At 41.4% G+C, this 288,358-nt stretch overlaps 4 protein-coding genes and 1 long non-coding RNA gene across 7 annotated transcripts in view; 3 read left to right on the forward strand and 2 right to left on the reverse strand.

Moving 5' to 3' along the window:
- Positions 1-35,740, forward strand: part of LOC142834369 (BEN domain-containing protein 5) — a 1,100,005-nt gene extending 1,064,265 nt beyond the window's left edge. Inside the window, exons 12-13 of the mRNA XM_075946804.1 lie at positions 28,204-28,300; positions 34,356-35,740. Of these exons, the coding sequence (XP_075802919.1) occupies positions 28,204-28,300; positions 34,356-34,476 (218 nt within the window). The 3' untranslated portion in view covers positions 34,477-35,740. The remainder of the gene's footprint in view (positions 1-28,203; positions 28,301-34,355) is intronic.
- A 15,034-nt stretch (positions 35,741-50,774) lies between these two features.
- Positions 50,775-79,430, reverse strand: LOC142833417 (uncharacterized). 2 transcript variants are annotated; one of them, XR_012907405.1, is made up of 3 exons: positions 79,105-79,430; positions 51,559-66,879; positions 50,775-50,944 (listed from the first exon to the last, which is right to left on the reverse strand). It is a non-coding gene; the product is annotated as an uncharacterized LOC142833417 (long non-coding RNA). The 2 variants fall into 2 exon arrangements; XR_012907404.1 differs by having other exon boundaries at positions 50,775-66,879.
- Spata6 (spermatogenesis associated 6) lies at positions 77,901-173,523 on the forward strand. 2 transcript variants are annotated; one of them, XM_075944797.1, is made up of 13 exons: positions 77,901-78,159; positions 95,573-95,710; positions 96,850-96,898; positions 113,633-113,674; positions 114,890-115,014; positions 120,749-120,829; positions 124,532-124,825; positions 128,822-128,909; positions 134,191-134,231; positions 146,062-146,246; positions 150,636-150,735; positions 167,405-167,496; positions 172,622-173,523. In XM_075944797.1, the coding sequence occupies exons 1-13, from the start codon at positions 78,109-78,111 to the stop codon at positions 172,800-172,802; spliced, it is 1,467 nt and encodes a 488-aa protein (XP_075800912.1). In that variant the 5' UTR covers positions 77,901-78,108; the 3' UTR covers positions 172,803-173,523. The 2 variants fall into 2 exon arrangements, with proteins under 2 accessions (XP_075800912.1, XP_075800913.1); XM_075944798.1 differs by lacking the exon at positions 172,622-173,523 and adding an exon at positions 167,604-170,529.
- Positions 173,524-200,829: 27,306 nt separating this feature from the next.
- On the reverse strand, positions 200,830-219,612 carry Slc5a9 (solute carrier family 5 member 9). Its single transcript, XM_075945122.1, has 14 exons — positions 219,451-219,612; positions 217,061-217,132; positions 214,325-214,429; positions 213,847-214,011; positions 212,301-212,406; positions 211,418-211,498; positions 210,964-211,169; positions 210,614-210,749; positions 210,088-210,195; positions 208,394-208,544; positions 206,642-206,810; positions 205,519-205,734; positions 203,410-203,593; positions 200,830-201,038 (listed from the first exon to the last, which is right to left on the reverse strand). Exons 1-14 carry the CDS (start codon positions 219,610-219,612, stop codon positions 200,830-200,832), a joined length of 2,070 nt encoding a protein of 689 aa, XP_075801237.1.
- Positions 219,613-254,903: 35,291 nt separating this feature from the next.
- On the forward strand, positions 254,904-258,236 carry LOC142834235 (selection and upkeep of intraepithelial T-cells protein 8-like). Its single transcript, XM_075946530.1, has 3 exons — positions 254,904-254,988; positions 257,244-257,591; positions 257,929-258,236. Exons 1-3 carry the CDS (start codon positions 254,904-254,906, stop codon positions 258,234-258,236), a joined length of 741 nt encoding a protein of 246 aa, XP_075802645.1.
- Positions 258,237-288,358: the final 30,122 nt, after the last annotated feature.

Consider the following 288,358-nt stretch of genomic DNA (forward strand, 5'->3'; position numbering starts at 1 on the left):
CTCTGGCTGGTGGGCAGAAGCTGTAAACTCTTCTGGGGAATGAGGAAGTTCTGGCCTTTGTTTGCCCTCCTATTGTCATCAGTCCCTGGGACTCCGTTTTCATTTCTGGCCTTCAGTTTGTATCAAACACCAATAAAATGGAACATGAGGCCTGAAAAACCATGAAGGGAGGTGCACAAAAACTGCTGGGAGGGGTTGTCAGGAGAGAGGGTAGGGAGCTTCCCATCCTAAAACTGGGACAATTACTAAAACCAACAACAGTAGCAAACAAACAAAACCACCATGCTTGTTAGCCACTTCTCACAAAGCTATGACCTATGAGAAACCAGTTAGAGAAATTGGGGAGTTTTCCTTGGAATAGGGCCCTTTGGGAGCTACATGTTTGTTTTGGTCAAGTCTCTAGGGTAACCACAGAGCTGAGTAATAGACCTGTTGTGTGTGCCTCTAGAGTTTGAAACAGGGTCCAGCGTGAAGCAGCCCTCTCTGAACCTGTGCATGCTAGATAATGATGAGAGGATCTAGAACCAGTGGCTGTCCTCACTGAGCATCTCCTATATGCCAGACTCCTGCTGGGGCCTGAGGGTGCAGAGCAAGTCATGGCATCTGCCTGGGTATGTGCCAATGTGGTGGAGATGGGTAGAGAGCGGCTGTAGTGCGGTGTGGTGACAGAGGGAGTTACGGGGCAGAGAGAAAGGTATTTAACTCTGGCTTGGGGACACCAGATGTAAAAATAGACGCACCAAGGAAGTACCATCACTTAGGCCCAGTGTAAGGGAAGAGTTCCAGAGTCTCTGCAGACAGAGAGCAGCCCCGACAACAGTTAGAGCCTTCAGTGTAAGATGGGGAGTGTGAGGTGCTGAGAGCTGTGGGAACCAGCTGATGCAGGACTGCTGGTCCCCAGCAATGGACGGACCGGAAAAGTGTCTGCGCTGGCAGGTGAGGGAGGACAGATCGCAGGGTCAGCAGAGCTGAGCTAATGCGCCATGATGCCATGGCACCCATGGTTGCATTTTCCTCTAGGGGATTGGCTCTGAAATTAAGCTCACCGATCTCCTGTCTTCCTTCAGGAAACTACTTGGAGTTTCTCGGATTACATAGTCTGGCCCTGGTTTGAGGGCATTGCCTAGTGACATATCTGCTATGGCATGGTGTTGTGATGTGAGGTTCACAAAGCACATTCTATCATCTATCTATCTATCTATCTATCTATCTATCTATCTATCTATCTATCTATCTATTTTGGTTTTTCAAGACAGGTTTCTCTGTAGCTTTGGAGCCTGTTCTGGAACTAGCTCTTGCAGACCAGGCTGGCCTCAAAGTCACAGAGTTTCACCTGCGTGCCTCTTGAGTACTGGGATTAAAGGCATGCGTCACCACCGCCAAGCAAGCACATTCTTTGTTAATCTGTCATCAGCCACTGATATGCTATGTGATTTTGAACAAACCACTTCCATCCTGGGATCCTAACTATATCATGAACAATTTGGACAAAGAGTCTCATGTACCAGACATCGTTTGAATGTGGATCTAGCTCACATGTGTTGAACATCTACTAGGTGGTTCTTAGGAATTTGTCAGACTCTGAGAGCTCCAGCCATTCTCCACAGAACAAACCCAGAATCGACATCACAAGCCTCACTCCGGGCTGCACACCCAGCGGAGACACATTGCCTCGCTAGTGTTTCTTTCCGTCAATATTTTCCTCAAGATGATAAATGTGCTACCAATAAGGGGAGGCAGCTGCCAGCTCTGTCTGAGACAAGGGCCTTTAGCTGGGGCTGTGGCCGTGATTGGTTTGTTGATGCATCTCCAAAGTCAGGAGCCCTGGCTGGGAGGAAACAGGAAGGAACTCAGAGGAGGCTCAGGACCAAGGCTCTCACTATACACAGATTTGCCTCCGGTTAACAGGGCTTCTTTCTCCTGATGCTAAGTTCTCTGACTGCCCCTCTCCACTAAAACACAGTCTTTGAAGAGGCCGCTGTAAAGTCAAGAAGCTTATAGGAGAACTGTAGCACACAGATGGCATGTTCACTAACAGGGTAAGGAAGAGCTTGGCCTTTGCAGCTGGGCTGATCTGCATGCAAGTCTTGGCTCTGCTATTTACCCATTGTATGACTCCGGGCAAGTGACTTGATTGTACTGATTTCCCATCTGCTTATCCCCAACAATGCTCACTTTGATACTTACCTCACAGGGCTGTTTTGAGAAGATGCAAACATTGAGAAACATTCTCTGGTGCCTGTTCAATTACTGTGACCTTAGAAGGCACCTTGTGAATTGTGCCACTAATTTTACTCTTTAGATGAAATCCAACTTATGCACTTCTGGACCATCAGAATAGAGGCAATATGCTTGGACTGTAGGTTTCTCGGATTCTTAGGAGGCTCTTCTGATTTCGAAATAACAGTCTTCTTAACAGTGAGTTTGGAGTGCTCTCCTGAGCACAGTTTAAAAAATAAAATAAGTTCTTTTACAAGGACAAAGTCATCAGTGATCAATGTCAAAATTAAGCCAGCGGTGGAGCTTGGCTGAGGCCAGAGCTCAGAGAGACCAAGATTTCGCCTTTGGTCTCAGTTACACATATGTGAAAACCACTACCTCCCTAGTCTGGAACTGAGGAAATGAGGGATCAGAGTTGAGAGACCTGGCTTTGCACGGTAGAATTCCATACCTGGAGAGTGATGTGGGTTCTACTTTGTCATGTGGTCACAGATCGCTGATGCTCCATCTTATGCTTCAGTTCCCTAGTCTCTCCATTGTGTCTCTTCTATGAGTTTGCGCAGACTGGGTGTGTAGGTGAGAAGTGAGCCTGAAAGGGCATTCACAAAGGGGGGCTCTTGGTGGTGTAGGGTGGGCTGTGTGGGGAGAAGAGGTGGGCATGCTACCTTTAAGAAAAGAAAACAGATCTGGAAGAGATAGGGACAGGGACAAGGAGAGTCCCAGAGGTGGTTCTAGGTGGCATACTGGCAGTCAGGAAAGACCTAAATAATTTCAGTTTCAAACTCGTGCCCACAAAGACCTGGTGCCATGGGGAGAAGCACTAACTGCAGGGCTGGTGACCCACAGAGCTAGTGGGCTCTGCCTTCTCACTTCTGACCTGGCTCCTTCCCTCTACAGCCTCCTCCCTCATAGAGACACCCAGAGACACTGGCAGCGGCTTCCTCACAGTTGCCTGAGGTTGAGGCGCCCCCTCCTGCCTCCAGGGTGCATGGCTGCCAGGGAGAGCCAGTTCTTTCCCAGCAGAAGACCTAAGACAGCTCCTTCCTTTGTCTAGGCAGAGGCATGAGTTCTGCCTACCATACCTGCAGCCCCCAGCTGCCCTTAGGAGTCTAGAAGAAGGGGGAGCACATTCCCTGACTTCTCCTGCATGACCATCTCCTTATCTGCCGTCACTCTTTCCTGGTTCTCCTCTCTACTTCTCTTTTTCCTTTGTCTTCTTACCCATTGGTCTCTCTCATGTACTTTCATCTGTGGCTCTCCGCATCCCTCCTTACCATGTCCACTCCCTTGTCTTCACCCCCACTCAAACCCTTTCCACGCTTCCTATAGCTTTGATTCTTTCTCTCTTGTGTCTTTTGCTCCTTATCTTGTAGTTAGTGGGTCAAAGTGTTTGGCACTCATATTGGCATTTAAACCCAGTATTTCCACTGAGATGACTTTAGGCAAGTTGCTTAATGTCCTGACTCTGTACCTGACTGAGGGGGTCAATGAAATACTGTGTCCCAGAGAGTGGTTCCAACTCCAGAGAGACTCAATAGTCCCTTCTCTTGTTCCTCTCCCTCTCAGTCTCATCTGCTGGCAGGTCTTCTGCTACTCTTCTCTTCCTTTCAACCCCCCCCCCATGCCTCCCTCTCCCTCTATCTTCTTTCTTTTCCAGGGTACAATTTAGAATCAGATTCAAATACCATTTGTTGAGCCTTTCAGGAAACAGGGAACTTGACCTTCACCTTAAAGGAACTCAATTCCATACTTTACTCCCCCTCTCTCTCCTCTGTTCCCTGTCTAAGTGTCTGATAAGGGGCTCTGAGTTGAGCTAAGGGACAGCCAGGGGTGTCTGAAGTCAGGAGTCTGTGCATAGTGTATCTTGCAAGGAAGTTTTCCGGTGGGGAATGAGTCGTGTCCCAAGAGACACCCCGGTCTGTGTGTCTACAGGCCAGTGACTTGAACGGATTTGCTAATTTGTTTGTGATTTGTGGCAAATTGCAATGAAGGCGCTTAATGCCATAAACCACTATAGGTGTTTCCTAGCACCAAACGCCCAAGAAGACATTCACTCAAGAGATTCATGCTGGGAGCCCCTGGAGAGTGGCCTCTGATCTCTGGTCTCATGAGCATTCCTTCAGCAGATGGCAGCCTGTGGATCATAGGGCTATTTTTCATAGTGTCTCCTCTCAATCCTAAAACATGGCCTAATCACAGAGTTGTCTGTGGTCTAGCTGGACACAAGGGTAATGCAGGAGTGTCTAGACAGCATCCTTCTAGCTGCCCTCAAAGACTCAGAATATTTCAACCTAGGGACAGAGAAAGGCAAGGTCAGCCAGTGGTGCAGGGCCGGGGATTTACACCAGTGTAGTGTGGTAGTTAGGAATGCCAACTGGATGGCGTGAGTCTGGTTTCATTTCTAAGCCTCTGTGTCTTTGGGCAACTTACTTTGGCCTCTTTGCACTCTAGGCTCCTGAATAGAGATGATAGTATGAACCTCTCAGGGTCTCTGTGAAAAGGAAATGAGTTGATATCAGTACTTCACACCCTGACTGATTCCTAGTCATGACTGATAGCTGTTCGATGCTGCACGATTCTGTGTGATCACACACTTGGGCTCCCAGCAGGCCAAAGATATGCTGAGAGGCCATCTGGTTGCCTGGATGGAGGCTTACCGACACTACTACAAACAATCAGTTTTAAAGCAAAAGAGCTTCTTCTCTTGAGTTTTCCTGTAAACAAGCTGACTATTGTCTGAACCTGCTCTCCACTGAGGGCAGACTACGATTTCCAAGCTCTCTTGCCTTTGGCAATGCATTATAGTAAAAAAACACATGCAAGAGGCCGTCCCTGGGATTGTGGGAATGGACAGAGTTCACAGCATAGGGAGGAGGTCCAGAAAGTTGTTTCATCTCCACAGCCAGTGCCCGTGCTTAGCTCTGGAGGCCGTCATTTGAAACAGTCCCTACTTCCTTTCAGGCAAGGAAGCGTCAGCTCACTGGCATCATTTACTTGATGCGGGAATGGAGGGGGGGTGTGTGCACGTGTCAGGCTGAGCCAGAAGCCATGACCCTACAGTACCTGCTCTGTTCCTGTGCTCCCCTAGAGAGTACCAAGGGATGAGGCCTTCCTGGTCCTAAGCTTCCTCGACCCTGGGGCACCCACCATCCCTGGGGAGTCAGTAGACTTCCCAGCTCTCACTGAACAGACCTCTGCTTCCAGAGTACTGTGTCCCCTTGTATGTTTTATTTCCTAAGTAACTGGGAGTCTTTCACTCAGTCATGGCTTTTCACCTGAAAGAGCTATTTGGGGAGAAGCCACTGAGTTCTGCAGAAGTTCCTGGGCTCCGCTACAAGTCATTTTTAGATTGCAGAATGGGACAAGAAGGAATGATGATATTTCCCTGTGCATGACTAATCCAAAACACTTCAATCTTCAAAATGTCAGCGTTTATGGCCAGTGGCTGCTCTGCCGTGAACAGGATGGCACTGTGAATACTAAGGTGCTGGCCTGGCAGAGAACCTGGATGAGGCATTGCGGTAAAGGCAGACAGCCTCCAGAGATGGCGGCTGGTCCTGGAGGCCAGCTGGGAAGTACCACCTGAAAACAAACGCATCTCCTTGAATCCCAAGATGATGGTGCATATTAGCATGGGTCTTTACTGCCTCCAGAGATGGCGGCTGGTCCTGGAGGCCAGCTGGGAAGTACCACTTGAAAACAAACGCATCTCCTTGAATCCCAAGATGATGGTGCATATTAGCATGGGTCCTTACTGCCTCCAGAGATGGCGGCTGGTCCTGAGGCCAGCTGGGAAGTACCACCATATTAGCATGGGTCTTTACTGCAACCCAGAGAGATCAGCCTCATGGTTCCAATTGGCTGGTGGTCGAGGAGGCTGATCATCATGCTCATCAGTAGATTAGCCCAAGGTCACTGTCTTGCTACCACATCACACTGCCCTTTGTCTCTACGTCTCTAAAGCATAATAATTCATCCATGCTCTCAATGAGCTAAAACAAACTTGGGACAAGTAGTAAAGGACTTAGGACATATTAAGATTACATCAGGAAACATTGCCCCAGGGAAAAGAAGCCAGTAGATTCCAGGAGGTTGGAGAAGCCAGTTAGGATATGACTCAGTGACAAAATTTCTTCTTCAGGCTTTCATTTTCCATTAGTGAAAGTGTTGATGTGGGGAATGCAAAACAGATACTTACCACTCCATAGGCAGCTCTGTGCTGGACACTGGGAATCAGTGCTGAACAGGACTGCTTCCCTAGGGAGAAGTTGAAGTATGATGGTTCTAACATCCTTCCCCCAGATATATCCCAAATTCAAGGTGCAAACAAGAATAGGTGATGGGTCAAGTCCTAAGGTCCTGATGAGGGTGTCCTAGGTCCTCTGTGGTGCCAGAAATGTGGCTTCAGTGCCAAAGCATACTCATTGGTGAGTTGGGACAGAGAGAGAAGTCAGTGAGCACACAGACGTCCAAAGGACCAGGTGCTTCTAATTCATTATGGGCAACGTTTGTTTAATAAGCAGTTTCCAGGCACCCCTCCATACTTGCCTGACAGTAGGGACTGAGAAGCTGGAAATGGGTCAGGCAAGGCCATGCACGCCAGAGTTCTGTGTGGAGAAGCTGACACACAAATACAGCTATGCATGAGAGTGTCCTTTGAAGGTACCTACTGCAGAAGGAACACGAGGAAGAAGGGACATAACTTGGAGAGGGATGGGATGGTTTCATAGAGGAAGAGTCCTCGAGCAGAAAGTCTAAGAACGAAATGATCATTCTAGGCCAGATTCCAGAGAGAAAACAGTGCTTGCAAGACCCAGGGAAGCTTGAGAGCCAAACAAGACCTCCCGGCTGAGCCTCCTGTTGAGTGTGCCTATGGGAACCTCAGCACCCCCAAGTCCACACTGAGGGGGGAAAGCTGTGCAGATCCCCAATCCAAGGGTGTGAGTGTGTTGCTGCTCTAGAACAAAATGCCCAGAAAAACAAAACAAAACCTTCAGCCTGGAGCAGCCAGAGCCCAAGGCTCTCCTCACTTTTGCCTTCACTGGGAAACAAATGCCATTCTTTCTGAAAGTTATGAAATGAAAGAGAGCACTGGCTTCGCACTGTGTGGGGGCCACTCCTGTGTGCCCCCTGAGCACTTGCCAGTGCGCCGACCTACCACCCTCCTCACAAGGTCTGTTTCCTTCAGACCCAAAATTCATTGTCACTCTTCTTGCCTGCTTAGGTTGTAGCAGAAAGCAGAAAGTCACCTTCGAATCTGTACTATACTAGCTGAGGATATTTTATTACCTTGTCAGGACAAAAGGCAATGGGATGCATTTAAATTGAGGACCCAGTGTTTTTCAGGGTCATAGCTGATGCCTTCACAGTAGCCTCAAGCTCTGGCTCTCAATTAGACATCTCTACCGGATCCCCAACCTGTCCTACCATGATCATTCAGTATGCTTAGATGCTGAAAGGACAGAGTAAGGGGTCTAGTGTGGGCTAAGGCTGCTCTGAGACCCCAGGAGGGTCAATAGGGTCAAGAGGGCCAAAGTAATTGGAGACCACGCCCTGAAGAGGATGGGCATACCAATAAGGTTTTCCAAACAGATGTGTGCACAAAGCACAGGAACACAATGACCTATCACAGTAATCTTGAAAGGGAGGATCAGACATTTCCTTTCATGATTTTGGAAGCAAAGAGTTATGGAAACCTATTAATCTGGAAAAGGTGCAGTCATCAAGCAGCTACGTTACAGTTCTTTATAACAATAGGATAGAGGGAGAAAGAAGGGAGAGATGGAGGGGGGAGAGAGAGATTAGATTCTTATTTTTGAAGATTCCTCTGCATGGTTCTGGAGGCCAAGGGAGAAGCAATGCTGAAGTTCAAACCAAGAGCCATAGGCTGCAGAAGTTCCTCTTGTTAGGAGACATGGAGCCTTACTGCTCCTCATGTCTTCAACTGACTGCATAAGGTCCCATCACACTATTGAAAAGAACCTGCAATACTCAATGCCAGTGGATCTACATGTTAATCTCATCCCAAAACACCTTCACAGAAACATCCAGAATAATGCTTGACCCCGTATCATAGTCCATTCAAATTGACACATTACCCATCACGATCATATAGAATTCGACTACAGGTTTTTGGCTTCAAAGTCTAAACTTTTAACCACATCAAAGCACCTAAAATGACCTACTCTGGACCTTCAAGTAGAGAAGATTTCAAGTGGTAATATACCCCACGTTAACCTCTAACTGTGAAAGGCTCCATTGTTTTAAAGCATTGCAGTTGAAAGCAGAGCAAAACAGCTTCTTCTATCCTCCTAGTCCAGGGAAGGCACACACAGTCTGGAGGTGAATGGGGAGAGCATTCTAGAGTTTGCATCATCTAAATAAGAACAAGTTAAAAACTGGCCTTTACTTGGGCATCATGGTTCATGTCTTTAAAACCAGCACTCCATGAGGCCTGTATCTAGACCGAAGCCAATCTGCTCTACATAGTGAGTTCCAGGTCAGCCATAGCTACATAATGGGTGCTGGTGGTGGTGGAGGAAGCAAAAGCAACTTGCCTATCTGAAGTGACAGAGCTATTCAAAGGAGGTTTTTGGTACCAGATAATAGATTTGAATGCCACAGTGCCACTTTTGATTTTGAGTTTCTAGTTGGTAATGAACCAGAGGAGGTTCTTGAACTAGGGAATAGCATGAGATTATTATATTATCGGTGTGGGATATATATATATATATATATATATATATATATGCATGCATATATTTGTAATATACCTAACCTGTTGGATTAGCCTAGACTAGTAAATGCTTCTCCTTATATGGTTTTAGGAGTATTATGAAGCCCATACTTCATCCTTTCCATTAGAAAGGAAACAAATAATGGTGACTGAGAACGTCCATCTTCTCTAAGTAAAGTTGCAGAGTTAAGGAAGGGTAATTTGTCATGTGGCAGACATCTTTTCAGATATTTCACGTTATTTAATCTCAAAACAACCATACAAAGAAGATGGGATAGGCAGTCTTGTTCTTATTTGATTGACAAAAACACTGAAGTTTAGAAAGAAAGAATTTTTCCCCAAACCATACAGCTGGTGTTGCGGGCAGGGGCAACATTTCCATGAAAGCTGCCAAATTCCACAGCTTGCCCTTTTAAACACCGAACTTCAGTGAGGGCTTGGATCTGGCATAATCCCCAAATACTCGGCTCTCGGGAAGAGAAGAAAATTTCTTAAATGAAGGGGCGGGGTGAGGTACGAGGAAATGGTTTAGCCTGTGAAGTGTTTGCCAGTTTATTTCTCAGTCCCTACATAAAAAACTAGGTGTGATAGTGTCCACCTCTAACCCCAGCACTGAGGGGAAGCAGAGGCAGGAGGATGCCTGGGACTTGCTGGCCAGCTAGTCTAGCTGAATCAGTGAGCTCCAGGCTCCACACAAAGTGGGTAGTGACTGAGAAAATCTTCTTATGTTGGCCTCAGGCCTCCATGCATACGCACCCCCAGATCCCCATACATGAACATGTACACATGCATATACATACGCAAAAGAAAAAGCAAAGCCTCAAAACCAAAGTCTCGTTTTTGTAGCCTAGAAGGTCTGACCAGAAATACCAGAAACAGGGAGATCTGATCGCACTTGATAAAGATTGGATGCCATGCAGGAGAGACCTCAGAAGGGACTGTGCCCATTTGTTACAACTTCTGCAAACTACAAGCCCAGGCTAGCCTCCTACTCTAACCACGTTCATGTCAGTAGTGGGACAGAGGTCAGTACCTACTGCTAGTTGGGTCTTCTGTGGGGATTGGCCCCTACAGTTTCAGTCTCTCCAGAGTTAACCACACACATACAGTATAGCTGTTACGTGAGCTCTCACGTAAGTTAAGGATGTCTTGGGTCTGTGGTGGTTTAAATGAAATGTCCTTCATAGTCTCTGGTGTATGAATACTTGGTCTCCGGTTGTTGGACCTGTTTGGGTAGGTTTGATGTGACTTTGCTGGAGAAAATATGTCAGTCTCTGAGGTTTCAAAAGCCATGAGCCATTCCCAGCTTGCTCTCTCCACTTTCTGTTTGTTGTTCAAGATGTGAGCTCTCAGCTCTCCCTGCTCCCAGGATTCCCTGGTATGATGAACTCTTATCTCTCTTGAGCCATAAGCTCAATTACACCCTTTCTTCTCCATGTTGCCTTGCCCATGGTATTTTACCAGAGAATAGAAAAGTAACTAATGCAGTGGCCATCTGTGGCTATCCCCCTACCTGGTGGGAGACATCAGCTGTTGTAATTAGCCTTCATTAAAATGCTGATTAGTAACATCTTGCCTGGGCCAGGTGGATGATGGGATTGCCCTAGTCACTATAAATGTTGGTGTTCTTTGCAGCTACTTACACACCATGAGCACTCATGAATGGCCCAAAGGGGAGGAGTCACATAGACTGTATAAACACTTCTGAACAGGGAACTGGAAACAAGGAGATGTCGAATGATGAAGATGGATTACTGTGGGTGAAGCTCAACTCCATAGAGGAGGCACCCACTGAGAACCCATGGCAGTCTCTTTCCTGTAGATGGACTTGGCTGGTGAAGTGATTAGTTGGTTGCGTTTAGAGTTTGAAGTTTTTTATAGGTAGTATCAACTACATGGCTCGTTATTGCCACTCCCTATAGATACGGGAGGCATTTCAGGAACCAAAGACTGGGAGGGGACCTGGAGGAAAAGGCACAGAGAGTCCCCCATGTCATCTAGCAGGGCTGGAGCAGAAATATCAAGTGGGAAGATTAGGGATGACTCTGGAGAGGGCAGAGGAGCCAGAACCTTAAAAGAGGGCTCTGAGCACCATATTGAATGTGCTCAGATTCAATCCAAGGAATGCAGCATCATTTCAGAGGTTTAAGTCGGGAAAAGATGCCTTTTAGATATGCGTCCCAGGGAGTCAGTCTTGGTAACAGTGTGAAGCATGGATACCAGCAAGAAGAGACCAGAGCCGCTGCAGAAGTGCCCAGGAAGCTAGGAGAGACACATGAGTACCAGTTCTGTCTGAGCTGGACTTGGGAGAGCCGTTGATTGTGCTTCTCAGGGAAGGCAATAGATCTAGTTGATCGTTGGCCTTAGCCTTGGTACCACAGGAGGCAGTGCACAGATAGAGTGTGTGTGTGTGGGGGGGGGGGGGGGTTGTAATCAAAGCTGATAAAGTCTCACTTTCAGTATGAGGGGTGAGAGCCAAGTTCTGCTTTTGCCTTCCTGGTGTCTCATTGACCTCCCAGGAACCGAAGAGCATCATCAGACTGTAAGCTCACAGCGGAGTCCAGCTGTGCAGATCACCCCCGAGGCACCACAGTGATAGCATGGCCAGAAGATCTTCATGCCATCTTTTCTGTGGGTTTTAATAGATGCAGACCTTTTTCTAAGTACCTATCTAACGTGAGTTATTATCTGTATTTCATCTTTTCTGTTTTTCTCCCTCTGAATTTCTCTGCTTTTGTGTGTTCTTTATCTGTATCTATTGCCCTGTGCTTCTTTGCTAATTCTCTCTAGATTCTGGTCTCCCACACACACCTTAGCTCCCCTTCCTCGCTCATATCTTCCTGTCTCCCCTTCTGTATCCATCCATCCCTGTCTTACTCTTTCCTTCTGAGCCCGTCCCCATTTTTTTCTTCTCTATCCTTTTCTGATTAGACAAATTACTGAGGGGTGAGGCTAGTCTCTGCCCAGTGGTTAATTGATGGCTGGTGTAGAACTGCCTAAGTGAGGAACTCTTGTCATTAGCAAGAGATGGGTTGCCTTGGCCCACAACTAGGAAACCTTTGAAATCCTGCATCTAAATTACTATTCTTTTGACTGCTGCTAGTGATGCTAATTAGCTGTGTTAATTGGATGTTTTGATATTTGAAGAGCAAAGCAATCCCACTCCTTCCTCCAGAAAGCCAAAATTATTAATGAACTTGGCAGCAGCCTTGGCTTTCATTGCACAGTGGGCACAGCCAGAGATTTCGGGGCAGGCAAAGGGGTTGTGCTGAGGAAGTAGCTTGCCTGCTTTTGGGGAGAGACTGACCTGGAAGCTAGCTACGTCCTTTGTAGTGGTGAAATTATCCAGTGAGACCAAAGAGCCTTTGACTCAGTGACAGAACATAACACTGAATAACATAAGGGAATGCTGTGCTTTGTCATTATGTGCCATCACCGTGGACAGCCTGGACAGCAAGGCTGAGTGTTCGCATCCCGCTGTGTGCTCAGACACCTGACAAAAGTCAGCACTCAAGACATGCTGCTGAGTAAATAGCCAAGAATGCGTCTGCTTTTGAAAGTCAAACCTGAGTTCAAATACAGCGAGACCGATTCTGGTCGGATGTGTTAAGCAAGTGTTTCTTCGCCTCTTTGCATTTCAATTTTTCTCTGAAGCAAATATTGGCTGAGAGTTGCAATGGCTGTAACTCTCTCAGAGTTGTTATGTTTTTATAGATGCCTTATCATCCCCAAATGATACTTGGAAGTTCACCTCTTCAGCCTGACTCTTTATTGGTCTTAAATTATAAAAGAGCCAGGAGAGCCAGGAATGTTACACAGAGACCCCCCCCCTAAAAAAAATTACAAAATAAATGAACACTGAGGATCAGATAGGTGCAGAATTCTGGGAGGATGCTGTGGAGTCTGCGAAGACTCTCTAAAGGGGATTGGTCCTCAGATGGGTCTGATTACTCAGTCACAAGAGGAGAAGCATGACTAGAAGGAAGAAGAAGGCACTGCACAAAGGCATCAGAGGATGGGACTACTCCGTGCTCTGAAATGCAAAGCTCAAGATGTCTAAGGGTCCTGCCTACTCCACATGCACGATTCCCTGAAGATATTTTTCTTATACCTTCAAATATTTTACCCAGAGAGAAAGATATAATGAAGAAAGAACCAAGGCTGAGTATTGTTGGTGGAAGAGACCTGACATCTCCCTATCAAAAGGAGCATCCTCAGGAGGTCCAAACCTACAGCCTGCAATTTGGTGGCACTGGGCAGGAATAAAGAAACACAGTCAACAGAAGATATATATATATATATATATATATATATATATATATATATATATGCAGATTTATTTATGTGCATATACCTATATCTATTTCTGTATGCTTTCTATTGTTATACATACATATGCATTGATATAAATATTATAGATTATATGTGATAAGGAGTTAACTTGTATAGTTATGGAGGCTGTAGAGTTCCAAGATGTACAGTCAAGAAGCAGAGTTTTGAGAGATACCAAGTAGCAGTAGTCTCTGTCTAAAGGCTAAGAATAGGGAGGGATGGTGGTGCAATCACCAATCCAGACACCAGAAGACATGACACCCATGGAGAGATACTGTAGTTCTTGTTCCAAAGCCAGGAACACCAGTGTCCCAGTTTAAGCAGGCAGCCAGAAGGAGTACCCCATTTCACAGTCTCTTTGTTGCTCTATGCAACTGTTCAGTTGATTGGCTGAAACCACCCAAACTAAAGATGACAACCTGCTTTGCTCAATCTATCTGTTTAGATGTTCATCTTCTCCACATCTGAGGAGTGTTAGACCCATGTCTGATGCTCTATGTCCCAACCATGTTGATATATAAATTAGGCATCACGGAAGTTCAGTGACTTATGGGACATTTTCAAATAAAATGAGGAGAAAAAAATCACAGGTCAGATGGTGTGACCTTCAGTTCCAAAGGTGCCATATAAAAATTAATGCGATGCTGTAAAGTTGATCATGAATTGCTGGAGGACTGGTAGGACTAACCTCATACACCCTCAGCTTTTATAAAAGAAGAAAAGAAAGAAATGGAGAAAAAAGGAAGGATCTAAGCAGATAGAGAATTTCAGGAAGATGTTATACAAGATGGAACATTGGGGGTTGACTAGCACTACAGAGTAGCCAAATCATAAGATCATCATGGAAGAGAGACTGGACAGGGCTTCAGGCACTGGATCACAGGAGATTTTAATGATACCACAGACCAAAGGCTGCTGGGATTGAGGACGGTCTCAGGGTAGGCAGAGAGTTCTTAGGAGCAACACCTTGTAACCTAAGTCTTTTGTTATTTCTTTGTTTTCTTTGTCTTGATTTTGTTTTTGCTTTCTGAGGCAAAGCTGGCTTAGAGTTCCCCACATAGCCAAGGCTGACCTTGAATGTCTGATCCTCCTTCCTGTACCTCCTAAGTGCTGATTGCAGATGTGCACCACAGTGCCTACATTTTCAAGGATGTAAAGTCTGACTGTAACTGACACCAAGACAGATGTTCTAGAGCTGCAAGTGGAACAGGGAAGTGAGCAGAGACAGGAGCTCCACCAGCAGGTGCTTCGTGAATGTTCACTCAGTGTTTTCCAAGGGTCAGGCAGTGTGAAGACAGCAGGATACCGAGCTCCAAGCTACCCTCTCAGAATTTACAAACCTAGCAGGAAAAAAAGTGAGAGGAAGTACGTATGTGTGTGTGTGTGTGTGTGTGTGTGTGTGTGTGTGTGTGTGTGGTAGCTGAAGGACAGTGATAGGTATTTGGCTGGGGCTAGGCTGGATCAAGAACATTTAAGGATCTGAATTTCAGACACGCTTGGCCTTCATTCTACACCAGCCACAAAAGATATTTAATATGGAAAGAAAGAAGTCTAGCACTTATAGGAGTCCTGCTGCAAAAATAAGCGCTTTCTATGCATTATCCTACTTAATATTCTAAGTTGCTTTGAAGTAGGGCGACATGTCCTCATTTTATAAATAAGAGAGCTAGGTTTAAACCACCGGCTAGTTGGTAGGAGCCTCGTGATTCCAAAGTCTTTGATATTTTTCCTACTGCAACACTCATCTTCTACCCCCTTTTAAATTATCTCATTGGAGTAAGCTTCATACAAAACACAGCATTTGTAGCCAGTCAGTGTGTATGTGTGTGTGTGTGTGTGTGTGTGTGTGTGTGCACAGCATATGCTTGTGCCTCCTCACGCTTCCCTGCATGCAGGTATTAACTGTGAGCTAAGGGAGATTTTGATTACTTCTGTCCAATTAATGCTCTGCTCATTCTCGCTGTCTCCTTGTGATTAGAATTAATTGCTGCTGATTACACTGTGTGGAAGGAGAGAGAAGGCGGTGAGCAGTTCCACTTGGGGGACCAAAGCATTGTAATGCAAAACAAAACTGGCTCCTGACAAGGACTTGAATTAGAAAATTCTCTCTGGTGGACAAAGAGTTGGTATTCTGTGACCAAAATCAATATGACCCTTCCTGGATGAAAGAACAACCTGCCCGTGTTCTGGCCAGCAGGAAAGATAAAATGAATTGAAGCAATTGCTGTTTAAGAATGGGGCTTACTGGGACTGTGTGGGGGAAAAAAACCTATTTATGCTGTGTTGCAAAACTCTTTCAGACCTATAAACTCTGGAGCTTGAAGAGACAAACACTAAGGTCTTCTGCTATCCAAAATGGGGCAGATATAACAAAGTCCCAATTCAGCTGACTAAAGGGAGAAGAAACCAGGTCTTAGACATTTAAGTACAAAGGATTATGAGTTTTAGGGACTATTTGGAGGGGCTCATGTTATCATAAGAACTTGGTGTCAGGCTCTTCATCCTCAGTGCCCCTGCTGTATCCTAAATGTAAAGCCCATTCTCCCACAAGCTATCTTCTCATAGATGCATAATGGCTCCAAGTAGCTACTGGCAGGTATCCCACTGCCTTGGAATTAAGGGAATATACTTGTGCCTGTGTGTCTGTGTGTGTGTGCCTCTATGTGTGTGCCTCTATGTGTGTGTGTGTGTGTATGTGTCCTTTGATAATAAACCTATAAAGAGAAAAGGCTTACTTGGAATCATACTTTTAAGGATTCCAGTCCATAGTCTGATGGACCCATTATTTGAGGGCCCAAAATAATGCTTAAAGATGGCAATCATGGAGCAATAATGAGGAATACACTGTGAAACAATTTTGTTTACCTCTTGGCCAGAAGGCACAAAGAATGGGCTGGATTGTGCATGTCTAATGACCTAAGGTTCTCTGGTCAGGCTGCACCTCTTAAAGGTTGTACAATTTTCGAAAAACCCTACCCTGAGGCCAATCCTTTAACACAGGTTCCTTTAGAAGACATTCAAGATGCAAACTATTGCACGGGTGATTCTTGCTATAGTCTCAGAACTCAGTGTCACTGACCATATGCTGTACTTTATGACTATCTGTGGCAAGCAAACACTGAGTGCACTATGGGCCAAGACAGAATTGACTCTGTTCTCACCACGAGTTAGCTCCTCATGAACTATAGAAGATGAATTTGGAGATATAAGAGTAAATGGAGCATCACTAGCAGAAACAACATTAAGAACAGGAAAATCAAGTAGGCCAATGCTACTGTGGGCACCCTCTTGCATATATAGTTTGTGATTCTCTGACCACTAGGGTAAGTCTAGAAAATATCAAGATTGTGTTCAGAGAAGTGAAGTCAGGAGGTATGGTTAGAGACAAAAAATAAGAGACATGATTGACTTTTGAGCATCTGCTTTGGCCTCTAACCCAGTGGTTACCTAGACGTTATCCACCTCCAGCCTCAGTCCACCAGAGAACCCTGGGTAATGCTTAAGGAGAGCTCTGGTTTTCACAATGGGTGAGCACTGCTGACATCTAGTGGGAGAGGCTGGGGATGCTGCTGAACACCCTGCCTTGCTCAGGACAGTCCCACCTCACAGAACCAGCTTCAGGTGTCAACAGTCCGGACTGTAAGCTGATCAACCCAGAGCTGAGACTGCCTTATTCACTCCGTGTGAACATAGTCTGTTGTGTGTAAATGGCCTCGCAGGCCGGATAGATATCACCTGATAGATGTCAGCTAAATGAATCAGTGGTTAAAGACTAATGAATGGTTCCAACCTGCCTGATGCCTTCTGAAGCCCCAAAGCCCTGCAAAGTCACTTTAATAGAATCAGGCATTGTCACCTTTGAGCTCAGGTACACACCTGTTCTGGTTCGGGCATCCTCTGACCTGACTTTCCTTCTGACTTCCTTATTAGAACACTCCCCACAGTGTTCCCTAATAGAGGGTAGGAGCCACTTTTGAGCCTCTTAAGATTATTCTCATCTGCTTGGTCAGAAAGAATATCTCAGGTCTTTGGCCAGAACAGAGGGAATGGGGATTAGGAAAAGATGATCTGGTTCAGCCTGAAACCGAGGCACACAGGATGGAAACAATATAGAAGGCTTATCCTCAATGTCCAGAGAGCAGAAGTTTAAACAGGATTTCCCCAATTCTCCTTCCCTATCTCTCTGGCCTTTTCTGTCTTCCTCCTACCCTGGTGTTTGGTGTTTCGCTCCTTCTCGCTGCTTCCGTTATTAAGTCAATCATGTGCTCATTATCTCTAGAGATAAATTTGAACTTGACAAAGCTCTGTTCCTGAAGAGCTCACACTTTGTTGGAAATGACAGTTTCATAGGTTGTCGTGACAACTTAAAAAGCGCTGCATGCCACGATTGACTCTGTAATTGGATATTACCCAGCGGGGTAATCCTGGGGTGTGGGCAGCGTTACCCACTTAACAGATGAGAAAACTGAAGCTCGGAGAAGTAGTTTGTCCCTAATCACACAGCTAAATGCATAGAAGAAAGGATTAAAGGCTATGTATGCTTCCTAAACCCACATTCTAAATAGAAGCCCAAAAATGCTGTCAGGAGACAAGACGTGGATTTATTAAGCAGATGAACTCTGGGAGGGTGAGTAGGCTGAATAGTGGCCTCCAAAGACATCTAGAGCCCAATTCCTGGGACCCATAAGTATTACCTTCCCCACAAAAACAGCCTTTACAGACATTCTTAGGGGTCTGCTTGTGTAGCGTTGCGTTTACTTCCTAATGGGCCTCATAGTGTATTTTTTTGCTATAGCTTTTCTAGCTGCGATGAGTCAGTTTGAGCACATGTGCTGTGCTGGGGCCTAGGTAGCTGCTTTCTGCATAGGTCTCAAGAGTGGTGGTTTGGGCCCATTTGTTGCTGGCAGTGCACCTGCTACCTGGGGCTAGTCCTCCAGTTTGTCATCCATCTGTGTACTCAGAGGCCTCGAAAGTGACCATTGCTAAGGTCCCTCAAAATGTCATATCCACACTGATCATGTTATTTCTCTTTGCTGTGACTGTGGAGTAAGGTACAGCTTCTTTCAACTAAAACCCAATTTACAGCAATATGCCAGGCAAGGTGGTATGCAGCTTTCATCCTAACACGTGGAAAAGGCAGAGGCTGTGATTTGGAGGCCAACTTGCTCTACATCATAGATTCAACACTTGTCAGGGATATACAGTGAGGCTGTCTCAAAACAAAACAAAACAAAAACCACAACAGTATATCTGTGGTATAAGATTCTGGTTTAGATCTGCAAATTGATTTGCGCTTCTCTCTGACGCCTTTCTTGTTCTCCATGATGTTGATTTGTCCTGTCACCTTTCTGTCCTTGGAGGACAGTTTCTCCTTGGTTGGCTGGACTCCTCTTACCAGTGGAGTCAGATGGAGGATACTTCCACACTGCTATCTTACCCTCATTAAGAGCCTCAAGATGGGGGCACCCTAACTTAATAAGTGGGCCCTACATGGCATCACCCGGGTCCATACGGGAGGGAGACAGAAGGACATTTAGTATGTGTGAACAAAAGGAGAACCTGTGAACCAATGAGACGGAGCCTATGGGGATGTGGCCACAAGCCATGGAATGCCAACAGCCAGCAGAAATGAATGGGTTTTCCAGGCAGCCTCCTGAGGAAGTGCAGGCCTGGCAACACTTTCTTTTTGTCCCAGAGAAACTTTGGCCCACAGTGCTGTAAGGAAATGCATGTCTGGTGTTTTAAGGCACTGAGTTTATGACAAACAGAAACTAACATGGAGCCTCAGAGTTAGCCTGACTTCGAATTCACTATTGGTCCATGCTATGCAAGCCCCTTCCCCTGGTCTCAGGTAGGCTGCCTCCTGGGGAAGCAAGCTTCAAGATGGGGGATGAGAACCCTCCCAGGGAGCTGACTTTGCCTCAGTAAACCATTCCCTCCTGTCTGTCCACTGCCTCCCACTGTTTCTATTTGACTCACACTGTGTCCCCCTCTCCCCCCCCCCCCCCCCCCCGGCTTCCTGCTTTCCCTTTCTGTCTCATCACCTGCTTCCTTCCTTCTGTCCCTCCCTCCTCTCTATTGTCTGTATATATGGCTTACACTCATATGCCCTCTCTTCCGGTCGCTTGCTTCTATTTTTTCGTTTCTCTGTCCCCACTTCATTTTCCTTTAGTTTTCAAGTCCAACTCCATCTCTCCTCCTCTGCTATCTTTCTCTCCTTCTCTTTCAGCTTCATTCTGATTAGCTTCCCTGAGTAGCTCTGTTTGCATCTTTCTCTCTTGTTTGCCCCACTCCCCGCCCCTCTTAGGTGTCCTGCGGTCTGGGAGGCTTTCTTGCTATTGCAAAGGCCTCTCTGACTATACCTGCTGTCCGCACCCTCGCTCCAGAGCAGGATTTGTCTGGTTAGTCCTGCTCCCTTCTGACCTTATAGGAGGACTGGCAAGGGAAGCAGAGACAAAAGATGTGTTCATTGCCACAGTGTTTTTCAGGCTTTACCAAGAGGCTCCCAGATAGCTGCCTCTTAATAGTCTAGCAGTGCTGTGGGCCTTAGGGAAGAGAAATGGCCTGTCTTTGGTCCACCCCTCTGCAGAATCCTCTCATAGCGGGCAGGCATAGCAGTGTGAGCTTTCAGTTGGACGTTTCCAGACAGAGGATATTGTTTGAATGGGGGCTTCACCCCAGCTCCTGGCATAAACCCCCTCCCCTGGGAGTTGCCTCAGTCCAAACTCCACCTCCAAGAAAGCCCACCAAACGGTGACCCCTCCCCAGGGAGGGTCAGGAAAGCCTGCCAAATGGTGACCCCTCCCCAGGGTAGATCAAGACCACTCCCACGGGCTATTTAAACTGCTCCATCCCCACCCCACCCCCCGAGAATGAACATGTGGTCTCCCAGTTTTCCATGGTCTTTTGGTTCTCTGTTCCCCTTTCCATGTTTTCCCGGGGAGGGGGGCACCCAGGAGTGCTGACAGCCGTTAAACCTGGGTGTCTTTTAATTCGGTCTAATTTGGTCTGATTGGAATTATTGCATTGTTGACAGAGAGGTATGCCATTCAAAAAATACTTAACAGATAGGTAGGGGGAGGTGGAGCTGCTGGTTTGTTCCCTGGCCGCCCAGACCCGAAATAATCACATAAAAGCTAAATCAATTACAACACTGCTTGGTCAATAGCATAGGCTTCTTATAAACTAGCTCTTACATCTTAGATTAACCCATTCCTATGATTCTGTGTATCTCCACAAGGTTGTGGCTTACCGGGTAAAGTTCCGGCTGTCTCCTTCGGCGGCTTCATGGTGTCTCTTTGACTGCACCTTTTTTCCTTCTGGAATTCCTGCCTTACTCTATTCTGCCCTGCTGTAGGCCAAAGCAGCTTTATTCATTAACCAATAAAAGCAACACATATTCAGGACTTCCCACATCATGTAGGTCTTAAGCTTTCTGATTTGGAGACAACATGATGGCAAGGAGAGACTGTCATGAAGTTTGGTACTCTTCGGACAGTGTCTGTTGTACAGTAGCATTTAGTAAATGTGTAAATAAAGAGTAAGCGACAACTGACCTTCAGTCTTCCTTGGGACCAATATTTGATGTGCCTCATGGGATGAGTGACATATGATGTCTCATCAGCAAGATGAGAGTAGGGAGCAGAGCTGCATGTAACACACACTGCGGGGAAGAGGAGGTGAGATGAATGGCGAGGACCTCAGCATTCTGCAGTGCAGGGCAGGACTGGCCTGGTGAGCCTGTTGGTGGTTCTGATGGAGCCTAAGGGAGGGGTCAGAAGGCAGCAGAGCTGTGGGGCAGTGCTGGAAGGAGCGGGATGGTGCGAGGAAGCCCCGGATCCAGAGGGAGGTTTGTGGCATTCGAGCGTGGAGAGTTGGAAATTGCTATGTGCCAGTGTGTGTGCGTGAAGGGACTCATCCCCAAGGTTCACTTTTATCCCGCGTATGATCAGCTGGATTTTGCAAGTCCTGCTTTTGATGAGAAGGCTCGTTCTCCACTTGGCAAGCCCATCAGTCTCCTCCAAGTGCGTTGCAAGCCTACCCTTTTGTTGAAGTTCCCTCTTACCACCTTGCTTAGTGTGGTGGTTGCTTCCTGCCGTGCACTGTCTTCCCCTGCTCTTTACCTCCGTGCTTATCATCTTCTGGCATACCCCATAGGTTTACATTTGCCTCCTGTGGCTGCAGTGTAAGCTCCGCAAGGCAGGGGTGTTCGTCAGACCAGTGGCTCCTCGGTAATGTTTATGGAAGGATGATGAGATGGGACTTCCAAGGATATTGTCTTTATTCACAGAGAAGTTAGACACAGAGCAGGGACATGGCCCAGATCACCACTGTGTGGGCTTTTATTCCTCACACATGTGCTCATCCACGGCTCCAGATCTGAGGCCTGAGACAGAACAGAGGCTCCCCAGGCACGGTCTGTCTCCTAGGGTCCTTGAGAACCCTGCGAGCCCCACTACCTCAGCACCATCCAGATCCCCACACCTCGTCCCTGGACCATAATTACTCTCCTGCTTCCACACTTGCTTCAGATGTTTAACACAGCAATGATGCCTATGGTGTAAATCAGGCTGTGTCCTTTGCCTGTTTCAGACGGTCCGTTAGCCTCTCTGTCACTTGGGAGGATCAGACTCTTCACAGTAGCCTACAGCCAGGCCTTCTGAGATCCCCCATCTTGTATGTCCCTCTTTCCCAGGCACTTTTTGTTTCTCTCTCCTCTCAGGCCACCTGTCTCCTGTACTTTTCTCTCAATCCATAGGTGATGTTGCACCCGCTCTCACTGCTGGTTTTTATGTTCCCTGAAGGCGAAGTTTTCCTGTCCTGACTCCCTGCTCTTAAAAAGTTGGTAGTTGCTTCCCAAATAAGTGACTCAGAGACTTAATATAAATTATAAATGCCCGTCCGAAAACTTAGGCTTACTACTACCTAACTCTTACATTTAGGTTAACCCCCATTTCTTATCTATGCTTTGCCACATGGCTCATGGCTTGTTACCTCATTTTCTACATGTCCTGCTTCTTTGGCAGCTAGCAGGTGTCTCCTCTGACTCTGCCCTTCTTCATTCCATCATTCTCAGTTCTTGCCTACCTGACTTGATCCTGTTCGTCTATTGGCCAGTTAGCTTGTTTATTAAACCAATCATAGCAACATCTATTCACACAGTGTACAGAAGGATTATTTCTCAATGATCCCCTTCTCAGAGAGGCCTATTCATGTCTCCATTATCCTCAGGTTTTGACTACATTTTCTCATAACACTATTAGAATCACAGTTTCATACTTTACCATGTTTTTTGTACTTTGTAGTATGTCTCTAATTCTAGTCTTAAAAACGATTGTTTTTGTTTGATTTTTAGTCAGCATACCCTGAAACTTCCAAAAAACTCTGAACATTGTAGATGGTCAGTGAAGGTATGTTAATGAGAGAATGATAGACACAATCCCTAGTATTTACTGGTTTTCACTGCCTATAGAATAGAAGGGCTTTTAAAAGATGTATCTGCAGTGCACACAGAGGCCAGAAGAGTGCATCATGTCATCTGGAAGTGGAATTGTAGATAGTTGTGAGCCACTGTATGGATGCTAGGATTCTGACAGTTGTGAGCCACTGTATAGATGTTAGGATTCTGACCAGCTCCTCTGGAAGAACGGCCAGTGCTCTTAGCAACAGAGCCATCTCTCTGAATAGAAGTTTAAGTTTCTCGGTGTTTTAGTGAGTCTGGCCCTTTGCATCACAGCCTTACCTCCCACTCTACATCTGGGTAGGTGAGATTCCAACCTTCCCTGTTGTCTTTCATGCCATGTCATGGTCCCTAGCCACACATGTGCCTCCACCACTCCCCTTTTCTTATAGTAGGAAAGGTTGAACACTGGGCCTTGCTAGGCAAATGAGTGCTATTGGGCTTCATTCTCAGCTCCATCTCTCCCCTTTTAAGGTTATCTTTGTCCTTCAAATCTTAGTTACACATCTATCTCCATGAAGCCTTTCAAAGTTTCTCCATTTGGAGTATTCCTCTCTCCATGGTGAGTGAATTCTGTGTTTGCAATTTTTATCACACTCCAGAGAAAAGACAGCACACATATGCTGAGAAGATCCTGGGGTTTAATTCTGCCTCTATCATTTTCAAAGAAGACGACTCTGGGTTAATAAAATAAACCCCGATTACTATTTTCTTATCTGTAAAATACATGTGAACTCATGCTCTGGTCTTGTCAAGCTGTGGTGAATGTTGGTGACAGTAACCACATGGCACAGAGTACACTGTAGTAGCCACTTTTGTCAAGGCAACAATGGATCTAACTACCTGCTTGGTGATATAGTTAACTGGAAGTCTGTTTTCTTCCTCTAGATTTGGAAGTGCATTTTCCTAATTCATCTTCAACTAACCCCAAGGAAGACTCCAACAAGTGTTTGAATCCACAATGGGTGCATGGATGGAGGATGGATGGATGGATGGATGGATGGATGGATGGATGGACAGATGGATAGTGGATGGGTAGCTGGATGGATAGATGGATGGGTAGATGGATGAACAGATGGATGGATGGGTGAAAATCTCAGAACACATCTTACTTCCCATCATCTGTTAAAGAGCCCCATGAAGAAGGAGGCTGGAGCTATTCTATGCCAAGATAGTTTTTGGTAGAAGTCACCACATTAGTCCAAATTTTCAACTGCACCAGTGACTCCATCCTCCATCCTCAGCACTTTAGGCTCCCAGCCCCACCTGCCCTGGTTGCTGACCATTCCCTGCTGTCTATAAGAAGCAGACCGATGGATTAAACTTGAGGGCGAGAAAAAAATCAGCATACAAAACTATCCCAAGATTTTTGTGGATAATGAATGGCCGAGAGCTCTCACCCTAGTTTTTCCTCTCTGAGTACATCAATATATTGAAAATGGCCCAGCCAAAAAAACTATTGCCTCTCTTTACCTAGATCTTAAATCTGTCTTCTAAGACATCGTATTTTAATTGAAAATGTTCAATCAATCTTTACTCTCCTTCACCTTTGTCCTTCTCCTTCACTCAGTCAGGGTGAGTGTAAGAAATACTCTGGAGTGAATAAGGCTTTGTGGATGGAGTGGGGAAGGGAAGGAGGTCTTTCCTAGATGAGAACCACCTTTAAAATTGCCTTTGTAACAGAGCCCATCTAAATGATTAGCTCCGGCCTTGTGGAACAGTCCAATTCCTTTGTAAATATTCAAGGGTGTTGGTGAGCAAGGCAACTATTTTGTGGTACCTCGGGTCTGCCTTTTAGTATAGACAGTAAGGAAGAGATGAGGCTTCTTTTTCTCTCATTCATTCATTCATTCATTCATTCATCATTCAGTCAGCCCTATGCCGCTCGCCAACTACATCCAGCCACCCAGCAAATCTGTGAAGCAGGCATTTCACAGACAAAGACATAAAGGCTCAGGGCGATGGAGTGCCCTGTGCTAGATCTTTCTGTGTCTAGTTCTCTATTTCTTTGTTAAACACTCTTCCCCTAAAATTTATGGCTTAAAACAGTGCTATTTGTAGCATTGTATCTCATTCATTTCCCGGCCACTCAGACCCAGCTAATCACACAGAAACCATATTAAGTACAATAATGTTTGGACAACCACCCAGGCATATTTCTAGCTAGCTCTTACATCTCAATTAACCCATTTCTATTCATCTGTGTACACCACAAGCCTGTAGCTTACTGTGTAAGGTTCTATTTGGTATCCTTCTCCTTCGGCAGCTACATGGTGTCTCCTTGACTCCACCTACTTTCTCTCTATATTTCTGTTCAGATTTCCTGCCTCACTTTACTCTACTAAGCCACTGGCCAAAAACAACTTTATTCATCAACCAATAAAGCAGCCCTCATGCAGAAGGACATCCCAGACGTTTGGATGGGTCTCAGTGGGAGGGTCTTTTATGGAGCCTGATTCAGCTGTAGGAAAAGAGTGGGTGGCTGGGGCTGGAATGACAGCATGCTGTAGAAGTGGAGGCTGACCTTCACTTCAAGAGTCTATCTTCTGTTTCTGTGCCTAGTCCCGGGACCTTGGGGTGCTCAGTCTGCTTGTCCGTGAGCTCGGGACCCTCGCTTGATTCCTTTCCGTTGCTGTAGCTGACCTTGCCGTGCGAGTCTCACAATGTCACTTCCACTCGTGTCGTTCTTTTGGTTCTCAGCCAGTTTAAAGTCTGCGAGACTCCGAGGGGGGAGAACAAGGACCATGCCTTTCAGTGGGAGGAGTATCAAGGTCATCCTGGAGGAGCTTGTGAGACCAGAGACACCGCTGCAGACATCTTTGGAAATTAAAATCTGCTGTCCATAGCATGTGGCAGAACCAGGATTTGGGTTAGACACATCTGTTTCCAAAAATGTCTGCTGCAGCTTACCAGCTCAGTCCACAGGGACCTCTCATTTCTCCCATGCCCTGCAGCTATTCCTTTCAACACGCATAACCACGATTTGGTCTCTGCCAACTAGAGACTGTCTGGGTTCAAGCAGCCAGCTTGCCTCTGCAGGCCCTGGCCACGAGACGCCCTCTGGGGGCTGCTAGTCTGAGAGGCCATGCTCAGTGCCAGCTTGTGGACTTTTCAGAGCAGGGGACAGAGAAGGTCAGACACATCTAGAGAAAGAAAGCAGGTAGCAGTCTCAGAGCACAGCAAGCCTGCAGTGCAGCTCGCTGTCGTAAACAACGGACCTGCTGTTTCTCCTCCTCCCACCATGTTCTGACCTGGAATGACTCAGGCTCTGACAGAAAAGGTGCCTTCAAGTTGAGAGACGGTCCAAGGCAGTGGAAACTCATAGTCTGGAATCAGACCTACCCAGATTTGACTCCTGGTCTGACCATTATCGGCTACATGGCATTGGTTAAGTTCCTTCGCTTATCACAGCCCAAGACAGATAAAGAAAATGTTGTGTAGATGTATGTGTGAATGGAAAACCATTTCTGTGTTCTTGTCTGAAGGCCTCTTCAGCTGTCCTGTCTTTACAGTTCGGCTAGGAGCAGTCCTTCTCCAGAGACTCCCTGGGACTAGCCGCCCCGGGGTGCTGCTACTGTGCATGTCACCTGTATCCTCAGCTCCATTAGTCCTGGGTCAGTGCTGCGAATCTTCTCCACAGGACAAGTGGGGCTCCAGTGGTTTATTAGGTAGGAAAAAAGTAGATGCAAATGTGAAATGGTGTAGGTCCCAGAGAGCCAAGGCCTGGGTTTAAATCCCAATTTCAGCATCTACAAGGTATGTAGCCTTAGGGAAAGTCACTTACCCTGTCTGAGCAATAGGAACAATAATAGCCTTCTCCCATTGGGTTGTCATGAGGTGGCCTAGCACATATTAATAATAGCTACTTAGCTATTGGATGTTACTATTCATTATTTATCTTACAATAGCACATAGGTATTTAGATGATTGAGTCAAGCAAAATTGACCTCTTCCCCGTAGATTGTATGGACAAGAGGAGCTATCACAAAGAAGGACTGGTTGACATTCAGTATTGCTGAGTAGTCTGACTGGCAGAGAACTATGCAAAGATGCCATGGCAGACCTAGGAGGACCCTGTCCCCAGCAAAGGCACCGAGAAGGATATGCCCACTAATGTAAGAACTGAATGGGAGTCTGGAGGCTGGGAAGGATCTGGTCCTATAAGGCGTGCTTGGCATGATGATCTAACTGGGCTACACAGTGAACAAAGACCTAGGAGTGACAGGATTAGAAGGGTAGGAACTGCAAAGGGATGGGAGGCAGGAGGTAACAAGAGGAGAGTTGAGAACATAACCAAGGGCCAAGCTCTGAACAGCAACTGGAAGACACTGAGGATTTTAGTCAATGAGTAACACTATGGAGTTTGCAATAGAGAATACAGCCCCTAACGTCACTATTGAAAGCATCCCAGAGAGGGCAGTTCTGGGACAGGAGGCCCAGTGAACAAGATGGCAATTGTCCAGGCAAAAGGTGATGCTGACCTATTCTGGGGAATGGAGAGAGGTAGACGAAATCAAGAGATGAGAAGTCTCATGGGGAAGGTTGACAGCTTGGGTGTTTGTAGCTGATGGGGGTGGGGTGGAGGAACCACTGTGAGTAAACACTTAATGTCTACCCTGTGAGGTCAGTTCTTAAGCCATGGTGTTAGGGAGCAAGGACAATACTCTCAGCCCTGGGATGACAGCAGGGAAGATCCAGGAAAATCTAATGAAGAGGTAGTGGCTACCTCTTCATACTGCATATTAGCTAAGGGAGAGTTAGAAAGGCCCTTCGGGCAAAGGAAATAGCAGAGAGCCCAGAAATATGGCTATCATGCATAAAGCAGATACACAGTTGTTGTATTAATTGATCCCAGGATGTTAATACCAGTATAGAACTGGAGCTTTCTCCTTCCCTGGGGGAATTTGTGATTCAATAAATAGACTACCAATCTATACCCTAGGACTCCACTATTTGTCAAACAGCAAGGGGAAATGGAATTCTATTTAGAGTCTGGGAGCTTTCCTGAAATTACTCTCAAGAGAGATGCCTGGTCCTTGAAGGTCAGGCAAAACCTGTTCTGTATGAAACAAAGGGTCTCTTGGCTTTCAGACTTGCTTGTAAGTCTTCATTCTGGACCACTTGAGGCCAGACTTAAAAAGCCCAGTATACTTAAAAGATAGGTGCACAGATTTTAGGGTATGGTTACTTAGACCCCAATGTCCACTCCCCACCTTTACTTCTGTTCTGTTCATTTTAGTTTCTTGTCTATGAAATGAGGATCATACTTACCACTGAAGGTTTTGTGAGGACCAAAAGGACAATGCACGCTAAAACCCTAGAGTGGGGAGCAACGACACTATCTTTACCATTGCTTTATTTGTACGTTTGTTTGTTTATTTATTTGTTTATAACTAGGCCTCTTCTCACCCTGCTCAGTCTCTTTTCAAAGCTGCTCCTTAACACACATCTGCAGATATGAAACTGGGAAGAAATGTGGCGAGAACATTTCTAGATTATTACCGGCTGAGTCCCTTGGTTGACAGGATGACAGTCCCCATACCGAGGCTTCGGTAAGTGTTAGAGCCAAGCAATCAGGCTCAGGTCCTGCTTCCCTAGGTCTGTGTTCAGGGAAGCTTCTCTTCTCTTTCTGATGCCCCTCAGTTTGCCACCTGTGCCACAGGAAGTGCAATCCCAGCTCTATCACAAGAATCAGTAAGGGCCCAGAAGGTGTTGTCTACACTGAGGCATTCACGTAGCTTCATCTCCTTCAGCTTCTGAGATGTTAGCACAGATTGCCAAACGGCCTCCCATGGTCCAGGGCAAGGCGGTACCTTGACTCACCGGGTTGATCAGGCTGGATGATGCCTCAGGGCCCACACTGCAGCAGACTGCATCTCTGAGCTACAATCCACAGGCTGCATGACAGTATAGTCTTGCATGGTGGGCCATCTCATTTCAGGCCCATCTTAGGAATCGCCAGAGATGGGGCATTGCTAAGGAGCCATGATCAGCCGAGATCTAAGTTAGCCTGGCTACTTACATATCCCACCCCACATGATCACTCATCCTCCAAGGTTCCCAAATGAACTCCAGTTCCTCATTCTTCCAGTTTATAAATCAGACACGCTTGTAGATTCTTTTCAGGTTATTGTGGGCTTTACATTCAAACACTAGTACCAGGTGTATGAGTATTCTGTCAGTCGATGATAGTCCCCTTCCCTTAATGCTTGAAGGTTTGGGGTACAGAAGACACACCCCTAAGAAGTCCCATCTTGCTCCTCTGATCGACTCACTTGTAGATCCAAGGAGGAGAAAAGACAGGGATGGGAGCATCCATCTTGGCTGAGGGCTGAACAGCAGCAGGAAGTTCTGGGCGTTCCCATGTGTGCTGGTAGAGCCCTCACTGAGCATCTGGGCAGTGACATCTAGAGGCATCTGGATTGTGCTAGCACTGCCGTACCTCTGGGCCTCCTCTCCTGTTCCCCTAGTGGTCCAGGCTCCTGGAATGACGTGGCAGTGTCCAACTCTCTACTCCTGCCAGATCATTCTTTCCACTGATGTTCGCTGTCTTTCTCGGTGCCTCGGGAGTTTAGCACAGTGACTCTTCCTCCAACACCTATTATTAACAATAAAAAAATAAAAGTTAGCGTTATGTATTGTATGAAGTACTTTGTGTACTTAGTCCATGTATGTCTCGTCCCCAGAAGGGACCAGAAGATTGCCTAAAGTCACAGGTTCTACAGCACAGACAGGGTTTCATATTCTAAAACCATCTGAACTCTCCTGCAATAGAGCTCCATCAGAGCACTGTCTTGGGCACTCATGAGCGATGTTTCTTGACCTCTTGAAACCTTTCTACACCTTCCTATTAAACAGAAATAATAGCAACCACTTAATATGGTTCTGAAGATTAGGCACAAGCTTAGGACAATGCCTAGCACACAATAGATGCCTCTGAATGTTTTCACAGTTTCCAGTTTCTGCCAGCTAATGATAGCCTGTGACAAGTCCTGTGACTTTACCTGGTTGGACTGGCCCAGGCTCCATAATTCAGTGAGTTGTATCTCTCTAAGGCCTGATCCACACAGTCTTCATGGCTGCATGCTCAAACGACACCCTGTCTCAGATTGGGACCAGGTCATCTGGGGACTTTATGTCCACCATTCTGGGGTATTCAAAACCCCTGCGTGAGGATTGTGTCTGTTTCGTCTCTATTTCCTTGCAGTACTAGCCTGCCCCGCACACACTTGCATGGATACATCCATCCATTCCATCACTCATAAACCTACAGAAGACAGCACATTGCAGCCGGCTCTGGTGGGAGGGAGGTATGGGGTGAGCTGGGGATTAAGGTATGACCCTGCCTGCCTTTGAGGAGCTCACCTCTGGAGCAAAGTGCTCAGTTCTTTCTTAGGAGTCACTCTTGATTGGCCAAAGTTCTTAAACATTTAAAGCTTTGTAAAACTCAAAAGAATTCTTAGCATCTCATTTACAAGTTAATTTAGGGTTTATCTCTTTTGGGTCCTCTGTCAGCCTGCATAAAAATTATCTTCATCCTTCACCACTTTTTTTTTCTTCTTGTCTGTGTCATGGTCACAGGTCAGTGAAGTAATACTAACAGTTTGGGGGGACATCAGTGAGCATGACATGAGAGGACATTGAGACCTAGGGAACAGAAGGGGTGTTAAGGTCCAGAGCTGGAGCCTGTGGGATACTCAGGCTCAGTTGGGAGAGGTTCTTTCAGATTGGGAGGGGGCTTGAAACTGAGTTAAATTGATGCAGGGTTGTTTTCCTCCCAAGAGCCCCTGCTTTCAACTGCCCATGGCATCCCTGATCCTGAGCTTTGATGTTCTCTTCTGCAAAGACTTCTTTCCTCACTAGGCCAGACTTGAAGAGTTGATGCAAACACACCCACTTATAAATTAAGAAAAGCAAATTAGCTCCCTACTGCCCCCTGCCCTTCCTTCTGGGCCTGGGTGATCCCCTGGGTACTGCACTCCACTCCAGACTGGTAAGTAAGCCTTAAAGAATGAATTCCCAGGACTATAGGCTCCTGTTTGAATCTGAATGCTTCCCGTTTTGTATTATTTTCCACCCAAGCATCAAATGGCTTAAGTGAAAGAGCAGCTCTGGTTGTAAAGGAAAATTACATGTTTTGACTCAGAATTAATCTTTGTTTCCCCCATCTCCATGGATAATTGCCATATGTCACTTTCTACCCGTATGCTGCTGGAAGCCTGTTGGCATTCTGGGGTGCTGGGCCGCCCCTCAGGAAGAAGTCCTGGGGAGAGGCGGCAATGTGGGCATGGGAGCTCAGCTCCGCCTTGATTAGGAAAGCTGAGACCCTACATTTATTTTCAATTGTGGTGTCACAGCTATAAGAGCTAAAACCAAAGGGGATAAAATTGGACAGGGAAAAACGAGTGGACCAAGAATACTTCAGTAGGTGAGGCAGAGCATGAACACAGAGGTAAGCTGGCCTTGATCAAGTAGACTCAGGGTCTACTACGGGCCAGGAGCCCTGACTGCTACATAGTGACATCATGACATATGTATATAAGGAGCACATCCTGTGCTAGGCCTGTGGTGAGTCCTAAAGGAGCATAGTCCATTGGGAGCTCCAGTTGATAACATGCAAAATACAGCAATACTTAGCTGTGTACAGTGAGTATACATAGCTACATAGCAGATATAATCTCACTCATGGCTCCTGCCATATGCATCAGCCTAAACACATCCATTTTTACACTGCTATAACTTGTTCACCCTTTCATTTTGTAGATGCTGAATTCCTACTAACTCACTAAAACTTCATCCAAATGTCACATTGTGTTTTTCTGTTCCTCTTCCTGCTAAGACAGAGCCATTTCCTCAGCTGGGCTCCTAGTTACATTCCATACACATACCCTATGCTGTCTTTTCTGGCATCTCTGCAGAACCGGTTTCTCCACTGGACAGCCTCATTCTTCAATCCTTAGTACATGGTGCAGAGCTTGTATATGTTAAGACCTAAATAATGTCTATGACGTCAACTGACTATACAATGGTAGAACTTGATGGAGGATGCTAAGCCCCCTCCCTCAAGCTCTTTGACCTTTAGAGGGTGTTATCACCTCCCGAGTGCTGGGATTAAAGGTGTGCGCCACCACTACCCGACTTGGACTTGGTTTTTTAAGGACATAAACAGTTGAGATTGAGGGAGTAGAAAGAAAATTATGCTAACCCAAGTTGGAAAAGCAAAAAGAAGCAGGACTCGAGAAAGCCTGCAGCAATGGTGAGACCAGTGTGGCTAGAGAAGTGGTAAAGTCAGGATAACCATAAGACTCAAAGTCCCTTGCATTTGCCACTCAGCCCAGAAGCAGCTGCTCCACACCAAACCTGATTTGGGAATTAGAGAATAAAACCAAACACATCAAACTCAAAGTTCTATGACATACATAGGTGTGCAACTCCCCAGGAAATAGTGGCGTAGGTATTAAGTGGTGACCAAAGAACCGTAGAAGCCTTGAAAAGTTGGCTTCTAAAGCAGATGAATCTAAAGAAATAGGGGAGGGAACAGAGGTGTGAGCCATCTGCTGTTTACGGCCTCCTTTCCTTCTCTGGATCCCCATCTTTAATTACAGAGACACCCTGCCTTTCCAGTCACCCCATCTGCCTGTGTCTGTGTCAGTAACAATAAACCCAAGCTTGTCTCTCTAGGGACCTTCCATCTTCTTTGTCCTATAAAAACGTATCTGTCCTGTGTCCTCTGCCCCTCTGAGGTGAGAAGAACTACTCTCCCCAATGATCTGTGGATGGATGGCACCTGGTAATCTAGGTACCACTTCTCCAGCTCTCCTTTCACCAGAGTCTACGAGGCAGGAAGAACAGGTGTTCTTCCGCTGTTTGGAAAAGAACAAAATAGATTCTTACCTCTAGGCAGGGACTCTTGTAACATCATACTGTCTCAGGCTGCGGAGATGGTTATAGCAACTGAGTTCCATGTGTGAGACCCTGACTTCTGCCACTAGTGCTGAAAACAAACAAACAAACAAAACCAACCAGAAAAGATCACATGTCTGTAGATAGCAGTCCAAGCATGAGCTTTGTAGGACTAGAATGTTAAGAAGAAAGGGATCTAGGCTCATCTCACCTGCAGTAAACAGTCTCCTGACATTGGCCAGATCTTCAAGGAACATCCGTTTTCAGGCACTGAGACTGGTGGGAGGTTTGTCAAGGCCGGGTGTCCACTGTACGTGAACTGGCACTGACTCCATTTCACTAGGTTTGTGACTCATCAATCATGAATAAAAGCAATCGTGCCAAGGTCAGAGCACAAGGCCACAAGACACATCTTCAATCCTAATTCAAACAGCCTGCTTCATTTCTGTTTCTGGTGGTCACCGCTCTGACTTCATGCTATAATCTTCAATTTGATCAGTTGTTTTGCACAGTTCTGGGCTCCACTAAGCCGAAACAAGTTGAGGACAGCATTGGTGTCTGTATCTTTGGCATGTTGACTCTGGGGCCACAGTCAACAAATTATAGCAGGAAAGAGAAGCTTCTAGGGGTACTCACTCACAATCTCTAATTTAACTTCACCACTCTGCTGGAAGACTGGGATAGTTTATCCTCGTTGTACAAATGAAGTTTAGAGAAGTTCAATTTCTTGCCGAAGGCCACACTTTTGAATTCAGTCAACTTGGGAATTCAGAGCAGTTCTTTGAGGCTTAAAATTAACACCAGTCTTCCCACTGGGAATAAATCTTAAATCCGGTGACTACATAAATCAATTTGTCCATCAAAAATATAACAAATAAGGTATGGAATAAGGTAAAATGCAACAGTGAATAAAATCAGTTCTTGCTCCACGGGAGCTCATTATCTCTTATGTGAACAAAATCACTGACTGATGGTAGTAATATTACTGTGTTGGGTGCTGGCTGTGGGGACATAGAGGTAAAACAGACACACTTCCACTCGCTGAAATCTCCAAGCATGCTAGGAAGACAGATATTAGGAGTTGCTGTGATAAGCTGAATAATAAAACTGGGATTCTAAAGTCCTTGGTGGTCATGCAGGGATGAGAGAATGATGTCCCAGCCCAGCCTGCCAAGTGCTCTCTGTGCTTTTACTCTTCCCCTCTCCTCTTCCTCTCCTCTCTCTCTCTCTCTCTCTCTCTCTCTCTCTCTCTCTCTCTCTCTCTCTCTCTCTCTCTTCATTCAAAAGGAATTTCCCAAGCCCATAGGACACCAAGACAGTCCTCCTTCCAAATTTCCAAATTATAGCTTTCTTTGTGTTCCCACTCCCTTCTCATGTGTAATGTTGAATTAGTTGGAGTCCAAGTGGCAAGATAATCAGATTGGAGCTGTAGGAGAGTTAAATTTCTCTAGGCCTAAAACGAAGCAATGCATGCATGCATCCTTCCATCGGCTAGCCAGTCATCCATCCTACAGTCATTCATTGAGCTCCTATGCCTGCTTTATACCAGACCTGGACTGGGTTCTGGGGACATAGAGAAAAAGATGGCAAGCCCGCTGTACCTAGGAGGTCCCTGTCCAGCATGGGAGATGGACATGCTAACAAGTGGACTGGTTGCAGTGTGTATATGGGCTGTCTTCTCTTTCTGTTGTTTCCCTTTTGCAGGAAAGAAAACCCCCCTCCTTACAAGCACCTGTCCCTGCGGGGCTCAGCCAGCAATGTCCCCAGCAGCAAGGGGGACAAGAAGAGCTCATTGAACCACAACGACCCTTCAACCCCCTTTTAAAGACATGGCACCTGGAAGCACTGTGAGGGCAGGAAAATGAATTTCCTGTGGGGACACGAAATTCAGTGCCACTCCCTGGTTTCCAAGATAGGAGTTTTCAACACATTGCACATGCTAGTGAAAGGGAGTGGGGAAAGAGAGGAATTTTATCTTTGATTTTTCCATTTTCCTAAAGGGGAAATCAATTGTGAGCCCTCAACTCAAGGCTGAGTGGAGTAGGAGAGTGGAGTGAGCACAGACTTTATCTTCCACAGCACAGAGGCAAACCCACACACTCCTCTCAAGAGGTCCCACAGGTCTCAGGTTGGTTCCCCATAAGCCCCTCTTCACCTTTTAAAGTTGTAGAGTCACTGCGCAGGTGACTTCACTTAAAACAGGCTGCCATTGTTTCTAGGTTAGGAATGCAGTCTCCATATTTTCTGAGCCAAAGCAACAGCTGCACACATGCACGCCAGAGGCAAACAGGCTGTTGTGAACAATGGGGCAGAGTGTTTAAACCCAGAGTCGTCTCAGAAGCATGGTCACCGTATCTATAAGCCTCACGCTCGCTCACTCCCTTAAGCCCCAGCATGCAACTTCAGAAAGCTGTTCCAAAAGCCATTTCTCAACTTCCCAGGTAGTTTAATCGAAACTCTAGCTCCCCAGACAAAAAGCCTTGCTCACTCCTTCCAGAGGACTACTGTGGCTAAGGTCTGCAGTCCCTGCTGACAAGGATCAGGTGAGGTGAGCAGTAATAATCTGCACTGGGGACAGGGTGACTTCCAGGTAAGGGGACTGCAAGAGACAAAGCAATGCACCCTGGCAGGTAGGAGTGATAAAAGAAAATGACAGCAGAAGCAATCCCCAAGGCGGTGCAAGCCAAATAGTGTGCATTTTCCTGAAGCTTAAAGTGCCTTTGTGTGATGAATGGGTCCAGGGGAGTCCACTCCCTTCCTGTCTGGGGAAGCAGCAGGCTGAGTCACCATGGCAGCCTGCTAATTAAAATGACCTCCCGGAAATGAGGATTAGGAGATAGGCAGAAGGAGGGAGGCTCCAGGGAGATGGGGCCTTCAGCACACAATTCCAGTTAAACATTCTTTGCGTTTGCCAAGGAGGTTTTCAAAGTTTATTGCAAAAAATCAAGAGCAAAGCTTGTTTTCTCTTTCGCATATTGGTTTTCCGAAATGGTAACAAAGAACCATATGTTAGTTTGCTATGAATGTTCCATTGTATATATAGCAACCTTCCTGGGTTTCTATTTCCCAAATAAAGTGGTTTGTGCAGCACCTCTGTTCCTTTGCGTGTTCTTGGCGCCCTTCCCTTTTGGTTTCCTACTCTTGGAGGACAACCAGCCAAACCCAATTTTAGAGCTAATCTTTTTGAGATCAGGGGCTCTGTCAAGATGCAGAAGAATGGTCAGGACTTGAATTCTCTCTGGTTCCTCTGTCAGAATTCCGGGGAGCTTGAGAATGCACCTGGCTCAACATGACCACCTTCAGGCAGTTTTGCAAATAATAGCATCACTTTAGGTATTGTGAACTGCTGTACCCAGTCCATGGGGACCCCCCAAAAAAACCAGCAGGGAGACCAACTGACCAAAATGCAAAAGCAAGGTTTATTATCATGCATGTGTACAAGCTGGTCAGCACAGCAGCCAGAGGAGGTACCCCACCCTTCTAGAGAGCACTATTTAAAGGCAAAATCTAGAAAAGTTACATTAGCAGGCTTTGGGGTGACAGGTTCAACCCTGCTTGTCTAAGGATGTCCTGGTGAAAAGCGGTGGGTATGTGCTGGCAGGTGATCCTATCTACAATATTTGGAACATTAGGAATTTCCTTTGGATGGTCTGTTCCCGGGTGGTGCCTGGGTAGTCTCAGTTTATGGTCTTTCTTGAAACCAGGTATTGCCTCAGGGAAAACTACCAAGACTTAGGCTCCTGTTAAGCTTATTATGGCTGGGTTCTACTTGGACAAGAGGCATAAAATAAGATTGTAGCTTAGACTTACTTTCTTCCATGTCCATGTTTTGTGACCATACATGACTGCTGTATCTTTAAAAGCCTCTCAGCTAATTAGAACCCAGATTAAAACTTGGAGAGAGGCAGTCCAGGTCCTAATTCCAAATTCAAACCCTGGCTTTATGTCTCAACATCGGCGTAACACGGAACAGTCATTTTACCTCCGTAGAGCTCAGTTCTCGCACTTGTCAAATAGCAATAGCAACACTCATCTCACTCTAACGGTGGTGAAGATCTGATGAACTTAAGCATTCATCAGTCAGTAGTGAGCTCCTCATTATCAGCGGAATTCAGAGGAAGAATGGACGCCTCTCATGGAGAAAGAAGGGTCACGTCACTGTCTTTAGCGGGATGCTGTATTTGAAGCTGGGTGCTCGACAGCATCATCCCTCATCTGGGGCTCTGGAAAGAAATAGCGTGAGGCAGGAGATTACATTTCTGTCAGATAATGGAGTTTACACTATTCAATATCATTAAACACCAGACACAGGAATTTAAGTATCTGTGAATTATAGCATGTTTACCACACTGATGTCTAGCATTCCTTAGAGGGGAAAAGGTACTTATAAGGTAGACTACAGGCTTTCAGGGGTCTCTGTGTTGACAAAACAGGTAAGAAAAGACTGTCCAGGTGTTGTCAGTGTCCTTGCTTGAGGTCTTGGCCAGATGATCACTTCCTCCACAGTGCCCTTGGATAAGGTCATACCTATGCCATCAAGTTGGTGAAGAAAAGCTTTCAGTGTGGAAGAGGAAGATATCACCAAACAGACAGGTGAGCCAGACCGAGACTTCCAGTCCACCCATCACATCTAGCCAATCTTCTCCAGTAACCTGGCCTTTTTCTGTCCCAGGTTAGAATCACACATGGATAGACCCGACCCCAATCTGGTGCATTTCTGACAAGGAAAATGAGACAACTATGCAGGAAAGAAAGGGAGGGGCGCTAGTCTGCTGATTCTCACCCACTCGTCATGGGGCAGGGGTGGGAGGCAAGAGAAGCTTTGTTCTCTATTTCAGAGGCACCGAACCGCAATGAATGCACATTTGCTCTCCAAAGTTGCAGCCAACGAGCTGCAAACTCCCAGTTTCCCAGATGCCAGGGCCCACAGCCCTGGAGGCAGATCACCCGTCTTAGGGTGCCATTGCCTTGCACAGGAGACTCCTTTAGCTGGGCGCATTCCCTGTCCTTTCCAACAGGGACAGCAGACCGGGCATAAGACAAGCTCGTGTCTTGTCAGTGTGCCTCAGTGACAAACGCAAGGCCTTCCCTGGAGAATCACAGCTCATTGTTCTAAACAGAAAGAGCGGAAATAAGCAGGGAGGTGGGAGATCAACACTTGTTAGGCATGAAGTCATAGATTCACCAAATGCTTTGGTGAATGTATGTCATGTGCCAGGTGTGGGGCCAGATGCCTCCAAATCCACTTCCTTATTGGATATACTTGGAAGACTCACGAGGTAAGTGCACTTGCTGCGTTTTCCAGGGACAAAATCCTTTCTTTGCATTCACTTGGATGCATGAACCGGTATGCACACTACTCCACAACGAACTTCTTCCACTTGTCTGATCGGCAGGTAAGGTCTGGTCACACCAGGAAACAGAGTAGTGCAAACCATGATACTATTTAGGCCTGGTAGAAACTGAGAGAAGAGGCCAACATGTAGGTTGCCAGGCATAGAGGGACATGGAGAGATGCTAGACCTACCTTCCTAGCAGCTGCTGCAGAGGGGCCCCTTCCCATCTCTCACTCCTGAATGCCTGTGTGAAATCTTGAACTCCAGGGTCCTTCAAAGCCAGGGTCTGGGAATGGGGCCCATTCAGCACATGCTTCCAGCTCTCTCCAGGCGTTTGGAGGCTTAGTAATGTGGTCTTACAGGGCTCTTCCCAGAAGCCTCTGGGGTAGCTATTCTAGCAGTTTCCTTATCAGCCCAGCCTTCTGGACAGTAGGAACTGAGCCTACTGTGTCATAGTTGCTGCCTCCTGAGTACCGTAAGGGCATTAGCATCTGAAGTCTTTCCCCCGAAAACCCGTGCCCAACCGATAAGGCTGAAGGATCAGAGAGAATGAAGGAGAAACAGCTTAGCAGGAACAGTAAATTAAATCAGTGTAAGTGTGAATCCCTGCTTGTCTCTACTCGTTGTGTGGCTTTGGGCAAAGGATTTGGCTTCTTTAGGCTTTTGGATCATCATCATCTGTAAAATAGGAGTGATTAATACCTATTTCCCACAGTTAGGTTGGGGATTAAGTATAATAATGTCTATACAGGATCTGACACAGAGTAGAGCCCCTTTCCCGAGTCCCCACCCCTCTTGTGTCTCTCTCCTGCTTGCTAGAGTTAGAAGTTCTTTTCTTCAAGCCAAAGAGCAGACAGAAGTATGAACACCTTCTGAAGAAAGGACAGGCATGAGCGAGGTGCCCAGAGGAAATGGTGAGTGTGCACTGTGGGATTAGAGTCAGGGCAGATGCCTCACTGCGTTATGTCCATCCTGTGGCCTCAGCACTTAGCAGAGGTCCTATAGCAGCATCGACCTCACAGAGTTTAAAGGACAGTGATGGAGTGTCATGGGCAAGAGACCCTGGATTCCTGAAGAGGAGAGAAGAGGCAATGTAAGATGGGGTACAGAATCGACTGAAAAGAAAGAGGCTACACTCTGTAACATCCCAGGTTTTATTAAAATAGTAGCAAGCGGATCTTAGCAGGACACATACCAGGCTCTTCTTGGGATCGTAAACAGTGTTTCAGGGATACTGTGGAGCAATTAGACTCACAGAATTGGCCATATCATACTCAGGAATTCCTGAAGGGCCTTCACAGCTCTCCCCAGTCTCAGTGTGTGTGTTGGTCAGGGCGATTTCCCCGCTCCAGAGGAAAAGGCTCAGTGCAATGGGAATACGTTCCATGCCTGTGGTCCTTGGCCAGTATACTTACTAAGACAGGCCCCAGGCACACACTCGGCTCTGCCAACACCCCAAGGTCTTCCACTTCACCCCAGACCTCAACACAAAGCCTGGGCAATTCAGAAAATCGGGGTTGTACATGGCCCCCACTGCTTAAAATTCACTTGTCCCCAGTTATCTGAGAGTTAATTTTGGCTGTCCTCATGTCCGTCTTAAATCCAGATTTGCTGTTTACCCTGGCATCACCTGGGAGGCTAATGTCCTCATTTTCTACCTTGTTCTCCCTGCTGCAAAGCCTGCTACTGTCTCAATTCTCATTCTCCATCTTTTCCCACACAGATGACCAGTTTCCAAGGCCCATCGCTTCTGTATTTTGATGTGTCTGCCCTTAAACAGTGTTGTAGGATTGTGTCAATATCAGACAGTCCTGAGTTTTACTCTCAACCCCAACACGTGCTGGCTGGCTGAATCAGTAAAAGCTGTTAACCTTCCCAACTTTACATGGTGCAGTTAGGACCTGTCAGGAGAACTATCATCCATTTCCCTTCCTCCAGCTTTGCTGTGTCCTCCATGCTCTCCCCCCTATCCATTCTTATCATTATCCTTAAATTGATTGCTGGAATGGCATCTAACTGACCTTCCTGCCTCCGAATGTATTCCCGCCAACCTACTATCTTGTTGCAAGCTTCCAGGATCTCTAGAAAACATGACTTTATATTTATGATACCTTTCTGAGAGCAATCTTTCAGTCCAGATATCGTTCTCTTCTGTCTGTCATATTCTGTTCAATCACCAGGGCCTGCTGGTCCTGCCTGCTCACTCTCTCCTCCCACCAGCTTTACTCCTCTTAACCAAAGAACATCATCTATACATGTGCATGTAATAACAATTAATGAAAAAGAGATCATGAATTTGAATGGCAGTCAGGAGGGGGTTTATGGAAGGTTGAAGGAAAGAAAGGAAAGGTAGGAATAATGTAATTATATTAATCTCAAAAACAAATGAAAAGGAATAAAATATAAAACAAAAAAAGGGAGAAGATCTTCAGTATTTAAGACTTAGGTTATGCTGGTCATGATGTCATTAGTCTCTGCTGTAATCAAGACCTTGTTTCTAAACAGATTCAACCTGAACATCCCCACTTTATGCTGTCTGCCCAACCTTTGCTTCTGAATATGTCCATTGTTTCTCTCGGCTGACGGTCACCTCCTCCATGGTCATTTGAGAGTAGAGTTTGTTATTCTCATCTGCAGGACTCTGTAGCACCTGAAAAGAGTTCCCTAGAAACAGAGACTGCAACAAACGCAACAGGACCAAAGAAAGAATAAAACGCCCTCTAGTCTCATACTCCATCATGACCTCACCCTGTCACCAGATCTTTCCCACACAACGCCTTCACTGAGACACCCTGCTGCTCAGGCTACTGCCAAGGCTCCTTCAGCCTGCAGACTCAAGTTCCGATGCAGCGGAGAACGCGCAGCATCGTTTGGTACAGTGCTTTCGGACTCAGAGTCAGGAGTTCTGCTTGACCTTCAACGCTGTAGTCTTTGTGGGGAAGTGGAGAGGAGGGGTTTACTTATCTCTCAGTGATTTCTCATATGCTTCCTTTTCAGAGTCCATTAGGCCATTTGTTTCCCCTATCAGTAAGAAAAACAACCCTTGCTGGTATGTCCGCATGTACTGATGCTGTTGCTATGATTTACAAACAGTGCTGGCACTGCTGTGGTCACTACCACGGATAGTGGTGCGGAGTAGTGCTGCTACTATGACTCTCTCCTTCTCTCTCTCCCTCCCCTAACCATCCCTTCCTCAGTGTGTGTGGGGGGGGGTAGGAGGGGGCGTGCACGTGTGTGTTGTATATATTTATTTGTGTACGGCATGTATGTGTACCAGGTGCACGTGTATTATATCCTCATACATGCGGATATATCCCATTGATCAGTCCCATATTTTTATTTTCTGGGCCGATGCCTCTCACTGTACCTGGAACTCCCTGATTCATCTAGGCTCTCTGGCCAGTGAACACGGGGGTTCTTACTGTCTTTACGTCCACAGCACTGGTGCCACAGGCACACCGTCACACCCAGCTTTTACATGGGTCCTGGGGATACGAACTCAGGTCCTCATGCTTGTGCGGCAAGTGCTTTACTGACTGAGCCATACCCCAGCCCTCACTATTACTTCAGAAATTAAGTCTGAGGCCACTGATGCCAGCACGACTTCTAATGCTAATGCCATTGCATCTGCACTCCTGCTAATCTACTCCCACTACCATTACTGCTGACTGAACCCCCACAAGACTACGTATTGGGGTCACAGAGGTCTTTGTGCTGACGGACATGCTCTAAAGGGAACCTGAGATGTTAAGCCTACAGGACTGTTCCTTCTCAAGGGACAAAATCCATTTTCTACGCAGAAGGCTAGACCAGACAGCAGACGTGGTTTCTTGCCTGGTGACCTTCACACCATCTGTGTGACTGGAGACTCTGGCGCAGGCCCTCAGTCAATTTATGGAACCTGTCTTTAAGCACAGCGTTCTGTGTACTTTACAAAGAGTTTCGGTGCAGTTGCATCTGATCTGTATTTAGCCTACTTTGTTCCTCAAAGAGATTCAAGTATGCTTTGTTGTGCACACGGGATTGAGATAATCATCACGAGAATGGTTTTCACTAGATTGTGCTGTGCTTAAATATGTCCACTTGGAGTCAAACTCCCAAACTTTGAACCAGTACCAGCTGCTGAGTCATTTGTGCCGAACCACCCTCTTCCCTCTGCTGCCCAAGAAGGTCTGAGATCCCACCCGCAATTACTGTCGCTATTCTGCTTCTGCAGGGCCACCAGGTGATCTGTCTAAACCCGCACAGCTTTGTGGAGGCGCCTGGATGCCATCACTCTCTGGCGTGCATGCTCTTTCCATCCTCTCCTCCATCCTTTTGTATACAAGCCCGAGACTGACAGTACAATAAATATTTAATGCTGGTTATAAAAAGCCTCAGCCTCAGGGAGCTCACTGGTTCATTTTTGTTTCTGCGCACGACCTCATTTTCCCTTATTCCCTTGAGCCTGGCTGTAGGCATTCTCCTTTGCAGCTGCTTGTCCTCCGTGCCCGAGTCTCTTCCTTTGAAACAGCAGCTGCAAAGACTGTCTTAAGAGGAGACTTGGTGCCACCCTAGAGCTGTAGCAAGGAGAGGAAAGCCTGTGGTGCCAGGAGACAGGATCGGGAAGCGTGGGGAGGCGCAGTTCCTTATAGCTGTCCCCTTCACTTATTCGATATAGCAGATAAGACACAGCGAGTTTCCCCACTACCTACCCTGAAGACTTGCGCTTCTTCTACCCCAAGCTGCTCCCCAGAGCAAACTCCGCTGATTCAAATTAGGAAATCAAACAGATTTAAAGATGTAAATGTTAGGAAAGTGGGATCTGCTCCCAGCTCTGAAGCTGCTGGCTGTGTGGCACGTGATACATCTCTTGTCTGGCGGAGTTACCCTAGTGCTTCAGCGGATTCCAGTTTTATTCTTTGATATGAGAATGTGGCTCTCAATCAACACATTCCCCAAGAGGACGACGAGGATCAAATGAAAAGACGGAAGGGAAAGTGTAGCATTTTGAAGACTATTTCCCACCACTCCCACCCCTTCTCCTGAGACCTCAGAAAGGCTTCTGCTGTGTTCACACTTCACTTTTAACCCAGCGTTTTTTGCCATTAAGAAACTCAACGATATTCATGAGACACCGGTGTTTAGCGGGTCACACCCATTCCTCCCTGCTCAGCTTATTACCACCTCTCTCCTCCCACAAGGCTTTGCGGCAGGAAGTCTCCCCTGATCTTTATAGATAGCCCCTCCGCTGAGTTCCTAGACAACCCTTGTTCAAACACTTCATCTAGCACTTCACGACGGCTATTATCTCTCTGGATATCGGATCTGAGTTCCAACTCCACTTCGTATTATTCTAGGGTTAGGACTGTCAGAAATGACGAAGTCCATAATTTTACACATTCCTGGTACTTCAGGGTCTATTACAAGGCCGGAGAGTGTGTAGCCAGCCGTTCACCGAGTTAGAAGTGTTTGCTGCTGATGAGGACAGGAGAAGGAGGAGGAAGATGAAGAGGTGATGGTTGGTTTTGTTGCTAGCCTAATACGAATGAGGTACATCTGGGAAGTGAGACCTTCAGGTGAGAAAACACCTTTATCACATTGGCTTGTAGGCAAGTCTGTGGGCCGTTTTCTTGATTAAGGATTGATATGAGAGCCTTACTGAAGGAGGGACTGCCCGGGTCAGTTGACCCTGAGTTGTGTAAGAAAGCAGGGTGAGAAGGCCGTGAGGAGCAAGCCAGTAAGCAATTCATTCATGGTGTCTGCTTTAGGTCCTCGCTTGGGTTTCTGCCCTGACTTCCCTTGATGATAGACTGTAATCTGTAAGATGGAATAAACTCTTCCCCAGGCTTTCGGTCATGGTGTTTATCACAGCAACAGAGAGCAAGCTAAGACACAGGACGAAGAGGGTGCAAATGAGGATGGTGAGAAGGAGGACGATGAGGAGGAAGAGGGTAAAATGAGGACGAGCAGAGACGCTTCCTCCTGCAGCCGAGGGGAACAAATACAGAGACCCACCGCCAGACACTGCAGAGAGTTGAGAGATCTTGGGACACTCAGTTCCAAATGGAATGTCTCCATCAAATCCCTCCCCTCGGGGCTCAGGGAACTCTGGGAGAGAAGGCAGAAAGTGTGTAAGAGCCAGCGGGGTAGAGGACGCTAGGGAAACAAGGCCTTCTAAGCACAACAGGACAGAAGCACAGGCCTTCATGGAGGCCATGGCAGCCTGCACAGGGCCTGCAGCAGTGTGACCCTGATGGTGTCCCAGTGCTGAAGGGAGGAGTGGACACTAGCTCCCATCTCTAACCCAGAAGCCATCTCTAATAGGCACTTGCAAGTGAAAAATCAGTTTTTCCTCCAATGGTGTCTAGATGGGTATGCAGATTACTGTAAGGGCAGGCTCCATGCGCAGCAGCAGGTGGCTAACACCAAACAAACTCAATGGCATCCTTAGCTCCTTGTCTTAAAAAGGGTTGTTGGTGCATTTTATTTTTATATCTTACAGGTCTTTGCATATATATATATATATATATATATATATATATATATATATTCTGGTTTCGTGTTTTTATGAGATTCCTATGTGTGCGAAAGTGTGTCTCTGTGTCTATATGTGGGTTTGTGCTTTTGCTTTGGCTCTTTCTCTTCAGTTGGTTTGTTTTGTCCTATTCCCATTTGTTTGCTTTTTATTTTATCTTATTGCATTATCTTTCTTTAGATACCTGTACGTTTTCTAAGACAGATACAAAGGGTATGGATTTGGATGGGAGGGGAGGGAAAACCATAATCAGAATATAGTATCTGAAAAAAAAAAACTCTACTTTCAATAAAAGAAAATAGATAAAAACAAGGAAGAGGATGACAATAAGGAGGAAGAGGAAGGCGATAAGGAGGAAGAGGAAGGTGATAAGGAGGAAGAGGAAGGCGGTAAGGAGGTAAGGAGGAAGAGGAAGACAAAAAGAAGGGAGAGGAAGGTGATAAGGAGGAAGACCACGATAAGGAGGAAGAGTAAGGCAATAGGGGGGAAGGGGAGGGAGATGAGAAGGAAGTGGTCCACTCAGAGCAGGGTATTTCCGAGACCCACAACACTCTTCCCTCCATAAGTTCTCAAGTGAAAGCAAACCTCAAATTTAGGGAAAGTGAAAGAGACCTAGCTTCCAAGGCCACATTGGAAATTGTCAAATTTGAAGAGTGCCCATGGAACACTGGGAGGGGTGACAGGTGACCTCACTGCGCAGGTTCTGCATGGGGTGCAGACGTGCCAGGGAATTTGCTTTGTGTGCGCATTTGTATCAGCCGCTCCTCCGCATTCCTGTGTGAAATGCAGGAGTGCATGCAGCTGTGATTTTGTGTAACTCCATTACCATGTATGAGGTGACAGATTATTATTGATTCTAAGCACAGTTTTACATAACCTGTAGTCAGAGGTCCTGGGTTAAGTTGCTGTTTGAAATTCTGTCTACTTTCTTGACATATCATCCATATTAATGGATCACCTCCTCTGCCCCAGCCTCCTTGGGATTGTGCCCAGCGGGATGTCAGGGCCATCTCTCCTTCCCAATGTCAGCAAAAGCTGAGCCTGGCTGGCCTAGTCCCTCTGGGGTGAGGAGCTCACCAAGGGCCCCGTTTCCTGATTCTGCTGCTACCACTGGTATCTGTCGTGAAGGGATATTTTCAGGTTCTTGGCAATTTGTGCAAAGAATTAAAGAAGCCGATGCAGAAAAGGGGTTTTGTTCAGAAGAAAGAAAATGTGCCAGTTAGAGATACTGCAAAAGCATGAGATTCCCTGAGCTCCTTGCTAACAGCCTGCGCGTTCCTTGGAGTCAGGTGCTGGGGCAGGGATAGATGGTCTTCTGGTGTTAATGGATATGTTGAGATTATATAAGTCCTGTGCAGGTCCTTTGAATTTTCAATTCTATTTTCACACCTAATCAAGCACAGCTGTAAGAGGGTAAATAGGAGGTTTTCTCCCAGGATTTTGCTCAGAGGAGCAAAATTTGGTTCGTTTTATTGTGCATATACCCCAACCCAATTTTGGCTGGATCTACCCATATCCTTAATTTTAGGGTATGTTTTTAGGATGTGTTTGTTTACCAAGAAGAGTTACTAAGGTGTTGATAAGAGAGGAAGGATCTGTTGTATTGTTTGGGGCAGGGTGTGCTCAGCTTAGTGTGGATGGGGATCCTGGGTTCCTATGTGCTTTGTTAAGAAAAAGATGTGTGTGTTTGTATACATTTGCAAATGTGTGTATGTGTGTGTGTGTGTTTGTATATTTGTATCTATGTTTGTATTGTGTATTTATGAGTGTATGTTTGTATATGTGTGTATTTGTGTGTTTGTATGTGTGTGTACCTTTGTCTGTGTGTGTGTGTGTGTGTGTGTGTGTGTGTGTAGTTCAAGTCAAGAGAACTACTAATCCCACCTCCCCTCCCCCTCCTCAATTCTGAAGAAAGATGTCCGTCTTCTCAAAGCTGCTTCCTGCAGGGACAGGCCACAGGAACAAGTAAGACAGAAATAGTCTTTCCAATGTTTTGCAAAAGTCGTGTTGTTCCCAGGGTTCCACTGAGGAGGTTCCATGAAATTCCTCAGTCAAACAGGTGGTCTCTGTTGATCCTAATGGTATCAGCTGTTAGTGTACCATTTATAATTGGACTTGTTGCATTCTGGGAGAAATAAATTGTGTGGGCTTATTAAGAAGAGGAATTCCAAAGGCAAAACCAACTAAACAACAACCAACCAAAGCAGTGCCCCACCCCAAGCAAACAAAGCAAAGCAACCAGGGATACAATGGGTACCAGCAAAGGGGCTGGTAATTCCAGATCATTCGTTTTGCCTGGTTTTAGAAGCACTCACCCAGTGCTTCTAAACAAGGCTGCTTCAAACAAGGGTGATGCCTAGCAGGTGGTTTAAGGTGGAGTGTGCACAACTGTGAAATACTTTGTTGTTCTGGCCCATAAAGCAGCTCCTGGAGACTTGAGACTTCAACTTCATTAAAAAGCAAATGTGTGGGGCAGGGACTCTACAAACCTTAAGCCTTGTTTAGCCTGTATGTGCTAATTTATTCTTTTTAAGTTAAAGAGAACTAGCCCAGGAGTGTAGGCTGAAACCTGTTTAGCTCCGACTCTCTCCCCTCTTTGAGCCTCCATTTCCCCATTATAGAAATGGATTAAGGATGATTGCCTTTCCTAAATCACAGGCTAAGGAACTTTGGGGGGAAATGAACATATAAAGAGAAACAACTGTTGTTCTCTGAGTTCCTACTGGAAGCAGGCATTGGCATGTGTCCCTGCTGTAGGGCAAGTAGGGGCATCAGGAGCCCAGGAATGAATTACTAGAAAGAGACTGAACTAAGGGCAGGGGGGTAGCTCGGTGATAGGGAACACGCCTACACCAGAGCTTCCTAGGTTCATCCCCAGCACCACAAACAATAGCTGAACTAGAAGGAAAAATATCTGAAATCTACTCCCAATCTGGTCCTAGATTTGTGTAGCTGCATGAAAGTCTTCTCTACCTCTGTTTTCCTAAAGACTGAGTTTCAGCTTCCACTTAGCCACAGATTCTCTGACCTCTGACTTGCTGCGGACCCAAGCATCTCTGGAGGAGACTAGAAGGTGACCTGACAAACTTTGCATTTTAGAGGAACAATGCCATGGACCTAATTAACATCACCATGGTATAAGTGGAGCTCACTTGACCTGTCAGGAAAAATAAAGCAGTAGTTTAATCTTAAGTGCCAGGAGAAAGTAAAAGAAACATTTATTATGTGCCATATTTTTGTGTACAGACCTGCTGTGGCTGCCCTAGAATGATAAGATGGTTTCTCTTGATTTTAGTGATGTGTATTAGAGACTGCTTGTCAAGAAGTTAAAGACTGGGACACTGAATGGCTCTTGTAATGAACTCACATAGAAGTGTAGGCACAAGGGTGTAGATGCTGGTGTGTCTGACAGACCAGTTGAGAGTTCTTCCTGTCATCTTGTGGCTTTTGAGCTATCTTAATGGACCTCCCTTCCTGCATTTATATAATAGGATTAATTACTGCCTGTGTCAGGGGAAGGTAGCAAGGAATAAATGGGATGATGTAAATAAAGTCCCCCATATACAACATGTCTCATGATTCTAATACTTAGTATTTCTGGTGGAGTCAGCCAAACCAACACCTTGACACACTTGTGGTCCCTTATCACAGATGGATAATGAGGAGTCTTTTTCCACAGCAGGTTTACCTGCAGTATATTTTCATTATAATTCAGTTGCATTCATACATTCACTAGTGATGTCTACCATAGTAATTAGTAACGTTTTTTTTTCTTCTTCTCAAACTGTGGGCAGCGAGGCAAGGCACTGGGACAAGTAATTATTTGTTAAGCGTCATCAGGAAACAGAAACAACAGAGAGGCAGAAGTAAGAACAGAGAGGGAATCCAGTAAAGTGTGTGCTACTAGCTAATCACCACTAGAGGATAGGGATCTCAAGACCCTTTAGGGATGCTCTTAGCAACAATATGGAAAAGTGCTCCTTATAATTGAGGGTTACCTCCTTGGTATAAATTACTTTTCTGCAAAGCTGATCTCTGGTATAGCTGATGATCCATTAGGTCAGTGGTACTGACCAAATGCATGGAACTGTCCACAATGCTGTGCTGAAGACAGGTAGATTGTTGTGTGGGCAGTATTTGCTATTCTTGGGAATGGGGGGGGGGGGATCAGGGAGCATGAGCTTCTTGCTTTTGCCATGCGATGGCTGGGAAATTTAATAGGGTCAGTGTCGGAGTCAACATTGAACCCAAGAATCAGGCACACCCCTGCAGAGCTAAGCACCGTGTACATATTTACTTAGTAAAAGAAAGAATGGGTGAATGGGCAGATGTGGATGGGCAGGCATATGGATGGGCAGTAGACTTTCTCCTTCACGGTGTAAGAACGAAGTGTGTCTATAAATGGGGAGGTGATGCATGAAGGTTGAGCGCATATGAATTTTTACCTAGCGTAATCGATTTGGGGTAGGAGCAGGTAAGTCAGATAGTTCTCGGGAGACATTAATCTGGACCCGGGTCAAAGGAACCATCAATACTGGGCCTGCTGAAAACTTGGCAGATACGGTGCTCCAGCTTGGAATCAATATCACAAATAGGACCCAGAAGAGCAGCAGAGGTGACACTGTGGAGAAAAATCACCCCTGAGTGCAGTCGGAGAGGGGAGAGCCCAGAAGGACCAGGAGCCGGAAGCCAGCACTCAGAATTACTCCGACTTAGACACTTCTTAGGCCTCTGCAAAGCTCGCCCTGCTGATGTCACTGAGCAGGAGGCTGGGCTTCTGCCTGGCCAGAGCCTCTCATCAGAAAACAAGGCAAGTAAAAAACACACCATTAGAGATCTGGGGCGGAGTTTATGTTTCAGCATCTTTTTTTTTTTAAATTGTAGTTGAAATTTTAAAATGAATTTCTCTAGATAACATTTACCTTCTCATTAAAAGGTGATTTTAGAAAACTTTAAAATTTCAAAATCAGATAAAAACATAAATAACTTCTCACTATAAAGAGATAAATGGCTTTTGTGTATTTTTGTATTTTCCACAAAGCCAGTTAATTTTGCATTTGCACTTTTCCATGCTTTTCTTTGTGGTGTCCCCTGGTTAGACTGCACGATTGTAGCCTCTAAACACATTTCTTCATTGTGGAAAATGCTTTGAAAAAATACTGATTTTTACTTACAGTGAAATAGTCTTCCATACAGATAGATCCTAGCTTATCTATCCATTCTCTTCTTGTTGGGCATGTATATCATTCTTCCTTTGTTCACTATTATAAATTAGAATGACATGGACAGAATTAACACCCTTTATGTGGCATATTTCCTTCACATTTCTCTACCAATCTGTGAGGTAATTTCTTACACATACCCTCTTTCAACAAATGAGGAAACCAAGAACAAGAGAGGATGTTTTAAAAGATCACTGCTCTAGTTTGAATTCCCTGGAACAGAACTTGGATGAGGATCCAAGCGGAAGATATTTAAGAGTTCTCAAGACGTGCTCTGCAGGAAAACGTAAACCTGCGGTAGGGAGGAAAACCACTGAAGTGTTCACCGTCAAGCACGTTAATAGCCAAAGCTTAATTCCGCTGGGCCAGTGCAGAGTTCATATCTCAGTGTTAGCCAGCTGCAGACCTGGGTATGTTTTCCCAAGCCCAGTCTGAGCTTTCAGGGTGTTAATGTCTATCATTTCCTTTCTGTGGCATAGAGACAGATGTGGTGTGTAGGGTGAGAGCGGGCCCTGGTGGCCACATCAGTGTAGGGCATCAGAAGTGGGGCAGTGTTCTCAACAGCAGTGAGTTCAAGGTGAGCCTGGAGACCTGCAGAGAGAGTCACGCAGCTAGCCACCTTCAGCCTGAGATTCAAACGCAGAAGGGCTTTACTGGAGATCCCAGGACTTTGGCGACCTGGCTTTGCACAGTGAAAGCCTCCCTGTGACCTTGGGCAAGTCTCGCTCCTCTGTCAGAGCTCCAGGATCTGATGAGGATAACACTTCTGACAATGTCTGACTGGAAGCTTGGTCACGAGGGGCCGCGGAGTGGGTCTCTGGGCATTTGGGTTAAGTGAAAAGCCATCAGTGGTTCAGCATTACTGACCATTCCCATCAGGTGGGTGGGAATTATCTGGCAGACACGTGGCGCTTTCTTGGGAACAGCTAATTAAAAGAAATGAAATAGAAAATGGGCCTGTTCCCTAAGTATGAGATGAGGTTTTTCAGATTAATTACACAATATACAAGATACACACGGCTCATTGAAATACAGCAAAAGTCCTTGATGAATTTTGGAGTATTTCATTTTTTTCCCCCTCTGGCAAGAGAGAGACAAACATACAATTGCTCATCTCTATGCACCGGCCGTCGTCAGGTCTGGAGTCCCCAAGGAAAGGGCTTAATTGCTCCATAAGCTTCCCATTCAAGGGCTCCTCGGTGCTAAGCTCCTGCCGAACTGCATGAAAGTAAAAATGACAAAGATAGCAAGTGACACATTTATCAAATATGCAGATTCTGAAGAAGTCAATGTGGGTTGCTCTTGCCAGTGAGGCTGCAGATGGAACCCGCTCTCCCGCAGCCCTCCCACCCAACTTAAGGTCACGGGAAAGGGTAAGCTCAAAGCAAGCTGGGTATTCAACAGGGGTGTGGACTAACTACAGAATCCATGCTTATTCTCCAAGGTCATCCACCTCTGTGTTCTCTCCCCCTGAAAATGTTCTAAAATTTTATCAATCCCTGGTAAACAAATATTTTTTGTTTGTGTTTTTGAGACAGGTTCTCACTGTAGCCCGAGCTGGCTTGCTTCATACATGAGGCAATCCTGCCTCAGTCTCCCAAGTGCTGAGGTTACAGACATGAGTCACCATGCTGAACGTTGGAAAAGCAAGGGTGACTTGACTGTACAGAGTCATTCCCAAGTGACAGCTCCCCGGAGCCAGATTTCAACAGCGGGCCCGCTCTGGTCCATGCATGCGTACACATTTATCCAGTTTCTTTGGTAATATGAAATGAGTTAATATCATGAAGATTTGGATCTATAAATTAACAGGCTTATGCTGAGACACTAACGTTTCCTGGCGATTAGTTTTGATTGCCGATTCGATCCGATCGACCAATGCCTAGTGAAGTAGACCTCTCTAGGTTGTCTGGTGGCATTCACTGTGACAGTGGATCATGAGGGCTCTGACCTCATGAGTGGATTAGCCCTTTGATGGATGAGACTGTGATGAAATATAAGATATGGTGAAGGCCAGGAGGTGGGCTGGATTGGAAAAAGTAAGACACTGGGGCATGTCCTTGGGGGCTATTTCTTACCTTATTAAATTTCTCTGTCTCCTGTTTCCAGCTTTCTATCCACCAAGAAGTAAGGAATAACCTCCACAATGTTTTCCTACCTCATGATGCTCTGCCTAGACTCAGGAAACACACACTGTCCCCTTGACAGTATAGGCAAAACCAATTCCCAAACTGTTATGTCAAGTTTTTCAATACTTCTTATCTTTCATTAAAAATGTATTATAAAGAATTTTCAAATAAAAAGTTCACCCACTAAAATTAACCATCCCCAAAGTCTATACGCATCAATGAACATGGACTAAGAATGAATTTATTCCCAGTTTCTCTAGGCTCCATTCTGACAAAGAAGCCATGTGGCTCTCATGTTCATTGCTATACCACTCACAAGGGTCACAGTGTAGGAGTGCCCTAAGTGTACTCCAAGAAGTGATTATATACACAACATGTAGCTTAAATGCCCCGTGGAGTACCCACCAGGAAATTCTGCACACACAGTAATATGGATGAACCTTGAAGACATCCTGCTGAGGGAAATAAGGTCAACACAGAAAGACTCCATAAGTCTAAATACACAAGGTATTTGAACTGATCATGTTCATAGGATGAGAGCAGAATGGTTAGTACCAGGGTTTAGGGGGAGGAAGGAGTGGTTACCTATTACTATAGAGGCATATGGTTTCCACCAGGATGCATAAGCTCTAGAGATTTGCTGTCCAACATCGCCCATATCATCAATAATAGCATACAGTTAAAGATCAGTAAGGATGCATTGCCATATAGCGCAGTGGTAGAGTTCTTGCCTAGCTGGGCTTAATCCCCAGAACTATAAATTAGTTAATAGAGTAGATAATTCTTTTTACTATAATTCAATTTTATTTAAAAATTAGAACTTAAAAGTCTGAAGGTAGTAAGAGTAAGGCTATGGCACAATGCCGATGCTTTCTTGCTACGTATATCACTTGGTGTGGTTTTGGAGAGCAAGCTGGTATTAGCTAAAGCAGTTGAGACACTGTGTGTATGTGTGTGTGTGTGTGTATTTCAGCAGCTGATACATATGTATGTGTGGGTATGTGTGCATGTGTGAAGGCCTATAGTTGATGCTGGGTGTCTTCTATTGTTCTCACCTTGTGTTTTGAAAGGAAGGACCTCTGAACCCAGAGTTCACCAATTGGTTAGGCCTGTTGACAGATGAGTTCGGGAATTCACCTGTCTCCGTCTCCCCAGCACTAGGATCACAGGTGTGTGCAGTCATACCCAATGTTTATGTGGGTGTTGAGGATCCCAGCTTAGGACCTTCTGCTTGGGCATCATGATACTAATTTCATAAGAGCCAAGGCCGAAGTTGCTTTTTTGGAGAGGAGAATGTTGATGAAAGGATCACATAGTCAGAGTCCTGGGGATGGTACCAGGAGACTGCAAATCAGTGGTTCTCAACCTGTGGGTCGTGACCCCTTTGGAGATTGCATAGCATATCAGACACTTACATTATGATTCACAACAGTAGCAAAGTTACAGTTATGAAGTAGCAATGAAGTAATTTTATGATGGAGGGTCAGCACAACATGAGGACCTGTATTAAAGGGTCGATGCCTTAGGAAGGATGAGAACCATGGCTATACATGATCTATTTCTTTGTGAGGATATGTCATGTTTTATCAACTAGGGAAACACTCACAATCCATGGGTGCCGATACTCTGGTTAGAAGCTTGAAGGGTGCGCTAAGACTCATCCATTGGCGACCTTGGCTGGGGAACGAGCGGCTTTGTTCACTGCTAAGTCCTTAGCCTCTTGAACCGTGTTCGGCAGTTTTCCTAATGAATGGATCTTCTCAGATACGGGAACCATCTGTGCTTCCCTAGCCAAAGAGGAACGTGTTAAGAAAGCTGAGAGAAGGTCTTGGGCTCCCTGGATCTTGGAGCCTCTCCAGATTTAGAGACCCAACTGGGGATTCAGTCAGCTAGTCAGTAGGGAATCCTACTAAGATACATAAATCTCTTTTTATTATTACATTAACATTATTTTGTGTATGGGAGGTGGGGTGGGGTGGTGGTGAGCATGCCGTAGCATACAAGCAGAGACCATAGTACAAACTGCAAGAGTTGGTTTTATCTCTCCATCATGTGGGTTCCAAGGATCAAATGCAGGTCATCAGAGTTGGGGCAAGCACCTAAAACAACAACTAAAAAACAGTAAAGATTTTAGGTCTCAAAAGCCATTAGGTGCTTGTCCCATTCACCCAATTGTAACAGGAAGACAGCTATAAATAGTTGTGACACTCAGGATGTAAAATGTCCCTCGTAAGCCCTCGTGTTCGAATACTTGGTGCCCCTGGGGATGCTGTGTGGGGAGGTTATGGAATGATGAGTAGGTGGCGCCTCATTGGAGGAAGTCATCACTGGAGGTTGGTGGCACAGTTGACAGCTGACCCTTCTTCTTGTCGTGTCTTTGCATTCTGGTCCACTGAAAAATAAGCAGGAAGCTGCTGCATATCCAGATGTCATAGAAACACCCACTACCAGGTCTTCTCTCCTGCCATAACAGATTTAAGTCCTTAAAACTCTGAGCCAAAGCAAACCTTTCCTCTCTTGAGTTCCTTTAGAGAAGTATTTAATCAGTGACCAGAGGGGTAACATATACGAACACAGCTGAGCACTGAAACGATTTCTTTTATCCAAATCCGTGGCTCTGCCTACAGTTTTCTTTCCTCCGGTTCCTCAACTGTATTGCTCACCATAACTCAACCTGAGTGATGATGTTCTCAGTGCTCTGAAGGGTGGCTCTAAGTGTGGTCTCCAGCCCTGCAGCATCCCTGTTACCTAGCAACCTGACAGCGACACAGAGGCTCAGGACACATCCCCGAATCAGAAGCTTTGGGAGTGGAGCTCAGCCCTCTGCTCTGAGAATCCCTTCAGGTGATTTCGATGTGTATTCAACTTTGAGGATCACTGTTAACCAACTCTAGCAGGCCTGGGTGTCCAAACTTTTGCCATTGTGAAAGCTGATCATTTACAGTACGTTGGGCTGCATCTGTAGCTGTCCTGGGACGACTGTGGCCTGTCGACCACAGGTGGACACACCCAGCAACCAAGGAAGCATCTTTCAGTTTGCTACAATGGAATGGGATTTCTCCATCACAAGGATTGGTTTAGGAGTAATCCACTCCAGGGTGTACAGGGGTATTAGCTAATCAGAATGGGTGCTAACCCAGTGCCTTGAGGGGCCTTTCTCATACTAGACATGGACGCTTTCCATGCTGAGGGCGCTGGGAAAGGATCTTGAGAGGCCAGGACAAAGGAGACACATACATCTGAGACACAAATAGCCTTGAGGTAGAAAAGTAGCTATTTGCCAATGGAGTGTTTCAATATTTGAACAACTGGCTCAGCTGCGCCAGCTCATGCTAGCGGCAAAAATGTCCTAGGTCAAGTGACAAAAGCCTCAACACTTAACTTCATTTAACTCTGCTCCGCTGTGGCTGTATAGAATGGGGGGGGGGGGTCCATAAGACATCAACCCAAGGACGGCGCATCCCAGAGAGGAGCGCGCAGCTAAGGGAATCAGAAAGCACTGGTGGTGCCCCCATGAATGGTTACCCCCAAGATACACCCGACTTCCAGGCAGACCATTTACACGTCCCAGTTTGCACGGAATTTTCTAGTGTCTACATGTGAAGCTCTGTATCTGAAGAAAAGCCCAGATAGGTACCCCAAAATAGTGTTCCCAAGAGCAATGACCTAATGTTCTCAGCTCCGGAAGTTCTGAAGAGCCTGCCCTCTGTTCTTGGCTGTCCAGGTGCAGTTCGGCTAGGGCTTCTCTGCCCCAGTTGTGTGTTGGGCGGGCCACGGTTCTTGTTTATTAGTGAAGGGCATCTGATCAGAGAGGCCCGCCTGACAAGTTCATTACATATCAATTTAATTAGCTGATTTACATTTAATTTACATTTCAATTAATGTCTTTAGCAACAAAACGCTGCCTTAATAGGGTAATTGCCTGTTAGGCAATATGTAAAAGAATAAATAGTCGCATTCTGAGGAAGAATTCCTATTTTCAATTTTTTATTACCATAAATAACTGAAATAATTATTGCTCTTAAGGGCCACGTCCTCATTTCCTTCTGGGCCTAATTATAAAGACTTAGTACCTCATTAAGCAAAATGGTTTTGGAGTCACAGAAAAACATTCCTCTGATCGTGACTCATTAGTTTCAACAAAAGAGGGAGAAACTGCGCTGGAGAGACTGCGGCTCAGGTCCTTAAGAGCTACCCGGAAGTGATAGTAAGGGTGGCTTGCAGCGCGTACCTGTTTGGGAGGCTGGTGTGCGGGGTATTCCGACCATCTGCTCCAAGTATTCCTAAAGACAAGGAACTCACTGCCTCCTGAGGCAGACATTACGGACTGCTAAGGTTTTTTTGTTTTTTTTGTTTGTTTTACATAACACAAACTCTGTCCCTCTCCTAAAGACAGTTATAGCCATTTCCTGGTAGGAAAGGTGTTTTCTAGCGGTATAATTATAGCAGTGTCCTAAGAGAAGCGGGTAGCTATGTCAGAGAATGACACAGGGATAGAAGTGATAATTTGACCAGTTCATATTTTCTAGAGATGGGGAGATTGAAGCGGTCTTAGGAATTCAACAGGAATAAGCAGACAAACGGGGTACACTAAAGAAAGTGTAGGGTAAAATCGGCTGTGTGAGGTCCGACAGCGTCACAGGGCAAATGAATCAGGCTTATGCTTTGAGAGTTCTCTATGTTTCTTCCGGGAAGCAGAATTCCGAAAACCTGCAAAAGAGCAAATGCTGAAAATGTCTGAGCCTCGGGGCAGGCTTCTCCTGTCCTCCCTCAGTCTCAGTCTCGGCAAACCACCCTGGTCGCTTGTTCTCAGCACAAACACACGCTCTCTTTTTCTCTAGTGTTCAGCTGTGCCGTCTCTAGACTAGCACAGTGCCACCTCGTGGAATCAAGATGAAACTGCAGGAGAGGAACGAATACGTCCTTTTGGATTTTATTTAGACAATAAAACCAATGTAGTGCCGACTCAAAAAAGAAGCAATAGCTGCCAGGGCCATTCAATGAGGAATAAGAGAAGGGTGACTTTGTTAATTAAATAAGAAAAAAAACTTTCAAAAAGGAACACATCCTCCCCCCCCCCCCTTATATTTTGAAAGCGTTCTTGTCTCTCTAGTTCAGACCAGTTAGTCCATGTCAGCTCTTAGGAAAGAAAAGCACATGTTCCACATTCCATATTACTAAGTCAAATTTAAGTCAGATTTCTTTTCACGTTTCCCACCCTCTTCCCACTAAACCCACTCTGGTCTGGAAGCTCTCAGACGCTACAATCTAGAGGACCAAAGACAGAAGGCTGGCAGGAGTCCCTGTTACCAGCAGGGGGCGCTCGCAACTTCTGCTCATGATAGCTCTTTTCTCCTGTAGACTTAGAGCAGGAACTAAGCACTCCCAGGCCCATCCTTTTTTATAGGAAGGGATTTTGAGCACTCTATTCTACATGAAAGTCACACAAAAATAAATACTTGTTTGTATAATAAACTTTCAAGACATACAATATTCTAACTAATACACAGGAGAAATAAACTGAGTGTAATATGCAAGAGAATAATTTACATGTCTGCATCTAAATCACACGACAAGATGGCTTAAAAAGATATAATGAGCAGTAGGGATAAATCCTAGTCTCACTGCCATACAACTCACTATGGCCCCATAGTCTGCCCCAGCCATACAACTGTCACACACATTCAGAGGGTCTCGTTTGTTCCTATGCTGGTTCCCTTTCTGTCAGGCCAGAGTTGGTGGGCTCCCCATTAGCTCAGGCAAACAGGTTAAACTGTTTCAGTGAGTATCCCCATCATGGTCTTGACCTCTTTGCTCATATTCCCACTCCTCCTACTCTTCGACTGGACTTTGGGGACTCAGCCCAATGCTCCGCTGTGGATCTCTGCCTGTTCTTCAATTTTCCTGCCTCAAAGCAATGTGCTAGACTTTGTTAACTCCTCATGGGAAACCTTACCGACTCTGAGGAGTGGATTGGGGGTAGGACTGGAAGGAAGGTGAAGGGGGCAGGAGGAGGGGAGAGAGTGGGAATTGGAATTGCTATGTAAAATGAGAAAAGATATTTTTTTTAAAAATTAATTAATTATTTAAAAATTAAAAAAAGATATAATGAAACCTGTTGTCTCTGCTGAGACGGGAAGATCTCGTGGATCCAGTATTTTTTAACCATCCTATGATTTGTGCACATGTGTATGATCACACACAGACACACTGGAAAACATTAAGTAGACTTAAGGAAGTAGTGCACACACTTTCGCCTCTTCCTCTGATTTCCTGATTGAGAACTGTAGATGCTGCTGACTCTGTGCTAAACATTCTGAACTGTAGAGCAGCTCTTGATAGAGCTCTGAGCAAAACAGTATCTCAGTTTTGATATTGAGAAGGCATCTCAAAATATGTCTCCTCTTGATTTAGAAGGAAGCAGTATTTCTGGAAAACACTTTTATTAACCATGGAGAGAAGACTCTGTGTGTGTGTGTGTGTGTGTACGCACGTGTGTGTGTGTGTACGCACGTGTGTGCATACACACATGTGTTTGCGTGTAATGTAGGCTACCCACTCAGGTATTTTATAAGCCAGTATTTCACTTAAAAGTAAAGGGACAGAGTTTGGGGGTGCTGCATTATTCTTGGCTGCATGGGTGCATGGGATTGCCCTGACAGCAAGGATGTTTCACAAGCATCAAGAAGCTATCATGTCCACCACTTCCAAATGGCCCATTCATTTCTGAAATGCCAACAGGGTCAAATCAGCCTCATGAATTCACTTCCCCAGAGCAATACCAAATTGTGTTTTTACTTCCCTTCCTTAGAGCTCCAGTTCCAAGAATTTCTGTCATGGCCCCCAACATCCCACCTTACTCACACCAGTGTCCACAGTCACTGGAGGACGGGTCCTGTTGTATACCCCCAGAGGGTCCTGTCGAGACAGATTATCTGGATATCTGGATCATCCAGGGTATCCTCTCTCTCCATAGATAGTGCAAACTTCTGACGTCAGCAGATCATGTGGGGAATAGTAGCCCCATGGACTACTGTATCCCATGAGACTAGTGTCCCAGCTCAGTATCATGACACCATATCTGGGCTCACCAGCCAGACTTCTAACATATAGTACCCATAATTCTCTGTCTTCTGTACCTTCAGGAGCATACTTCCCAGAGGTGCTATGGGGAGACCTACAATTTCTTCTTGTCTCTACCCCACCAGAAACTTCCATTCCTATGCTCCCAATAGAGAGGAGTTTATCTGGGGCACAGTCATAGTTCAAGCAGCCAAAAGTTTAATTAAAGAAAGTACTGAATAGAATATATTCCTTAAGAAAAGAGCCGCCTGGACAGAACAGCAGGACCTAAGCTTAGCAGGCATGGGTGTCTTACAGTTCTGCTTTCTGGTTATCAATTCCCTGGCTCCTCCCCAGGGGCGGGAACTTTCACAGGAAGGGGTGCACTTTTCTTGGAAGCCTATTTTAAGCAGAATTCAATCTTTTACCTGCATATGTATAAAATATAAGAATATATAGAGACGTTAAAGTATGCCTAGAGTAGATACGTTTTCCAGGGGAAAGGCCACTGTTCTGTGTGCATACCTCCGCTAGCAGGGGTGCTCTGATGCTCTTAAGAATTTTCCTAGCCAATCAACACATTTTCTTGTTTTGTTTTTATCCTATTTCTTTGACCACCAACATCTTTATACCCTGTTGAAAGCCCTGATCTGGCCTAGATAGAGAAATCATTACCATCTTTTGTTCTTTAAATCTTTTCTTCCAGTCATTGGTCAGTTCCTCCCAGAGCTAATGCCTTATCTAACAATGGTAGGCTAGAAGGGCCTGAACTAATCCTTACCTGTGGCTGACAAGATGGATGGGTAAAGGCCTAGATTCTTTGATCCTGGGGCAAAGTAACTCTGAGGGGGCACATCCTACACTTAGCTCTCACCACTTTTCAGAGAGGTAAAGTTCCAGCTGCCCATGGAGAAGCCTGCTCTATGACAAATCCTTGGTTACAAACTTGATTGTTATAAATGAATAACTACTAACTTGTATTTTTTAATTATACTAAATAGTTTGTAATAATAGATTTCAAGGAGTAGAACTTTACATTTTCAAATGTGTTGCATAGGTAGAATACCTTAAACAAGAGTAGAAACACACACACACACACACACACACACACACACATATATACACATATATGTAGTATAACAAAAATAACCCTAAATTTGTATCAGTATACAAAAATTCTATGTAAGACTAGCAGTTGCTTTTTAAGTTTAAAAACAGATTCAATAATTTACCCTTTTATCCTATATCCCTTTTGTCTTTTCAGAACAAGATCCCTGAATCTAATCTCCTTTGCTTAGTTTCCTCCATAACTATGACCAATAACAATTTGCAACAAACCTCTCTAAACAATGATAAACATCCATAATCTATTGAGGGACCAAATCCACCCACCCCACTTCTTAGGAATGTGGGCATCATGTACTCCCCGCAAAATAAAAGGTAAACGGTGCTTAAAGAACTTCATTCAAGGCTGTTCTCTGGTATGTGTGCCTAAGCACACAACTGGGGTTTGTTGGGGTAGAGAGAGATACAGAGAGGGGGAGGAAGGAGGAAGCGAGAGAGACAGATGAACATAAATGCTTGACTTTCTATTATTTGAAAATGGATATGAAATTTGGAAAAGCATTAACCTTTAGTAAGCTTTCGGTTGGTTGTCTGTGTTTTGGAGACTGGATTTTACTAAGTAGCTATTTCAGGCTGACCTTGAACTTACAAGTTTCTTAACACAAGCTCCCTTTTAGGGTTACAAGCAAGTGGATTACTCAGCAGGCTTGGGAGCAGTTTTGGTTCAAGTCCTAGTTATTTTCAGTTTTCAGTAGACAACCCAGACTCTGAAGTGTGACTAGAGGGATGGTTTGAAGGGCTGCCAAGATTCTCTGCCCTAGGGACAGTGGAGTGGGGCCACCTGTAAAGAGGACTACGTGGGTCAGGGGAGGTGCAGTTCTGATTGATGTACAAATAGTAGCTTGACAAACAAGGTGAATGGAAATGTCATTGGCCCTGTGACAAGATGGTTTCAGTGGGTCACAAGGACACACTTAACTATCAAAACTACCAGGGAGGCAGGGGTCGGGGGACAGGCACTAAATTTCCTAGGTTGCCAAGTGAAGACTGGAAAGTGAAGTTGCAGTTCTGAAACTTTACACCTCCTCTGAGCAGGGCTGGGGGTCTGTAATCCGACAGAGCAAGGGTCATGCTTTGCTTCAGCAAGCACATTCCAAAGCTGCCCTGTGACTGCAAAGTAGACATGGGCTTTCTTCTCCTCTTTACAGTTTACTGGCAAAGTATCAAACATTTTATAGGGCAAGCGCTGCTACCCGCCCAGCTGTGCCAGCGAAGATGTTGCAGTAGGGACTCGCACTAGGGTAATGTCAGCTTTAAAAGCTTGCCTCTGAATGCCTGCCTTCATGCCCTTTAAAAGTAGCAAATCAAAGAGGCACACGGGGAGGCTGGGTGATTGGCAATCTTCCCAACATGGTGATGAGAATATAGCCCTTTGTGTGCCTAGACCAGCTAGAGGTGAGCAGGAGGAAGAACACAGGCTGCTTATCCAGGGGTCCAAAGCACCAGCTATGAGCAGAACACACTGCCTGACTGAGGTCAGGCGGGTGCTGACAGGTACTTGACCAACTGCTGACAGCATCTGGTGTCTTCTTTACAGGCTCTGGTGGGGTTGTTCAGCTCCCTCCCCTCCTCCTACCTTTCCCCCGGTGGCTTTCATACCTATCTATTCAGACACTGCTGGAGTTCCTGCTAAGTGGCAGTACCCACTACAGGAGAGATCAGCAGATTTACTGTAGATTCAAGGAGTCCCCAGGCTCCTGACCTTCACTAGCCTTCTCTACAAGGTGTCCCCTGATACAGTTTGTGAAAGCTGTAAAAGACACTATTGGGGTGGTAGTCCTCTGCAGACATTGCCTAGCTAACTTCCCTTCAGCCTCTTTCTTGGAAGGTGACAACGGAGTGACCCTGAACTCTGTGGGGATCCAGCAGAGGGGAAGTTGTGTTGAAGATTGGGTTTAGTGAGCTATGTTCACGTGATTTCCAGTCCCTTGCCAGGTAAAACTCAGCTGTTGAAAGCCCTCCTGAAAGTAGAAGTGTCTTCCTCAAATGCAGATACACCCGCTCTGCTGGCTGGTACAGCACTGTGACCCATAGACAGGGAAACCGCTGCAATAAAGACAAGGGAAAGCCAATGGCTTACTTAGGTGATGCAGTAAATTCAGACTGTGTGAGCTTAGCTCTGCGCTCGGACGTTAGAATGCCCTGAAAGGTCACAATAAGCAAAACTCAACAGAAGTTGGAAAAGATAACAGCATGAAAACCATGGAGCATAACTAACGGAGCTGTGGCGCTAAAATAAACTACACAATAAAACCTCAGCCCCGATCATCATGCTAGAAGAAAGGTTGGGCGCATTTCTGTTGTTTCAAATTAAAAGGAGAACTAGTTGTGACGGAAGGCATTTGATTGCAGAGCCTTGCCCTCAGACTGTCTAGAGCATGAATTTACTTGGGCAATAAGCCTACTCAGGTGTCTCTTATTTACACCCATACTATCTCTCTCTCTCACACACATACACACAAACACAAACACATTCTGATATCCAGACTTTCTCACACACACTCATACACACTGACACACACACAGACTCACATACCCACACTCTCACAGGTCTAGGAGCTTGCCTTTCTCCTATACTTGCTCATGCTATCTTAGCTATCTGAAATTGGCATTTGTTTATGTTTATCCATTTCTTGAAACTTAGCTGCTGGAGGTCACCAGTGACCAATTTCTAAACGTATCATGCATTTTTGGTGTTTTCCCAATCAAACTCATGATAGCCTAAGGCACTGGTGGGGGGCATTAATCCACTTCCCAAACTGGCTATTTCTTGTGCCTACTCATGCCTTTCTCATGGCAAGGTGATTTTGGAAACACAGGCTTTTATTTTCCATGAAAAATAAACCACCTCTATCTAAGAAGGCTGTCTCTATTACACTGTTTGGGCTACATAGTGGTGCTCTTACTGCAGAGGTCCACTGATCATGGATGAATCAAAGTGGCTGAGAAGTTGAACCAAGCTGACAAAACCAAGGCTTCACAAAACATGGAGGAAAAGGGGTATTGTGGAAAGTGAAGAGGAAGGAACAAATGAGTTCCAAATGGCTCCAAACCATTGTAATGACCACTGGATCAAGTTTTTGCCTCATTGTGGAAGAGAACATTGTAACAGTCACAACAATATTAGAGCAGAAAAGGAGGCCATATACTGCCAGGGCCCCAGAAGTCTCTGAGGCATCATCATGTGAATTTCAAAAAGGGTACTTCCTTCTCAAACAAGTCAAAACATAGCTAATGCTCAGGCCTCATGCACTTACCATCAAAGGCAGGTGTGTGAGCTCCACAAAATGCCCCTGCACTGTCTTACACAGAAGCTAAGCAATGGGCAATAGGTTGTTAGTGGGAATGTTAAACTAATGATGTAGTAAAATGTTTTGGTTAGACAGAATACTTCTGTGTGTAGATATGGGGTAGTATATGTGCTTGTGTGTGACAGTACCCATGCCTGTGTGAATACAGAGGCCAGAAGAGGCCATCTGTATTCCTGATCCACTGTTCTATGCCTTATTATCTTGAGATGGGGACGTTTATTGAACCTATAATTCAACATTTGTTCAGTGACTCTGGCTGAGCAGCAAATTCCAGCAGATCCTCCTGTCTCTGTCCCTCACAGCACAGAAATTACAAGCATGCAGATTTTTAGGTGGGAGCTGGGATCTGAACTCAGATCTTCATATTGTAGGATATTTGATCGCACAGCGACACCCTGAGACTGTGTTAGAAAAGTCCACCTTTAATCAGGGGGTGGAGCCAGTGATTAGTTGACAAGAGCCAGTCATAGAGTACATGGAGGATCCAGGATATGGATAGAGAGGCATAGGAAAGAATAAGGAGAGACTTGGAGACTCACGGACTTTTGGGACTTTCTTTTTGGTCTAGAAGTGTGGAGAGAGGGTCAGCTAGCCACTCCTTTGCTGCTTATTTGACCTATCAGGTTTTTACCCTAACATCTGTGTCACCGACCACTGTTGTCACGGTTGTTGCTGTTGAGTGGGCAAACTGAATAGTTGCAGATTTGGAGTCTAAAGAAAAATCTTTCCCCCTTTAAGACTAGAATGTATCACAATGCAGGGAGTTAGGATTTTTTAACGCAATGGAAGACTTGAAAATGGAAAAAAAATTCTACTTAGGTGGAATTGACATAATGTCAATTATAATTGCTATAAAAGAAGCAGCGGGCCACTTCCCGCTGCCCAGCTCCCGGCCACCGGCTAGCTTTTCCCAAAATAATTGCACGGAAACTGTATTCATTTAAACATTGCCTGGCCCATTAATTCTAGCCTATTGTTGGCTAATTCTCACATCTTGATTAACCCATTTCTATTAATGTGTATCGCCACTTGACTGTGGCTTATTAGCATGAGTCTAACCAGCGTCCATCTTGGGTAGGAGAAGCATGGCATCTGCCTGACTCTGCTTTCTTTTTCCCAGCATTCTGTTCTGTCTACTCCACCCACCTAAGGGCTGACCTATCAAAAGGCCAAGGCAGTTTCTTTATTAATCAATGAAAGTAACTCATTGACAGATGGCCCTCCTACACCAAATTGCTATCAGTTTGATAATTCATATTTTATCCTTAAGAAGTGGTTTAGTAACTGTGTCAAATATGAAATATTGAATGATAAGATACAAGCCTTAGAAAGACCTACTAATGAAAATAAGAAAAAAAATGTTCAGACACAGGCAGGGGAATTTAAACCAGAACCTACCACAACCCTGCATGATGAAACTGCATGAATGTCACAGCTGCTTGCCCCTCCACTTCTTTGATCTATCAAGTTTTCCCCCAATATACGACTCCTAAGTCTTTACTGGTAACAGAAGAGCTAAGGTAACATAACCTCTTCACGCTCGAGTAGCAGCTGCACTCAGCCACCGAGTCATCTGTCCAGTCTGAGACAACACTTCTGGTCCTGTATACGATCGGATTCTGAAGATGTGCTGGACTGACGGAGAAGGAGACAAATGGTAGAAACATGGAGTGTGAGGGAGGGAGATAGATAGGAAGAGAAAGACTAAGAACGATGGAAGAGGAGGAAACGGAAAATGAAAGATACAGATAAGAAAGGGATTGCTTTGCCACTTTAACCTTGTATTTAAATATGCTGCAACGCAGCTGGGTCATACTGCCCTGAGCAAATGACTTCCAGCTGTTTCTGCCACAGCATGCACTTCCTGTAACTACCCATTACTTTTCCTGTCTTGCTTGCTATTTGAATCTCAGCTTTGTTTCAGGTGATCAGACTTGATTTCTTTGGTTCTCAACCTGTTCCCATAGTGAAATCACTTCAAGAATTAATAGTCTCACACACACAGAGAGAGAGAAAGAGAGACAGAGACAGAGAGACAGAGGGAGAGAGAGACAGAGACAGAGAGAAATTTTGAACATGAAGCCTAGGCATCGAATCTATACACGTTTTTTAAAGTTTCCCCTTATTCCTGTTGGGATTGAGGCCCCCAGTTTGTGTCAGACATAGCTACCTTTTCTTATTTCTGAAGCACCACCCCTCTAGTCCCCTTTAGCCCCGTGTGTGTGATGGCACGCATGGGTTACATTACATTAGGGTGCTGTGTGGTCTGCAGAAGCCTGCAGAGCATCGATGTGGTTTTTCACCAAACTTAGGGTATCCGTTCTCCCTTTTCCTGGTGCATAAGTAGACAAGCAGCCTAGAGATCACCAGCGTAACGCCACCCTATCCCCTGTAAAGAAAAAATTAATAACCAAAAGTGAACTCCAAATGAACAAGCCGTTCTTCAAAACGTGTGCCGCACTCAACAGCTGCAGACGACTGCACCATGTCTGCACAAGAAAGGGCCCAACAACAGTGAGGCTTGGCTGGGTAGGAACTCAGGGAGTCCACCCTCACTGATGAACTGTTTCCTACTGTCTGATTCAGGGAAAGGGAGAGTCCTTGTCTTAAGCTATGTCTCTACTGTTGACCCCATCAGGCTCCAGTGGATAGTCTCAATCCAGTGGCCAGGCAGGTAGTCATGGTTAAATTAAATTGATAGAAAGTAAAAGCAGAAGTCATAAATCTGGAGAGGGGACCGAAAGAGGGAAGAGGGAACTGATAGGAAGCAGAAGAGAGGTGAGAGAGTGTGGGGGCGGGAGTAACCAGGACGAATTACATGTGTATATGAATTGTCAAAGAATAACTTAATATAAAAAAAGAGTACTACAGTTCATAAAATGAGGAGATGGAAAAGGGCCAAGTTTCCAAATATAATAAACTTCTGCAGTAGCCTGCTACCAACTAACCTCAGGCTTGTTTATGAGAAAATTGAATCTTTATGTTGTAAGTGAAAGGTAACCGAATTTTCTCTTTGCCGGTAAGAGCATTTTATCTGAGTTTTGGTATTTTGTTAGGTTCCATGCCATTACCGTGTAGTCCGTGATGTTTGGCGTTCAGAGGATGAGTAAGTCTAGGGTGACAATACTCAATGAACTTTTAAAAAAGGCTAATATTCTACTAGGCCTCCAGGACTGTCACCCAAATTACTGCAGACTGGGAAGTTTAGTGGAAGTCTTATATCAAAGAAGTCAAGTTATTTTCTTCTGACACCCTATTCTGGTTGGTATTTGTTAACTTCAGTTGTGAAAATGTCTCCATCAGACTGGCCTGTGACAGTCTGTGGGGGTACTTTCTTGACTAATTATTGATGTGGGAGGCCCGAGGCCACTGGGAGCCACTCCCGGACATGTGTTTCTGGGATGTAGAAGAAAGCAGGCTGAACAAGCCTTGGGGTGCAAGCCAGCAAACAGTGTTTCTCCGTAACTATTCCTGCCTCCAGGTTCCTGAATTCTTGCCGTGTCTTCTCTTCACCATGGACTGTAATCTGTAAATTGAAATAAATCCTTTTATTCCCAAGCTGCTTTGGCTGTGGTATTTATCACAGCTATTGAAAGCAAATTCATACAAAAATCTGTAGCAAGTTTGTGGAGTGCTGCTGTGACAGACATGTGTTGTTCTTAGGAGGATTGTGGAAGGACTTTGGAATGTTGGGCTGGAAAGACCCTTGAGTGCTTACAGCTTAGTGGGTGTTTGGTGGAAACTCTGAAGATAAGAATCCCGAGAGAAAGGCAGACAACTGCATTTCTGGCTTTTGACACTCCAGAGTGAAGTACAGACTGTATTAGGCTGTTTGCGAGATGTTTCGAACTGAAAAATTCTGGTTTCTAGTCAGCTGGTGCCCAATATTCAGCTGTAATTAACAAGAAGCCAGCGCCACTAAAGAGAAACCTTTGCTTTACTGATAGAATCTATACTGGTTAGCTGGAGTTGAAAATTCCACTGTGATTAATAAGAAACCAGCAGCACTGAGCTGAAATTTTCTGGAAGTATTTCCTCAGGCTCAGCACACAGAAGCTGGTCCAGAGGAGATCAAGGTTGCATCTTGGGCTGGAGGCTGAACGTTGTAATGTGTATGAGTCTCCCAGATGACTGGTTTTGGTGGCTTGAGGGCATAGGGATTAAAGCAGTCCTGGAGAGCAGATGAGGCTCTGTGAAAAGCCCAGAGAGGCTACTGGAAAATGTGCAGCCTATGCTCTAGTGGAGGCCCAGGGTTGGGAGAGGATATGGGGAGAAGCTCAGGCATGGCCCTAGGAGGCAAGGTTAGAGCCCTTGAAGAAAGCAGGCTTAGTTTCAGTAGGGCCTCCAGGATACTGGAGATGCTGGGTCTGTGGGATGGTCACTGAGGACAGTACCAGGGGTACAGGGGAGCCAGCCTGAGCTTGCAACGAGCTGTATGTGCTAGAGCAGAGCTTCCCAAATACTTCATAGCCTAGGAGATCATGAGAACGTCCCATATGTTGGACACTGAGCTATTTATATGGTTGGGATTCAGTTTTGCTTTGTCTTAATTATGACTGTATCTTGATTCTTCATTCATGAGTAAGAAGTTTGTAAAAAAAAAAATTTATTTTATTTTACAGGAGCTACCTGTTGAGAGACTTTGTACTTTAAAGAGGCATTGACTCTTTTAAAGAGATTAAAATTTTAAAGTGTTAGGATTTTTTTCTAAAGAATGTGAAACTTTTAAAACTATACTGTGTCTTTTATTGTGATATTACCATGAGATCTTGGGGAGAGACAAGAAAGTAAAGGTTAGGATTTAATAATGGTGTATTTGTATCAAGTTGACAAAGGGTCAGTTCTACTGACTAAGTTTTCCTTCTTCCCTTCCTCCCTTCCTCCCTCCCTCCCTCCCTCCCTCCCTCCCTCCCTCCCTCCCTCTCTCCCTCCCTTCCTTCCTTCCTTCCTTCCTTCCTTCCTTTTTTTCTTCAGTTTGACAAGCTAGAGTCATCTGGGAAGAGGGACCCTCAGTTGAGAAAATGCCTCCGCCAGATTGGCCTGTATGCGAGTCTGTGGGGGCTTCTTGATCAATGATTGACGTGGGAGTGCCCAGCCCACTGTGGGAGGTGCCATCCCTGGACAAATGGTCCTGGTTTGTAGGAGAAAGCAGGCTGAGCAAGATGCAGGGAGCAAGCCAGTAAGCAGCACTCTTCCATGGTCTCTGCTTCAATTCCCGATTCCATCTCCTGTGTTGACACCCCTTGGTGGCTGACTGTAATCAATAACCCAAATAGACCCTCTCCTCCCCAAGTCATTTTTGGTTGGTGTTTTATCACAGCGACAGAAGCCTCTTCCTTTAGTGTGCAGACAGCTGTCTTCAGCTGGTGTCTTCACCTGCTGTCTTCACCTGGTGTCTTCACAGGTTTGTGCGCAGTTTAGGTCAAAGTTCTAATCTCACCTCATGCAGACAACGGGGATTCACACTGATTGTTTCCAGTGATTATAACGTAGACCTCTTTAACAGCTCCATGAGAACTGTGCTGACAGGCTCTGTGTTTTGTAATAAAGTAGGACTGGGCCTCAAGAGGACCTCTGCAAGGTCAGAAGTCATCGCCACTTCTAGAAAGTGGTTTGTAACCAGGACTTGGAATTTCATCGTGTGGTCTTCCTCTCCCACTGGTCCCCTGCTGGCCCGTTACTCATGTCCATTTACCCCCGAGCTTGTTACATTAAAGTGTGGATGTGATCCTTCACTGGCTTATTACTTTGTAAAACTCAGATAGAGGAACGATACTCTAATTCTTATTGACTGAGCTAGCATATCACTTAGGGGACAAGGTTAATAAAACAAAGCATACTTCTGGGTATCTATTGTTACTTGTAATTGTAGAATACATCTTAAGCCCAAACGCATTTTTCCAAAGGATACAATTCATACTGCTCTGTACAATAAAATTCTTACATCACAGTGATTTCGGCTTGAGTGCGTTTTATGTGTCTGTACCAGTTAGTGGGGGGGGGGGGGGGGCACACGTGCATGTGTCTGCACTGTGTGTGGAGGCCAGAGGTCAGCACTGGTGTTTGGGTCACTTTCCACCTTATGTTTTGAGATAGGGTCTCTCACTGAACCTGCAGCTCACTGATTAGGCTAGGCTGGCTGACCAGCAAGCTCCCTGGACTCCTGTTTGGGCGTCCTCAGCATTGGGGTTCAAGTGCATTACTACACCCAGCTTTTTATGTGGGTGCTAGGGTCCTTGTGATGACTTAGGTTCTTGTGTTTACATGACAAGCACACTTTACATCTCCCCAGGCTCTGTTCATCTCTCATCACAAACTGTATCATTTCTGTTAAGCCTTTTGTAGTATTCCTGGTAATAACTAAGTATAGAGTTACAGGGTTAGAAATGGTTCTCCTATAAGGTGCACATAATGATCAACTTAGATGACAGGAACATGCATTTAACAACGTAACTTGACTCAAGGGAAGATCATAACTTTTTTTTCATGCATTTAACAACGTAACTTGACTCAAGGGAAGATCATAACTTTTTTTCATGCATTTAACAACATAAATCAACTCAAGGGAAGATCATAACATTTTTTTTTCCTGAGACAGGGTTTCTCTGTATGGTCCTAGCTATTCTAGAACTCACTCTATAGACCAGGCTGACCTCGAACTCACAGATATCCATCTGCCTCTGCCTCCCAAATGCTAGGATTAAAAGCATGTACCACCACTTTCTGGCCACACAATTATTTTTATAACATCCTTTTTTGTGATAATAATATAACAACAACCATGGTTGTCGAGAGTATTTGGTGTATTTTGCCTCATTTAATTGGCATAATTTTTACTGATAATACTAAAACAAGAAATAATACAGAATCATCATTCTGTAGGAAGAAGATGACTGCCCCTGAACTCGGACTGGTGTCCTAGGTCACAGCTGTCTGTCCTGAGGTCACTGCTGTCTGTTCTGAGGTCACTGCTGTCTGTCCTGAGGTCACTGCTGTCTGTTCTGAGGTCACTGCTGTCTGTTCTGAGGTCACTGCTGTCTGTCCTGAGGTCACTGCTGTCTGTTCTGAGGTCACTGCTGTCTGTCCTGAGGTCACTGCTCTCTGTTCTGAGGTCACTGCTGTCCTGAGGTCACTGCTGTCTGTCCTGAGGTCACTGCTGTCTGTCCTGAGGTCACTGATGTCTGTCCTGAGGTCACTGCTGTCTGTCCTGAGGTCACTGCTGTCTGTCCTGAGGTCACTGCTGTCTGTCCTGAGGTCATAGCTGTCTGTCCTTAGGTCACTGCTGTCTGTCCTGAGGTCACTGCTATCTGTTCTGAGGTCACTGCTGTCTGTTCTGAGGTCACTGCTGTCTGTCCTGAGGTCACTTCTGTCTGTTCTGAGGTCACTGCTGTCTGTCCTGAGGTCATAGCTGTCTGTCCTTAGGTCTCGACCAGACAAGACCAGAGCAAACCAGTCTCAACTGGAAGAGACAAGACTAGACTGGACCAGACAGGAAATACTGGTCAAGATCGGTCCAGACTGGACAAGACAGGAAAAAACAAACAAACAAACAAAAACGGACCTGAACAGTCTAGACTGGAGCAGACTGCACTTGACCGGATTCTGCCAGACCAGACGAGTATCTGCCAGAACAAACAGGACCAGATTTGTTTTGACTGGTACAGACAAGACGAGACCGGACCAGACCAGACCTGGTTGACTCAACAGAGATCAGGGGTTTAATTAGTCTGGCTAAGCCAGCAGAGAGACTCAGTTCTTGGTACCAGTGCATTCTTAGAGGTGAGAAGGCAAGAAGAAAAACAGAACTCTAAGAGGAGGAGTCTTCTCCACAGGAAAGAGGCAGGAAATGTGTCACTAAAGCCATGAAGGCCTAAAAGAGCTGGGGGATACAGGCAGCTCCAGGGAGATGGTGGGAGAAGAGGGCACAAAGGGACAAAATAGCCTGGTTTGGCCCAAGGAAACTGCAAGAATGCAGCTCCAAGGGTTGGGGTGAGGTCAAGTGAAGAGCATCAGCTGCAGCTGCCTTACATATCTTGGCTGGGAGTGCCTCTGCCTCCAAGAGCATCAGAGTGGTGCCTGGACACTCAAAGGTCGCTTTCACACTAACATTTACACTAAGCCAAGGATAAACTTATGTAATTGCTGGTGGGTGGGGTACTGAGCGATCAGTGAACTGAAAGGCATGTCTGTTGTGGGTGCACTGGAATAGAGGGATAGACCATGAGGGAAAATACTGGCACTAGGAGAGCCTATCAGAGTCACAACACCAAATGTAAGCATTGCAACTCGGATAGAGAGGTATCCTGGCAGTCAGGAGCTAGGGAGTATGACAAGGTCACACCACACAACAAACCTCATACAAGAGATTTATTAGGAGGGGAAAAACAGGCGGGTGAACTGCCTCTGCTCAGGCGAGAAACAGCAGTCAACTGAACAGGATATAGGGCTTATATAGAGTTTCTTGGGGTATGTGTGTGTGTGTGTAACTTTTCAGGGTGGAGCTTTCCAAGGTGGGATTTCATCTCCATAGATTGGGCTTTTTACTCTGTAGGATGGGGGCAGGGTTCAACAGTTAGGGCAGTTAAGAGTATTCTGTGGGTGGAACCTGGCAGTTAGAGGTCCTTGGAGAGGTCTGGCCATTCGTGTGGCTTGAGGAGCTTACACAATAGAATGGGGTATTTCCATGAAAAAATTATATTGCATTATGGCCAGTGAGGATCTCCCCCCACCCATTCAGGTCATGTCAGATATCAGAGACAAATGGCAGTGGCAAACATGCAAAGACACAGCAGTAGCAAGAGACAATTTGAGGTCAAGGCTATCGGGGTCTTGCCTATCTGAGATTCAGTTACCAGAGCTTTACTTCCTGGTGGGCCAATCCCCTGAAGTCAACTGCCACCTGCTAATCCTCTGACCTGGGCTCTGACACACCATGTCTGCCTGCACATCACTGTATTTCTCACCATTGATAACAGTGGGCTAAACTTCTGAACCTGTAAGCCAGGCCCTATGAAATGTTCTCCTTTATAAGAGTCGCTGCGGTCATGGTGTCTCTTCACAGCAGTAGAAAGTCCAACTAAGACACAGTCCGACATCGCCAGGAAGTCAAGATGGCAGGGACTTAAAGCAGCTAAGCACATCCTTAGCCAGGTGCAGGGAGAGAATGCATGCATGCTTGCAGTTCAGCTCTCTTTCTCTGCTCTTCACATAACTGAGAAGCCACAGCCTATGATGGTGCTGCTCACTTTTAAGCTAGCTCTACCCATATCAGTGCATATGATCTAGACAATCAACCACAGACACGCCATGCCAATAAGCCAACTTGATCCAGACAGTCACTCCTTGAGACTTGTCCCTAGAGATTGCAGCTTGTGTCAAGTGACCATCACAAACACACAACATGAATTCTGGGATCTTGGACCAGCAGAGGTTTAATCTTAAAGTCTTTACTTTGGACCTCACTACATAGCCCAGGATGGCCTTGAACTCAGGGTGTTCTTGACCCTCTCATCCCAAATGCTGTATTAAAGGCCTACACCATCATGCTTGGTAGGAGGGACATTCATGGTATTTAAAAATAATTTGCTTTCCTTTATTATGCAACCCAACTTAGATGAAACCCTTTATAGATTCCTTTAATGTCCAAAACGAGGTGCTGAATTACAAAATGAGTTAGAAAGGGTTAAAAGGCTAAGTCCAACCACTTAGAGATGTTTAACATTGTAAATTCTTAGTGTGCTTGATAGCGTGTATTATCCAAGACAGATCTTATTCCAACACTGATTTTGAACTTCCTTCTGAAACATTCCACTTGTTTAATTTTTACCAGTCACCCATTAACATGAACCCAGACTAAAGATCCTTAATATTAAGAGATAATGGTTCTGTGTTCTGGTATAGCTCCCAAGACTGGAATAACTGGAATAAAGCTCCCCTGCTTTATATAAAGGTAGAAGTAGAAGTACAGAAAGCTATTGGTTTTAAATACTGGATGACAGGCAGCCTACGTTTGATCACAAGGTGAGTCCAGGCTCTGCATGGGAATAGTTTCCCAGCAGTAGCGTGTGTAGAGAGAAGGTATCCAAGCACTACATAAGGCGGCCAAGTCAGGTTGGTAGCGGGGGCTACTGGAATATTTAGTTCAAGGAATTAGAGAAAAAAGTGAACTGTGCAGAGAGAACTCCAGAAAGCTATGAAAGATTTCCTCAAAAGTTCAAGGCAGAGGGATAAATTTGATTTGTAGGGAGTGGGACCACTTGAGGCTTGCTAGGCAGCATCTGCTTCAGGATTGAGGCAGCACAGAAATACTTAGGATTAGCTGTTCTTGGGCATAGAGGAACTCCAAACTTTCCCGAATAGACATAATTCCCTCTTCATACGTTGTATGTGCCGAAGTTCGTAGACAAAAAGTTACAATCAATGATACAGAATGTTTGTAGAAGACACCAGGCACAGCAAGCTTATTACCTGCGAATGGGCAGGAAGTAGAAGCCTATGATCTGTGTTGTTTGTCCTCCAGGACCCAGGAAAGCTGCACCAGAGAGGGCGGAGTCTCATCAACATGCACCCTACTACACACTACAGTTAAAGAACCCCACAAAGCACTCAGCTCTGAGTTTATACAGCCTAGGAGCCACTGGCCCGAAAACAAGTGTTCTAGGAGGAAGGAAGACATGGTCTGGGTTACAAGAAGAACACTTGCGCCTTGTCCAGTATATTGTCTTTCTCTTTATGCCTGAGGATTACTCGTAAGACAGCCAGCCAAGGCCATCTATGAAAACTTTGCGGTTACTACTACTGGCATTCTGCTGGTAAGTAAGCCAAGTAGGCTGACTTTAGCAGTGGGAACCATGCCCCGTGGTATGGCCTATAGCAGACTCATCTCAGCGAAGCCTATAAGTAAGCATAACAAAACACAGAGGGAAACATAATTCAGAAGCCATGTTAAATTCTATCTATTAGTGGGGCTTTAGAAACCCCACAGGTTCTGCACTGGCAAAACACACCATCACGTCCACTCAGCTTTAAAGTAGGCAGCCAGTAATTAAACTCCTTGCTAGCATAAGATCAACAGTTAAAAAAGAAAAAAGCAGAATTTTATGTTAAGCAGTGTGTTACCAAAATATCCAGGAGCCAGCGAGATGACTCAGTAGGTAAACACATATGCTGTGTGAGCCTGACGACCCAGGCTTGCTCTCTGGAACCCAGGTGAAGTTAGGAGAGAGCTGACTGATTCTCCATCTACATAGCTGTGCTCTGAACACCATGTGCACACTGTGGCAAGTGCACATCAACACAACATAGATGTTGGGCATGGCATGAAAGTCTAATGATAAAAGTTTAGAACAGCTCAATGTGTTTGTGTGTACCTGTAATCCCATTACTTGGGAGGCAAAAGCAAGAGGAATGTGAGTTCTCAGACAGCCTGGGCTCCGTAATAAGTTTAAGATCTAGCCTGGGCGTCCTAGTGAGACTATGACATTAAAAACATGGGGGAGTGGGCTAGAGATGGCCCAGTGGATAAAGTGCTTGGTGAGCAAACATGAGAACATGAGTTCAGGTCCCCAGCACCCACATAAAGGTGAGGTGTGATCGCATATCCTTAACTCCTGCCCAGTGGGATGGGATAGGAGGAAAGAGACAGGTGAACCCTAGATGCCCACTAGGTAGGTAGTGTAGCCAAACAGAGGCCTCCAGGTTCAAGGAGAGGCCCTGTCCAAAAACAAACAAACAAAAAACCAAACCAAACAAAAAAACCAAAAAACCAAGGTAGACAATCGGTCCCCTCCACATGTACCTGCACAGGTGAGCACTAACACATACACGTGCACACATACATGCGTGTGTGCACACATAGGAATTTAAGGCTGCAGATAATTTAATCAAGTTTGATAAAAAAAAATTGAGACAGGGTTTTCCTAGGTAGCCCTGATTGGTCTGGAACTTGTTACTTACACTAGGCTGACCTGGAACTCACAGAGATCTACCTGCCTCTGCATTCTGAGTTCTTGGATTAACAGTGTGTATTGCCTTGTCTGACATGCTTAAGAAGTAAAGAGAAAATATGTGTGAAAACTAAGGGGGAAAGTGGTCTCAGGGAATGAAAGGGCAGAGAATCTTAATCCATGTGTGGGAACTAACGAATGGACATTCTTGAATTGAGTGCCGCATTAACCGGAACGAAAACTAACTCAGTGAACTGATCAGCAAATTGGAGACCCTAGAAAAGACAGATACTCATATGCCAGGACAACATACACCATCTGGAGAATATAAGAAAAAAAAGTTAAAGTGATTCTTGCTTCAGAGATGTGTGGTTAAGAGCACATAGTCGCTTCTTTGTTTGATCAGGCGGGTATAATCTAGATTCTACAGTCAGGAAAGGGCCATGCACCTAGCCTGGGCAAAACAGAGCTGATTCTGGTGGTGCGGGAGTGGGTGAGGGTGACCCGGATCCGAGGATCTGAGAGTAGAAGAACTGGCCCCACTCCTTGCTGCAGACTGTGCTTGGTGAGCTAGCCTGGGCAGTGCTGAAGAGCTCGCCCCTGGAGTGACAATGAGGGGGAGCTGACAGGCTGACCAACTCAGCTACCACCTGGGGCCAGAACCAGGGTTATGAGTTGGCTTAACCTAACATCCACTCCAACTTCGAATTGTTGGAGCTCGTGAAGGGGATGAACCTACAGATCCCAAACGGCAGGCTCTCCATGACAGAGTGGAACAACAGGCTATCCAAAGGAGCCCCAGTGAGAGCCACTGTCGGTGGAGTAGCAGAAGCCAGAGGCCTCAAGCCAGACCAGTGAACACTGGCAAATAAAGATGAATGGACTAAAGGTAAACTGTGTGACTCAACAGGCCACTCTACAGCGCCCCCAACAAGATTCTTCTCCTTTTATTTTTTTTGCTTTGGTTTGTTTGTTTGTTTTTCTTTTAAATTTGGTTTTGTTTTTTGGGGGAGGTTCCAAGGACTCAGGGTGGATGAGAGGGATGGGAAGATAAGTGGGGTCCAGATGAATGATATGAAATCCACAAAGAATCGATAAAAGTCAAAAAATAAATAAATGCAAACTCAGTGTTGGCAAGAGTGGCCCAAAGCACCCATGCTACTCTTGATGAAGCAGGAATTGATGAAGCCTTAGAAGATATGATAGTATACTTTAAAATCCCATATGTGCAAAACGCACACTGCACAAGGGCCCTCCCTATTCCACCACACCTGCATTAATAGACCTCTTCTAAAGGATTAAAATTATTTACGTATGTGTGTCTATGTCTTTGTACACGTGTGTGTACCAAGGTTCTGGAAGAGCACATCCAAGCTCCTGCCCCTGGAATTACAGGCAGTTGTGAGCTGCTCAAAGTGGGTGCTGGGAACTGAACTCGGCTCCTCTGGAACAGCAAGTGCTTGTAACTGCTGAGCCACTTCTTGAGTGCTAAAATATTCTAGAATGTTCATAACAGTATTGCTAATAGGAGATAAAAGATAAACAAAAATGACCATTGATAGTAAATACAGTAAAGAATTTATAAATGTATACATTGATTTATAAGTCAATGTCTATATTTCTGTGTTGGAGTATTGTCTAATAATGGAAGAAACTTCAAATACATGACATCAATATGGCCTAGCTGTCCCAGCAAATCATAGAAAAATATATAAGTATTAATTCTATTTAACATAAAACAAGACAAATTGTGCAGTAATGAAGTTTGGGGATGCATTCATGACAGTAGAAGACTTACCATAACAAAATCATTGGAGGGTTTACTCCCAGGGCAGTTTGTAAGACAATATCCAGGGCATTTTTTTAAGGCTTAATAACACTCTGTTTCTTAACTGGGTTATAAAAACTCAGGGACTTCCCCTCCATTGTCAGAATGTGTCCGGTACTCTTCATATACACATACTTTTCATATGCACATAGTTAACATATTTTGCAGTTAAAAAAAAAATCTTTAACATGGACTTTAACTAGAGATAGCCTTTTAGGATCTTTTTATCTTTGATGATCTGTGGCCAAAATCTTTTCTGTGGATCTGTTATTGAGAGTTCCATCTGAGCAACAGGCATTGAGATTCACTCAGTGAATTGGACAGGAAATCCTGACGTGAAATTTAGGGATACACTGACAGAGATTCCCAGAACAGGTGACTAAGAAGAGGACTATGATAGTGATCCCGGGAGGTTGACTTGAGAGATCTTGGGTTCCAGTCCTGTTTTTAACCTATGTCTTGGTTGCTCATTCCCTATTTCTTATATTGGTTTTGTAAACTGTATCACAAAATTCAAACTCAAGGAAGATTACTAACTGTAATATAGTTGGGGAAACTGAGGCCCCAGATTGACGCCACTTCCCCATGGTGCCCTCACCACTTTGAAACCCAAGACTCTCAGACCTGAGCTCAGGTCAAAATTGTTCCCTTTTCTACCGGTTGGCCCTCCCAGCTTGACATCACAGAAGAGCCACCCAGCCCCGTCAGAAGCCCCGCCCTCTGCCTCTCAGTCTGGCATGCCCCGCCCCTGCGCGGTTCTTCCGGCCCCGCCCCTCCGGGCTGCCATGACAACAAGTCCGCGCCCCGCGCTCAGCTGCTGCTCCGGCGGGACCCAGGCTGGACCGCGGGCCCCGGCCTGGGGGCCACAGCTGCCACCGCCGCCGCCACCTCATCTCCTCCCTGTCCCTATCCCGCCTCGCGTCTTCCCGCTGCACTCGGGCCGGAGGCCGGGGTCCCTTCCCCGCCGCACCACCCAGCGCGGATGCCGAAGGTGAAGGCGCTGCAATGCGCCCTGGCGCTGGAGATCCGCTCTGTGAGTATTGGCTCTGTCCCACCCCAGCCTCCGGGTCCCCCTGTCCCGACCCTGGACACCCCTGGAAATGTCGAGTGCCCGCCCACTCCAGCCTCGCGGGGAACTCACCCCAACTTCCTTTTGGAGTGCTTTCGGATTTCTTCTACACCACTTCAGAGTTGCGCTCTCAGGACAGTAGTTCTCTTTGAATTCCTCTTTACTCCTGTTCTGGTGAGGGACTCTTAGACCCTTGCTCGTCTGGGGGTGTGTGTGGCATTTCCGCTAAATCCTGCAGGTTTTCAGATTCTTTCCCAGGCTTCCTATTAGCGTAGGAACTCCCTTTTTATCAAGATGGAGTTCCTAATTTTCAAAACAACTTACTTTGTGGCGTTAGTGCACCAAGTTTCTTGCCTTCTCCTCCCGGGACAAACCCAACTCCTCAGAAGCCTCTTCAGCTCTTTCCTCCAGTACCCAAACCCTCCCGACTTGGAGAGGGTTCTCCTTGCATCCTTCCAGGGGTCCCATGAAAGACCTGGTTAGCTCTACTTCAAGCTTGCAATCCCATCCAGTTACTCTGAACATTCTTTCAAGGGGATCTGTCCAGCCTGTTTCGGTAAACCCAACTGAGCCCAGAGAAGGGCTTTCCGGGTGTTGAGAAGCCCCCACTCCGCTTGATAACTGCAAGAGTTTCCTTCCGAGAGTTTTGAAGTCCTTCCGTGTCATCCTGAGAGACCCTTTTTCCTCCCTTAGAGGAGAACTCTGGTTTTGTTTCCTAATCCCTCCAATTCCTTATTCCATTTCTTTTCGTGCCTTCATCCGTGAATTGTTCTCATTACAGAACTCAGCCTTCTAGTTGGTATCCCAACATCAGTAAGCTCATTCTCTGTCATTTTCTGTGCCTGCCCCAAGGAGCCCTCTTGCATTTTCTTCCCATGGGCCCCGAAACTAGCTTTTCTTTGCACTTACCTACGCTTATGAGCGCTCCCTTTTTCCTAGCTTTCCTTTCTCTCCTTGAAGCCGCAGCGACACTGAATTTAAACCAGCACAGAAGTCACAAAGTTCTTTCAGGTCTTTTGTTCAGCCTTAAGGAGGAGCTTGGGTGGGGCAGAGTGCAGCAGGGGTGGAGGGCAAGCGAGTTTCAGGGACTCCAGAGTCTGCTACAGTTGCCGAGGTTTTTTACTCAGAAACGCTGTCCCTAACTTTCGGTGTTTGCATCACAAGTTGGTTTTCTGGCAACGTTTGTTTTGCAAAGAATGATTAGTTTACCGAAATACTGCGTAATGATTTCTAAATGTGCTAGATCCCGAACAGTTAGCAAAACTCTGAAGAACAGTCTCTGTAGACTTCATTATTGGCTGCCGCTTCCTCTCTTTGTAACCAATAGCTTAGCTGCTTGCCTGAAAGCTGCTGCAGGACGGGCTGGCTGCCCTCTGTTGTCAGTTCTTTGCTAGGAGGAAGTACTCTGTTGTGATTGTAGCCCTGGGAGTCAGAGACATTTTATCTCACTATGCAGCTTTTCTTACTGAAGAAAATGGATAGCTATATCTCCGGAGTATGCTGCTGCAAATATTGCTGTTTTTTTATGTATAAATATTTGAGTTACAGTGTTTTATAGTTCCCCAAATTTTCTAAGACATTCCTTCATCTCTTTAACTATTCTGTGTGCTGTTGTACAGATGCTGTATTTTCTGACCAGCAAGAGCCTTTTAAATGATTCTGATGTTCAGAAGGGGGAAAATGGCGATTAGCAACTACAAAAGTTAAATAAAATTAATTTGGCTTTAATTGAATAGAGAGGAATCATAGGACCACAAATATTTTTTATATCTTTTTATTGTAATTTTATCTTAAATTTTTGTACATTTACTGTACATAAAAATCAAAACTGTAAAATCTATGTTAAACAAGGTTTTCACCTTTAGTAACCATTGTCATTGTGTGTGTATAAATACACACACACACACTCTTATACATAGTATATTTATTTTCTTATGTAGCAGGAAGAATATACATAAACTAAGCTGCACTTTATTTAATATATCCTGGAATCACTCTACATCTGTGAAGAGTGCCATCTTGTTTTCTTCCAGATTTCAATCATACAGAATAATTGGAAGAGCATTTTAATGAATAACTCTTGCTTATGATCTGCATTAATTTGATTTTGCTGAAAATCTGAAAGTAAATTGCTGTTACCATAATATTCCTAAATACTGCAACATGCATACTCAAATATGAGGATTCTGTATATGACCACAATTCCATGATCATAAGTGGTATAATTAATAGTATATCTTAATATTGTGTCCACATTTAGGTTTTCCCAGTTATCACAAAGATATTTTTTATAATTAACTTTGAAACCAAGATCAAAAGTTTGTATATTAAAATTAGCTATTTGATTGTTAGGTTTTATAATCAATTTCATTATAGAGAATTCTTTATTTCTGTGTTATTTTGCTTTCTATCGGTGGATTTTGGTAAGTTCACACATTCATGTCATCATTACCCAGATCGATATTTAGAAATATCTATCACTATAAAGTTACCTCATGCCCATCAATGGAAAGGAACTGCCCTTCTGATTTGTCTCTCTAGATTAGTTTGCCAGCACTGGAGCAACTTCTATTTATTTATTTATTAAAAGAAAACAAACTATCTTTTTTCATTATACATACCAATCTAAGTTCCCACTCCCTCCCCTCCTTCCATTCCATCCACATACCCTCCTACTCCACCCCCATCCACTCCTCAGAGAGGGTAAGGCACATTGCTTTGGGGAAGGCCCAAGGCCCTCCATACTATATCTAGGCTGAGCAAGGTATCCATCCAAAGAGAATAGGTTCCCCAAAGCCAGTACATGCATAGGGATAAATTCTGGTGCCACTGCCAGTAGCTCCTCAGTCTGTCCCAGCCATGCAACTGTCAACCACATTCAGAGGGACTAGTATGGTCCTATGCTTGTCCTTCCCAGTCTGGAGTTTGTGAGTTCCCATTAGCTCAGGTAGACTGTTTCAGTGGGTGTCCCCATCATGGTCTTGACCTCTTTGCTCATATTCTCATTCTCCCACTATTCAGTTGGACTTTGGGCACTCAGTCCAACAGCACTGGAATGTCATATTGGAGACATACAGTGTGTCATATTTTATATCATGTGCTGTGACTTTGCTATTCAATAATGTTGCATGTTTTGATGGGTTGTTCCTGTAAATCATGGAGTAGTATTCTCTTGTATATGCATATGACAATATACGTATTAAAAATCGGATTAAAACATATATATATATATATATATATATATATATATATATATATATATATTCGCTGTGTACAAAGTGGTTGTATTTTCTTTCTGTCCTGACCTGACAGAAGCAATTGAGAGATTAGAGAGGCATATTAGTTATTTTGTGTTGCTGTAATAAAATGCCATGCTCAAAACCAACCTCAGGAACAGAGAGTTCATTTTAGGTTATGGATTGAGTCTATCCTGGTGTGGAAGGCATGGCAACAGTTGGGGATGGCATGGTGGTAAGAGCAGGAAACTGGCCAATCACATTTCTATCTGCAAGCATGAGCAGAGAGAGACAAGGAAATGGGATGCGCCTATATACTCTCCGTATCTGCCCCAGTGATGTGCACTTATAGCAGGGCTCTGTCTCATAGAGGTTCCATCACCCTTCTTCCAAACATTGTTACCAATTGGATAGCACGTGTTCAAACACATGAGCTTATAAGAGACATTTTTCTTTCAAGCCAACCCAGAGGTTTATTTTGGCTGATGGTATAGACGATATCAGTCCACCATGGTGGGTAAGGCATGGAAGTAGGGTGGCTTTGCCCATGGCACAGAAACCTTTCCTGAGGGCAGTTCGCAACTTGGCAGATCAAGAAGCAAACAGAGGGCCGGAAGCAGGGCCAGGCTATAACAGCATCCCCAAATGGGGAACACGTATTTAGAAACATGAGCTGGTGGGGGACATTTCTTATTTAAGCCATAACAGTGATATTTTGATGTATGTATATTTCACGAAGTGATTAGGTCAAGCAATTTAACACATCTATCGTCCCACAGAATTTTGTAATGAGAACATTTTTTTAAATTGTTTTAGGATGTTTCAAGTTTATATTACATTTTTACTAACTGTAATTGCCATGCCGTGTACTGTATCCCCAGAAGTTACTCATCCTGTCTGAAGCTTTGTTTCTTTAAATCAGCATCCCTATATTTTCCTCCATGACTTCCAGGTTCCTGGCAGTTAGCCAACATCTCTATATTCCCCTCCACTATTCCCAAGGTCCTGGTAGCCAGCTTTGGTTTTATGCTTCTGTGAGTTTGACTTTTTAAAAGATATTATTTACAACTGAGATCACAGTGTTTGTCTTTCTGTGTCTGGTTTACAACAGTTAGTGTAATTCCCTCCAGGTTCACGCATAAATTGCAAATACTAGGATTCTTTTTTTGTTTTAACTATGTCTCAAATGTTTAGTTAATCTTACATTCAATGTTTATCCATGATGGCCACTTAGGTTGATTCCCTGTCTTGTTGAATGGAAATAATGCTGCAACGATCACAGGTGCGCTGATGTCCCTTTGGATATATATATGGAAGTGGGGTTACAAGGTAGCTATATTTTTAGTTATTTGAGGATTCTTCATGTTGTTTTTATAATGGCAATACTAATTTAAATTTCCACCATCAGCATTCAAGGGCTCCCATTTATCCACATTTTTGTCTACAGAAAATATCTTTTTCTGCTGTGCCTAATTTGAGCTGATACTTTGTTACTTGATTTGCATCCCTGTGATTAGAGGTAGATATGCCCCTTTGCATGTGTGTGTTGGCCGTTTGTATGTCTCCTTTTGAGAACTGTCAATTCAAGTTCTTTACCCCATTCTAAAATTAGGGATTTTTTTTTTGGTTTTCTTGCTGTTGAGTTCTTTTAATTCTTACATATATTCATACTAACCCTGTATTAAATATTTGGTTTAGTGTGATTTACACATATTCTCCCATTCCATTCTCTTCTCTTACTCTGTTAATGGCTTCCTTTGATATACAAAAGCTTTCCGAGTTGATATCATCTGTTCTCTTATGAGGGCTATTTATTGTATCCTGCCTGTGATTGTCATGGGTAGTGCTATGGAGAGTCATTCTTATCAAAGTTTGTCTTGTGTGCTATCTTCTGAAGAGACCAGACTCAGGTAGAGAACATTCCATGATGGATTGTTGCCCAATTTTCTTCTCTTGTGGTGAAATTTAATATTTTCCTTTATAATAGGTTTTACATAAGCCTGAAATCTCTACTTGTGGCTTAAAGGTGTGGCACCTTCCTCTCTCCCTCTCCCTCGAGCAGCTGTCTGCTGCAGTATGGTATTAGGAGTGACTGTGAGGTGTGACGTGTGATGCTGTGGTTAAGACGCAAGCGAAGCACAGCAGGCAGCAAAGCCTGGGCCGTGTCACACAGCATTCTGTGTTGTCCAACAGAGTCATGTGACTCGGGAGAAAATATATTGCTGGGGAGAAAAGTGTGACTTTCCTAAGGAATCTTTCAGGAATGACATGTTATGCCAAGTCACACATTTTAAAAGATCATCTAAAGAATTATCCTTGCAAAGGTTTTTGTATTTAGTATTGGACACTTCTCCTTGACAGGAAAGGACTGCTCTTGCTGTTTGGACTTGGTAATTCCTTCTTATGTTGAGTATTTCAATGCTCACATCTTTTATGAGAAGGAGGAAAACAATGTAGAGCTTAAATAGATCAGCATGGGGAGTGGAGAACTTTCTTTAAGGCTTGTTTTGGTTAATTTTATGAAATTCTAAGTTTTTCATTTCTATATTTACTTCACCTCATTACTTAACTCAAGCTAATGACACCATGCGGCGGACAGTGCTGTGTCTTTCCAGGGACTGCCTCCATCTGGATCCTTCATAGTTGTGATCCTTATTCAACCAGGCACTGCCATGCTGCCATTAAAAACTTTTGATTGCAAAATATTTGAGACTAACAGGAAAAAATATAGATAGAAGATAATGACAACTTCCCCCATTTAACAGCAGGAAAAGTATAAGTGGTAGATCCTATGGCCTCCCCCATCTAACAATTGATTCTTGTTAATTTTGATGCATTTAAAAAAATCAAATGCCACAAATGAAATTAAGGTCTCCTACTTCCTTTGATCTTATTTTTCTCCCTTCTGCCTGTGAGTTAAGGTAACAAATACCCACAGATTCTGAAACAGGTGCAACCATACCTTTTAGTTTAGCCTTGGCCAAGCATTTACATGTAGAATAAATTTCTTGGTTATGCAATTATTTTTCTCTCTTGCTAGAATAATTGATTTATTTGTTACATATGTAGGTCAATTGCAAAATGCTCCTGTTAAGCAGAAACTTTTGGAACGTTTAGTTTTGTTTATTGGCTATTATTATTGTTATTATTATTATTATTAGTTGTTGTTGTTGAGCTGAGGACTGTGGGCATGCTAGGGACATGCTCTGTGACAGAGCCCTGCCCTCAGTGCTTTTATATATTTTAGAATGGAGGCCCTGGAAGTACTTACAGGGGAGTAGATGTCGAACTGGAACTTTGAGTCTTATGGTATCATACGTATTAGTTTCCTAGGATGTCTGTTATAAAGTATACCTTGAAATGGTCTTTTCCCTCACATTTCTGGAGGCCAAAACCATAAAGTAAAGGTGGTGCCAATATGGTGGCTCTAGGCTATGTTTTGGGTTGTAGCTGTGCCAGTGGAGTCTGACCTTAGCAGTTTACTTTTCCGTGACTGGTCCTATTCACAGCTTCTGCCCCAAGGAATGAGTATCAAGGTTTTATATTTATTCTCCCTTGTTAAACATATCTTGAATAGTAGACATTTGCTGGTGGCATGTGACACACTCTTCAGTGGTCTCCTAGGGAAAGCTTTGTTGTTTCCCTTTAGTAATATTTTTTTTTATTTTTGTAATTTGTTTTGTTGCTGGTAAAGAAATGTTGTAGACTTAAAAGTTTCACGTATTTATCATGTATTGTTGGTTTTTAAAATCAGTTTATGTGGCTGCAGCACACATCCAGAAAGTTTACAAACCCAAGTGTGTAATAGAGGTGGTTGCCACCCCAGCTGCCCTCCGTTCCCCTCCGCTCACATCCCTTCCTCCTGTCACATCACACCATAGCTGGGCCTTCAGAAATCCAGTTCTCTTGCTCTGTCTGTACACTGTGAACTCTTTATGCCTAACTTCTTTGTAAAATGGAGTGATTTTGGCTCCTTTCTGTGAACCTGCCACTTTTTCTGTATTCGTCCTGTTACTGATGGGCATTTCGTTGTTCCCAGTGAGAGATCCTATAAGCAATGCGGCTGTGAAGTCCCATATGTCTCTTTGTGATGCTTTCAGGTTTTTAACTTTGGGTTCAGCAGCATTGCTACTATACCATATCGGTTGCATGACTACTTAGGGTTTCATATGGAAAACCATTTTATTTGCAAATAAAGGCAGCCTGTTTACTACCAACTGATTCTTGGTCTAATTTTTTTCTTGCCTTTATTTATGTTATTGCTTAGAATCCTCTCTGTAATGTCACATGATCTAGTCTTGAGCTGAAGTTAAGATTCTGAAATTTTACACATGAGATTAGATTGAATCTATTGAGATTGCTATTAATAGACTTTTTGTTTAATACCATCTCCCACTTTAAATTTCATGTATAGGCAATCCAATATAAGATTGTAAGGCTTTTATTTGTTGAATTATTTTAGAATTCTTTTATTTCTAATTTTAAAATTATCATAGTCAAATTATTTTTTAATGATTTTAAACTTTAAGGAAATTATATATTGTCCCAATGCCTGTAAAACTGGACATTAAAAAGATTTTATTTTTTTCATTTATCTTTTTAGTTACATGCGTGTGTGTGTGTGTGTGTGTGTGTGTGTGTATGTGAATTTGAGTGCAGGAGTCTGCACAAGCCAGAGGAGGGTGTAATATCTCTTGGAACTGGAATTATGAACTACCTAACAGGAGTGTGGTTTCTCTGCAAGAGCAATAAGTGCTCCAACCACTGAGCCCCCTCTCCAACCCTGATACGTATTTTTTGACGTTGAACTCTTTGTCAATATGTGATAATGTGATAAATTATTTTTAGAACATACTGGTTGCATTTTCTTTTTTTTTTTTTTTTTTTTTTTTTTTTTTTTTTTGAGGGAAAAAGATTTATTTTGATTCACATTTTTTTTTTTTTATATTTTTATTTTTTTAATTTTACCACTCTTCTCCCCCTCCTCCCACTCTTCTCCCCCTCCTCCCACCCCTCTCCCCTTCCCCCCACTCCTCTCCCCCCTCCCTTTCCAGTCCAGAGAGCTGTCAGGGTTCCCTGCCCTGTGGTACGTCCTAGGTCCTCCCCCCTCCATCCATATCTAGGAAGGTGAACATCCAGACTGGCTAGGCTCCCACCAAGCCAGCACATGGCATAGGATCAAAACCGCGTGCCATTGTCCTTGGCGTCTCATTAGCCCTCGTTGTTCGCCATGTTCCGAGAGTCCAGTTTTATCCCATGCTTTTTCTGGTAACATTCCAGCTGGCCTTGGTGAGCTCGCAGTAGATCATCTCCACTGTCTCAGTGGGTGGGTGCACTCCTCGTGGTCCCGACATCTTTGCTCATGTTCTCACTCCTTCTGCTCCTCATTGGGACCTTGGGAGCTCAGTCCAGTGCTCCAGTGTGGGTCTCTGTCTCTATCTCCATCCATCGCCAGATGCAAGTTCTAGGATGGTATGCAATATATTCGTCAGTATTGCTCTAGGGTAGGGTCATTTCAGGTTCCCTATCCTCAGCTGCCCAGGGAACTAACTGGGGACCTCAGCTTGGGCACCTGGGAGCCCCTCTAGGGTCAAGTCTCCTGCCCACCCTAAAGTGGGTCCCTTAACTAAGAATTGTGGTTCCGTGCTCCCCTATCCAACCTTCCTTTATCCCGATCCTCCTGTTTCCCCAAGTCCACCCTCCTTCCCTTCTACCTTTTCTCTCCCCATCTCCCCTAACCCCCATCCCACCCCACCCCCAAGATCCCATTTTCTTTTCTGGGTTGGACTGGACAGTTTTTAAATTTGTTATCATTTGTGTTTTTATTTGAGAGGTTTAGGCCTTTGAGTTACATGAATATTTATCTTTATCTTAGACAGACAGAAACCCAAAGAAAAAAGCCTGGGAAATAAAGGACAGGAAAGGCATGTCAGAGATGTTCCTCTCTTTTGTCTTTTTCATTTATTATTATCTGAAAATCCTCAATAAAACGAAATATCAATTTTCAAAAAAACCCACTTTGTTTGAAGCATTTTAGATATATGAAACTTTACAACCAATAGCAATGAAAAGCTTCCACCTGCTCCCAGCTTAAGAAATAAACTCCACAGATAAGAATCCCTGTATTTATCTCTCTGAGGAAATAGCTGCTTCCCTTCTTGGGGCTAAGCACCATCCTGAGCCTTTCGCAGCCCTCTGCATTCCTCACATTGTCTTCTCTGCCTGAGGGACGTGGTTACTTCCCAGTGATGCCTGCCACCATTTCAGACTGCTGATAGTATAACTCTGAAAGCACTTGGCTTCGAATAGTTTATAATTCTTGCTTTGTTTCCCACTATACTTTATGATCTGTTTACCGTTTAATTTCCAAGTGCATAGCATTTACATGTGTGTTATTCACACATTTCTACCCATCACATACACAAATCACATATGCATGCTTACATGAACACATACATGCTTGTATTATTTTTTGAGACAGGTTTTCACCATTTTGTCCTGACTGGCCCAAACTCACTGTGTAGACCAGGTTAGCCTTAACTTCACAGATATTTTACTACTTCTTCATCTTCCAAGAGCTGGGATTAGAGTGGGAAGACATTTGCACATTTGATATAATTCAGTAAAACACCTAGAATTAAAATAGTTACAGACCAGAAGGGGGTGGTTTCAGTGGCACTGAAAAGAAACAATACAGCTATACATATGGGAAACATGCTTTGAGGACATTTCAGAAACGGGCCAGACTTCACCAAGAGTGCAGACCATAATTGATCAGCCAAGTAAATTCTCGTCTAGAAACACTCCATATTCTGGAGTGTTCTCCTGTTCTCTCTGATATGCAGAATCTAGCCAGTTACATCTATGCATATATGTGAACAATTGAATGTCCATGTGGGTACAAGATAGCGTGAAGAAAAGAGAACAAGAAAGGCTAACTGTAGGGGTGAGGAAGGACTAAATGCACATAGTCCTCATTAAAGTCATACAGTTTTCTTAATGGACAAAGGAGGAATGTTTCAAAGAAGTGGGAGTATTTAAAACTTAGTGTAATTCATAAATTTATATGCCCTGTTTTACCATAGGGAAGAGGGAGACTAGAAAGTTCAGGGAAAACAGTAGGTTTGGAGAATACGCCAAGTCCTTGAGAAGATTCTGGTTGGCCCACAGAACAGATGGATAGTAAATGAGTCTTTCTGGTACTCACATTCAGGACCAAAGTAAGCAAGAAAATGTTTATGTTGGCTCACAGCTTTAGTTCATCATGACAGGCAGGAAAGGCCTGGCAGTGTTCATGGCAGTGGGAACAAGGTTCCTCACATGGCAGCAGACCAGGAACCAGCAGCTGGATGGGAGTCGGAGGTGTGATTCCCCTTCAAAGGTCTGCCCCACTGACCTAAATCTGAGATTTTAAAACTTCTTCCAAAATATCACGCGTGCCTAACCGGAAATGAAGTGCTCAAAGCAGGAAGTTGTAGGGGATAGTCTACACCATGACATCCCACTTAAAGGTCAAAAAGTCTCATGATGAAAAATATGCTCCGTCAAAATTTAAGTGTCACTGTAAGCTTAGCATTGTTCAGACTCAAGGTGTTCTAGTTTGCTTTCTGATGCTGAGATAAACAACATGAGCAAAAGCAGCCGGGGAGGATGCTATTTCACCTCACACTTTCAGATCAAGTCCATCTTTGAGGAAACTGGGGCAGGAGCGCAAGCCAGGAACCCTGTAGGTAGCAACCACCAAGGATTGCTGCTTTACTGCCTCCTCTCCTTGGCTCTGCCTGCTTCCTCATACAGTCCAGGCCCACCTGCGAGGAATAGGACCACCTACAGTGAACTGAGTCCTCCTCTATCAACTAGTAATCGAGAAATGTCCCACAGATATGCCCACAGGCCAATCTGACTGAGGTGGTCCTCCAACTGGGACTGCCTCAGATAACTTAGGGCTGTGTCCGGTTAACAGTTGAGACTCCTTGTCAACTTGCTATGCCAGTATGGCACTTTAAACCATAGCTTTTCCCTTTTTCTCTTGCCTAAGATTTCGTATCAGTATTATATAATATGGAATACAGTACAACTTTAAAATTACCACTGTTTTAAAAATGTATTTAAAAATGTATTCTCTTCTAACTGTGGGCTTCTGTAAAATTAAAAAACAAAAACAAAACGGAAAAACAGAACAAAACCAAATAAGTTATATACATTCTTCACCAAGTGAGAAGAACCACGGTAGTTACAATAAGAACAGAGCAAAGTCATAGAGTAAACAGCTCAGTGTTTGAGGTCCCGGGGTTTGGGACTCTGGTTAGTGTTTCTCCTTGGTAGGTTTCAGCTTCAGACAGACTAGAGAGATCTGTTGAAACTGCCTGTGTCCTATCAGAGCTAGAAAGAAGGGAAAATCATGGGATCCAAGGAAGTTATAGGGCTTTGAATTGTCTTTAGATCAAATTTCTCCATGTGACAGAATATATCTGCAAAATACATTTGTAGTACTGTTATCCGATCCTAGCTGTAGGATCATGTCTTCTTTCTTCCCCTCAACATGGTTCTTTGGAAATCTGCCCACGTTGCTGCATTTGTCTCTCTTCTTCTTACTGCTGGAATGTATTCCTGGAATAGAAACCTTACACATCATTCCAACGTGCAAGCCTTTGGTGCCTAGCTTTCCCTCTTTGTCTAGTACACATAATCAGAAGAAACAGAATTGAATTAATAAAGTGGAATGGAGGTCATATGTAGTTGGCTTTTGACTGAAGCTGAAAATAACTTCTTTCTGGCCCCAATCTGTTCTCCTGGGATTTTTTAAAAAAGTTTTCATGTGTGTGTGTGTGTGTGTGTGTGTGTGTGTACACTGCATTGTGTGGGTGCTGTGGAGGCCATGGGGGGTGGCAACTGAACTAGAGGAGCAATGTGTGCTCTTTTCCACAGAGCCTCTCCCTGCCCCTCTCTAGAGGTCTTAAACAGAGGAACACCTGGAGTTGGGATGAGGTCTTCACACGGTGTGGGGAAACTGGGGGTAGCATGTGCTGTCAGGAGTCTGTGGTGTATGTATCTTGCCTCAAGATTTGTTGTATCCTCAGGGTTTTCTGTGCAGCTTCTGAATAAGCTTGCATTTACTTCTTTCAGTTTTACTTTGTGGTTCTTAAATTGCAACTGCTGTGCTGTTGGGTTTATGCTCATTCTCGAGGCCGTTTCTCTAAGTGGATCTGGCTGTGGGTGCTTATTAAGCAGGATGCTCACACCCTCCACGTTTCGAAGTAAACAGTTAATTTTCCCTGAGGATTCGCCACTGGGAAGGGCTTTGGAGTCAGACATCTTTTAATCCAGCAGTTTTCATCTGGTTACCTCCTGCAATATGAAGCTGGGCAATTGTTTTTAATTCATTCTGCATTTGCCTCTTGATGGGTGTGCTTAATGAATTTTCCTTTACTATAATTGCGGTAAAGATAGATTTACCGCTGTCACTTTGTTTTTCGTTCTCTGAGTCGTGGGACTTTGTTTCTCTCTGTTATTGCCTCTGTCTTAGTCTGTGTCTTGTTCTATTGCTGTGAAGAGACACCATGACCATGAACCCTCAGGAAAGCATTTAGTTTGGTTTGCTTACAGTTTCAGAGGTTCAGTCCATTATCATCATGGAGGGAAGCATGGCGGCGTGCAGACAGACATGGTACTGGAGAGGTAGCTGAGAGTTCTGGCAGGCAGAGGAGAGAGAAAGAGAGAGAGAGAGAGAGAGAGAGAGAGAGAGAGAGAGAGAGACAGCGTGTCACTCTGCATGGCTTGAGCTTTGAAACTTCAATGTCCACCCACCCCCAGTGAAATACTTCCTCCAACAAGGGCACGCATCCTCTAATCCTTATGAGCCTTTGGGGGCCATTTTCATTCAAACCACCACCGCCTCTTCCTTTTGTTCTGATTTTCTTATTGTTTTATTTTAGTGAGTGATTGATATGAGGGCCTTCCTCCATCACACAATTAACATTTTAAATATTTGTTAACTAAGTTTATTCCACTTGTTTACATCCAGTTTATTATGATTTTAACTGTTTCCTTTAGGTTCATTTACTTCGAAATCTTTTCTATTTATTTATTTACTTATTTTATATCTCAGCTGTAGTTTCCTCTCCTCTCCTCCCAGTCCTCCTCCCAACTCCCCCTTTGTCCACCTCACCCTCCTCCATTTTTGTTCAATAAAGGGCATGCTTCCCGTAGATATCAGCAAAACACGGCATAGCAAGTTGCACTAAGACTAAGCACCACCCCATATATTAAGGCTGGGTAAGGGACCCAATATGAGGAGCAGGGTCCCAAGAGCCGGCAAGAGTCACAGCAGAGGGCCAAGTTCAGTCCCGTGTAGGCTCCCTGGTGGTCAATTCAGTTTCTGTGACCCCTTATGAGCCCAGGTTAGTTGATTCTGTGGGTTTTCTTGTAATGTCCTTGACTCCTCTAGTTCCTACAGTCCTTTCTCCCTCTCTTCGGTAGGATTACCAAGCTCAGCCTAGTGTCTGGCTGTGGGTCTCTGTTTTCATCAGTTGCTGGATGAAGCCTCTCTGATGATAACTGAACTATAGGCAATCTATGCGTATAGCAGAATTTTGTTTTTGAAAATTTCTTTGTAGTACAATAAATTCTGATCAATCTTTTATCTTCCCCAGGTCCTCCCAGATCCTCCCCACCCTCCCACCCATCCAATTCCATGCCTTTTCTTTCTCTCTCTCCTAAGAAACAGGCACAAAACAACCCTCCACCAAGAAAAAAACCCTACAAGAAACACACAGAAAACAAAACAAAAACCCCACAAACACTAAATTGGAAACTATAATGTACAAGCAAAAGACAAAGCAATATGGGATAAAAGGTTTCCAAAAATAGCCCTAGATTTGTTTTGGATTGGCCATCCACTGCTGGGCATGGGGCCTGTGCTTACATGTGGTTTGTGCACTTAGATGCCATTGGGGAAAACTAAGTTTGCCTTTGCAAGTTGGTGTCAACTGTAATTTGCCAATTACTTTTTGATGGTTTCATTTTGCTACTAATTGATATAAGGTTTACAATTGTTATCTTAACTTATATTAGTATATCGTAGATTAATGTAAGTTTAATTTCAGCAACACACCTAAATTTTTTGTTTCTGTTTTGTTGTTTCTTCCCCTCATTATAATATTATTGTCATAAAATTACATCTTTGAACATATACAAATTACTTCTTTGAGAACTTCACACATGGATAGAGTATATTTTGATCATATTTACCCCTACATTTCCAGTTTCCCCTAACTCCTCCCAGATCCACCCCACCTCCCCACCTCTCCTGACTTTGGTGTCCTCTTTTTCTTTAAATCACTATGTAGTCTGATTTGCAGCAGTATCATAACTGTTGCTTTCTGAGATGATCTTTTTTTGCTTGTTTTCCTGTCAGTACTTGGGGTCAAAACTAGGGCCTCACGCACACCAGGCATTGCTCTGCCACTGAGCTACTGTTCCAGCCTTGCCATTGTTAAATGACAGAGAAACCACAAGCGCATAGTTCAGCTAATGACGCTGTATTTCTTTGCATGTCGATCTGAGGTCCTGGCAAGCTCCTCTTCTGTACCAGAGCTCTAGTGGGGATGGATTACTTTCCTTATTTTGATCTGGCAATCTCTTTATTTCCCTTTCTTTGTGAATAATTTTTCTGTTTATTAAATCATTTTTTGAAAGTATTCTTCTTTTAGCTAAGCCATTTCACTTTTTTTCCCTGGCTTTATGATATATTTTTCTCCTTTTGCTTTTAAGATTTGTCTTCTTGAATGTCCATTGCTGCCTTCTTTTTTTTTTAACTGAAAATTTGTTTATGATTATCCTTTGGCTCATATTCAGGTCCCCAGGCTTCTTTACCCATGAGCCCTCTTGTGGCCATCACTTTTGTGTGTGTTACAAATTGGAAGGGACTCCAGTGAGACAATGTGACAAATTTGCTTTAATCAGATTAGGAAATGAAGCCAACAGAATGAGATTTGCTGAGAAACTTGGTTGTGAATTACTAGGGTGAAAGTAAAAAACAGAGTAGTAGAGAAGAAATGGAGTAAAACTATCCGACACAAATATCCTCAACTTCTGTGTGCCGAGGACCATGAAGTTCCAATCCTCTGTTCAGTATCACAGCCAGCGTTGACATGGAAAACCATTAGGGTTTCACTCTGGTAAGAATGGTATTGGTGACTCGCATAGATGAATTGTTGGCACTGTCCCAAGTGATGTGAAAAAACAGTACTCAAAAGGCTGGAGAGATGGCTCAGTGGTTAAGAGCACTGCCTGCTCTTCCAAAGGTCCTGAGTTCAATTCCCACAACCATCTGTAATGAGGTCTGGTGCCCTCTTCTGGCCTGCAGGCATACACACAGACAGAATATTGTATACATAATAAATAATAAGAAAAAACAGTACTCAACTTCATATGGAAAAGCAAAAAACTCAGGATAGCCAAAACAATCCTGTACAATAAAAGAACTTCTGGAGGCATCACAATCCCTGTCTTCAAACTCTGCTACAGAGCTACAGTACTGAAAACAGCCTGGTATTGGCATAAGAACAGACAGGAGGACCAATGGAACTGAATAGAAGACCCAGATATTAATCCACACATCTTCAAACACCTAATTTTTGACAAAGAAGCAAATAAAAATCAAATGGAAAAAAGAAAGCATATTTAACAAATGGTGCTGGCATAACTGGATATCAACATGTAGAAGAATGAAAATAGACCCATATCTATCACCATGCACAAAACTCAAGTCCAAATGGATCAAAGACTTCAACATAAAGTCAGCCACAATGAACCTTATAAAAGAGAAAGTGGGAAGTACACTTGAATGCATTGGACAGGAGATCACTTCCTAAATATAACTCCAGCAGCACAGACACTGAGAAACAATTAATAAATGGGGCCTCCTAAAACTGAAAAGCTTCTGTAAAGCAAAGGACACGGTCAATAAGACAAAATGACAGCCTACAGAATGGGGAAAGATCTTCACTAACCCCATATCAGACAGAGGTCTGAGCTCCAAAATATACAAAGAACTCAAGAAATTGGTCATCAAAAGAACAAATAATCCCGTAAAAAAATGGAGTACAGACCTAAACAGAGAACTCTAAAAAAAAACAAACAAACAAACAAAAAAAACCCAGAGGAATCTAAAATGTCTGAAAGACACTTAAGGAAATGTTCAACATCCTTAGTCATCAGAGAAATGCAAATCAAAACAACTCTGAGATTCCATCTTATACCTGTAAGAATGGCCAAGATCAAAACCACTAATGACAACTTATGCTGGAGAGGTTGTGGGGAAAAGGGAACACTTCTGCATTGCTGGTGGGAATAGCCCCTTTGGATGTCACTGTGGTGATTTCTCAGATAATTAGGAAACAACCTTCCTCAAGACCCAGTAATACCACTTTTGGGTATATATCCAAAGGATGCTCAATCGTGCCACAAGGACACGTGCTTAACTATGTTCATAGCAGCTTTGTTTGTCATAGCCAGAACCTGGAAACAACCTAAATGCCCCTCGACTGAAGAATGGATAAGGAAAATGTGGCACATTTACACAATGGAGTACTACATAGCAAAAAACAATATGGTATATTGCATTTTGCAGGAAAATGGACAGAGCTAGAAAACACTATTTTGAGTGAGGTAACCCAGACACAGAAAGATGATTATCACATGTACTCACTCATAGGTGTTTTTTTTTTTTATTTTTAACATAAAGCAAAGAAAACCAGCCTACAAGCCACAATCCCAGAGAACTTAGACAACAATGAGGACACTAAGAGAGACTTACATAGATCTAATTTACATAAGAAGTAGAAAAAGACAAGATCTCCTGAGTAAATTGGGAGCATGGAGACCTTGGGGGTGGGTTGAAGGGGAGAGGAGAGAGACAGGGAGGGGAGCAGAGAAAAATGTAGAGCTCAATAAAATCAATTTTAAAAAATAAAGTGACAGGTTTCTAAGAGAGAAGGAAATAAAAAGGGTACCTCACTGAACTCTGAGCATTTGAGGTTCCTGTCCCAGTGGACAGCAACTTTTCCCCACCACGTTCATTTGTGGGATAGCTCAGTGCATTCCAGTGCTGTTACAGCTGCTTGTCTGATTGCTTCCAGGTCACTTGTCCAGGAGTGGTGCTGAAAGACAAGGAGGACATCTATCTTAGTGTCTGCGTGTTTGGCCAATACAAGAAGACACAATGTGTCCCAGCCACTTTTCCACTGGTCTTCAATGCCAGAATGGTGTTTGAAAAGGTGAGTCAACAATCAGGTCAAGTATTAACAAACAGAGATCAGTGATTCCAGTTTTGAATAAAATCCTGCAACATAAACATTATCACTGACTAGGAAAGCTGTAACACATTTAGACTTTTTGAAAATATTCTTTGTATTATGCATTGAGTCGGTTGCCTGTTCTTTATGTGACTCAGCCTGTTTCTACAACACCTTAGTGGGCTTTGTACAAAGCATGGCATCTTGAACACTGAATAAATAATTACTTCTGTACAAACTAAGGCCCAAATAGGTGAGCACATGTTGAGTTTTTCCTAGGAATATCTGTGCTTTTCTGTTATACTGAGTGAGTTCATTTCCCTTAAAAGGGGTGCTTCTGGTAGCTATGACCAACCACAACCCCTTCCTTCCAGGCTTATCTTGTCTTCCAGTTTTCCCTCCCTCCTCCTTCCCTTTCCTCCCACCCTCTTTCTTGCTTTCTTCAAGAATAAAATAGCCCACTGCAGGTACTGTGGTAGGTACTGATGACACATAATAAACAAGGCAAGGCCATCTCTTCCTGGAGCTTAATAAATGCAGAAAGGAAGGATGAAAGATTAGGGGAGATTTTTTTAATGCCAAAGAAGACAATATATTTATACAAAGTTTGAATGAAACTGAGTTACTTGAAGGTCTAGGAGGAGAGAATTCTAAGTGGAGAGCTCACAGACAGAGGTTTCTTGTGAGGAGTTAGCCTGCTGAGGTGGGGTACTTAGATAAGATGATCCCAACGAGCACAGGTAAGAATTCCAGTGGGTGATCCTGGAGAGGAAAGCACATCCAGTTACAAATGTATTTTGTGAAATAATGGGAAGTAGAGAGAAATTTCTGGAGATTTGTTTGGAGGCCTGGCATAGTGATTTACTTCTGTAACCCCAGGATTTGAGGGACTTTGGCAGAAGAATTGAGAAATCAAGACCAAACTGGGCTACTTAATGAATCTTCTCAGGAACCAAACCCAAACCAAACCAAAACAACAAAAAACCCCAAACAAACCAAGATTTTTCTTCGATTGGGAAAGAAAAGACACTTTGGGAATGGGAATGGGAAAGAGTCTGTCTTACATCTTCTTGGCTTCCTCTCCCTCCCTGCCCTGCTGTGCCCGGGCCCTCTTCCTGCAGGTGTTCCCCGAAGCAGTAGACCCTGGAGATGTGGTTGCCCAGCTCGAGTGTAAGTCTTTAACTTTTAATTACTTCTTGAAAAGCTCTTTAGAAGTATCATCCTATGATATTTGATTTGAGGTTAAGTAAAAGTTTAAAAGGTTTAGTAGATTTTAAAAAAATGTTGAACTGAGATATTTTCATAATTTAAAATATTTTAAAATAAACATGAGCTAGAAAAACACTTATCTTTTTGCTGTAGATAAACTGAGACTTTTTCCTCTTTCTGTTGTGGTCTATGACACATTAAGAGTTACTTACATAGTTTTGGTCAAGATGGTGGGGAGTGTTTCGATAGAGTTTCTTGACAGGTGGAGCAATGTCTTGAAAATAATACTGTTTAATGTGTGGGTAGAGAAAGGCAAGAGACTCAAAGAAGCTCAACATGGCCTGGCTGAAAATATCTGTGCCTCAAGTTCAGTAAGTAACAGTTATTTTTCAAAGCTCAAAATGACAGTACACACTACCCATAGGGCTCAGCTGGAAACAGCTACCCAGACAGCAGTGCTAGGTGTACACTTGGGAAGAACCCATCAGCCTCTGGTTTTAAAATGAAAGGCTGGCATTTATGCTTCAAAGTAGCAAGGGTCTGAGATCACAGACTGATCTTCACATCTCAAAAGGCCAGCGATGCTGGGCATCAGTATGTGTGTCCCCTCATGCTTCCCCTCACTCCCCACCCCTGAGGCAATGCAACAACTTAGAAACACGGAACCAGGCAGCAAGATAAAATTTAGGACAGATGGTGCAAACAAAGCACCCTGCTTTCTTTCATGGGATTTTGGGCCAGTGGCTTATCCAGACAATGCTTTGCACCAGGGGCCAGTATCTTACTTCCTTACTCTTCTAGGACCTGCCACTGTATTTTCCACTGTGCTAAAATAAGCTTGGTGGCAACTGTTGCCTGTAGGCCTCTGTATTTACTATTCCCTGGACATCTTGTTTATTATGTGGGAAAGCATATCTTACAAGTATTGAGGGTGATTATTTCTCTCATTTTGAGATTTTTCCCAATTGACAGAAACTGTTTCTCCAATATTTGGTTAGAAATTTTAAGGCTATCAGATTACTAATTACTGATGATTGTTTTTGAAATGTGTCTTGATTTCCCTGAATCAGTTTTTTCCCTTGAGCCCCTACTCATGCAGTGAATTTTGCTTTCCACCCTCTCACATGTCTTCAGGTGTTGAGAGTCCATTGTTCTTATCTCTTTACTTTACTTTGCTCTGTCCTTATGGCATGTGGTTTGTCTTTAGCAACAGCAACCTTCACGAACTATTTTCTTTTGGTCTTCCTTCTTGTACAGTCTTTTTTGTTCCCTAATGATTTCTAATATGAAAAATAAAAACTACACTGAGTGGAGACAATATTCAGTGGAGTGACGCCATGTGCCTATCACCTTGCTTCACGAATTATTGAGGTTTCATTAATCTTATCTCTTGTTCCAATATAGTTGGGCTGTTTTCATGTGTATTTTATACATTGTATTATTTTACTCCAGGTATGGAGCAGATGGGAGCTCTATAAAAGAATGGTCCCTGTGCTGTGTCACACTTAAGAAAATGAACAGTCCCTCAGTAGAGTCAAACATTTCTTCATCTGTCCCCCAAATGTCTAAGATAGCTTCTTAAAATGAGGATCTTCTCAGACTTTAGCTCCGACATAATGTGGCTATTTATTTCTTTAGTTTCTTTTTATCTATAATGGTATTCCACATTTTTCTGTTTGTTTTTAATGCTGTGAATGATTAACTAGGCCATTCAGAATGCCCTGTATTTTATATTGGCTAATTGCTTCCTTACCGAAGATCTGTCTGGCTTGCTTATCGCTTGTATTATATAAGGTGCTAATGAACCTGGAAGTGTTTGGATTCAGGCTTATTTCACTCCATTTTATTGTTTGGAAAGAATCCTTGATAGTCGGTGTTGTGTGCTTATTGCACCATATCAAGTGACATGACTATCTTGTCCTTAGTGATACAGAGACTGGTCATTTGACACTAGGTAGCACCATCCTGAAACTTATTATAACTTTCTAATCAGCTTTTGATCTGCTAGCTTTAGCATTCACTGAGAACTTTGTTTTTACTCGGGGTTTGTAAAATTCTTATTTTTTATAATGCTGTCATTCTTTTGTATTTTTTAACAAGAGGTTTTTGTATATTGTGGTAGTGGTGGTGGTGTGTGCGTGTGCTCACATAGGCCTAAAGTGGATGTCTGGTGTCCTTCTGGACCATTCTCCACCTTATATATTGAGAGAGGTCCTTCCTGTCACTGAACCTGGAGCTTGTACTTAAGGCTAATCTTCTAGCCAGTTTACTCTGGGAAATCCCATGTCTTTGCCTTCTGCATGCTGGGATTATAGGTGGGTACCATTTTCCCCAAAGGTATTGCCTGGGTTCTGGGGAACTGAACTGTGGTCATTAGCTTATATGAAAAGTGCTTTGCCTGCTGAACCATCTCTCCAGACTGTGAAAATTTTCTTTTTATTGTTTTAATTGAAAATAATTTTTATATAATAAATTCTGACCACATTTCCCATCCTCTCTACCTCTCTAACTCTAAGCCTTTAAACAAATAGATACCTCCCCAAATAAAATTAAAAATTTAAAAATAAAAAAGAACAAAAATAAAGAAAAAGCAGAAACACATAAATGTCTTCAATTCCTAGAAACACATCTACCTGGGACTCTTTATAATTTTTTCTTCTCAGAGGTTCAGCTCTTCTGAAATACAGTTCCTATAGAAAATGCAGGGCAAGTCTTTATCATATCTTTTGGAAGAGGGAACTGCTTGTTGGTGCCTGGCTGACTGGCTAGCTTAGACCTGAAATAATGACTCAGAAAAACCATATTATTCTGGATTTGTCTTTATTGCATATCTGTAATTCTTTACTGTCCAGGAGCACTTTTTAAAATGCTAAGCTCTTCTTAAAACTCAAGCTGTGCCATTACTATGGTATATACGATACTTCCTGCTTGCCCCACCCTGCCTAAAACTTATGCTGCACCATTATTAGGGGAAATATGGAAGTACCTGTTTGCCCTGCCCAGTCCAGCATGGTGGAGCCACTTGTGCCTCTGAGTCATGCGCAGTGCCCCACTTCCAGGCACACAGCCGACCATGGTCCACATTGCTACCAAGTAAGCACTAGCACATTGTTCACAAACTCTATCCAAATGCTCATTTTTCCTGAAAGAGTCAGAGTTCATGCTAGCAGCATGGCCCATGGCCAGGAAGCTTCCATTTTGAAGCCACGTGGCTGCTATCCCTGAATCAGTAAGACCTCTCTTAAAGGAGCCATAGCATGCCGCCTCAAGCAAAGCCCATTCGGGGGGAAAATGTGACTAAACTTTGTTTTTTAGTGTCTAGAATTTCTTTTCAAGCCCTCTCAGGTTTTACATGGATTTAGTCTACTACATTGGTGTATTAATTTGTTGTAAGAGGGGGCTGCTTATTGATGCTCAGCCACCCAAAATAATCTCTTAGAAAACCATGTTATTTGCAATACTGTTTGGCCAATAGCTTACGCATTTTTCTAGCTAAACTCATATCCTAAACTAACCCATCTCTATTATTCTGCATATTGCCATGTGGCTGTGGCTAACCAGCTAAAGTTCCCAGCATCTGTCTCAGGTGGCAGATCCATGGCTTCTCCTAACTCCACCTTCCTCCTCTCATGCTGTAGGCCAAGCCAGTTTTCTTTATTCATTAACCAATAAAATCAACACATAAACAGAAGGACCTCCCACACCAAATATCTTTTTTCTTGTTAAATAGTTTTAGCAAAACTTAAACATCATGGAATTTATCCCTTGTAGTTAACCAGTTTTCAGATTTTATATACTTTCAGTCCCATGTCAGATAAACTTGTTTTTTACTTCAGTTAATTTTTTTATCATTCTTTATATTTTTGTCAGTTAAAATTTATAGACTGAACCAGGCGGTGGTGGCACATGCCTTTAATCCCAGCACCTGAGAGGCAGGCAGATAGATCTATGTGAGTTCAAGATCAGCCTGGTCTACAGGGGCTAGTGCTAGGACAGGCTCAAAGCTATAGCAAAACCTTGTCTTGAAAAACAAAAACAAAACAGTTTATAGACTAATTTTTATTGTCTAAAAATAGATTAAAAAGTGTTCTATTAATTTCTAGTTTTATAATGTTGTTTCTTCCCCTGTAGCACAGTGGTGACACAGAAGCAAAAGGTCTTTTCTTTATTCTGATGCTGAGGGAAACATCCAGTCTTCCACAAGATGTGATGCTGGCTCCAGGTTTTGCTGTCCAGCCTCATCTGAAGTTCTGTCACATTTAGAAACTGAGAAAACGGTTTAGAATTTTTATCGTGAACAGGTCTTGCTTGTCAAATGCCTTTTCCAGTTAAGATGACAATGTATTTTTCCTCTATTATTGTTTTAATATGGCTTATTGTATTAACAGGTTTTCCAGTGCCAACCCAACCTTTCCTGTTCTTATACAACTCACACCTGGTGATGCTAGAGAGCCTTCTTATATATTTGTGGATTCAGTTTGCTAATGCATTTTTATGATTTCATGTCTGTGAGGGGCACTAGCCTGCTTGTAATTTCTTATTCTTTTTTGTTCTGCTTTATTTGTTATAGCTGTTCAGGCATCACTGGCTTCACAAAATGAATTGAAAATGTCCTCTCCCTTTTCTGGGAAGACTGGGTAGAGTTTATGCTATTTTAACGTCAGCAGTCAGAATTCATCAGGAGCCACCCGACACCAGGCTTTTCACAGTGGGAATGCTTTAGGCTGTCCTCCGAGTTCTCATTACCTTCAGAGTCAGTGCTGGTGCTTGTGTTCTTGGGACCCCCACCGACCATTCTAGGCTGGCTGTTTACTTTCTCAGTTTCTCTTTAGAATCCTCGTAATTTTGATATAACAGTGATGTTCCTTCTTTTTTTCCACTCTAGATTTTGTTCATTGATTTTCTCTGTTCTTTCTTTGCTGGGTTAACAACAGTTAATGAGAACCATTGTTCTCAACCTGTGGGTTGAGACCTTTTTGGGGCTTGGATGATTATTTTCATAGATGTCTCCTAAGAACATTGGAAAGCACAGATATTTACATTATGATTCATAACAGTTAGGAAGTAGCAACAAAAATCATTTTATGGTTGTGGGTCATCACACATAAGGAACTGTTTTTTTTTTAATTTTTTATTTTTTTTCCGTTTATTTATTTATTAAAGATTTCTGTCTCTTACCTGCCACCGCCTCCCATTTCCCTCCCCTTCCTCCAATCAAGTTCCCCTCCCTCATCAGCCCATAGAGCTATCAGGGTTCCCTGCCCTGTGGGAAGTCCAAAGACTACCCACCTCCATCCAGGTCTAGTAAGGTGAGCATCCAAACTGCCTAGGTTCCCACAAAGCCAGTGCGTGCAGTAGTATCAAAAACCCATTGCCATTGTTCTTGAGTTCTCAGTAGTCCTCATTGTCCGCTATGTTCAGCGAGTCTGGTTTTATCCCAGGTTTTTTCAGACCCAGGCCAGCTGGCCTTCGTGAGTTCCCTATAGTACATTCCCATTGTCTCAGTGTGTGGGTGTACCCCTCGCGGTCCTGAGTTCCTTGCTCGTGCTCTCTCTCCTTCTGCTCCTGATTTGGACCTTGAGATTTTTGTTCGGTGCTCCAATGTGGGTCTCTGTCTCTGTCTCCTTTCATCGCCTGATGAAGGTTAATATTCAGGAGGATGCCTGTATGTTTTTCTTTGGGTTCTCCTTATTTAGCTTCTCTAGGATCACTAATTATAGGCTCAATGTTCTTTGTTTATGGCTAGAAACCAAATATGAGTGAGTACATCCCTTTGCTGGAGAGGTTGTGGAGAAAGGGGTACACTCATCCATTGCTGGTGGGAATGCAAACTGTGCAACCACTTTGGAAAGCAGTGTGGCGGTTTCTCAGGAAATTCGGGATCAACCTACCCCTGGACCCAGCAATACCACTCTTGGGAATATACCCAAGAGAGGCCCTATCATACAACAAAAGTATATGCTCAACTATGTTCATAGCAGCGTTGTTTGTAATAGCCAGAACCTGGAAACAACCTATATGCCCTTCAATGGAAGAATGGATGAAGAAAGTATGGAATGTATACATATTAGAGTACTACTCAGCAGTAAAAAACAAGGACTTCTTGAATTTTGCATACAAATGGATGGAAATAGAAAACACTATCCTGAGTGAGGTAAGCCAGACCCAAAAAGAGGAACACATAAGGAATTGTACTAATAAAGGGTTGCAGCCTTAGAAAAGTTGAGAACCACTGGTCTAACAGTTTATTAATTATGTGGATACATTTAAGAATCAAGTTATCAGTTTTAATGATTTCCTTTCATTTTTCTTTACTGTTGCGTTGATCGTCATGTTGATGTTCACTGTCCCTTATATCTACATTTTGTAGGATTTTCTCTTTTCTAGGTCCTTGAGGCAGAAGCTTAAATGACTGACTTTAGTAACTTCTTTCCTTATGAAATAAGATTTAAAATTGTGAATTTCAATATACCCACTGATTGTTTTTTGTAGCTTTTATTAACTAATATTATTATTAATAAGTATGTCTATTTTGGTGTTATCTCTCTTATCTTTAGTTCTTTGAAATATTATTTTATTTCCAAACATTTGGGAACATCCTATATTTCTTTCTGATATTGATACTGAGAATTTAATTTATACGATTTCAGTCCTTTCAAATTCATTGTGAGTTGTTTACTTGTCGTTAAAGCCTGTCTTTGGAAATGTTCCCCCAACACTGTGTATTTGCTGGCATTGAATAAGCTGTATCTATCTGCAGTCACACATCACTCACAGCAAGGGGACATTCTGAAATCATCATTTTGTAAACATCATAAGTGTGCTTAGACACTCTAGGGCAAAGTCCGTCCAGTAGACCCATTGGCTACAGACTCATGTAGTATTTCATTATTCTAAGTATCAGACAACTGTAGAATCTTGGTAAATATTTATATCTAAGCTTCTCTAAACATAGAAAATCACAACAACTATTGCTGAGATATAAGTATTTCAGCTGTCTATAATCCTGTGTTACATCAGTTACATCAGTGATATCACACAATCTTATATGAGGTTTGTTATCAACAGAAGCATTTTTTATGTGACACATGCCTATATTTCTACATTTTAGTTCAGGTAGGCCCCTAGCGTTCAGGTCTTCTATATTCTGACTTCATTTTAGACTTTTTTTTTTTTTAGTGGTAAAAAAAGCTTGGTTCTTTGAAGACGAAGCAATGGTTATGTGAAGGCCTAATTGCATTTATGACACTCTTTGATTTTCCTAACTATGTATATTATGTCTCTGTCAACTTTTGATATGCCAAGTGTGTAGAAGGAATAAATATTTCGTTTGTGTCATGGAACAAGCCGATTGTCAGTTTATTGCCCCTCAGTTACTAAATTCAATCCTTTTCCTTATTCTGTAGAAACTGATTTGGGTCCCTTAAATATTTCTTTTTGATGTGTTCATTAGAAGGCCCTGGAGAAATATTACAGGGGAAATACTACTTCCAAGTATGGTGAACTCACTAGACATTTTCTTTGGAAGCAAGTTTCTCAGGCCTTTGTATTTCTCAGTGCTCAGTAATTTCAGCACACGGTAGCCAATCACCACTTCCCAAGCCGTCCTTGCTGGATATGCTTTTCAGTGAATTGCTTCTGGAGAAGAGTCTCCCTGTGAGTTGCCTCCTTGGTACCCTAGAAGAGGAATTCTAGCAAATTTTAGAGGGCAGATTCGAGCTACCTAGAGTGACTTCTTGGGTGGACCAAGGTGGTACCCATTCCACAGTATCTAGATACCATCATTGGGATGGAGGGCTTGGGAAGGCTTTCTTTGGGTGTTTTGTCTGAGCCCCTAGGGTTACTGACTGCATGTCATCTCTTATCACCATGTTCTTTTAAGCTATCTTTATATCTGCTTAGGCAGTCCCCCTTATTTCTTAAGTACTCTGTTAGAGTTAAAAGGATTTTTATATTAAACTTAGCCTGATCTCTTATGATCAGATTTAGACTGATATATTTATTTTGAGACTAATGTAGTTGCTTTCCCCTTTGTTATGTCATATATCTTCCCGAATCTTGGCTTCATTTATATTAGGAAAGTAGCTGTCATTTTAAAGAATAAGTAAATGGCTTGTATTCCATGTTTTACCTCATGTTGTGAGACATCATCAAAATATGAAGGGGGATGTAATTTGTTGTTAGATTGGCCTATATATGCTTTACAGTTTTAAGAACCACAAAGATTTCTAATGGAAGGGAGTAAGTAGAAAGGATGGGTAGTGTGGGGGCAGCCAACACCTATCTCTACAGTGAGCTTCCATTGGAGCCAGCCTTTAAGCTTCAACACAGCATCATAACAAGTGACAGAACTGTTCACTTCAATGAAATGTAAAATCGAATCTCCCTAACAAAGACAAAATCTGCGAAAAGGAACGTTGCTGGACTAATGTGGGATCTTTCAGAATTTGCACCTACTTATTTTACTACTGGGATGGCGAGTTACATTTTGTCAGAATATGGGCCATGATGAAGCTGTGTGAGATTTCTGAGAGCTTGTGAGAAAACTCAAAGTAAACAAGGCAAGAGTCTTGTAACCTCTGTTGTTCTATAACAGGGATTTGTTCTTGGAATATGCTTTAATGTCCCTCTCAGGTGTAGCAAATAGTGGGATTACTTTAGATTGCCATCACCTTACCCATTATTAGAATGATGTTTCTCCCAGCTGTATACAGCCTAAACTCAGGTGGTTTTGCCCTTGTGACTGTATACAACTTGAACTCGAGTGAACTTTGCTCACGTGACCCTGTTTAACCCTCAGAATGCCCTCAGAATAAAAACTGTCTGATGCCCTGAATAAAAATGGCTATGGCATAAGACTTAAGTCCACCTCACTTTTAGGCTTCACACTCTCATGTTCACATGGCCAAACAGAGTGGCAACACCTATCATTCCCAGTTGTGTAAGAATGCAAAACTATTGTGTGCTTGCCAATCTAAAATCCATTAGTAAGAATATGTTATCTAAAATCAATTTGAACATTGTCCAAATACTGAAGAGGATCCCAAGCCTTTTCACAGGCTGTCAAATAAATGGGCAGATCCCATACTGACGTTAGATCAAGAGATTCCAGTAGTCCTTGGACATAGGAATTACTTAAATGGTCTTTGTTATCATTGATTGTGACTTATTATTACTCTACTATTATTATGATTGGTTTTACTTTAGAACTAACCACTTCCATTTCACACCCATCTGCTCCTTTGGGGAGTTTCCAGAGACTCCAAATCACTGTGGACTTTAGGGAAATATACATATAGTGCATTCTAGTTACTGTTACCCCCACTCTCCCAGCCACCCCAATTCCCTTTGTCTCCTCTGCCCCACCCATATGGCCTTTTCTCCAGGTCATCTTGATTTGTTTTGCTCTGTGGCTCACTGAGTTTAACTAGGGTCATCTATGTGGCTATGAATTTGAAACTTATAGGAGAGTGGTGGTGTTATCCGTGGGTTTGAACTTGAGACAGCTTAATTCATTAGGAGACAATAGTTTACCAGGGAGTGAGAGGGACCTATGAGCCCCTCCTCAATCCGTGATTGGCTGTTGACAGGTTCAGTCTTGTGCATGCCCATTGATGGCAGTGGCAGCTCCTATTCAACCATGATTGCATTCATTGTATCCGGACAATAATACACAGCTTCACAACCCTTCCCTATATCTTCTGGCTCTTATATTCTTGCCACCTAGCCTTTTCTAAAATTTTTCCTGAAACTTTGAGGAGGTTTGCTATAAATATAAATGTACATCCTAAAAATTTAGATCCTAGAGGTAGGCATTTCGAGTTAATTATCATGGTGGTTTGTGTCCTGGAGCAGAGGCTAACAGCATTCTGGCTCTTCTGCATGATGTACTTAGTGCACGTTTTTTATTTACTGCGCGTGATCAGAATTTCTGGGGTATTGTAGTGCATTTAATGTGTAACTCACGCTAACAATACATGTGTAAATGACAACTTTTACAGAGGAAGATCCCATACTGTTATATAATAAAGGGCAGCTAGAAAATGAGACTAATTGTCCTGCATGGTCTAGGAGATTTGTTTACTTTAACTTACTGTTGGCTTCCAGCAGATCAGTTCCATATAAAGCTTTCCTTTAATAATTTAATATCTTTCTCCCCAAAGTATTTTTAATTGTAGTAAAATATACATAACATAAAATTTACCAACTCAATCATCTAAGTGTACAGTTTAGTTGTATTAAATGCATTTATAATTTTGTGTGACAATCGCCACCATGCATTCCTCTAACTCCCTAATTTATCATTCACCAAATTTAAGGCATGGTCATGGAGGAGATTTCTCCACCTGAAAGAGCAGGCTCAGCTTAGTTACATAGACACTGTTCCACTGAATAAAAGAAGGAGAGCTATGAGGGCTGGAGAGATGGCTCAGTGGTTAAGAGCATTGCCTGTTCTTCCAAAGGTCATGAGTTCAATTCCCAGCAACCACATGGTGGCTCACAACCATCTGTAATGAGGTCTGGTGCCCTCTTCTGGCCTGCAGACATACACACAGACAGAATATTGTATACTGTATACATAATAAATAAATAAATATTAAAAAAAAAAACTGCAGCGTGAAGCAGTGGCTTTATTCCCCTTCACCATCCATTCTACTTTGTTTATATGACAATAGAGAAATGCCGTTTATCAATGGTACCTTCAAGGTGCATGCCATAGAATGTCAGAAGTTTCTTCCTCCTAAGGTTGAGTAATATTCCACTGTATGTTTATAAGACATTTGCTGCTTTCTCTATTGATGGGTATTTGGGTTGTTTAAATATTGTGAATAATGTTGCTATGAAAATGGATGTGTAAATATGAGTGTTTTCAGTTTGGTTTTGTATATTTCTATATGTGGAATATCTGTATTCTATTTTCTTGAGCATTTTTGGAGAAATCAATATACCATTTCATAGCAGCTATAACATTTTACATCCTCAACTACTGCAGGAGCCTCATAATGGATGTGAGATCATTTTAGTTCTGATTTAAATTTCCTTTGTTGTTAGTCATGTGATAAAACTTTTTATGTGCATATCATTCATATGTATTCCTTCTGGCGCAATGCCTATTCAAGTCTTATAACCATTTAAAATTATTTATCTATATTTTTTGTGTGTGCAGGTGTTTTGCATGTGTGTATGTCTGTGATCTACCTGTGTGCAGTGCTTGTAGAGGCCAGATGAAGACACTGGAGCCCCTGGGACTTGAATTACTGAGGTTTGAGCTGCTATTGGGTGTTGGGAATTGAAGCAGCTTCTCAGGAAGAAAAGCCAGGGCTTGTGACCATTGTGCTGTCTCTCCAACCCCTTGGCCATGTTTTAATTGGGCTGTTTCCTTTTAATTGTTAAATTTTAGGAGATTTCTGTTTCTATTTATTCTGGATATTAAATTTCTTAAGAATATTGAATTTGCTAATATTGTCAACTTCGTGTTGACTCTGGTCTGCTGGCATCACGTTGTGACAGATAGAGAAATCTAAAGTCTTCTATGTCTTTGGTGTCTTACCTAAAAAAATCATACCAAATCCAATATGATAAAGCTTTTGTCTTACATTTTCTTCTATGAGTTTTAAAGTTTTAAGGCTTAGATTTAGTCCTTGGTCATTTTAAGCTAATTTTTATATGTGGTATTCTAGGGAGTGGTGTAAACTCATTCTCTTGTGTATATGCACACTTTTCCCATTGCTACTTATTGAAAAAGTTCTTTCCTTACCGTCGGCATTGCACCTTATCAGAATTGCCCACTTAAGGATTTATTTCTGAGTTCTCTCTTTTATCTCACTGGTCTATATACCTGCCTTAAAGGTAGTTTCACGCCATGTAAGCACAGCTCATCTTGTTTTCCAATTTGAATGCCTTTGTTATATTTTTCTGGCCTCCGTGCTCTATGCTGTTGTTGAATAGATACAGAGCATCCTTGCTTTGTTCTTGATCTTAGAGGAGAAGCTTGCAGGCTTGATTATTAGTGGTTTCTGTACTGGGAAAGCCTGTCCCCAGTGATGTAGATCCTCCAGCAAGGACCCGTCCCCAAAAGGTTCCATAGCCTTTCCCCAAAGGGGACCAAGTGTTCAAATATATGAGCTTCTGGAGGACATTTCTCATTCAAACCACAGCATCCACTGTGTATTCTGCTAATGTGAGCTTATGGACGACATTTCTCATTCAAACCACAGCATCCACTGTGTATTCTGCTAATGTGTTGCTGAATTTTGCTTCTCGTATGTATTGAGAGTTTTAGCATAAAGGATTTCTTTTCTGTAATTTTCTTGTGTGTTTGACTCTGGTTTTAGGGAAATATATCTCTTATATAATAAGACCAAATGCCATCTCTTCTTCCACTTATTCTAACAAACTTGAGAAAGATAGTGAAATATATCAGGTCTTTATTTCTTAGGGGATTCTTCACTGTTGTGAAATATCATTATTAAAGACAAATTTCCTTTAGCATTTTGTACATGTCAGCATCTGACTTTCTAGTAACCCTGTCTACTGCAAGGATCTTTAAAACTTGATTTCAAAATGCTAAGTTGCTTTTCTCATGCTGCTTCAAAGACTTTTTCTTCTAGTTAATTGAGCTCCTTGGGTGTTTATATGAATGTAATTCATGAAATTTGGGAATTTGTAATCTTCTCACTGCCCTCTTTTTGCTTATCTTCTAGCATATTTTATCTTTGGCAAGTGGTCTTTATGTTTTGATTTCCTGAGTAACCTGCCAGTAACTCCAGCACTCCATCCTGTCCCTGCTTTTCCATCCTTGTATGGATCAGGGTTTCTTGTATGTCTTCTGGTGTGACATCTTTTGTAGTTGTCCCACTCTTCTTAGATAGTGCTCTTGGTTTTGTTTTTCTCTCTTTGATGATTTGAAAGTCTCTATTATTATACTCATAAAGCTTTGAGATTGTTTTCTAGACCTGTGCCCCTACCAATAAACCCACAGGGCATTCTTCCTTCAGTTCTCGTGTTCTGGTCTCTAGCATTTCTGTTTGTTCCTTTCTTAGAATTTCCATCTTCGCTAACATGCTTTTATAACCTTTCTGTTTTTGCATACTGCTTACGTTTTCTACTACATCTCTTTGAATTTTATAGCTTTTAAAATTTGTGGAGCTTTTTTGGTAATATGGGGTGCCAATTTGTTGGGGGAGGCTGCTTGTTCGTTCCCAGCTGCCAAGACCTGAAATAACCACTCAGAGACGATATTATTTGCATTACTGTTTGGCCAATAGCTTAAACATATTTCTCACTAGCTTTTACATCTTAAATTAACCCATTTCTATTAGCTTATATTTTACCACAAGGGTCATGGCCTACCAGCAAGTTTTGGACTGACAGCTTGCATCTTTCTCCTCTGGAGGCTACATGGCGTCTTACTGACTCTGTCTACTCTCTCTCTTATCTCTGTTCAGATTTCCCACTTGGCTTTACTCTGTTAAACCACTGACCAAAAGCAGCTTCTTTACTAACCAATAAAAGCAACAGATATACAGAAGGACTTCCCCCATGAGTCTTGTACATGCTTGGCAAGTTCTTTACTCTATAGCCTTTGAGGTTTTTCTTTTCTTTTCTTTTGTCTTCTTTTTTTTTTAAAGGTTTTGATTCTGTCACTTCACTGTCCTCATTTGTGTGACCCAGGTCTCTTGTTCCTTCATGTTTAGTTTGCCATGCTCTTTGTTGAAAGCCAGTCATGGTGAACTGAGGAAAAACTTTTGTAGCTGTCCACATTAATGGGTTGACAAGGTCTGAGGAGACACTGTTCTGTCTTTTGTGAGTGGAGCTATTCTTTGATGAGCCCATGTGAACTCTACCAGTGCTTCTAGGCCCCACGTCTCCCTCGGACGGGATGGCTGGATAGCTGAGCATCTCTTTTCTGTCACGGACAAAAATGGTGATGCTGTAGTCGAGAGTGTCACCTACTCCTGGTAAAGCCTGGAGTTGGCTAGAGAGGGACTCCCTTTTTGCTGGGTCAGTTAGGCCTTTTAAAAGAAAAAAATAGATAGAACCCAAGGGAAAAGATTTTTTCCAAGAGAAGGCCTTGTTAGAAAGAATAGAATGCTCTGGCATACTTCCAGATGTTTTCTTTTCTCTAGGAGCCAGAGAAAACTTTTCTCCAGCATTCATAGTGAGGATCCTGAGGTAGAATGCAAAACTCCTCCCCGCAAATCTCCTACAGAGACCTCTGCTTATGTATTTCTATTCTATTGTGATTCCTTGTATCCATCCATCTTGTCCTATGAGGTCACCTTCCCGGGGTACACTGGAAGGGTTGCTTATCTCCAGTTTTTAGGCTAGACTAAATCCTTTTAAGCCCCCCACACACCAGACTGTAAGTCCTATAGCAAATTTTAAGGCTGTGTCTTAAATGACGTTAAGTTCCTGTCATTGGTGGCATGAGTATGTCGAAGACTTAGTTTCTCCATCTTCTAATTTATTTCCTTAGTTTTTAAATCCCAATGATCTATCTTTCTATATACCCCTTTGATTTATTTTGAATTGCAAATGCTATAAACATGTTGAAATAATTACTTGAATTATCTTAATTCAGGCTGAATTTGAATTATTTCAAAACTGACTATATTTTAGTTTATCCTTTATAAAAGTAAAGGTTTTGTCTTAGTTACTTTTCTACTTCTGTGGAGAGGTTTCATGACCACAGCTACTTATGAAAGAAAGGATTTAATTGGAGGCTTATTACAGTTTCAGAGAGTGAGTCTATGTCTGTCATGGAAGGGGACATGGCAGCAGAACCATGGCAGAGAGAGGGGGGGGGGAGGGGAGAGGGGAGAGGGGAGAGAGAGAGAGAGAGAGAGAGAGAGAGAGAGAGAGAGAGAGAGAGAGGAGAGGAGAGAGAGCCAACTATAATGGCATGGGATTTTGAAATCTCAAAGCTCACCCTTAGTCACAGTCCTGTTCCAATAAGGCCACACCTCCTAATCTTCAAATATATAAGCTTTGGGGTGACATTCTCATTCAAACCACCACAGGTTTGATCTTCTACGAACCAAGTCTGTTCATCAGCCAAGTTTTCAGGTTCTTGCCTTGATTTCCTAACACCTACTTCTGGACTCCCTCAGGCCTACTTCCGGACTCCCTCAGGCTGTGGTTTTATATGGGGCTGTAGTTGAGTATTTTACTTTCCCAGTTTGATTATGTACTCTAAGGTTCATGTTATGTATGAGCCTATCAAAAGTCACACGTCAAGATTTATTGCCTCTTAGCTGCCTGTCAGATTTATCATATACAAGAAAGAAAAAATATCCCCTAAAACCAGGCTCATCTCTCTGAATTTCCTTTTTACACCAAGCTTCTGTTTTACACAGTTTTTGTGCTTAGGTGTTAGCATTTATTATTTATTTATTCATTTTAGTTGTCTGCCTTTTCCAGTTGATTCTAGAAGGGACCTTGTTCTTGGATTATTTATCTCCCAGACTGCTGTATTTTTAGCTCTGCTGTATTTTTAGCCTTTGCATATTCTGTTCCTTCTGCTTTGAAAAACTCTATGCCCCTTGCTTCTCAATTCCCAGTTCATATCACTTAACTCTGGCTATATATGAGTGCTGAAGACGACATAGAACTTTCCCTGCCCTCCTGACTGGCTTAGATATTTTTATTACAGTATCTCATGACTCTTCCATGCTTTCAGTGTACTGTGTATTATGACTACATACTCACTGATGATTTTATTTCACCTAATTTTTATCTCCTTTGTGGAATTTACGACTCTTAGAAAAAAATCTGTGGTCTCAGTACTCAAGGATCTAAGACAGAAAGATGACACACTCTAGGCCAACCCAGGGCACACGGTGAAGCCCCGCCTCAAGCAGGTGAACAGTAAAGAAAGGTGTAAGAGAAGAGCCACATCTATATTTTTCATAATAGCTCCCAGCTATGCATTAAGTGGAAAATTTAGAATTTCTTTATAGGTGGAATATATGTATGAAGGGTAGAATGAGACTCCATGGAAAATAGCAGAAGTTAAAGGAAGGAAGCAGTTAGCCTTTCAATGCATTCCCAGAGGACAAAGATGATTTATTTCTTTTCTTAGTTTTAAAAATTTATCTAAAATATTTCAGAAGGTATTTTATAATGCACATAACTTGTTATCATTCAGATTAATAAATATATATAACATATTTATAAAAACATGTACAGACTACTAGGAGATAAACAAACATGTAGTCTAGTCAGTAATTATTTTGACTTTTAACCTTTTATATTTATTTATTGTATGTGGATCACTTGTTCTTATGTTATGGCACGTGTGGAAGTCAGAGCTTTAGGATAGTTGTTTTCCTTTTTCTATTATGTGGGTCCCAGGTATCAGACTTGGGTCCTCAGACATGGCAGCAAATGCCCATGCACACTGATCCATCTTTTGGGATGCATTTTGGAAAACAAAGAAGAAGGATATAAGAAAAAGGAGCCATATTTATTTTTTCATTGAAACTACAAGTTATGGCATAAATGGAGAAAGTAATATTTCTTCATAGATGGATTACATGGATGGAAGATCAAATGAGACTTCCATTCATGGAAAACTGCAGAAGCTAAAAGAATGGATGAAGCAATTATGTCTTTGTTCTGAGTTCTCAGAAGTAGATTAACTCATCGTCATTGACTCTTTGACTTAACGAGATTTTTCCTTCAAACTTTCAGATGATACAGCAGTGTTCGAGTTGATACAGCTAGTTCCACCAGGTATTGTATTACTTATTGATAAGGCAACTCATCAATGAAATATTATTTTTATTTATGTATTTATGCATTTATTTATTTATATTAGTATATACTGTTACATATGCATGTATGCTTGCAGGCAGAAGGCACCAGATTTCATTACAGATGGTTGTAAGCCACCAAGTGTTTGCTGGGAATTGATTTTGGGACCTTTGGAAGAGCCACCAGTGCTCTTAACCACTGAGCCATTCCTCTAGCCCCAATTAAATATTTCTAAAAATCTCTTCTCTCCTCTTCCTACCAAATAACAGCAGTGCTTATTTTCTGAACCATTGATTCATTATGTATATGTCAAAACAACAAGCATAAATGCCAATTGATTCTGAATGCATTGTTCTGAAATTAAATATCTTAAAATAATTAAAAATGCAAAATAATATCTTTAAAAATTTAGGATTTTTGACAGTAATGCAAAGTGATTTTTCAGTTTTTGAGATTTAAAAATTAAAATTACATATATTTCTAATTAAACAGGATATCTTTTTTTGCTCTTTGAATGTTGTTATTGGGAATGCAGAGGGTGATAGTCTTACCTATTTACAAGTTAAACATGGGTTTCTGAGGAGCGAGGTCACCTATTAAAATATAGAAACTAGCTTTAGTATGGTTTTTGATTTCTAGGACTGTCAAAGAAATTTTATTTAAATCTTTATTTTATGCAACAGATACCTATATTTTATTAAGTACAAGTAATCTCAGAATTTTCAGCACTACACACTGACTTAATTCACTAGCCACAAAATCTACAAAGGGTCTCCACAATTTTTAATGTCCAACCTTACATTGCATGAGGGCAGACAGATAAGATAGAAGATAGGGAAGATGCTGGGGATGGTAATAAGTTTTTGATGTATAAATTTAACGCAACTTTTTATTTCTAAAGACTTTCTTTTTCTAAGAGTTCATAGGTTCTCACTGAGTGTACATGAATACCCCTATTCTGCAAAGTGTGAGGCAGAGAATTACTACTATATACCATACTTCTGAAATTGGAAAAAAAAGTGTTAAAGTATTTAATCTATCCTTATTTTAATTTTCCTTTTGAAGAAGATAAACATTGCCTTCAAGCAGGTATACAATAAGGCATCAGGCAATATATATTTTTTATACTTGATGATTTTGTTTCTAAATAGAATGTTTTGTTATAATTTGAATCATAGGATATCTTTCTTATAGTGGGAGAAACACTGTCTACCTATGATGAAAATACACGAGATTTCATGTTCCCGGGTCCAAACCAAATTTCTGGACACCATGATTCAAACCGCCAGGTTACCATGAGGAGGATTTCTGGACTAAGAGTAAGTGATTATGGTTTTCCAAGTCAGCTCTTGATGTAGGGTCATAGGTGAGAACTAGGTGCAGGCCTCAGTATCTTGACTGTGTAGAACTGACTCAAAATTTGTTTTCAAGCTTATTTTGTATAATTGTGCTATTTTAAGTGTCCTGAAAGTAATAAAAAGAATTTAGCAAAAGCTAAGGCATTTATTCAAAACTAACACACATCATATTGGCTGACATTCTTCACAACTTGTGAAGTTCCTCTGCACTGATCAGCCCCAGACCTCCATGTCTGTCACATTTTCTGTTTCTGTCTAGGGAAAGTTCACAGACATTTGAGCAATAACCAGTGTCAACATTTATGGAAACCTAAATTTAAAATATGACTTTTTAGACATAAGTGATTTATTGAAAAATATTAACAAGTTTAAATATTTATAAGTTGAAAACTTTTGTATGCTGTACAAGTTGGAACAATCAATGTCAAAATTCTTTAACAAAGATCAAGTTTTCTCTAGTGTATTATTTTCCAGGTATATGTCTTTAGCATATACTCATTGGAATGCTATGAACCCTTTTATGTTGTTTTTACCCCTGGTCGTAGGAATGAGACCCCAGGCCTTCTGTATGTTCGTCATCAATTTACCACTGAGCTGCACCACAGGTTAAGATGTTTTCTCATAGTGCTGTTACCAGTGCTAAGCAATGGAAATGGTTGAATCTTCCAGTGTGGATAAAGCTTGGATAGATAGATTACAAAGTGGTCATAGATTGTAGACCTAAGTGTAAATGCTGTATTAAGAGAGTCTTTCTTTCTGATCAGCAGTAATTGAGTAACAAATAAACATCATTAGACTTGATAGTGCTTCCACACTCTCTCCCATTCTTTCATGTAACTCCTCTTGTTTGAAAACAGCTTGATTCCTGAAAATCAGCCTGCTACTCAGAAGAACTCAGGGATGTCCCCTTCATCCCAAAAGCAGCGCAGTAAAAGCTGTTTGGCTTGAAATTATCTAGGCAAACAGTTTTTAAACTAATTTTATGGAATCCTAATATAAATAAAGTGGGTGGTATATGAGTTATTTAGTGAATTAAATAGATTTTTTCTATGTTTAAGTTTATGATAAGAAGTGTCCAAAGAAATAGCAAGTTCAGTTTGCTGAAAGTGTAAAAGCTGACTATGTAACAAATGAAAACCTTTCTTCTCTGGAATGATCTTTATGTTGTTAGTTAGCTTTTATATGATCCCTATCTTCAAAGAGTATTTTAAGAAAAAATATATTTAGTTTATGTTCTCGTTAAGGTAATTTAACTCTCTTTGAAGACAGCGTAAAAAGTCAACTGTGTGGACTGCTCACAGGAATTTTCTTTCATCACTTGTTCCTTTTGCATATATTTGGAAGGTGTTTGTTTACTGAGGCAAAGATATGTAAAGATCAGGACTTCCAGTAACACCATGTGAAGAGTTTGACAGATCTCCTCTGTATGTTAGGCAAGTGTGAAACTGGGCAATGTTACTATAGTCAACACTAGGTAGTGAACACTGACCAACAAGTGTAGCAAGCCGGTCATGTTTTTATGCTTGGAAATTGGCTCAAGTTTTAGGTAATATAGGAAGAATTTGGGGCTCCTTTGCCTGGGATGATTTCCATGCCCTGCCTCTCAGTGACAACTGTATCTTTACCAGCTGAGACTGGGCACAAAGATCAAGAGTTTTGGCACCATGGGGTTGAGAAGTGGGATGAATAGTTTGACTCTGCCAGCTAAACATAGTGGACCCTGTTGGTAGCTGATGAAGAAACCTTATAGCTGTGCAAGGCCCATTGCCATTCTGACTGGGGTCACCTTCTAGAAGGTTGACAGGGAGGTCCAGAAACAAAGGGACAAGAAGAAGAGAGAGAGAGAGATGCTGTCTCTCTTTCCTGTCTCTCTTTGAAAGGTAATCACAGGGGAGGCAGGGAGAGATGCAAAGAAGCCCTGGGAAACTAGCTGTAGCTGTGAATTTGTTTCCTCTCCTATCTATCACTGAGACAGTGGAAAGGGAACCCAGAGTGGCTGCTTTGAGAAACTGAATAATAGAAAAGACATTGGCAGAATATAAACTGAACATCAAAATTGGGTTATAAATCCAGCAATATTAATTATTGTATTTACCTATTAGTAAAAATAAACGCTCTAGTCAGTTTTTTGTAGTCCTGGTGAGCAACAATGACTCATCTTCAGAATTCTTGTGATTCTGAGCTACCTTCTGTGAGTCCCACTACTGTGATAAGGATTCAAACCATTATCCGGAATTAAATCATGGTACTTTTATGAACTTGCTTAGTAAGCTTGGACAAAACGCAGTGACCTGGAGCAAGCCAGGGCCCTTGGGTGGGCTGATTTGTCATTGAGAGGATCATATGTTTGAACTGTGGCTCCCTCAGTGGTGGTGGGTATTTTCTTTCTTTCTTTTTTTCTGGTATATATAAAATGATAATGTGAGTACTTTATTTAAACCAAAAATATTGGTTGAGTTAAGGTGGGTTGATGGGATGTACAGCATAAGCAGAAAATCAAGGGTTATAAAACTGGCATGAGATGAAAGCATTAAATGCTGAAGGGATTTTCTGGGGACTGATAGTGGTTTATACAGGGGACAGCTCGTCTTACTGTAGATTCTGTTTGGATGGTGTGGGGAAGGTACAGTATGTGGCTAGCATGCACAAAGCCCTGTATTTTATCCATATTCTCACACGTAAAAATTCAGAAAAATCCTATTAAATCTTTTTTTAAAAGAAAACAAACTGTTTTACATATCAACCCCAGTTCTAGCTCCCTCTCCACCACCCCCACCATCCACTCCTCAGAGAGGGTAAGGCACATTGCTTTGGGGAAGGCCCAAGGCCTTCCCAACTGTATCTAGATTGAGCAAGGTATCCATCCAAAGAGAATGGGTTCCCAAAAAGCCAGTGCAAGCAGTAAGGATAAATCCTGTTGTCACTGCCAATGGTCCCACAGTCTGTCCCAGCCATGCAGCTGTCACCCACATTCAGTGGGTCTAGTTTGGTCCCATGCTGGTTCCTTCCTTATCTGGCTGGAGTTGGTGAACTCCCATTAGCTCAGGTAGACTGTTTCAGTGGGTGTTCTCATCATGGTCTTGACCTCATTGCTTGTATTCTCAGTCCTCCCACTCTTCAGCTGGACTTTGGGAGCTCAGCCCAGTGCTCTGCTGTGGGTCTCTGCCTCTGTTTCCATCAGTTGCTGGATGAAGGTTCTATGGTGACATTTAAAATACTCATCAATCTGACTACAGGGCAAGGCCAGTTCGGGCATCCTCTCCACTATTGCTTAGGGTCTTAGCTGGGGTCATCTTTGTGGTGAGTATTTCTATGCAGACTCTGAACTCCACAACATTTTCATCTTTGAATGATAGTCTTACTCAGCATCTTATGAAGTAGTATTTAACAGATGCCTCTTGACTGAACTCAGTGAACGAATTCCTTCTTGCCATAGTCTCAGTGGAGAAACTCAGGTTTGAGATGGTGTGATTTTGACAGTTTGGCTAGGCCCTAGTGCCCATGCAGCAATCTGGATGTTACTGTAAAGCAATTCAATGATGTGATGAAGATTTATATACAACTGACTTTAAATAGAGATTACTACTTGGCTGTGCAATTGGCCTTCATCTCATCAAGTTGGAGATTGCAACAGCAAAACACTGAGTTTTTCGGAGGAAGGAAGAATTCTGGCTCATGGAAGCAGTAGAAATCCTATTTCTAATAGTTCAACCTACCCCACAGGCTTTCATGCTAAAAAAATAGTGTGCCAACTTATTTCTTCATTTCCACCTTCTTATTAAAGTGCTCTTTAAATTTCCGAATTGTCCTTTCCCACAGTTGTGTGAATTAATTCCCTAAGACAAATCTCTCTATGCATATGAACAGCCCTACTACATAGTAGGCTCCGAAAGGCTGGAAATATATTATCTTAACTATTGGGATCTCACAGTGTGATGAGCAATCCGCAGGGAAGTTTAACGTGGAAAGCTGCAGGCCAGGCGGTGATAGCGGAGTTGGAGTACACATACAATGGTCACTACGCATGTATTTAGTTAGGAAACAGGCCACACTAGGTAGGTGTCTGGAAGTATACCTGATGATGGATTGCCTCCTGACACGGTTTTCAGTCCACATCCTCATCACTAAGTTACACGTGACTGCATTTCTAGAAATTCTTTGGTACTCCTCCCCATCTGGATTTTGGGATTGTTAGGCATCAGTGGTTCTGGCTTTTGGTCCTCACTTGAATGGGAATGTGTGCATAGACTGCCCTGTGCTTGCTGCACGGGTGTACAGTGGGTGCTGTCATATAGATGTCTTCTTAGTTCTATGTCTTCTGACGGTGAAGAACTGTAGTCTAGAAGCAAAGTTGAGCTATAACCAAAGAACCTTACCCATAGGAGGATTCTTACATGCTAGTACTGGTTTTTAAACTGAGTTTAGTATAAGGTTGTAAAAGGTCAGGATGCTTTGCTTCCTTTTTTCTTTTGGGAACGTGAGTATATTTTGCTTGTAAGAGGAATAAATTTATAGTCATAAGGAAATCTGCATTATTTTAGAGATCTTTTTGGAGATTTTGGAGATTATTAAAAAGTAGCCTAGCTCTGCGTTGTTGAATATGGACCACACTTAGCATATTTTAGAGAAATACATTATGTATAGAGTAAAATATCTAATGAGTGGGTATAGTAGATACTATTGATATTGATTCTTAGGTGATTCAGATGTACCTTTTGTAATGGATATGTTTTAAATTATAAACTTAGTTGGTCACAGACAGGGTTTGCAGAAGGCATTGTCAGTGTCTGACTTCCATTGCTTTGGGGAGAAGCTACCCAAGGGCTGGCTGACATGGTTAACAGTTGGTGCATGTAGAACTTAAGGTTCCAGATGTTTCCATGGGTGCTTTGTAACTGTCCCCTTGAACTGTCTCCTTTTCTCCATTTATCTCAAAACTGTTCAAGCTGATATTTGAAACATTGGTAGAAATAGAACCCAGATTAATACCCATACTTGAATATAAGATATATTGTAAGAAAAAGGCTATAAAAATTTTTCAGAGACTTCTGTTTCAAGATGGCACAACTGGGAGTTATGATATTTTCAGAATTCTACTTTCAAACTATTCTATTAAAAAATTAATAGAGTGGAGGGGTGTATTTTGGGATGAACTAGAGGGATGAAATGGAATAGGAAAGTAATAGAATTCTATTTTAATTAAAATGTGTTAAAATATAATAAGATAAAAATTTAATGGATAGTTAAATATTATATATATTTATAATAGACAATGGTGTTTTAATGTATGTAATGTTTCTGGAATGGCTAAATAGAACTAATAATTATGTTTTGATTATATAGTTAAATGTCTTAAATTGTAAATGTAAAGAAAATTAAAATCGAATACGTTCAGATATTTATGACTAATATGTCATAATTTAAAATCTTCAGACACTTTGACAGAGAGACACTTGAAAATGAAAACAATTTTAAATTATTCCATAAAAGAAATATAATTGTTCCAAACCAAATCATTAAAAATGAAACTGCTAATTAATAACATTTATCATTACTGTGTTCTTCATGATAATAAAAATATCAGACTAATAAATAAAGAGCTCCATCTTTAATAGCATTTGTTATTTTAGATTCCATTTTTACTACTGACTGTATCTTTTTAATATGTAATGATACCATTTTTTTAATCTCGCAGGGAATTGCTCCAAAGCTGGAATTTTCTACAACTTCAGTGATCACGGAATGTCTGATAAGCTCAAGGAAGTGCCGCACTCAGGTTAAAAGGGTTAAACTATGTAATGATCGTGTGATTCATGTGGATGCGTGTGTGACAGGCCTTATCCCCATTTCGTCTGCATTTCTTCTCACCTCCCCCATCAGTCTTTGACTTAAAGTAACCAAGTACCCAACAGTTTGATTGCTTCTTCGTAAACAGGAGAGCATGAAGTTTAGCCCCATGGTAGAGGGTACCACGATATGTTTGCTGGGTTATTTATCTTATGTTGTGGAATTTTTAATACAAGCAGTAGTCAACTGCCAGAAAGAGGGTGAGATGGAGAACTGCCGGAGGAAACTCAGCTGGAGACCTCCATGTATCTTCCAGGAGTTATAGTGACTGCAGGGAAGTCAAGGATACCTTCAAGCGAATGTGGCCGAGTTTTCAGACTGGGGACTTGATGTTTAGAGTGTGGCTTTTTTGGATTTGTCTGATTCCTAGAGAGCTGTTGCTCAGTGCAGTGATCATACTTGTTCTGTCAGATCAAAGCAAGTTTGGGCATTCCAGCCTAAATAACTTGTATTTGTGAAGATTTCCTTTAACAAACTTCGGCACCTATTGTTCCTTGTATTTTAATTCTTACTGGGCCACAGGGCCGTCAGCCTTCTGATGTTCAAGTGTCCTTCCCCATCAATGCTGGTATCAACCATGTGCAGTTCCATAATGGCCATATTCTGATGAAGGGCCAGTAACATATAAAGGCTGGGGGATTCAACAGGGACCAGACCGGGCCAGTGGTGGAAAGAATTAACTGAATTATAGTTTTAGAACTAATTTTCTGAAGACAGTAAATAACCTAAGCTAAGAAAGTTTCCAGAGAATTGGAGAAAATTTTATTTTGACACCAAAATATTTAGGATTCCAAAGTCAGGCTGTATCTATTTATCATTTTGACCCAGATGTTGGAAGTCTGACCAGCCATGCTCACCGTGTGTGGGGAACCTGACTGACTGGTTTCTGATGTACTCAACTGTGAGCATTTGTAAATTGTGAAAAATGCTTTGCCCAGTATTTAGTTGTTCTCTCTGGAGTTTATTAACTTAATGAATAAATAGAAAAGTATTTTTATTTCTTAATGCACACAGAAAACATTTCTAGTGTACATCTCAATACAAGAGCCCTTGTAATTGTAAGGCCCTGCCCTCAGTTACAGTCATTCCACTTTATGGACTTAGGATTTAACATTTTCTGAAAAATACTCTTCCTTTTACTCGTTTGGAATTGTCATTTGATCTTTACTAACAGAGATGTAAGAGAGTAAGATTTTATATTAGACAGCACTTAAAACTATGCTTTAGGTTTACAGATGTTTCTTGTTGTGACTCAATGAGTCACTTGTCCTACCAAGCATGAGGTCCTTGGTTCAATTCCCTGCCAAGGCTGAGAGGAGATGGGTGAAGAGAGGGGAGGGGAGGAGAGAGAAGGAAAGAAAAGTGTGGAGGAAAGGATGAGAGAAGAATGAAAGGGAGGAAGGCAAAGGAGAAGGGAAGTACCGTTTCCAAATTATTTATGTTTGTTAGCAATTCAATGGTTTGAAAAATTAAGGGTATTGATGCGACTTTCCAAAAGAAAACTAATTTTCTCTTCTGCTAATTCTTTTTACCCATATCAAGGAGAATTTATTGTTACATATTGACAGACATTTTAGTATGTTGTTAAACACTGTTAAAGTGCAGTATCCCTTAGGTTTTACTGTATAACAGTTCCCCCCAGAATGGTTTATAGTCACAAGTGCTTCTCAGTTCTGGGGTTAAAGGATGATTCCTTTGGACTATATTGGCTGGCTAAGGCTGAAGGATCTGGGATATTTTTGCTTAAACATGGTGTTTTGCAGTTGTATTTGGAGAGGATGAAAATCATAAGACTCCTCTTCTAGCAGGCTAATAATTGTGCCTTCTCGCTGTAGGAAGATTCTAAGGAAGAGTCAACAGTCTTTTCAACAACCTGGCCTTCTGACAGTGTTCTATTGATCAAATAAAGTTGCATAGTCAATTTGGCTTGGTCCTGGGCCAGAAACTAACACTGTGTAGATGTAGGAAAGGGAATTAAGTATGGCAATCATTTTTGGCAAGAATACACATAGCTAATATTTCAATATAGAAAATAGGGGCCACTAAGGAATGGGCATGTTTGCCCCCTGTGCATCTGTAATGAATGCCGTGAAGTTTGTAACTTAGAAAATATGCATCATTCAAAAACTTTCTGAGGAAAGAGGGTGGGGTGGTATCTCTCAGAAAGGGGGTGGGGTGGCCCCTTAAGATTTGGTATAATCAGAGGTGGCTGTGTATAAAAAAACTTAAGCATCACTTTAGGAGTTAGCTGTGTCCAGAAACCAACAATGTATAAAGGTCAAGGTGCTGGAAGTCCAGGGATTGGTGCGATGTGAATGTACTTTCTAATAGATACAGAGTAGAAGAAATAAGTTGAGGAAAGGAGATTTTTGTGAACAGGAGATTCTGTAGATGCAGTGTATCTGTAGGGAAAGCACGAGATGTGGTTGACAGAGGTAATTAAAACTGAGTCGAAAGGGCTTTGATGCTAAAGAGGTGTCAGGCTTAGGCATCCTCAGAGAAACTTTGTGATTCTAGAATGTCTCTCTGAGAGTCACTGTGATGTCATAGAGGTGGGTGAGGGGAGAGGAGAGCTCTGACATACCAGTGGCAGCTCTGAACTGCGTGGGAGAAGGTCCTGGAGCATACCAAGAGGCACAGAAGAGAAAATGACCTGCCGTGAGACTGTTCTCATTAGAAACATCCTTCTTTTTTCCTATCTATCATTCACTTGATACAATGACTCTCATTTTGCTTCATATTTGTATTTTAAGCACTTAGTCCTTGTACTAAAGGGGTAGAGAAAGTGGAGAGGAATTTGGATTGGTGGTTTTCCAAGGGATTGAAATGAGGAAGACAGAGATCTTTAGCTGTTTTTCTCTAACCATACAACTCTAGAGAAGAAATGTATTATTAACTTCCAGTCTCACTGTTAAGGCATTTATGAGGCAGAGTGTAGTAGAATGAAGGATTATTTAAGTAGCAGCAAAGTTGGAGCTGTCACATATGTTTTCATTTTTATTGTATTTTATTTTAGACAGGGCCTCATTCATGGTGTCCAGCCTTGACTGAAAAATCTGGGTCTCCAGAAGCCACCTTGCCTCAGTTTCCCATGAATCCCATGTAACTAGATATGTAGTTAGATGCTGCTAATCCCAGCTCAAATTTATTTTGTATTTAAAAAAATTTTAGACTACTACCATATTTATAAGATGGAGGTACTAGTTAAGTTTATAATCTATCTGCCGTAGATAGACGTGATGAAACTTTGCTGGTAGGCCACGACCTTGTGGTAATATACAGGTTAATGGAAATGGGTTAAATTAATATGTAAGAGTTAGCCAATAAGAAGCTAGAGCTAATGGGCCAAGCAGTGATTTAATTAATGCAGTTTCTATATGATTTTTTTCGGGGCTGAGCAGCTTGGATGGACCAAGCAGCCTCTCTCCTTGCAATCTTTTATGTATATTTAGTTTTATAAAAAATGTAGGGCCAGAAATAAGATGGTACTTTTATCTGTCACTGAATAGTTAAATTATGACTTGGACTCCTATATATCTTACGTAATTCAAGTCCTAAAAGTTCTTTCCTTTCTGTAGAGTTTTCTAAAAAATACCTTTTGCCCACATGAACGTTTATTTTTTATGTTTAGGATAAATTTAATTACCATTCAGCTCCAGTTGAAAAATCCCACGGCAGACCGCAATGCAGAACATCGAGATCACAGAAGAAGAAGTCCAAGTCACCCGAGAGGAATAAATACTGCGTAAACGCCAAGAACTACGAACAGCCTACAATATCATCAAAGTCACACTCTCCTTCTCCCTACACAAAGAGACGAATGTGTGAGCTCTCGGAAGACACCAGGCGGCGGCTGGCCCATTTAAATCTGGGACCCTATGAATTCAAAAAGGAAACAGATAAGCCTCCATTTGTGATTAGACATGTATGTGCTCATAAGCATTTCCATTGGAAACTTGTCAAATTTATTCTGTCACTAAAATATTATGCTGAAATGGATTTCAATAAGCAGCCCATATGGATAATTTTCTTTCTTGAACTCTTAGCCAGGAGCTAAAGGTAGAAAATTAACTTAAAACCAAAGAACATGCTTTTTGTTCCCTTTTACAAAGTCTTTAATGCTGACAGAGATCAACTCCATTACGACGCCTTCCTGAGACGTCAAAGTTCCCACTCCCTCTTAGCTGACACAGCCGGCAGTGTTCTAACTCTACAGCTGAACGTGGTTGCAATTGGCAGTGATGCTAAAATGCCAAAGTAGGATTTTAAAAGAGGAAACAGAAAATGATAGTGGAAGTAGATGTCCTTTGAGAGCAAGTCCTTTGGGAAAGCTTTGGATTCTGAATCTTTGAAGCCAGCCCTCGTTTGGTGGGCATGCACAGGCGGGCCTTTGGATTAATGGTAGCATAGCTCTAATCTTTCTGTGCACAGCCTTACGCTATGATGGGAGTTAGAGCTGTGTCCTTCATAGACTGACTTTGGTTAAACTGGAGTGCCTGCATTCAGAACACTCATCACAGGCTGTCTCAGTTTCTTAAAGTTTTACAAAGTACTTTTACTTTAAAAGGCACTCTGCCAAAAGCTTCCTTATTAACAGAAACACTATGTATTTGCATACATACTAATAATAAACCTGTGTTTAAATGCCTGTGGAAGCAAGTGTTTACTTCTTCTAAATTCTAAAATAGCTACTTATTTTAGAACTATTATTTTAAATACATTCCTTTGGAAGTCAAATAATTTTTTGGATATAGCCAGGTACTCCAAAAGTTATGAGTTTTCTCTCTGATATCCTTTAAAACCAATTTAAGTTATGCAATATTTCACACCATTTTTGTGTTTTTCTTATAAATTAATTTATTCTTTCAAACTAAATTAGTGATTTTTAAATTAAAAACTACTAATTAGCCAGGTGGTGGTGGCACACGCCTTGAATCCCAGCACTGGGGAGGAAGAGACAGGTATATTGCTATGAGCTAGGAAGAGGCAGGTGTGTTTCTATGAGCTTGAGGCCAGCTTGTCTACAGAGTGATTTCCAGGACAGGTTACAAAGCTACAGAGAAAGTCTGTCTTAGAAAACCAAAACCAATCAACCAACCAACCAAACAAACAAACAAACAAAAACAAACTACTAACTATAAAATTTTTACTAATAAAAGTATAGAGTATTAGCTACATACATATGGTAACATTTATTAATTATTTTCTTGTTTCTCTTATTTGATCACAGGTTTGGTCCTATTGGACGTAATTCAGACAATAGTTTGCTTGTATCACTGATGAAAATTTGAGAATGTCTTTAACTTTAATACTACTCATAATTAAAAATTGAATGTAAAAGAAAAGATATACTGTCTTCTAATTTGAGAGAATAATCAGTTGCTTCTTAATTAAAATGCTTGTATATAAAAGCTCAGAAGGATCATAGGAGTTAGACACATAAATGTTGTGGAAAGAACTGCTCTTGAAGTGCTAATCATGGCAGTGATTAAAAGTGTAAACTTTGTCCGTGTTTTAGAAAACAATAGGATGTTTTCTAAGTTACATTTTTTAAAGTTTTGAGTATTTCATATATGAATACTGTAGTTACATCACTTATACCCCTTCCTTCCCTCCTTTATGCCTCCCAAATCCATAATTTCTTCCATAATTACCATTGTTTTATACATATATATATATGTATACACACACACACACACACACACACACACACACACCTACGGGTTCCATTAATGCTGCTCATATGTACAAATAATTAGGGCTGACACTTGGATTATATAACCTTCTGGGGGGCTTGTCTCTGGAGAAGACTGATTCTCCCTCTCCGCTGCCTCAGGTTGTCTGTGGCTCTTCATCTAAAGTCATGATCAGAACTTGGTGAATTTTTCTCCATCCATGTTTGCATGTTAACTGTGTTGTGATTACCCAGGTCTTGTTTATGTAACCATGCTGTTGAGATATCAAGGGCGGAATGAGGTGGTATACACATTTAATCCCAGTATTTGAGAGGCAGAGACAAGTGGGTCTCAGTGAGTATAAAGCTAGCCTAGTCTATATAGCAAGTTCCAAGACGTCAATAATACAATTCTCAAAAACAAACATATAAAACCAAATCCCCCAAAAAACTTTATAATTTTTACTTAAGAGGTCTACCCCTCACCTTTTCTGTGAACAGAAATGCACCATTTTAAGTGCATGTAAAAATTGTCTATATTGTTGAGGAGGCTTTGGATTTAGAGGGAATTTGGGGACAAAAAAATCATTCATGGTTTCAGAAGTACTTGGGAAACTGGAGGCAAAAGGAGTTTAATACACACATATGCAAAAACCTTACGAAAACAAACAGTGACAGACAGACACAGACACACAGAATGAGAGAGAGAGAGAGAGAGGAAAGAGAGATTTTTATCATTTCAGCTATACAAAGGAGATTCCCATGTACCTCAAGAACTTCCCCATTTGGAACCATGTACTCATGAAGTGCTCCCCAATCTACCTGTCCCACTGAAACTCCTGATCTTTTCTCTCTGAGGCTGCCTGTTCTGCCTGATTAAATAGTCAACTTATTTTAGCACAACTCACTGATGTTGCATGTGTTTGCACCTAAATTATATTACTGGATAACATTACATCGTGTGGACATCTGTCCCTTTCTGTGTATATATGATGTCTGTTGATAGATGTTCATGTTGCTTACACCCTTGGCTACTATAAACAATGCTCTAATGAGCAATGTGTGTACAAGTGTTTGAATAAACCTTTGTTCTCAATGCTCTTGGGTAAAGACCTAGGAGTAGTTCTGTTTTATCATTTGACAACCTTATATTTAACTGGAACACTTGCCAAAGTGTTCTTCAGAGTGGCTGTACAATTTGCACTCTGTCAGCTGTGCAAGAGGGTTGCAATTTCCCTTCATTTTCACAAGCACCTAAGCATCCCTGCCCTATGGTAGTTAGGGTTAAAGCCAGGGCCTCTTGGATACAGACCTGCTTAATTTTCTCTGTAGTCTTCTTAGTGTGAGTAGCATCTCCTCGTGGTTTCATTAGCATTTCTTTAGTGACTAATGATGTTAAGCATCTCCTTATGTGTTACTAAATATCCTTTAAAGTGTCTACTTAAACCAGGCAGTGGGGCACTTGGGAGACAGAGGCAGGTGGATCTCTGTGCGTTGGAGGCAGCCTGGTCTACAGAGTGAGTTCTAGGGCAGGCTCCAAAGCTACAGAGAAACCCTGTCTCGAAAAACAAAAACAGAAACAAATAAGCGAAGATATCTACTTAAGCCATTTGCTCATTTTGCAATCTTTTCTTTATTGCTATTATTGACTTGTAGGAATTCTTCATATGATCTAACAGTTAATAATCTCTTATCAGATACAAATCTTCATTTTTGTTATCCTGAGTTAACTTTTTGTTTTTGTTTTTCTTTGATTCACAAAAGGTTTTAGTTTTGATCAGTCAGGGCATCTTTTCGATACACTTATATCACTTAAGCCATTTTCATTTTTAGTTGGAAAATGTAGTTGACCTTTCTTATTTGTCCACTATAAAGTGTTCAGTAAAGCAAAGACCCTTATTGAATTCCATGTATGTGCTAAAGGGTAGGCTTTTTCTAAGTAAGGCAAGGTAGGTTGCTCAAGGATGTTTTTGTCTCTATTTTTGTAACTTTGTAGTCAAAATCAAACTAGGAAACAGGGTATTACTTAGCTTCAAATTTGTTCTTTTTTGCTGGCATTTAATTTTAGCTCTGTTGACAAGTGCATAATAAACAAGTGATTAAACTCTGACTTTGGAACAGAGAAGCCATGTGGAATTCACCTGCTGTGTGGCATCTGCTCTGTAGTTGCTTGGCCATGCTGTAAGATTGAGAATGGGAACGGAAGGTTGAAGTGCTCTTTCACAGTGCAAGTTCTCTTTCTTCTAGGTGGATCCCCCAAGTCCCAGGGCTGATACTTTCTATGGACCACCTGGCAGAGACTGTGAAAGAGATGGATGGGCCAGGATGCACAATGGTAAGGGGAAGTTCTTTCTCCTACTCTTGTTGCTGGAGCTACTGTCAAGCCTTCCCTGACACTGATTAAGGAAAGCACAGTTTTTGCTGCATTATTATATATTGTGATAAAGCTTTTTGCAATTAGAAAGAATTGGATCTTTGTGCTGTTAAAAGCATACTATTCTTTTAGATTAAAATGAATATTACATAATTTTAGCATATTAAATGCTATAGTTCCTTTTAGTAAAAATAACCTGTGTTTTACTCAACATTTTCTACACTTATTTGACTATGAAACACATTTCTCACTTTAACATGTGTTAATTTATAGAACAGATTTTGAGAAATACCATAGTGAAATAACTCAGGTTTATAGTTTTGGAATACATATATCCACTTATTTATATACATATAGCATTCTTGAAAAGTAATTTTAAACCCCACAATAATTAATCAATAAGGATATGAGATAACATGGCAAATGTTACCATGAAAAGTATGTAAACACACACACTTAGCAAATATCAGCTAAAATGATATTTCTGAAATAACGAAATCTTTAGATTTAATTTATAAGAAAATGTTTTGTTATCCCTAGTCTCTTTGGTGAGATAAAGTTCAATGTGAAGGTGTTTTTGTTGTTTTTTTAAGATGCTTAGATGTCATCATATAGTAAAGAGTATTTGAATATTAATATCAGTAGACAGTGGTGGTAGCTCAGCAAGTGTTCACTGGCAACCTTTAACATTAATTTCCTACACACTGAGGAATCTTGGTAGAAGAAAAATGATATAAGAGGAAGAAAAATGGAATCATAACATGCAGTGAGCTTGGATGCCTTCCATTGCTGGCTGTATTATATACCTTTTTAATGAAAAAATAAAATGCTCTTTTTAGAAAATATACTCTATTGTTTAAGCATTGCTAAAGAAAATGGACTTTGGTTAAACTTGAATGTTTACAGCAGAATATTTGATGGAAGACTGTCTTAATATAGTCATAGTTTCTTGAATCTTTCTTTTATTTCTTTCCTTCTTTACCTCCCTTCCCCTTCCTTCCCCCTCTCTCCCTCCTTCCTGCCTCCTGCCTTCCCTCCCTTTCTTCCTTTCTTCCTTCCTTCTTCCATTTGTATTGTGTTTTAGACAGGGTCTCTCTAAATAGTTCTGCTGTCTGTTCCCCCTCTTAGAAGAAACCTGACATAGAAAATGGGCTGTGTGAATGAAGCAAAGGGAAGTAACTTCCACGTTGGTGTGCGTTGGGAAGATTCATTTGTAATACTACACACTTGATCTTATTTGTTAGCAAGATGGCTATTCTAATGATCCAGCTGAAGCCATCAGCTGTCTCTGTAGAAGTACATTGAGCCTATCAACATGAGTTTCTTTTCTTTTAGGTTTTATTTTGATGTCTTTTCATACATGAGAGTAGAAACAGTACAAAGAGTCCCTATCTTGCTCAGCACCCACAGATAACATTTGCTTTCATTCTCTCCTATTTTTCTTTCTTCTCTACTTCTCCTCACCCCCAAATGTGTCTTTACATAAATAGTCTCAGCAAGAACATTGCTATAGACTTAACTGTAGCCCCTAAAAATTTGTATCTTGAGTGGTGCATGCTTGGAATCCCAGGACTTGAGAAGCAATTGCAGGAGGATCAGGGGTCCAAAGCCAGCCTTGCTGCATAGCAAATTTGAGTTCATCTTGGGTTACATGGAACCTTGCCTCAATAAACAAAAACAGACAAAAAAATCAAATAAACGACACGCTGTATGTTGGTGCCCAAACACCACAGACAGCAGTTAGCAGTGGGGCTTTTGGTGGTTAGGTTTAGAAGAGATTGTGAGAGTGGGGCCCTGGGATACCATATGATATAAAAAATGCCCTGTAAGAAAGGAAAAGATCAGTCTTTTCTTACTGTTATATTAGGACTCAGCTGGAAGGCGACATCTTCAACCCAGAAAGATCAATGGTACCAGAATTTGGTCTCCCATGTCCAGTCTCCTGAACTATAAGGAATAATTTATTATTTGAGCCACTCAGCCTTTAGTACTTTGTTATGGTGGACCAAGTAGACAGATGCAGACATAGTTATGTCTTATAAGCCATTTGATTTATGTTTTTGAAGCCTTTGCCATTTTTCTCAACAAAATTTAGTTAAGCCCATCTTTACATGATTATTTTGAGGATGAGCTGTGTCACTGTTGTCTTAGAAAAAAAATCATCCTATAAAAATGTCTATCCACAGGTTGTTGGTCTCACTGACAGTGCTAGGTCTGGTTTCCATATCATGGATCAGGACTTAATTTCAATTTAAAATGTAATTTTTTCCTCAAACAACATTCATGCCACTGTTACACCAAGGAGCAATTCTTGTCAGATCATTGTTATAGATCCTAGAGGTCATAGCTGGGTGAGATTGATAACTTGGAAGTCTCTTTTATAAGAGTCAGTTCCACATGAGATTGCAATCCTATATAGTCATTTACTCATTTTCAAGTTTGCTTGATATCTATTGTTTTTAAGGCATTATGAATCCTAGAATTTCATGTCAATTTAACAGTAACAGATGGAAACACATGTAAATTAAATAGCATGAAGGCATCAGGTACTTATTAGCAAAATGCTTTATTTTAAATGTTTTAGCTTTAAGTTAACTCCATCTCTTCCTTTGCTTTCTCATAGAGCTATAGCAACTGAGCAGTCATTTCTAGGAGTTTTTACTTGGTCTCTTTCTTTTTTATTTAATATCTTCACATTATCTGATTATATATTATATACCATAAAATTTATATTTTAGTGCAAAGATATTTTAATACTTTCATACATATGAAATTGCCACTATAACCCATTTATAGAACATTCCCATTGTGTCAAAACCTCCCTTACACCGTTTGTAGTCACCCAGTTCTCATCGTCAGCTCCTGTGGTATCCACACATTTTGGTTATTACTAGTAAGGCCACTGTGAGAATGTGCTTTGACCCTTTCACGTAGACCAATGCTTCCACTTCTCTTGGGTCTGTAGGGATGGAATTCCTGATTCATATGGTGAACCTACTAATCTTTTTTTAAATTTCTAATACTTTCCAAAGTGGCTACACTATTTTATAGTCTCACCATTAGTATATGGCATTTCCAGTTTCACCACCTCCTTGACAGTGCATGCTGTTTTCTTTGTACCTATGCTGTTCAGGTGTACATTGCAGTCCTAAAAATGAAAACAATAAAAATAGATAGTTGACCTTCTGTATATACAGGCTCTGCATTCACAGTTTAACAAACCACAGATCTAAAATATTTCACAAAAAAATGTGACCATGCTAAATATGTACAGACCCTCCTTTATTGTTACTATTTCTAAAACAGTATGGGAGCCATTCACATAGCATCTACATTACATTCATATTAGATAAAATCTTAAGGCTGTGCTAAGTATTCAAGAGTGTGGAACATAGGTTCTATGAAAATATCATGCCATGTGAATCTAAGAAATTCAAGAATTCATGAAGTTTGGCAGTGATAATGGTCTTGGCACTGTTCTCTGCTGGGTACTGAAGGAGCCTGATCCAAAGGTCAGAAGCAGCAGTGTCAGGTGAATAAAGCCCAGACAAGGAAGAGATGTGAAACGCTGCTGGCCTCTCCCTTTTAGCATGGTGCATCCCTGGAGAGATGTTGAGGGCTGGACAGATGATCTGAGGCTTTCCCTGAGGCCCTGATGCATGGAAAGGAACACAGCTCATTTGTAATACCAGGAACATGCTTGGCAGAGGGAGTAATAGCCTAGGGCCAGATCCTCCAGGGAGCTGTGGTTTCTGATTCTGAGAACCAGCTCTTACCTGAGGTTTGAAGTTGTTTGAGATCACTCACAGTATCTGAGCCAGCTGTTTCCTATTCCTTCAAACTTTCCCGAAGTAGAATCATGCTTATTATGTCTTGTTCAAGTTTCACCAGGTTTACAAAGCTTTTTGATTGTCTTCAACCTTGAGGGATACATTTTAAAATATTAATTACTTGTACCATTCCTGTATCTAGCCTGTTCTTTTGTTTCTGTTAGTCAACATTGTACAGTGTAACTAAAGTAGATTCTGAGTCCTTTATGACTATAGGCTGTGACTTTTATCTTCTGTTGCATTTAGAGCTTAATTGGTTCCTAATTGTTAGTGAGAATTATTAAATGTGAATGTTGGGAAACTGAAAATCAAAGTTAAAAGCTTCATCTGTAAAATATGAAAGAAAATTATATAACTGTCAAATTATATTGAATTTACAAATGGTTTGTGAAAAGCAGAAGATATACCAGTATGTTCATATATGGAAACTGTTGGTATATATTAGTTGTGAAAGATTATTATCTCAATTCTTAAAACTAGATTGTGTGTGTGTGTGTGTGAATTAGAACATGATTACAGAATAACAAATTAGGATTCTGACTTGCTTACTAAAAATCTAACAGTTTATAATGCTTGAAACTTGGATCTTGAAATTGTAAGCCTTTTGAGTAATATATAGAGCATCAAATATACATTACATTATGATATTGTTATTTGGAGAGAGAATAGGATTCTTCAAAGCTATGATGTAGCTACTATACTGTCCCCTCTCATGAGTCATAGAATGTAAGCCAGCCTTTGACTCAGACATAGGTAAGTACTGCTTTCATGCCCTGAAATGAGGACTAGAACAGAGTTGGAGTATGTAATTTGGCTGGAAAAATATATCAAAAGGGACATAATTAGAAATTGAGTTTAAATTTGCTTGAATTAGAATTTGATGTTGAAGTTAGTTATCTTTGTGCTTTTAATTTTACTTTAATCATTAGCAATTGCAGTAATATGCAACTTTTAGACAATGTTATAATACATTGACAGCAGACAAATTTGAAATCTTGACCTAACAGTTTAAGGAAAATGATTAGTACCATAGAGTCAGTGTTGGAGTCTGTGAGTTCCCTGTGCCCCACCATAGATATAAAGCACATTTCTTGATAAACTGGCTTAGTCACTGAAATCACACATTTCTCGAAGACTCATTGGTTTACCAAAATTAATTATTCTTGTGTGTCTGTAAAGTCAGATACTTGCAATCTAATGAAAGAGCCTCTTAAAGTCGTTGACCCGCGGAAGAACTGACATGTTAAACTGCTGGGTTGGTGTTGTTTTGCTGCTCTCGCACCGTGGTTTTGAAATCTGCTGTCTGGCTTGGGTTTGAGAAATGTTGATGATACTGAAAATTACAGGTGAAGCCGATTTTTTATCTTTCTGATGCTGTGTAGTGATCCTTTATCCTGTGCAACCTTTTCCAGATCACCATCACTTTGGCTGCTGCAGATCCAAGGATTATAAGGTGTGTCAAACCAATATATTATGACAAGTGCTCTGGTTTTCAAACAGCATGAGGATATTTCTGCTGTGGGAGTCTCCTCTGTGTGCTGTGATTAGCATTAATGATTAAAGAAACTGCCTTGGCCTGTTGATAGGACAGAACTTAGGTAGGTGGGGAAGATGGACCTGAATGCTGGGAGGAAGAAGGGCGGAGTCAGATCAATGCCATGGAACTGCCAGAGACAGAAGCTGTGAATTTTACCCGGTAAGCCACTGCCACATGGTGATACACAAATTACTAGAAATGGGTTAAATTAAGATGTAAGAGTCGCTCAATAAGATGTTAGAGCTAATGGACCAAGCAGTGATTTAATTAATACAGTTTCTATGTGGTTATTTTGTTTCTGGGCATCTGGGATGAACAAGCAGGCCCTCCTCCTACATTTTTCTGCTATAGAAATTCTTATGGAAACTATGATTTATTTTACAAAATAATTTAAAAGCAATAATTGACCCAGCATGGAATGCTATGGTTTTGGTGGCTGTACCAAGGGGTACAATATGCCTTCTCTGAATATCTTCCTACAGTTACGCTATGGGTTTCATTATCCATTTTGACCAATTGTTGAATGTGTGTGTGTCTGTGTGTGTGGGGGGGGGGGGTGGAGACATTGTGTGTGTGTGCACACAACATTGATTTGTGTAATATAAGTATGTGTATTTAATGCATATATATATAATATATGCATACACATACATGCATTTGTCTGTGATTGGAGTGTGTGTTTAATACATATGTGATAAATTGTCTACAGGTATACACACATACACATATATATCTTTGCACCCATACATGCACACACAAGTGAGATATCATCATGTCCAATATCCTACATGGAGTTATTCTAAAGGCAGACTTTGTTAATTTCCTTTAAATAATCCTCAGTTTATAATTAATTTGTTTTCATCTTTGTTTACATTCCTCTTCTTTTTCTTTTTTTACTAATCAATAAGTATCAGGCTATCAAGTGTTTTATTGATTTGCTTTTTAATAATTGCTATTACCTGTTATATTGATATGGTATGCAAATTGTATGAGTAGTTTGATTAAACAATCAAATATGGAGAGAACAGGTTAAGATTTTCATGGCACTAATCTGGCTGTAAGTTGGCTAGTTCATTTAAAGATAGATGCGAAGGCTCTTTTCCCGATGTGTTGTGCTAAGAACTGCACCTCAAATTCAGCAAATAGATGGATCTAGAGAGCATCATATTGAGTGAGGTAACCCAGACACAGAAAGATAAATATCATATGTACTCACTCATAAGTTGTAACAGGAGCAAGCAGGCCTGCTTTTGGTCCCAGCCACCTAGCTTACACCTGAAATAATCACACAGAAATTGTATTAATTAAATCACTGCCTGGCCCATTAGCTCTAGCCTCTTATTGGCTAACTCTCACATTTTGATTAACCCAGTTCTATTAAATCTGTTTATCACCATGTGACTCTGGCTTACCGGCAAGATTCTAACTTACATCTGTCTCAGGCAGGAGATTCATGGCATCTGTCACTCTGCCCTTCTTCCCAGCATTCAGTTGTCTACTCCACCTACGTAAGCTCTGCCCTATCAAAAGGCCAAGGCAGTTTCTTTATTCAACCAGTGAAAGCAACACATAGACAGAAAGACCTTCTACACCAATAAGTGGCTTTTAGACATAAAGCAAAAAAAAAAAAATTCCCCTATAATTTATAAATCCCAGAGAACCTAGACAACAATGAGGACCCTGAGAGAGACATACATGGGTCTAACCTACATGGGAATTAGAAAAAGACAAGATCTCCTGAGTAAATTGGGAGCATGGGGACCATAGGAAAGGGTAGAAGGGGAGGGGAGAGGAAGAGAGGGAAGCAGAGAAAAAAATCTTTATCTCATTTAAATCAATAATGAACTGAACTGCACCTCAAAGCGTCTGTAGTCTCCGGCTCTCGCCTAGATTCATTACTCTCAGAGCTTTCCTTGGAGACAGTGAGTGATGAATAAATTCACAGACTATTTCTGTATCCAGGATGGAGATTTTCACAGAAATGCATCTATCATATCAATATAGAAAGAATAAAAGATTATTTTTATGGGTAAATAGTGATTGACCGATAAATACTCAGGTAGTAGAAAAACAGGATTTCAACAAGAAGAGAGTTATGCCGTGTGGAGTGTGCAAAGGGTTTATAGGAAGGGCGCTGCTTTGAGGCCCCTGGTGGCATACAGGAAGAGAGAGAGTGAGTTTGCAGAGGGAAAAAAGCATGGTGGGTGTTGGAGTAAGTGCAATGTTCTTGGAGAAAAGAGAAATTATCGCCAGTACAGCTTGTGTCTCCTCTGACAGTTTCTGGATTATCAGTCTTGATCTGCTCTTCTAGACAAATGAAATTCTCTCTTCTATGGATACATAGTAATTAGCTTTTCTCATAAATCCTCTCCTTTTATCCCCATTTCTGTCTTACTGTCTACTCCATCCTGAACCAGTGTCCTCGTCCTTTCTGTGTGCAGTAGCACCTCCCTTGTGTCTTGTAAGCTCTTATTTAATACATTTGTTCTCATTGAAGTGCACTTTCAGAGGGGAAAGTGGTATTATTACTGTTGTATAGGGAAAGTGGCTTTGTGTCTACTGGTTCTACAAAGAGTAGGATGATTTGAAATAATGAAGATTTATTTCATATCACACATGGCATTTAGGACCCTTACAGGATATTAAACAGGAGAAAAGCAGATTGGTAATTATCAGAACCTAGAGTTGTATATTTTCACAGAACCAGTGAGATTTTTATATTGTTTTAAGGTTTATTGTGTCATAGGAGTACATAGTTTCATTGCTACATCATAACTTTAATTTTGCTACCATCATGAATTGTGATGTAAATATCTGAACTCTGAAGAAGAGGATGAAAAGGAGTTTAGGAGTAATAGGTATAATATAATTTGTTTCTTTAAAAAAATATACTGTGATTTCTATTCTTTTAATTAGTGGTGGTACAATATATTGCTTTTCTCTAAAGTGTATGTTAAATGTCTTGTACTTAAATTGTCTTTGTTGACTATGGAAAGTTCCAAAACACACGTACACACATGTGCACAAGCATGCCTGCACGTGCTTGTGTGTGTGTGTGACACCACAAGCACTTCCTGATACTTCATCTCTTCCTCCTTTCATCATGAGACTCAGAAAAATGCTGCCTCTCCTTACCACCATTCTGGAAGTATTTGGGGGAAATGAATTCTTTGAGAATTTCAGAACTAAGGAGTCTTTATGTCTCCTTAAATAACATAAATAGGATGCATTCATACTGAAATTGAGAAGCATCCCAATTAGAATAAAAGAAAGAAAATGCCCTGACTCAACAGTATGAGAGAAAGACCTCCAAAGATAACATGGAGGTTTTTTTTTTTTTGTTTTTTTTTTTTTTTGTGTGTGTGTGTGTTGATCATCTGCTGCTGGGCATGGGGCCTGCCCTGAAGAGTGCTTTGTTGCCCAATGAGACTCCCTTAGAGAAAACTAATCTCTCCTTATTTAAGTGTCTATCAATTGGAAAGAGCTTCAGGGTTTGGGATGGGGGCATGTGTCTACTCATTTTCATTCTAGAACCCCATCTGGTGCAGTCCCTGGCAGGCCCTATGCATACTGCCTCAGTCTCTCTGTGACTTCATGTGTAAAGCAGTTCTGTTTTGTCTAGACATTGATTCCTCGGTGTCCTCTATCACCTATTACTCCTAAACTCCTTTTCATCCTCTTCTTCAGAGTTAGGATATTTACATTACAATTCATAATGGTAGCAAAATAAAGTTATGATGTAGCAATGAAATAATTATATGTTTGGGGGTCACAACAATATGAGGAACAATATAAGTATTAAAGGGTTGCAGCATAAGGAAGGTTAAGAACCACTGATCTAAATCCTTTCTTAGAAAATTCATTCCTCTCCCACCGCCTCCCTCCCTCTGTCTTTAAACATTAAACATATTTTAATGGTTATATAGATTATAACTTTTGTTTGATTTTTGAAACAGGGTTTCTCCATAGCTTTTTGGTTCCTGTCCTGGAACTAGCTCTTCTAGACCAGGCTGGCCTCGAACTCAGAGATCTGCCTGCCTCTGCCTCCCGAGTGCTGGGATTAAAAGCATGCGCCACCACTGCCCGGCTCAGATTATAACTTTCTTATCAATGACTTACCAACTAATATCTACATACAAGTGAATTTTTGTCTTTCCATATACCATATTGACTTTTGTCTAGTTCCACCCATTTACCTCCAAATTTTATGATTTTTCAGTTTTTAATGGTTGAATAATATTCTGTTATGTAAATGTCCTATGTTTTTTATCCATTTATTCATGGATGGGCATCTAAGTTGTTTGCAATTTCTGGCTATTATTAGAGCAGCAATGAACATGGTTGAGTAAGTGTCTCTGTAGCAGGATGAAGTGTCCTTTGGGTATATGTCCAATAGTGGTATAGCTGGATCGTGAGGAGATATATTCCCATTTTCCTGAGGAAAAATCACATTGATTTTCACAGTAGTTGTACAAGTTTGCACTTCCACCAGCAATGGACGAGTGTTGTTCTTACTCCACATCCTCTCCAGCATGAGATGTTACTTGTCTTATTGATTTTGGGCATTCTGGCTAGTATAAGGTGACATCTCAAAATAGTTTTAATTTTCATTTTTCTGACTAAGGAAGTTGAACATTTTAAAGATTTCTTGGCCATTCATGTTTCCTCTTTTGAGAATTCTGTTTAGATCTGGTCCCCGTTTTTAATCAGGTTGTTTTCTTGATGTCTAGTTCTTTTTAGCTCTTTATATATTTTTTAAAGATTTATTTACCTATCTATCTATCTATCATCTATCTATCTATCTATCTATCTATCTATCTATCTATCTATCTATCTATCTATCTATCTATCCAGTGTTCTGAATGCATGTATGCCTGCAGACCAGAAGAGAGTACAAGATCTCATTACAGATAACTGTGAGTCATCATATAGTTGCTGGAAACTGATCTCAGGACCTCTGGAAGAGCAGCCAGTGCTCTTAACCTCTGATCCACCTCTCCAGCCCCAAGATCTTTATATATTTTTGATATTAGCCCTCTATCTGATGTGTAGTTGGTAAAAATCTTTTACTGTTCTGTAGCCACTTCTCCTGAATGACAGTGTCCTTTGCTATAAAGAAGCCTTTCAATTTCGTGAAGTCCTGTTTATTAATTGTTCTTACTTCCAGTGCTAACAGTATTCTGTTCAGAAAGCTTTTCCCTGTAGATCAGCCCCTTCATCTGGCCTTTCTTTTAGTCACTCTTACTGTCTTGTTTCTTAGACTGACAAAGTATTTTTCCATTTTGACCTTATATCTTTTGTGTTTTTTACTTTTTTCCTGATTCTGTATGTTTTAATTTCTGTTCTCAAAACAGGTCTTTCCTGAGGACATTGCTTTCTTTTTACCACCCCTTAGTTTATAAGATGTGAATGATAAAATTTATTTATTTTTAGTATTGAACTTGATTTATAATACAGCATATATGCATATACATGTACAGACATGATTAAATCTACTTAACATCTATCACTTCATCTACCTTCTTGATAGAATGTATAAGATCCTAGCACTTTTTACATATTAAGTATACAGTTACCTATAATCACCATGCTGTGCAACAGACCTGTGTGTATTCATCATCTTCTCTACTTGAAACTGCATCCTTTTTGGCCCCAGAGAAGACCTAGGCAATAGTGGGGAGGGTGCCCGAAATAGCATTACCCTGTATTCAGATTGATGAGTATCTTAAATATCACCATAGAACCTTCATCCAACAGATGGAAACAGAGGCAGAGTCCTACATCAGAACGCTGGACTGAGCTCCCAAAGTCCAGTTGAAGAGTAGAAGAAATGAGAATATGAGCAAAGAGGTCAAGACCATGAGGGGTTCATCCACTGAAGCAGGGAACTCACCAACTACAACTGGACTGGGAAGGAACAAGCATAGGACCAAGCTAGTCCCTCTGAATGTGGTTGACAGTTGTATAGCTGGGGTAGACTGCGGGGCCACTGACAGTGGCACTGGGATTTGTCTCTGCTGCATGTACTAGCTTTCTGGGATCCTAATTTCTTCGGATGTATACTTTGTTCAGCCTAGATGTAGTGGGAAGGGCCTTCAACCTTTCACAGGGCAAGGTACCTTGCTCTCTCTTAGGATTGGAGGGGGTGGGGCAGGAGGATGTTTGGAGGCAGTGGGAGGAGAGGAGGGAGTTGAAATTTGGATTGTTTTTTAAATATAATAAAAGAAATAAAAACAAGTAATAAAAAAGAAACTCCATCCTTTTGATTGAAGGCTTTCCCACCATAGCCCTTGACAATTTCCAATCCATACACTCCTTTTATGAGTTCTGCTTTTCAGACTCTAGAGATAAGTGAGGTTAGAGTCTTTTGTCTTTCTGCATCTGGCTTCCTTAGATAGATGGCTTCTAGAATCATGCATTTTGTTGCAAGTATCAGGAGTTCATTACTTTTTAAGATCACATAATATTCCATTATATTTATCATATTTTCCCAATCCTCATCTGTTGATGGAAACAAATTGTGTACAAGCTCATTACTTCTTAGGAGCCTTTGATAAATGCAGATAAAAGTAAGTGCAACCCATGTTTCTTGCCAGCTGTTTCCTTAGAGACATAAGCTTGGAAGTTATGTGGTCTATTTTCCAATTTATCATGGGCAAGAGTTTTATTAATTTTTCTGCTATTTTACATTAATCTTAACTTTTCTATCTGCAAACATCTGTTCCCTTGCTGCCTGTTCCCAAGGAATACATAAAATGAATATTTAGCTTTATGTTAAGGCCAGTATATTAAAATATCAACTTCTAAATTGCTCAGAGTAATGCTATTTGTTGTACAAATAAGGCCCTAACTTCAGAAGCTAAATATAGTAGAGATTTAATTTTAAATCTTAACAAATAGAAGGTCCTTCTAAACTTCTGCTTTGTTTTATGCAATAACTCATTTTGGGTCTCCCTTACTCTGGGGCCTCACAGGCCCCTTTGTAAACAGAGAGAAGGCTCTGTTTTCTGAGAGCCTTTCTTGAAATGGACATTTGTCTGTGTTTTGCTGACAACAATTGGTCACAGTTCCTCCACTGATGCAAAGATGCTTCTTAGCAATGTCCCTACTCTTGAGGAGGGCAAGATGAGTTGGAGTCGATGTCTAGTCACGTTCTTTGCATTTAAGATATGAAAAGGAGTTGTGACAGGTGCCTAGTGGCTTCTGTTGCATTTTAGATATGAACACGAGTTATAGTGGATGTGTGTTTAGTGGCTTCCATTGCATTCTAGACATGAACACGTGGCACATGCCTAGTGGCTTCCATTGCATTCTAGACATGAACACGTGTTGTGGCAGATGCCTAGTGGCTTCCATTGCATTCTCGACATGAACACGTGTTGTGGCAGATGTCAAGTGGCTTCTGTTGCATTCTAGACATGAACACGTGTTGTGGCAGATGTCAAGTGGCTTCTGTTGCATTCTGGACATGAACACGTGTTGTGGCAGATGTCAAGTGGCTTCTGTTGCATTCTAGACATGAGCACGTGTTGTGGCAGATGTCAAGTGGCTTCTGTTGCATTCTGGACATGAACACGTGTTGTGGCAGATGTCAAGTGGCTTCTGTTGCATTCTGGACATGAACACGTGTTGTGGCAGATGTCAAGTGGCTTCTGTTGCATTCTGGACATGAGCACGTGTTGTGGCAGATGTCAAGTGGCTTCTGTTGCATTCTAGACATGAGCACGTGTTGTGGCAGATGTCAAGTGGCTTCTGTTGCATTCTAGACATGAACACGTGTTGTGGCAGATGTCAAGTGGCTTCTGTTGCATTCTAGACATGAGCACGTGTTGTGGCAGATGTCAAGTGGCTTCTGTTGCATTCTGGACATGAGCACGTGTTGTGGCAGATGTCAAGTGGCTTCTGTTGCATTCTAGACATGAGCACGTGTTGTGGCAGATGTCAAGTGGCTTCTGTTGCATTCTAGACATGAGCACGTGTTGTGGCAGATGTCAGGTGGCTTCTGTTGCATTCTGGACATGAGCACGTGTTGTGGCAGATGTCAAGTGGCTTCTGTTGCATTCTAGACATGAGCACGTGTTGTGGCAGATGTCAGGTGGCTTCTGTTGCATTCTGGACATGAACACGTGTTGTGGCAGATGTCAAGTGGCTTCTGTTGCATTCTGGACATGAACACGTGTTGTGGCAGATGCCTAGTGGCTTCTGTTGCATTCTGGACATGAACACGTGTTGTGGCAGATGCCTAGTGGCTTCTGTTGCATTCTGGACATGAACACGTGTTGTGGCAGATGTCAGGTGGCTTCTGTTGCATTCTGGACATGAACACGTGTTGTGGCAGATGTCAAGTGGCTTCTGTTGCATTCTAGACATGAACACGTGTTGTGGCAGATGCCTAGTGGCTTCCATTGCATTCTAGACATGAACACGTGTTGTGGCAGATGTCAAGTGGCTTCTGTTGCATTCTGGACATGAACACGTGTTGTGGCAGATGTCAAGTGGCTTCTGTTGCATTCTAGACATGAACACGTGTTGTGGCAGATGTCAGGTGGCTTCTGTTGCATTCTGGACATGAGCATGAGTTGCAGCAAATGTTAAGTGGCTTCTGTGGCATTCTAGCTATGAACTTCTCTCCCCTTTGACAAGGATTTTGTGACTGAAACTATCATGTAACAAAACTAGAAATCATCTCTACTCTTGTTGCTATTTCATAGTAATGTGGATATTAAGAGAATTCCTGTGTATTTTGACTATAATAATTATTAGGAACAATATACATAATGTTTTTGACATTCTGCTCATCAATTTTCTGTTAGTTTAAACTTTTTTGGACTTTATCTGATATGAATGTTTTGCCTTCCTGTACACCATTTGCATGTGTTGTGCTCATGAAAGTCAGAAGAGCATCAGATCCCATGGCACTGGAGTTAGTAGTGGTTGTAAACCACCATGTGGATGCTGGGAACCAAACTTGGGCCCTCTGTAAGAGCAACAAGTAAGATAAATCCCTGAACATCTCTCCAGTTCCCAGCTTTGATTATTATAGCAGACACCAGAGGCAACTACTTATAAAGAAACATATGACTCACAGTTAAAAGTTTATTGGTCCCATTGCTTTGGCAAGGTGGCATATGGTGGAAGCACATGGCAGGGAAAATCCACCCCCATCAGGAAGCAGGGTGCATGAGAGAGGTGCACTGGATTCTGCCATCTCCTAAAGACTTCCCAGTAGGCCCCACCCTTAATAGTTTTACCACCTCCTGACTTTTTTTTGAGGCTTAACCTTTTATCACATGGGTTTTTGCACAGCTTTTGAGAGTCAGATTATAGCAACTAAAAACTAAAGATTTTTGACATGATCAAGGAGAACTGAAAAAGCATCTCAGTAACATTGAGCTCTGTGGTCCTAATGTGTCATTGATGAAATTATGTGATTTAAAAATGAGCAGACAATTGAAGAATATTAATGTTCTATAAATAGCCTGCAACCTAAAAGCCTTATTACATAGGAAATGTTTAAATCTGGCTTAGAAGGAGCATGTAGCGCATGAAAGTCTGTCAGTGTTGACTGATTATACTGCACATTGATTCAGATTATTGGTTGTTTTAAATTTAGGACTTAGATTTATGATGCTAAAAGTTCTGAGGTGAGCTCTTTAGGAGGCAGTTTGCCTGCAAAGAAAGCAAGCAGGCAAACAACAACCAAATCTAAACAACAAGCCTAGATCCAGCAACAATCTGAGAAGTAATTTAGTAACTCATTCCTATTGCAATGAAAACAGCCTACATTGTGGTTCTCTGGGCCTGGCTCAAAGATGAGTTTAGTAATTTGTATTTGTTTACATAAATGTAACCTTCTCCTATAGACTCATAGAAAAATACCAGGGAGATACATTGTAGAACCATCAGCAATGCACCACCAACACATGAAAATATTACTAAAATGGTTATGCAGTCCTAGAAGCCTGTGCTTAATTTTGGACTTAGTTTAACAAACCCACTACAAGGCTTATTTCACCATGGCAGTTACAAAGACCTCTGAGAAGGGGGCTGAAGGATCCGGAGGATCTTAGAGGAAGGTTCTATCTCTGCACTTTTAACTTTATCTTGAATTATAGACTTTAGTGGCCATTAGGGTTGTCACCAGATGTCTCCCCAATAGCTGTATGCTCTGATGACCTCAAGGGAAGTTTTTTGGGACATGATATAGAAAGGGAGGATACTGCCTTGACTGTAATATCTCTGGAAATAAAAAGTTAAGGGTTGATACTTACAGGGTTTGGAGTCATGGACATTTTAATGGAGAGCATTCAGTGGAGAATCTAATTGGTAAAGTTTGTATATAAAATTTTAGGGTTAATAAACACAGGGTAGAGGTTTACCAGTCATAATAGATGAGTAGTGAAGGAAAGGATTCATCTGTTCTGAGAAGGGCATTGCTTGTCCAGGCAAAGAGAAGAATCAGTATTATTTTGAGAAGGGTACGCAATTGATGATTAAGCCTTTTGCTTTTCAGGAAGATTATTATGGGAAGGTCCTGGGGTAAATTCTGAAGCTATTCACAGGTTTACAGCCTTGTTTTTCTGGCTAAAAGTTTGAGAGAGTCAGGAGAAGGTTATATGGAATGGAGGTGGGCCATAGTTCTTCATGTAGTTAAGCCATATGGATGCAATTGTTCTAGGTTCTCCTATTTCACTAAGTTATATGTTTCCCCCTTAATATGTTGCACATTGTGAGATCTATTGAACTAAACATGACAAACGCCAATTGCATCCATTTTTTTCAACTCTTGTAATTTTGTGTCTTTATGTCTGAATAAAACTTTATTGTGTATATGCACCACATCTTCTTTATTCATCCTCTCATCTGTTAAGGACAGGACTGATTCCCTAACATGGCCCTTGTGTCTCCAGGTCTCTATTTCTGTTTTTCCTCAATGTTAGGTCCCTGTTGACCATTCTTTAAAAGGATTCTTTTTCATCTATTCCCATTCCACTCATCAGCATTTCTGATCTCCTTTCTTGTTTTACTTCGCCTGGTGGAATGTTATACTCCTTGGAATGATTCATATTTTATTTATGTATCTTGCTCTGTGTTTATGTCTTAAAGCTATTTATCCTTAATAGAAATCTACTTGTGTATAAGTTCCACAGTTGTACACATTTGTTAATTTTTCTGTCTTGATTGGTGTATCTGGCTGTTTCCAGAAGCAGTGAGTGCAGGTTAGAGGGAGAACTTGAATTGTACCTGCTTGACCCTAATAGCTAAACTAAGCAATCGGTGGTTTAGTCATTTGTGTTCTTTATTTTATATAGACCAGTCTAGATACTCATCACACCCCCACTCAAGTGGATGGGGGAAAGCCCAGGAGGCTTCAACCTCTACACAAAAAACTTCAGGCAACTAAATAATGCTCAGAGTAGGAGAAATAGTCTTATCCAGTGACAAACACACCAATTAATTATCCAGACCAGTGATCAATAGACTGACTGATGATTTCATGTATTTAGGAAACACATGGAACAACAATTAATGAAAATTGAGATCATAAATTTGAAAAAGAGCAAGGCGAGGGATGTATAGGCAAATTTAGTGGGAGGAAAATGGTGGAAATAGGATATAATTACAATTTCCAAAAAGAAAATAAATAATTAAAAATCAAAAATATATTGTATTCATTTTATAGTGCAAGTGTATGTGTGTGTGTGTATGCACATATAGATAGATACACATGTATTTTTTAAAACAGGTTATCAGGACACCACATGGGAGAGACTTTGAGGATCCCTTCGAAAGGTGTGAGGAATATCTGAGCCCAGGGCCGTGTACCAAGCCCCAGCATTCTGCAAGGACCTTACTAGTCCATTCAGCACCCTCAACAGCACCAAAGCATTGTCAAAGCCCTATGCTAAATAGAGGCTCTCTCAGGGAAAGGTAAGTGTAGTTTCTGTTTTTCTTCATTTTTCTTTTCTTTCCGAACAGAAAGACTATGAGTTCAAGGCCAGTCTGGGATATACTTTTCATCTTTAGAATGTTTGGCATTAGAAACAGGGACCAGCATATTCATATAATGTAATTATTTATAAAATTAAATTTTAATTTTGAGGCTTACTAAAATTGTTTGCTTGGAATAGATTGTATATTATGTTGATATTTCTCCCTACCACAGTTCACTTGAAGTGAGTTTGTTAGCCAGATCTGGACTCTATTCCTAATTAGTTAATGTAATTCCTAAAGTGAAAATCTGAATTGTGATAGGTTGTTTTAGTAGACTCATTTTGGCGGAAGCTGCTTGTTAGTTTTTGGTTGCTTAGACCCGAAATAATCACACAGAAACTATATTATTTGCAATATTGTTTGGTCAAAGCTTAAGCATCTTTTTATCTAGCTCTTATACCCTAAACTAACTCATCTCCATTAATCTGTGCATCACCGCAAGGTTGTGGCCTACTGGCAAAGTTTCAGCAGGCTCCAGCAGAGGCATCTGTCTCCTGTGGCAGCTACATGGCTTCTCTCTGACTCTGCCTACTCTCTCTCTATATCTTTTTCAGCCTGTCTTTATTCTGTTAAACCATTGCCTGAAAGCAGCTTCTTTATTAACCAATGGCAATAAAAGATGTTCACAGCATACATCACCTCCCTTATCAGACCCGTAGTGATTTATTATTATTGATTAACCCTAAGTATAGAAATAACCTAGGCTGAATTTTCTGATTAGTCTCAGTGGTGAAGCATGCATTGTTGTGTGGCATCTGGCTTCTCATTTACCTCCTGCCAGCAATCCAGTAGAATATAAACCATGGGAAGAGTAAAGCACTCCCTCTAGGAATGCTTGCATCCAAGTCAGAAGGGTGGTTATATGTTGGCACAGAAAAAACCCCACCATTTTTATATAAGACAATTCTTTACCCATTTAAAAATTCTAGGTTATTTAAAAAACTTTTACAGAAAAATTGAAACTTGGGAGAAACATTTTCAACACTGTGACTCTCACGTTCCATGGTTAGAGATGGCATAAAAAAGTAGCCAGTGAATTCTTAAAACATATTACGTTCATTCACCAGGCATAATCACAATTATTTAATTAGCTGTAGAGACAATATCGATAGTCTGGATGAACAAGCTATCTTGAACAAGATTACGGCTGCTGCATTAAAACATTCTGTTCTGAACAGATAGATTTATCTGTTTCTTCATTAGCTTTGTAAACATTTTGACTGGGAGAGGGAAAAGGGGAGGGAGAGAATGTGAGTATAGTGTGATGCTGGCCTCTTGGTAGTGAGATGCAGAATATTTTTTAATTTACTTTGTTTTTTAGAATTTCATGCATGAGTGTTAAATTTATATCATTCCCCTTTCCTCCCTCCGTTAGGCTCCTCCCATGTCTTTCCCTACCCCCTCTTAAATTCATGACCTCATCTTCTATAATCAATATTGTTACACACACACACACACACACACGTACACATACGTACTGGATCCGTTTAGTATTGCTCATGTATACATGTGTTTAGGGCTTGGAATTATGTAATCTATAAGGGTCTCTTTCCTAGTGTAATCTGATTTTCCTTTCCCTTAGTAGCCACTGATTTCCTGTAACTGTCATCTAGGGTTGGAGCCTCTGGAAATGTCCCGCTTTCATGTTCATGTTTCCCAGTGCTGTCATTATGTAGGTCTTGTTTATGCAGCCTTTTTTCTGAGATTTCATGTGTGCATCATCCCTTCATGTCTAGAAGACACTATCTTGCAGTAGGCATCCTGGTGCTCTGACTCTTCTCACTCCCTCTTCAGTCTTATTCCCTGAGCTTAAGTGTAGGGGCTGTGTTGTAGATGTACCAATTGGAGCCAGCCACCTTGCTATCACTTGTTCTCTACATTTTGATGAATTTTGATCGATGCCATTTCTAGTTCATTAGAATCATGTCTAAGAGGAATGGTATTGTGATATAGGAGAGTTCTCACATGGTGTGTGTTTGCATGCATACACGCACACACACACACACACACACACACACACACACACAGGGACCTGAGTTATTTTATTTGTGTATACAATGTTAACTGTAAATTTTTTTATTGAATATAGCTAAAATTAGCTGTCCAATTATATTTCAGTGGAAGAAATATCTTAATAATAAATGTAACTGTTTACATTCTTTCTCTTCCATCTTCCCTCAAGTCTTATTGAGTCTTATTGAAACCTGGTTTCACTCTGTAACCTCAGCTGTCTTGGAAATTGCTATGTAGACAAGACTGGCCTCACCTTGTACTGATCCTCCTGTGTCTGCCGAAGGAGAGTTAGGATAATTTACTTTTCATGCCAAATAAATGTGGTTAAGCTTTTTGCTAAAATAAAATGAGTGCTCTTAATATTCAAAATTGACTGTTTTACTTTTGATTCAGTGAAAATAAGGCACATTTAAAATAAATAGTAAATTAGTTTGAACTCATGTATTTAATCTATAAAGAAGGACATACCCCTAGCATTCAATTCATATTACTAGGAGCAAATCGTTTTATTCTTTCCAGGACTCAGTAGCCCTCTTTAAATGGACGGCACTCTCAGGTTTGGTGTTTCTAGGTCACTAGCGATGCATTTGCAGGTGTCTACACCATCCACTGTAGTCATGACACATTGTAAGTGAAACCGAAACCCATGTGTATTGTGTATCCCAGGTCAAAGTCTTGTCTAGAAGTTGTGTGTCAGAGGCACAGCGTCAGAAGTTTCTATGTATAGTACTCATTAAAATTACATTTTCTCTAAGATTACGGTATAAGATGCTAACTCTTTGATCATGGTTTATAATAAACAGATTTTAAAAATGTTATCAGTTTATGCCACTGAATCCTTGTTTTAGTCCAAATGCTTTTTTCTTTTCACCCACTTAAAAAATACCTCCAGAAATTTCCACGCCATAAAATGGTTTCAATTTTTATTGTATTTCAGGAGCACATTTTCTCTAAGTATAAATATTAATATTATGACCCAGATTTGTTTTACACTTTACAATGTTGCTAAAATCAGACTTAGATATTAGCATACCTAATTAAAAGGGAATTGGTGCCCTTTTAAATCATGCTAAGTTTTTTTCTTTTGTAAATCATATTAAAGATTGTGAGGCAAGCATTCCTTACGCCATAGCACAGACTAGTGGATCTAGATGCTCATAGTCCCATTGGGAGGCTCTGGAGTTGCACAGTTGGATCTTAGCTTTCCACAATGAGCTTCATGTACTCAAATAATTGTTCTACCAATCCACTGGCATAGGTGAAACTAGTTTTCCTTTTGTCTATGTAAGAGATTGTTTGGGATTATCTATTAAATTGTCTATTGATTATGCCATTTAAAGTATATCATTTCAACATCCACCTATTTAATAACCTATACTTTGTTTAATAGTGTAATATTCAAATTTTGTAAGTAAGAACAAGCTGAGAACAAAAAGGGAACCAGATTTAAGTAATATATTAACACATTATTTTTTATAGGGGAATTATCAATAACACTTTAAATACATGCATTATAAATAAGGAAATCAGGAACTTTTCAGGATGACCTGAATAAAATAAAATAGCTTAATTATATGAATGTCAATTTTGAATTAAAGAAGAGCAGAATGAAAAGATGTTTTATTTCTTCTCTGACATTTTAAATCCCAGTGTGCAGACTTTAATTAAATTTATAATTTTCTCATCTATATTTAAATACTTCATTCCTTTACAAGTTTGATTCTCATAGCGGATAGAGAGGTGATATACCTTTGTTGAGATGGGACCATTTTGTTCCTATTCGGAAATGGAATATTTCAGAATAATTCCCATTCTGAGTGGAAATGGAAATGTGAGTGGATTCTAGGGATTTTTTCATTTCATACACACACACACACACACACACACACACACACGTTACTTATTTCATAAAATTTGTGGGTTGTAACTTCCTGTTTCTTCCACATAGTTTTAGGGGATATCAATTATTAGAAAATAAGTGCTAATTATAAAGACATTGTACATGGAATTATTCTTCTGATGCGAACATCTACATCTTTATGTAGAGATAAGTGCTGAAGAGTGATGTGTCAAAATCATTATAGTGATCAGATATGTAGGTCCCGTCTCCCAAATACATGTTAAAGTTAATTATTAAGACTATTTTTAGACCTTGCAGGAAATTGATAGGGCAGCTGGGAATGAGTGCGTGAATGAGCTCTTTCTCCTCATTGCTGGCCACAGGGAGAAACTATATTATTTGGAGGTTATAAAGTTTGGGGAAAGTTTTGTTTCTTTCCTCTCTTTAATAGCTACTCTTCTTTGTACCCACAGGTTCCACTCTGACTGGTGTTCACCTTCAAACTGTGATGAGATCCACGACCGGGTCAAGGACGTCCTGAAATCTCATCAGGATCACTCAAGGCATATCTGCGTTAGTTCCTAGTGTTTTCTCTTTTTAATAATATAGTTCTTATTTTATTTAATAGGCTCCCCAAACCAGTCAAGGTGCTTACAGGTTGTGATTCTTAGTTATGCGGAAGGAAAATACATTCTCTGAAGGAATTGCTGGGTTTACTAGAAGCCACATAACTAACTTCCTGCTTGGCCAGAGTCATGCAGAATGCCTTTTGATTATTATCTTTATGTATTTTATTACATTTATTTATCTATTTCTTTAGTGAGTGTGTGTATGTGTGTGTGTGCATGCTCACATGCATACATGAACTGTGATACACGTGAGGTCAGAGAACAACTTTGGTGGAATCACATCCATCAATTCTCTCCTTGAACCATGTGTGTCCTGATTTTGTCCAGGTCAGAGTGAGGTCATCAGGGCTGGGAGTGAGTGCCTTTACTGGCCAAGTCATCTTGGGGACTTAAGAATTTTTTTTGTTTCATGGTTTACTATTATACTAGATATTTAACATTGATCTTCTGAACTATAAGCATTTTTAGCCATTATTATCTTATAAAACATCACAGAAGAGTTACTTCATAATAATCATTTCAAAGTTCTCATATTGTTGGAAGTCTTGTTTTGTGACCCAGTGAGAAGATTCCATCTGGGGAAGGTGTATTTGGTTCTCTAGGCAGACAAGGGAGAAAGGGGACGTGTGGAGTACCTCGTTCAAATCAGTTCTTGAGTTGACCTACACGTCAATAAATATACAAAGAAAGAAGAACAGATCAGGGTTTGGCTTCATTTTAGGGGAAAGCAGGATACAATATTTTCCGAGATAAAGTACACAAATGTGTTTATATTTGTGGTAACTTGGAGTCATAACAGTATAATATTTTTGTGTTAGGTTTTTGGATTTCATTCATTAATCTACTACTACTTGTTGTAGTTTGTATTTTTCAAAAAAGTCATATCAGTTTTCTTTTACAAAAGTAAAAATCTTGCATTTTAATTAGGATTGTTGTAGCTTTTGTTTAGATTAAAATTTATATTTCTTTTTCCTTTTTACCACTTCAGTTTTTAAAAACTATTGTTTTTTGGCTATTGCTCTAACATGCACTTAGGACGTATTATTTGTTTGCTGACTTCTCTAATAGTGTTGCGACGGGAAATGTTGAACTTTTTGTATGTTTATTATAACACGTTATTTCTACATTCCCTAATAATTTGCTATACCCTAAAATGTAGTACTATCTAAAAATGTACATTTCTACATTGCTAAAACACAAGAATTCATTGCTGTCTGTAAGGTAGCAATTATCTGCTTTAGGTTCATATCTATCCTGTTCTTCATCTGCGAGCAGCGAGAAACAGACTTTAAATTGGAATCTATAGTATTTCCGGCAGTATCAGATTGAACGTTTAATCCTACCAAAATCTATGTGGTCTGGGTGTGGTGTGAAGGGGCAAACGTGGATGAAGAAGAGTAGAGCAGAGAAATGTGCGACTCTGACAGAGTGCAAGATTAAGTATTTGAACCCTCGTGAGCTTTAGAACCCATGATGTAATGATTTCTTTTTCTTTTTTTTTTTTTGTGCTGAATCTTGTGCATATCGGGCAGATGCTCTGCCAGTGAGCTGTGTTCCCAGTCCATTTGTGGTTAACTTTTAAAATGTTTTATTTCTATTTTATATGTAAGAGCATTTGCCTGAATGTATGCATTTATATCATGTATGTGTCTGGTGCCCACAGAGAGCAGGAAAGGGCACCGAATACCCTGGAACTAGAGTTCCAGATGGTTGTAAGCCACTGTTTGGGTGCTGGGAACTGAGCTTGGCCCTCTCTGAGAGGAGCAAGTGTTTTAACTGTTGAGCCATCTACCAGCTAATTTTTAATGTCTTAAAGCCCCAGCATACTTTTAAAAACCAAATATTGACAAGCATATTCTAAAAGACACATAGAAAAGAGAACTTATAAAATCAGAAGAAGAATCAGTAAGATGACTCAGAATGTAAAGGTGCTTGCTGCCAAACTGATGGCCCAAGTTCCATCCCTGGGAACTCATATAGTTGAAGGTGACAACCTATTCCAGACATGTGTTGTGGCACATGTGTACATGAGCACACATATACATACATAGGCACATGCATACATGCATTTAAATTATTTTTAACAATCTTGCACATGTATACAATGAAATATGGTCATATCTGCCTCTTATTCCCCCTCTTAAGACTACCACATGTCTCCAACACAACTCCTTCCAATCTCTTGTCTATGCCTTAAAAAAATAACTCACTAAGTCTACTTTTGTGTGTGCTCTGCATTGGAGCGTGGAAAACCTTCTCGTGGCTACATCTTCAAAGAATATTGATTCCCCAACAACTCTCCATGACCAATGAAAAATTTTTCTGAAAAGAACAAATGTGTAAGCCTTGCCGTCTGGCCTCAGCAGTTTGCTGTGTTGAGGATAGTGTAGCATTCACTAAAGCCACAGACATCAAATGAGTAGAACAGAGATTCCACAAACTGACCCACACAAATGCTTTCGCTTGTATGTGAAAAGGTGCAAAACCAATTCAATAGAGCCCCAGAAAGTTCTTGTCCCTGCTCCCCAGTGTTGAGATTACAGGTGTGCCACCACTCCTGGTGTTGCTTACACTGGTAGTGGGGTTGAACTTGTGTCCTCTGGCTATCAAGGCAGGCAATCTCCCCACCCAATGCCTTGTATTTTTGTCTTTGAAACAAAGAAAATAAAACCAAAGCAACCCAACAGCAACAAAAAAGAAAGTTCCCTTGGTCCATGTTTCACAACAGATAAAAGGACCTTATTATTACAACACCTTCAAAGGAAAGCATGGAGAAAATATGGACAATTCAAATTTGGCAAGGAATTTTTTTGACATGACACAACCCATACCAAATAAAAGCAAATTAAATTTGATCTCATAAAGTTTATAGATGTTTGCCTCATGAATGGCACTGCTAGAAGAATGGAAAGCCTTAGTCTGGGTGAAAAATTTTCAACAGGGTCTGGATTTGATCCCCAGACCCATGTGGTGTGGAGTGGAGGAGTAGGAAGTAGCCCAAGTTCACTTCACAAGTGATCATCATGTTTTCTTTAGTGTCACGTGGCATGAAGGGTTCTCGGTGATGTTGTGACCTCAGTCTAACTTGAGAAAACACATCTGTACTGAAAGACTGCTTTTAAAACATGCATGCCCTGGGTCAGAGAGTGGTTCAGCAGACTAGTCTCACAACCCAAATATAAACTACTTGAGCAACATTCTTACAATTGGCAAGTAATTGGTCATAGATAAAGAGACATGCTGACTAAATGCTATGCGTATTCTGTACTGAACCCTGTAAGAGCAGAAGGGCATTGTCGAGAAGACTAGAGGTCCAAATACAGCTGGCAGCTAGTGTGCCGGTGCTGTGCTGATGAGAGAGTCTTAGCTTTGCTGAGCATACCCTGGTCATCACAGATGTGCATGCCAAGAGACTCTCAATGAAAGGGGGCACTTCTGTATCTGCTTCTGTATCCTCTTTGCAACTTTTCAATGAATTTAAAATTGTATTCCAAATTTTAAACTGCAAAACGTTATTGAGAGTTTCATTTCAGTCCTCTCAATTTTAACAAGAGTTGGTGTGATTCCAGGTTTCCTTTTTTCTCACAAGAAGGAAATTCTTCTGCTTGCTCAGCATGGAACTCGCTCACTTCCTTCTCCTTGGGCAGGATTTCTGCTTTAGTGCCTCCCTCATTCTGCAATTTCCAGTGCTCATCATGGAGGGGGCAGTAAGCTCCATGTTGCACCATGGAGTCTCACTGCAGTTTGCGTCTTAGGTCTTTAATTTTGTCTGTCTAGCACAGGGGTTTCTCTGTCTCCAGAGGTGGAACTGTTGAGAGTCTCGGCTTTTGTTCTGTGCTCAAAAGCCACAGATGCTCCCAGCAGAAAGCCGGCTGTGGACCAGTATTAGTTCACCTCTTTGGGGTGATCTCCTCTGGAGACTCTTGTCACCACAATTCCTGTTGTTTGAGCAGCTTTCTGGTGCTTTTAAGTAGCAGAAGAGTTAATGTAATCAGTCTACTTCATCCTCCTATTCAGAAGTAGGAGACTATCACTCCACTTCTTAAAATTAATTTTTATTTGCCTCTGGCTTGACTTACTGGGACATAAAATAATGTTGCTCATGTTGGCGTATGCTAGGCTTTAACTTCAATAGAGTCCAATAACAAATGGAGCACAAACTTATAATTAGGCAACGTGTCCTGCCTGCATCCATTCGTACAGCGTCCTCTCCCCGAGCGGCTGTGTGCTCTGCACAGCACTGTACAAAGCTCAGAGGCTTTTCTCGTGAAATCACATTTTCTGCCTGTAAGGAGCATAGAGTATTTTAATAAAACCACCGAATGAATATGGAACAGTAAAACAACAGTGTGCTAGAGCATGCAGTTAAGTGTTTGAATAAAAAGCATAATCATGGATTATTGTACTCTCAGAGAAAAACTGAAGTTGGCAAACAGAAAACAATGTTTATTAGAGTCTAGGCACTGTGCCTACATTGGTCTATTTTTCCTTTCAGGAATCTTGTAAATCATTATTAGGCAATATGTAGTATTTCAAAGACAAGGAAGCTGACACTCAGGAAGATTAGTGACGTGGATAAGGTTACACAGCCACTGTAGATACTTTTAACCAGGATTTGAATTCAGGAGACATCCTTAATTTTAACTACTCCATTAGTTGGTGATGAGTTCTAAGTACAGCCATATACACATGAGCCCAGAGATGTGGTTACACGTAAGCACATGAAAATATATCCTGTTAGGAGTCATCGATGTGTTCATGCTCAGGAAGTCAGTGTGATCACAGCAGACATGGCTGCCGATTGCTTGTTGTATCAGCATTTTCTCCCCCTTTTTCGGTAAGGAAATTAGGTTGGTAACAGTGAGTGGGATGTTGGTTTAGGGCAAGAATTAAAGTTTTGAACGAGACCTACCAAAGCAGTGTGATGGAGGAGTCAATCGGAAAAGATGTGTGATTTGCCAGGAAAGATTGTAGTTTAGATCTGATAGTCTGAAATTCAAATACCCGTTGAGTTGGAATTTATTGTATCGCCACTTTATGCCAGGCAGTGAACTAAGTGATATTTTATGCCAACTTTGAAACCAGACTTTTGTCAAAGATATTTCTATAATTCCTTCATAGATGCTATAGGTTTTGTATATTTAGTATATGTAACATGTTTAGAAGGACAGCCATGCATTAAGAATTTAGTAAACCTTGTTCTTTAAAATCATACACCTCCTAACTGGTCTGCAACTTTCAGTGCTACATAAACTCAGGCCCTCTGAAGCACAGCAGTGTGAAGCAGTGATGTTCCCCAGATGGTCCAAACCCTGCCGTTGCCTCTGCATTCTCTCATTTGACACCTATGTCCCTTCCCCTCCATACCCAAAGGAAGCCTGAGGTAGAGGCTAAAAGATATAAACATATAGCTGGAGAGTTGGCTCAATGGCTAAGAGAATTTGTTGCTCTTGAAGATGACTTTGGTTCAGTTGTCAGCACCCACATCATAGTTCACATCCATTTGTAACTCCTGTTCCAGGGTGGATCCAATGCCTTCTTTTGACCTCCAAGGGTACCAGGGACACACATAGCATATATACATACATACATGCAGGCAGGCAAAACATGCACATATGATAAAATAAGTCTTAAAATCGTTGGGAAAGGGGAAATGGATGAAGAGAGAGAGGAGGGAGAAAGAGAGATCTCCAAGGTAAAGTGTAAATCTCCAGAAGATCCACAATGCTGTCTGCTAACCCTGAGCCTTCAAGGAGGAGCTAAAGCCCCAAAAGGCCCTGAACTAAGTGCAAAGAAGGGAGGAAAGATTCCTGAAGAGAGGAAAGAAAAAATTCCCACAGAACACAGAGCTGCCGAAACAGAGCAGGCACAGACAGGTGGAGTACTGCAGATGCCAAGGGGAAGGTGCAGATTTTATAGCTGAACTCATACACAGTGCAATTTGAAACACCATTTTATCAAGCTTTATAAAGATGCAGAATTTGGTGTTGTAAAGCTCTTTTAGCCCAAAGAATATTTCATTCATTATTTTGGGAGGATGACATATGTCACTAAGAGAATGTCTCCCAAGCCTGCCCGATATGGGGAAAATACCTTTCCCTGATTGTTTGTAAAGACTCCCAGATTTCCCTGGAAGTGCTCCATTAGCTTGATTGTGTAAGTTTTTGTTGTTGTTGTTTTGTTTTTTATATTTTTGGTTTTTTGAGACAGGATTTTTCCAAAGCTTTGGACCCTGTCCTGGAATTAGCTCTGTAGACCAGGTTGGCCTTGAGTTCACAGAAATCCACCTCCCTCTGCTTCCTGAGTGCTGGATTTAAAGGCAGGTGCCACCACCACCTGACAATTGTTTAAGCTTTGATGCTGTTTCTACATTTGGTTCATCATACTCTTAAACTTTCTATTGTAAGTTTTTCTTTACCCTTGGGTTACTTAAGAATATGTTTGAGTACCAAGCTCTCTTTAAAAGTAGAGGCGTAGAGGTGGTTTTTGTTTTTGTTTTGAGAAAGATTTTTTCGGTGTAACAATCTTGGTTGTCCTGGAACTCACTTTGTAGACCAGGCTGGCCCCAAACTCGGAGATCTGCCTGACTCTGCCTCCCAAGTGCTAGGATTAAAGGAGTGCACCACCGCTGCTCGGTGAGTCGTCCTTTTCGTACATTTTTTTTAAGTTTTATGTATGTGTGCATGCGAGTACATGTGAGTGTGAGTGCACACGAGTGTGTGTGAGTATGTGTGAGTGTGTGAGTGTGTGAGTGTGTGTGAGTGTGAGTGTGTGAGTGTGTGAGTGTGTGTGAGTGTGTGTGAGTGTGTGTGAGTGTGAGTGTGTGTGAGTGTGTGAGTGTGAGTGTGTGTGAGTGTGTGAGTGTGAGTGTGTGAGTGTGAGTGTGTGTGAGTGTGAGTGTGTGTGAGTGTGAGTGTGTGTGAGTGTGAGTGTGTGAGTGTGTGAGTGTGTGTGAGTGTGAATGTGTGTGAGTGTGAGTGTGTGTGTGAGTGTGTGAGTGTGAGTGTGTGTGAGTGTGAGTGTGTGTGAGTGTGAGTGTGTGAGTGTGAGTGTGTGGGTGTGAGTGTGAGTGTGTGTGAGTGTGTGTGAGTGTGTGAGTGTGTGTGAGTGTGAGTGTGTGTGAGTGCGTGTGAGTGCGTGTGAGTGCGTGTGAGTGCGTGTGAGTGCACATGAGTGTGAGTGCGTGTGAGTGTGAGTGCGTGTGAGTGTGAGTGCGTGTGAGTGCGTGTGAGTGTGAGGGCATTGTTGGGGGTATGCATGGAGATCAGAAGACAGGTAGCAAGCACTGGTTTTTCTTCCTCCATGTTAGTTCCCAGGATCAACCCAGGCCTTCAGGCTTGTCGGCAGGTCCATTTCTCAGTGAGCCGTCCTATTGCCCTCACTTCCCTTGCTATGGCATGCTGTGCTAACCCGTTTTCATAGCCGGCACATCTGAAGCACCATCCTTTATCAGTATCTTTGCAGCAGGAACCTCTCTAGGTGGAGCCACACTGTCCTACTGCAGCTCCGCAGTCACCCCCACCTTCTCTGTGGTCAGTACTTACGTGATCATCGTTCACTTGAGTATGCCCTGTAGTGTGGCCTCCCTGGAGGAGAAGTCACCCGTGCGTGTTTGCCCACCTTCTGTGGAAGTCCATTTATTTTATGTCATTTTCAGGACACTTTCTGTTTGTAGGAGGTCAAGTTGGTGCTCTTCTTTTTAGCATAATATCCTCTTTTTCTCTCCTCTGTCCTCCCTCCTCTCTTCTTCCCCTCCTCCCCACTCTCTCCTTCCCAGTCTTCTTCCCTCCCTCATTACATTGCCAAGACATATTAAGTAGATTACAAATCTATACAAATTTTCTGTTTTCAGTGGCACTGACCAGATCTGAACAGGAAAAAAAAAAAACCTTTCTTTCACTCTCTAGTTATTACAGTCTTAGATCATGGGCTTGTTCCTTTAAGATGGTGGTCACTAGCTGTCCACACCCAACTGTGTAAAGGCCCTTCTTTGGGACTACTGTCATTTTTAACTTTAAATTGTTCCTCTTAATGAATATCTTCCATTTTTTGTTCATGTTTATGGGTGTTTTACCTGCATGTTAGTCTGTGCACATGCCTGGTGCCCTTGGATGCTAGAATTGGGTATTGGGTTCACTGAAACTGGAATTAGAGACAGTTTTGAGCTGCTGAATAGGTCCTGGGAATAAAACTCGAGTTCTCTGCATGAACAGCAAGTACTCATTAACTGCCAAGTCTCTCCTTCCCTTTAAGACCCCATCGTGTTGTCTCAGAAATAATGTGCTGTCTCTTTTAATGCTCTCCCACCACAAGGACTGACCATAGTGTCCACAGTGGTCCCCTAATACAACTTACTCCTGGGGGTCCTTTTATGTGAGCTACTTCCTGTTAAGACTCCATCCAAGGTGGGAACCTCTTTAGGCTGTTCTCCAAGTCTTTTAAGCTCATCTGGAGTATTTCCTTACTCATTTCTCAAGGGCACAAACAGTGGTTGGAGTAATGGTATAACACCCAAGTCCTTACTCATTTTGTTAGTAAAATACTCTCAGGAAAAAAAAATCAAGCTATCACCAAAGAAGAAATTGTTGAGAATAGTTCATTTTCTTATAAGTGTATTCCACATTTTCTCATTCTCCATTTTTTTCATGGTTTTGGTGTTCTGTGTGTTCTTCAGGTATGTACCAGAAAATGCTAAACACTCTCCTTTGTTATCCTCATTTTGAGTGCCAAGTGTAAATATTAGTTTTCACAACTTAGTTTTATTTTGGTGTCTTTTCCAGTCATTTTAGTTGCCTAACGTGCTTTAAGAGATGCCTACAGACAGATTCACTGGGTCGGTGTGAGTTCTAATACTTTTATCTTCAGCCTTTATGCCACTGATTTGTTTAGGTGTAAAATGCTTTGGTTACTTTTAAAACATGATTATCTCCACAGAGAATCCTATTAAATTTGCTGAGAAGAGTTTTACCCCTTGTATTTTTTTTTTGAAAAAATTTAGTGTGTGTGTGTGTGCACATGTGTGTTTCTTTGAAGTTTATTAATCATACTCAAATACATTGTGGCTTTGCTTACTGTGAATGATTTGATGGTTTTTAAGTATATCTTAAATTGTTGTGAATATGTTTTATTTCTTAAGTATTAGTTCTGTTGTCTGGTCTTTTAACTTCTCCAGGAACTTCTGTTATATGTATATTGGGTTTAGTTTGCACATATGCTGCTTAGCTTTTGCCGACTTAACACAAAATCAAGGCTTCTCTGGGAAGGAGGAATCTCAGCTGAGGCATTTCTCATCAGATTGGCCTGAACATGTCTGTAAGGGCATTTTGGGGGTGCTAATTGATGTGGGAGCACCCAGCCTACTGCGGACTGCGAATTCCTGTCTTGGCTTCCATCAAGGACAGACTGCAACCTGTACAGCAAATAAACTCTTTTCTCTCCAAGTTGTTTTTGGTCAGTGTTTTAACCCAGCAAAAGAGAAGCAACATGGGACACAAACTGATAGCGGAGAAGGGGATTTTGCTGTAATGGACGTGATCAGGTGGTGCTTTTGCTTTGGTCTATTTTGTGGGAGGAGGCAGAGGATTTTGAAGAGCTGGATTCTGAAAACAATTGAGTGGTCCAAACCTAATGAACTGGTGTGGTAACTTAGAAGATTATCCTGAGAGAAATGAGGCCTGGCTTGTGATCTTTCAGAGGAAATATATTGGGCTGATTGTGTGATATTTTGAATAAGAAATTGAGGAAGTAAAATCATTGTTTTAATGGGACAATTGATGCTAGTGAGCTGGGCCTAAAAGATTATAATCAGCTGTGATTTTAGAAAGAGCCTAGCATCACTGATGTTAAATCATCTAGGAACCTTTCCTCAGAGTCAGTGCACAGAACCTGTGGTCCTGAGGGGGACCAAGGCTACATATCAAGCCAACAGCTGAACTTGAGTCTCCCACCTGCTCCTGGTTTTGAAGGAGGGCATGAAGGGTCTCGGAGAGCAGCTTGAAACACTGGCAGGGTCAGTGTCTCTTCCAGAGGCCAGGAGGCCAGTAGGGATGGTACGGCCTCAGTTGCACTGCAGACCCAGGTTTGAAAGGATGCTGTCTAGCTTTTTGTTTTGTGTCTTTTTCTCTTTAATTAACTCATGATCTTGCTTTGTGAAATTATTTTTCCTAAACTTTGTGGACCTCACGCATGCTTGGTAAGCACTCTACCACCTACATTTTTACCAATACTTTTCTATGTCTTTAGAAGCAAAATACAATTCAGTGTAATTTGTAAAACATATCTTTTTTAAGAATATTTTTTTGAGAATACCTTTTTTAAAATTTTTTTTTCTTCAAATATGCACAGAATGGTCTCTGGAATCTCCTGGCTTTCTTTCTCTTCCCATTTGCATAGACTTTTTTTTCTTTCCTTGTATTTCTCTGTTTAATTTGGATTCTGTTCCCAGGTGTTATTTTACTGTGTGGTTTATGGAGAAAAGCAATTTTGACTGGTAGTTTGGAGTTAATAGACCCCAGGTGGTTCTAGCTCCTATGGAATTTCCTGTAAACTATTTGTGTTCACCACAAGGGAAGTTGAAAGCATCTGCTTAGTGACTGTCCTTAAGCGGATGCACTGAGCTTCTGAGACTGGTGGAGTTACCAGGGGAACGCCCTGTGGTTTGCCCCTGCGTGTTCTTCCATAGGTTGTAGACCAGCCTACTTTGTTAATTAGGTCCACACTAACGAGCTGTCTGTCAGTTCATTTCATTGCACGTGTTTTCTGAGGATTTTTGGTACTGCTATTTGGGTAGTTTTGCATTTTTATCTCATTATTTAAGTAGTTTAATCCTTTGTGCAATAGAATTAATACAAGCAAAGTGTACATGTATAAAACAGCATCCAGGTCAGTTGCAACATTATTGGTACCCACAATTATCCTGGGTAATGCCTTATGGGCCTTCTTTCCACAGATGCTGCAGTATTCTAATATATGATAATATGTAAATTAGTTTGATGAGGTTTTAAACATTCAAAATTACATAGTATTATGATTTCATGTCTGGTTTCTTTAGTGGATCATTGTGTGTGTGTGTGTGTGTGTGTGTGTGTGTGTGTGTGTGTGTGTGTGTGTGTAACATGCCTGCTTCAACTTTTTCTGTGTAGATAGATTCAGCAAATTGTGTTCCACAAAAAAATTCTTGGAATCTTGATTGTATGTTATCTATGGCCACAATAATAGAAGTGAGAATTGACATTTTACAAAAGATACCACATCAGTCTACTGTATCTCTAACTTGAGGCTGATTTACACATACACAGTTTTGTGCGTGTCCTTCCGTGCACACACACTAATTTGAAATGTAACTAAGGACTGAGGGGGACAAGAAATTTGGGTATTCATGTGTTGGATACAGTATTCCATGCACATTCATATATATAAAGGTACATGAACATGTATTTAATATGAAGAAAGGGAGAGAAAAATGAGAAAACAGGAGAGGAGTGGAGAAGGGAAGGATCTTGGGGACGAGATACACTTGACATGAATTTCATTTGTGTTCCACATACACTTAATATACCTAACACCTAAAGGTTATTATATAAAAGAATTTAAGTACTTTTAAAATCTTGACCCCTATTTTGATTTGATCCATTTTATGAGGTCACTCTGGAATTTTCCATTTTTGATATCTTTGTTGACACTCAAATAATTTGAATATTGAAGCATATTGAATTTGGATTAGGGATACTTAATTTACAATGTTTTTTTGATTCTGAATTACTAAGGTTTTCTTATCCATTTTTTAAAAGGTATGAGGATAGGTGTTAAACCAACTCAGCATGCTCATTCAGGACTTATTAGGAGTCCTAGCCCACTGTCTATTCAAGAATGCCTTAGAAGTATTTCTACATTTTTACTGTTTGAATGTTGAGCTATACTTTTAGATGTTTTGAGTCTGCCTCACAAGTATCTTGAAAATTTTTTAAGTTTCAATATTAATATATTATGTTTTTTATATGAATGTTTTGCCTGCATGAATGTCTGTGTACCATTGTGTGCTGATGCCCTGGAACTGGAGTTTCCAATATTTCTGAACCATTGTGGTGTGTGTCGAGAACTAAACCTGGGTCCTCTGGAAGAGCAGTCAGTGCACTTAACGGCTGAGGCATCTCTCCATCTGAATTCTTTGATTTTTATGATTCATTTTATTTTATTTTTTAATTTATTTTTTTAAAAGCTTTCTCTTCTCATTTTACATGCCAAATCCAGTTCCCACTCCTTCACTCCTCTTGCTTCCTTCCCCATCCCATCCCTTCCTCCTCAGGGTAAGGCTTCCCATGGGGAGTCAGCAAAGTCCAGCACATTGCTTTGATGCAGGGCCAAGGCCCTGCCCACTATATCTAGACTGAGTAAGGTATCCCTCCTAAGAAAATGGATTCTAAAAAGCCAGTACAAGCAGTAGGAATAAATCCTGGTCTCACTGCCAGTGCCCCATAATTTTCCTCAGCCATACAACTGATACCTACATTCAGAGGGCCTAGTTTGGTCCTAAGCTGGTTCCTTCACTGTTAGGCCAGAGGTGGTGGGCTCCCATTAGCTCAGGTGACCCCATCATGGTCTTGACCTCTTTTTTCATATTCTTGCTCCTCCCACTCTTGGACTGGACTTTGGGAGCTCAGCCCCGTGCTCCACTGTGGATCTCTGTACCTGCTTCTTTCAGTTGATGGATGTAGGTTCTATGATGCCATTTAAGATTGTCAATCAATCTGACTGCAGCAGATTCTTTGTCCTGGATTCTTTGTCTGTATTTATCATTCTGCTTGTTCTTATTATGACTATTTATTTTGAAACTTAATTTTGTTTATTTCTAATTCTAATGTGCTACTATTAGCCCTGCCTATCAAGTTGCTTATTTCAGTGACTATATTGTTAGTTTTAAATCTTCTATTCATCTTCATGGGCTCATTTCTGAAATTGTTACATATATGTCCAGTTGTCCAACTTTCCATCAATTTTCTTGATCATATCCTATCAATCACAATAATATAAAATGCTTATTTCCTAAAATTCAGTATTTTGAATGTGTTTGTATTTGCATCTTTGTCTTTTTAGTGTGTGTGTGTGGATTTTTCGAGACAGGGTTTCTCCATAGCTTTTTTGGTTCCTGTCCTGAAACTAGCTCTTGTAGACCAGGCTGGCCTCGAACTCACAGAGATCCACCTGCCTTTGCCTCCCGAGTGCTAGGATTAAAGGCGTGCGCCACCACCGCCCAGCTGCATCTTTGTCTTTTTGACATTTTTTTTTTTTTAGTGGTGAATGTGTCCCAGCTCTAGGGACTTTTATTATTGTTAAGTTCTGTATGTTTAAAATGCTTTTGACTTTCTACATAAAGAACATGTTTTGTTTTCCTCTCCCAGGCAGGTGACATTCAGGGCTAATAACTCTGATCCAAAAGGGAGAGATCTGTTACTGGCTACCCTGAGTTTAATAATCCCAGTTCATCTTTCCTTGGAGTCCTGATCAACCCCAGTTCAGCTCTCACTTACGGCATTGGCCCCACTTCAAGTACAGCCTTCAGGCCTTTACCAATAAATGAGAGAGGCATTTCTTTCCTGTTTGTCAGATGTGGTGAACTGACCTTTGACTTTTTGAGAGAAATACATACCCAGAGGATCCTTGACTTCAGAGAACAGAAGGCTTCGTTCTGTGCATTTCCACATTAGGACACAATTTACATGGCATTTTTTCAGCCAGGGTCGCCCTGCAGATGTGACGGTGGGCCACAGAGAGTATTTCATCTGGTGATGTCATAACTATTTTAGTTTAAGTATACACACTATATCGATGCATTTCTCAAGATAATGCTAAGTGACACATGACTATATTTGAGTCCCCCTGTCTCTGTTTTTTTGTGACACCGTTTGCATGGCTACTTTAATACTTTCCATCTTCTCTATTCTGCAGCTACTCTGACTGAGGCCATTCTGGCTGCTCTCAGAATTCAGGTGCCCGTGGGCACATAATCACCATCCTTTTCAGGACTCCAGTGACCATCTGTTTTCTATCGATCTCTCTGGTGAATGTTTCTTTTTAGGTACCATGATTGTAGGGCAAGGTCTCTTTGCTCTTCAGACATGTTGGGGTTAGCCCATTTGTCACCAGCCTGCCCAGCTTCAGAAGTCAGCAAATACATTCACATTGTATGTGTGAAGACTTTGTAGGCTTCCATTTTAATTCTTGATGCTTGTGGAATGTATAAAACATTCTGCTTATTATCCTATCTGTAGAAATTAGTCTCTGCTTCCATAGCCAGGGCTGGATTTTTATCTTAGCTAACCAGTGTCTGCAGTCTATAAACAGCTTCAGTGGGGACACTGAGTGTCAGCAGTACTTCTGGGACATGTTTCTGGTGTCTGTGGTGCCCTTGACCTGGTAGATGATCCCTGTCTCTAAACACTTTTAGACTGTGGGAAACTGCCCTCTGGATTCCAGATGTTTCAGCTAAGATTAATCCCTGATGTCCCAGGAAACTTTGTGAATCAATACATGCCATGGTTTGGGAAATGGTTGGATTTATAAGATGTTACAGAATTTAAATTTATCTTGCACTCTTGCACAGTCATGAAAAGCCTCTGTGGTTTCTCTGTGCCTAGCGCTGGCCTTCCTTCAGCCGTTAGCTGTGGTTTGCAGCGCTGGCCTTCCTGCAGTCGTCAGCTGTGGTTTGCAGCCTGCAGTCCGGGCAGCAGTCTCCCTGCTCAATGAAAACAGAGGCAAACTCGGAGTCTATTTTTGAAAGGATTGCCTCTCTGATGGCTGAACATCTGTAGTCTTTATTAGGTTTGCTCTTGATATCCTAAAAAGTATTTATTTTGTCAGCTTTCCTAGTTTGCAATACATTATCCCATCCAGCCTCAAAGTAATTTCTGTTTGTTTTTTGAGGGAGTTTGTATTGTTGTGTTTGCTTTCTCTTGCTACCACATCGTATCATAACTTCATTGGCTCAAATTGGCCATCTTATATTTTTGTGGATTAGAGGTCTGGCAAAGGGCAATACCCAGCTAAATTCTAAGTAACTTAACTCTTCTATGCTCATCTCCCTTCCCCGTCTCAGTCATAGGCACTCTATCTGTAAATGATCTTTCTGAACACTCTTTCTTTAGATCCATCTGGCTGTGTGTATATACATGCATGATTATTCTAGATGAGAACTGTGTGGTAATGGGGTCTGTTTGGTTTCTTGGGTCAGAATTTCCCATTATGCCATCCTTGATCCAGATGGGCAGTGTTCTATGTTAGTGGTACCAGTGATGTGTTGTTACACTCCCTAAGACAACCCTCCCACTTATTTCTTTACTTGTTAGTCTTTCTCACTTGGTTGAATGTCCATCAAGAAAAAACCCAATGGAAAATTTGAAAATAAATTATTAAATACTTATCATTTGGTATTAACTAAAAGAAAACTATTTTAATAACCAACAAAAATCTTAAAGAGAAGAGAAAGGACCAAAAGAAATACATGGAATTATTCATAATGGTAAGGCCTAACAGTCTTGACAGCTAACATTGTATTTACATCTTCCAAAATGTTTTAACTTGTTTATTATTTACAGACACTTTGACAATGAATGTGTCCTTTGCAGTATCACACCATCAACAAATTAAAAAAAAGTATATTTTCTTCACAGTCTGTGTTGATATGTTTTCTTACCTGAAGTAGATGGGCCCGTATTCTATTAATGCTATTCCCTGTGTGTTCCTGTTACCTACTCTCTTCACCTGTGTTTGTGCTGATTAAGGAGGGAGCAGTGATGGACAATACTTATACTGACATTACGGAAAACACATGCCAACTTACTAAGACAGTGCAGCTTGGAAAACTAGCTCAGAGGACCCCGTTTCCAATTCCCCTGTGTGTATCTAGTAGAAGTTAAGAATGGGAACTTTGGCTATGTATGTTTATATCAATTGACTCACATTTCTGGTTTTATTGTGGGGTTTTTTTTTGGCTTATCATTCTCAGTAAATCATTTTCTTTGTAAGTCATGAGTGCATGCTTGCATCTGTGTAATTTTTGAGGGAATTAGTGCTTATTTCTCAGAAGGCAAGAATAATCTTTTTGAATTTCACATAAAATATATATGCCTTTATTAGTTTAAATATCTTGACACATCCACTACTATTTATTCCTTTTTCATAAAATATTTACTGAATGTCTAGTCTTTTCTAACCAGTACTAACCAAATTATAATAAAAATAATGTGCTCTTTTGAAAATATTCATGAAAATAATATTATGCAGATTGAGCAGGTTATATTTAGGAATATTTATGCCTATACATATATGCATGTAGCAATAATTAATGAAAAAAGGGCATGAATTTGAAAGAGAGCAAGGTGGAGTATGTGGGAGGACCTGGGAGGGGGGAAAGGGAAATGATATAATTCCCAAATAGGAGAAATAGTTTTTAAAATGTTATTGAGAGCTAATGCATCCTCGACAGTTTGCTTCTGTCCTCAGAATCTAAGCATTCGACTCTTACAGTGAGGATGGAAAGAAACCTTTCCCACAGCATCCTAACTACCGTATTGGAAGCAATGAGAAAATTAGTTACTAGAAATCTTTTCATTTTTCAGGATGAGAGAGACCCAGAGAAAGAAGAAGAACTGGAACTGAAAAGGGGTCTTTTATATAGAGACTCTTCCTATGACAGTGACCCTGAATATAGGTATGGACTTGCTTCTGTATGCGGAGACCTTTCTCATAGACAGCATAAAAATGAGACATTTATCTTTTTTCTAGATTTTAATCTTAATTTCATTCTTCTAACTATAGGTATGTGTGTCTGTATGGATATGTGGATGTGAGTGCAGATGCCTATGGAGCTTGGAGACAAGGGATCTCCCTGGAGCTGGAGTTACAGAGGCTGTGAGCCACTGTTGGTGCTGAGAACTGATTAAACTTGAGTCCTCTGAGAGAAGAGTAGCACTCTTAACCACTGAGTCATCTTTCCAGCCCAGTTAAATTTCTTTTTGTTACTGAAGCTTTTTGATAATAAAACAAAAACAAAAAAACAAACATAAGCCAGGCAGTGCTGGCACATGCCTTTAACCCCAGCTCTCGGGAGGCAGAGGCAGAGCCTGGTGGATCTTTGTGAGTTCAAGGCCAACCTGGTCTACCAGAGCTAGTTCCAGGACCCAGGACAGCTAGGACTGTAACACAAAGAAATTCCGTCTCAAAAAAAAAAAACAGCACACACACACACACATACACACACATACACACACACACTCACACACACACACACACACACACACACTCACATAAGATTGGGAGATGCTTAGTAAAGCGCTTGTAGAGCAAGCATGAGGGCCTGAGCTTCCACGTCCCATCGGTGCAGTTGTGTTTGTTTATCCAGCACTGTGGAAGCAGAGACAGAGGATCCCTGGAGCTTGTTGACCATGACTGAATTGGTGAACTCCAGATTGTGTGGGACCCTGTCTCCAAAAATAAGGTGTTGGATAACTGAGAAAGACAGCAAACATTGACTTCCTCCTCTATGTACACATGCACGTGTGTGCGTATGTGTCTGCACCCCCCACATAAACAGCCAGCTCACAATGATGTGTTTCCTCCTGTTTAGAATTTATTTGACTGCCCAGCAAACCCATATGTTTTATGATACATTTATCCTAAACTAAAAGTACTTTCCATAATTAGATAAGTAAATTTTTTCAACTAATGTAAGAAAAAAATCCATTCTTCTAAAATTTCAGGGATATTAATAAAAATATTTTTGAAAGCTTATGCTAGCAGATTTCATTTGAAAATTCTATTCTAATGGCCATGAGATGTAGAATTAAAGACTGTGAATCATGGGTAGTTACAGCCGTTCTGCTATACCATGGAGTACTGTATTAGTTTTTCACCAAGAAATTTCTTAGAGACTTATATAGATGCTCCATGAAGTGGAATTTATTTTTTTTCTAGCAGAGTTTGCACAAAAATGGTCACCTTGGCTGGAACCTCTATGGCCACGTGAGAGCCTACCATGAGTGTGAGTCTCTGCCTCCCAATCAGGAGGCAGCTTGGGCCTCTTATGAAAGTGGGTTGACTATTATAGATGAATTTGAAAGGGAAACAGTGAAAAAAGAAAAAAGTTCAGAGAGCACACAATTTATGCAAAGTTCTTTTCTCTTCTTTGTTATTCTTTCTTAAAAAGTCTCTTTCCTAGATTGCTGTACCAACTAACATTTTGCAAACTTGTTACATACTAGAGTCACACAAGAGGAGGGAACCTCAATTGAGAAGATGCCTCTGTAAGATTAGCCTGTAGGCAAGCCTGTGGAATGTTTTCTTAATTAGTGATCGATGGGGGAGCACCCAGCATACTATTTGTGAGAGGTGCTGCTCCTGGGCTGATGGTCCTGGTGTGTATGAAAAAAAAAAGTCTGAGCAAGCCAGTAAGCAGCACTCCTCCATAGCCTCTGCTTCATTCAGCTCCTGCCCCCAGGTTCCTTCCCTGTTGAGTTTCTGTCCTGACTTCCATCACTGATGGACTGTTACTGGAAGTGTAATAAGAAATAAACCCTTTCCTCTGCAGTGTGTTTCAGTTATGGTCATTATCACAGCAATAGAAACCCTAACAGTTTAGGGGGATAAATCAATATAAGAGATCAGTTTGACAGTATAGAAAGGGTCTGATCTTTGAAGTTTTTAAATAAATAATCATTGCCTGTGTTGTTTCTTCGAAATTTCCACCTGATTTCTGTTTCTACAGATTTCCACCTGATAACTCCAAAGGTTGTGGTTTCTAAATGGAGATGAAACCCAAAATGTGCATTAGGAAATGCCCTGGATGGTTCTAATGCAGGGAGTGCAAAGAAAACACTTTGACAAACACTGCTCTTGACTTGACTTGAGATTCACCACTGTGATTCTTTTTCTTGTTCATCAGTGTTAATGATTAACACTGTGTTAATCCACTGTTGTGCTAACCTTTGGAAGCTTTAAATAAGAGAGTTGAGCAGCTACTGAAAAAGCTCTGTTCTCATTTTTTGTGTCCCTTTACAGTACTCAGCATTTGTGGACATCTTTGGACCAGCAGGATGGGATGGGCAGGCTTCAGAATTAGTTAAAGGATGGTTTTGAACATTTTGCCCTGGAAGCTTCTCGTCAAATGATCAGGGTGTTGCTTTAATTTTATTTCCAATTCATGTGCTTCCTGTTAAGTGGGATTGAGAGGCAGGTACCTTCTCACAGCAAGTCATGACCTGTAAAGAGGGCAGACTGGATGTAGCTTGACTGCGCTCTCAAAACTCACCCTAGCTGGCATATTTCCTCCAGTCAGCCTGCACCATCCAAATCTCCCCAAACAGCACACCAGCTGGAGGCCAAGTATTCAGTGTTGTATGGTGGACACTTCTCATTCAAACCATATGCTCCTTAAAATTACTATCGTTTGCTTAATATATCCATCTTCAGAGCTCCATTTTATATAAATGTATTATATGTGTATGTGTGTATATAATTATGTTTATTTTATCTGAAGGCTGTTCATGAGAACCCAGTCATTAGCTACTCGCCTGACCTTCATTTGAACTGCCAACACACACACACACACACACACACACACACACACACACACACTACCTTCCAGGCCTCAAATGGTTTGCATCCTTTTTATAAATTAATCACCATTAATTTCTTTTTGTTTCCTAATCCATTCTAACTTACCTAAAATATTCCTCCTTTGTGTGTATATTATAGACTTTAATAAAACATGTATATAAATTTATACTTTATACATTAATAGAATTTGAAGCTGATTGGTTTTCTTAGATTACCTCTGTTCTAATTTTGTCTTTTTTTCTGCATAGCAATGTTACAGTTCAATAAAGAGCTTTCTATCCAAGTAAATAGTCATAAGTTTTTGGAAATATTGCTATATTTAAAACTACAACATTATTCCTGCTTTAAAGCTAGCTGATAAAATATTTTGTAACATGTAACAGGAATTTATTAAATGATTTGTGAACAAGTGCTGAAAATATTGTTAAAATGAGAAGTGAAATTGGTTTAGAAAGCTCATTTTTATTTTATGAATTTTTAATGCTATACCTACATTCGAAACTTAGTAATACACAGCAATTAAAAAAATAATCCAGCTCTTCAAAATTTATTAGAGATTCCAGAATGCCTGGAAGTAAACAATACTGTGTTTAGGATTCTAATGTTTGTATTTGTACCTCTCTAAGACTTTATTTTAGGACTCATTGTGCTCAGATCTGTATTTTACAATTCAGACTTTTTACTGTTCCTCTGTTGTAAATTTTTGGAAATTCATACATACATATAATGTATTTTGAACAAATCCACTCTCATTTCCCTCTCTCCCCTCCCAGTCCCTATCCCCATCACCACTTTTTCTTCTTAACATCATATACTGTGTTTTATAAATCCACCAAGTGATTAATTTGTGTGTTCAGGGGTGTGGGGCGTCTACTGCAGCATTTTTAGCCTCTAGGGGCATACCCTGAAGACAGCCTACTCCCCTCTCCAGCACTCACAAACTGGCAGGAGCTCTTCAGCTATGGGCGGGACTCCATGAGGACCCTCATCCATGCTGGAATTGTGGCTGTCCTAATCTGGTACAAGACTCTCACAGGCAGTTATAGCTGCTGTGAGTTCCTGCATGTGATGGCCTTGTCGTGTGTGGCAAATTCTGTTTCACTGTAGATTTTCGCTTACTACCTCTGGATCTTATAATCTGCTGCTTCTTCAGTGATCCCTGAACCTGAGGAAGAAGTATGAGTTAGATGTCCTATTTAGAGCTAAGCACGCCACAGTCTCTTATTTTCTGGGTGTTGACCAGTTACGGAGGTCTGTATTCATCTCCATCTCCTGCAATAAATGAACCATCAAAGAAGGGGTTTCTCTAGTCAGCTGACATAGATTTGCTGATATCCTAAGTCTTACTATCTTGTTATGTGGGCATCCAAGAGCAAAGGCCTAGGTTCTTCTGGGTGCCTCCGGAGCCTTTGTAACCAATAACTTGTGGGGAGATGCTTGGCATTGAAATTTTCATTTAATAATTCATGCAATCCACTTCTCTTTAAACTCATATATAATATAATATAATACTTATATATAATATATATAATAATTATATATAATTATAATATATATAATAATATACTTATATATAATAATATAATACTTATATATAAATACATATTTTTGTAATCACTTCTTTGTCCCCGGTAAATACTGTACCATGCATGTACTTTATTTATATTCTCTTGAATTGCACAAACAATTATATGAAAATATAATTAAGGAAGATTAAACTAAAAGTTAATTATCCAAGAGCTTACAAAGGATTCTGACTTTAGAGGCTCTTGTTCATACACTGACCATAGCACGCTATCTGTGCTGTTTTGATTTTGTTTTTGCGACAAGATCTCTTATGTTAGACATTGCTAACTCAGACGAACCTCAGACACACAGAGATCTGCTTGCCTCTGCCTCCCAGGTTCTAGGATTAACCGTATGTTCCACCATGTCCGGGGTTTGTGCTATTTTTATTTGCTGTAGCCCTCTCTCATCTCCAAGCTCCTTTTAAACTCTAACATAGGTATTTTTCTTCTTCATAATTTGCCATGAACAGGTTAGCTTTCCCCTGTAGAGAGTCAGTACTCAAAGGCAAAAAGCCTTGCTATTTTAGTTCGCACAGTCCTAAGAGTATCACACACCCATAAAGTACTCAGTAAATATTTGAACTCACCATAGTACCTGGAACTTAATTCCACCGTTGTTTTAACCTTTTTTTCAAAAACAATCTTTTCTCATAGCTGCTATCAGCGGCCACATGGTTCTGTCCATTTGGATGATGGTGAATACTGGCCCAACAGAGCAGCCTCTTTTAAGGGGAAATCTCACCGACCCGCCTTTGAGAACAGCATGGACAAGATGTACAGGAACTTATACAAAAAGGCCTGTAGTTCTGCTTCTCACACACAGGAAAGCTTCTGAGACCGTCCACCATAAACTGTATGAGTTTCCGTGTCAACCTCTCAATGAAAGTGTTTAATATGATCTGGATTTGTATGCCTTTCTTTAAAACAGGTGTCCACTGAGTAGCAGGTAGACTTGACCCCAGCGTATTCCTTCAAATGGTAAATTATCACAGTCTCGCCTTTATTAAAGAAGAATGTGCTGTTTCCAGTGTCAAAACCCTGGAACAAAGTTCCAGTTCCAGTTTGTGACAAGGCTGTCTTGTCACTTGTGCTCCTGTCATTGCTGACAAACTGAAGAGTAGATTCTCTCTAGAATGTTCTTCCATTTTTATTGCCTTTTAACTTTCTTTTCACCTACTTGGCTGGTTATCTTATCTGGGTAAGATTTAATTAATATTAGCTCCCTGTTATCCGTAATGAGCAAAAAGATGTTCTCTGCAAAAACTAATTTCATAAATTTGAACCTGTTTTAATCAATATTATCTATTTTTTCCCCTTTATAAGAGGCTTTTGTATTTCTTAGGTCCTAAAATCTAGCTTTCTTTGTAAAACGTCCACATGCATTCACTGGCGGACCAGCTGAGTTATCCGAATGTCTACAGCTAGATTAGTTTACTAGAAGAGACCATGGATGGTTCCAATGTAGTTAATATTTTAGTGTTGGATTATTTGCAGAATAAATAAAGCATCCTGTGTTGGTAAGCATGTAGAACCTCCAAATAAACAAAATAAAAGAACTATATTGTGATTTTACCTCTGGTATTGTCATAGGCATCACATCACCCAGGCAACTAGCATTCACACATGAGAGGGACTATGGTGGGATTAAAATAACTCAGCAAGTGTCTTTCAGTAGACACTCATAAACCTAGCGGTGCACTGATAAAATGTGTCTCTTTCCACCCCACATACCCATGCGGCCAGTGATGCTTTGAAAGTGTAAAAAAATTGATTGCCATCTACCAGCATGAGGGGCGGGAGGTAAAGTGGCACTGAGAGGTGAAGCTGCTGGCAGCTTGAGGGGTTGACTACAGGGGAATGGTTTTCGTCTGCTCCCCCATTTACTAATTCCACATTTCTTACCTTAAAAGAAAAAACTTTAACTCATACTCCATTTAAATTTGACACTAAATTATGACATTAGATGACATACCTTTATGTTATGTCATAACTGAACTTTTAAATATGACAAAGCATCTCAGGTTGCCAACCTGTGCTATATCAAAATGAGCATCATGGCTAAGAGCACGGGTCTGAGATTCCATTTCATCTCTGCAATTTTCTAGCTGAGTCTCTTGAGTTCTGTTTCCTCAGCTGCCACAGAAAGAGTGTGGAGTATCCTCCAAACCATGTCCTGTGGATGAGAAATACCATTCTATGAAATGCGTGTAGGAACACACACACACACACACACACACACACAGCTCGGAGAGCCATTGGTTGATGCTAGGAACAGACAGTGCTGCAGATGTGGGAACAGCCCTGGTAAACTGGCCGTCGGCATATGTTCCCATAGTCTTCTCACTTAAGCACATTTGTCATTGTAGCCACCACTCTGTCTCTCCAGCTCTGCTGTTCTATACCACACTCCCACATGACTTTCTGAGATGCGTTTGGATACAGGCTAACAAAATGTTGCAATTTGTGAGCACTGAGTTCCCTAATGCAGGTTCTATATTATAATGGTTTGCACAATGTGTTTTCAAAGGTTGATGTAACTAATGCTCTTTTTTTAGATCCATGTCTGGTAACTGGAGAAATCAATTGGTAGAGTGTTTGTCACGTGAGTAGGACTGAGACCAATTTCCCCAGGTGAAATCTGGGTACAGCAGCACTCCTCTATCATCCCAGTGCTGGGGAGGTGGCTCTCCCTCCCTTCCTGAAGGAAAAGAAAGAGCCCAGGAGCTCACTGGCTGAGTAACACAGCAGAATCAGCGAGCTCTAGGTTGAGTGAAACATTCAAAAGCTAATAACTAGAGATAGCAACTAGAGAACATATTTAGTCAATGGTGACCTTGACACACACACACAAAACCACACAAACATGTACACATACACCCCATATTCTGAATGGAAATTGCTGTATTTTACTTTAAAAAAAAAAAAGCTAAAATTGAGACAATGGGGATGTTCTATCGGGAACTCACCAAGGCCAGCTGGCCTGGGTCTGAAAAAGCATGGGATAAATCCGGACTAGCTGAACATAGAGGACAATGAGGAATACTGAGAACTCAAGAACAATCGCAGTGGGTTTTTGATCCTACTGCACGTACTGGCTTTGGGGGAGCCTAGGCAGTTTGGATGCTCACCTTAGGAGACCTGGATAGAGGTGGGCGGTCCTTGGGCTTCCCACAGGTCAGGGAACCCTGATTGCTCTTCGAGCAGATGAGGGAGGGTGACTTGATCGGGGGAGGGGGAGGGAAATGGGAGGCGGTTGCGGGGAGGAGGCAGAAATTCTTAATAAATAAATTAATTAAAAAAAATTGCCCCTTGGCCAACATTGTGATGCACACCCATAATCACCGAGTTTAGACAAAGGCTGTAAGCTTAAGGACGGCCTGGTCTATATTGTAAGGGCCAGACCATCTGAACTACATGGTGAGACTGTCTTAAAAAGGGGGAAACAGCAGAAAAAGTTTTGATGAACAGAATATATATATATATATATATATATATATATATATATATATTCCATTAAAAAGTTTTCTCACAGAAAAATCTGAATAAATAAGCACCTGCTGTCCTTGTGACTACCATTGGATATGAAGACCGCCAAAGGTAATGTTCCAAACACAGTTTCAGAAACTGGTATTCTGGAATGCATTTGCTTGATGTGGGAGTGTCATATATCAATCTGTTGATTTCATTGGTTAAGCAATAAAGAAACTGCTTGGCCCTCATAGGTTAAAACATAGGTGGGTGGAGTAAACAGAACAGAATGCTGGGAGGAAGAGGAACTGAGCTCAGACTCGACAGCTCTGCTCTCTGGAGCAGAGACGCCATGCTCCCCTCTCCTGGGCGGATGTGATAGCTCTGCTCTCTGGGACACACGCGATGAAGCTCCGACCCAGGATGGACGTAGGCTAGAATCTCTCTGGTAAGCCACCTCATGGGCTACAGCAGATTATTAGAAATGGGCTAGTCCAGGTGTGAAAGTTAGCCTAGAAGAGGCTAGATAGAAATGGGCCAAGCAGTGTTTAAATGAATACAGTTTCTGTGTTGTTATTTCGGGGCATAAGCTAGCCAAGCGGCGGGGGTGCTGGGGACGCAGCCCTGCCGCTCCTACTACAACATTTGCTGAGGGTTGGATTTGGCTTCTATGAAAGATGAGAGCAAATAGCTAGGTATGTAGCATAGGCGATCCGTCTGTCTGTTGCTTGTTCCCTGGGGGAAGGACAGTTCTCCATTGCTCCATTACTATGGGTCCTTGTGCTGTATCATGTTTACAGAGGAATGCCTAAAGAACTTAGAGTACTTTATCATTCATATAAACAAGTTAAAATGGTTTATTCTCCTCTCATTTTACTGTGTTTCTTTTAAATTAATCATTAGACTTAATCTGAAAGAAAAACTTGTTATAATTTCCAGTCATGTTTTTCTTGTTGAATTTGATTTTTGGCCATTTATGGTGATAAAGGGATTAATATAAAATGCTCTTCAGCTCTCTGTAATTGTTTAATGGATTAACATGAATGATCAGGAAGTCCCTGGAGAGTTGTAGTCTGACTTCAGAGATTAAAAATCAGTAGTAAATGCTGAGATCTGATAATGTACTTAATTATTAATAATAGCTTTATTGATATAGAACCTTTGAATTATATTTACCTTGTCTGGATTCTTTCAAGTAGCATGCTGTTTCCAAGATCTTTCCATGTGTGTAACATGTTTCAGTGTGTATTCCTTTTATTACCAGTGACCACCAAATTTTTATCCCTTCTGTTGACATCTGTTTTCCAGCTTTTGATATATTTTGAATATGTACATGTTTTTGTAGATATATGATTTACTTATTTTTGTAGACAGTTAGGGTTTGAATTGCTGCCATACAGCTACAGACACCATATTGTACAGTCACCTACTCTTAAGAGGAGTCCGTTAGTCTTTGCCACAGAGACCCTCAAAATTTCCCCTAATTGTTGAGTCCCATGGACTTATATGTGGTCCTGGGTATTAACCTTTATGGACTCCAGATGCCTGGGCTCCTGTACTCCCTCACTGGAACTACTCAAACCTGTTTTCCAGTGCACTGAATGTATGCCTGCCACTGGGAAGTGCCCCACTACTGTCCTAATTGTCTACCATTCTTATGCTTGTGGCAAACTTTGTGCTTGAGGATATTAAAAGAATCGCACATTAGGACCAAATAATATACATCCCTTGGATACAATGCTAATTCAGTATGGGAAAAAATCAGCCACCACAATAGACCACAGAATCAGAAAGGAATGCAAAAGTACATGATCACTCAATAGATGCACGGTGTTTGCCAAAATTCAGCAGACTTTCATAATAAAATAGAGATACAAGGAACATGTGTCCGTGAGAAGCCATCTCCTATTTCTAAAACAAAGTATGGGCAATAACTTCAAAAAAGAAGAAAGGTTCACGTTAGCCTATGGCTTTAGAGGTCCCAGGCTACGGGAGACTGATTTTTTGCTTTTGACCCAGTGATAAGGCAGCTCACTTGTGTGGGACAGCTTGTGATGACAGCCCAGGATGGAGAAAGACAAGGCAAGAGACAAGTATCCCACAGTCCCTCTAAGGAGCTAACACATCTCATTAGATCTGAGTTCTTGTTCCCAAGAGTTCAGTTCTGGGAAACAGCCCTTTAAAACTGTAGCACTTTTGGAGACACTTAAGACACAAAGTGTAAGAATGTTGTAACCAGAGGATAAAACTGAGAACATATTCTGTAAGATCTGGAATGAGGTAAAATATCTGCTCTGTTATGATCAGCATGTTCCTGGAAGTCCTAGTCAAAAATTAAAGGTATCCAATGTGAGAGCGAGATGTAAATTATGTCTAAAATGATGTGATAACATAAATAGGGATTTATAAAGATCTATTCAGAAACTGGTAGATGGAACTAATCATTAGTTCAACGGATTTGCAAAATCAAAATACAAAAATCTGTATTATTTTAGACACCACAATGACCTAAATAAATAGGGAACTTTAAAAAGCAAAACGACTTATATTTGAAACAAGAATAAAGTACACAGAAACTAAAGAGATGAAAAATGACATGAAAATTATAAAATATTGATAAATTTGAAGACTTGAATCCAAAGACATATGAATTAACATTCCATAGTCAAAGGAAGCTTACTCAGAATTTCAATGGCAATGTTTAAATATAATTTTCATATGGAACCATTACACTCTTCAAATAGCCAAAGCAACTGAGTAAGGAGAAAGCTGGAAGTACTTACACTTTCTGATTTCAAATTACATTTCAAAGCTGTAGTATAACACCACGGCACTGGCACAGAATCAAACACATGGGCAAACAGAACAGAATGGCGAGCTCAGAAGTAAACCATACAGATTTGGCTAACCTTCAGCAAAGATGTCAAGAATCCAAAAGGGATAAAGGAACAAAAATAAATAGTAGGGATTGTACCAAACTATGACACTCCAATAGCAAAGAAAACAGTCAGAATGAAAAGTTAGCACAATGATTAATATGAATCACTCACTCACTAGATGCTCTGACCATGAAGTTAGGCTCTCAAGAAACCAAGTGGGGCAGAGGTGGCTGCCAAAACAGGGACAGTAGTCCTAGCCATGTCACTTAACAGTTTAAAGGCTCATATAGTAAGTAAAATATTACAAATATGCATTAAAAACAGATTCCGACCAAAAAAAAAACCACCTCTAAATGGGTTACAGTATGTGTAAAAATACACATAGGCTTGGGAAAGTTTTTAAAAATAGAATAATAAAAATATAGTAAAGATGGGAAATACACAGAATCTGGATTCTGCATGTTTTTGTGTTGTCTTTAGATTTTCTGATTGCTAGTGAAGAAACAAGAGCTGCTAAGACACACTAGATTATGAAAACTGCTAAATAAACCAACCTATTTATTTGAAAAATATCTTAACTTCAAAATGGAAGTCAAAAGATATGTTACTTTGAGAAAGAGGTAAACCAACCTATACATTTAAAAAATGTTTAAATTCAAAATGGATGTCAAAAGATATGTAACTGCAAGAAAGAGATTATGCTTTTATTTTCACAGGAATAGAGAAGCTATGGATTCATTCTAGGTTAAAGATGATCAGGTTTGATTGGGAAAGACTCCCTAAAATCCTAACTACAAACATAAAAAAAATAGAAACCTAGAAACACTATAAGACTTGTAATATACATTTTACCTGCCCAAACATAACACAAAAAATATCTTTAACTAGCTTGTATACCACAAATTCCATACTTATAATGCATATTATCTCTAAAAGTTTATGTATTTTCATAATAAGGGAACTAAACATCAATGAAAATGATTGGCTCAGGTGATATAGAATCTCAGAATACCTCTGTTACATCTTCTCAAAATTCTACATCTAAAACAACTTCATGGTTGTTGGTCGAGATGGTCCAACCTCACAGACTACTCCAGTCAGGATGTCATTATTATCCCAGTTTTCTCAGGTTCCCCCCTAAGACACCAATGCCCCCAGGCAACAGGAAATAGTCTACAGAATGATGCCCACATTTCCAAAATATTGATTATGGATGGTTGCTATCATTTAAGGAGAGTTGATATTAAGTTGCTATTAGTAATGATCAGGAAAAAAGCTGAACAAAAAAGATTAGATTTAGGAATCTTGTTCTGAAAAGAAAAAGGGGAATATAAAAATTATAGGATAAAAAGGTATATTATTAATCTTTTTAAATGCAAAAACAAGTACTAATCTTAAAATATTTTACATTATTATGGATTTTAATTTATTACAAATTTAAAGTTATTTTTACTTTACTATATGTCTGTTTATACTCTTGTGTGGGGTATTATGCTTATGCAACTCATTTTAAAAGGTAATGTATAATTAAGAAATACAGATTAATGGTCATCTATAATAGTTAAATTTGTAATATTAGATATGTTTTCAAGTTTAAGCAGATATATTTAGATAGGTAGATGGTCTTTAAACACTTTAAAGACCTACAGAATATGGCATTTAAAATATTTTAATAGCCTAAGGCTTTTCATGACAGTGAGGCACATCTACTTCTGGTTGCACCAACCAATCTACTTCAGAGAAGATGATGGGCATCAAAGAAACTATGTATGGTCATTTGGGCAAGACTGTCCTTGCTTCAATTGCTATATATGCTCTAAACTGGATCAGCAGGATGCAAAAAACAAGTGTTGGTCAAATTTTGCCAAGACAAGGTAGGCCAGTCCTTCAAAATTCCCTGCTTCTCAAGAAAGTCTGTCAGGTATACTAGGCCTATAGGCCAAAGTGGATGCCCCAACATAGAAGAAAAACTTCGGGTAACTGTCCAGGCAGTCAAATGTCCCTGACATTAGATAACATTACATATTCTGGGGTCTTTGATGGAGTTGAAGACTAAATAATTAGACTTGAAGTTTTCCTTATTTGTGATAAAAAAGTAAATTATGTATAAAATTTTAGACTCACCAAGATAAGATAAATAATAAAATATTTTCTCTAAATTTGCTAAATACAAATGGACTGGTTATTTTAACTGTAATTCTTATTTTATAACTGTTGCTGTCTATAATTTTACTATATTAAAGTTAAAACCTTTCTTATTAAAAAAAGGGGGGAATGCTTTGAAATAAATAATTCTTCTTTACACTGTAAATTATACTGTGATTGGCTTAATAAAGAAGATGATTGGCTAATAGCTGGATATCATAAGGTTAGGCAGGAAAACCAGACTAAGGACAATGGGAAGTGTCTCTGGAGTCAGAGTCTCCAAAGAGACAAGGAGAGGAAGCAAGAGGTACAAAATGAAGGATAGGTGATACCACTTGGCAGAATGTAGATTAATAGAAAAATGGGTTAATTCACTGGGCAGTGGTGGTACATGCCTTTAATCCCAACACTAGGGAGGCAGAGGCAGGCAGATCTCTGTGAGTCTGAGGCCATCCTGGTCTACAAGAGCTAGTTCCAGTTCCAGAACAGGTTCCAAAGCTACAGAGAAACCTTGTCTCAAAAGAACAAAACAAAACAAAAAATGAAAGAGAGAGAGAGAGAGAAGAGGAAGAAGAAGAAGAAGAAGAAGAAGAAGAGGAAGAGGAAGAGGAAGAGGAAGAGGAAGAGGAAGAGGAAGAGGAAGAAGAAGAGAAAGAAGAAAAGAAGAAGAAAAGAAGAAAAGAAGAAGAAGAAGAAGAAGAAGAAGAAGAAGAAGAAGAAGAAGAAGAAAAGAAGAAGAAGAAGAAAGAGAAGAAATGGGTTAATTCAAAGTGTAAGAGCTAACTAGTAATAAACTTGAGCTATTGGCCAAGCATTTATAATTTATATTAAGTCTCCATGTCAGTTATTTGGGAACTGGTAGGTGGGCAAGAAAAGTTAACACAAGTGTTTAAAAAACCAAAAAATTAGAGATCTTATATTAGCAACTTAACAGCAGACAGGAAATCTGTAGAACAAAAAGAAGAAATTGTGTCCAAAAGGAGTAGATAGTAATAAATAAACTCAGGGTTGAAATGAAAGAATTCAAACAAACAAAAAATACAAAGAATCAGTGAAATATATAATTGGTTCTTTAAGAAAATTAATGAAAATAGAAAAATCATTTTCCAAATAAAATAAAACGGAGAGAGAGAAGATTCAACTTAACAAAATTCAAGATGAAAGAGGGGACATAACAGACACTGAGGAATTCCAGAGAATCCTAAGGACATACTTTAAAAACCTGCACTCCACCAAATTGGAAAATATCTAAAAATAATAGATGATTTTATTACTATAAACCATTTATCAAAGCTAAACCAAGATCAGATAAGCAATTTAAACATATCTAAAATCCCTAGTGAAATAGAAGCAGTAATTTAAAGTAATTAAAAAATAAAAAATCCCAAGACCAGACAGTTTTCCACCACTTTCAAAGAAGAATTAATGGCAATATTCTTCAAATTATTCCACAAAATAGAACAAAATAGAAACAGAAGGAACATTGTCCAATTCATTTTATGAGGTCACAATTATCCTAATACCCAAATCACATAAAGACCCAACAGAAAATTAAGACCAATTTCCCTTGTGAATATAGATGTATAATTCTCAATAAAATACTTGCAAACTGAATCCAAGAACTCATCAAAAATGTCATCTACCATGATCAAGTAGGCTTTATCCCAGAGATACAGCAATTGGTCAACATATGTGATTCACTATATAAACAAACTGAAAGACATAAAACAAAGATAGGGACTTTAACAAAATCCAACTCCCCTTCATGTTATAAGTCCTGAAAAGATTAAGGATATAACCTAAACATAACAAAGGCAGTTTGTAGCAAGCCCACAGCTAACATCAACTCAAATGAAGAGAAACGCAAAGCAATTCCATTAAAATTAGGAGCAAGATAAGGTTTTCAATTCTCTTTATATAATTAGTACTTGAGCTCTTAGCTAGAGTAATAAAACAATTTAATGAAATCAAGGCAATACAAATTGAAAAGGAAGAAGTCATCATATACTTTCAGATAATATAAATCTATGTAGAAGTGACCTAAAATTTAATCAGGAAACTCCTACAGCTGATAAACACTTTCAGCAAAATATCTAAATAAAAATATTAAGTCACAAAAATCAGTAGCCCTCCATATACAAATGACAAACTGAGAAAGAAGTTGGGGAAATAACACCATTCACAATAGTCACAAATAATATAAAACATCTCGGGTAACTCTAACCAAGTAAATGAAGAACTTGTATGATAAAACTTTAAGACATCAAAGAAAAAAATGAAGATATCAGAAGACTTAACATTATGAGAGAAAGAAGCTCCAAGGATACCATTTAGCTTGTTTTCTGTTGGCCATGGACTGCTGGGCATTGGGCCTACACATAAGAGTTTGCTTCCCCAGTGAGACTCCCTTGAAAAAAACTAGGTTTTCATTTGTAAACAGCTATAATTGGCGATAGCTTCTGGGCTAGGGATGGGGGCATAAAGGTAAAGGCTCTAGATAGGCAACAGTTCAACTTCAATGAATTGAATTTCTTTAATGAATTGTGTAGGTATTGTCTTCAGCAATAGGGCCTTGCAGTCACTTTGTGAAGATCAACCAGTAACCTTGGCAATAGTTTGAGTTGTTTGGGTGTCTCCATGAGAGGGACCCCTTTGACCAATTATATGTAACCCAATCCCAGTACTGAATGCTTCATTTGGTGACAAGAGATTTCCAGTTGGAGACCTGTTTTCTCCATTATTTGGTGATTGGATTGCTTTCATATATTTGTATATTTTGGGAAGTTTCTACTGTATTAGGTTTTCATAATACCTCTCAAATGGCTCTGAGTTTTAGCGGTCTCTCCCTCTTCTCCCTTCCTCATCCCTCTTTACTCCCCATCAACATCTGATCCCTTTGAAGGCCTCGGGGAAAGGAAGAAGTGTGAGGTGTGTGCATATTTTTTTTTTACTCCCTGTCCATCCTCGCATATTATTGAAAGTTCTGAAACCAAGAATATCAAGCTTATAATAAGGGTCCCTCTCTATACTTGGTATTTGCATACACAACGACATTTTTCCATGTCTGTGAGCTAAGGGAGATGTGTTATCTCAGCCTTATAGATTAGAAATTAAGGATACAAGTCCTGCAGCTCCTCAGTGTCAGTCCATCCACTATACAGCAAACCTTAGACTCTAGCCTCAGCTTGTTCCCCTTCCTGTTCTTCGAATAGTAGATCCAGTAATTCTTCAGTAGATCCAGAATTTGGAAGCAAATTCAGGAATATGTTAAAATCTTGGACAAATTTCTAACATTTAAATGCTCAGAAGAGATCATATCACCAGCCAGAGAAGGAAAAATATCTGTAAGGAATGTGAGCAGAGACAGACTTTAACTGACCCGAGAGTTCACAGAAAGCTGCAGTGATAACGGACAGGGGCACGGACAGGGGCCACTTCCTGGGACACTCAGCCATACTCATCAACCGAGTGACAATACATCAAGCATTGCTGTGTTTCTGTTAATATAAGAACTCATACAAGTTTAATTTTCCTGGCTTTGATATAGTTCAGAGAAAAATTTTAATGAAAGACAGTATCTTAGAACATAGATTAAGAGAATTAAAAACAGGTGAATCTGCTGAGGCTGCCAAATACATCAAGGAAACTAATTTCTCACCAATAGCAAGGCGACCACTTACAGCATTTCTGAACCCAATTTTCATCTATTTATGAACTAGGATGTGAATAAACTCCATCCTTAATTTTTCATACAGGTATTAGAATTAAGTGGTGAAATATTTGTAGACTTTTTTCTGACATGTTAGGGATTAATACTTTGTTGTATGAATGGTTGGAAAAAGAAACTACAGTCTGAATGGATTCCATCTGTCTTAATAGGACTACTGTGGCTTTTAAGACTGAGAAGACTCAGGTTTTCCCATGAATGTGTCATTGCTGTGTTTGTTAGCCTAAGTCATGCATGTTCCAATAATAAGGAAGATGTATGTGTGTGCACATGTATGTGTGTGTATATCTATACACACACACACGCACGCACACACACACACACACACACACATTATTTATTAGAGAATCATTCAGGCTGTGGTTTGACTAGTCCAGCAATCTAATAGTTGTTTGCTTTATGAGGCTGAATGTCTCAGCTAGTGTTCAATATACATTGGAATCTCAAAGAAGTAGTTTCTAATACAGATGAAGGAATGAACTTGCCAGTGAGAATGAAGGCAATTAGGCAAAGAGCAAGCACTTCCTCCTTCCATGTCCTTTATATAGGCTGCCACCAGAAGCTGTGGCCCAGATTTAGGGTGGGTCTTCTCACCTCAAATGAGAAAACTCCCTCACAGGTGTCCTCAGCAGCTTGCATTTTAGTTAATTCCAGATATAGTCAACTTGACAACCAAGAGTAAACATCACAGGGATTCAACACAATTAAGTTTTGTAAGATTTACCATAGAGCCCTGATGTGGAGGATGCTGGAGAGAGCAGAGGGACTCAGCCATTCACTATGGTTCAGACTGAGGTTTCTAAATTATTTCAGTGAGTGTGACTGGACAGTCCTCAGTTTTGGGAGATTACTGTGTGTCCATATGTGTGTTATGTATATGAGTGTACATGTATTATATTTAGCTATCATATCTTACTACTTATGAATTACCACTGGCCAAAAGAAGCAGCACAGTTGTCATGCATGTGGCTTCTGGAATCATACTGATGAATTCAAATCTTCCTTCAATTGTTCAGCTGCAAGTCCTCAGACAAATGTCTTTGATTAACACTTTTATTTGCAAAATGAAGACACCACCACTAGAGTGTGGTAATTTTTAAGATTGCTCATTAATTACCAAGTGCATAAACAATGCTGTGCAATACTAAGAGCTGTACAAAAAATGATCATCATCTAACTGGAAATTTATTGGATTAATTCAAAATGCTTATTTTTAAAACAAACACTTTCTATAACTCCTTCCACCACTCATAAATAAATTAGGTTGTTAAACAGAAAGTTATGTTGACAATATTTAAAAATTTCTCCTAAAGTAGAAAAAACTATGATTTCCTCTTCTATGCCCTAGCAATGGCTCACATATTGCTAATTCCTACAGTTGTACTGCGTAAGGAATGTATGTTGGCACGGTGGCTGCAAAATTTGGAGAGGTTTTGTTGATAATCTTTTTTCCTGCTAAAAAAGATGAAAGATACCAATTTTCGAGTTAGGAAGTATTTTTACATGTTTATGATGGGAATGCGGAAACAAAGAGAACAACCGACTCTATTGGATTCTTGCCCATCAAAGACTGAAAACCTTGGAAGTTCTATTTCCACTTAAAGTTTATAATATGTAACAACTTAGATTTTATATAGTCTGTGCATTCATTACTCGTAATTGTGACTGAATACCTGACACAACTTAATGGGAAAGATAAAAGTTTTTATTGGGTGACACTTCTAAGGGACACAGTTCATCATGGGGGAAGCATGGTGGCAGAAGCTTGAGGTTGCTGGCCACATTGCACCTGCAGTCAGGAAGCTACACTACAATCTGCCCCAACTCTAGCACATCTGAGTGAGAGACAAAGCTTCAATCACTCTCAGAGACCCCACTTTCCCCATATCACCAGTGATGTAGCGAGGCAGTTTGTCCATGCTCCAGCGGTAGTTCCACACCCATGCCCACAAAGGAGTCACTGATTAAATTTAGCAGGTCACAAAACAAAAACAAAGATAAAGTAGTGGGACGGAGACTTGGGGAGAGAGGTAGGGAGGTTGGTGCATTAGGGAGAAGGATAATGAATGGAACTGAGTATGACCATAATGTATTATGTAAATGTATGAAATTTTCAAGGAATAGATGATTTTATAAAGGTTAAATGCACTATGGATCTTTACAACATGAGAAATGTATGTTGAAGATGCTTAGGTGGATACTTTAGGCCAGGACCATGGATGCTGCCACTTCCTTAATGAATGAAGAAATCACAGATATTTAGTTCTTTATTTTGATCGAAATGATTCTTTTTATCAGAGAGGAGAGACAGGGTTTTAGTTTTCTTAGAGTCACAAAAAAAAAAAAAAAACCAGTGTATTTAGGCACTGAGAAAGTACAGTATAGTAAGAAGATAAAAGTAAATGGTGATACTGGGTCCAAGACAAGGTTGAAATATATGTTGAATTTCATCCAAGTTTTTCTGATGTCTATAACATTCAAGCTTTGCCTTCTTTTCAAAAACAACTTTGGGCATTTATTTAAAAAATTTGATTCTCATAGTATCATTATGCAGGTGTATCTGACATCCCACAGCACAAATTAAGGCCAAGGTTAGGCATTTTGTGCTCTGTGCACTTAACTGAGAAGGCGATCCCTTATCTGAAGTTCCAGATGAAGGAAGCCACCAGAAATTATTCACAATAAATATGGTTTCTGAATTAAATGGAACTTCCAAAAACCTTGTAATAAATACTTCCTGAATTGACTTTTAATCCATCTTTAAAAGTCTAAAAATCAAACAAACCCTCAAGCATCAGGTGATCTACTTTTAAGAATAAATATTGGTAATATAAACATATTTTTCTGGCAGTAAACCCTGAACTTATTGTCAAAGATTTTTCAGTTTAAACCCCTTCTGTTTAAATGCACAGGAAAGGCTTTAGAAAGATTATAATTTTTGGTTTAAAATTTTTTCTTTTTTTTTAAAAAATATTTATTTATTTATTTAGTATACAATGTTCTGTCTGTATGCCTACAGGCCAGAAGAGGGCGCCAGACCTCATTACAGATGGTTGTGAGCCACCATGTGGTTGCTGGGAATTGAACTCAGTACCTTTGGAAGAGCAGGCAATGCTCTTAACCACTGAGCCATCTCTCCAGCCCCTAAAAGTTTTTCTTTAAAGAAGAAAAAGAATAGCATACCAGGATCTTGTCACGTTATGATCTATAAGGTGTCTGTATTTCTAATGAACAGAACGTATCTTTCATTGAGTATGTACTGCAGACTTTGGGTATAATTCTTGTTTTGGACCAAGAATGAAATTGTATAGAAAATAGGCACAATTTCTTAGACACCCCCAAATTAATAAAAAATATTTTATGATAATCGTGTGTCCATATTTTCTAAATAAATATTTGCTCTTTAGTTGTACTTTGAGGAATTTCCTGGTGCAGCTTCCATGAGGCCATTATTTGCGATGCATTGTGTGGTGATCTGCTGTTTGTGAGTAGCTCACGGTTCTGAAGATGCAGTTCTGAGGATGGAGAAGACAGGCCTTCATGAATGACTGAGCTGGGTTTTACAGCAACCATTTTCAATGCTAAAAGTTCTCGTATAAGTAATTCACTAAGTGGACTTCCAAGTAAGATGGCAGATGAGAACTCTCACTGATTTGACTCAGTGACTGAAACTCTCTGGATAGTCTGCCCAGTCTCTGTTCCTGCAAACCATGATCTCTGTGAATGAATGTATCCAATAGTGAGATCTGTCCAGGAAAGCAGTCAGGGAAGCTGGGAACTGGTGTGTGGAAGCCAGCAAAATGTCTGCCTGTGGAGTCAATGGAGACCAGTGAGAAGTGCTTCCCTTCCCACATCTGCATGGCAGAGCTGCAGAACAGTCAGCTGGACCACCAAGGATGGATATGCCCTTGGTGGGATTTCTGGGAGCTGAAGACTTAAAGCAGAGCTTGAGGTGTATGTATTTCATGTCAGTAGGAGTCACCCAACAGTAGCAACCCTCTCATCCCCCAACACCAGGATGACAGAACGGACTGATGAAGAGCTATGAACCCTGAGCTGTGGAACCAAAGGCCCTAAACACCTCTATACCTTGAGTATGACACAGGAACGCTGGGGAAGGCTTCCTCCTAAGACCACTGCAGAGGCAAGCGGGAACCCTCCCTCTAGAAGGGCTTTCTTCTACAGTGTGGCTGAACTAGACAGATTGAGGAGGGAGCTGAGAGCTACACTGCTGATTCAGTGCAGTCCTGGTACAACCCAGAAGGTAGCCAGTCTAAACTCTACTGTTGCAACATGTACCCCCAAATATCTTGTACTTGGTTTGAGGTGCAATGTAAAATTATATGCATACCTCCACCAGCACAGTTCACTATATAAAAAGGCACAAGGAGAGAAGGAAAAACCTATTCCACCAAGGAAGAAATGTTGATTTAACTTTTAAAATCTAATCTTTAAATTTTGTATGTATCTTTGGAATATTTCCCCTTGCAGTGTTCTTGAGTTGTTATGTGTGGTACTCCTTTGGGCTGTATGACTGTTCGGTCTGGTTCCCACATTCTACTATGGAGTACTTATTGTGACAGACTTGTCCTGAAGAGATGTAACATATGCCCATCTACTGAGGACAAGAGAGGGTTTTATTGGGGTTGCTTACAGGAACATGGACGGCAGTTTACTTTCAGCAGCAGAACTGACTCAAAGACATCTGCATCACTGAAGTCCACCCCAGCATGAGTGACAGCTCACCAAGCTAGAAACCTGAAGCAGTTCGACAGGTTGGGGAGTGTCATTCCCTCCCAGGCAGCTTGGCAGCGCTTTGCTTTTCTGGGCAGTTTGGCTTGTCTCTGCATCTTTCAGGCTGCTTGACTGGTCTGAAAATCTGCAGCTAGGCTCATCAGAGTGTGGAGTGACTCAGCAGACTTACTGCTTGTATAATGTATTGCAGAATGGAGAAGGCTACTGAATCTGCTCAGTTTCAGGTATTTCCTGAGGGCATATCAAGTTGTTTTGTTTTAATGAAAATTTCCTGCAGGATAAATATCCTATTGTTTCACCTCCTTGTAAATATGATATCCTAAAATACCCTCTTAGTTTACTTTCCCTTTACATCCTATGTCTTAAGATGTTTCCCTCTGAGATGGAAGGCTTAGCCTCTGAGGAAACTACTATAAAGATGTACTCTATAATATTCCTCCTACACACAAACCTTATTAGTGTGGGTTCTCTAGAAGGGCAGAACTAACAGATGAATCTGATACAAAGGTATTTATTAGATTGGCTTACATAATACAGGTTGAATAGTCTGAAAGTATCTGCACACAGAGAAGGCTGAGAATTCAGTAACTGCTCAGCCTACAAGGCTAGGTGCATCACCAATGTCGGTCTGATTCTGAAGGACTTCTGGATTGTGGCTGACCTTGAGCCTCTGCAGGAAAGCCAAAGAAACTCTATTCTTATGTCAACAAAGGAAGGCAGTAGTGCTAGGAACAAAGGCGAGGGACTCAGCAGCAAAGAACAAAGGCAGGCAAACCAGTTCTGCTCTTCCTCAGACCTCTTTCTGTCTGAGCTACCGTCCTAAGGTACTGTGAACCCTGGGTAGAGTCTTCCTGTGTTCATTAATCCTTTCAGGAAACACTCACATATTCTCACAATGAAAGCAGTACTAAGGTGGAAATCCATACCTATTAGCACTTATATTTTTTTAAAAAGAAAAAGTAGACCCCGGGAGATCTTAAATCAACAACTTATTGATGTATTGTAGAGTCTCATAATAACAAGAATGAGTAAAATAAAAAGACCAATCAGGGTCAGTGCAGAGCCTGGTATAAATGAAAACAAAGGAACAAACAAACACGAGGGAGAGTAATTTGGAGATATTTTTGTGCATTTTACTGTAAAATTCTATTTATTGTTACAAAATTTACTTTTCCTTTTGCAGGTACTGCATCTTACAATTTAATGTAATACTCTACTTTTTTTTCTAATTTGATACGGGAATTTTGTATTGGCTCTCTGCTATTGCCTCCAAATATCACAAAGTAGTTTAACAATTCCCCATTGTTGAATATTAGGTTGTTTCCTGGTTTGTCCAGTATGGAAAAAGCGTGTTTGCACCAAAGGTAAGTCATGTGATCAGTTTATGTAGTGTTGAAGCACAAAGTGGCTGACAGAAGGGTTGCTCTTCCTTCCTTGTTTGTTTGTTCCAGAACTTTCTACTGTTTACATACATTTTAGCCTCACTGCCATTTTCAGAAGCTTGATTTGCCTCACATTCCTATTTTGGGGTTTGGAGAAGGCTTAAATATAAAAACCATCTGTGAACCATATTGCATATTCACACTGAAGGCTAGAAACCCATTTTTAATTAAGACTTTACTCAGCACTCCCAGTTCACTTTGTCCTGTTTTTATTATGAAACACTCCAGTCTTCTCCCAAAAACACATATGTCTGGAGCATTTCAAGATGTTCCTTGTTGTTCGTGCGGAACTAGTCTCTGTATGCTGTCAGCTCACAGCCATATGTCCCGGCTGTTCATTTTGTTTCCCTTTCTGGTGTTTATGGAGGCAGCATCTTGTACTCAGCGCCCGTTCTTTTTGTTCCCTTCTCTTTTGTGAAGCTTTGTCAGGTGGTGGGAAAGCAGACTGGAGACACGGCAGAACACATCAATACGCTTGGTGGGATCAGGGGAGGCTGTGGCCTTTCTGAAACTCCTAATGTGTGGGGGCAATGCGTCCAGGGACACCTGAATTCCTGGTCCATGTGCATGGTTACAATGAGGAGACTACTTGGTTGGGCTTAACGACAACACACGTGGTAGCGATTGCAGTTCTTTAATATAACTATTAAAACCCAGACTGGGGCTTGGAGAGCGTAAAAATAGATCCGCCCTTTCTTCTCAGCAGTGATGCATCTCTCATCATGGTCTCCGAAAGCCTCTGCATGCTCATCCACACCATCACAAACGTTTTTGAGCAAAGCTGTTATACCTCAGCTGGGGGGAACTAAGAGACTCTGAGCTAGCTGAAAAGCGCTGATGTTTGTGTTGAATCTGGATTGGAGAAAGCACTGCTAGCTACATCAGAAGGCTTTCTTACCTTTAAGGAAAATTATTAGTCAAAGTAAGTCTTGTACTCTGTGTAATATAAATTCACTAATCACCAAGGTGTCTGCTGTGAGCTCTAATGAGTGAGTTCTGAAATACTCGAGTTAGGTTTTATTTGCTCTTGTAACTGATTCAGTCCGCTCTCCTTAAACATACTGAACATATTTCGTGTTTTCAGGTTTATTGAAAATTGCATATGTTTAAGGCATGCCATGTGATCCTTTGATACATGTATCAGTGGGCAATCCTGGCTTGCCCATATGAGCATCAGTTCTTGAAGCAGCCGGTAAAAGTATGGCTACTGGGGTAGGGACAAGTCCTTTGTATCGGTAGTGTGGCCTCTAAGCTAGCTTGCTTCAGTTTGGGTCTCTCTTCATTGTTATTGTTGTTATTGGTTTATTTTATCATATTTTACAGTTTTAGAGGGATCCAAATAAGAGTTTTGTATATAGGTTTTATTTTTCCCATTCATATCTTTGGTGTTCATCTTTTCCCCTGGATGATGGTGCATATTATTTCAGAACTTCACTTTCCTCTCCAATTTTTTGTGTCTGTTATAGAGCAGCTTCAGAGTCAGGTTATAAATCCAGTCCTATATATCTGGCCATAACCATTGAATTCTTTTTTCTTATAGCTATATAGGAATGTAGTAAAGACAGGCTTCATCAGAAACCTTCAGATTTCTACAGACAGTGCGAGTTGTTGGCCAACTGCTCTCTTTCTCCTGTCCCTGAGCTAAGAAAGAGGAAACAAACTCCAGGGAGCCCCACTCCTACTGTGTGCTGAGGCCCTGCATGTCATGGAGGCGATCAAACATGGGGATTCACACGGAACATGTTTCATATGGTGACTGCCACACAGGAAGTGCCCAGTGGACTTGGGTCTCTGTTAATCATATAGCTACAACTATAAGTTCTTAATTAATTTGAATTTCTCCTATTTATGAGAGTTTGTGCATCTTTACTTTTCTTAAGATACATGAGATAAGATTAAAAGATAGACTGTGCTTGTCTTACTGAGCTTCAAAGACAGAAACAAGCCAAAGAAAATTAAAACAGAGAAGATTAAATTCCCCTAAACCAATCTGAATGGGAGCTCCCCCTTCCTCATTCTTGGCTCATTTTATCTATGCCTGCTCTCACAGAGAGGTCCCAAATATATTTATTTTGATTGGTGACACCTCTCTTCTGTGACCATGCACTGTTTTCACTGGGTACATTTTCTTAACAATTTTGAGACCCTGAAGCTTTAAAGAGGTGTTTTTACCCATCCTCCTTTATGTCTAGAAGCAAGGCTGTTTAGAGCCAGTTAGTTGATTAGACTGTCTGACTCAGAAAATGGGATGACCATGAACTTGGCTGAAGATTCAGAAACATAGCTAGGGGACAACAATTATTACCAGGCTTCAAATATCAGCAAACACTTCAGGGGTACAGCAGATAGAAAATAAAACACACAGGTCCTAATGGGTTCTGCTGTGGCAGTCTGTAGGGCAAGTTGGAAGGAGTTATGTGTTGAACACATGATGATCTTTTTGCTATTTGTCTGACTGGGTTAATTGAAGCCTCTTACTACTCGGGCTTGAAAACCAGAAAATAGCCATTAGCTACTCCCTATGATGTGAAGGAAATGAAGAGGTTTGTGGTTCAGCTAGAGCCTGTCTTCAGACACAGCAGGAGGATAGCCTGGATGACCACACGTTTTACACATAGGCAGATGAAAAGATAAAGGCGCCTGGTTTCCCATTCTGGTCCCATCCCAGACTGAGGCTGCGGCGGGTGTAAAGGATGCTGACTAGGGAATAGTTCAGGATCATTTCCGGTGTCGGCGAGAGAAGAGTAAAGAAATGGGCAGTGATGTCAAACTCCAGGTCTGACGGGGGTCTTGATAAAACCGCCCAGATCTCTGGCACATCTCAGTTGCTTTGTGAGGCCTCTAGAATTTGGGCTACCTTCCTTATGGTGAAGCCTCTATAAGGAGTCTCTACAACTGAGGCAGCTCATGACCAGGCTGGTAGATGACGGCTGCCCCTGTGTAGAGCAGACTGTACCCATGGCTCCAGGTCTTCTCTTTTCCTTTTAAATTAAATTTAATTTTATGTAGATGAGCATTTTACCTGCTTTATGAATGTACATCACATGCATGCAGTACCGAAAAGGGCCAGAAGAGGGCGCTGGATCCTCTGGAACTGAAGTTCTAGATTGTACTGAGTGCTAAGAATTGAACTAGCATTGTCTGGAGGAGTAGCCAGGGCTCTTAGGAGCTGAGCTATCTCTGCAGCCCCTCCAGATCTTGGAGAATCTGGTGACGTGCCCCTAGTGCCCTCATGACCCCCACTCCTCACCAAGTGTTACCATAGTGCTTGTGATAGAAACCCCTTGGAAGTGTGGCTGGACACAGAAAATCTCCACCGCCTCCTTTTCTAATTTCCTCCCCAGGAGGATGTCTGAGGTATTGCTCCATTCTTCAGATTACTACATCAAAAGACATCATCACCTCTTCCTTAAAGAGCTGCAGTTCCAGAGTTAAGTGTGGGCCTGGTTGTGCCTTTCCCAGGGAAAGTTCATACAAACAGTTGCCGCCTTGACCCCTTCACTGTATGCCTCCCATACTTATCACATAAGCCTGGCAAAGAAGAGCATCCACAAAGGATGTGCCGAGAGTGGACACAACCCTGGGGAATGGACTGAGTGTGCGGGGAGCAACCCCAGCTCAAGGCATGGCAACTCGGAAGTGGGCTTGGCAAGATGCATCCCCTCAGCTCTCTGGCTCTGCTTCCTTGCAAAAGACAGCAGCTCTTAATGAGGCTGAGCGACATGAAAGGGCAGTGTGGAGATGCTTGCTGTAGAGTAAGGAAGGAGAGTTTTGAGTGATTGGTTTTCTTTCTGGGCCCATACTTCTAATCTCAGGGAAATGTGTACTTCTGCAACAGGTTTCCAGATTCCTGGGTTATTTCTTCAAGAAGAAGTCACCAAGAGTTTGCTCTGCTTTTGGAATAGATCATTTGCTTGAGCTCTTTTCCTATTGTTCGTTTTGGTTGGAAATTGCAAATTTACTGATAAAAATGAAGAACTTTCCACAGACGGTATGATCCGAATGATGGATGCTGAGCCTTAGGAGGCTATCAGCCCTCTTCATGGGAGCTGTGTCAATAGAGGGTTGGAACAGAACAGGGAAGATGTCAGAAAACCTCTGACCCAGGCTAGGAGCACAGGAGGGCTATAGCAGGGATCTCTAGGGAGTCCTCCTATTCCAGCCGTCTGTAATTCTGAAATTTACGTGCAGACCACACTAAGAGATGGCTCAGACTTGGCATTCCATTCAAGAGGCAAGGCATCGAGTGTTCCTTTCTCCCTTTCAGTGAAAGCGGTAGATTTAATATAAGATCACAGTAAAAGTCTGACATTTCTTCTCTGTGAATCTGGGCTAAAGCTGAGATTTGATTTTGAAATATGAACATAAACTGTAACTACCTCAATTTAAGTCACCAGGATTTATATTTATATATAACCTTTAAAGTTCTCCCAACTTTTTACCCTGGAGAAAGGAGGAAATTATAGTCATCTCCCTGCTGGAAGTCTGGAGCGGCTTTCCTTCTAGGTTAATGGAAAAGCTACACTGCTTTCGCCTGGCCTTGCAGCAGCTTCTACCCTCTTGTGACTGATAGGAACTCTCACACTTGGGGACAGCGCTGTAAGTCTCCCATGTTAAACCAAGTGCTTTTTGTGGCGCAATCACTTTAAAAAACATTTTTTCTGGATACTTTAAAGCACACTATTTGTTTTGAAACTGTCTCTTCCCAGTGCAGAGTTTCTGCTTAATGTTCTTATTGCTTGTGGCAAAGCCATTTTGACTTCAAATGACTCCCCAGTGATGCTGCTTGTGCGGATACCACTCAGGCTGTCATGGGGCTCAGTCCCCCCATCACCTCCCAGCCACCAATCCACCATGGGCTCAGCTCCATTTATGTGTAGAATGGAGTCAGAAATACTTGGTATCAAGATAGAAAACATCAAACCTTTATGCTCACCTCACTGAAGAGATGGGGATATTGAAGCACAGCAGGAGCACCACAAAGCAAATAACACAGACACATAGGAGGCCAGCGTTGACCCCTGGACTTGTACCTCTTCTCTGGCAGTGAGACCAGGTGAATTGAATCAAGGACCCCTACATGGCTGCAAGGAGAGCTGCCAGCTGGCACAATGGACAAGCAGTTTCCTTTCAAGTAGAATGGTAGAGTGTTCTATCATTTTTCAATACACACACACACACACACACACACACACATGGAGAGAGAGAGAGAGAGAGAGAGAGAGAGAGAGAGAGAGAGAGAGAGAGAGAGAGAGAGAGGAGAGAGAGAACATAACGAAGGCGAGAATAGTGCTGAAATACCTTATAATATAGGCTAAGTGACTTCTTGTCCACTCACACATAAACAGACAGAGCCTGAACCTGACACTGATAATGAAACCTTGCTAGAAGAGCAAAGCATACGGCAAGGTAGCATAATTGCAAAGGTTACACAGGAGCACAGCTGTGCGGGAGGCTGCCGTATCACTTTGGAGACTGATCTACAAATGATGGACATGTGAGGGTGATTTGTGTGCCCATGATAGACTTACCCAGGACCTTGGGGTGGATACCGGATTCCACATGGCCTTTCCTCCAGCCCTACCTTTATCATAGCTGTCTCACCCATCACCTTTGGAAAGTCTTTCGTTTGTAGCTGATGTGCCTCCAAATTATTGGCATTCTGAATATGAATGTGCCCTTCCTTTATCTCATGCTGTCCTGCAGCTCACATGGGAGTGGTCGTCCTCTCTGGAAAGGTGGTAATGCTTGTCTACCTTCCCTAGGAGTTGTAGGAATTTAATAAGACTTCATGCCCAGCAGGATTGTGGAACCCAAAAATGCTGTATAGACAGCTGCTTCTAATTATTTCTCTTAGTTATAGTTAGGAATCAGAGAATTAACAGAGGGTAAAATACTATGTAGTGAATTCATGAATTAATTTAAATATACCCCATATTTTAATATTCACTCATTCACTGGATTTTTTTTGAGCATTTAGTAAGTTTCCTAGCATATGTAATCTCTGAATGAACCTAGTGAACACCCTTAAAGTGCATTGATCTATGCCAAAGAAGACATGAAAAGAAATTGTAAAGCCAGCATGAGCTTTTCATGATTGAGTACCGCATATGGGGACTCAGAGGGACACAGACCACCAGGTGAGAGGCATCAGGAAGTCATTGGAAGAGAAGGTTCCTGAGATGTGCAGGAGCTAGGAGGCCCAGAGGAAAAGGTCGGGAGCTGAGTATTCCAGGCAGAGGGAGCCACATAAACAAGTTAAGACAGAGGAAGGACAACTGTGGGAGGACCTCTAGTCTCCTCTAGATGGCGAAAGTGAGGCAAACATGTACCACATAGACACACACACATATAGACACAGACACGCACACACACAGACAGGCAGGCAGATGCATACACAGGGGCAATTTGTATGCCCATGATAGACCCACTAAAGACCTTGGGATGGACACAGGATTCCAAATGTCCACTTTCCTCCAGCCCCACCAATGTCAAAGCTGGCTTGCTCATCACCTCTGCAGCAGCTTTTCTTTCAAGGAACCGTAACTGATGACACCCTGTAGGATCTTAAATATGTCCCACATTTCCCTGGAAGGCTCTATTTTTCCCTGACCTTCCCCTCAACTGTAAGCTTCTACCCACACCATTTCATTGTTTGCCTCTGACCCTATCTCCACTCACGACCTCACTATCCCATAAACAAGCAGTTCTTGGAGTTCTCTTTTATGTATTCAGATCTGGGGCTCTGGGAGCAGAACACAGATACCCTGATTCCAACATGTGACTCTTGCCTTTTCACTGCCCCGTATTCCATTATTACAGCTCAAGTAGAGATGTCCTGGTTCTCAAGAGTCCAGATGAAGAGTAAGGTACACAGAAAGACCAACTTAGTGCACCTTCCACGTAGAAGAGGGCCAGCGCCTATTGCAGGTTATCTTATCGGTTGGTAGCAAGACAGGAGAAATATGCATTATAAAACCTTGCAACCAGAGGCCACCTCAAAGGTATTTTGTTGTTGTTATTGTTCTCTTTCTTTTGTCTGGCACCTTCTCCCCAGCACCCTCCATGTGGCTAGAAGTGGAGCGGAGACTTGATAGTGGACGAGCTTTACTTCTTCTGTGTGTGTATGTGTGTGCACGCACGTGTGTACAGGGACAAAAACCTGGAAAAGATTGATTTCTTCCTAAAAGACACTTGATTTGGTTTTCCAGTATGCTCCTAGATTAGGTTCTAGGAGTTTCTTGGGAAGGTATCTGAGGAAGTAGAAAGATGAGACAGGAAGGGAGAGGGACATTTGCAGTTATGTGGATGGGCATGCGGATGCTGTGTTCAGGACCCAACCACCTGAGAACCTTTGCAAGATGATTTAGAACAAATCAGTGGCTAAACTGTGTCGCTTGAGTATAGCAGTGTCCTGTTCACCTTGGAGTCAGGGCTGCACCAGGTGTGTTAGCTAACTCTCAGCTGTGCTGGATACTGGTGTCCTCTTCACTATGGGAACGGGTCTGAACCAGGTAGATTAGCTAACTCTCAGCATCGGTAGTCACTCAGAACCTTTCTACTACCAGAAAATGGTCACAGGAAAGTTGCAGCAGCTCTGAAAAGGAAGCCATAGTAAACATAACTCGCGAACACCCAGAGAAGCACTGTCAGCCTCCGCTCCACTTGCCAGATACCCATTCTCTCCTGTTCTTCATCAGTCAATCCCCCGCTCTGCTTTACCAGACAGATACCAAAAGGAAGCCTGACTCTAAGGAAAAACTGAGTCCGTATTCACGAATGAGTGGCTGCGACCCCTATTTTATGGGAGCCTAGTATATACGCTTGAACTTTGCACATGCTGACCTTTCACTTTGTACAACTTCTCGAAGATTCCACTCCTCCCTCCAAAGTCCAGTTCCAGTTCTCATTCTTCTATTTTGCCCCATCCTCACCAATTACTTCAGCAGCAGGCTGTGCCACCTCTACAGCAGTGTCACTCTGAGGTTCCAGGCCACCCTGCCCGTCACACCTGCCACTGATCACTTCAGTTCCGATCTCTAGCTGGGAGTGAGGAGACCAGCACAGAGCACGTAAGCGTGGCAAGTTTGCGGCTGCAGCATGTAGCACATGCCTCCAGGTTCATTAAGAGACCATGGCTAAAATATAAATACCCACCTCTGGTGTCCACATGCATGTGTTTACACATACATACATGAACAAGAACACATTACATATGATGTGGAATGTCCTCCTGTATGCTGCAAGTATGTGCTGTTTTTATTGGTTGATTAATATGCTGTTTTGGTCTATGGTGGGGCAGAATATAACTACATGGGAAATCCAAACATAGATACAGAGAGAAGGGAGGTAGAGACGCCATGTACCTTCAAAGGAGTAATATACCAGGATATTACTGGTAAGCTACAGCCAGGGGGCAAGACATAGATTAATAAAAATGGGTTCATCTAATTGTGAGATGTAGCCAGTAATAAGCCTGAGCCATTGGCCAAACAATTATAATTAATATTAAGCCTCTGAGTGTTTATTTGGGAACTGGCGGATGGGAAAGAAGCTTCCATTTCCATACATATGCTTGCATACACACAAAAGGTCATCTTTTGCTGCCTAGTAAGTTTGCGGCCAGCCTGATCTACCTAAGACCTCTTTCCAAACAGAAGGCAGGTCAGTCGGAATTCAGTTTTACACTATGTTCCTGTTGAAACTCATTTCCTCCCAGCTTTTCCTTAGAATCTGCTACCCACAAATGACTTGTGTGAATGGTTTGAGAGAAGTCAAAATGAAGCCAGAATTCTCAGTCAGGGTCCATGAAGAAAGACAGAGCATGCTGTCCTCTGAGACAAAGGCACAGTGGTGTCAGAACATCTCTGAAAAAAAAATGTTTGGAGGCAGCAGAAAGAGGAGAGATTCAGAGATGTGTCTACAGGCCAATAAAATGGAGTTTTATTTGTCTCCATTTGGAGTGATAGATCATTGGCATGGTGATCAAAGGTGGCATTGAGAAGGACCAGAGGAGAGGGAGAAGGCTATTCTCAGCAGCATCTGTGCCGTTCAACCCAGATGCCTGAGACTCAGCTGTTTCTGATAGCTCAAGGAGTCTCTTCCTAGGCAAGAAGACTTCCAAGTCCCCAAGTCTCTGTCTCACTGTTCACAGAGCAAAGTCCAGGACCTGGAAGAACCTATGAACCCAACAAGCTTTTATTGGCTTCCTTTATAAGTCCAAAGTCAGGTTGGACATAACCGTTGATCGCTGCTCCTAGGCATGAGCTATCTAGAGAGGAGACTGTCTATAGGACAGTGATAAGGGCCACAGCGACACAGTCTCTGCACTGTGGGGTTGAGTGGGACCTTGACCCAGGTTGAGGCATCCATAAAGTTTCCTGGAAAGTTGCTCAAGGTCATAGTCTCTGGTATATTGCCGAAAAGGAGTTTTGGCAGATGAAGGCAAAGGAATAAAGACTGTGGAGTGCCCACTGTAGAAATAACCAGGCTAGCTAAGGATAAAACAATTATATTTTTTTTTATTATAAGGGGAAAACTTACAAATCAGGAAACGAGAAATCCAAGCACAGCAATGTCCAGCAGGGAAAGGCGCAGAGCAAGCCCACACGGAGGTGCACACCTTTTACACTGGGTCCCAGGGAAGCCAGGCCTTATCTAAAACTCACCTCTAAAGATGTTTGGCTAACAAGGTTCCCCATCAGCTCACCCTCAGGCTGTCCTTTCCACTCCCTAGGGCTGTTTGATTCTTGTTGCTTTTGACATATTTTGTCTCTCCATCTAGGTTCTAAGCTTCTAAGCTCTGGAGACTGCAGGAGTGGGTGTGAAGGTAGGAGAATTAGAACTGTGCCAAGCAGAATCCTCATCTAGGAGCACCGTGCCCTGGCCACCTGTCTCTTACGTCTGCCCTTCACTCTCGTGGAACTGGCAGCCACAACTGGGGAACCAATGGCATGATAAGGCCCTCCTCACTGGGGTCATGCTACACATTACTGGGAGCTGAGGAGGGCAAGGGAGAAGGAGAGAGGAAACAGAAAGGGGAAGGGGATAAGGAAAGTGGGGAAACAGTGTATTTGAATATTTTAATAGAATCTTATACTCATTTTCTTCCTATGTGTCTAACCTGAAGATATATCAATGAAGATTCTTGAGTAAACTGAGGAAATGATGTTTTTGAGGTAGGGCAGTGTAGCAGGAAGAGAACTAGAGCTGGAGACCCAGGGTGAGTCCTGCTCTGTGACCCTGGGCAGTCCTAGTGACCTCTCTAGTTCTCCATGTCTCCATGTGTCAAGGGTTCTGGATGGATGTTCTTCAAAAGCATTTACTCGCTGCCTCTGTGGTCTCCAGTCAGCACAGCGAGATGGGAGGAGAGCCTGCCACTGGTCTCTGGGCTTCACCAGGGTTCAGAAGTTTTTAATCACTTCAAATAATTCCTGGTCTACGGAGTCACGCAAAATAGCCCCAGAGAAAGATGTTGATGGCCAGCAGGATGATGGCGTTGAGGTTGCAGACACTTCTCCAGAGCGGCTCCTCCTCGATGCTGGTCAGCTTCTGCTCCAATGCAGCCTTCTCCGCTGAGCTCAGGGCTTGCTGTGGAGCCCCAGAGAGTCCACAAAACCAGTTCCATAGCCATTTCCCCAAGGACCTATGTAGGGCTGGGTGACAGGCCATAATGAGAGAAGGTCAGGACCGGGAAGGAAGAAAGGATGGAGAAAGGGGAGGTTGGACAAGGGATGAAAGAGTAGGGGATGCTAAGACATGGAAGGAGTGGGGAACATGCGGGGAGGACATTTTGTAAGGCTCCAGATTGCTCTAAATTGGGTCTCCTGGATGAGAACTTTGTGACAGCAACCAAATAGTCACTGCTCAGAAGCATTCGTTACAGGACACAGTGTGTTTGAACTACCGTCATGTGTTCTTATTCAGAGCACCAGTGCAGAGTGGGGACAGATAAAGAACCCATTTTACCCAGAAATGAGGAGTCTCTAAACCAGATGGACTCGTTTCCCCAGCTATGGGGCCTGACATTGGACTAGAGGTCAGGAACCTGGCAGCAGGGCCAGCTCTGCCCTCAACCTGGCCGGGCCTGTCAAGTGAGGTGCAGAGCTTGGGATCACACAGCTCACAAAAGCTAAGCTTGAAGGGGCTGCTTCTCCCCTGTCTGGAGGTTTCTTTGTTTCAGCAAGAAGGATCCACTGCACGAGCAGCTGCCTTCCCTGGTCTGGTCTCTCATTCCTCCACAGGGGTGTTTTGTCACGGGGTTGGGCTTGAGAGGAGGGGGCTTTATTTCTACCGGAGTTTATGGCTGACTCAGGGGGCCATTTTCCTTCCTTAGGCGTAGCTGTTCAGAGGGAGCAGGCATTCCTTTGTATCAACAGGAACCACTTTGCCCTGGACACAGGGACCAGCAAGGGGTCTGTCTGTCTTTGAAACAGGGGTCCAATCATGGGCAATCTCTCCTTTTCCCCTTTCCTCTCCACCTTAACAGCTGCCTCACTTATACTACTGCTTGAAGGACGGTCTTTTCAGCTCATAAACGTTTTAGGGGCAGACTCAGTCTTTGCAGTGATGGAGCCTTTGAGACCCACCCAAAATCAGGTGCAAGGCTATAAAACATATATAAAAAATAAAGCTACAGTTTGTCAATCAAAATACACTGAACCTCAGTGGGGTGACTAGTAAGGCCAGGGAGAGTGGCTTTGGCCTGGGATGCTTATGAAATGAGTATCTCTGGTTTTGACTGTGGTGTCTGTAAGAGGGCATCTCTCCTCTACAGATTGCTCCACGGACCTCTGACTACCACCGTCTGGGCAAGGAGTATTGAGCCTTCGACCTTGATGGCTCTGGAGCTCAAGGTGTCATTAGCTACTGGCAGGTGGCCATTTGTCTGGCATGAGGACCCCACAGGAAGGGGAAAGGCCTCAGAAAGCGGGAGTTCCTTCAAGCCTGAGACCCAGTGCATGCAGAGCGTTGGCAACCGTGCGGGTCCAGCAAGGGATGCTTTGCTAACAGGGTCTCCATTTAACCTGCTGCAGTTTATAGAAGCGGGCTCTGCGAGCAGGCACAGCACTCGGGCTTTCTAAAGTCCGATGGAAGTTCGCCCAAATCTATGTAGAGCTGCTTCAGAGAATCTCTCTAACTAAGGCTGGAAGTCAATACAGCGCTTAAATTTTATTAAATTTCTACTTCATAAGGGTAAGATGATTGATTTTTGACTTTAACGTGCAACTGATGTGACTTTTGGGATTTTAAATTTTTCTTTGGGACTATTATAACAGAAAAAAATCTCTATAATTTTGCCATTCTATCATTGGGTGTCTTAATATTGTTACTTAATCTCACTATAGGAAGGTTATGACCTCATTATATTTCCCACTGGCACATTATGGCTTCCATTTAATTATTGTACTATCCCAATACAGTTAACAACCTCTGGGAAGCCAGCAGCTGCTCCAAGAGTTTGGCAGAGAGGTGGCCATTTTTCTCAGGTCTTCCTATGATAACAACACAGGCTGTGGACATGCTTTACACTCTTCCCACGAGGGACAGTCAGGCTTCTGTGTGACTACAGACAGTATCATAGAGACAAGAGGGGAATAAGTACATAAATGGATACAGGGACAAAGCTGCCTGCTTCTTTGTGATGCCTGAGGCTCCCTTCCATGTGGAGGGAACTCAAGAGGCATAATGTTGTTTGGTTTTCCGCGTGTTCGATCTTTCAGGCTGCGTCATTGGCTAGATTGACAGGTAGGCACCCCTGTCAAATGCTGTGTTTAGTATTAGGAAGAACACCCCTCCATGGATAGACTCTAAATCTAAACACCGCATGAGTTACCAAGACAACCTTTCTCCTCTGTCTTAACGGGTTTAGTAGTCGCCTAGGGAAGTGAAAGGATGTTTTTGATCGTGTTCTTTCAGAGTCCTACATCCTCAGTGACCCCAAAATTCATCCTGGGGGAATCCTCAGAGTTATATTTGTCCCCATTGTTCCTTTGTGACATGTGCCCCAACATGCACCTCACTTACCTCTTGATTGGTCAGACGCCTGGGTACTGTTTGCTTCTTCCCCGTCTCCTGCTGGGCCCTCCACATCTGGCCTCTCTGCCAGTCCTGGAGTGTTTTCCCACTCTGTCTCATTCCCACTCACAGACGCTTCCTTCTCCAGCTCAGGTAAGGGACAGTTCCTTGTCCACCAGGTCAGGCGAGCAAGCTAGTGAAAGAGGAGATGACATTTGGAGTCAGAAGGCCGTTCTGCTGTGGGAAAGGAAGTCTCATTCATGGGAAGCCTTCAGAACAATACAAAACAGGGTGAGGAGCAAAGTAAGGTTGTGAGGAGGGCACCTTGGTTTCCTCTTTCTTCAAGTAGGGAGTCTTTCTGTCAGCCCTAGGCTGGGTGCTGGAATTGAGATCTCAATCGGGAATTCCCGAGCAACTTGAAACTCAACCCGAAAGAAATGAAATAGACAGGAAGCAGGTGCCTGAACACCAAGGAAAGACTTCAAAGGTCCAGGGGAGGGGTTGATAGCTGGCGAAATCAAAACCTGAAAGGCAGCGAGGGCTACTGCAGACCTTAGAAAATCCTGTAAGCTAGGATTTTCAAAGCTCCCTTGGAGTGAACTGAAGTAGTCCAGCCCAGAAACTGTTGAAAAGTGGAACAAGAAATAATTGAAAGAAATATTAAGTGCTTGAGAAAACAGGAGGGCGAGGTCCATGCATTTATCTATGCATTTATTCCTTTCACAGTGCTTGGAGCCAGACCTAGGCCATACACATATTAACAATCAGCCACCCATCTATCTCTCCATCCCAGGAAGCAGCAGCCTCGTGAGACATTAGGAGAGTAAAATGTATAGGACATGGTGACTTATGGAACGATCAGGTGAAGAAGAGGAGAGACCGCCATGGCTCCTGGTTCCTGGTTCAGCTGAGGACATGGGTAATAGGACCCCTCCAAGGGAGAGAAGATACCAGGCATGAGCGGGTTTGGGTTTTTGTGAAAGAGGAGGAGAGAAAAGGTGTGCAGAGACCCCAGAAGCAGGAGGTCATGTCTGGACACAAGAAGAGCTAGCCTCACTTGCTCATCTGTGCGAGACCCTCTCGTCTGCGGGAGTCATAAGGCCATTTTACTAGCTCACAGGCACCACACAGGCGAGAATACACACAGTGGCTGCCATTCAATGTTTAGGGTCTAGTTTCTACCAGGCTCTGTCAGGGGTCACATTGTGTCCTATCGGGAATTTCTATATTGAAGTCTTTGTGCTCATATTTCGTATTATAGCTACATACAGAGATAGGGTTATGAGAAAATAATTAAGGCAAGATGGGATGAGGGGGCAGGCACTACGGAGATCGGGTCTCAGACAGAGGACAGACTCGGGGAGAAGATGGTATCACCATGGAGATTGGGTCCCAGATGGACACAGAGAACAGACTCAGGAAGAAGATGGCTATCCCTAAGCTTTAGGAGAACCCTCAGATAAAAACAACCTGCGGGTCCTTGATCCCAGGCTTCCAGGCTCCAGAAAGTTATGTGACATAGCCTTAATGCTTATGCCATCGAGTCAGTGCTAAGTGATTACGGTGGCTTTAGTAAGCAAAACAGGCTGAGGAGGAAGCCTTCAACAAACTGGGCATCAGTATTCAGAGGCTGGGTGGGGGCAGTCGGTTCTCTGGCTCCTTTCTCATCATATCCTTCTTTCTTACCATAAAAAAAAAATACTATTTCTTCTAAGCCATCTCAGAGCAACATTGCCAATGTACCCACCCCTAGAGCCCTGGGCTTACCCTCTCTCCTTAAGCTAAGTCCTTCTATGCTTTCTCTCTACGTAGTTATTAGCTTGTGTTGGCATCTGCTTTCCAGGTACAGTTGTTGGTAGGGACCATTTATCTTTGTAAACCCAGCTCCATGCCTGACACCTAGTAGGTAGACGATGCGTAACTTTGAACTGAATGGGTTACTCCTCACCTGGAAATTCATACCCCAGTGAGACTGTCCTCCAAAAAATACCTGCTTGGCAGTATCTGAGACCATATCTATAAGATAAAACCCAGTGGGGGTGCGGGGAGGGGGAGGTTTCTGGGCATTCAGGACAGATGAATTGTTCCCAGAAGCCTCAGCCTGAACACACCACTTGCCTTTTCAGCAGGGATGGGCTCTGTGTAGAAGCTGATTATGACAATGATGAGGGCAGTAAGTCCACAGAGGAGGAGGGCAAAGTACAGGTAGTGGAAGTCCTTCAGAACAGCCGGCCTCCTGTCTGCCTCCCCACAGGCTGGGGCAGGGTATGAGAACTCCAGAGCCATGCGCACGATTCCCACTGCTAGGCCAAACATGAGGCCCCAGAAGGCACCCTAAGGAGAGAGTGGAGACACAGCAGGGAGAGACTGGGGTGAGGTAGGTCCAACCTAGGAAGTTGAGGGACACTCTTCCCTAATATCTCCCACTACTGGCTTATTTCAGGGGAAATTTCAGCTGCCAAGTTCCCCGTTGACACTCCCTGAATTGACTTAAAAGGCAGGCAGAGTGCTGTGCTGAGAGGAACATGAGTTTCAGAGCGGCACTAGAATTGAGATCCTGGCTCCACGAGAATGGCTTGAGCCCATCAATGTGAGAACGCTGGCTCGGAGCTTCCTTATGTGCAGTGAACAGGGAGATTGGTTAGTACTGAGTCACAAGTGCTCAGTATTCAAACTTCCCACCCTGGCACATCTCCCCCCCTCCCATACCTATATCAGGATTCAGGGTAGGACGACTATGTAGACATCTCCCCATGAGTTCACAGTACATCAACATTGTTGTCCTCGCTTTGCTTATGTGCAGAGAGATACAGGCCTACAGGTGGAGCAGAGACCAAAGAGCCTCAGGCTGTCCTGCACTTTCTCACGTCTCTGTCTCTCATGTCCAGCATTCTCTTCCTCTATCGCTGACCCTTCAGGAGTTGTCTCACATGCCACTTCTTCCAGGAAGTCTGTCCCTCTCATAGAAGTCTCTCCCCTGGCGCTTTACTTTCCCAGAAGCCATTGTCCCTTGTCATGTTTATTTAATCACATTTCTTCCCTGACTGCTCAGAATGGCAGACTTATGTGAACCATGTAAACTGTTACATCCTCGGAGATGTCATATATGGGTTGGTAAGTGTTTCCTGTGCAAATGAGAGAATCTTGACCTGATGGTAAGAGTTAGAAACTTAAAGAAGGCAGTGACTTTGCTCAAACTCTTAGATGAGTTTATCCCAGACCCCGGGTTAGTTGCACTCACAGGCTCAGTGATCCTCTTGCTGAAAATGGCCAGCAGGAAGAGGGCTGTGATGGGTGGGGCTAGGTAGCTGGTGATAGACTGGATGTAGTCAAAGAGCTGCCCACTGTTGGAGCTCTGGATGATGGGGATCCAGAGGATGCTGATGACTACCAGGAAGACTATGAACAACCTGTGGGAAGAGCACAGGGCCCTGCGAGTACCACGCACAGAAGCATGGGCAGGATGAAGTGTGCATGGGATCAGGAAGGAAGCGAAAGTGAGTGGTCCCTGGGCCAGAGAAGGTCTGAGGGTTAGAATCTCAAGTACTAAATGGTAGAAATTACACAGTTAAAATCCCAGGAAATGGGACTTCAGCATTCAAGAAACCTTAGTACTCATCCATTGGTTAAGTTCAAAGTTGTTCTGTATACCCACTGATGAGTGATAACCCATGCTCCCCCACCCCCAGGTATGCACTGGAAAGTCCCTGCTGAGGATGTCTTTCTTCCTTTTTGCACTCAGCCGTCTAGAGCGATTTACTTCTCCAGGAGGCTTCCAGTCTTACATTGGCCCCGGGTCTCTGCTTGTTCTCTTTACCCCCTCTCAACCGATTCCCACTCAGGCCTAGCACTTTTGGTGCCTGATTTTATAAATACAAACAAAACAAAAATGACAACAACAACAAAAACCACACCGCACTTTTCTTGGATGGGCTGAATGCAATAATGCATATGACCAGGAGATGGAGCCCAAATCACACTGATGGAGAACTATAGCCCTGTTGGTGAGCAGAAAGGAATACTCCTAAATCCTTTCCTCTCGTTTTACTCCCACCTCCCTTTTCTTGGGTCCTGTTAGACAGGTCCCACTCGTCCTCTTTGATGTTCATTCCCTTTCCTGTCCTACTTTTAGATGCTGGGTCACTGGGTGTGTGCCGATGAGCAGGGCATAGGGCAGGAAAAAAAAAAAACGCCCAGGAATAGACAGTGAGTGGGAAAAATGAGATGTCTAGTCCCACATCTTTAACCACAAAAGAGGCTGGAATGTGCTATTCAGCTTCGAAGCCAGGGCCTGGGAGACTTGAGTTGTGATGCAGAGATTTCAACCCTTTACCTCATGTGAACTCTTAGTTTGTGGAGACTAAGAAAATTTACCACTAAGTTATGCTTTTAAAAATATAAACTACTACATGCAAGGTGAAGTTCAACCTTCATTTCTTGGTGTTCAAAGCTTGTAAGTCAACTGTTTGGAGACAACTACTCTATGGACATCTCCCTCAAGATTACACTTCACTGTCTCTTGAAGTTCCCTCTTTGTTGTAAGCTGGGGATGCCCTGAGAGCTGAATTATGTATCGTGGATCTGTGTGCCCCCAGTTCAACAGTGTGGCAAATGATGCATGTTTTAGGTATATCTGGTGGGTTAGTAGTATTCATATTGTCCTGGAATAACAGCCAGAGATGGCCCAAAAGACTTCAGGGGGTGCGGTGTTCCCCGAAATCCATGTGATCAGTTAGGGCTTATATGCATTATTATCTCACAGTGAACTTGTTAGTTAAATAGGCAAGGATAGATTTCTTCCCATCCCCTGCTATTCTGAAGCGGGAGAGGTGGCATAGTTCTGGGGAGAGACTTAATGCAGAGTCACACGGAACCCACTGTCTGACTGCAAGCTTGGGGTCTAGACCTAGCTGATCTTCCCAAAAAGCAGGGATGGGAAAGGGGAGAGAGAGTTCTCCAGCGAGAGGGCACTCTGGAAGCATAGTCAGCACACCTGCCTACCACCATCAGCTCTTGCTCAGTTGCCCGCCTGCGGAAGCGCTGCCACACATCTATGGCAAACAGGGTGCTGCTGCTGTTGAAGATGGAGGTGAGTGAGCTCATCAGGGCAGCCATGATCACAGCAATCATCAGGCCTCGCAGACCTGGGGAGAGACAAGGCCGAGTGGAAAACTGTCCATTTAAGGGCTCTGCCAGGATGTTGGAGGTTGCAGCAGAACCACACAAAGACAAGAATTTGGGGGTGGAGATGGGATGAGGTGGGTGCTAGTGATGGTCCCATCTAGGACAGAATCCGGACACCCACAGTGCTGAGTCCAGGTTCTAGCCAGCCTCTGTCTCAGCTTTTTGGCCTTGGTTGCCCTCTGTATACTACAAGATGTGCATGAATCAAGACGTTAAGAGGCTTTCTGTTTTGGTTCCATGGCCATGGATGGTGGTGGATCCCTGGGACTAGGGTTAAAAGGGTGCTGGTAACATATTTTAATTTTTACAATGCATTGTCTATTCTTTTAAAAACAGCATTTCATACCACATTACGGTCATTACCCGAAGTCTCAGCCTCAGAGACAGAAACATGGACTGTTTCCTGGTTTTGTGAGTAACTAGCTAAATGATCTTAGGACAAGGAGTTTTCTCTACTTGGACCCATTTTTTTTTCACCTGGACACTGGACATATTAAAGTGTACACTGATATTTGAAGTTTCTACCACTGATGGCCGAGCTTCTGGAAATGACTTTTCAGTACTGGGGCGATGACTCCCAGAAGGTCTGAATCATTTGTTTCCCTCTGGATAATAATACCTTTCTGATCTCCTCACCTGATGTCATCATTATCCTAAACCCTTCTCTTAACTCTCCCTGTCCTGTTTCTTAACTGCTTGGCTCTAGCTGGACCTTCACTCTCTCTACTATTTCTCTGACTGGCTGTAATCACTAAAGACAAGCAATAACCACTTGCCTTCCAGTTCCTCGATTCATTTATGTTTCCTTGACTTTCCCCTCCCATTCTCTCTCCATACTGAATTCTTCAAGCACAGTGGTCTGTTGAAAGCACAAACTTCATCATTCATGCTTGAACCAAAGCTCCCTCCTCTCTTCAGTGAGTTCCTTTGCTCTCAGAGAAAAGGCTATCCTGCGTGGTATTTGGCCATGACATTCCCTTGGAAAACAGTCTTCACTCATCCTTTCTGCTGATGGTGCATTGCACGGTCTTCCCACCCTGGTCATTTGCACACTCACTATCTTCCTAGAATGGTGTTCCCCATGCTCTTGGTTTTTGACAAGTTGTATCTTGTGACTCAGCAGTACTTCTTTTCTTTGGAAAATTTTTCTAACAGGCTCCAAGATTGGTCAATGCTTCCTTGGAGCTCTCCTGGTCACCATATCCTATACTCTCTAGGAGCCCAGGTATAGTCCCTGGAGACCAAAGAGAACAGGGATCAGAGAACTATCTTTTAGAAATGTGTCTCCAATACCTGGAACACATAGCAGGTGCCTTAGGAAAGCTTGAGGAAGTGTGTGTGTGTGTGTGTGTGTGTGTGTGTGTGTGTGTGTGTGTTCTGGCATGGGGCCAGAGGTGGGTCTTTCTCTTCCCTCTTTTCATCTATTTGTAGTGCGGTCCATCCTAGGTTGTGATCCTTGAAGGAGGAACTGGGTGGTGGAAAGGGGTGGGAGCTAAGACTCACCCACAGGCATGAGTGCCATGACCAGCTTTGGGTAAGCAATGTTAGAGCATCCCACTCTGGCGCCACACACTCTTTGACAGATGTCAGGGTCTACGCAGGCAACTTCATCTGCAAAAGAAGAGAGCTGTATGATGCTGTACCTCCTTAGGTTGGGCCCCTATTTACTTTATGATACTATGGGAATATGTTCTGGAGACTCCAACTTAGTCTATAGGGTGAAATGACAAGGGGTCTGATCACCTATAGATATGTTGAGCATGAACTACACTTCAGAGATGGTTTGAGTTCTTTGATAAAAACAAATGTTCTTGGGAGTATCCAATAATGTCTTATTTCTTCTCCATATAAAGGGGAAAAATTTAAAGTGGCCTCCAAATGCAGATTTCTTCTACTCCAGTACAAAGTCTGAAATGTTTCCTGTGTTCCCTTAATTGAGAAATCCTCTGGTACACCTGTCCCAAAAAAAGTCTTCTCTGAAAATGCCCTGCAAACCCCACAGTTCTCAGAGAGCCGCACTAGCTCTTACCTGGGTACAGAGCCCGGCTGATCATGCCAGGCATGACAATGAAGAACATCGGAAAGATCTTTAGGTAGCCGCCCAGTACTGAGCCCCCCTTGGCGTGGGAAAGACTCTTGGCGGAGAGAGACCTCTGTACAATCACCTGAAACAATGTGAGATATGCGTAAATAGCAGTGGGGATACATCACTGGTCAGAGAAGGACTTAGTTCAGTGCAGGAGAGCCCAGCACTGGTCACCATTTGTCTCCACTCAGTCCCAGGATGATGTCCAACCCCTTTGTACCCAACTGCCTGCTTGTTTGTTTGTTTGTTTTCAGGAAGCTCCTGCTGGGCCAGGCCAGGGTGGGGAACATTACCTGATCTGTGCACCAACACCAAGTGGCCAGGACTGTGAGCCCAAAAATGAGACCTGGCCAAGGAATGTCCCCATTCACAGGGTCACGGAGCATGTGAAAGGCATCGGACCGTGGGAGGTGACAGGTGGTGTTAGGAACTGTGACATTGGGAATGGCCTGCTTATATAGTTGCTGTAGGCCTGGGTACCAGCCCACCTCCTTAAAGCCTGTGGGAAGAGAGATGGTGTGAGTAATGGACCCTGAGTTCTCACCGATAGCCTCAGGTGAGCCTCTGGGTTTGAACTGACTTGAGAACTGGGAATGGGTAAGGATGCTGGGTCTTGGGATCAAGGTTCTTAGGTTGGAATAGAGAGAATGCTGACTTTAGGAGGTCTGGCCTAGAGAAGGGGTTTGGTCTTATGCTATAGAAAGATCTAGGGATCAAGGATAGGGTACATTTAGACCTCTTTCTTACCCAGGAACATGAGGACTAGAGCGCCCCCTACCATGATCACAGTTTGTAGAGCATCAGTGTAGATCACAGCAGTGAGTCCTCCTGGGTACCCAAGGAGAGGATACATTAGTCAGCATCAATGGGAAATTTCTCTCTGGGTACCTGCCCTGTCCTTGGCTATACTGGGGGAGATCAGAGAAGACACAGAGCTCTCTTAGCAGGGAACCCTGGTGACAGACCCTTCTCCATCTCTTCTCTCTATATCCCACCCAGGGACTATGCTGGCTGGTTACAGACCAGTGTGTTCTGATGTAATTCTTTCTATCCATGGCAAGGCCTGGTCACCATACCATCAACAGCTGTTGTTCTTGCCATTAATATCCCCAAGCTCTCTTCTTTCCCTCCCAAAGTCCACCTAGATGTCTCATATCATTCAAAGACAACTTAGCCATAAGTAGTTCTGTCCTGGACTGTTATCTCAGGGTACCAATTTCTATGAATTGAAGGAAACAGAGTAGAATGAGTTCTTGGTTTTGTTATGGTGACTATGGCCCAGAAAGCTGTTCATTGATTTTCCACCTTGTCCCACACAGCCAGACCTCAACAGGACTACATGTCCCTCTCATTACATGCCTTTGCCAAGTATATTTTCTATCACTGCTTTTCCACTCCCTTTTCTCTTTTGCTGTGTTTCCGTCTCCCTCTGTGTGTTCTCTCATAGTATATCTCTGTCTTCATTAGTTTGTCTCTGTCTCTCCATAACTTACTGTCTTTCTCTGGATCATCGGTCTCTGCCTATCTTTTTCTACCTTTATCTTTCTATCTTTCAATATCTTTGCTAGTGAACACTTTCCTCCTCATCTCACGGTCTCCACATATCAACATGGCCTCTTCCCCTTCCTACCTGCGATGGTGTAGACAGCTGTCACCAGTAGCAAGATCACCGTGGAGAGATAGAGGTTCCAGCCTAAGGACATCTGGATGAAGATGGCTCCAGAGAAGATATCAGTCTGCAGAAAGCAAGGACCCAGAATTCCATGCTATCCAATACTTTCAGGATGGTTGTTGTGGGTATGTCACCCACCTTATCTGGTGTCCTCAGCCTTCATCAAACAATGCAGACAAGGCTGGAGAGCCATGCTGGTGGGTTTGGTCTTGGAATTAAAGTGCCTGGGATAAAACCAGACTCGCTGAACATGAGGACAATGAGGACTACTGAGAACTCAAGAACAATGGCAATGGGTTTTTGATCCTACTGCACGTACTGGCTTTGTGGGAACCTAGGCAGTTTGGATGCTCACCTTACTAGACGTGGATGGAGGTGGGTGGTCCTTGGACTTCCCACAGGGCAGGGAACCCTGATTGCTCTTTGGGCTGACAAGGGAGGGGGACTTGGCTGGGGGAGGGGGAGGGAAATGGGAGGCGGTGGCGGGGAAGAGACAGAAATCTTTAATAAATAAATAAGTAAAGTGCCACATGATGGAATGTGGGCTTGACCTTGCAGACATGGAGGCATGGTAGAATTTAGAGTGAAACAATACTGAATAATGTTTTAAATAAAAGATAAATAATCAGCTATCCTTGAAAGATATGTCTGTCTATTATGAATGTCAGGATACAAAATGAAATTGGGAGATGGAGGAAGTAAGGCTAGAAGCTGGAGGTAGAGAAGAGGACATTTGGGAAGAGAGAATAGGAACTGTGCAGGTTATTAACTGCTCCACAAATTAGCACAGGCCCACAGGGCTGCCAAGGGAGGCAGCCCTGGGTTCTGGATGATCCCTATGCTCGGGTTATTATGGGACTTGGGGGTAAGGACAGCCTCAGCTAACAATATCTGTCCTCAAATTAATTTCATTACTATATCTGGCACCTGGTTGATTCTGTTCTCTTTAGTCTATTCCTCAATGCATTCCATGATTGTTCATAAACTGATGACAGGGTCTAAAATATGGTAGTGGGAAGACCTAATCATCTCAGGGCATGGGAGTCAAGATCCAGTTCTGATTCCAGACCTAGTCCTTTGTGTAGATTTGGATAATTCACTTGACATGTCTAGGTTTGTCTTATAAGTTTAGTTCAATAAAGCAACAGTAAAGATTTTTTTATACTCTAACATTCTAGGTGATTAATAAAGAATTGTCCAATGAAGTATCAGTTAATGGAAACATGATAGAGTGGACTCTAGCTTGATAGTTCATTGTGTGAAAGATCAATATTCACTTAAAACATTTCCTATTCAAGTGTGATTTCCCCACTTCTGGATGGAGACATTCTCTGAAGTCAGGGTGACCCATCTTTCCTTCTTTTATCCTTCATTCCATCCACAAACCTTTCATTGTATCCCCTCCCCCACCCCTTTCTCTCCCCTTCCTTCTTCCCATCCCTCCCCACCATCAGTGAGCTCAGCATGATGTCTGTGGTAAGAAGCCACCTGCAGTCATACCTACCGAAATCTTGGTGAAGATGTAGAGAATGAGAGACAGGACTGACATGTACACCTGGATCCTCTGGCCTCCAAACCGTTTCTTCAGGTACTGTGGCATGGTGACCACACCCGCTGCAATGTACACAGGTACGAAGATCCAGCCCAGGGCCACGAGCAGCCATGTTGCCTGGGAGAACATAGTGAAGCTATTTTAGTCATAGAAAGTTTGGCAGCTTCCCTCCCATAGGTAGCATGTTGGATGGGAGAGCCCTGATGGGGGAAACGAGAGAGAGACCTGGGTCCTCCTACCAGCTTTTCTGGATAACCCCAGATGAGTTCTCTTTCCTCCTTAAGGCCTTAATTTCATCATCTATATAATGGGTACTCTGTTTACCACACAACCTCCCAAGTACCTCTAAGATATCTTTCTTCTCTAAGGCCAGGCACAGGAGATGGTTCTGACCCTCAACACCCTGGAGCCGTCAGGTCAGCTTCCTTACATTCCACTCAAAGCCGCCCACAGCAAGGCCTCCAGCAGCCCCTGTCCCAGCCAGGCCGATGAATAAGCCACTGCCCACATTGCTTGACATCAGAGATGCTCCAATCTGCAAGGCACAAGTGAGGTTAAGGGGCAAGGGTCAGAGTCAGTTTGGAGCAGTCTGGGCTTAGGATACTTACTATGAGGAGCCAGCTAGAGGCTGTGATTTTTGAGGCACTGGCTAAAGAGAACCTTTCCGAGGGTTTTCTTTCTCCCCACAACACCAGTCATTTCTCACTATCCCTGTGAACTTCTGGGTTCCAGACTCAAACATCCTTAGGTATTATGTTAAACAGACATAGGTTCCCCGTCCTTAGATCTTTCTGTTCCAGTTAGCCAAATCTTTCAGACTCCCTAAGGCTGTCAGGGTTTTCTCTTCATCTTAGAGAACAGAGTGTAAGCCGTGGTGGTCAGGGACAGTGAGCATCACCAAAATGGAGGGTCAAAAATGACTGGCATTATGAGTGTGAGAGTAACTGAGTGAGGGAGTGAGAAGGGTGTGCAGGAATCTTTAAGTGTAAGGCTATGTGAATGAATGCATGAAAGTGAGTGGGAGCATACATGTATGCACATGTGTGTGAGTATAGTGAATGCTGGCCTGTAGGAATGTATGTACATGACTGTGGGGGTGTGACTGGGAGAAGGAGAGAACATGTGAGCACATGAATGAGCATGTGAGAATTTGTGTGTGTGCGTTTTATGTGACTAGGTTTCTAGGTAGACCTCATCTCCCTTCATCCTACTTTAAGAAGAGAAGTTAATTTTCAGGGATCAGTAGAAATATAGGGTATGGTCCAATGGGAGAAATGCTTGGGGTCAATTTCTGGAGATGGCTGGGAGCTCGCCTCTGATTCTCAAGTCAATGTTGTTCAGTATTAAGTGCAGGTGTCATTTGTTCAAGAAAATGATTCCTACTTCTTATCCACCTATGGCCTGAGACCCAGCAACTTCACCAACCAATGGGAAGTGCAGTGCCTCCCTCTACCCCAGGTTTGAGTATATTATTCCTAAGTCTGTGTGCCCACTCAACTCTGAGCATCCCTATAGCAGGAAACTCCACATATATCTCAATAGATCCAGAGCCCTACATAAGGTCCATATCTGGGGACAGAGCAGGGGGATGGAACTCTCCCTTGGTGTGAAATACCAGGTTGGATACCCGGTTGAGCACTGCAAGTGTTGAGGATATTTGTTTTTAATTTTGTTTTTGTTTGTTTCCCATGACTGAGTGAAACTTCAGAGAGAGCAGGGAGAAACTGCTCTACCCTTTGATTGACAGCTAACAAAACCTTCCCTGAAGCCCAGATGCCTCGGTCAGGCAGTTGTCATACTAGCTGCTCCCATTGGGTGAATGGCTAGACTGTTGTCATAGCATCCCAGCTGCTTCAAATGACTCAATGATCCACTGAGCAGACTACACTCCAGCTTCAGAGAAACACTGCAATTGTGATGCCATGAAAGTCACAGACAGCTGCTTTGAGAGGCTGTGCTCCTATCCGACACTTCAGAAAACCCGCACTAGATGGGGAAGATTGCTCTTTGGGCTATATTATCTTCAGTGGATAGCAGATGACTCTACTCATCCTATAGCTACTCACATAACACAGAAGGGGGAGCAGCTCCCCAAGGGGCAGAGAAAGTCTGTGATTGGTGCAGTGTGAGGCTTGTGATTGGTCCTTATTTAGGGAGCGTGATTAGTGGAATTAGAAGCTAGAGGTATACGGGCATACCGGGCTGGATTGGTGAAATTATATTCCAAGTGTAGGTGTGCTTCCATTTTTTTCTGGCCATATGAATATATATATTCAATTAGCTTGGGAGGCTTCTCTTTTGTGTACTCCCCCAAACTCCCTACTGCATCTCGGTGTTGAAACATTTTGCCTAAATAGTTGTTTTTCTTATGAGGGATCTTTATCACAAGTAGAACATGTTGGTTTGGTTGTTGCATGAAGAGCAGATATTAGATCACATGGCATAACAACTGTAGTAGTAAGGAGGAAGCTAAAAGTTCCAGAGACCCACTGAGAGCTAATAACCCAATTATTCAAAGCTCAGATACATAAGAGTAGGCTGAAAAATTAATAATAATAATAGTAATAGTAATAATAGTGGCCAGAAACTGCAAGAAGCTTATTATGAAGATCTGGATGGTAGCAGAGAGTACAGGACTGTAAATCTGGGTCACAGAAAAAGTTTGAAGGAGACAGTGAGGGCTAAAGATTTGAAGGCTTCATCATCTAAAGCTAAACTCATTTAGGCCCTGGGTGTTAGAGCTCCAAGCTCAGAGCAACATCCTGGGCCCTCAGCAGCCAGAACAATAACTCTCTGGTTCTAAAAGCTGGGGCCATGAGACTCCAGTTCTAGTATAGAGCTGTAAGCTTCTGTTTGGAATCCCAGCTTATAAACTTCTAGAACTGAGTGCTATCAACACTATGCTTCCCACCCCAACCCCTGGCCACCTCTGGTTTCTGTCTCCATAGAGCAAAAGAATCCCAGACAGCCATCTTGACATGCACAGCAGGCACCCAGGGGAGATGGCTCAGGCTGCTGGGTGGGTTGTGGGCAAGAAAGGAATTCAGAGTGGAGCAAAAAAGTAGGAGAGAGTTGATGTAGTTCTGGCAAGAAAGGCTTAGAGAAGGTTTTAGATGGCCAAAGCTGGGATTATATGCTGGGAGAGGAGGGAGGAAGGTCAACTCACTGGCCACCAGGTCATGGATCTTCCAGCCAGGAAATAGCCACCAATGGTCCCTCGGCTTGCACGGACAGATGACTAGAAAGAATATGCAAAGATGTCAGTACTTTCCAAGCTTCTTACCATCCCCACCTTCCACTCCTTGATTAATTGCCCCCTTGGTACAGGCACCTTGGTGACAGAGACGACAGGACCTGAGGCAGAGCAGGTTGTCTGTATACTTATGGCATCACCATTTTATAAACTATGGGTCTGTGGGAAAGTCATGCCCTCTTTGTTAGTTTTGCTCTCAGGACTCATGGAAAAACAAAGGAGGCAAAGGCTGTCCAAGGTCTTCAGGAATAGCAGAATGTGGTGAAAACTCTCTGGAAGGTAATTAGTGCCTCCTTATTTTCCATCTGTTGGTGACCTCTTCCAAGGGGTGGGTTGGAATCTGTCTCAGGTGCTTAGTGATTGTCTGTTCCCTGAGCTAGCCTCTTCCTTCTCCTCAGACAGACACCCACACCTAACCGGGTATTGTTCTAGCCATTCTGAACACTGGCCAGAATGAAGAACTCTATTTGGGACATGCGTTGATAAGGCCTGGAGTCAGAACACACCATTGAACCCATTGAGGATTTTGGAAGGATCCAGTAGGTGACCAGTTCACGGCCTGTTTTGGGGTGTGCTCTGAAGGGTGAGGAGACACAAGGAGTGTAAGCTCTTTCTCTGGGGACATAAGCCCAATCTTCTTGGTCAAGATGTTAACAGGACTGCAGTGATAGCTGAGCTTTCTCCACATTTGTGCTATTGATGTGGAGAAGAGGGCGTAAGTTAGGTTCAGGGTGGCTAGGGGTGGTTCGACAAGGCAAGATAAGAGTCTGTGGTGTGGGCTGATAGTGGGGAAGGGTGTGTTGAAATTTGTGTTTTTAAGATTCCAAAGCCTTGTGTGTTAAATACTTAGTCCCCAGTGCACTGTCAGACATGGGATTTTAGGAAGTGTTTGGATTATGAAGCAGTAGAAAGTATGAAAAATGAACCCTGGTTAGAACAAATGGGCCATGGAGGATCTGTCTTGCCACCAACATGTTCCTCTCTCTGTGTGTTTCCCAGCATCCGTGAGATGACCACTGTCGTCTGTTACAGGCTCCTTTTGCCTTCTCACTCATCCATTGTAATGGAGTCAGCTGACCATGGTCTGAGCTCTGAAGCCTGAGGCCTAAATACATCTTTATTTTTTTACGTTGATTAACAAAGCGTCACAAGAGAAAGCTGACACAGGAGTGGAAGTTAGTTACTTCTGAGTGGGCAGCAACAAGTCTGACCAGATCTGAGAACAGAGAAATCCTCAATGTAGAGGAAGGAAAGCAAAAGGTGTTTAGTCACTGGGGAGCGATGCACGCATGTACAGGGCCTGACGTGTGCTAAGCTTTGGCTAGAACATTCTTGTGTCACCTCTGATCACCTCGGTGGCAACAGAAGCAGTGAAAATTCATTTCACAGGTGATTAATTGAACCATAGGAGCAGAAAAGGATTTGTCCAACACACACGGGAATTAGGGTTCTCATGCTGGCTGCCTTGCAGGGACTGTTGAGCTCCTGTTTGCCCACTTCTTCCTCAAACCAAGCCTGGAAAGTGAGGGCTAGCACCTCCTCCCCTCACAGAAGAGAGACCTGAGGTGTTCCTGACCAGCTGAGACTTGAGTGATAATCTACCTCTCAGCAATCTGAAGGGACTGGCCTCTCAGCAGAATCCTGTCTTGATAAGAGCAGCTGTCTATGACCTGCAACCTGCATGCTGGGCACAGTGCCAGGTGCTTGTCCTGTCACTGAGTGATTGTGTCTTTCAATAATATTAGCAGCGAACACATGGGGAAACTGAGAGGTTTCTATGTCCCCAGGGCCACATGGCTCTAACCGCTAGAGTAAGATCTGGGCTCAGGGTTTCCTGACCTCAAAGCCTTGCACCTGCCCGCAGCTGTGTGGTTTCTTTGACCTATAGGAACATTGGAATCTGGAAGGCGCTGTTGCCTGAGAGCATGTGAGTCTGAGCTCTTTGTTCAAGACACTAGTAGGAGAGGAAGGCTGGGTGTTGAGTCTACTCTGAGTTGGGTGTCTTGAGGGAAAGGAGAGGAGAGCCAGACTCACAGTGACTAAATGGATTGAAGTCAGAGCTCCTGGCTTGACCTGCATCTGGCTCACTGTGTATTGCTAAGGCAGGCCACAGGTCTCTCTGGCGTCAGTCATCCATCTACAGGACAGGATGGGAATGGGTGATTCCTAAAGCACCATAGTATCAGCTTCCTACTGTTGTGTATTCCTCCTTTTTTTCTTCTCTCCCTACCCCTCTCCCAGCTCAGGATGAGAGGTTTCTCTGCCTGTCTGTCAGGCTTCAGCATTATGTAGTTCTCACTCACCCAGATTCCCACAGCAAGGACGAAGACAAAGTAGATGACCACCACCACGATGTCATAGGCATGCAGGCCGACTCCAGAGCCCAGGGCTGAGTGTGGTGCTGCCTCAGCACTGGCTACATCCACTGAATCTCCAGGCTCCATTGCTGCTAGCTCCTTGCTCATCTGTTACTGTCCTTTCCGGCAGACTGGACTTTGATGTCCTCCTGGCTTCGTTCCTTCCCTTTAATGATTAAACAAACCCAAGTCTCATTAGCATCTGAGAAAGTGAGGAGTCCTGCTGGCAGGTGAGGTCCTGCCCACTCTTTTCCTAACTGCAATGCCTTCCCTTGTGTTACTTCTTTCTGCCTCCCTCCCTCTCTTTGCCTGCTGCCATTGTATAAATTTGCATGCAACATGAATCTGCATGCCTGTGGGTAGGTGCATGCGTGCACACACACACACACACACACACACACACACACACACAAACACTTTAGAAATCAAGGTGCTTAAGCAGCTGCTCTGTGGAAGAACTGAGGAAAGTGAATGCGGAGCTGCCGCTGAAGTTCAGTCATCAGCTTAATACAACTTTCCTTTATCCAGTAAGAGCGAGAAGAGGGAAGACAGGAAGAGTCTGTGATCATCCCTGTAAAGCCACTGCTGCCCCCAATGCCCTCACCTCCAACCCACCAAGATTCCTTGTTTTACAGTGGAGGAAATTGAGACCTGGGACAATAGCTAAAGTTTTCTTGCAAAGAACGGGATCTTTCGTGTCCTGGCAAGTCAAATTTACATCTTCTGATGCTCAATCCACGCTTCCCATCCTGTGCTATGACAGATGAAATGGGTGAGGTCAAGGTCTAGCTGGAAAAAGTAGAGTTCTTCTAAGACCTGGTTTCTGGTCCTTACCTTGTCTTTTATTACCATTCTGATAACTTTTGGCAAGTTGTCTTTGAGTTTAAGTATTCTTCTTATCGTCAGGTCCTGTGTTCTGCCTGCTTCACTGCATCAAGGAGATTAGAATGTGCTGCCAAGATTCTTTGCAAACTCCTGGCTACTTGACTGTCAGTGCTAATATAGATATATTAGTACCAGCCACCACCTAGCTAATAGACCCAGATGCCAGGCACAAGGCATGCCTGTTAGTATCGTCCTGGAAGAGCTACATTTGTACCGTTCAGTCTGTAAGTGTTGTGTTTTTGTCCATGTACAGGCCAGTCTCAGATTGGGGTGGATAAAGAGATCCCATTGACCATGCATCTCCATCTCTGCCACAATCTCCTCTCTTTTCATTGGGGGATAAAGAAAGTAAAAAGCAGAGCCATGGATTTCTTTCGGCTTGGCTCTCTAGCTCAGAACAGCAGGTATAGGGCGCATCTGGAGACACAGGAATTGGAAGTGAATCTTCCAGGGTAGCCAATTGGGTATAGCAGACTATAACATCCATTTGGGTTAGGGGCCAAAAGGACAGAGAGGCAGATATGTAGCAAAAGTGTCTTTCACGTGCATTTACATGTAATAAGTGTTTACCAAACAAATGATAAACAAGGAGCTCAGCTATTGTTGGCAACGTCAGAGAAATGTGAAGGACAGGCCCTGGTGTGTGCTTTGTGGGAAAGGTAGCTTGCAGTTCCATGTTAAGGAGGGACAGAGGCTAGGTGTGAGCTCAGGTCACTGAGGATGACTTAGGACTGCCTATGGCTCATTCCTTCAGAGAAGGAATATAGCAGGAAGTAGAGAGCTGAGTCTAGAATGTTCCACCTTACCTACTCAGAAAGGTCATCTGGATTCTCAGGGCTCTGCTGCCTCCTCCTAAGCGCTGGAGGCTGTGCCCAAACCCTGCTGTTGGTCTAATCCTAACAAACAGGTTTGGCCACACAATACCAAAACTAAGAGAACAAGGCAGCCAACTCTGCACTGTTGCAGCCATGGAGCTGATGTGTCTTGGTGTCACACTTAGAGACCCTACGCCCAGAGACATCCCCAGGAAAGAGCCAGCCTTATGCCTATTCTAGGTTCTCCAGTCAAGCTTTCTCAGGACAGCCCTGCTCAAGTCAGAGCGTCTGTGCCAAAAGCTCATCTCTGTAGGGATATTTAACCTGTGTTTTAACAGGCAAGGCTTGCCTAAACATCCAGAAGCCAGCTCTAGAGAGAGCAGGATGCACAGGGAAGAGAAGGTTGCCTCATAAGTAAAGACTGAGTTATTAAATTGCCCGAGGCACTTGGAATTACAATTTCTGAGTATTTGAGGCTATATCTTCAAGCTTAAAATGTCAGAATGTCCATGTAATTGTAACCAGAAAATAACCTGGACTTTAGGAATGTGGACAGAATGTCCCACTGAGCAACCAGGATCATTTTCCTGAGTCCAGCCTATTTTATCTCCATTTCACAAAATGTGGAAGATCAGACCCATATGCCCAACATCTTAGCCTTCCTGGGGCTCTAGGTTGGATCTTCATTGAATACTGTGCAATTCTTCTTGGATCCTGGCTTGTAGATCCCCTAGCTTCTTGGCCTTATCATTCTTGGTCACTAGCTACCATTTCAGTCCTCTAGGATATCATGTCTCCCATAGTCTTAGCATTCCCTATTGTGTCTATCATCTTCTTTTCCCTTTGGTCGTTTTGCAGCGTGCAGAGGGGCAGGTGGCCCTGCCAGCTATCACAGGGCACTGTCCTGTGGGCAGCTTATGAGGGTTTGCCTTTCCCCACAGCCCTCAGAAGTGGGGCCATGACCCTTCCTTGCTGTTTCCTTGCTAGTAGACTGAAATATGGCTGGGGGGGTGGGGCGGGGGGAGATTGACTCTGGTATGCAAAATGCTAACTCTCCTCTCCATGCCTTTGTGCATGCTATATCCTCCACCATCATCGTTCCTCTGAAACCCTCTTGGCTCCCATCCTGGGGACATCCTGAGCTCCAGGACATGCCTGACTAGCTCTCCAAATGCATCTGCCGATTCGCAACCTGACCGCCTTAGGCATGAGTCCTAAGAGTTCTTGTCTTGGTTTTTATTTATGTCTCTCACTGACAGGAGCAAAGCCTTTGAGGGGAGGTAGTGCTATTGCCTTTTAGAAATCCCTCTTGAGGCCAGTGAGGGTGACAGGCAAGAATGAAGCAGCTGGTGCTACAGTGCAGACAGAGGAGGCCATGGGCCAAGGTGGAGAGGAGAGGCCCTGGCTACTTTCATGAGCAGGATATGTGCCAGCCTGCATGGGTATTTTCCTTAGGGTCTTCCCCACCACCTGCAAGTCCTTCCCCTCGCTTTGTCCCTAGTGCTGTATGTGTGGGACAGACTCAGTTTCAATTCAACCCTAAGGACTGACCTTGCCTCCAGGAAAGATCTTGTGGGAGGTTTTGACTAAGTGAGGAAATCACTAGTGGGGAGGCTTTGAGCACATGGCATCAGCTACTTAAGCATCTAGATTACTACCCAGCCTTCCCCTTTTCTATGTACCATAGAATCAAATCATTCTGTTTCAGGAAAGGGAAGGCCCTTTCATCCAGCTGTCTACAAATCCCCTATCTCCTTCCAACATTGCTTACCTTAGTAATTCTAGGCAGGCTTTGTGTACCTCCTCCTGGCCTGCACCCAGGCTGCTTGCAAGTACTTCCTGTAAAACCACTCTTTACCAGGCCTCTTCTGACAACTTCCTCATCTACAACAATGAAGGGCAGAATGTTTAAGACTACTGCCCACGGTACTGGGTCACTCCCATCACAGGCAGTGACATATGAGCATCTCAGTTGGCTTTATTATTCCTACTTTAAGTTAGAAAAAGAATTTATTAGTAAACTCCTGGGGTTTGTTTGGGTTTTTAATTTGGGCTCAAATGACTCTAAAAGTGTCCAGCACCATTGTCCCTTCTCTCCTAGTCCCATATCGAGAGAGACAGAGAGAGAGAGAGAAGAGAGAGAGAGAGAGAGAGAGAGAGAGAGAGAGAGAGAGAGAGAGAGAAAAGAGAAGAGAAGAGAAGAGAAGAGAAGAGAAGAGAAGAGAAGAGAAGAGAAGAGAAGAGAAGAGAAGAGAAGAGAAGAGGTATCTCTCCTTATTGTCCAATCCAGTTGGAGCACTGGCAGGGTGCAAAGGCAGTTCAACTGGGTACAGACCCCCATCCCGAGTCTAGGTTTTAATTATATGCCAGTGAATATCATTGCAGTCTTCACCCTTCCTCCCCATTGGCTTTTACATTCTCAGACCTCAATGCCTAGGGATGCTGGTTTTGTATGCCTGTGTTCAGTTCAGTACAAATGCAGAGCCCATTCACCCACTAGCACACTGTGCCAGGGCCAGGTCTGGCTTATCCATAAACAACCCAGTGGTACTACACTACCCCTGAGAATACAACACCAGCAGCACCTCACCATAGAATAAGGCTCACTCACAGGGGTGGAGAGAGAGGCAAGTCTGGACCCTGGCAAGGAAACCATATGGTTTGTGAGGTCAAGGTTGGTACCCACTTCTTTATAGGTCCTTTGCTCCAGCTACCGAAGGCCAAGGATTCAGAAGTCTGCTGTCCATATGGTACCTGAGGAAGATGCTTAATTCTAAGAGGAAAGGAGAAATACATAGATGTATATGTCTGAGTAAGATGGCAACATAATACTGGGGATGGAGAAAAGTGGAGGAAGGGAAAGAGGGAGACTTACATTCTAATCACCAAAGACATACCTGCACAGCCTGGCCTGATCAAAACCTCCTGGGCTCAGTGTCTGTACCTCAGGCTCCTCAGTGATGTAAGACTGGGAAGGAGCCTGGCTCCTCCCCCAGAGGGTGGCAGGCAAGGCCCTGAAATCTCACTCCAGTTCTTGGTCCTTGGGTTCTGAGGGACAGTGTCTGCTCTTGTGACAAGGTGTGATCCTAGAGTAGAGAAAACACACTTTGTCTGGATTCAGAGTAGCTCAGTTTCCCAGGAGGGGCAGGAAGGGAGACCCAGCTCAGTATAAGCTCCGTCACTGCTGCTGGGGTCACAACCTTCTCGCACACAGGGCAAACAGGTTTTACAAGGGCAGGATTACAGAGTTTCGGTTTCCAGAAGAACAAATTCTGGCCCCTTAGGTATATCAGGATGTTGATCATATCATGCTGTATTCTTAAATCACAGTAGAAAAGTCCAGCTGGAGAGTTCTCATCTCATGCTTCAAATGTGAACTTGATGGAGCTAATTGTTTTACAATGTAAAATCACAACTGTTAAATGAAGACATCAAACCATCACACGATGTATAATTTCTATTTGTTAACTATAGTTTAAGAAGACTGGATAAACTAAAATGAAATCTCTCTGGTTTCCCCCAACACATGAGGAATTGACAGCTGTAAATCAACAGAGGAAATATTGGCAGTCAAGATATTTGAAGTGGTATTAGAATTGGAGAATACATCTCAGGGTGATGAGAATACCCCTATCATTACTCCCCTCCCCCAACACTATTTACAGCAGGCTCAGGAAACTGAGGAGTAATAGTGAAGACACTGAGTCTAAAAGTACTACAAGCCAAGATTCATTTAGATTCTTGCACTCACTAGCCCAGCCATGGGGACAAAGCACTTCACAGTTCACTCTCCCATTTGTCCTTTAGAAGAAGAAGATAATTACCATCTCATGGGCCGACGGAGGAAGATAAAAGTCATTGAGGAAGTGTCTTTGTCCCTGGCACACGTGGCTGTTTCCTGAAGTCCCAGCAGATTCCAGGATGGAGTGTGATAGCCTCTGTCTGTCATGACCTGACACTGAAGCTCAGTGAAGCAGGAGACTGAGATCTAAGTGTTACTGGGAGGAGTGTCTTATAGACAATGCCCAAAGACTTTGAATTTATATATTAGAAAGTTAGCACACACATTCTAATCCATTGGAAACAGCAAAATATGACAGTAGTTAAAGAAAAAGATGCTGAAATAGGACTTCTGTCTCACTCTGACTGAGACCTGGAAGTAGATTAAGAGACTCCAAAGCATCATAGACTATTGTCTTTGTCTTTCCTCCTAAATGCCTACCAGAACCTAAAGGTAAGACCCTATTGTTGAAGACACTATACATTTTGGATATACAACTTGGAGAAATTGAGCTGGAACTGACATGGAAGCCTCCTCCCTGAGGACCAGCTCTCTCAGTTGCTGAAAGTGCTTTCCAAACTATCAAAGGAGGAAAGTAATCAATAGTTCTCCACAGCTGTGAAGTCTATAAACCACAGCAATGACAAGCCCAACAAGATACCATCACTGGTGTAACAGTGCCACTTGGGTTAGTGGATAGCCAATAGCCACATAATTGGACTTGAAATTCTGCTCAAATGAAGGGAAATGTGCTTGATTACTGTAGACCTAGCCAAACACTCATGGCTGCTAAGGTCATGTAGCCTTGAGAATGTACTACTGCTCCTTTCCTATACCGCATTCAAAATACTTATCCTCATATATATAGATAAGTAAGGCTATCATGCCTCACCAAAGAAGCTTATTTTTTTTCAGCAAACATAAACCACCAAAGAAACCCCCATCTGGTCAAACACAGAGACAACTGCTCACAGGGTGCCCAACACAACACATATACCTAAGGCTCAGGGAACATTGAGAAAGGAGGGGAGTACTTTACATTGCAAGAACCAGAGGATTAGGAGGTCTGCTGTGAGATGATGTCACAAATGAGATTGCAACAATGTGGCTGCAAGTTGACATGCCAACAAGAATTCTGTGCCTAGATGAAGAGGTATGGACAACTGTTGGCTGCACAGAAGGAGTCGGTCTTCTCAAGGGATGAGCTCCCTCATAGGTTACCTAATCCCAAGTGGTCAGTTCTAAATACATATACATACAGCCACATTAATAGAATCAATAGAATGTATGTGCGTGTGTTTGTGTGTATGTGTGTGTGTGTGAACAATAATAATTAAAGAACATGTCATAAATTTGAAAGGGAGGAAGGGAATGCAGAAAGAATTAGAGGAGGGAAAGGTAAGGGAAAATGATGTAAATATAGTACTTGTGTATAACATTTAAAAATATAAGAATGAAAAAAGTCTGGGGAGTAACTATCAGTGATGGGATAAGCACACACACACACACACACACACACACACACACATATATATATATACGTATACACACGTACACCCATCTAAGGTCAGATAGGAGAGGTAGAGTTCACATGTGAATTATTTAAGAAGCTCTTGGTATGGAAGGCAAGTAATTAAAAATAATCATTTATTTATTAGCAAAACTAGCTATTTTCAAAATTGCAGTAAAAGACACAACCACAAAGAGGCAAACGGAACACTGGATCTTCCATCCAATCTTTCTGAGCAGGGAGGCAGACCCCAGGGGCCTGAACTCCTTCTCACCCCATTTTGCCTTATTTTTTTTTTGTGAGGCTAGAGGCCCACATCCAGAATTTGTAGGTAGTGATGGGACCTTTTGGGTTTTCATTTTATAACCAGGGTGTAGAATAGCCTGTGACATTCTTGACAGAATCCAGTGTGTGAGAAAAGTATCTGACGATGCTGACTTTGGCTCAATCTTGATTTGATGTTTTCAGGTCTCTATGTAATTTTCCTCAAATTCTCACTTCTTTATTGGCCACTCTCCCCCCTCACCCTCCTCATTCTCCTTGCTTTTCCTCTCCATGCCTTCCCTTCTCCCTCCCTCTCTCTCTTTTTCAAAATCTACAAGTTTTACAACTATGAAGTTTCAGAGAACTTTCTTAAGGACACTGCTAGTATATCTCTAAAATTTTAGAAACATTCCAAGATAACTCTTCGTTAAATCTCTGAAATTCTAGATCTCTGTGAAAGTCTTTCACTTCCCTTTCTCATTGAAACCATATCCTCAGAGACTCCCTCACTTGTCTTCCACAGCCCACTAGCATTTGGCAAATGTACACTGGTCAAAGAATCTGGTTATTTCACAAACACACCACACTCACTGGTACCCGTACTTTACAAAGATGTTAAGATCAAATTAAACGCAGTAAAGAGGCTGGCATTTGGGGGTGAGTCTATCTAAGATCTGATTTTGTACTCTGTATGCTACTGTTTGCATGGCTTTTGGAAAATTGGTGGCCTTCCAAAATTTCCTATTTTAACCTACAGAAAATAATAGAGGATACGGTGGGATTTTTATATTTATTTATTTATTTACTTAAATTTTTCGAGACAGAATTTCTCTGTGAAACAGTCCTGATCATCCTAGAAATTACTCCGTTGACCAGGCTGGCCTCGAACACACAGAGATTCACCTGCCTCTGTTTCTCAAGTCCTGGGATTAAATGTTCCATCACTGCCCCGCTATTGTGAGATTTTATTGTGAGGATTGGAGAGATAGATTATATGCTTCAGCTATGTGGTTACTGTTCTGAAGACAAACATAGCTAAATGCCAAATACTGGGACAATACCTGTGACTCATAATTTTTCCATGAACTAAGAAATAAGGAATGAAGAAATAGTGCTTATGTTTTATACACCATTGTTAGGAAGATAGAATAACTGGAAAGTCCCTTGAATTTTAGAAGTACATTATGTAAGTTCATATTCTGTTGTACCATAGATTTGACTTTGAAAGTGAAATACCAAGAGTTGGACACAAGGTGGTGCCATGAAACAGGTTTCAGCATCTACCCTGTTTTCACTGTGAGAAGAGAAACAGAGCATTAGGTAATATGGATACCATCTGTGAGTCCATCAGCCTGCAGAGTCTAGCATCAATGAAATTGGCTGAATAGCAGGAAGTCTGAGCTGTTCTGTGATAACACATCATTGTTTTGAGTGTGTAGAGTAGTATCATTCAATACAACCCTTCAATGACAGAAGTGTTCTGAAGACAGACACTTAAATCCCACACTAGCTCAGAAATGAGTATAATAGAGGGTTATTTATTTAAGGGTAGACTCACAGATCACAATCCTCTTCTTGAACAGGGAACAGCAACAGAAACTCACAACCAGAAGAGAGGCCAGATGTGCACTTTATACAGGCATTTATAGTATAAGGGCCTATGCCCAAGTGGGTCGGGTAACTTAAGGGCTACTGGCGGTAGGAATTCCTATAGCAGTGTTCTGTAAATGTGTTATTTAAATTTATTCCCTTTAACATACGTGTGAATACTTGAGGTGTGGTTACTATATTATTTATATTTATACTATATATTTAATTTAAAATATAAATAACCAGAATTCTAGAACACTGCAGATTTTCTAATGATAAACAAGGACTATTTAGCCAAGACTGTCTTTGAATTTTTATATTTAAATTCACTTTTCATCCCATGTTTCTCATGGTGGTGAGGGAGGAGAGTTGGCAGAGGATGCAAAGATGAATTCAAAACACTGTAATAGAAGTGAGCCAGTGAGCCTAATTTCAGTATGAGGTAGAAATGACTATTGTCTTTTTCTCGAAGTGCTAGCCAGGTGAAAAATGCTTTCCATGGTAGCCTAATATACAGCATTTTTATGACACTTTGAAAATGAGAAAAATCATGGTTCAATATGGCCCAAAGACTTCTTACTTGTGCCGTGAAATTTATGTGTCCATCTAAGTGAATGAGCCACCCCTCTCTGCATAAGGCTGATCAGTTTAAAGTAGAAGAAAACCACACCCCCTGGGGCTGCTACAGGAGAATTTCTGAAGGGGGCTGCCTTTGAGATGGGCAGAAATAATGTAATAAAGCTTTATTAAAGGGAGGGAGACATGGTACCAAGTGGATGGATAACATGGAACAGTGAACAGAAAATGCTCTACGTTCAATACATTGGACATTTTTAAGCAGTATCGAGGAAGATTTTATTCTCTAGTCTGAAACCAGCTAGGCACAATTTAGTAGGTCCTAACTTACAAGAAAACAAACAAGACATGCTTCATGATGAATGTCACTTCAAACTGCTGGTGTGAGAGTCAGAATAAGAAGTTCCCATAGGAGATGGAGGGTTCTGCAGCCCAGGGTGGAGAGGAAGCAGGAAGGAGACCCCAGAGTCTCTTTGGAAATGTTTGATGAAGTTGCTGTCATGGCAACTTGGGGACAGCTCTCCACCAACCTAACAATGTAGCTGTGTTTTGGGCCAGGTGTTTCTTGATCAACGTACTGAGATATCCAAACAAATCCTTTTTTAAAGAGTTATCAGATGTATCACACCTTTCTGAAGTGTTTGTGAATGTGATTGACAAGCATTTCAGGCAAGGGTGTTTGCATCTATATTTATAAGGGATATTTGTGGTTTTCTTTCTTTGCTGTATCTTTGTGTAGACAGAATTTTCTGTCCCTCACAGTCTTTCAGTCATTCAGTCCCAAAGAAATACACAGGGGCTTATATTAATTATAAATTATTGGGCCTATTAGCTCAGGCTTATTATTAACTAGCTCTGAGAACTTAAATTAACCCATAATTCTTACCTATGTTTAGCCACATGGCTTGGTACCTTTTCTCAGTAAGGCATTCTCATCTTGCTTCTTCTGTGTCTGGCTGTGACTTCATCCCTGCCTTTCCTCTTTCCAGAATTCTGATCAACCTCCTATACTCCTGGCCTGACTACTGGCCAGTCAGTGTTTTGTTAAACCAATATAAGTGACAAATCTTTACAGTGTACAAGAGCATTAACTCACAGCGGCAGGCTATTTGTGGCCTCATCAAAAGAGTTAGGAAAACTCGTGGCTGCATGTAGAAGACTAAACATAGATTCATATTTATCACCCTACATAAAACTCAAGACCATATAAATCAAATACATAAACACAAGGCCAGATACCTCAAATCTTATAGAACAATAAGTGGGAAATAGTTTTAAACTCATTGGTACAGGAGAAGATGTAATGAATAAGACACTGATTCATTATTGCACTGACACTAAAACCAACCATTAATAAATGGGTTATTATTAAACTGAAACCTTCTGCATGACAAAGGACATCATTATTCAGACAAAATGTCAAGTTTCAGAATAGGAAAAGATTGTTATCAATTTAATTACACATGCAATAGAGAATTAATATGTGAATTACATAAAGAACTAAAAAAGCCTTGAGCATCAAGAAAACAAAGAATACAATTAAAAATGGGGTACAGAACTAAATAGAGTCATCTCGAAAGATGTAGCATAAATGGTTGGGAAACACTTAGATAAGTGTTCAGTATCCTCCATCATCAGATCATACAAATCAAACTGACTTTGCATCTTCATCTTACTCCAGTCAGAATGTGATGTGGGAAAATGGTCTATACCCTGTCAATTGTATTTTAATAAAATGCTGATCGGCCAGTAGCCAGGAAGAAAGTATAAGTGGGGCAATGTGAACAGGAGAATTCTGGGAAGAGGAAAGATTCAGTCTGCAGTCGTCACCCAGCCACAGAGGATGCAATATGTGACTGCCTTGCTGAAAAAGGTACCAAGCCACGTGGCTAACATAGACAAGAATAATGGGCTAATATAAGATGTAGGAATTAGTTGATAAGAAAAGCCTGATCTACTAGGCAAACCAGTTTGTAATTAATGTAGAACTCTGTGTGTTTCTTTGGAGCTGAATGACTGAAGGATCAGGCAGGACAGAAATCTCAGTCTACAAGAAAGGCCAAGATCAATAAAATAAACAACAGCTCTTGCTGGTGAGGATATGGAAAATTAGGAACACTTATTCATTGCTGGTGAGAGTGAAAACCTGTAGAGCTTCTATGGAAATCAGTTTGATGGTTCCACGGGAAGCTGGGAATAGATCCACTTCAAGATTCAGCTTTAGCACTCTTGGACATACACTCAAAAATGTCCACATTCTACTACAGAATCACTCATCCATTTTCATTGCTTACCTACTCATAATAGCCATAAACTGGAAACAACCTAGATGTCTAACAATCAATGAATGGAAAATGAAACTGTAATACCTTTACACAGTATTATGTTATTCACCTCTTAAAAAATGAAATCATAGGCAAATTGATAGAAAGCTCATTCGGAGTGCTAACCTAGACCCAAAGAGACAAATACTGTATGCTTTCTTTTGTATGTGGATGTTATGTTTTAAGACTTCAACAGGCTTGAAACAATCCACATAACCACAGACGTTAGTATAGAGTAATAGACTAAAAGAGTAAGAGAGGATCTCCCAGCGAAGAGGAAATAGCATTTATAGTTATGGAGACACAGATGAGAGCTGAAGTAGGAGGATTAAATTGGGAGGGGGGAAGAAGAGAAAAAAGGAAGGAAAATTAACACTTAGGTCAAATGAAAACATGGTATTGTAAAAGTTTCTTCAATATACATATATGAAAGAAATCTAAATGGAATCACACAATAACAGAAGAGAGAATCTCTGAAATAGACATCTTTGTCATCCAAGTGAACCATCTAATGCCAGGAATGGATCACATCTAATTCAGTCGGTCATTGACTAAAGTGGTCAGGGAAATCCTAGAATAACTCAAGCTATTGCTGAAGGCTTTTGGGTGCTCTCCACAAAACTGATGGTAAGATCCTACTGCTGAAGACAATACTTACATACTTACTGAAGTCAAGCTAGTGATTAACTAGAGCCTTCCCCCCCACCACCACTGACTAGTGTTCATAATACTAGAATGCATCCTTCACAATACCAGACAACCCAACTACAACTCTTAGGGCTTCATTATTGACAAGGCTGCATGATATCCTGGGGCAATGGCGGCGCAAACATCCATGGCACTAGAACTAGAAACCACAAAAACCTGGAGAGCTGGGGTGAAAAGTAGAGGTTGGCTGTAAAGAAACCACATGAACAGGAGAGGCTGTTTCTTGTCTGTGTGTTTCTCTTTAACTGAAAATTCCACTTCCAAGCCAGGGTTTCTTCACCAGGCCTCCACGGTGAAGAGAGTTCAACGGAAGAAGGGAAGCTAATAGAAAACATGGACAGAAAAAGACAGCACGTTGCTGGTTGGGTTGACCAGGCCTTCCTGCTTCTACTCTGTCCTGCCTTAGGGTCTGGCGTGGAACAAGTCAGACGGGACCTTGCTTTAATTCTTCTTCCTGACTAAGTCAGAGACCTTTGCAAAAGTAATGCACAACTTGGTGTATGTCTCTCCAAAATTTTACACTCTGGTGAAATCATTCAGTGGTGAAATCCCATTGTTCACATCAGTCTAGATGTCCTGAGGGCAGTTTACTGACCCCCAGTGGTCGGTCTCTGCACCTGCATTTCATCTCACCCCTCACTGGCTTGTGCTTTCTGTGATCCACTACTGTGAGCTTCATTCTCAGGCACTGTGCTGTGCTTTTCTTTGCTGCCATTACCTTTGCCCAGTGAGCTCTCCTACTCTTGTCCCTTTGCCTTTGACTCTCACTATTTGTGTTCTTCCCATAAGCTCCAGTGAGCAAGGATGGGCCTGATCTAGCTCATATAATATCCCTTGCATAAGCTAGACACATACTGCATCTCTGCTCTTAATAGGACCGACTTTTCTTTCCAAAGACACCACCTATTCTGGCAATGGATATGTTAGTTCATGCCAGACCCACTGTTGGTTCCAAGAAGCTAATTTTAGTGAATGGGTCATAAACAGAGAACACACCCACATAGAGAGCTGTGAAGGAGAGGAGATGCCAGTTTTAAAAGCAAGATACCTGTCAAACCTGTTTGTTGAAGCTGCTTAAGCTTCCAGCTGGATGGAAGGATTTAAGTGACAGGAAATGGATTAACAGGTGGAGAATATATAAGTTTTATTAAACATTTGTATGTTCAGAGTAGAAATCGTTAATACTTTAAAAAGAAAACATCAATCGCAAATTCCATGGTGTTATTACTCTTTACAGCGGAATAGAATTTCATTGTGAATATGTACCGTATTTTCATCATCCATCTATTAGTTGTTTCCCTTGCCCAGCTATTGTGAGTAGAGCAGCAGTTAACACACTGTGCAAGGATCTGTGGAGTAGGGTGTCAAGTCCTCTGGGCATATACCATGGAGTGGTGTAGGTCTTCTCTTTAGCTTTTGAGAATTCTGCACACTGATGTCTGGAGCGGCTGTCCCAGTTTGCAATCCCATCGAGAGTGAATGAGGCCCTCACCCTTTTCCCCATCTTCTCCAGGATTTGGCGTCAGTTGTTTTCTGGATCTTAGCCATTCCGACTGAAATGAGATGAAATTTCAAATTAATTTTAATTTGCATTTCCTTAGTTGCTAAGAAAAACCTTTAGCAACATTTCTTGGCCACTTATATTTCTTCTGGAAATTCTTTGTTCTGACTCTTCTTTTATTTATTTAATTGGGTTATTATTTTTCTTGATTCTTTGTGTTTATATTTTGGATGCACAGGCTTTGTGTTGTATATTTTGGATTTATATCCTCTGCTGTATGTATGAACGGGGAAGATTCTCACCTGTCCTGTGGGATTTTACTTCACTCAACTGATAACTTTCTCTGAGGCAAAGAAGCATTTTAATTTTGAGGTCATTATAATCATTGGCTACCATTCCTGAGCATTTGGAATCCTGTTCAGAAAGTCCTTTCATACACCTAGCAAAGGGGAGGATAAGTAATACTAAAGTGTCTGAAAAAGCCATAGAAAAACATTGTGTTGACTTAAAATACATATTAAGTGGAGTTGTTTCTTGGGGTGATAATATTCCCTTCAAGAGCCATAGACTATATCAGAAAAACCCTCAGTGGAAGGCATGGGAAACCTCTTGACAAGTTGTCTTCCAAACAACATAAGTTCTTTCCATTGCCGTTAGTTGCCTTGAGAACGTTGAAGAAAAGTTGTTGAAGACATCATAGGCTTTGGGCACAGAGCGTGGAGAAATTCCACTGTACTTATATCGAAGCCTCCTCCCTGAGGACTAGCTCTTACAGCTCCTGAAGGTGCTATATTAGTTCCAAGGGAGAAAAGCAATTAGTAATCCTAAGCAGCTGTAAGCTCTATGGAACACAGCAATGACCAGCTCGGTAAAATGCAGCCAATGGCACAATAGTGGCATTTATATGTCGAGGGTGACAACAGTCATGTAATTGGACTTAAGACCCACTTAATAAGAAGGAATTTATGCTGGGTACTTATTTTGTTAATTTGATTTATATATGCATTTTACATTCTGATGGGTTTCCCCTACTGTTCCTTCCTCCCACTCCCTTCCACCGCCTCAATCCACTCCTCCTTTGTTTCTGTTCAGAAAGGAACAGGCTTCCCATGGGTATCAACAGAGCATTTGTGTTCGGCACTTTCAAATTAGTTAAGTACCTGAGGACAGTGAGGGCGTGAAATCACTTTCCTAAACTAGAATGCTCTCTCTAGCTTCATTCTAAATATCTACCCATAGACAGAACAGTGGAGCTCTTGCCCCTTGTCAGTGACTGCCCTGACCCCAGCCTATGGAGACTATTACAAAAATCCACAGCTGGTCAAAATGCAGAAAACAATTGATCATGGGTTTCCTACCCCCAACTGATACATCTACAGTGCAATCCTTACATCTAAGATTCAGGGAACATTGAGGAAGAGGATAGTGGAGAGAATGGGCAAACCAGGAAATGTTGTAAGAGACTGTTGTTTATACATGAGAGGGAAGCTATACCTGTAAAATCATAATAAGGTTGATTAAACAAGAAAGACCTACATAATGAGAAAATTATTTGACATGCCAATGTGGATAGGGGGTGTTTTATAAGGCTTTGCCTATGCCTTTGATGAAGAGCTATAGACAATCAGTGGCTACCGAAAGAGCAAAAATGGGTCTTTTCCTGAGGCTAGCCTTCTGTCAGGTGACTCTTTCACACCAAGAAGTCATCCCTCAACGTTTATACATATGAGCAACACTAAATGGACTCAGCAGGCCGGACATGGAAGGACTTGAAGGGGGAGAATAAGAGGTGGAAATGATGTAAATATAGTACCCATGTATGAAATTCTCAAAAAATAAATAATTAAATTAAAAAGAGGTAACAACCCAAGGACATTAGAGCTGGGCAGCCGATGGTGAGAGAGTTACTAAGAGATATGTGTGCTCATGGAAGAAGCGGAGTTAGCAAGGGGAAGACAAAGGTTATTATAATGAGAATATTTGCACTGCTCCATTTCATCATCAATTATCAATCTCTGATAGGTCTTTGTTTTTAATGGAACAAGTTGGTTCTTTTCTCATGGGAAACTTTGCAGCTAATTAAAGGCAATGAGTAGGAATCACATCTTCCTTGTTTCAAATACCTACAGCTGGAAGTACTCGTAGGCTAGCATTAGTTGATTTTTGTTTTCTTAGTGATGATGACTCTAGTTGGAATCAGATGACATCTTGTATAGGTTCAATTTACATCTCATTGATAGCAAAAGATATTGAATACTTTTTCATATTTATTGATGATCTGTATTTTATCTTTGGAGAACTTTATGTTCATTTCATTATTCCATTTATTAATTGGTTTGTCTGCTATTTTGCTGCATGTGTTTTTGAGTTCTTTATGTATTCTGCACATTAGTCTTTTGTAGAAGTATACCTAGAAAAGAATTTTCTGCACAGAATGCACACTATTTTAAGAATATGAAATTAGAAGGGGAAGTATTTGAAAAATAGGAAGGGGCCACAGAAATGGTGGGGAGGACACAAGAAGAGGAGATGAGTATGATCAAAGTACATTATATACATGAGTGAAAACGGCACAAGGAAGCACATCATGTTATACTTTTAAAATACAGTATAAAAATTTAAAACACAAATATAAAGACATCTGATATTCAAGAAGATACTCTTCATGATACTGGAAGAGAAAGGTAAACACCAACCTCACTATAAATCCTGTAATCTACAGTAGTGATCTGCCTGTATGATATGCTGTTTCAATAATGGCACAAACTTTGTGGGAGTAACATACCATATATGATTGGATTTAAAGCCTACTCCATAGGATGGATGATACTTCCCAGATGACCAAGAACCTCGTATTAGACAGGCCCGGGGGAATAGGGAGAAACGAACTGCTAAAGGAACAGCAATAAAATTATTCCTAACTGCATTCTGCTATCCTATTAATTACTGCCTCACTCAGTCATCCTTAGAGAACCTTGCTCCTTCAGTAGATGGCAACTATCAGAGAGATCCACACTGGATTGTATGCAGAGTGAAGAACTAAAACAGTGAGTCCTCAATGGAATGCCATCATCAAGCCTTCCCACCAGGGCTCAGGAAAGGATGTAGAAGAGGAGGCAGAGACATTGTAAGAGCCAGAGTGTATGGATGACACTGAGGAAACGGTGTCTTCCAAACACAACGGGACTGATGCACATATGAATCAAAGATCCTGTGGCAGCATCACAGAGCCTGCCCATGTTCAAACCAATGGGGCCCCAGTGTTGAAAGTGGAAAGTGAACACAAGCTCCCATTCCCATCTAAGACACCATCTCCAATAGAGATATGCTTGTAATGGATACAAATCAATTTTCTATAATGGAGTATCACTGTGGTATTAACCACACTGAAGGTTAATCATCATGCCTAAGAGTAGATGGCCAACACAAAATAAACTAAATTGTATTTTTGGAGATGTTTTGTCTCATATCTTTGTTTGGACATTTTTGTCTTATTGATCTTTTGCTTATATTATGGTTCCTGGATTTGTATTTAACAGTTTGTGTGTGTGTGTTTTTCTTATACTTTCTCTGTGTTTTTTGTTTGTTTACCTTTTTGATGATTACCTGATTGTTTTCTAAAAACAGGGAGAAAATGTGGAGTTGGTGGGTAGAGGAGGGGAGGATTTGGGAGAAGTTGGGGGTGAATATATTTTAAGAGAAAAATTATTTTTAATAAAAACACTATGATCTACCTTATGAAAAAGTCTTTGGCAATTATTACTTGTCCTGTTCTTACTTACCCTCCACTAAACTGAATATTGCAAATATTTAGAAAGAAAATGCAATTGATATCCAGAAGTATTAAAAGCATTTGGTAAGTACTGGAGTAAAACAAACTAAATAACGTATCCATAATGGTAATTTTGAGACTGTGTGATTGTCAATATAAGCAAGACCAGTGGGATTTTTGTGCGTGTATGTGTGTTCTCAAGCAAAATTTAGAGGGAAGTGATTTTAAAAAAAAAATACATACCTGATCTCAGATATCATCCCAAAACAAGTAGGTCGTGTTGGAACAGGTCTACTCTAAACAACAGAGCTCAAAAGTGACAGAGCGCAGGATGCTTGTGTGTGTGAGCTCATGGGGCTTTTGCAGAAACAAAACAAATAGAAACCTTCCAGAGTTCCCAGTGAAAGGATACTGATTTTAGAATGGTGAATGACAGACACCACCCTGGAGGAAACTGGTTGGACCTGGAGAGATTTCCAACTCTGAGCTCGAGGAGGTGTTAGTGACTAATGGCGATGGAGCTTTGAGGAAACACCTGCAGACACTGAGAATTTTTGAAGGACCAGAAAGAAATTCTCTCTGGATTCTGGAGCCCAGGTAGGTGATCTGTGTGTGGATGCTGGAGACAAGGGTGCTTCCTGCCTCTGTAAGTCTAGATTTTAACTCTAACTTCCTACTAAATAGACAGCTCTTCATTATAGGTGAGGCTTCGAAATCTGACAGACAGTGAAATCCTTCAAAAGAGAGAGTTTACTTTTTTTATTTTTTATTGATTTTTATTGAGCTCTACATTTTTCTCTGCTCCCTTCCCTGCCTCTCCTCTCCCCTTCAATCCTCTCCCAAAGTCCCCATGCTCCAAATTTACTCAGGAGATCTTTTCTTTCTCTATTTCCCATGTAGATTAGATCTATGTTAAGTCTCTCTTAGTGTCCCCATTGTTGTCTAAGTTCTCTGGGATTGTGATTTGTGGGCTGGTTTTCTTTGCTTTATGCTTAAAAACCACTTATTAGTGAGTACATGTGATAGTTGTCTTTCTGTGTCTGGATTACCTCACTTAAAATGATGTTTTCTAGCTCCATTCATTTTCCTGCAAAATTCAAGATGTCATTATTTTTTCCTGCTGTGTAGTAAGTACTTCATTGTGTAAATGTACCACATTTTCCTTATCCATTCTTCAGTCAAGGGGCATTTAGGTTGTTTCCAGGTTCTGGCTATGACAAACAGTGCTGCTATGAACATAGTTGAGCACATGTCCTTTCGTGCTCAATCAAGAGGGTTTGATTTTAAATTTCATTATCAAGATAGCTGACATGGTTTAGTGTCCCATGAATTTCAAAAAGTATACCATTTCCAGACTTAAAAAAAACCAGAGAGAAAATAGTGGGACCAATGTTTTAGACTGGACATTCATAATACATGTGTCTCCAGTTGGTAACATCTACTTACTAATTATAAGTTATATAGTAAGATACATGTGATAAAGTTTGTATACATAAATATTCAACAAAAGATCATCACTAATACTTTGTTTATTAAAAAATACTGTTTATCAAGGTATTTTTATTGAGGTTTAACTGAAATGCAACAAAGTCTGCATTATAATCTAATTTTTAAAGTTTTAAATATGTGTGCAATCAAAAAATTATCATTAGAGTAATATAACAAATGACTGTGACCTCAAAACTATGTTGGTGAGATTTTGGGATCAGTCCTTCCTATCTCTTTTCTTTGACTCTAGGAAACCACTGATATACTGTTATAGTTATTTGCATTTTCTAGAAGATTTTATGTACTTGCAATTATAACATATGTACCAATCTCATCAGTCTCTCTCTCTCTCTCTCTCTCTCTCTCTCTCTCTCTCTCTCTCTCTCTCTCTCTCTCTCTTTTTTTTTTTTTTTACATGGAAGATCACTTTCTTATTTTTACCAAGATTGGAATCATTGTTTAAACAAAGAAGTTTTTTCTGGGGCTCTATGTTCTCCATGGTCATACCAAAGGAATAAAAGTCAGGCACCTATGAATCTCCCTCCCAATGACAATTTTGTCCCGAGCATACATCTGCCTTCTCCTGAGGATTCTCGCCCTCACGCTGCACTCTAAAACTACCAACTACGTAAACAGATGCAGGCTTCACAGAGCTTTTTCAGGCTTCGTGGAGGTCCAGAATAAGATGACATCTGCAAGACAGGTGGGCAGGTAGCTCACAGGGATGTAGAAGAGCTTGGCATCCCAACCAGCTGAATATCGGGTCCGGGGGTGACGGGAAGTCAGCGCATGCTCCATGCAGTCCGTCACCAAGGAGAGGTCCTTGTTGCACAGTTTGTCCAATAACTTTATCCCTGTCAGATCATTGTCCTTGGCGTCTCATCAGCTCTCATTGTTCGCCATGTTCAGAGAGTCCAGTTTTATCCCATGCTTTTTCAGTCACAGTCTAACTGGCCTTGGTGAGCTCCCAATAGATCAGCTCCACTGTCTCAGTGGGTGGGTGCACCCCTCGTGGTCCCGACTTCTTTGCTCATGTTCTCCCTCCTTCTGCTCCTCATTGGGACCTTGGGAGCTCAGTCCCGTGCTCCAGTGTGGGTCTCTGTCTCTATCTCCATCCATCACCAGATGAAGGTTCTATGATGATATGCAAGATATTCGTCAGCATTGCTATAGGATAGGGTCATTTCATGTTCCCTATCCCCAGCTGCCCAAGGAATTAACTGGGGACCTCGGCTTGGGCACCTGGGAGCCACTCTAGGTTCAAGTCTCTTGCCAACCCTAAGGTGGCTCCCTTAACTAAGAATTGTGCTTCCGTGCTCCCCTATCCAACCTTCCTTTATCCCAATCCTCCTTTTTCCCCAAGTTCCCCCCTTCTTCCCCTTCTCCCTTTTCTCTCCCCATCTCCCCTTACCCCCATCCCACCCCACCCCCAAGATCTCAATTTTCTCCCCGGCAACTTTGTCTACTTCCCATAGCCAAGAGGATAACTATATGTTTTTCCTTTGGTTCACCTTCTTACTTAGCTTCTTTAGGATCACCAATTGTAGGCTCCGTGTCCCTTATTTATAGCTAGAAACCAATTATGAGTGAGTACATCCCATATTCATCTTTTTGGATCTGGGTTACCTCACTCAGGATAGTGTTTTCTATTTCCATCCATTTGCATGCAAAATTCGAGAAGTCATTGTTTTTTACCGCAGCATAGTACTCTAATGTGTAGATATTCCACACTTTCTTCATCCATTCTTCCATTGAAGGGCATCTAGGTTGTTTCCAGGTTCTGGCTATTACAAATAATACTGCTATGAACATAGTTGAACAAATGCTCTTGTCATATGATAGGGCATCTCTTGGGTATATTCCCAGGAGTGGTATTGCTGGGTCCAGGGGTAGGTTGATCCCGAATTTCCTGAGAAACCGAAACACTGATTTCCAAAGTGGTTGCACAAGATTGCATTCCCACCAGCAATGGATGAGGGTACCCCTTCCTCCACAGCCTCTCCAGCAAAGGCTATCTTTGGAGTTTTTTATTTTAGCCATTCTGACAGGTGTAAGATGATATCTCAAAGTTGTTTTGATTTGCATTTCCCTGATTGCTAAGGAAATTGAGCACGACCTTAAGTGTCTTTTGGCCATTTGAACTTCCTCTGCTGAGAATTCTCTGTTCACATCAGTGCCCCATTTTTTAATTGGGTTAATTAGCATTTTAAAGTCTAGTTTCTTGAGTTCTCTATATATTTTGGAGATCAGACCTTTGTCTGTTGTGGGGTTGGTGAAGATCTTCTCCCAGTCAGTAGGTTGCCTTTTTGTCTTGGTGAGAGTGTCCTTTGCTTTACAGAAGCTTCTCAGTTTTAGTAGGTCCCATTTATTCAATGTTGCCCTTAATGTCTGTGCTGTTGGGGTTACACATAGGAAGCGATCTCCTGTGCCCATCTGATGTAGGGTACTTCCCACTTTCTCTTCTATCAGGTTCAATGTGTTCTGACTGATAGTGAGGTCTTTAATCCATTTGGACTTGAGTTTTGTGCATGGTGATAGATATGGGTCTATTTTCATTCTTCTACAGGTTGACATCCAGTTATGCCAGCACCATTTGTTGAAGATGCTTTCTTTCTTCCATTGTATACTTTTGGCTCCTTTATCAAAAATGAGGTGTTCATAGGTTTGTGGGTTAAAATTCGCGTCTTCTATACGATTCCATTGGTCGACTTCTCTGTTTTTATGCCAGTACCACACTGTTTTCATCACTGTAGCTCTGTAATAGAGTTTGAAGTCAGGGATGGTAATGCCCCCAGTCAATCCTTTATTGTATAGGATTGTTTTGGCTATCCTGGGTTTTTTTGTTTTTCCATATAAAGTTGATTATTGTCCTCTCAAGATCTGTGAAGAATTTTGATGGGACCTTGATGGGGATTGCATTGAATCTATAAATTGCCTTTGGTAGAATTGCCATTTTTACTATGTTGATCCTCCCAATCCAAGAGCAAGGGAGGTCCTTCCATTTTCTGGTATACTCCTCAATTTCTTTCTTCAATGCCTTAAAGTTCTTGTCAAATAGATCTTTCACTTCCTTGGTTAGAGTTACCCCAAGATATTTTATGCTGTTTGTGGCTATTGTGAAAGGTGAAGCTTCTCTGATTTCCCTCTCTGCTTCCATAACCTTTGTGTATAAGAGGGCAACTGATTTTTTGGAGTTGATCTTGTATCCTGCCACATTACTAAAGGTGTTTATCAGCTGTAAAAGTTCTTTGGTGGAGTTTTGGGGGTCGCTTATGTACACTATCATATCATCTGCAAATAACAAAAGTTTCACTTCTTCCTTTCCAATTCGAATCCCCTTGATCCCCTTATGTTGTCTTATTGCTATTGCTAGAACTTCAAGCACTATATTGAAGAGGTATGGCGAGAGTGGACAGCCTTGTCGTGTTCCTGAGTTTAGTGGGATGGCTTTGAGCTTCTCTCCATTTAATTTGATGTTAGCTGTTGGCTTGCTGTATATAGCTTTTATTATATTTAGGTATGCCCCTTGTATCCCTAATCTCTCCAATACTTTTATCATAAAGGGATGTTGAATTTTGTCAAATGCTTTTTTCAGCATGTAATGAAATGATCATATGGTTTTTTTCTTTCAGTTTATTAATATGATGGATTACATTGATAGATTTTTGTATGTTGAACCAGCCCTGCATCCCTGGGATGAAGCCTACTTGATCATAATGGATAATTTTTCTAATGTGATCTTGGATTCGGTTTGCCAGTATTTTGTTGAGGATTTTTGCATCGATGTTCATGAGTGAGATTGGTCTATAATTCTCTTTCTTGGTTGAGTCTTTGTGCGGTTTTGGTATCAGAGTAACTGTAGCTTCATAAAAAGAATTTGGCAATGCCTCTTCTGTTTCTATATTGTGAAATACATTAAGGAGTATAGGTATTAGGTCTTCTTGGAAGTTCTGGTAGAATTCCACATTGAAACCATCTGGTCCTGGGCTTTTTTTTGGTAGGGAGGTTTTTGATAACCTCTTCTAATTCTTCGCGACTAACAGGTCTATTTAGATTGTTCACCTGGTCCTGGTTTAACTTTGGTATATGATATTTATCTTAAAAAGTATCCATTTCCTTTACATTTTCCAGTTTTGTGGGATATAGGCTTTTGTAGTAAGATCTAATGATTCTCTGAATTTCCTCTGTGTCTGTGGTTATGTCTCCCTTTTCATTTCTGATCTTATTAATTTGCAAATTCTCTTCTGCCATTTGATTAGTTTGGATAGGGGTTTGTCAATCTTGATTTTCTCTAGGAACCAGCTTTTTGATTCATTGATTCTTTGTATTGTTTTCTGTGTTTCTATTTTGTTGATTTCAGCCCTCAGTTTGATTATTTCCAGTCTTCTACTCCTCCTAGGTGAGTCTGCTTCCTTTTTTTCTAGAGCTTTCAGGTGGGCTGTTAAGTCTCCAATGTGAGATTTCTCAGTTTTCTTTAAGTGGGCACTTAGTGCTATGAACTTTCCTCTTAGGACTGATTTCATAGTGTCCCATAAGTTTGAGTATGTTGTTTCTTTATTTTCATTGAATTCCAGGAAGACTTTAATTTCTTTCTTTTTTTCTTCCTTAATCCAGGTATGGTTCAGTAGTTGACTGTTCAGTTTCCATGAGTTTGTAGGCTTTCTGGGGGTAGCATTGTTGTTGAATTCTAACTTTAATCCATGGTGATCTGATAAGACACAGGTAGTTACTAATATTTTTTTTGTAACTGTGGATGTTTGCTTTGTTACAGACTATGTGGTCGATTTTCGAGAAAGTTCCATGAGCTGCAGAGAAGAAGGTATATTCTTTCCTCTTTGGGTGGAATGTTCTATAGATGTCTGTTAAGTCCATTTGATTCATTACCTCCATTAATTCTCTTATTTCTCTGTTAGGTTTCTGTCAGATTGACCTGTCCATTGGTGAGAGAGGCGTGTTGAAGTCTCCTACTATTAGTGTGTACGGTTTGATGGCTGCCTTGAATTTTAGCAATGTTTCTTTTATGTACATGGGTGCTTTTATATTAGGGGCATAGATGTTCAGGATTGAGACTTCATCCTGATGAACTGTTCCTGTTATGAATATAAAATGCCCCTCTCCATCTCTTCTGATTGATTTAAGTTTGAAGTCAGCTTTGTTAGAGATTAGTATGGCCACACCTGCTTGTTTCTTAGGTCCATTTGCTTGATAGGCCTTTTCCCAGCCCTTTACTCTGAGTAGGTGCCTGTCTTTGTGGTTGAGGTGTGTTTCTTTTAAACAGCAGAATGTTGGATCCTGTTTTCTTATCCAATCTCTTAGCCTGTGCCTTTTTATAGGTGAGTTGAGTCCATTGACATTAAGTGATATTAATGACCAGTGGTTGTTAACTCCGGTCATTTTTTTTAGTCATAGAGTTTGTGTGTTTCCCTTCTTTGATTTGTGTTGGTGAAGGGTCTCTAGATATCTGAGTTATTGTGGTCATTGTTGGACTCCTTGGTTAGTGATTTTCCTTCTATTATTTTCTTTAAGGCTGGATTTGTGGCTGCGTATTGTTTAAATTTGTTTTTATCCTGGAAAATTTTATTTTCTCCATTTATAGTGAACGAAAGCTTGGCTGGGTATAGTAATCTGGGCTTGCATCCATGGTCTCTCAGTTTCTGCAGTACATCTATCCAGGACCTTCTGGCTTTCATGGTTTCCATGGAGAAGTCAGAAGTAAGTCTGATAGGTTTACCTTTATAAGTAATTTGGCCTTTTTCCTTTGCAGCTCTTAATATTCTTTCCTTATTCTGTATGCTTTGTGTTTTGATAATTATATGGCGAGGGGATGTTTTTTTTTTGATCCAGCCTATTCGATGTTCTGTATGCTTCGTGAACCTTCATAGGTATATCTTTCTTTAGATTGAGAAAGTTTTCTTCTTTTATTAAATATATTTTCTGGACCATTGAGCTGCACTTCTTCTCCTTCTTCTACTCCTATTATTCTTAGGTTTGGTCTTTTTATTGTGTCCCATATTTCCTGAATGTTTTGTGATGAGAGTTTTTTGGACTTGCTGTTTTCTTTGATCAGTGTGTTTATTTTCTCTCTGGTATCTTCAGAATCTGAGATTCTTTCTTCTAACTCTTGTATTCTGTTGATTATGCTTGTTTCTGTAGACTCTGTTTGTTTACTTAAATTTTCCATGTCCAGCCGGCCCTCTGTTTGTGTTTTCTTCTTTGCCTCCACTTCAGTTTTCAAGTCTTGAACTGTTTCCATTATCTGTTTGATTGTTTTTCCTTGGTTTTCTAGGGTATCATTCACTGATTTATTCAATTCTTCAAACTTTCTGTTATATTTCTCATCCATTTCTATAAGGGCGTTTTTTATATGCTGTTTAAGGGCGTCAATCACTTTCATGAAGTCAATCTTTTCTACTTCTTCTTGATTAAGGTGTTCATGTCCTCCTGTTGTGAGGTCGCTGGTTTCTGGTGGCTTCATGTTGCTTTTCAGCTTGTTGGGCAAATTCTTGCCTTGGCGTCTGCCCATCTCTTCTTCCAAATGCTCCCTTATGGATCTTCTTTTACCGGATCAGGTCTCCTTGCCTACCCAAAGCTGGCTCTCCCTGCCGAGAGATCAGGCCTCCGTGCTGGTTGTGCAGCTCGCAAACAAAGCGCCTACCCTGCTTGGTGCAGGCAGGCCATAGAAACAAAGGAACTCCTGCCGCTTGGGTGCCCCGAGGATTGGGACCCAGTGCCTAGACAGGCTGGGCTGGGTGATGTTATGTGCCGAAAGAGGGCGGTGGGGCTGAAGTGGGGAGGGTTCTGGATGGAAGCTGGGTGGGTTAGGAAGAAAGAGGCAGTATCCAGGGAGTAGAGGCCCTGCAGAGAGCCCAAGAAGGATAGGGGGCCAAGGAACCTCTGAGCTCCCCGTCCCAGGCTGGCACCGCGGGCCAGAAAATCACCCCAACGCTGGGTCTCCTGGCGCCGAGAGATCAGGTCTCCATTGTTTGAGTGGGTCTTAAGTCAACTTAGAGAAACAAATTGTTACTACCAAGGTATATACACCACTACTGTACCCTTAGGATTATTTTGTCATGTAGGTCATTCATATGGTTAGTAGGCATTGCAGCTGAGTAGGGCAGTTGTTTGCCTCCATCCTCGAGAAGCTTCTGGTACCATGAAAGCTAGGGTCAAGGAGAAGGTTTTCAGGTTAGATCCAGCTCAGGGTGGAAGTGCATGGTGTCTACAGCAATAGGGACTTACCAAGGACAACTCTGGGGCCAATCAAGGACAATTACATCTATATATCCTTCCCCCCCCACTTTTTTTTACAACCAAAGCATCAGTACCCTGCCTTTTCCTTTTCTATTCCTCCACCCTTGCATCCCAGCAAGAGTTTGATTTCACTTTCCTGGTTTCTGCAACTATTTCAGAATATGTTTTCACATCTGAAAATTTGAATCTAGGAGCCCCTGGTGAAAGAGAAAAGTGACTTTTGTCTTTCTGGATCTGGTGTACCTTACTCAATATGATCTTTTCTATTCTATCCATGCACCTAAAAAGTTCAAGATTTTATTTTTGTTACAGAATAGATACTGTCCCATGATATATTTGTACCACATTTTTTATTATTCATTCATATGTTGAAGGATGTTTAGGTTGTTTCTATTTGCTATCTCTTGTGAGGCAAGCTCTTTATCTTACTCACGGAATGCATTGTGATCCTGAGAAACACTGCTTAAAGTTTGTTGTTAATTGTGTATATAAGTTGTATGAACAGAGAATTAAGGAGAACTGGAACAGGAAAATTGGAACAGTAGATTTAGAACTAGAGAATTGGAAATAAAGATTTAGAACAGGACAATAGGAACTAAAGATTAGAAAGAATTGGATTGAGAGAATTAGAGCTAGAGAATTGGAACTGAAAATTATTATTTTAATCCTCTTTGACCATTCTTTACACATTTACCTCTTTAAAAAACTATCTCATTTCTATTGCTGTAAAGAGCTGTGACCAAGGCAATTTATAGAAGAAAGGGTTTATTGGGGCTTGTTTATAGTTTCAGAGGGTCAGTCTATAACCATCATATGGGAAGCAATTCCACAAGCAGATAGGCATAGTTTTGGAGCAGTAGCCAAGACCTTACATCTTATTTACATGTAGAAAGGGAAGGAACATAGGTAGGGGGAGGGAGGAAGGGGAGAAGAACAGGAGGGAGAGAGGGTGACAAAAGACAGACAGACAGATGAACTGACAGATGGACTGGGACTATTTTGTGTTTTTGAAAGCTCAAAACTCATCCCCAGTGGCACCTTCCTCCTACAAGGCCATATTTCCTATTCCTTCCCAAAACAGTCTCACCAACAAAGGACCAAACATTAAATACATGAGCTTATGAAGGCCAGTATAATTCAAACTTAAATGCAATCCATAAACTACTTTAATAAATTTCCATGTTTATTTATACAGAGTATCCTGTCAGAAGTATCAAGTAGAAACTAACAACAGTCTTGTTTCAGAACTAATATTTATGGCACAAATGAAATCCAATCTGTCCTCATATGTATATTCTTATATGGATAGTTTTGTACTAAGGTGGTAACTCATAAGGCCATGATTAATTCCTATTGATTTCTTCATAGACTATTTCTAAGACTTGACATTAAGTAAGCATTTAGCATATAATTTCTATCACTGTATGTTGGAAGCAATATTGAATTATGGTGAATCCTCCACTACAGTGTGTGTAGATTAAACAGTGCACTGGGTGTCACAGAGTATATGCTCTGGTGAGCACTCAGAGTCCCCTACAGGACTGATGTTGCGGGGTAATCCTTTTGTTCATTGTGAAGATATGTCTCTGTTTAACCTCATCTTCCAAGGCGGCTTCTGATTGCTTTAATAAAGAGCTAAAGACTCAATAGCTAGAAAAGAGAAGATAGGTGGGGCTTCTGGACAGAGATAAAAACTCTGGGAAGGAATCAGAAAGGCTGAGATTTACCAGTGAGATATGGAGGAAGTTGGACATACAGTGCCAAGAAGAGGAAAAAAAGCCATGTAACAGAGCATAGATTAATATAAGTTGGTTAATTTGAGTTGTAAGAGCTAGTTAGAAACAAATCTAAAGTAAAGCTTTCATACTTCATAATAAGTCTCTGTGTCATTATTTGGGAGCTGGCAGTACAAAGAAAGTCCTACTGCAGACCGAGGCACCATTCTCCAAGTGAATGGGGGGAGGGGGATTATTAGTTACAATTTCTCAGTTAAATGATTTCTGGGAATATTACTCTGCAAAGGCAGACTGTCTTTGTTCATCTTCTGGCATAGGGGTAGCTTTGTATTACAAAGATGGTCCTTTGTTGTTGTTTAAAGATCTGACTCTACAGGGCCTTCTTAGCTTCCCAGAAGACTAATCTCTATTTCAATCCCAGAATCCTTCCTCCTTAATTGTACTTCTTCCGTTTGACCATAGGTGTTTAAACTATGCACATGACCTCAATAAAGTTTCTGCACACAATTCTATGTCTCAGAACCTAATTCCCAGAAACCTCAGTTAGACAATAATTTTATTGTGTGATTTCCAAAATGGAAATCTCACAATGACTATCCAATGGTCCATAAATAAGAAAAGGGTGACCTAAATAAATTGAATAATTGTGGATTTAAAATCTGAAAATGTTATTTGTCTTTTATTTGAACTCTCAATAACTGGAAATTGTTAAATAACTTTAAAAATTTATGTGGATGAAAGAAGAGACATTGTATGTCTTTGTGAAACTCATTATTCTGTTCTAAGAGAAAGTTTGTTTAATTACAAGTGGTATGGCAGAAGAAAGAGCTCTTATGTGGTCCCTTTTTTGCTATTCTGATAAAATCTCAAGGGATTGAAAAGATAATTCTCTTTTTGTATTTAAGATATAGAAAATAATCAAAAAATAAAGATTACATGTTTTGTCTTCCATAATTTTCTGTCTACATTTTGTGATCTTAGTGGTCTATAGCCTCTAATACAAGGTAATTACTAGAATTTTCCTGTGGAGAGCTTAGAGGTAACGCTGCACAAGTCTTGATCAGGTTCTTCTTATTTTAACATTTCCTAATTTATTGTATAAGAAAAAAAACTGACAACTATTTTCCAAATGCTTCTCCTATCCTGAGACCTCCACATGACTAAATTTAGTAGAGATTTCAGGAATAGAACATAACTGATATCTATAAGTTTAAAAATATTCATAGAAGCTATGTGGCAAAAGCAAGGTTATTTATAATGGCAATTTCCAGAGCACATTCCTGTTGATGCAAGCAAGAAATCCCCATGGTATTTCCAGCATTAGCTTGTTTTTAGGGGACATTCGGGAGAAACTGTAAAAAAAAACACACCTTGCCTCTGATATCATCATGAGCGAGCCAAGCCGGTCATGTTGGAACAGGTCTGCTGAAGACAGCAGAGCCCCGGAGTGGCGCAGAGCGTGCTGCTAGTGAGAGTAAGCTCACGGGCTTCTTTACTGGGCAACGCAGCAGTCTTCCTGCTTTCTCTGATGGGATACTGATTTGACATGGGCAAGAGGAAATGCTATCCTGAAGGAAACTAGCCGAGGCTCTGAGGGAATACCAACCCCGGTAGAGCAGAGGTGTGTTAGCGACTAATGGTGAAGGAACTTTGCTGAGCAACCTGAACGCACTGAGAATATTTGAAGGGTCGGGAAAGAAATTCTCTACAGTCAGGTAAGTGATTTGGGTGTGGACAATGGTTGGAGACAAGGGTATTTCCTACCTCAGTAAGTCTAACCTTAGAATTTCACTACTTTACCTCTTTTTTCCATTGGGACTTAGAAATCTGAAAAGCCATGAAGTTCTTAAAAAGAGAGGTTTTGCTTTCATATCTCATTCTGCTGATAGGATCATTTGTGCCCTGAGATTCAGGAGCAATACCATTTTCATATTTTCCTTCCTCCTTTTTTTTTAAAAAAAAAAACTAGTTCTCTGACAGTTTTACAGAAAGATCATACATATTCCCTTTCCCCAGGATCCAACGCATTTCTTTCACAATCCAACTTTGTGTCTTTTCCCATCTCCCTAAAAACCCACCTTGTATAGTTTGTGCTGCCTTCTTCCAAAGTATCTTCGATCAACTGTGTAGGTACCATATCCTGAAAGGGCTTCCAACAGTTCTAAATTGCCAGCAGAACCTATAGAAAACACTATATTGTCACAGTTTATAGACCTGACAGTCACTAATGTAGATGTTCCCAGTTTCCAAGATTCTACTCCTGAGATTTAAGTTATACAACTAAATAGCCACTAAAAGATCACAACCAATATTTTATGCTTATCTTAAAGTATTGTTTATTAAGAGATTTGTTGAGCTATAGCTGACCTGTAACAAACTCTGTCTGATATTTAAGGGAAATAATTTGTAAAGTTTTAAATATATATACAGTCATGAAATTGTCACTGCATTCCATATACCAAGTGTGTATCTGTGAGTCCCAAAACTATCTCTGTGGACTTTTGGTGTCAATCTCTCATCTCCCTTTCTCTTTTCCTAGAGACTTACTAGTTTACTTTTACTTTTATTTGCATTTTAGAATCATATATTTGTGATTGTAACATGTGAACCGTCTTTGTCTGACTCCTTTAATTCAACAAATCCTCGAGAGATCAATATCTGACATTTATAAAATTGGATCATTATCTTTTATTGATGCATATATTATTGGACTAGCTATAACTTGTTTTGCCATCCTACCGTCAGGCTTTAATATACCTTTATTGCTAGATACAAGTCTTTTTGTACTTTTATTTCTCTTGTCATTTGCTTTGAAGGTATTAATTGTTCTGAAACAGTAGGTGGTATGGGAGGGAAATACCAGAAACATACCTGTCATTTAGTGATTAAATCTCTATATGTCTCTTTGTTGACTGTAACCCACTTTTCCAGGTAGTATGCCAAATAATCACCTACCCACATTGTATGGGAAAATCATATGCTAGAACAGTGTTAAATAAAATCGCTTATGCTATTTATGAGATATCTAAAAAACATACCATAACCTTTAAGTATTTTCATATTATTTGAATTAAGGCATCATACAGAAGTCTCATGTATGAAAGTATCAAGAAGAGAAGAAAACCCTTGGGACAACGTTCTTAATGACATTCTAGCTTTATCTATCTAGCCCATGAGACCCAGTTCATTTTATATTATTTTGTATTTATCTTTTTATTAGTTGTATTCACTCTTTTACAGAGGAAAATGTTTTAAATTTTCTAAATTTTAATTGATCACCTTTTAAACTTTATGTCTTGTTCTGTAATTGTCAGACCAAAGAGCCTTTTCTTTGTGTAGATTTTCCTTCTGAATTATATAAATTCAAATTTATATCTTTGATACCTCTTGAGATATTGATAAAATGTTTATATTATAATAATTTTGCATATGAGCTCCTAATTAGGAATCTTATTTTCAAAAGACAAATTTCCATTTGAATTTTTTAGTACTGCATAAATTGCTTAGGCTAATGTGCCTCCAATTCTGTGTTATTCTGTTCCCTATGGAGGTTCATTACCCTTTTGCCAATTCCATACTATTTTCACCATTGAAGTTTTGTGTAAATCTTGATGATAGCATGATCGCTGTAATCCATATTTAGAATTGTTTTGATATTGTCTGGCTTTTAAAAAAGAGTTATTCTTTGCCTTCCTATACACAATTCACATAACGTCATTATATGTACAAAAATTTTGTCCTATGTCTTAAGCCACTTAAACTGCTATAATAGAGTACCACAAACTGGGTAACATATGAAGAACAGAAATTTCTGGTAGATAGAAGTGAAAATGTTATCATCTGTCAAGAACTTATTATGGTGCTATCCATGAGTGAAGAGTAAAGGGTAAAAGGCAGGAAAACAACATGGGGATGGTTTGTCCTATTATAAAGATTTCACCCTTGATCATAAACCCTCACTCACAATAATGACATCAGTTCATGTATAAGAGCAGAGTCTCCATGTTCTAATTACCTGTTTAGGCTCTTTACACTCTCACTCCTTAATACTGCACCATGGCAATTAAACACCACCCTGGAAGGGGGAGGAGACATGCAGGTCACAGCACCTGGGAACAAGACTTGCCTATACTACTTTAAGCTGATTTTCATTCAGCATATAAAATATCTATATAGTTTGATGAAGTTACACCCAATCATATAATTCTAGTACCATTATAAATTGCATTGTTTTAAATTCAAATTCAAAATCATCATGGCTTATATACAGGTATATAATTTACATTTGAGTATTAACATGTAACTTACAAGTTTTCTTGACACACTGAGATTTTTCATGGGTCTAATTAATACTGACAGTCACATATTATGTCAATTCAGACAGCTTTTATTCTCTGTGTCTTTTTTTAAAATTTTATCTTCAGTTATTATTTATTTATTTATTTATTTATTTATTTATTTATTTATTGTTTTTACGTCGTGACTGGTTTCCCCTCTTTACCCTCATTCATCCCTCCTCCCCCATTTTTCTTCACAAAAGGGCCGGCCTCCCATGGTTATCAACCAGCCATTGCATATCAAGCTTCAGTGAGACTAAGAACCTTCTCTCCTATTAAGGCTAGATAAGGCAACCAAGTAGGAGGAAACGGTTACAAAAGCAGGCAACAGAGTCAGAGATGGCCCTTGCTCCCACTGTTAGGAGTTCCAATAAGAAAACCAAGCTACACAACTATTTGTGTCTTTTAATACTGGCCAGTACTTTCATGAAATATTTCATTACAGTAATAATGCATGAAGTTTTGCACATGGATAACATATCTCCAATTTCTGTCTAGGGAATATGTTTTAATGTGACATTGCCTTTATTAAGTTAAGGTTGTTCTTTTGTTTATAGCTTACTGAGAGGTTTCACCATGACTGAGCACTGAATTCATTGAGTGCTATCTTTCTATTTAGTTGGTAATCTAATTCACATCAGTGTGAATCATACTCAGTGATTTTCAAATGTTAAACCCATTTGAGGACTTCACTGTTCATAATATACAGTATTATTTTAAGTTATTGCTTGACCTTATTTATTAATATTTAATTTATAGGAGTTATTCATTTCTTTGTGTGAAATGTTACTCTACAGTTTTTCTTTTCTTTTAAAATAGTTAATGGCTGACCATAGCTCATGAACTGAGTTGTGATATCTCTAAATTATCTCACTTTCTGTACATTGTCCAGTTGTGTGTCTCCTTATCAATTACAATTTGCTTCAAGGAGAAGCTTGTTTGATGAGAGCTGAACAGTGCATTGATCAGCAGGTACAGTAGTATAGCATTAGGAATCACTTTATTACTATGGTCATCTAGCAGAATAATAGTACTAGAATTCTTTTTATACATGTATATATTTTAGAAAGCTTCTACAGTAGTAAGCTACTTCGTGGCATTTCAAAGGGCCTTTTATGTTAGTTTCCCTCCTCACATTTCTTTCTTTCTCTACCTTTCCAAATCTTCACCAGCTTTCTGTTTGGATAGTTTCCTTCATGTCTTAAGTTTTCCTTTCATTCCTTTTCATAAGCTGGAAGCTTTGCTGTGTGGGGTCTTGCCTTGAGATCACCACTACCTTTATTCCATTTAGCACAAGGCTTTTCTTTAAATGTTTTATCTCTTTGTGCACCAGACTTAGTTGCATAAACTTTCTGGTGCTTCTTTTTTCCTCAACCTATACATTTTGTAGGCTCCTTTTCATTATAGCTCTGCGTAAGAGTGGCCATTAATAACCATATTAAACAGTTAATACTAGGCTCTCTTAAAATCTCTGATAATGTCATTAACCTAACACTCTTCCATTTAGACTCAGGCAGATATTTTGGGCAAGGGCAGAAGGCAGCCTCATTCTGTGCCAAAATATCACAAAAACTGTCTCTAGGCTACTTACTAATATTCTTTCCCTTTGAAACTTCTTGAGTTGGGCCTCACAACTCAAATTCCCTCAGCACTAGCTTCCATGCTCCTACTAGTCTGGCTCATTGAGCCATGCTTAGTGCTTAGAGCATTCAACTGGTTTCCTAATCCAAAATCCCAAAGTTCAGAATCTACCAATAAGCAGTGGTCAGGCCTGGCATAGCAATACCCTGCTTCCTGGTACCAATGTCTGTCTTAGTCATTGTTCTCCTGCTGTGAAGAGACACCAAGACCCATTTAGCAACATAATTGTAGTCGATTTTCTTCGAGGGCCAAGGGCCAATCTCCTCTAGGTTCTTGGTTTAAAAAAATGGTACCAGACATGATTTTCATCTTATGGAATATTTAAATCCATTTAGAAAGTTCTTAGTTACTCCCACAATGTTCCTGCCACTATTCTACCAATGGGCATGTCTTGCCAGGCCAGTCATTGTTGGATCATGCAGAGTTCATGGCTGGGTATGATTGATGTATTTTTTTTAATCATAGGCTTGAAAAAGTCATTAATGTGCAATTCATCCAGATCTTTTCTTTTGTAAGGTTATGTCTTTGTTTTCAGTTATCAACAACATAGTCACAAAACATTTTTATATTTAAAGTTCAAATTACCATTAAATATTACTAATTAGCTGGGCAGTGGTGGCGCACACCTTTAATCCCAGCACTAGGGTGGCAGAGGCAGGATCTCTGTGGGTTCAAGGCCAGCCTGGTCTGTAAGACCTAGTTCCAGGACAAGATCCAAAGCTAAGAGAAACCCTGTCTCAAAAAAAAAATAGCTAATTAACAGGTTTCAACACTGTTCCACTGATTAGAAATAATATATATAATTGTTAACAAATGACATTAGTTTGCTCACACTTTGATTTCAAGTAATTTTTCTTAGATTTTTCTTCACATTATGCATGCATGCCTTTAGACTGCCTGTTTTTGTTTCATAGATGCATTAATTTACTTTAAGTATTTTTTCCACTGTTTGTTAAATACATTTACTGGGGGTAGTGCTCACTTAGAAAATTTGGTCAAAAGGTTAAAGTAACCACAGAGTGTAAACTAGAGGGGTAATGAGTTCTCCTCTGATCAGAAACATGTGTGATAACAATCTCTTTTTTCCAACACTGTGAAATTTATTCTTAATGGTACTTTAAGGTTGTCTCTTTTCAAAATTATGAATAAATTGTGTGTATTTAGACAATCTATACTTCATACCTCATTGTTTCTTCCTTGTTCTATTGACCTTTTCAGATATGATGAAGCCCACACACTCCTGTTTTTCTGGATATCATATGTGCTTCACTTTCCTGCAAGTGATAGCATTAGCATCGACTTCTCGTAAGAATACTTACTTTTCTTTAATCCATTTCAATTATGAAAATGATGCAAGATAGACTTCTAGTGTCCAGTTTGTCATTGACAGAGATTAACAAAATCACTTCTTTGCAATATCAAGTAAAATAGTCAAAAATGGGCCAACAACTCTTCTTAGATTAAAAAAGGAGTGAGATTACAGGGTCTACCAACTGTCCCTAAGCTAGAGAGCCAGAAAGAAGCATAAGTCTACCAGGTCATGAATGTCTTAGAAGAGAAGAAAGATCTGAGGAAATAAGTGGTAAACAAGAAAAATATGAGTTGGAATCACTGAGTTACTAAAGCCTCAATGTAGAATGATTTGAACCAGAAACACCCCATCATTGGTAGGCACTGGTGGTTACCTTTTACTTCCCATGATTCTACCAGGTTCTAGTGGTTAGAAGAGAGTGATGGAAAAAGTAACCGTTCTGAAATAAGTTCACCTTAATTAGTTCTGCATTCGATATGAACTGTTTTCCCACAGAATTACCTGTTGAGTTTTATTCCCTGACTGAACTGACCTGGGAGAAGGAAGGGTAATACTGAACTCAAGTCACCTCTTTCTGTCCTGTCTTTCTTAGAAGACAGAGACCTTGAGAAGCTTCAGGAAGGGTCACAACCCAAAGGCACAGGTTCACTTATAGGCAGAATTCAACTCATGAAACTGCAGAAAGTTTCCTCTCTCTCCCCAACACACATCACATATTAGTATTACATCATTAAAACATACCATCTAGGTACATTGATCTTAGTATATATCTGTCTTCCAATAAAACTTTCCAGGACACACTGAGAATTAAAACTATAGTACATAATAACAGAGCAAGTGAAAGCACACAGAGATTCTGGAATTGTCAGGCTAGAAATGTAATACAATTATGATTAATATTGTAAATGATCTAATGGCAAAAACAGATAATAAGGAAGAACAAAAGGATACTATAAGCAAACCTAGAAATTCTTAGAAAGTAATGGAAAGAAATCTTATATATAAAAAGCACCATTGCAGAAATAAAGAATTTCCTCTTTTATGGGTTCATGAGTAGACTGAAAGGTCAAAACTTGGCAAAGAACATCTGACCTTGAGTATTAGTCATAGAAATGTGTAAACAGAAGAAAGACTAAAATTATTGCAGAGAAAAATCTAAGAATTCTGAAACGAATGCCCTCTTTCAAAATAAAGTAAAAATGACAAAAAGCTTGAAAACAATCTGGATGCCACCTCAGTTAGGAAGTTGTAAGGTTTTAACTTTAGGAGAGCTACAAAAGTAACTAACCACCTCTGCCTACACTGTGTGATCAGAGGCAATAACCAATGATCAGAGCATAGCTCTCCAATAGTTAGAAATGGAGTTGTTTTTGCCTATCCTAACTCTCACAAGTTACCAAGGCTGCCCTGGAGATCATGGAAAACTTCTGAGTAATAAACTAAGGGCTGTGGCTGTTAGATGGTACTGTCGACTACAAATAACAATTATCCAAACTTTCAAATGAAGTTGTAGGTAATTACAAATTGGTTTTGAAGTTTTTCCTCAAATGATCCACATAGGCTGTTAAACAGTGAGATTCAATAATTGAAAATTGATGAGACTTTAGCAGCTCTGCCTTCAACATTGTATGGGTGTTTTGCTGGATTCATGATACTATGGCGGTTCTTGGAGGAGAGTGAGGTAGGAAGTAGTGTGTAGTTGGAGGAACTACATGCATGGGAGACAGTTCTGGAAGGACTTTATCCTTGTCCCTTTGACTCTCAGTGCTTCTTGGCAACAAAAAACTGTGCTTCAGATTCTCAGGTCAACATTCTGTCTCAGTGGGGCTGAGAAACAGTAGGAAAAAAACCTACCATGAAGTGAAGCCTCTGCTACCAGGAATCAAAGCAATATTTTCTCATTAAAATTATTTTCTTAGGTATTTTGTCAATATATACTATCACGAAAACTGACAATCAGCCTTGTGTAGGTTTCGGAATTCCAACACAGTTATACCAGACACAGTTTCTTCCATACAATTCTTAAGTAGTGAGACAGATCGCTGGGGATTCCTACTTCACTAGAATCTATTTTAAAGCTAGCATTAGTATTCAAAAATATTGAAAGATAAAAAGCAATGTAATCAGAGTTGAATATTTAGATCAGCTGAGCCTTGTGGGCAGGATTTGATATGTTCTTCTAAGAAGTGTATGGCAACAAAGTCTTGTTAATTTCAGATTGATTTTGATTTTCAATTTTTCTCCACAGAGAATCTGATGGTGACCACTCCCACTGGACATTTGGTGGCTAGGGTAGGAGGCCAGGCCGAGCTCAGCTGCCAGGTGTCCCCACCACGCAGTGTGGAGTCTATGGAGGTGCGCTGGCTCAGGAGTGACAATTACAAACTTGTTTATCAGTACAGAGGTGGCCACGGGGTAAATGGAGAAGCTGCACCTGAATATGTGAATCGTACAGAGTTTGTGAAAGAGGCCATTGGGAAGGGCAGAGTGGCGCTCAGAATTCATAATATTAGAATTTCTGATGAAGGACCTTACCAATGTTTATTTAATGATAGAGGTTTCAGTGCTGTGGTCAGCATGAACCTCAGTGTGGCAGGTAAGTTGTTTGTGGAATATAGTATACCACTGTCCTTGTGCCCAATAAACTGACATACTTGAAAATTGTCATGGTGGTTTGTTAAAGCTTTTTCATATTTAAAGTTTTTAAAATAGCCAAGTAATGAGTAAAAGTCACACATCTATCTCAAAAATACTCTATGCAGAAAATAGACATCGTATAGTAGCAAATTAGCCTAATTTGAAAATAACAGATGGAAGTCAATTCACTTGTGTTATTAGACTGCAGAACATATTATTGAAGCTTCTTTTTCCCAACCTGTCAGTCCAGTTTTAGTATAATCACCATGCTTTTATCTTCTTGTCCTTTCCACCAGCATTTGGATTGAAGACACAAATCCATGTTCAGAGTTCTGCTTATGATGGACCCAGTGTGGGTTGCTTTACAGAGGGGTGGTTCCCACAGCCCCGAATGGAGTGGAGAGACAGTCAAGGGAAGGTAGTTCCATACTCTTCCATCTCATACTCCCAGGATGAAGACAGATTTTTCCACATGAAGTTGACTCTTCTTCTCAGAAATCAGTCACAGAAAAGTATCACATGTTCTGTTCTAAACCCTCTAACAGGTGAAGAGAAGCAAACAAATCTCATCCTATCAAGTAAGTACTCAGTCATGAGGGGTTAATTATCAACTTGAAAATACACAGAATAAACCAATCTCAATTAAAGGACTCACTGCCTTGCAGAGCATCCTTTGATTGTATCTCTTTATCATTGATACTAGTTTGGGTAAGACAAGTGTTAAGTGTAGTGTATTGAAAGAAAGTCAAAGAATGGAAATTTATAATTAAGCATATATGAGAACTCTAGAGACATATCTCAATAAATTATCTACTTTTGTGTAAGTTTAACAAGATGCTAATTCAGTAACATAAAAATGGTATTGATCATTTTGAACTATATTCTCTTCTTAGAAAAAATAACCATACTCTATGGGTTTTTATAAATTCTAAGTCATTAGGACACATTGATTATTGTCACATAGATTTTCTCTGTAGTTGCCTCAAAATCAGGTCTACCAGTGTGTAGTTCTGAGTCAGATACAAAAACTGGGAAAGGTAGGAATAAAGAAAGTGAGAGAGGGATGGAGAGAGATTGGAAGGAGGAATCAAAGAGAAAGAAAAGGAGGAAGAAGGGAGAGAGAAGTGGGAGAGAGAAGGAAGGAATAGAGGGAGGAAAGAAAAGAGATGGGGTGAGAAGAAGTTATGGAGAAAGGGTGGGATGGAGAGAGATGGAGTGGGAGGGAGAGAGAGAAGGAGGAATGGAGAGAGATGTAGCAGGAGAAAGATAGGAAGGGAGGAGATAAGGTTAGGAAGAGTTGCAGGACGTGAACCTGCTCTCCTGGCAGCAGCTTCTCGGTCTGGTGTGGCTCTTTAATATGTGTATCTTAAAAATGTTCTCTTCTTTTTTTTCACAGATGCCTTGTTTGAGAATAACATGAAGAAATTAATTTACATTTTCCTTTCAGTACCATTTTTTTTATGTTCACTTTATTTTTTAGCTTTTTGCTTCATGAAATCAGGTAACTGATCCAAAAAGGATAGAATCATTAAGGCATTTTCCACCTAACTTTATTCCTAAGTAACAAGTAGAATTCAGTTAAAATTAAATGGTATTCATTTCCTGCTTTTATGCACAGCTTACTTCTTATTTTACAGCTGTTGAATTTACATCTCTCAACTCTGAGAATGCTAAAGCAGTTTTAGTTTTAGGGATAAAGATCACTATGAATAATTTAATGTGCTTTTTCAGATCCACAGTTAATTTTTATATCCCTTAAACACAACACACTGAAGCACTAGATGAAGTACTAATTGAAACACTAAAATAAAAGAGGTCTTCTTTTTTTTTTAAGAAATGTTATTTCCATCACAGTGAAGTCACCTTCTGTCACCTCAAGCTTCTGAGTAATTGATGTATGTGAGCCTTATTCTAGGGTAGATTTAATGTGATCACAAATTCCAGAATACAGTTTTGTGCGGACAGTGTGTGTGTGTGTTATATGTGTGTATGTGTATGCATATGATGTGTGTGAATATGGTGTTTGTGTGTATATACGGTGTGTGTGTGTTTACGTGGTATATAAACATCATTGTGTTCAGGTGTTGGACCTGTGCTTCTGCTCTCAAAGACCAGAGATGAACTTTTGGGTTTTCTACTCTAACCCTTTTCAATTTTATTCTTTTAAAAGAAGGTCTCTCACTGAACCTAGAACTAGGCTGACAGCATGGAAGCCCAAAAGATCCACCTTTTCTGCCACCTATAGCACTGGATTTATAGGTGCATATGCAGGCACACCCAGCTTTGCTATTTTTTTAATGTGGGTGATAAGTTGGAACTCAGATCTTCATAATTTCATAACAAATGCTTGCCCTCTGAGCCATTTATCCAACCCCTCATATTATTTTTAATGTTCTACTTTTTAAGCCTTAGTCTTGAATAAATTAATATGAAAAGAGGTAGGTACTTATATACATCAATAACTGCTTTACAACCAAATTCTTCTCTCTCATTTTATAGAAACTAATTGTATGCATCATACTCTGTAATGAACAATACTTATTTATAAGAACAACCTTTGGGACTGGGGAGATAGCACAGCAATTAAGAGCACTGGCAGGTCTTCCAAGGACTTGGGTTCAGGTCCCAGCACCCAAATGGTGGCTCACAACTGCCTTTAACTCCAGTTCCAGGAAATCAAATACCATTTTCTAGCCAGTTTTTGCATCTTGCATGCAAATGATGCACAGACATACATGTAGGCAAAACACCTATACATATAAAATTAAAGGAAAAGAACAGCTCTTTTCTAACACCAATGACAAAACAAAATTTATTGTTTACTATAGAACAGAGTAAAGCTGCTATATGGAGACACAAGAATTCAGAGGCTGAGTAAATAATATAGCAGAGAATAGCAATTAGATAAGTCACTAAGAAATCTGAGACCAGGGCTGGAGAGATGGCTCAGAGGTTAACAGCATTGCCTGCTCTTCCAAAGGTCCTGAGTTCAATTCCCAGCAACCACATGGTGGCTCACAACCATCTGCAATGGGGTCTGGTGCTTTCTTCTGGCCTGCAGGCAGACACACAGACAGAATATTGTATGCATAATAAAGAAATAAATATTTAAAAGAAAGAAATCTGAGACCAAAGTGATGAAAGAAGGCTACAATTTATTATTGATTCAAAGATAATGTGACTCCATGGAGAATTTGAAATCCATTCATTTTATTAATGTATCTAATCCATAGACTCCTATTTAATAAATCATATTTAGAGGATACTTCCTAATGTCAAATATTATGATAACTTATTGAGTTTATCCAAATGACTCCTGAAAGGTAGTTCTGTTGCTGTCATGAGGGTGAGGATACAGTAGATTACACAGATTACAAAGGACAAAGCTAAGAATAGCCTACAGGTATGTTTGGCTTTAAATTTCATGCTATTACTACCAGTACTTAGTGCTGTTTTAACTCCGTCTTGGTGGCTGTGACTTAATCTACTGCTATTTGAGCCACGAAAAGCAACTCCACAGTTACCTGCCTGCTTCTGGCAGTGGTCAGGCCACACAAGCTGCAACCTGGGAGGAATGCTGTTCCTGGAGGCATCAGCTCTGTTGCCGCCACTAAAGTAGCTTTAACTCAATCTGTATCATTCTGTTTATAAATAAGACTTGAGATTCAAAGGTTGGAGTGAGAATATGCTAGCTCAGAGAGGTTAAGTAGCAACTATCGAACCTTCTCTCCGTGCTGGCATCTCCCAAATAGCATGTCCTTCTGCTCCACCAAAATAAAAAATCTTTGCCATTCAAAATCCATCCCTGCTACTTCCAGTGTATCTATCCCTCCTAGATGCCCTCTGAGGCTCTATGGTGTGGTGATTCTGGAAACATACCCACACCCAAAAGTTATGATTCCAGATATTAAAAGTCAAGTCAAAATTGTGTTCTTTTCTAAAATATAAATCTAGTTACTTCAAAAATCTCATTCATCCTTTTCTGGAAGGTGATATGAAGATTAACTATCCTGTGGATACATATTCAATAATCTATGAAGAAACACTTGTGTACTGTCTGTTCAGCTTAGGAAGTGGGTCTCTGAGCGGGGTCCTTGTAGTTCAAAGGTGAGAGAGTTTTGCTGACACTGATGAAAGAACCAACCACTTCAGTTCTCAGAATCTGTGGGTCCAATTAAACCTCCTCATTTTAGCTAATGCTATTCTCACAGCTGCTGTTGTCCAAGACTGAATCTGACGAGGACTCCTATGAGCTGAGCTGTCTCCATTCCCCATAGTTACTGATTTTGTGTTAGGTTAGGTTGTTATGATCAAAAAAGGAAACTTCTGTTATCTCTGGTAATCTTACAGCCAACTGAAATGTCTGATACAAAAGAAGTCTGCTGCTTCCATTCTATTTAGTGAGTATGACTGGAATCTTGCTGCTCACCTTTCCATGTGGTTGTCCTTGGGCGACTCTGACACTGCTAAGCTCCTTTTACTAATTCTAACTCTCTCTGTTCTAGGACATGAATCTGGATGTAGAAAACATTTGCATAAATTAGACATAATATCAATGATCGTACAATTCCTGTGTTTTATAGCCTTCTCTGGAATAATCTTTTATAACTATCTGCAATTGCGAAACAAAGGTAAATAGTATTAATGGTGATAGCATATCTCTGGTCCTCTTGTTTTCAGAGATGTAAGTCTCTTTGGGATTGTTTAGTTGTGTGAAACTTACATCATCTCCGGAAGCATCTGTGGTTTGGGTGTAATCTCAAAGGGTTATACTCTAACAGAACGATATGGGAGGCAACAGCTAAAGCTTCCCGTGCTTTCAGCTGTTAGCGACCAGATCCTTCTGCTCCTGACACAGGAAGAAAGAAACAAAGCTTCAGAAAATATTGTGGAATGAGCTCGTGTTTACTTGCCATTTAATAATCAGTATACATATGTGGCTATGATTTAAAAATTTTTAGCAGTTTTTATCTTAGAGTCTGTATTGAACATATATGAATTTCTATTTCATTCCAATAATAATATTTCATTAATATGAAATGTCATGAGCCTTTTTAAACTAAAATCATTCTGTAGATCTATTAAGTATGAAATAAGGTCATTATTTATAAGCGGAGTTTATGATTAATAGACTAATACTAAAATATGTTTTTACATTTGACAATATTTTATTCCTTAAAGGCTTATAAGGGAAATATGTATAGAGAATTGTTAACAGCAATCAGTGCAAAATGAGACTATGTACTAATATGCACATTTCTTCCAAACCACAAAAGAAGACTTTGTAGTCACCGTGGTCCCCAGAGGGTCTCTCATCATTTTCTCTTTTTCCTACCACTTGCTAGAGAGGCCTCGGATCATAGAGTGCTTAGACCTGTGCACTTCTATGATTCCTGTTCAAAGTTCTTCCTTAGAATTTATGAATCCAGGAAATAAATTTTCCTATGCTTTTAGCACCAAAAGCAAACAATTTACATTTATATTGGCAATCAAGTACCCAGAAAAATAAAGCAACTAAGACAAAATTACTCTGAACATCTTTGTTCAAGTAACTGCTTATTATAACTTCTGAAGATTCTGCAGGAGAAAATGTCAGGAACAGAGACACAATTACAGATCATCTCAGCCATTTCAAGAGTCATAAATATTCAGTTTCTCCTGATTATAAGAAGTTTGCCAGCCTTAATGACTACTGTAGTCAGCTATTGTGGACAGAATAATAAATTGAGCAGGATCATGAGTTGGTGCATGGACACCTTTATAAGCAACTGATCATGGTATCATTTCCCATATCACTAACATTGGGTAAGAAACCCATGAGCAGGCAAGAGACACACCCATTCCCATTCTTAGAAGATCCATAAAACCCCAAGCCAAACTATCACAGCATGTGTGTAAATGGCCTAGTACAGGCCCATGCAAGCTCTGAGATTGCTGCTTCAGTCTCTGTGAGACCCTAGGAATGAATCTTGCTTACTTGTTTTTCTTGTGCCATCAAACCTTTAGCTCCTACAATTCTTCCTCCACCTTCTTCTGCAGGCTCCTCTGAGCTCTACGTAATGTTTTACTGTGTGTCTCTGTCTCTGCTCCCATCAGCTACTGCAGGAAACCTCGCTGATGATGATTGCACTAGGCACCCGTCTATGAATATAGCAGAATATCATTAGGAATCATTTCGTTGACTTTTTGTTGGTCAGTCATGGATGGTTCTACCCTAATCAGAGCTTCATTTGTACATGCCCAAATTTGTTTATATTGTTGGATAGTTTCTTGAAACTGTGGTTATGGACCCCCATTTTCTTGCTAGTTGTCATGTGGAGACTAAATTGAATTAAAAATGCTTTCAGTGAGACTTGGCAAACAATGATGGACCAGGCATCTTTCCATCTTACATCACTATGTTTCTTCTTCTTTCTGAATCCAGCTAGTGAAAGTCTCTGCATTTAAGAATTTATATAATTAGATTGGGCCCTCCCAAATAATCACAAATAGTCTTCTTATTTTAGGATTTATAACTTTAGTTACATCAGAAGACTCCTTTTTCCATATAACATATCTCAAATGTTGAGGGAGTATGTGTACATATTTTGAAGAGCAATTCTGTTTGCTACATTATGGCCTCCAAATATTTATCTGTCTCTTAAACACAAAATTTATTCAACCCACTCTGAGGTTCCCCTAAATTTTCATACAATATAACATAAATTCAAAGTCAGCAATTGCAAATAGTTAAGAAAGGATACAAGATACCTAATTTAAATAGTTGTAAGAATTATTCAATCAGTCCATTGTAAATAGCAAAACAATGTTTCTACAGATTAAATTATTTTTCTTTTCATCCTCCTCCTTCTTCCTTCCCTTCCTTCTTCCCTTCCTTCTTTCCTTCCTTCCTTTCTTCCTTTTCTATTTTGATACAGGATTTCTTATGTAACAGAAGCTCAATTCAATCCTCCTGCCTTAGCCTTATCAATGTTGATTATAGGCATCTATCACCACATTCAGCTCTGAAGAATCCTAAGAAGTTGTAAAATGATATTAAATGATATTGTTTAACTTGTCTTGGTCTAATATACACAGCCTCATTAATTTTCTAATTTTTTTAAACTTTTTTAGTTTCTATTTCAGATCCCTTATTTTCTTTGTACAATAGTTGGATGGCAAATATGGCAATTGTGGTAACTTTTCTGGTGATAGCTTTCAGCCTTACAACCATAGCATTATTATGGATACACATAAAAAGTAAGTAAACAAGAAGAGTCATTATGTTAAGATAAACACAGACCTCTCATCTCTTGAATGTCTTGCTTTATAATTTATTATTTGCCAAGGTTTACTTAGTTTCTCAAGAGAGAAGAGAGATTAATACCTAGACTCAGCTTTTATTATGTTATATGTTAGTATTTTGAAGTCAAGTGGTAGCTTTCTCCTGCTTGAGTTTTTACTTCAAGTGTGCAATAAAAAATAAAGGGTATGGACTGGAAAGATTTCTTAGTGGTTAAGACAACAGGTTGCTGTCTAGAGGACATGGGTTTGATTCACAGCATTCGCATGGCAGCTGACAACTGTCTGCCATGCCAGTTCCAGGAGATCTGATGCCTTCTGACCTCCATAGTGCCATGAGGTGCACTGGCATGTATGCAGTCAAACATATACACACAGAATAATGGTGTAAGTTTGAAGACATTTTTAAAGTGGTCGGTTTCTTTTGTTCTCTTACTAACAGCAGGCAGAATCCCCGTGTTGCTGAGGTATTTTTACCCCATGCTTCAATGAATGAACCAATTTGTTTGTTGATACTGTTAGAAGCTTCCAAAAATATAGAGGTTGCCTCTCCAAAGATATGTTGATGACATTATTTTCTACACAGATCATTTTTGCCCCATCTATATATTTCATGAATTGAAAATTGTTACAACTTAGTCCTCCTTGGATATTCTTTAACAGTTTTGCAATATATGTTAAGAAAGTTCACTGTTTTCCATTTTTGTTCTGTCGGAGACTTTAAGGCAATAGTTAATAAGTTAGAAATGACACAGATTTTATCATCAAAATGTTTCTGTTGTAATGAGAATCAGCGTGTTTTCAATTGTAAATGTAAAATTCCTCAATATTTCTTTTATTCAGATGGCAATTCATATCATATTTAATTTCACTGCTTTTCTCACTATAATATCTCTAAATTAATATTGAATGACTAATGCATATCAATAAATATTTTAAAATATCAATGTATAAAATCTTGAGGTGTTTTGAATACATAAGTTGACCCATCCCAAATAGTTTCTCATTAGAGTAAAAGAAATTCAAAGATTTTAAAATATACTAAATCAATTGAATCTATGAAATAATTTGAGTACTTTTTCTTTCCCTCAAATGAGAATAAGGAAAGATAAAAATGTGAATATATACAAAGCATACAAAACTAAATTATTGAAATATTAATGTAAAAATTATAGTGTAGTTGCACATTAATGAGTATTTAAATGATAGGATGTGTAATCACAGCTGGGTCTCTGAATCTACATATTGTAACTCCCCAGATTACATCAACTGTAGATCAAAAATATTTTAAATTTTTAAAATATTTTACTTGATTGGAACACCAACCCTGTCACAAAACCTTTCATCTACAATCTGTCCAGCCTGCAAGATGTGCTGGGCAATTGTGGGTGGCACAGAACTTGAAACAATGAATGTTCTAACCAGGGGCCCAATTCACAAGAGGAAACACATACCTAACATTGCCTGGATCCCCAAAACCAAGGGCTGGATAGACCAGAGACCTAGGCTAAAACCAAAAATGACTGGCAAAATAAAGTTGATGAAATGATCCCTAATGGTGGTCTCCTGTACTTATAGATTGGTGTCGTGATGGGAGCAAATGCAACACTCAGAGTCAACACTACAGTTTTTCCTCCACCAATAGCTCCCAGTTGCCCCTCTACACAGGCTTTTCTAATTTTTAGCTCTAGCTGACCCGCATCAAATATTTCAGCAAAGCAATATTTTGCTTTAGTATTTCTGTTATCTTGTTAATCACAGCTTATTATTCAACCCCAGCTAACTAGAACCACAGGATCTTAATTCAAAATAACCAATGGCCCTGGTAGTCTTTAATATTACCTCTGAATTTTCAAATGCCAGGCTACGTCTTCTGCAATGCTTCTCTCATTCTTTCAAGTTCCACATAACACCCCTGTGAGCTCTTAACATTTAATGGTTCTTCTAGTTCAAGATCCAAAGTACTTCCACAAACTTCCCCAAAACATGTTCAGAGTTGGCAACACCACACTCCTAGTACCAATTTGCCTTAATTAGGGTTTCTATTGCTGTGATGAAACACCACGACAAAAAGCAGGCTGTGGAGGAAAAGGTATATTAGGCTTATACTTTAGCATTGTTCGTCACTGAGGGAAATTAGGAAAGGAATTCAAGCATCGTAGGATCCTGAAGGCAGGAGCTGATGCAGAGGCCATGGAGGGGACCTGCTTACTGACTTTCTTCATATTGCTTGCTCAGCCCACCTTCTTATAGAACCCAGGACCAACAGCCCAGGGATGGCACCACTCACCATAGCCTGGGTTCTCCCCCATTTACCACAAAATGAGAAAATACCTTAAGCTGGATCTCAAGAATGCATTTCCTCAGCTGACATTCCTTCCTGTAATGATTCTAACTTGTGTCAGGAAAACCAACCAGTACACATGTCTTAGTCTACTTTCGGACCATAGGAAAATGGGTAGATGGAGTTTGTGTCCCTCCCTATAAAGGAATTGTAGCAACATGGTCCTGAAACTAATATTCCATGATTATCAGCAGAAAACTCTATATTCATGGCTTAGCCAATGAACATCAGTATCTGGTATTATCACAAAAACAAAGATTATGCTATTAATGGAGATAAGATAGCTAATCTACCTATTATATTCATTTACCTATTATAGCTTCTGATAAAAGAACTTGAAAGATCATAATTTATCCTGTGTTCTAGCCTTATTTACAGGAAAGAGAAAAAGAAAACATGAAACAAACAACAGAAATGTAGTCAACAAAATTTAGACTCCTGCTCCAGATTCTTCAGTGAATTTGTTCTAAGAAAAAAGGATGAGAGAAGCTTCTACAGCAAGACAGATATAAAAGAATACCCAGTGCTATTATTTACATTTTAAGTGCCCTTCAAAAGTCCAAGTGGTAAAAGCTTGGTCTCCAGTGTGGTATTATTGAAGGACAGTGAAATCTTGAAGAAGTGAAGACTAACAGGTGGTCTCTGGGTAATTGTGAGCAAACACTCAGAAAGATAATGGGAAATTAGTTTCATCTTATTTCTTTATTTTGTTTTCTAATCATTGTATGGATGGTTTTACTCTGCCATTTACTCTTTCCATGATGTACTTCCTCCTGTCCAGAGGCTCAGAAATAACAAGCTTTCTATACATTTATAGGGGAAATAAAGAGAGGTGGGGAAAGGGGGCGATTTACCCTCAAAGTGGGTGTTTCTTTTGAAGTCTGAAAATGAGTACTGTCATCTGCCTGACCTTACTTCTTATTGAGTGATGTGGAAGTGTCATATATCAATCTGTTGATTTCATTGGTTAAGCAATAAAGAAACTGCTTGGCCCTCATAGGTTAAAACACGGGTGGGAGGAGTAAACAGAACAGAATGCTGGGAGAAAGAAGCTGAGTCAGAGAGTCACCATGATTCTCCCACTCCAGGCAGATGCAGGTTAAGATCATTCCTGGTAAGCCAGCTCGTGGGCTACACAGATTATTAGAAATGGGCTAGTCCAGGTGCGAGAGTTAGCTGAGAAAAGGCTAGATATAATGGGCCAAGCGGTGTTTAAAAAAATACAGTTTCGGTGTAATTATTTCAGGGCATAAGCTAGAGCTAGCCATGTGGGCAGCCGGGTGCCGGGGACGCAGCCCCGCTGTTCCTATTACAACAATTGAGCAAGTGTGTCTACGACTGCTACTTCCATCCTCCTTATCCTTCAAATGTGGACCAAGCATCAGTAACTTTCCATGGAACTTCCAGAACTCCCACTCTGTATTGGGACTGCAAAGGCATCCAGATTCATGGATTGGAAAATTAATGGATTCCCTGCTTCTCTAAATCCTATTGCATAAACCAAATCAATAAATTGCATTTTACAATATACACATATTCTGTTGGTTCTCTTCTTATTGTATCTTATATGGTTCACAATAGCCTGAAATGTTTTGAGCATGTTGAATTCCATTGTCCAACAACTCAAGAAAGAGTTACTTATTCCTGGTACTGGGCATTTTATTTATTGTCATGAAGTTTCTAATTGGGGAATTGCTCCCCTATTATAGGGTAGCCCTAACTATTTTTGACCTCCCACTAGCAATGAAAGTTTGTGCCTCTTACTTCACATCCTTGCCAGGATGAGCTATCATTCATTTCTTTACTGACAAATGTAGTTGAAGATAAAATCCAAAAGTAGTGTTGATTTGCATTTCCCTGATGGCTAAGGCTGTTGATCATCTCTTGAAGTGTTTCACAGTTATTTGAGTTTCCTCTTTGAAAAATATTTGTTTTGATCTGTGCCCCATTTATGGTTGGGCTATTTGCTTTGTTGACATCTAGATTTTTAATTTATAGATAGATAGATAGATAGATAGATAGATAGATAGATAGATAGATAGATATGGATATATAGATATTAGCCATCTATCAAATGTATAGTTGATAAAACCTTTGTTCAAATGATAATATTCTTTGCTATGCAGAAGCTTATCAGTTTCAAAAAGTTCCATTTATTAATTGTTCTTAGTCCCTATGCCAAAGGAGTTCTGTTCTGAAAGTTTTCTCCTGTTCTATTGAGTTCAAGACTATTCCTCACTTTCTCTTCTATCAGATCCAGCTCTTCTGGACTTATGTTGAGATCCTTGGTTCATTTGAAGTTAAGTTTTGTGCTGAGTGATAAGTATGGGTTTGCTTACATTCCTCTACATGCAGCCATCCAGTTTAGCCAGTTATCTTTTAAAGATATTGTCTTTTTTCCAGTGTGAATTTATGACTCCTTTATCAAAAAGTAGGTGCCCATACATGTGTGGACTACCTATGTTTGGAATTCCAATGATTTCAGTGATAAATGTGTCTGTTTTGTTAAAATACCATGATGTATTTATTCTTGTAGCTGTTTAGTACAATTTGAGATGGAGAGTGGTGATGCCTCCAGCAGTTCTTTTATTATTCAAGAGTGTTTTAGCTATTCTGGACTTTGTATTTCTATACAAAGCTAAAAATTGTCTTTTCAAGATCCATGCAGAAATATTTTGAAATTTTGTTGAGATTTGGAATTTTATTTAATAGGTTTGCTTTTGTCAGAATGGACATTTTTACTGTATTAGTTCTATTGACCCATAAGCATGGGAGATCTTTCCATCTTTTGAAATCTTCTATGTCTTTTTTTCAATGTCTTAAAGTTTTATCATACCTTCATTTACTTGGCTTTACCATAAGACATTTTATATTATTTGAGACTACCATGAAACGTGTTGCTTCCCTGATTTCTTTCTCATTACATTTATTATTTGATTATAGGAAGGCTGATAATTTTTTGAACTTATTTTGTATCTGACTACTTTACTGAAAGTGTTTATCAGCTTCAAGTGTTTCCTGATTGTATATTTGGATTCACTTATGTATACCATTATAATATGTGCAAAAAGTACTATAACTTCTTTCTATTTGTATCTTTGGTATGTACATTTTGTGTTTTTAGTGTATAGTATGCTATGGCAAATTTCTTTTCTAGTCTGATTTATTTGGTGTTCTATATGCTTCTTGAACCTTGATATATAATTATTTTTTAAAGAAATTTTCATCTATGATTTTGTTAAAAATTATTTTCTGTGCCTTTGACCTATGTTTACTCTCCTTTTTCTATTACTATTATCCATAGGTTTGTTTTTTTCATAGTGTCCAAAATTTATTTGATGTCTTGTTCCTGATATTTACTAGATTCAAAATTTCTGTGACCAAGACATCCATTTCTTCGATCTTGTCTTCAATGCCTAAGATTCTCTCTTCTATCTCTTGTGTTCTTTTAGTTCTCTTTTGCCTCTGAGGTTCTTGTTTGAGTTCCTAAATTTTTTACTTTTAATTTTTCCTCAGTTTAGGTGTTTATTTATTCTATCTCTACTTTCATGTCTAAGAAAAGTTGTCTTCATTTTCTGCCACTGTGTTTTCATAGATTTCTTTAATAGATTTCTTCACTTTCCCTTTCAAGAGCTTGAACATATTCATAATAGCTATTTTGAAGTCCTTGTCACATGCTTCAGCTATGTTTCATTTCTCAGGACCTAAGTAGTAGGGTCATTGGTCTCTATTGGAGAAATGTTTGTTTTGGCTATTATTGGTGTCTAAAATCTGGGTTTAGGATGGCTTTAATTTCTAGATGCTGACATTTATTTGTTGTTGTTGTTTGAGTGTCCCGTTCCTTGGTTTCCATTGTCCTCTCTGGTTCTTAGGACAGTATGGTGACTGTAAGTTTGGTGTTGGAAAAGCTTTTGAAATCCTTCTAGTAATTAAGGTCCAGTAATTAAGGGTCCTGAGTAGAAAGTAATTCTACATTAATAAATGGAACTAGAAAGCGAGCCTGTAAATGTCCGGTGTATGGAGGAAAGTTGGGTGTGTTACCAGGATCTGCATACATCTGTATGCATGATCTGTAACATGTGGTCTGCTACAGAGCTGATGACAAGGCTGGGAGACTGGAACTGGAAGACTTGTGAGAAAGTGAATATTGCCTACACAATTTCCTTGCCATCATCCCCAGTATGTTTCCAAGGGTGACCTTGGAAGTTGGCAGAGGAGCAAAAGGAAGGTGTGGTGGTGGTAGGCTGGCAGAGAAGTTCTACCACCATGAAATGGGGAGAGGAAAGTAGAAAGCTGAGGGTGAGCCTGGGGGATTGGAATTGGTGGAAAGAAGGGAGAGTGAAGGTCTCCTACCTGATTGTTTCCAGAGAGTTTCTAAGGTGGCTGTGACAAAAGAATTTTTATTTATTCTTAAACTTTCAGATAAAAAATAAAATCTAACAATTGTTGCATTTTGTCTTTATTTTGATGAATAAAGTTGAATATCTGTTTTTTAAAGTTACTTTTCCCCTGAAGAGTTAATGATGCCCTAAATCCTTATTTTTTTTTCCATTGGTAGATATTTCTTCCTTACTTGTTATTCATTAAATTTGTTCTCTGGTAATTTTATATATGTCTGTAGTACATTATGATTAACTAACCCCTCCTTCTCTTGCTTCCTTCCTACCCTGATCAGTTTCTCCTCTTTCCTCTAGATTCCTTTTCCATGTTGTTTTTGTTGTTGTTGATTCGTGGCCTACTGAGAGTAATGAGGGCCATCTGTGTGATCTATTTCTGTAGACCCAACCATGATGAGCTCAATAGAGGCCTGAGTCTCGGTAGTTTTCTTTTCTTTTCTTTTTTAATTTATTTATTTATTAAGGATTTCTGCCTCCTCCCTGCCACCGCCTCCCATTTCCCTCCCCTTCTCCCGATCAAGTCACCCTCCCTCATCTGCTCCAAGAGCAATCAGGGTTCCCTGACCTGTGAGAAGCCCAAGGACCGCCCACCTCTATCCAGGTCTCATAAGGAGAGCATACAAACTGCCTAGGCAATACCTGGTTGCAAGAAAGATCACAAACTGAGACAACCCAGGCACCACCCAGGAGAAAACCATTCAAAGGAAATTCCTAACGTTCCAACCATTATAGATAGGATCACCTGCCAGCACACTCCCTGCTAATGCAACTTTCCTGGGTCTTGCCTTTAAATAATGCCCTCCAGAAGGGCGGGGTACCTCCTCTTGCTGTTGTGCTGAGGAGGTCCCTGCCAGCTTGTAAAAAGCACTCAATAAACCTTGCTTTTACATTTCAGTGAGTCGGTATCCTTGGTGGTTTTGGGGTCTCCACAGAATGGGCATAACATCCCCTGGAGTTTGATGAGCTCATCCATAGGTATACATATGAAGATAATCTTTCCTCTCCAAAAATCTTTCAATAAACTACAGCTCAGCAAAGGTGGAGCAACAGTTGACAGGTCTAGTCTGGTAGAGACCCAGAACAGGCTAACTCAGTTACTATGTATCTATGATTGCACTGGCTAGCTTGTATTCCGACAGTAACATTTTACCTCTCTTCACATTGTCTTCTAGTTCTTAAACTCTATTTTTTCTCCTACACTTTCTTTAAGGTAGTAGTTAAGTCTTTGTAGGTAGTTTAGATACACTGATTAGTACATTTCTCTAAGGAATAAACAGTTTGGCACCACGTCATCAATTTAGCTAAACAGCAGTGATAAACTACCCCATAGGACACCTGACCTTCCCAATAACTGTTTGACAATATTTACAATGACTTGCTTGAAGTCACTTCTGAGGGGCACACCTTGAATCCTGGAGATTAGTCTGTTGCCCTTAATGGCCATGCCACTATTACGGCAGTGGGCACATCTTGTGTGGTGTGTTGATACTTTAATTCACAGATAAATTAGACCTTGATTCCTTTTCTCCACAGACAGAATCTTCTGTCATTTTGAGAACTAGCTAGCATGAAAGAAGCTTCTAGCCCAGTTCCATTTTGACTTGTTTATTTCTTGCAACCATTGTGTGGGTGTCTTTAGCCATAGGATCTTATAATTATATCTGCTGGGCAACCAGTTAGGCTTTTAGAGAAGTCTTTGATATTAAGAATTATGTTTGAGCCCTATTATATCTTGTCTACAATTTTCTTACAAGGTAATAATTTAAAATTTATTAAGTATATTTTGGAGGTATATAGAATTCATTTGCATTTATTTTTATTTTATTTTGTGAATTATAAATCTCTTCCACATATTTATAATATGCCCTTAATTTTCTTCTACTTGACTTTTTAAAATTTTTATATATACCCAGAGTGAATGCTAACCATATCCAAGCCAAATCTTTCCCTCACTCCCTTCAAGCCACCCCAATACTTTCACATCTACCATTTATTACCTTCTTTTTCTAAGGCGGATTAGTACCATATGCATGCACATGGGTGTGAGACTATCCACCCACTGGAACCTGGGCAACCTGCTAGCAGTCAACTCTCAAGAAAAATGTTGCCCCTCCTCCAAAAGTTATCACTTGCTAATAAGTTTCACAGTTTATTGGTGGGGCTTCATGAATTGGAATGTTGACTGCCTTAATTCTATGTAGGTCATCTACTGTTAATTATAGCTGTTTAATTCATGAGTCCAACAGACAGGTTGTGTGCAGGATACAGCATTTTACAACACTCCTCCCCATGCTTCAGCTCTTACATCTATTTCTTTCTAATATACCATTCTAATATGTACCCGAGCCCTTAACAACACTCGTAAAAAAAATGCTTTATTTGGGGTTTAGACAAAAACAGTTACTTATTCTCAGCAGTTGACAAGTTATAATCCTCTTAATTGATTGTTGTCCACTGCAAAAAGATGCTTCTCTGATGAAGACAGAAAACAGCATTAATCTATGATAATAAATGTAAAAATATGTAGCAGTTTACACAACTCCACATAACAGTGGTAGTAATTTGCCACTGATCTATCACCTCCCCAGCCACAGAGTTTTGACCAGGTTTATATTACCAAGCATAGTATTCTCTCCTGTAGCACAGACTTCAAACACAATAAGGAAATGATGGTTTTCCCCATAGACAGTCCTGTCACTATTGCATAAGTAGGTGCATCTTGCTTGACTCAGTATTGAGACACGCAGAGTCCATTGCTGGGCAAGTCCATTGATGACTTTTCTGCCCAATAACTTTCATAGAAATTCCATCACCATGAAAGCTATCCAGCTTGGAGAAAGCTTCGAGGTCAGTTCCAGTTTGATTTTGCTTTGGTCTTCAGCAAAGATGTTTTATGTCTCTAAAAATAAGGGCTTAGCATCTAGCTATTATAAAGGATGATGACTTTTAAATTTTAATAAACTTGGGGTTAGAAAGATGTTTCATCTCTTAGAGCAGCTGTTGCTCTTCCAGAGGACCTGTTTCTATTTCCAGCACCCACACAATAACTCAAAATAATCTTTCCATAAGATCTGATGCTTTCATCTGGCCTCTACTGGCACCAAGCATATACATAGCATACATATACAAGCAAAGTATTCATGCACACAACATAAAAATAATACTTTTAAAAATTTTAATAAACTTTATTATCTTTAGCACTTTCTTGTTATTGAAAATCTGTGAACTGAATGAATAGAATAAACAAGTAACTGTACTTTTCTATAAGACAAGTTTTACCTTAATATTTAATATCTTGACTTAGTATGGTCTGTTCACTAAACCTAAATAAATGTGGATAGGTTATCACTAATTAAAATTCAAATTCATATTATTGTTCACTCATGTTCCATCCTGAGTCTTAACACTTTGTTGTATTGATAAGATAGATAGCTTTTGCTTATTAACCTTACATTGCTTCTCTTAAAACTAAGACCCATTAATGCAAAAGTCCATTATGTCAAATTCATACCTTTGCGTAGCTGATTATTTTCAATATGTTACAAATAAGTTGGTTTTCATTTATTCAGTGCCATAATACTTTGCATACTGTGGAGGCTGCTTCTAACACATGCTAAATGAAGACATGACGAACTCTGTCACTGTGAAAACAAACAAAAACACTGAGACTTCTGATGCTGCTCAGAGTTCTCTGCCCATAGAATTTCTTCTGTGCTGTGGAGATCCCCCTCTCTTATACACACACACACACACACACACACACACGCGTGCGCACCTTCTCTCTTAACTATGGGATTTCCTTGATCTTTTTGTCCTTCTAGATGACAGTTCTAGTGCCTCATATTTGAGAGATCTCTCCTGTGAAACTGCTGAAGTGCTTCTCAAATAGGAGAGTTTTGTGTGCTACTTTTGTCTTGTGATTTTTATCTTTGTCCATGATTAGACACAAAAATCTTGTTATTTATTGTATAGATTCATAATTTATAATGTCATATATCTACCATTACAGTATCATGAAGAAAAAATTTCAACATACCAAAACTTCCATAAGCTAAGAGCGTTCATCTCTTTTTTTCCCCTTCCCAAGAACAAAAGATTACAGCTCTTTGTGCTACATCTGTGCCTTTGCTTCTTGAATATAAAATAACTAGTAACCTACAAGGTATGTCCACTTTAAACTGACTTTTTCAATTACAAACCTTACTTTAAGCTTCATTCATGTTACTCATTTTGATGTGGGATTCCCCTCTGTATGCTGTGAATACCATTGGCTAATAAAGAAACTGCCTTGGGCCTGTGCAGGGCAGAATAGAGCTAGGCGGGGGAAAGCCAAACTGAATGCTGGGCAAACAAAGGCAGAGTAAACAGTCAACATGCAGCCCTGCTGGAGACAAATGCTCAAGACAAATGCTCATAAGCCACAGCCATGTGGCGATACACAGATTAATGGAGATGGGCTAGTTTAGGATATAAGAGTTAGACAGAGATATGCTTAAGCTATTGGCCAAACAGTAATACAAATAATATGGTTTCTGTGTGATTATTTTGGGAGATTGGGCAGCTGCAAACAAACAAGCAGTCTCCTAAACATCATTCTTATTTAAAAGTTTTTTGAAACTCTCCTTTCTATGTGTCTCCCTCTTTCTATCTCACCCTCTTTCTCCCATTTTCTCTTTTTTCTTTTCTCTCTCACTCTTACTCTCTCTCTAGCAAGAACAAAATAAAATAAAACAAGAAACAAAAGCAAAACAAGAAAAGAAACACACACCAGAAAAATCAAAACAAACAAGTAAAAGACCAAAAAAGTAAAAAAGAAAAATGTGATAACAAAGGAAAATAAAATGCAAAGTCCTCCAAAATACCACTGAGTTAGTTTTGGGTTGGTCAACTATTCTTGGGCATGGGGCTTGCCCAAATCTATATCCAGTGAGATTCCGTTTGAGAAAACTGAGTTTCCTTTCGCCAATGGAATCAATTACAGATAGCTCTTATTATTAGGGGTGAGATGCCACTTCCCACTTCCCAATCTCAGTGCTGGGATCCTGTCTGGCTTAAACCTGTGCAGATTTTGTATGTGCTCCCACAGTCTCTGCGAGTTGATAAATGAATCAGTCCTGTTGTGTCTGAAAGACATTGTTTCCTTGCAGTTATCCATCATTTCTTGCTCTTACAGTCTTTCTGATTCCTCATCTACATAGATCCCTGAAGTTGATAGGAGAGGGGTTTGATGAAGACATCTATCTCATTTAGCATTGAGAGTGCCAAAGTCTCTCACTCTCTGCATATTGCCCAGCAGAGGGGTCTCTGCATTGATTCTCATCTACTGTAGTAAGAAATTTCTGGGTTGAGCTGCTCACTGCTCTATGAGTATAGCAGTGTGTTACTATAGTCATTTTACTACTATGTTCCTTTAGCGGACTAGTAGTATTAGGTTTTTCCCTAGGTTCTTGACTTACTGATCTCAGATTGTTGTCCTCTTTAGGAGTGTTAGATATGATTGCTGTCTTATGGAGTAGGCCTTAAATCCAATCAAAATTCGTTGGTTATTTTCCTGACATCTTTGTCACTATTTAATCAGTAACATTATTAATTAATATTATTTTCTTGTATGAATGTACCAGAGTTGGTTTCTTTACTCACCTATTGAAAGACACTTTTGATTACTTTCATTTTTTTAGCAACTGGTAGCAAGATGTTATTAACATTTGTGTATAAATTTCAGTGTTGACATACTTTTCAACTCATTTGGGCTACATGCAGGATCATGCAAATAGAAAGTATGGTAAGCCCACATCTAGAATTGTTAGAGAATGCCAAACAATCTTTTATAGATTACATTGTTCTCATCTTTTGGAATAATTTTGTATTGTCAATGTTTTGGATTTCAGCTATAGTTGATTGCTTATTGATGTTTTGATTCACAGTATTCTAATGAGAAAATATTGAGCTATATTTCATCATTATTTACTGTAGAGCTCAGCCTATTCCCTGATTCACTTTACATCATGTGGAACAGTAGTTTTCAAGCTGAGTATTGCCTTAGTAATACTGTTTTACAGTGCTGAAGTTTGGTACATTTTGAGTTTATATGATGAATAAAAATAACTATATACCTTTGTGCAAGTAAGCTATCATTACATACCCAGTATGAATCATGAGAAACAAAATTATCAATAATTTAATCATACAAGTGAAGAATATAAGACCAATGAAGTTATCAGGGTAGAGCAGGAATATCAGGGCACAAGGATTTATCAAGACTATATCATAAAACCCTGTAGTTGGAGGCTGCTTGTTAGTTCCTGGCTGCTCAGACCTGAAATAACCACATAGAAACTGTATTCATTAAACACTGCTTGGTCTATTAGCTTCAGTTTCTTACTGGCTAGCTCTTGCATCCTAAACTAACACATCTCCATTAATCTGCATATTGCCATGTGGCTGTGGCTGTGGCTTACCAGCAAGGTTCTGTCTGGCATCTGTCTCTGGTGGGGTTACATGGCTTCTCCTTTGACTCTACCTTCTTTTCCCCAGCATTTAGTTTAGTTTTCCCTGCCTACCTCTACTCTGCCCTGTGTAGGCCCAAGACAGTTCTTTATTAACCAATGGCATTCACAGAGAGGAATCCCACATCAAAACCCAAGTTTGTTATTTTTTTCTTTTTTATTGAATATTTTTTATTACCTTATAAATAATACCAATCAAAATTCCCACTTCCTCCCTTCTTCCCACTTCCCTCCCACTCCCCCCACACACACCCTGTCCACCCCACTCCAGTCCTAATAGAGGGCAGGGTACTCTGCTCTGTGGGAAGTCCAAGCCCCTTCCCCCTACACCCAGACTTAGGAAGGTATGCATCCAAAGAGAATAAGATACCAAAAAGCCAGTACATGCAGTAGAGACAAAGCCCAGTGCCATTATCATTGGCCCTCTGTCTGCCCCAACTGTCAACCATATTCAGAGGGTCCAATTTAATCCCATGCTTGTTCATTCCCAGTCCAGCTGGACTTAATGAGCTTCCATTAGCTCAGGCACACTGTCTCAGTGGGTGAACCAACCCCTTGTGGTCCTGACTTCCTTGCTCATATTCTCCCTCCTTCTGTTATTCAACTGGACCTTGGGAGCTCAGTCCAGTGATCTGATGTGGGTCTCTGTCTCCATCTGTTGCTGGACCAAGTTTCTATGGTGATTTTCAAGATAGTCATTGTAACACCTGTGTCTGTGTTACCCTCTCAGTACAGTTCATGTGCTACTGTACTGAGCCAGGCAAGGGCCTGGAGATCGAAAGAACACACAAGAGACCTGGTTTATTTGAAATGAGATCAGCCGAATGCAATTTATTCAATGTTGGGAAAATCCTTGTACACCTTGCTGCTGCTGCACAAGGAATTCCCCCCAGGCAGGTGGGAAATTGCCGCACCCAAGATGGAGTATACAAAGCCCTACAGCTAATCATCAGGTGGGGGCAGAGGGAGCACAGGAACAAACAGAATTTTTAGGTGGCTGACCAGAAACTATCCTCAAGATGAACCCCAGGAGCAAGGGTAGACCCATGGGCCCTACAAGTCATCAGTCTGACTATGGAGCAAGGCCAGTTCAGGCACCCTCTCCTACACTGCTAGGTTCCTAGCTGGGGTCATCCCCGTGGACTCCTGGGAACCTCTCCAGAGCCTAGCCTCTTGCCAACCCCCAAATGGCTCCCTCAATTAAGATATCTCCTTCCCTGCTTTCATATCCATCCTTTCTCCATCTCAACCATCCCACTCCCCCAAGGTTCTGAAGGTCTTACTTTCTCTAGGCATTATTCAGCCCATCATTTGTTGTCGTTTACTTTCTTTGATGTTTCTGTTTTCTCACTCTATAGTCTTGGATATTGTAGATTGCTTTTCTGTCACTAATCAAACATGATGATCATAAACAAGATAGGATGAGTGATATTAGTACCCTGAAAAGTCAGCTCTCATGGCTACTCCCAGGTTTGAAGAAAAGCTCTACAACATAGTGAAACATAACTTAAAGTTTTTCTCTGAGGGGCTTGAAATATTCACACACATGTTGTTTGGGTCATCTTCTTTATTTTTCTGTCTATTTTCCCCCCAATTTTTTTCTAAATTCTAATTCCTTCTAGTTTTCTTTTATCTCAATTCTCTGTTCAAATTTTTTTTCTCTTCTCTGTGCACCTAGTTTAAACACATATTTTACAGAATTTTGGGAAAATAGGAAAAAAGTTACAAGAATTATTTCTCATTGGTCATAGAACATTTTTTTTGGGTAAATGATAAGGAGCTGAAACATTTACGACAACAATGCAAGGTTTCAAGGTTTCTGGTGTAAGACTCTGATCAGAGGACAGTGCACAATGCCCGGTGAGAAAAGCTACAAGACATACATTTTTACCAGCCAAAATTGGAAAGTGAAGAATTGGCATGCTTATTAGGTTGCTTTGCATTATTGCCTTGGTTCAACATCTGCAACTCTGACCTTGTGCTTATCTATAAAGTTTTAAACTGATGATTCATTTACAGAAACATTCAGTCTAGTTTGAACTTGCTCTGAGATGAATATGAGCTAATTGTGTGTAGCTTGTCTTAGACTGGGGATAAATTGTTCTTTTCTAATGTTAGACTAAGTAAAAGGAACAAAGCAGACTTTTAAATGTCTTACAGTCCTAGTGGAACAATAGATCTAGGCATATCCTAGTATATTTTCTATATATCAAAATTAAACAATTTAATGAGATGTTATGTTCTTGATCACCCAAGGGCATATGTGCCCTTAAATTTGAGATGCAATCATGAGATTATACATTTATATCATATGAAATTACACACTATAGTGCAGGTATGGAGGAACACCATAACTGCTTTAGAAAATGTGAAATTACAAACAAGAGCAACAGTTTTCAGAGTCAGTGGTCCTGTAAGCCTTGCCTGGATGGGATTCTCCTCCATCAGGGAATCATTCCTCTGGTAGGTTGACATTTGAACAGTAGTTGTCACCTGCTGCAACTCACATGGCCTTCAACGGGAGACCAGGCTATTTTGATTTACTTCTACATCTTAGTACATCATCAAGGGAAACAAGATCAAGAGCTGAAAGTAGGAACTTTGAGGTAGGATCTGAGGTAGAAACTACAAAAGAAAACTGTTCAGTGGCTTCTTCTCTATGCTTTCTTGGTTTACATTCTTATGTGTTATGTTCAACACAAAAACACTTGATCAAGGATGGCACCAGCCATCCCTGGGACTTGAGCCCTACCACATCAATCATCAATCAATAAAATACCTTCAACATAGGGCTAACCTGTCTCAAAAAGTAAAAATAAAATAAATAGAGGTTAAAATAAAGCCACATAAAGATGAAAAACACACAGGGAATCTTGATACTGTATGTTATTATGCTCTCTTTGAATTATTTGAATGCTGAGGAAGGAGCAACAGCTGCTAAAAGATATTTGCTTATAAATGCTGTTAAATTAATCCAAGATAGGTATTTTGAAAACACATTGACTTCAAAATTGAAGAAGAGATTTTGCTTTTGTTTCCACAGGAAATGAGAGGCTGTGGGTTCATTCTGAGTTAAGAAAAATCAGATTTGATCAAGGAAGACCACCTGAGAAATCTCTGGTAGGAACAGATGGCCTGGATGTCTGAGTTCTACATCCAGAACAGATTCAAGACTGCTCCCTGAGATGATCAAGACTCACAGGATACTCCAGTCAGGACCTGATCGTAATTCTAAATTTTCTTTAGGTCCCCATAAGATTATCAGCACCCCCAAAGAGCAGGAAGTAGCCTGGAAAACTATGCCCACATTCCCAGAAAATGGACTATAGATGTTCTTTTTTTTCTTTTTTAAAAAAGAGGGGGAAGTGGTTCGGGACAATTGCCTATATTCTGTCAATTATATTTTAAATAAAGGCTGATTGGCCAGTAGCCAGGCAGGAAGTATAGGCAGGACAACCAGACAGGAAGTAGAGGTGGGTCAATTTGGGGAAGAAGGAAGCTCTCTCTGCAGTCCTGTCAAGACACAGAAGACACAAGATGTGACTATGCCTCTGCAAAAGGTACTGAGCCATGTGGGTAACACAGATAAGAATAATGGGCTAATATAAGTTATAAGAGTTAATAAGAAGCCTGAGCTAATGGGTCAATCAGTTTATGATTATTGTAGACCTCTGTGCAATTTCTTGGGGATTTAACGTTTGTGGGAATAGGGCAGGACAGAAACCTCAGAAAACATATATATATATATATATATATATATATATATATATATATATATATATATATATATATACATAGAACTGGTTTTGGAGTTGGACAATGGCTCTATCCTTCTCTATATCCATGCATGTAAGAAATATTCAGAGTTTTTTTCTCATGTCAAGAGCCATCTGGTAGGAGACAGAAAGGAAAAAGAATTTAGAAAAAAAGTTTACTTTTCTTTATCACTACTTTTGTCTCTATTGTACTTTTCACTGAATATATATGTCTGTATATGTCTATATAAATAATGTTCACTGATAAAACAGCAATGAACATGAATAAGCAAGGATCTCTTTAGTAGGATATCACGTCCTTTGGATATATGCCTAAATGTCCTACAGCTGTATAGTGTAGTATCTATTTCTAGTTTCTTGATCATCCTACACACTGATTTCAATAATTGCTGTACCAGATTCCACTCCCACCAGCAGTGAATAAGTATTTCCCTTTCACAACATCCACCACTAATGTTTATTACCATTTGTTTTGTAGATCTTAGTCATTGATCGCATGTAACAATTAATCTAACATGAGTGCCTATGAAATTTTCTATATACTCATTGTTGTGTTACTTAAGCCTTATTTAGGCTATCATTGTTATTTTGTGGGTGCATCTTCCCTATCATGTATAGGAAACACTCTTTCACAATAGGCAACTGGTCCTTTTACTCTTATTATCTATATTAGCTATCACTGTCACTTATTAAATATTCTTTGATTTCTTCTTTAATCATTTTTGTCCTTTTTGCCTCTGCTTTTATCCTACTGTTATAGCTAACACTTCATGGTCTATGGTAAACAGGAGTAGTGACAGTGTATTCTTGTCTCCTTTCTGATTTTAGTGGAAATGGATCCAGCTTTTCTCCTTTAGTGTGATGTTGGCTGTGGATTTGTTGTATACTATCTTTATTATATTGAGCTATATCTCCTCATCCCTATGTTGTCCAGGACTTTTTATCATGAAAAGATGTTTCATGATGTCTAAGGCCTTTTCTACATCTAATGAAATAAACATTTGGTTTCTATTCATTTATTCTGTTTATATCTGTGTTACATTTATTGATTTGCACAAATTGAACCCTCCTGCATTTCTGAAGGAAAACAGACCTGTTTATGATGGTTAGTCTTTTTATGTGTTCTTGAATTCAGATTAGAGATATTTCATCTGAGAATTTTTTAATTATGTTCATGATGGAGACTGATCTATAATTCTCATTTTTGGTGGTATGTTTGTCTCATTTAGGCATTAAAATGATACTTCCTACATATAAAGAATTTTGATGTTCTTTTTCATATTTTACACAATAATTGGATATGTATTGGTGTTCGTTACGTCAATGAAGGTTTTTTAGAATTCTATGCTAAGTCCTTCTGGCCCTGATCTTGAGTTACTGTTTCTATCTTGTTGGTGGTTATGAATCATTTTAAATTATTTACTTCCCTTTGATTTAACATTAAAAGGTCACATACATCTAGAAAATAAACCATTTATTTTCTGTTTTTCTAAGAGAGAGTTTTTAAGTCAGCGCATCTGCCTCATAGTTTTTATGTATCTGTTTAAATTATTCACAGCATCTTTATTCATCTTTGGTATGTTATTGTATTTAGAAATTCAAATATATCTTTTATGGTTTTTATCTCCCACACAAACTCACACCATTTGGAACTGTATACACAAGACTGTACAACATCAAGCCAGCCACAATTCCAGCATGGAAGAGTTGGGGGCTCCTGAAGTCCAGTCTTTAATTTAATAACTACTGGCAGCTGATGGTTATTGTCTGTGGAGTGGCTGTTGACAGACAACTTATTAATGTAGATTCAGAGTCAGTCCATGCTTCAGTAGATAGTCCCACAGCTCCATACACACAATCACCACTAAACTGAGTCAGTGAGAACAGGAGAAAAAGGAGAGAGAGAATATGTGAAGTAAGAAAGAAATTATTAGGTATTCAATTATGGTGAATAATCTGTGTAATATGTTTCATTTCAGTTTGGAAATGTTACAATTTTACCCATCTGTTCATCAAAAGTACTGGCTTATAATATTTTCCTTGTTGTGTCTCTCTGTGGTAAAGTTACCAGTTTAACACTGCCTTCAAAAAAGGGATTTTTAAAATATTTCTTCCTTTCCTCATTTTTCAAATGTTTTGAAAGATAGTCATAAGTATGTTAGCTCTTCTTTGGAGGCTTATTGGGATTCTGTGCTGAGTCTTTCTGGCCCTGGGATTTTTTTTTTGTTAACTTTTTTAAGTTTTAATTATTGCTTCTATCTCTTTGGATGTTATAGATCTATTTGGGATATTTATTCTCTCTTGCTTTAATTCTTTTGGGTAATAAATATGGACCATTGGCTTTATAGGCCACATTTCCTAAAAGGGACCTACCGCTATTATCCTGATAAATGCTGCGGTGCTAAACTAACTCTTGATGGCCTATGTCTACAGCCATAAACTAATGTTCTCAGGAGAGAAGCTTCTACTTGCAGTACATGGTGATTAACACATAGACCCTCAACTGGCCAAGGTGTAGAGAATAAGAGAGTGAAAAATGCTCAGCCTTAATAAGATATCCATATCACTCCCACTCCTCTCAAAGATTACAGATCGTTGTTGAAGAAATGGAGGAGTCCAAGCACTAGAGACAATACATTAACACAAGGAACCTGTTTTCTGGACATTAGCAGGATATTTGCATATATAAACTCTCAGCGGTCACAAAAGCATGTGCAAATATATTCAAACTCAAGCCAGACAGAAATCCATCATGGAAAAAGATGTTTGGTATGAAATTGCCCCTCATAGTTGAGGAGTCATTGACAGCTGATAACTGATGACAGAGGGAGTTTCTCTAACAGTGTAGTTCCTGAGAACCAGTGTACTAGCATGGAAGACAGTACATGCAAAAATATTTGAGTAGTACAAATTGATTCTAACTGGTGTATTGGTTAGATTTTACAAATTTGACTCAAACCAAGACATATCAGGGAAGAGGGAATCCTAACTGAAAAAGAAATGCATTCATAAAATTGGCCAGTAGATAAGACTTGTATCAACGTCTTGTTAATTATTGATGTGAGAAAATCCAGAACACTCTGTGTTGTACCAACCCTGGGCATGTGGTAAGAAATCAAGCTGATCAAGTCATTAGGAGCAAGCCAGGAAGCAGTTTTCCCTCCAAGTCTTCTGCTTTAGTTCCTGACTCCAGGTTCCTGCATTAAGTGAGTTCCTAGTTTTGTTTTTATCATTGACAGAATATGACTTGAACTGTAACTGAAATAAAAATCTTTTCCTCCTACACTTCCTGATCAACCTACAGGGCTACACTGCCCGGTACCTCCTTGCTATTCCTATCCCATCCAGCTTACATCCAGATCCCCCCACCCCCTGTTTCTCTCCCCCCTCCCTTCCGCGGTGGCAGAGCGCCTAGTGCTCAGCCTGCTTGGGCGCTGGGTCCTAACCCAAAGCGTAGGGCAAAGGGGAGCTCGGGGGCTTCTTTGTCCCCAGAGCCCGCCTGCAGCAAGCAGGGTGGGCCCTTTGTCTGCGAGCGAACCAAGCAGCAAGGAGTTTCGATCAGGGCACCTAGTGAGACATCATTGTGGTGAGTGAGTGCTGCGGCACCGGGGAACAGCCCGCCTACACTTCCTGATCAACCTACAGGGCTACACTGCCCGGTACCTCCTTGCTATTCCTATCCCATCCAGCTTACATCCAGATCCCCCTACCCCCTGTCTCCCTCCATCCCTCCCTTCTTGGGGCAGAGCGCCTAGTGCTCAGCCTGCTTGGGCGCTGGGTCCTAACCCAAAGCATAGGGCAAAGGGGAGCTCGGGGGCTTCTTTGTCCCCAGAGCCCGCCTGCAGCAAGCAGCGTGGGCCCTTTGTCTGAGAGCAAACCAAGCAGCAAGGAGTTTCGATCAGGGCACCTAGTGAGACATCATTGTGGTGAGTGAGTGCTGCGGCACCGGGGAACAGCCCGCCTACACTTCCTGATCAACCTACAGGGCTACACTGCCCGGTACCTCCTTGCTATTCCTATCCCATCCAGCTTACATCCAGATCCCCCCACCCCCTGTTTCTCTCCCCCCTCCCTTCCGCGGTGGCAGAGCGCCTAGTGCTCAGCCTGCTTGGGCGCTGGGTCCTAACCCAAAGCGTAGGGCAAAGGGGAGCTCGGGGGCTTCTTTGTCCCCAGAGCCCGCCTGCAGCAAGCAGGGTGGGCCCTTTGTCTGCGAGCGAACCAAGCAGCAAGGAGTTTCGATCAGGGCACCTAGTGAGACATCATTGTGGTGAGTGAGTGCTGCGGCACCGGGGAACAGCCCGCCTACACTTCCTGATCAACCTACAGGGCTACACTGCCCGGTACCTCCTTGCTATTCCTATCCCATCCAGCTTACATCCAGATCCCCCTACCCCCTGTCTCCCTCCATCCCTCCCTTCTTGGGGCAGAGCGCCTCCATGCTCAGCCTGCCTGGCCACTGGGACTGAACCCGAAGGTGAGCGCAAAGGGGAAGGTGGTAGCTCCTTTGTCTCCATAACCTGCCTGCAGCAAGCAGGGTGGGCCCTTTGTTTGCGAGCTAACCAAGCAGCAAGGAGATCCGAACTGGACTCCAGGAGAAACAGCACGCGGGAGTGACATCACTGGGAAGGTACATCAGTTGGCAAGAAGACCTGATCCTGTAAAAGAAGATCCATAGGAGAATATTGGGAGGAAGAGATGGGGAGACGCCAATGCAAGAATTCACCCAACAATCTGAAAAACAACACGAAACCACCAGAAGCCAGCGACCTCACAACAGGAGGACATGAACACCTTAATCAAGAAGAAGGAGAAAAAGCTGACTTCATGACAGGGATTGACACCCTTAAACAGCATATAAAAAACGCCCTTATAGAAATGGAGAAGTATAACAGAAAGTTCGAGGAATTGAGTAAATCAGTGAACGATACCCTAGGAAAGCAAGGAAAAACAATCAAGCAGATAATGGAAACAGTTCATGATTTGAAAAATGAAATGGAGGCAAAGAAGAAAACACAAACAGAGGGCCGGCTGGACATGGAAAATCTAGGTAAACGAATAGAGACTACAGAAACAAGCATAACCAGCAGAATACAAGAGATAGAAGAAAGAATCTCAGAGTCTGAGGATAACATAGAGAAAATAAACGCACTGATCAAAGAAAACAGCAAGTCCAACAAACTCTCATCACAAAACATTCAGGAAATATGGGACACAATAAAAAGACCAAACCTAAGAATAATTGGAGTAGAAGAAGGAGAAGAAGTGCAGCTCAACGGTCCAGAAAATATACTTAACAAAATTATAGAAGAAAACTTTCCCAACCTGAAGAAGGATGTACCTATGAAGGTTCAAGAGGCATACAGAACCCCAAATAGGCTGGATCAAAAAAAAAAAACATCCCCTCGCCATATAATAATCAAAACACAAAATATACAGAATAAAGAAAGAATATTAAGAGCCGCAAAGGAAAAAGGCCAACTTACTTATAAAGAACTCGCATCTGGCGATGGATGGAGATAGAGACAGAGACCCACACTGGAGCACTGGACTGAGCTCCCAAGGTCCCAATGAGGAGCAGAAAGAGTGAGAACATGAGCAAAGATGTCGGGACCACGAGGAGTGCACCCACCCACTGAGACAGTGGTGATGATCTACTGGGAGCTCACCAAGGCCAGCTGGACTGTTACCAGAAAAAGCATGGGATAAAACTGGACTCTCGGAACATGGCGAACAATGAGGGCTGATGAGACGCCAAGGACATTGGCACGCGGTTTTGATCCTACGCAATGTGCTGGCTTGGTGGGAGCCTAGCCAGTTTGGATGTTCACCTTCCTAGATATGGATGGAGGGGGGAGGACCTAGGACTTACCACAGGGCAGGGAACCCTGACAGCTCTTTGGACTGGAAAGGGAGGGGGAGAGGAGTGGGGGGAAGGGGAGAGGGGTGGGAGGAGGGAGAGAAGAGTGGGAGGAGGGGGAGAAGAGTGGGAGGAGGGGGAGGGAAATGGGAGGCTGGTGGGAGGAGGTGGAAATTTGCTATTTTTTTCTTTTCTTTATCCTCCTTTTATCAATAAAAAAAATGGGAAAAAAAGAAAAAAAATTAAAAAAAAAAATCTTTTCCTCCGTATTGCTTTTGGTCGTGGTATTTTTTCACAACAAAAAAGTAGTTTGTTTGTTTAGATAAAGGACACCAAGTTGACTGAGAAGGGAAGGACAATGGATCTGGGGAGAACTGGGGATGAATATGAACAAACTACTTTGTACAAAAATTTCAAAAAACTAATAAAATATATTTTAAATCATTTATGTTTATACATTTATAATCCCTTACACATGCATGATAAATTTACTGAGGGTATATCAATTTATGTAGAGATATAATTACATATTTGATTAAATATACTTTTATATTCATGTGTGCAT

The sequence above is a fragment of the Microtus pennsylvanicus genome, chromosome 13, assembly GCF_037038515.1.
Source record: "Microtus pennsylvanicus isolate mMicPen1 chromosome 13, mMicPen1.hap1, whole genome shotgun sequence".
In the NCBI taxonomy this organism is placed as follows: Eukaryota; Metazoa; Chordata; class Mammalia; order Rodentia; family Cricetidae; genus Microtus; species Microtus pennsylvanicus.

Excerpts from the sequence above, each read along its gene's own strand:
- Spata6 (XM_075944797.1), top strand. The coding sequence starts at position 78,109 with ATGCCGAAGGTGAAGGCGCTGCAATGCGCCCTGGCGCTGGAGATCCGC. Across the intron at positions 96,899-113,632 it reads TGTGGTTGCCCAGCTCGAGT|ATGATACAGCAGTGTTCGAG; the intron begins GTAAGTCTTTAA and ends TCAAACTTTCAG. Across the intron at positions 128,910-134,190 it reads ATGGGCCAGGATGCACAATG|ATCACCATCACTTTGGCTGC; the intron begins GTAAGGGGAAGT and ends AACCTTTTCCAG.
- Slc5a9 (XM_075945122.1), bottom strand. The coding sequence starts at position 219,612 with ATGAGCAAGGAGCTAGCAGCAATGGAGCCTGGAGATTCAGTGGATGTA. Across the intron at positions 214,012-214,324 it reads TGGGCGGCTTTGAGTGGAAT|GCAACATGGCTGCTCGTGGC; the intron begins GTAAGGAAGCTG and ends ATGTTCTCCCAG. Across the intron at positions 201,039-203,409 it reads GGCGTCTGACCAATCAAGAG|CCCTACATAGGTCCTTGGGG; the intron begins GTAAGTGAGGTG and ends CCTGTCACCCAG.
- LOC142834235 (XM_075946530.1), top strand. The coding sequence starts at position 254,904 with ATGATGAAGCCCACACACTCCTGTTTTTCTGGATATCATATGTGCTTC. Across the intron at positions 254,989-257,243 it reads AGCATTAGCATCGACTTCTC|AGAATCTGATGGTGACCACT; the intron begins GTAAGAATACTT and ends TTTTCTCCACAG. Across the intron at positions 257,592-257,928 it reads CATGAACCTCAGTGTGGCAG|CATTTGGATTGAAGACACAA; the intron begins GTAAGTTGTTTG and ends CCTTTCCACCAG.